The sequence below is a fragment of the Mus musculus genome, chromosome 3, assembly GCF_000001635.26.
Source record: "Mus musculus strain C57BL/6J chromosome 3, GRCm38.p6 C57BL/6J".
NCBI classification, from domain to species: Eukaryota; Metazoa; Chordata; class Mammalia; order Rodentia; family Muridae; genus Mus; species Mus musculus.
The window spans coordinates 64,013,835-64,302,192 of NC_000069.6; the positions used below are offsets into that span (position 1 = coordinate 64,013,835).

The 288,358-nt window shown below is 39.5% G+C and overlaps 4 protein-coding genes, 1 long non-coding RNA gene and 4 pseudogenes across 18 annotated transcripts in view; 5 read left to right on the plus strand and 4 right to left on the minus strand.

Moving 5' to 3' along the window:
- Gmps (guanine monophosphate synthetase) overlaps nt 1–7,720 on the plus strand; it is a 57,922-nt gene extending 50,202 nt beyond the window's left edge. Inside the window, exons 15-17 of one of the 2 annotated variants that reach the window (XM_011240078.3) lie at nt 420–550; nt 1,591–1,763; nt 2,799–7,720. In XM_011240078.3, the coding sequence (XP_011238380.1) occupies nt 420–550; nt 1,591–1,763; nt 2,799–2,900 (406 nt within the window). In that variant the 3' untranslated portion in view covers nt 2,901–7,720. The remainder of the gene's footprint in view (nt 1–419; nt 551–1,590; nt 1,764–2,798) is intronic. The other variant, NM_001033300.2, reaches the window with a different exon arrangement.
- Vmn2r-ps3 (vomeronasal 2, receptor, pseudogene 3) lies at nt 39,200–41,780 on the minus strand (annotated as a pseudogene).
- Nucleotides 64,338–207,013, plus strand: Vmn2r1 (vomeronasal 2, receptor 1). 8 transcript variants are annotated; one of them, XM_006501757.3, is made up of 7 exons: nt 64,338–66,736; nt 67,968–68,043; nt 72,637–72,928; nt 75,619–76,491; nt 87,469–87,699; nt 89,141–89,264; nt 90,642–91,895. In XM_006501757.3, exons 2-7 carry the CDS (start codon nt 68,033–68,035, stop codon nt 91,622–91,624), a joined length of 2,514 nt encoding a protein of 837 aa, XP_006501820.1. In that variant the 5' UTR covers nt 64,338–66,736; nt 67,968–68,032; the 3' UTR covers nt 91,625–91,895. The 8 variants fall into 8 exon arrangements, 5 of the variants coding, with proteins under 5 accessions (XP_006501820.1, XP_006501821.1, XP_006501823.1 ...); XR_001783720.1 differs by lacking the exons at nt 64,338–66,736; nt 87,469–87,699; nt 89,141–89,264; nt 90,642–91,895 and adding exons at nt 168,181–168,309; nt 203,243–203,338; nt 203,634–203,713; nt 206,334–207,013 and having other exon boundaries at nt 67,157–68,043; NM_019918.2 differs by lacking the exon at nt 64,338–66,736 and having other exon boundaries at nt 67,808–68,043; nt 90,642–91,624.
- On the plus strand, nt 95,803–95,903 carry Gm22165 (annotated as a pseudogene).
- Vmn2r2 (vomeronasal 2, receptor 2) lies at nt 101,896–157,083 on the minus strand. 5 transcript variants are annotated; one of them, XM_030252330.1, is made up of 6 exons: nt 126,501–126,795; nt 123,371–123,689; nt 120,070–120,939; nt 112,646–112,876; nt 104,922–105,045; nt 101,896–103,580 (listed from the first exon to the last, which is right to left on the minus strand). In XM_030252330.1, the coding sequence occupies exons 1-6, from the start codon at nt 126,707–126,709 to the stop codon at nt 102,598–102,600; spliced, it is 2,736 nt and encodes a 911-aa protein (XP_030108190.1). In that variant the 5' UTR covers nt 126,710–126,795; the 3' UTR covers nt 101,896–102,597. The 5 variants fall into 5 exon arrangements, with proteins under 5 accessions (XP_030108190.1, XP_006500873.1, XP_017174902.1 ...); XM_006500810.3 differs by having other exon boundaries at nt 123,371–123,662; nt 126,483–126,795; XM_017319413.1 differs by lacking the exons at nt 112,646–112,876; nt 126,501–126,795 and adding an exon at nt 156,823–157,083 and having other exon boundaries at nt 123,371–123,662.
- Gm5139 (predicted gene 5139) lies at nt 149,615–150,013 on the plus strand (annotated as a pseudogene).
- On the minus strand, nt 186,187–199,846 carry Gm18294 (predicted gene, 18294; annotated as a pseudogene).
- A 10,299-nt stretch (nt 207,014–217,312) lies between the features above and the next one.
- Nucleotides 217,313–221,626, plus strand: Gm34462. Its single transcript, XR_375709.3, has 3 exons — nt 217,313–220,318; nt 220,788–220,963; nt 221,602–221,626. It is a non-coding gene; the product is annotated as a predicted gene, 34462 (long non-coding RNA).
- Nucleotides 221,627–245,126: 23,500 nt separating this feature from the next.
- Nucleotides 245,127–273,592, minus strand: Vmn2r3 (vomeronasal 2, receptor 3). 2 transcript variants are annotated; one of them, XM_006501854.4, is made up of 6 exons: nt 273,426–273,592; nt 264,883–265,174; nt 261,033–261,890; nt 257,368–257,598; nt 247,516–247,639; nt 245,127–246,109 (listed from the first exon to the last, which is right to left on the minus strand). In XM_006501854.4, exons 1-6 carry the CDS (start codon nt 273,575–273,577, stop codon nt 245,127–245,129), a joined length of 2,640 nt encoding a protein of 879 aa, XP_006501917.1. In that variant the 5' UTR covers nt 273,578–273,592. The 2 variants fall into 2 exon arrangements, with proteins under 2 accessions (XP_006501917.1, NP_001098084.1); NM_001104614.1 differs by having other exon boundaries at nt 261,033–261,915; nt 264,902–265,232; nt 273,466–273,583.
- Between the last annotated feature and the right edge of the window lie 14,766 nt (nt 273,593–288,358).

The window sequence follows — 288,358 nt, forward strand, 5'->3', positions numbered from 1 at the left end:
ATTACTAAACATTATACTTAGTGTGGTACATATTATCAAGTAAAGGATACTATTTAACATTTCTTACCAAAAATCTCAAGTTGTTTAGTGTCAGAATTGCTCATTAAATGTTATTTCATAGTTGTTTCCAGTTTTTTTTTTCATAAATATTGGTTGCTTAACCAACAAGAGTTGCTTGAGACTTCTTTTTTTGTTTTTGTTTTGTTTTGTTTTGTTTTTTTGTCTTTAGTTTGTACAAAAATTTGAAATGTATCTGTTAGGATTAACCTGGAAGAGTTGTTGTGTTAAAAAGAGAAAGCTGGGAAAGCCAGAATTCCAAGTTCATGGGATCATGCCAGCTTGAACTGTCCTAAGATGATTGAAAGCCACACATACAGTTTCTCACAGTAGCATGTTTCTTCTGATCTGTTTCTGTCTAGAGTTGTCTATATCTTTGGTCCACCAGTTAAAGAGCCTCCTACAGATGTTACTCCAACTTTTTTGACAACAGGAGTGCTCAGTACTTTACGCCAAGCTGATTTTGAGGCCCATAACATTCTCAGGGAGTCTGGTAAGTGCTCATTCTGTTTATCACAGCACACTGTATATGTAACAGAATTTTTGTTTTTGTTTTGTTTTTTAGAAGTTTGGCCTTAATAATTTGAAACAGTAGGATGTAACTTTTGCTGTTTGTTATGGGAGTTTCCATAATACTGCAGTTTTAAAATATAATTTTCAGCTATTCACAGATACGTAGATTAGCAAAAAATGTGCATAGCCATGCTTGTCTTCACAGCAGCTGATGTGGACCCGAGCACTACTCATCTTGTTTGAGCTTTGTGCTCAAGTGTTCTTGTCATGGTCTATTTGCTGTTGCATTTTCAACATTTTCAGGGTTTTTTTGTTGTTGATTTCGCTATTTAAAAAATCACCCTGAAGTGTAACACTGAAGAGCTAGCTAGACCCCAGAGCACAAGAAAGCTGTGATGTACCTCATTTGAAGATCCAGGTGTTAGATAAGTCAAGGCAGGAGTTGTAGTTCAGTTAATGTAAGTTTAATTTTGATGGATCTAAAATAAATGTTAAGTTAGATGTCTTAAAACAGAAATACACTCTAGGCTTGATTTTGCATGGAGCACATTTGACCATAGGTTTATGGGAACCTATTTCTATTTCCATTTCCCCTGGGAAAAGTGGGCTGTTGATCACTAAGTTGGTGTGGGACTATACTGAATAACAGAAATTGATTTTCTTTTATGTTTCTCATTGCTGCAGCATTGCTGTGGACAAAACATTCTTTTGCTTATGTTTGTTTTCGTTTGTGATGGGCTCTCGTTTTATAGTCTGGGTAGCTCTCCCTTTTGAGACTTTCCTGTCAGCCTCTCACGTGGTGAGAGTACAGATATGAGCGATCACATCTGCATATGATACTGCTGCATCCACTTTCAACACTGTAGAAGTATTTGAATTCAGTGTGTGACCAGTGTTTTATGTGTGCAAGGAAGGGGAAGAGGGAGAGCTAACTACTCTTCTTTGCTAGGATCTCCTTGAGGTGTGTTAGTATTTCTCCATCGTGGGATGACACTAAACACTACATGGTTCTTTCTTTAGGGTTTGCTGGGAAAATCAGCCAGATGCCAGTGATTTTGACCCCTTTACATTTCGATAGAGATCCACTTCAGAAGCAGCCTTCATGCCAGAGGTCTGTGGTTATTCGAACCTTTATTACTAGTGACTTCATGACTGGTGTACCTGCAACACCTGGCAATGAGATTCCTGTAGAGGTAATTTATGTCACTTTTTCTAATACACATGTGTGTCATTCCCTTATATATTACCAGGTACAGTGATAGATATACGTTGTGACAATTTATATTTCTAGGATTGGTTCTTTATAAGATAGGTTTATTTTTCTTTGTTTTCACTTATTTAATACAGTGTAGCAGGAAGGGACTTTAAATATAATACAACTTTGAGATACCTGCTTATTGTGATTATTACATAGAGCATAACCTAACTGCTGATTTTTACTTACTTTAAATAGTTTTCTCATATAAAGGACACAATCCTAGGAGTGGAGGAGAGTTGGGATTTTTAAGAATAAGGATGAGATTTGATGGTATTTACAATTACAATTATTTTTTAAGATGAAGTCTTGAATCTTACACTCTCTGTGAACCTCTGGCTAAGGATGAGCTTGAACTTCCGATCATCCTGCTTCTCCCAAGTGCTAGGATCCTAGGCATGTGCCACCCTGGTGGGGTTGGAGCCCTATGGTGCCATTGTTTTTCTTCACCACTCTCCTTGTGTTTCACCAAGTGAAGTTCCAGAGGAGTTATTTATACAGCAGCCAGTGAAACGTGGAACTGAGAATTTGATTAGTAGAGCTCTTCTTTACAGCACTATTGCGAGGCTCTGTCATGGACTGCTGGATGGCTTGGTGGGGTGTGTTTAATTAACATCTGTTTCTTATGACCAACTTTGTCATATCTTCAAGACAGTCAGGTGCTCAAACTGTTTTTGACAAACATTATTATTAAGAGTGCTTACTGTGATATTTTGGTAGTGTTGGAGTTCTATGTTAAAGCTATAGACAATTTACAAAATATTTATTAACACATAAAGTGATATACTTGGATGCTTATAGCACTGTCAAACACTTTGAGGAGTATTGGTTCTGAGTCAGTATATCTGTAGAGCAAATAATCAGAACCATCTTTCATGTGTGAAGTGTAATAGCCAAAAAAGATCATGTTTTAGTTTGAAGATCAAGCATGTATTCTCATTTTTTTTTCTTGTAATCTTTGTTTGGTAAACAGGTGGTGCTAAAGATGGTCACTGAGATAAAGAAGATTCCTGGAATTTCTAGAATTATGTATGACCTAACTTCAAAGCCCCCGGGAACCACTGAGTGGGAGTAATAAATGCTTTGTTGAGGAACTGTGTGTAACTGAGGCTCATTAGAAACCACTTGTTAATGGTATGCAGTACTGTGAAAAATGTTCGTGAAACAGCTACTTCATATCTGAGCTCTCATAGCAGTGATCCATGGCTTAGTGTGGAGCTGAGGATGATTAAAATGGAAGGAAGCGTTAGTGTGTCTGGGTAAATAATCATGGCACCATTGCCCAAGTGCAGACAGATTGTTCTTACTTTTGCCTCAGTTATGTATAGACCATTGATATCTGTATATAACGATGGATGACCAGCTTCTGTCTGCTTGCTAGGAACTGTTAGAAACAAAACACCCTTTAATTACCAGTGTGACTTTCTGTGTGTGCCTTTTGGAGAGTCCAATTTTTTTTTTAGTTTTTTTTTTTTTTTTTCTTCAGCAGGTGAGGAAACCCTATTTATGCCATAGAAAGGTATAATAAAGGTATTTTGACTTTTTTTTTTTTTTTTTTTTTTTGTGTGTCATGACACAAGGAAAGTAAAATGTAAGATGCTTCAAAGATGTAGCATACCAGGGATTTATTATGGAAGGAGTTTAATGATACCCCAGCCCTGGGTAAAAAGGAACTGACGACGTTTCCTACGGATGCCATGCTTTTCACTGTCATCTTGTTAATATATAAGCAAGAGCTTTATCCTTCTGGCCCTGTGTCACTAGTTCCTACATCTGTGTACAAAGAGTATTTAATCTCTCCTCAAGGCTGTCTGAGAACTTGTTCTTTTTCTTTGGGAGAGGGAATGTTTCTATTACTTAGGAAAGAGCTGTGTAAAAGGACACCCAAGGTCTGGTCTATAGACAGGTTTGTTATTCCTTGCTAAGAAGTCTTGACTGATGCAGGGTATTTGCCAACATCTTTTCTACTAACTTCTGGAGAAGGTTCAAGACCAGGGCAGGACTTGATTCCATTGCCAATAGTTCTCACAGGTTCTTTATGACAGCCATACAAGCCTGAGAAAGTAGGCAGTACAAAGTTAAGTTCTAAAAAATAGTACCATGTTTCTCTCACTTGCTTTTACCCCAGGTTGCAGTCTGTTGTCTGGTTTAGAAGATCTTTTCTATTACTTCAGTACCAGTTTCTACTTAGGATTCAGTGTTAAATGAAAACAAAAGTGGAAGTCATCTTTTTGACTAGTCTATAGATAGCCAGAAACTGCTGCTGAACCAAGAGGAAAAGATCTCTAACAGCAGACATCCACACTGGAAACACTATTTGTCTTCTACAAAAGCTGAAGTGTTCATTGTCCCAGTGAGAAAGTTCTGATGGCTTTCTAAAAGGAAGATGTGGTTGATAGATTTAGGCAGATTGAGGGTTCTGTTATTTCTGAGTGGGAACTGCCAAGTACAGAATGTTTACCAAAGTATCAGTGCATGTTTGATTACATAGAAAACCTTGTTCTAGCAAAAGTATCTGCTGTACACAGCAAGAATCAGGAAGAATATGGGATGTTCTAACCCTGAAGTTTTTTGTGGCATACTGATCACTGCTGGTCAGGTGATCATATATTCTGGGAAGAGCTGCTTATTTGTGACTTTAGCATTCTGGACGTTTGTGGTATATAGAATACTCAGAAAGATTGGAGTTAAAATGTATGTAGTGTTTTTCTCATATGTTCTCTTAGATGACTTTATGTAATCCTTAATGCTGAAAAGAAAATTTCTCCCAAAAATATCTGTACATCATATAGAAACTTTGTGAGACTGAGAGCTAATTTTCATGTTTACTATCTATTTTTCTATGTGGTTATTTTGCCTGTCACAATAGTTCATGTGGGCCATTGAAAATAGTTACAGTCAAGAAGACAAACAAGCTTAACTTGGAAATTGTTACCAGTGACTTTAAGAACCAACTGGGAGGGGAGGGAGCTATTCTTCTGTTAAGTGTATTCCAGCCCTAAAAGCTCATATGGCCTTACAGGCTATTTACTTTTTGCTTGGATAGTAACATTTATCGCTCGATATCCTGGGCAGTTTTGGCTTATACTATTAGTTATTTGGGACACTTACATAATTGTGTTTTATTTCTTCGTAACTATTAGAGTAAGCGAGATCTGTGAAAATGTGATTTATTCTAAAATTGGCAGACCAGAAAACATTTAAAAGCCGAATAAATAAATCCTAGACCTATCTTAGGGAACCTATCAGTGATGGTCTGTCTATGGGATATAACAACCTCATATATATTTTTTTTTACTTTTATTTTAGTTTTTAGTTTTAAGAGTAATTTATTATATATATATGAGTACACTGTAGCTGTCTTCAGACACACAGAAGAGGGCATCAGATCCCATTACTGATGGTTGTGAGCTACTATGTGGTTGCTGGGGGTTGAACTCACGACCTCTGGAAGAGCAGTCAGTGCTCTTAACCTCTGAGTCATCTATCCAGTTTGTTTTGAGGACAAGTTTTTAGATGTATCTCAGTGATGGGATTATACCATTTCTCCTGCCCACCCCATCTTGTAGTAGCTGCATGCAACCATAAATCATAAAATTGATATCCTTGCTGTGTTAGAACTTAGATTCTCATAGCCAATTTTAGAGAATAACTGAATTCTATTCTGTATAGAGACTGAAGGTATTTGGGTAAAATAGACAATACTGCCCATCTTCCTGGTTTTCCTTGCTATTAAGGATGTGTTGTCCTGGAAAGATATTTAATCTCATTGCCTCGTCTTATGAAGGCCCAACATCAACCAGACTCTGCATAGGTCCTCTGTCTCCTTGAAACAGGATTTATGTGGCTCATCCTCAAGTTCATCATGTATTTTTCTACACCACAAGTACTGTCTTCAGTGTTATGCTACTGGTAATTGAACCCAGAACCACATGTGTATGCCTGGAAAACACTACCAATTGAGCCTCATGCCTAGTTGCATTCCTGGTTATAAGCAAGAAAAGGCATGGCAAGAGACAGTGGAAAAGCTGGATAGCACTTAAAAAATGAACAAACAACCCCCCCCCCAAAAAAAACGAAAAACAATAAACACAAACATTCATCTGTGGCCACCAGCTGAAGAACATACCATCAAGATTTGGTCATCTCAGATTCTTTAAAAAAAAAAAAGCTCATTTGCAGTGTTTGCAGACTTTCACTTTACTTTGCATTTTTGGAAGAGCTATTAGAATATATTTCTGTTTTGACAACAGATAAGTATTCATAACTGCTAACTATTGGCAGAGCAGGAGCTGGATTCAGGTTTTCTGATTCTCTGTTGAGGTTCTGTGTACAACTCATCAAGAATATACTTTCACAGTATTGCCTCAACTGGGGTTCTGGGGGGCCCATTGTCTTTCAGAAGTACCAGCATCCTCCCTCCCAGTGTTCTGACCTTGCTTTCCCACTGCTCCCCTGTGTGATCCTCCCCAGTCCCCATTCTTCTAGACTCTGCAGAGTGATGTTAGAAGGCAAGCCCTCGTTATTATTACCTCAGTGAAGGATATTCCTTTAATTAGCCCAAGTCTAGCTTTAAGTACCGGTTAGACGTTTTTGACTTGAGAATTCCTTCTTGATTGAAGTAGCTGTACCAGATGGCAGAGGGAAACTATCTTTTACTTGAGGCTTTTCTTTCACTGCAGTAATGGCTTTTGCTACATCTGCATATGTGTTTTTGTTGAGATTGGGGACCATTTGTGGTAATTGAATCTAGGTCCAGTTGTAGTATGTTTGTGAGTATTTAACAGCCAAATGAGTCCCCAGAATATCAAGATGCCAGCTTTCAACAGTAGGCACGCTGTATGTAGAAGAGTCACAGCCCATGGAAATGTTCACGTTTGCCAACTTTGGTTGCTGCTGTCTGAGGAATTTAAAAAACAAAAAACTCAAATCTGACTAAATTGGGGTGTGTGGGGCACGTGTGCAGAGTTTTTAAGTTTCTCAGAAGGAAAAATTACTATTAAGGGATATAACTGGTCTATTGTTAGAGTCAACTAGGTGAGGAATGTAAACTGGAGAGTCTTGCTGGGATCCTCATTAACTAAGTTCAGACCCTAGGTACAGACTTTTGGATCTCATTGCATCTATGTTCCACAGAAGTTAGACATACCAGCCTGTGTAGGGAATCTGAAAGGTAACCGACATTGTTACCCATGTTGAGATCTGTATACCCCCATGGACTGATTTACCCTCTTTCTTCCTATTTCTTTTTTTTTTTTTCTCTTAGAAGAAATCTACCCCTGTGTTATAGCCACCTGCAGTTCTGTGATTGCTCAGGTCATAGGCTAAACTATTCTTACATAGCTGAAAAAAAAAACTTAGGAACTGTGCAATTTGGTTATTAGCAATTAGAACTAGAAATACTTCAACTAGTCATTTAATAGCACCATTGTCATTTTCCTACTAAGATCTTTGTTTTCTGTGAACCTTCGGGCAGCTTTGACCTTATTTAGAGTTAGTAAAGACTCAAAAGAGGTTTGTTATTTCTTTCATGTGTTAAATTCAGAAACACCAAAATATGAGTTGTTGAAGAACCTGAACTGAGTGGAATCTAGTGGAGTCACATACCTTTGAAGAATACACTTGTACTGTCTTTACATGACTGTAACTATTACCACCTGGATATTTACATAAAGTGAATGTAGACATCCTCTGAGAATATTTTTTATGAAGTGCTACTTGTTAATTGAAATCAATAGTGTAGTTTTTGTGAATTGCTCTGTAATTGCAAGTGACTGCCATGTATTTTATGTTGCAGTAATATTGACTATAAAATCGCCTTGCTGAATTAATGTGAAATGACTAAAATCCCTTTTGTCTTCAGTAAATTTCATAAAGGCCTAAATGATGATTTCATAATTTGTCATTAAGTCTTGGTGTTAATCAAAAAGGGAAGCAAGAACCAGAAGGACCTGACATGTTCAGATTATCAAAACACTGCATATATTATCGAGGGTTCTAAACAGTAAGCTTAATCAACTTCCTTAGGTGTGTAGGAATATGTCAACTTCTTGTCCAGTCTTAACAGTGGACACAAAGCTTGGGGTTGGTCTTCATTTAAACGAACAACTAAAGGTTTGTGTATGCATGTATGCTTTTAAAATCATATTCTGAATATTCATTTTATGTAAATTGTTATTCAGCTCAAAATGCAGAATTTACTAATTCAGTGTATTTTATAGTGCTGTAGGTCAAGCCCAGTAACTGATGTGCAATCATTTTTCTTCAGCTACATCACAAGCTTTGGGTTCTTATTTGCTTATAGCTATATTATGAATGGAGCAAAGCTATCTCTTGTGAGAGAAGCCTAGAGGAAACGGTGCTCTGCCTTGTTAATGCTTCCAATCTGTGACCTGGTATGGCCTTCTGCTAACCCAGATAACAAATTCAACTTTTATTTTTGAGAAGGTTTTTACTATCTTAACACAGCTTAAAAAAATGTTTCTGAGTTTAAATCTGCAGAGTTCATATAAATCAAAACTGTCATTCTTCACAGTATTAAAAAATACCGTGTTTAACATGGGGGAAATGTTTTTCATTTTTAAAGTTATTTGTGATTTATATTACACGAGTTTAAGTAGATTAGATCCTAAGAAATGAATTTAGAAATCCTTATCTAGCCTTGATACTAAGTTAAATCCTTACTAAAGTTGTCTTTAGTTAGAGTACTGTGCCTTCATTACTATTTTAGACAACATGTCACTGCCCAAAATACTAATTTTTCTTTTAAACAGTTAGTGAAAATCATTAAAAAATTCCCACTTATGTGGCTCTGTAAAATAATAGAGCACACAGAGCCCTTTGTCAAGGTGTATTTGTCTACATTGCAATGACTCATTTACTCCACTTTGTGGAATAAAAAAGTAGCTAATTGCAAGAAATTTCCATCTTGTGGTTTTGTTTTGTTGTTGTTGTTTTGTTTGTTTGTTTTTTGTTTTTGAGACAGGGTTTCTCTGTATAGCCCTAGCTGTCCTGGAACTCACTTGGTAGACCAGGCTGGCCTGGAACTCAGAAATCCACCTGCCTCTGCCTCCCAAGTGCTGGGATTAAAGGCATGCACCACCACCACCCTGTTTTTTTTTTTTTTTCCTTGTTCTTTCTAATGCAGTTTATATTTGATTATAAGTGGTGAAGACAAAATAAACCGAACTAATTTTTATAGCATTTTATTGGGAAAGTACCAAACAGTCCATATACCCAGAGCAGACATACTATTAATGAAGGACTGTTCACTCCACAAACTTCTCTAAAAATTTGGAAGTTCTTAAATACAAAACTTAGGACAGTGCAATATAAGAAAAAAAGGCTAGGGTGGTGAATCACTATTCACTGGTGATATTCTATGACAACTGATTTTAGGATGAATATTCTCCTTTTATGAGAATTTTTTGTGATGGTTATTTTATTTTTTAAGATTTTGTTTTCAGAACAGTGTATGTGTGTGGCTGTATGTGAACATGTACATATGAGTACAGGTTGAGAGAGGTGGAGGATTTCAGACCTGCAGGCTGAAGCTAGAGAGAACTATGAGCCACCAGGGAGTGTGCTGGGGATCAAACTGTCTAAGAGCAGGATGCGCAAAGTAACAGTGAACAACCAGCTAAAGGGGCAAACTGCTGATATTCCAGCCCAGTAAAGAATAACATACTTGTTACTTTATAGTGATGTAACATTTCTTCACCCAAACTCACACCTATACTTCTCTCTTTTCAAATTAATGACCTCTTTTCTTAGTAATTGGAATAAGTTGTTTTGTTTTGTGAGACAGGGTTTTTCTCTGTGGCTCTTGCTGTCCTTAAAACAGACCTCAAACCCACAGAAATCTGCTTGCCTCTATCTCCTGAGTGCTGGGATTTAAGGCATGCACCAACATTCTGGCCTAGAGTAGTGTTTTAAATAAAAATTGAAATAAAAAATGGCTAAATGTAACTCTTAAGTAAAAACTTCAAAGTTTCTGTCTGCCTTTATTTTTGGTCCATTCCTTTGCAGAAGCAAAGGTAACAACTTAAGTCTCCACATAATTTTCAAGTTTTTTTTTCTTTGTCATACTAATTTTTTGTTTATATGCTAAAATACCATGACCAGAAAACAGAGAAGCAAGAATTATTTGTGTTAATGGTTCCAGAGGGCTATGAGTCCATTATGAGCACACCTTTAATCTCAGCACTCGGGTGGCAAAGGTGGATAGACATTTGTTGAGTTTCAGGCCATCCAGAGCTACAAATACTGTCCATCATGGTAGTAGAGCTGAATATCCACATCTTCAAATGAAAGCAGTGAGTGAAGAAAATGTGCAGCTTTAAAGTCAAAGGCCACTTTCAGTGCTGTTCTCCTCCAGCAAGTCTGTACCTCATCCTCTGCCAAACAGTGCTACCAACTGGAAACCAAACATTTAAATGCCACATCTTATAGGTGCTCATTCAGAGCATCACATATAATTTATATACCATTGATTCATGCAGAACTATTTTTCCATTAATTTACACATTTTATATCGTAATATCAGTCCCCCTCTTCCAAGTTCCACCCTTACAAGTCTCCCTCCCCTTCTCTGAGAAGGGGGAGCCCTGACCTGAACCCTTTTCCCCATCAAGTCATTGCAGGACTAGGCACATCCTCTCCCACTGAGGCTAGACAAGGCTGCCCAGTTAGAGGAATGGAATCCACAGCCAAGAAACATGTAGGGACAGCTCCCGCTCCAACTGTTGGGAGACCCATGAAGACCAAGCTGCACATTGGCTATAATGTGTAGGTGGCCTAGGTCCAGCCCCTGTATGGTCTTTGGTTGGTAGTTCTGTCTCAGGGAGCCCCCAAGGTTCCAGGTTAGTTGATTCTGCTGGTCTTCCTTTGGAGTCCCTGTCCTCTTAAGGTCCCTCATTTGTTCCCTCAACATTTCCTCCCCGACTTCCATCTAATGTTTACCTGTGGTCTCTGCATTTGTTTCTACTGGCTGCCCAGAGGAGCCTCTCAGAGGACTTTTATGGTAGGCTCTGTTTGAAAGCATAGCAGAGTATCATTAATAGGGTCAGGGATTTGTTCTTACCCATGGGATGAATCTCAATTTGGGGCAGTCATTGATTACCCATTTCAACCAGCTCTGTTCCATCTTTGCCTTTGCACAACTTGTAGACAGGACACATTTTTAGTCGAAAGATTTGTGGGTGGGTTGCTGTCCTTATCCCTCCACTGGGATTCCTGCCTGGTTAGAAAGTGGCCACTTCAGTATCCATAAGCCCCACTGCTAGGAGTCTCAGCTAGGGTCACACCCATAGACACCCTTGGAGTCCCCCATCTCATCCTAGGTTTCTGGCACATCCTAGAGATCCCCCTTATGTGAATTTCCATTCTCTTTCTCCTGCTCTCCCTACACCTGATTTCCCCACGTAGCTGCTCCCCTCCTTATCCCCTCTCCTACTCAGTTCCCTCTCTCTACTACCTCCAATAACTATTTTATTTCCTTTTTAAGAAAGGTTTCATCCATCCTCCCTTTGACCCTCCTTGGTATTTGGCTTCTTTGGCTCTGAAGATTGTAGCTTAGTTATCCTGTACTTTTTGGCTAATATCCCCTTAGCCATAGCAGTGAGTACATATCAGCATTGCCTTTTGGGTCTGGGTTTACTCACTCAGGATGGTATTTTCTAGTTCTATCCATTTGCCTGCAAAGTTCTTGATGTCCTTGTTTTTAAAAAATGACTAGTTTTCCATTGTGTAAATGAACCACATTTCCTTTATTCATTCTTCAGTTGAGGAACATCTAGGTTGTTTCCAGTTTCTAGCAATTTGAATAAAGCCGCAATGAACATAGTTGAGCAAGTGTGTTTGTGGGACAGTGAAGAATCTTTTGGATATAAGCCCAGGAGTGGTATAACTGGGTCTTGAGGTTCAGAACTATTCCCCATTTCCCGAGAAACCACTAAATGTGTCCTGTCTATAAGAAGTGTGGCATATCCTCGCCAGCATCTGCTGTCACCTGAATTTTTGATCCTACCCATTCAAACTAGTGTGAGGTAGAATCTCAGGGGTTTTTTGATTTGCATTTCCCTGATGATTAAGGATGTTGAACATTTTTTTCAAGTGCTTCTCAGCCCTTCGGTATTCCTCAGGTGAGAATTCTTTGTTTAGCTCTGTACTCCACTTTTTAATGGGGTTATTTGAATTTCTGGAGTTCAGCTTTTTGAGCTCTTTGTATATGTTAGATATTGGTACCCTATCAGATTTAGGATTGGTAAAAATTTTTTCCCAATCTGTTGGTGGCCTTTTTGTCTTATTGACAGTATCTTTTGCCCTACAGAAGCTTTACAATTGTATGAGGTCCCATTTGTTGATTCTTGATCTTACAGCACAGGCCATTGCTGTTCTGTTTAGGAAATTTCCCCCTGTGCCCATATCATCGAGGCTTTTCTATATTTTCTCCTCTATAAATTTCAGTGCCTCTGGTTTTATGTGGAGGTCTTTGATCTACTTAGACTTAAGCTTTGTACAAGGAGATAAGAATGTATCAATTCGAATTCTTCTACATGCTAACCACCAGCATCATTTGTTGAAAATGCTGTCTTTTTTCCACTGGATGGGTTTAGGTCCCTTGTCAAAGATCAAGTGACCATAGGTGTGTGGGTTCATTTCTGGGTCTTCAATTCTATTCCATTGATCTACCAGTCTGTCGCTGTACCAGTACCATGCAGTTTTTATCACAATTACTCTGTAGTACAGCTTGAGGTCAGGCATGGTGATTCCACCAGAGTTCTTTTATTGTTGAAAATAGTTTTTGCTATCCTAGGATTTTTGTTATTCCAGATGAATTTACAAATTGCCCTTTCTAACTCTGTGAAGAATAGTGTTGGAATTTTGATGGGGATTGCATTGAATCTGTAGATTGCTTTCCGCAGGATATCCATTTTTACTATATTGATCCTGACAATCCATGAGCATGGGAGATCATTCCATCTTCTGAGATCTTCTTTGATTTCTTTCTTCAGAGACTTGAAGTACTTAACATACAGATCTTTTACTTCCTTAGTTAGAGTCACACCAAGGTATTTTATATCATTTTTGACTATTGAGAAGGGTGTTCTTTCCCTAATTTTTTCTCATCCTGTTTATCCTTTGTGTAGAGAAAGGCCATTGACTTGTTTGAGTTAATTGTATATCCAGCTACTGCACTGAAGCTGTATCAGGTTTAGGAGTTTTCTGGTGGAATTTTGAGGGTCACATATATACTATCATATCATCTGCAAAAAGTGATATTTTGACTTGTTCCTTTCCAATTTGTATCCCCATGTTCTCCTTTTGTTGTTGAATTGCTCTGGCTAGGACTTCAAGTACTATATTGATAGGTAGGGAAAAAAGTCCCTGATTTTAGTGTGATTGCTTCCAACTTCTATCCATTTACTTGGATGTTGGCTACTGGTTTGCTGTAGATTGCTTTTATCATGTTAAGGTATGGGCTTCGAATTCCTGATCTTTCCAAGACTTTTATCATGAATGGGTGTTGGATTTTGTCAAATGTTTTCTCAGCATCTAACAAGATGATCATGTGGTTTTTGTCTTTGAGTTTGTTTATATAGTAGATTACATTGATGGATTTCCATATATTAAACCATCCCTGCATCCCTGGGATGAAGCCTACTTGGTCATGATGGATGATCATTTTGATGTGTTCTTGGATTCGGTTTGCGAGGATTTTATTGAGTATTTTTGCATCAATATTCATAAGGGAAATTGGTCTGAAGCTCTCTTTCTTTGTTGGATCTGTATGTGGTTTAGGTATCAGAGTAACTGTGGCTTCATAGGACGAATTAGGTAGAGTACCTTGTTTCTATTTTGTGGAATAGTTTGAGGATAGTTGGAAGTAGGCCTTCTTTGAAGAGCTGAGAGAACTCTGCACTAAACCCTTCAGGTCCTTGGATTTTTTTTTGGTTGGGAGACTATTAATGACTCCTACTATTACTTTAGGGGAAATGGGACTGTTAAGATTGTTAATCTGATCCTGATTTAACTTTGGTACCTGGTATCTGTCTAGGAAGTTGTCCATTTCGTCCAGGTTTTCCAGTTTTTTTGAGTATAGCCTTTTGTAGTAGGATCTGATGGTGTTTTGGATTTCCTCAGGATCTGTTATGTCTCCCTTTTCATTGCTGATTTTGTCAATTAGCATACTTTCCCTGTGCCCTCTAGTGAGTCTGGCTAAGGGTTTATCTATCTTGTTGATTTTCTCAAAGAACCAGCTCCTGGTTTGGTTGATTCTTTGTATAGTTCTTTTTGTTTCCACTTGGTTGATTTCAGCCCTAAGTTTGATTATTTCCTGCCATCTACCCCTCTAGGGTGAATTTGCTTCCTTTCGCTCTAGAGCTTCTAGGTGTGCTATCAGACTGCTAGAGAATGCTCCCTCTAGTTTCTTTTTGGAGGCACTCAGGGCTATGAGTTTTCCTCTTAGGACTGCTTTCATTGTGTCCCATAAGTTTGGGTATGTTGTGGCTTCATTTTCATTAAACTCTAAAGTCTTTAATTTCTTTCTTTATTTCTTCCTTGACCAAGGTATCATTGAGTAGTGTGTTGTTCAGTTTCCATGTGAATGTTGGCTTTCTATTATTTATGCTGTTATTGACAATCAGCCTTAGTCCATGGTGATCTGATAGGATGCATGGGAAAATTTCAATATTTTTGTATCTGTTAAGGCCTGTTTTGATACCTATTATGTGGTCAATTTTGGAGGAGGTGCTGGGAAGAAGGTATATCCTTTTGTTTTAGGATAAAATCTTCTGTAGATATCTGTTAAATCCACTTGTTTCATCACTTCTGTTAGTGGCCATGTGTCTCTGTTTAGTTTCTATTTCCAGGTTCTGTCCATTGGTGAGAGTGGGGTGTTGAAGTCTCCCACTATTATTGTGTGAGGTTCAGTGTGTGCTTTGCGATTTGCTAAAATTTCTTTAATGGGTGTGGATGCCCTTGCATTTGGAGCATAGATATTCAGAATTGAGAGTTTTTCTTGGTAGATTTTTCCTTTGATGAGTATGAAGTGCCTCTCCTTTTCTTTTTTGATAACTTTGGGTTGGAAGTCAATTTAATTTGACGTTAGAATGGTTACTCCAGCTTGTTTCTTCAGACCATTTGCTTGGAAAATTGTTTTCCAGACTCTTACCCTGAGGTAGTGTCTGTCTTTGTCCTGAGGTGGGTTTGCTGTAAGCAGCAAAATGTTGGTTCCTGTTTGTGTAGTCAGTCTGTTATTCTATCCCTTTTTGGGGGGGAGTTGAGTCCAATGATGTTAAGAGAAATCAAAGAAAAATTGTTGCTTCCTGTTATTTTTGTTGTTATAGTTGGGATTCTGTTCTTGTGGCTGTCTTCTTTTAGTTTTGTTGAAAGATTACTTTCTTGCTTTTTCCAGGGTGTAGTTTCCATCTTTGTGTTGGTGGTTTCCTTTTATTATTCTTTGAAGGGCTGAATTCGTGGAAAGATATTGTGTGAATTTGGTTCTATCATGGAATAATTTGGTTTCTCCATCTATGGTAATTGAGAGTTTTGCTGGGTATAGTAGCCTGCGCTGGCATTTGTGTTCTCTTAGTGTCTGTTTAACATCTGTCCAGGATCTTCTGGATTTCATAGTCTCTGGTGAGAAGTCTGGAGTAATTCTAATAGGCCTGCCTTTATATGTTACTTGACCTTTTCCCCTTACTGCTTTTAATATTCTGTCTTTATTTAGTGCATTTGTTGTTCTGATTATTATGTGTCGGGAGGAATTTCTTTTCTGGTCCAGTCTATTTGGAGTTCTGTAGGCTTCTTGTATGTTCATGGGTATGTCTTTCTTTAGGTATGGGAGATTTTCCTCTATAATTTTGTTGAAGATATTTGCTGGCCCTTTAAGTTGAAAATCTTCATTCTCATCTACTCCTATTCTCCGTAGGTTTGGTCTTTTCATTGTGTCCTGGATATCCTGGATGTTTTTGAGTTAGGATCTTTTTGCATTTTGCATTTTCTTTGATTGTTGTGTCCATATTCTCTATGGAATCTTCTGATCCTGAGATTCTCTCTTCCATCTCTTGTATTCTGTTGCTGATGGTTCCTGATTTCTTTCCTAGGGTTTATATTTCCAGAGTTGTTTCCCTTTGAGTTTCCTTCATTGTTTCTACTTCCATTTTTAGATCTTGGATTTTTTTTTTTTCAATTCCATCCCCTGTTTGGTTGTGTTTTCCTGTAATTCTTTAATGGACTTTTGTGTATCATCTACATGTTAGCAGTGTTTGACTGTAGTTCTTTAAGGACTTCTACATGTTTAGCAGTGTTTGCCTATAGTTCTTTAAGGGATTTTTGTGTTTCCTCTTTAAGGTCTTTTATCTGTTTAGCAGTGTCTTCCTGTAATTACTTGTGGGATTTTTGTGCTTCCTCTTTAAGGGCTTCTATTTGTTTAGCAGTGTTCTTCTATATTTCTTTAAGTGAGTTATTAATACTCTTCTTAAAATCTTCTACCACCATCATGAGTGTCCCATCTAACGGGACCCAGTTATTCGTGGGTACAAGGGGGAACGCAAACCTGCAAGAGAAATGAGCGAGAAAATGAAGCAAGACCAAGCAAAGAGTTGTTAAGGTCTGTTTAATGAAGGCCAGGAGCCTGATTATAAGCACACAGTGAAAGAAAATAGGGAGGGGCTGAGGGGGAATTAACAAAGAACAATGAAGTGGGCATCTGGGGACATGAAGGCCGAATTCAGACTGCAAGCGGGAGGCATCCTGAGTCTTATCTCTAGAATGTAGATTCCTCCTTAACAACCTTGGGTGTCAGGCTGGGCTCAGTGCATAGCTCATGTCCTTAGACGTCTTGGGAGTCAGGAAGAGATAAGGAAGAGGGGACTATAATTCAAACTTTTAGGGTCTTAGGTGCCAGGAAGGGAATGGGGAGGAAGAGGCAACCGGCTCCTTAACACAAGGCCATTTAGCTTGTTAGGGTGGGAAACTGTGAAAGGCTTACTTTTTCACAATATGGTCTTCAACATCCCCCCCCCCCTTGAATTAAATTTAATAAGGCCACACTTAACTGAGGTGATCAAATGATCTTCTCTTCCTTGGATAAGTGGGCATTAACCATTGCTGGGGGAGCATTGACCCAATTCCTCCCGTGGGTGCTGTCACGACCCACACTCATGGCTCTTGTTATCTTTTAGGGAGGGGAGGCAGAGCCTTAGAAAGATTCTTTGGTTGTAACTAGAACTAGATACCAACCTCCGTGCAAACCGGTTGTATCTCTCAGGGAACTCAGAAATGTTCTAGTTGGACCTTCCCCTGCAGTGCTTAGCCTTGTTCTCATGCTGGTGTCCATACTGGGTTCGTAATATCATGAACCAGTATGCACAGGTCTGAGTCCTGTGCAGCTCCTAAAGGAGAATTGTCAACCTCAGATTCAGCAAGGCCTCTGTGGGCTGTACCCACAAGAATTTTGCCAATCGTAACACCACAATTTGTGGCTCTTAGGCTATATTAGGAGCTGGAGGTCACTCTCCTCACTCTATTGTCTCCAGGGCTTGAGGAACCAAGGGGACTCTGCATTTGCAGCAAGGGTGGGAAACTGGAGGCCAGCAGCTGCTCTTTCTGAATTGGTGGAAGGGAGATCTTTGAGTCTCGGATATCCAGCCGATGGTAGTGAACTGCAACCAGCTTGCTTAAAGCAGCTTCAATCTGTGACTTAACAAAACTGCTTAATCTATTAAAGGCCCAAGGGCCAAAAGACAAAAGCAGCAAAATACCCACGAAAGGTCCCAAAAGGTTGGGAAGTAGGGTAGTGAGCCAAGGAGAAGTAGAAAACCAATTTTGATACCAATATTCTTGTTTCTCTGTGTTGCGTTTTCTCTCTTCTAAACTATTTCTAACTTCGTCTATGCTATCTTGAACTAAGCCAGTTTTATCAGAATAAATACAACATTCTTCTTTGAGGGCTGCACATAACCCTCCCTCTTGTAGGAACATTAAATCAAGCCCTCATCTGTTCTGTAACACTATCACAGACAGAGAGACCAAGGAGTCTTTTAAATTTTTCAAGCCCTTTTGTAGCTCTTGTATATATCTGTCCACAGCAAGGCTAAGCTGTTTGTATTGCTGTTGGGAGGTGACCAAAGAGGCAATGCCAGTTCCTGCACCTGTGGCTCCTAAGCTCAGGATTACTGCCAAGGTCACTGCAGAAATAGGCTCTCTCTTATCATGGGGTAGGTCTGTGCCTCTCTCCCAGAATCAGAGGAGGTCCTCTGCATTGGTGTACTGTCAGTTTTAGGAGAAGCTGACCCAGAGCACAATAATCTCTGTCAGCTAAAAAGGTCTGGGTAACCACATAGGTTGTAAGTCCAGTAGAACATGCTAAATAAGTACCATTAGGTGCCCCAAGGTATCGAGAGGTGGCATTTACAATAATAGTCTGATTGCAAACCTCTAACAAGGCCTGAGGGGGAAGCATGAAAGGCCCCAAAAGGCATAACCCTAGGCCGGACACCTGACTCAGAGTCAGCCTGTCATGGTTCTCGGGGTGCCATCCAAGTCTGCTGGAATCATTGATTGCAATAATTGATACAAATGTTGCCACTCCTTCATAAAAGGGGGGTTGAGGAGAAAAGCACACCCAACATTCTTCATATTGGGTAGCATTAGCTACATGCATAGTAGCAATTGATGCATTTACCAAGGATAAAATCAATTCTGAGGAGGAGATCCAGCAGGTAAAGTAGGCTGGAATATAGTAGTCCCAAGTGGACCCAGGGTAACAGCCTGTGGGGGACTTGGTCTTTTTGGTGATGAGGGATGTAGAATAGGGTTGGGGCATATAGCGGCTGACCTTAAGGATGGGGTGTTCTTAAGTAACTGAATTTTAAAAGTCACTCGAAATCTCTTTCTTCTTTATAGATGCGTAAACCCCACTCAGCCCCTTGTGTATTTTCCCAATTAAATTGTTTCCCTGAGTCAGTAAAGGAGATCTCTAAGGTGTTACACCACCCTGGGGAAGTTAGGTTAGAACTATCACAGGCAGCATGATCGGGCCTGCCCTGGACCTTTATTAGGTCCCAGTTAGAGGTGGGTTTCCAATAGGTGTCTCCTGTGGTCTCACAGCCCCAGGAAGCACAGAAATAATCAGGGGCAAAACCACATTTATAATTAAGAGTGCGGCTCCTGTGACTGGGGCCAGGACAAATATACATGCCCCGTCCTTTTTTTTTTTTTTTTTAAATTACGTATTTTCCTCAATTACATTTCCAATGCTATCCCAAAAGTCCCCCACACCCTCCTCCCCACCACTCCCCTACACACCCATTCCCATTTTTTGGCCCTGGCATTCCCCTGTACTGGGGCATATAAAGTTTGCCTGTCCAATGGGCATCTCTTTCCAGTGATGGCTGACTAGGCCATCTTTTGATACATGTGCAGCTAGAGTCAAGAGCTCCGGGGTACTGGTTAGTTCATAATGTTGCACCCACAGGGTTGCAGATCTCTTTAGCTCCTTGGGTACTTTCTCTAGCTCCTCCATTGGGGGCCCTGTGATCCATCCAATAGTTGACTGTGAGCATCCACTTCTGTGTTTGCTAGGCCCCGACCTAGTCTCACAAGAGACAGCTATATCAGGGTCCTTTAAGCAAATGCTTGCTAGTGTATGCAATGGTGTCATCGTTTGGAGGCTAATTATGGGATGGATCCCTGGATATGGCAGTCTCTAGATGGTCCATCTTTTTGTCTCAGCTCCAAACTTTGTCTCTGTAACTCCTTCCATGGGTGATTGTTTCCAATTCTAAGAAGGGGCAAAGTGTCCACACTTTGGTTTTTGTTCTTCTTCAGTTTCATGTGTTTTGCAAATTGTACCTTATATCTCGCTATACAAAGTTTTGGGCTAATAACCACTTATCAGTGAGTACATATTGTGTGAGTTCCTTTGTGATTGTGTTACTTCACTCAGGATGATGCCCTCCAGGTCCAACCATTTGCCTAAGAATTTCACAAATTCATTCTTTTTAATAGCTGAGATGCCCCGTCCTTTTAAAACACTGAAGAGTGTTCTCCTTCGACTTAAGCTAGCACATTCAGGGGTGGTAGCAGTAACTTGTCCTGGATCATCAACAGCTTGTTCTTGCAGCATAAATACTGAGAGGGTTCCCCAGTCATTATGGCCTCCAAGGGCTAATTTACAAAGATCGACCCTCAGGATGGGCCATGGGATAGAACCTTCAGTTATGGAGGTGGCATTAACTATGTCACCGAGCTCGTTAATGATCAGCCAGGTGTAATTATAGAGTTGGTAAGGACTTTTCTTAGCTTGGCCTACCGCTAGGGATATGCTTCTCATCAGGCAAAGACACAGCCAAATCTCAATGATCAGGAGTGGCTTCTTTCGAGGCGCTTTCATTTTTCTGCAAAGAAGCACATTCAGAAACTTCCTTAGGGTTTTTCTTCCCTGGACAGTTATATGGTTTTATTAGGCGCTCAGGGAGCCATCTAGCATTTTGTGCTCTTGAATCATAGATGCAAGCATGTCCTTTGCCCCATATAAGGACTGGGTCTGGACCCTGCCATTTTTGGACAAACGGTCTCTCCACATGGCTTGTGCATAGTTATTAGCAGTAGAAGGATGCCAGAGGTGATCTGCAGCAGACTTGCCTGAATTATTGTATGTAAGAAAGTTTAAGACTAATAATGTATGATTTAAAAGTGTCTTGGAGTTACCAGACTGAGGATATAAAATTTTCCCCCTAGACTATAAATTGAAAAGCATGTTTTTTTTATATATATATATACCCTTTATTAGGTATTTTTCTCATTTACATTTCCAATGCTATCTCAAAAGTCCCCCATACCCTTCCACCCACTCCCCTACCCACCCACTCCCACTTTTTGGCCCTGGCATTCCCCTATACTGGGGCATATAAAGTTTGCAAGTCCAATATGGCCTCTCTTTCCAGTGATGGCCGACTAGGCCATCTTTTGATACATATGCAGCTAGAGTCAAGAGCTCCGGGGTACTGGTTAGTTCATGATGTTGTTCTACCTATAGGGTTGCAGATCCCTTTAGCTCCTTGGGCACTTTCTCTAGCTCCTCCATTGGGGGCCCTGTGATCCATCCAATAGCTGACTGTGAGCATCCACTTCTGTGTTTGCTAGGCCCTGGCATAGTCTCACAAGAGACAGCTATATCTGGGTCCTTTCAGCAAAATCTTGCTAGTATATGCAATGGTGTCAGCGTTTGGAAGCTGATTATGGGATGGATCCCTGGATATGGCAGGCTCTAGATGGTCCATCCTTTTGACACAGCTCCAAACTTTGTCTCTGTGTAACTCCTTCCATGGGTGTTTTGTTCCCAATTCTAAGAAGGGGCAAAGTGTCCACACTTTGGTCTTCGTTCTTCTTGAGTTTCATGCATTTAGCAAATTGTATCTTATATCTTGGTTATCCTAAGTTTCTGGGCTAATATCCACTTATCAGTGAGTACATATTGTGTGAGTTCCTTTGTGATTGGGTTACCTCACTGAGGATGATGCCCTCCAGGTCCATCCATTTGCCTAGGAATTCCATAAATTCATTCTTTTTAATGGCTGTGTAGTACTCCATTGTGTAAATGTACCACATTTTCTGTATCCATTCCTCTGTTGAGGGGCATCTGGGTTCTTTCAAGCTTCTGGCTATTATAAATAAGGTTGCTATGAACATAGTGGAGCATGTGTCCTTCTTACCGGTTGGGGCATCTTCTGGATATATGCCCAGGAGAGGTATTGCAGGATCCTCCAGTAGTACTATATCCACTTTTCTGAGGAACCGCCAGACTGATTTCCAGAATGGTTGTACAAGCTTGCAATCCCACCAACAATGGAGGAGTGTTCCTCTTTCTCCACATCCACGCCAGCATCTGCTGTCACCTGAATTTTTGATCTTAGCCATTCTGAATGGTGTGAGGTGAAATCTCAGGGTTGTTTTGATTTGCATTTCCCTGATGATTAAGGATGTTGAACATTTTTTCAGGTGCTTCTCAGCCATTCAGTATTCCTCAGGTGAGAATTCTTTGTTTTGCTCTGAGCCCCATTTTTTTAATGGGGTTATTTGATTTTCTGGATGCCACCTTCTTGAGTTCTTTATATATATTGGATATTAGTCCCCTATCTGATTTAGGATAGGTAAAGATCCTTTCCCAATCTGTTGGTGGCCTTTTTGTCCTATTGACGGTGTCTTTTGCCTTGCAGAAGCTTTGTAATTTTATTAGGTCCCATTTGTAGATTCTCGATCTTACAGCACACGCCATTGCTGTTCTATTCAGGAATTTTTTCCCTGTACCCATATCTTCGAGGGTTTTCTCTACTTTCTCCTCAATAAGTTTCAGTGTCTCTGGTGAAAAGCATGTTCTTAAGGGTTTGATGAGTTCTTTCTACAATACCTTGGCCTTGGGAATTATAGGTAATGCCAGTAATATATTTAATGCCCATTTGAGCACAGAACTGTTTAAAGCTGGCACTAGCATATCCTGGGCCATTGTCTGTCTTGAGGATCTTAGGCTTTGGCACAGCCACCAAGCAGGAGAGAACATGGCTGATAACATGTTTGGTGGCCTCTCCTGTTTTTAAAGATGCACAGATAAAACCACTAATGGTATCAACAGAGACATGAATATATTTTAGCTTTCCAAAGTGGGTGTAGAGGGTGACATCCATTTGCCACAGTTCATCAGGGGTTAGTCCGCGGGGGTTAACTCCCACATGTGGCTCAGGTAAAAGGGTCAACAGCCCTTACACTGCCGAACAATTTGTCGAACCTGTTCACCGATGATGTAAAATTTAAGCCTCAGGGTATGGGCATTAAGATGATGAAAATCATGGGCCTATTGAGCAGCAGCAAGAGCGGTAATTGACAAGGCAGAAGCTATTACCTGCGTGGCCTGATCAACTATATCGTTGCCTTCAGACAAAGGTACAGGCAGGCCAGAATGAGCATGAATATGGCCAATAAAAAGGGAAAATTACGAGCAAGAATAAGGTTCTGAAGTTTAGCAAACATTGGAGATGCATTGGTAGAAGGGCAAATATATGGGATGGTTTCTAAAAGAGGAACAGAGGTGGCCACATAGGCACTGTCTGTATACAAATTGAAAGGGTTTTTGGCAGGAGTTCAAACACTTTAACAATAGCTGCCAGTTCAACAAGCTGCACTGAGGAAAAGTCTGTCATAAAACGTGAGACCTCCCCACCAATATTAAAAGCAGCCATACCTGAGGAGGACCCATCAGTAAAAACTAACATAGCCACAGGAATCAGGTTTGGCTTTGTTCTCTTAGGGAAAACTACAGGTGTCCTATGTAGAAACTGAACCAGTTTATCAGCAGGGTAATGATTGTCAATTACACCTTGAAAGGAGATACAATTAATGGCCCAATCATCACTATTTTTGATTAACCACTGAACCTGGGAGGTATCATAGGGGAGAACAAAATATTTGGATCTCTGCCAAAAAGCTTCAACGTAGCTTCTCTGCCCGGGCACAGAACATTAGAAACCAACTGATGATATGTGGGCAGCACTCTAGAGGGAGAGGCTGGCAGGTGGACCCAAAACAAAGGTTTAAGTTGCCACAGCAGACCTGTGGGTGAAAAGGAAGTAGGGAAGACAAGGAACTGGAGGGGGAGTTCTGGGAAGAAATATCCAATATTTTGTTCATTGATTGCTTGGTCTACTCTAGCTAGTGACACTCGTGCCTCTTGAGTTAGCATGCGTGGAGAGGACAGATCTGAGTCCCCTCACAGAATGTCAAACAAAGGTTTTAACTCTCCTGTTGTAAGTTTCAGATAAGGGTGAAGCCAGTTAATATCTCCTAACAAATGTTGAAAATCATGAAGAGTTTGCAAGGAATCTTGACTTACCTGAACCTTTTGAGAGAGAATTTTGTTAGGAAATAATTCAAAACCCAAAAACAAGTGAGGAGGGTGGATCTGAATTTTCTCTGGAGAAACCTGGAGTCCTTGACTCTGAAGGGCATTAACAAGTTTTTGACCAGCAATATATAATTGGTCCTCATCAGATCCAGCAATCAAAATGTCATCCATGTAGTGGACAACATATAGATCAGGGTAAGATATTCTGAATGGATCAATAATTTGTACCACATATTTCTGACAAAGGGTGGGACATTTGGCCATGCCTTGAGGAAGGACCCTCCATTGGAAGTGAGGAGAAGGCCCTATATAATTAACTACTGGGAGGGTAAATGCAAAGCGTTTAAAATCTTCAGGATGGAGAGGAATGGAAAAGAAACAATCTTTTAAATCAATTACTAATTTGGCATATCCCCTAGGAATAGCCACTGGAGAGGGGATCCCAGGTTGTAGGGCCCCCATGGGGACCATGGTCTTATTAACTGCTCTAAGATCGTGTAACAGCCTCTATTTACCATTTTGTTTTCTTATAACAAAGATAGGGGTGTTCCAAGGCGAAGTGGAAGATTCAATGTGTCCAGCTGCCAACTGTTCCTGCACTAACTCTATGGCTGCCGACAATTTTTTTGCAGGAAGGAACCATTGGTCAAGCCAGACAGGGGTGTCATCTTTCCATGTAATTTTATCTGTCTGGCATGCAGGGAGAGCAATGGTCCTTATGAAAAATGGGAGTTGTAACCTAAGCCTGCATGATCGACCTTGGGAGGGATTTCGATTGGCTCAGGCCTCCCTTGTCCAAATTTACCTAGTCCCTGTCCAGGGAGATAACCCTGGGTGAGCATTTGTTGAGTAATGACTTCATTGGGACTGCACATAATGACTCTCATTTGAGAGAGAATATCTCTCCCCCACAAATTAATAGGCAGACCCGGGACAACATAAGGCTGAATAGAGCCAGAGTTTCCCTCACCATCTTCCCAAATCAACAGCTGTGAACTCTGGAGAGTATTTTTTGATTGTCCAATCCCCTGTAAGTGAGTTAAAGAGGCCTTTAACTGCCAGGCAGCGGGCCAGGCACTTGGTGAGATTACAGTGGAATCAGCACCTGAGTCTAAGAGGCCCTCAAAGCTCTTGCCATTTATCTTAAGGCAGAGTGCAGTCTTTGGTAATTGCTTGGACCCAGGAAAGGTCTGATGACCTTGGCTGTGAGGAGCCACGACGAGTGCTCATTGCTGGATAGGAAGTGTCTAAAGGTAGAGGCAAGGCTTGTGCTAGATGTTGCCCTTTGAATATAGATATTGGACCTTGAGAGGTACTAACTAAAAATTTAATTTTTCCAGTGTAGTCATTATCTACTAATGAGGGATGGACAGTAAGCCCTTTTAAAGTGGTGGAAGCATGCCCTAATATTAGAAAATAAGTATTGGGTGGAGGAGGCCCAAAGACCCCCGTGGGAAGGATAAGAACGCCATCCTCGGGTGTTAAAATTGAGTCGGCAGCGGAACACAAGTCCAATCCTGTACTACCTGCAGTGGCTCTGGAGAGACCAGTGGCTGGTTTGTCTGCTGGCTGTTACCCGTGGCCAGAAGAAATGGGATGGTCTTGGGGACTCGGGGCTGTCCCCCATAGCCGTTTCCCTGAAAGGGAGGCAAGAAATTCTCAGAAACATCTGTTGGGGATTGGCAGGTGTTGGCCCAATGTCTGCCTTTTTTTTTTTTTTTTTTTTTTTTTTTTTGCAGCGTAGACAAAGAAAATTACGCCGTGTAGGCTGAGAAGAATGGCCAGTAGACATCACTGGGGCACCGTTAAGGGAAGGCGTAGTGGGACACTGTCGTGCGAAGTGTCCAGGCTGGCCACGCTTAAAGCAACTTTTCTGTGGGCCTGCCTGCTTAAGAGCTGTGCCAATTGCCACGACATGCTGGACGGCTGCACCCATCGCAAGATTAACTGTTTGAGACATCTTGTGAGTAAAAGTATCTACATCACGGCAGAGACGAATCATTTCATTAAGATCTTTGTCTCTAAATTTACCGCAAAAAAACAGCCTTACAGGCCGAATTAGCATTCTCATAAGCCAATTGTTTAGTTTGCTATCTGCATCCTCATGCCCCAAGGTCCTCTCTGCAGCCTCAAGCAAACGACTCACAAATTCACTAAAATCCCCTTGGGCCCCTTGGATAACTTTGGTTAGAGGCGTAATAACCAAACCTTTTATAGGGATAGTGCGCCAAGCACCCAGGTTTGCATTAGCAGTCTGAGCCAAAAGACCCACAGGGAAGTGTTTCTGCCTGGCTTCTGCCATGTATTTACCTTGACCAGAAAGCTTTTCATAGGTCCAGCCAGCAGATGGCGCCCGAGGAGTTTTCTGATTAGCCACTGCAACTGCCGGACACTGATTGTGGAAATCGGCTTTCCATGAGAGAAATTGTCTGCGTGTTAACACAGTTTGAACTACTTTAATCCACTCACTGGGGAGCATATGTCCACCTCCCGGAAGAGCTTCTAGAAGCAAAAGCATGTAGGGGGCAGATGGGCCATAAGCTGGAACTGAGAGTTAAGCTCTTTTAAGTCTTTGAAACGTAGTCTGCGGAATTCTGTCTGCTGGACAGGAGCAAATATTTGTCCCTCTGGCTCACGTTCCACTTCGTTTTCACTCTCATTATCCTCTCCGCCCTCTCTGATAGTGTCCGCGGAGAGGTCGGCCTGGGGCGTTTCTAAAGACCCAATTTCTGCAGAAGCAGATTTGGCATGGGTGACTGGGGGCTGTTCCTCTGCTGTAGAAGTGGTCAGGTCGTAGCTATCTGCTCTCGTGGAGTGAGTGATTAAGGGGAAAGCCAATGTTTTAGTTTTCACAGTCGGGGGGGGGGGGGGGCTTTCTTTTTTATGCCGCCGCTGAGGCTGCGACTGGGGGAGGGGCAAGGATAATCTCTTTTAAAGAATTTTGAAGTGAAGCGAGCTCTGTAGAAAGATGGGCGTATTGTTGCTGGAGCTCTAAAACTTCTTGTAATCCTGCTACCTGAGAAGCGAGCTTGTCTTTAGCATCAATCAGAATAGGGACAGAGATGGCTCAGCGGTTAAGAGCACTGACTGCTCTTCTGAAGGTCCTGAGTTCAAATCCCAGCAACCACATGGTGGCTCACAACCATCCATAATGAGATCTGAAGCCCTCTTTTGGGATGTCTGAAGACAGCTACAGTGTACTTCCATTTAATAATAAATAAATCTTTAAAAAAAAAATAAAATAAAATAAAAAAAAAGAATAGGGACCAGCAATGTCTGGGGCCACGGAGTGGGAACTCAACAGTGGCAGATAAGGCGGGGTGCTGCAGGGAGGAGCTGAAGCGCTAGGCAGTTGCACGGGCTTACCAGGACGGACTACCTCTTCTTCTTAAGTGTCTGCGTCCCCAGAAACTAAAGGGCCTTCGGCCAAAGGTTTTTTAAAGACTGGATTGATCAATGGCAGATCAGTAGGCGATGTGCTTAACAGGATATGGGGGTAGAGAGCAACCTGCGGGACTTCGGGCCTGTCTGCAGCTATTGGAGGCCTTTTGATAGGGAGGGGAGCTCTCTGAAGCTTCCTGAAACAGGGGATGGAGGTAGTATTCTGCTACTGACAAAAGCTGCTGTTTCTCCTGATCGTTGACTGCACTCTCTACAAAATCACGGATTAGACTCCAATAAGTAAATATATTTGCAGGAATACCATCAGGGCCCTGCTTTGCCAAAATTTCATTTAATTCTCTACCTACTCTTCTCCATTTCTTGCATTGTATCTCTGCTCCATCTATAATAAACCATAGACATGCCTGGTCTATGAAAATAAAAAAAGTTTACCAAATCTTTCTTTTTAACTCTAACTCCTCTTCCCCTGAGAGACATCTTTAAGCCTTTTATAAAGGCTGCCTCTTTCGAAAGCTTAGTTTCCATTTCTCAGTGGAAATGAATCACTTACCGAGGGCTGCTTTCTCCCATAAGCTGTGTGAGTGGTCCTCCACTACTTATTTTTTCTCTAACTTCTCTGGGGTAGTCAAACTCTGTAATCTCCACCTAAGGTAAACAGTCCAAACCTCGGCTCCACGTTGAGGCATCACTTGTCCCGTCCAGCAAGACCCAGTTATTCGTGGGTACAAGGGGGAACGCAAACATGCAAGAGAAATGAGCGAGAAAATGAAGCAAGACCAAGCAAAGAGTTGTTAAGGTCTGTTTAATGAAGGCTAGGAGCCTGATTATAAGCACACAGTGAGAGAAAATAGGGAGGGGCTGAGGGGGGATTAACAAAGAATAAAGAAGTGGGCATCTGGGGACATGAAGGCCGAATTCAGACTGCAGGCGGGAGGCATCCTGGGTCTTATCTCCGGAATGTAGATTCCTCCTTAACAACCTTGGGTGTCAGGCTGGGCTCAGTGCATAGCTCATGTCCTTAGACGTCTTGGGAGTCAGGAAGAGATAAGGAAGAGGGGACTATAATTCAAACTTTTAGGGTCTTAGGTGCCAGGAAGGGAATGGGGAGGAGGAGGCAACCAGCTCCTTAACACAAGGCCATTTAACTTGTTAGGGTGGGAAACTGTGAAAGGCTTACTTTCTCATGATATGGACTCCAACACATGAGATATGATTTTAAATCTGCATCTTGCTTTTCGGGTGTGTTGGGGGTATCCAGGACTCGATGTGGTGGGCGTACTGGGTTCTGATGATGTTGATGTCCAGTGTTCTTGGTTTCTGTTAGTAAGATTCTTACGTTTGCCTTTCAACATCTGGTAATCTCTGGTGTTAATGTTCAAGCTGCCTCTGGCTGTAACTTGATCCTCCTGTGATTCTGTTAGCCTCTGTCAACTCTCACCTGAGTTCAGTGGTCAGAGCACTCTCTGCAGGCAAGCTCTCCTCTTGTCCAGAAGTCTGGAGCTCTGATCCACCTCCTGAGTCCTGGGGTCAGAGCCCTCCCTGTAGGCCAACTCTTCACTGGCAAGGAAGGTGCCCAGGAATCTGGGTCTCAGCTCTGTCTCCTGGCTGAGGATGAAGGCCTGAAGGGACCCTGACCAAGAAGCTCTGTTGCTTCTATTGCCCACGTGCTGTCAGGTGATCATGAGGTCCTGAGTGTCCTAGGGGTCCTGTGGCATGGAGAGCCCCAGTTGCTGTCGACCAGGTTCACGCAGAAGATGGCTGGGCCTGTCCCGATCTGATCGGATCCCAGCATCTGGTCAAGTGGGGCTCCTCCATCCCTGCCCCCACTGGCACAAGACCCTCCTTGACTCTCTGGAGCTGATGTTGCGATCTACCCCCCTGCAATCCTGAGGCTTTCCTGAGGACCTGCTGCGCGTGTAGAGTACTCTAGGGCCCCCATCGGAATCCGTCGGGTTCAGAAGGAAGATGGCTGGGATGGCCCCAACCAGAAGGGATCCCAGCCTCTGGTCGGGTGGGGTTCCCCTGTCCCTGTTCCTGCTGGCACAAGGCCCTCTGCAATTCTTTGGAGCTGATGTTGCGTTCCACTCACCTGTGATCTAGAGGTGATCCCGAGGACCTGCAGCATGGAGAGTGCACTGGAGCCCCTGTTGACCTCCTCTGGGCCAGAAGGAAGACGGTGGGGGGGTAGCCCTTGGTAGTTTCTTAACAACAAGGTCTAATGCATTTGCAAAGAGGAACCAGGAATGTATGTGATATCAGATAGTAATATCAGAATCTATGAAGTGATGCTACTTTTTTCTTTTTCCTTTTTTTAAATAATCATACCAATTCTTCCCATTACATCCCAGAAGGGAAAGCTTCCATGGTGGACAGAACTTTCTATCTCAAATAATGCAGAGAGAACAATCTCTCTCTCTCTCTCTCTCTCTCTCTCTCTCTCTCTCTCTCTCTCTCTCACACACACACACACACACAGACACACACACACACCTTTTATTTATTTATTTATTTATATATTTATAGGATATTTTATTTTTTTGAATGTTTTCTTTATTTACCTTTCAAATGTTTTACCCTTTCCTGGTTTCCCTGCTCCCAGAAGCCCCCTATCCCATTCCTCTTCCCCCTACTTCTATGAGTCTATTCCTCCACTCACTCACCCCTTCCCCCTCCCAGCCCTCCACTCTCCTACACTGGAGCACCAATTGGGCTCATAGGACCAAGGACCACTGTTCCCAGTGATGTCTGACTAGGCCATCCTCTGCTACATATGCACCTGGAGCCATGTGTACTCCTTGGTTGGTTGTTTAGTCCATGGGATCTCTGGGGGCTCTGGCTGGTTGATATTGTTGTTCTTCCTATGGGGTTGCAAATCCCTCCAGCTCCTTCAGTCCTTTTTCTAACTCCTCCATTGGGGTCCCCATGCTCAGTTCAATGGTTGACTGTGAGCATCCACCTCTGATTTTGTAAGGTTCTGGCAGGGCCTCTCAGTAGGCAGCTATATAAGGAACCTTTCAGCAAGCAGTTGTTGGCATCCACAATAGTGTCTGGGTTTGGTGACTGTATATGTGGTGAAGCCCTAGGTTCGATAGACACTGGATGTCGTTTCCTTCATTCACTGCTCTACCCTTTGTCTCCATATTTTCCCCCATGTGTGTTCTTTTCTGATTGTATTACCTCACTCAGGATGACATCCTCCATATGCATCAATTTGCCTAAGAATTTCATGAATAATTGTTTTTAATAGCTGAGTAGCACTCCATTGTGTAAATGTACCACAATTTCTGTATCCATTCCTCTTTTGAGGGGCATCTGGGTTCTTTCCAGCTTCTGGCTATTGTAAATAAGTCAGCAAGCATTTCTTGACATCCACATTAGAGTCGGGGTTTGGTGACTGTATATGGGATGAAGACTCAGGTGGGACAGACTCTGGATGGCCTTTGCTTCAGTCACTGTTCTGTCTTTATATTTGTCCCCTGGAGCATTTTGTTCCCCTTTCTAAGAATGACTGAAGCATCCACACTTTGGTTTTTATTGTTCTTGAGCTTCATGTGGTCTGTGAATTATATCTTGGGTATTCTGAGCTAACGTCCACTTATCACTGAGTGAATTCCATGTGTGTTCTTTTGTAATTGGGTTAACTCATTCAGGATGATTATTTTCTAGTTCCATCCATTTGCCTAGAAATTACATGAATTCATCGTTCTTAATAGTTGTGTAGTTACGCATCATGTAAATATACCACATTTTCTGTATCCATTCCTTTTTTTTCTTTTTCTTTTAATTGGGTATTTATTTCATTTACATTTCCAATGCTATCCCAAAAGTCCCCCACATGCTCCCCCACCAACTCCCCCACCCATCCACTCCCACTTCTTGGCCCTGGCATTCCTCTGTACTGAGGCATATAAAGTTTGCACGACCAATGGGCCTCTCTTTCCACTGATGGCCGACTAGGCCATCTTCTGATTCATATGCAGCAAGAGACACGAGCTCTGGGGTGTACTGGTTAGTTCATATTGTTGTTACACATAGAGGATTGCAGATCCTTTTAGCTCCTTGGGTACTTTCTCTAGTTCCTCCATTGGGGGCACTGTGATCCATCCAATAGTTGACTGTGAGCATCCACTTCTGTGTTTGCTAGGCCCTGGCATAGTCTCACAAGAGACAACTATATCTGGGTCCTTTCAGGAAAACCTTGCTAGTGTATAAAATGGTGTCAGCACTTGGAAGCTGATTATGGGATGGATCCCCTGATATGGCAGTCTCTAGATGGTCCATCCTTTTGTCTCACCTCCAAACTTTGTCTCTGCAACTCCTTCCATGGGTGTTTTGTTCCCAATTCTAAGATGGGGCAAGGTGTCCACACTTTGGTCTTCGTTCTTCTTGAATTTCATGCGTTTTGCAAATTGTATCCAATATCTTGGGTATTCTAAGTATCTGGGCTAATATCAACTTATCAGTGAGTACATATTGTGAGAGTTCTTTTGTGATTGGGTTACCTCAGGATGATGCCCTCCAGGTCCATCCATTTGCCTAGGAATTTCATAAATTCATTCTTTTTAATAGCTGAGTAGTACTCCATTGTGTAAATGTACCACATTTTCTGTATCCATTCCTCTGTTGAGGGGCATCTGGGTTCTTTCAAGCTTATGGCTATTATAATTAAGGCTGCTATGAACATAGTGGAGCATGTGTCCTTCTTACCGGTTGGGGCATCTTCTGGATATATGCCCAGGAGAGGTATTGCGGGATCCTCTGGTAGTACTATGTCCAATTTTCTGAGGAACCACCAGACTGATTTCCAGAATGGTTGTACAAGCTTGCAATCCCACCAACAATGGAGGAGTGTTCCTCTTTCTCCACATCCTTGCCAGCATCTGCTGTCACCTGAATTTTTGATCTTAGCCATTCTGACTGGTGTGAGGTGGAATCTCAGGGTTGTTTTGATTTGCATTTTCCTGATGATTAAGGATGTTGAACATTTTCTTCAGGTACTTCTCAGCGATTTGGTATTCCTCAGGTGAGAATTCTTTGTTTAGCTCTGAGCCCCATTTTTTAATGGGGTTATTTGATTTTCTGGATTCCACCTTCTTGAGTTCTTTATATATATTGGATATAAGTCTCCTATTTGATTTAGGATAGGTAAAGATCCTTTCCCAATCTGTTGGTGGCCTTTTTGTCTTATTGACAGTGTCTTTTGCCTTGCAGAAGTTTTACAATTTTGTGAGGTCCCTTTTGTCGATTCTCCATCTTACAGTATCCTGAGCTTTTGTCTCCACCGGCAAGAACATGCTCAGTACAACCGGAATCTTCTGCGGCAAAAGCTTTATTGCTTACTTCTTCAGGAGCAAGAGGAAAAGAGAGGCAAATGGCAAAACCCCGTCCTTTTTATGGAGGATTGTCCTCTGCCTCGGACGTGTCGCTCCCTGATTGGCTGCAGCCCTCGACCGAGTTGTCATCACGGGGAAGGCAGAGCACATGAAGTGGAAAACTACCCCGGCACAGGCGCAGATTATTTGTTTACTACTTAGAACACAGGATGTCGGCGCCATCTTGTAATGGCGAATGTGAGGGTGGCTCCTCAAATCTCCCCCTTTTCTTTTATTTAAGAGCAATAGGCCACCCGTTCTAATGAGAGTGGAGATAGAGGTCAAATCCCCAGTGTGCAGGTAAAGGAGCCGTACACAAAACCTCCTCCCAGGCTCATCACCCGGAGGGGTCCTGGTCTGGTCCCGTGTCGTTTTTCCTGGGGGAAGGACACTTGGACACTCAACCTTCTTGAAAGATGACATGTCTCCCTAGAATAGGCTCATATATGCCACAGAGCCCTTCTACTGCAATGCTTAGCCATGCAACTCTCTCGGGCTGCTGAAGCACACTCACTCTATCCTGTGCAATGAGACCAGTCTCGTGGGAAGCAAGAGCTGAGCGGCCAGCGACCTATTGCTTAAGCATAGATAACCATATATCAGGGGAAGCACCATGTTCTAGTGCTGCAAGCGCCTGGGCAATAACCACCTTGTCTCTCCTAGTTTGGGCCTTAAGCTTACAGGCCAACCAGAGAAGCAACACTAATCCACAGCAAAGTGTAGCTCCAAATAATCCCACCCCTACCCATTCTTTAAAGAAGGAAAATGTTGAGGAGATAATCCTTTGGTCAGGGACAGGTCCAAGTGCGTGGAGTTGACCTGAATGATGGCAAGTCTCAATTTTCGAAGGGTCTGTTCAAATTTAGCTGTCCAATTCTGTATCTCCCAACGCTGCTCTCCCTTTGTTGTTGTCACCCTGGACATCACCAAGACGAGGGACATCAGTATTTCCTTGGTCAATCTGGATTTTCGGGTGAGTCTTTCTGGTATCCAAAATGGGTTGTCTTCATTCTGTGGAAAAACACAAACAGCTCCCCTGGATCTTATTAAAATAGGATCCGGTCCTTTCCATTTGTTACTTAAAACATCTTTCCATTTAACCATCTCTTTGGGCCTATCTGGCTCTGAACAATGACGTTCAGCTGCAGTATGGCCATGAGCATCAAGATTTAAAAAATTGAGTGTAAAGAGTGCCATAGACACAGACACTCTTGGTACTCGGGGTAGAGCCTCCTCGACTCCCCCTTTCTTTTTTATTAGATAGGATTTGAGGGTGCGATGCGCATGCTCAACAATACCCTGTCCTTGAGGGTTGTATGGAAGTCCAGTCAGGTGGGTCACGTCCCTCTGACAGCAGAACTGCTGGAGTTTTTGAGATGTATAAGCTGGTCCATTATCAGTCTTAAGGAGTTTGGGTTTCCCCCAAGCACTCCATGCCTCAAGGCAATGTTGAATCACATGTGAGGCCTTTTCTCCGGTTAAAGGAGAGGCAAACTGTGGGAAGCCACAATGTGTCAATGGACACATGGAGATATTGAAGTTTTCCAAAGGAAGAAACATGTGTAACATCCATTTGCCAGACCTGTAGAGGTCGAATACCGCGTAGGTTAATTACCACATGAGGAACTGGCAAGAACTCACAGCAGCTTTGACATTGAGTAAAAATGTCACGGGCTTTTTTTCTGGTCAAGGAGAAATGATGGCGTAATGTTTCAGCCGTCACATGAAAATTGTTATGAAAATTTCTTGCAGCCTCTACCAGGGATGATAGGGCAGCAGCCACCACTTTAGTGGCCTTATCTGCCAAATCATTTCCCAGAGCCATGGGGCCAGGTAGGCCTGAATGGGCTCTAACATGAGTAATATAAACAGGAAATCTTCTAGATAACAAAACTAATTGTATCTGTTGAAAAGCATTGGCAACTTTACTGGAAGGCTTAATCACTCCAGCCACTTCTAAAAGATTTACTGCATTAACCACATAACAGGAATCTGACACAATATTAAGGGGTTCTAAAAAGGTTTTTAAAACTTCTAAAACCACTAAACATTCTACCACTTGAGGTGAATTTTCATTATATTGTTTGGATACTACTTTACCATTAGCCACATAGGCACCTATGCCAGTTTTTGATCCATCAGTATATACCACAACCCCATTTTTAAGTGGGTTTCTTACTGTTATTTGTGGAAACACAACAGATTGATTTTGGGCAAACTGTAAAATTGGATGTTTTGGATAATGGTTATCTATTTGTCCTGAAAAGGAGGTAACTAAAACTGCCCAATCATTAGATGTGGCTGCCAAGGTTTGAACCTGTGCAGTGGTATAAGGTACAATTAAAAGATAGGGACTTTATCCAAAATGGGTGATTGCTGCTTTTAGGCCTTTAAGGGCAAGCTGTGCAATTGCATCAGGATACCAATCTATTATTTTACCTGGGGATACATTTGGATGGATCCACAACAATGGCCCATTCTGCCACAAAACTGCGGTTGGCAATTGTGCTGTCTTAAAGACACACAAACTAAAAGGCTGCGAATCCTCAATACGTTCTAATTGTGCATTCTGTAAGGCATTTTCCACCTTTTGTAAGGCCTTGTTAGCAGCTAGAGTAAGAGCCCTAGGGGAGGAGATATGAGAATTTCCTTCTAAAATATCAAACAAAGGTTTTAACTCAGCGGAAGGAATCTTCAAAAAAGGTCCGAGCCAATTAATATCTCCCAACAGCTTCTGAAAATCATTTAAGGTATGGAAGTGATCTCTTCTTATCTCTACCTTTTGTGGCACAATCTTATTTGGGGACACCACAGAGCCCAAAAATTGTCCTGGATCAGAAATTTGGACCTTTTCTGTGGCTATCTGTAAGCCCCACTGACTTAAAGTTTTAAGTACAAAAGGATATGCCCTTTGTAGCATGGTAAGGTTTTTATGGCACAGGAGGATGTCATCCATGTAATGGAGCAAAATTATAGAGGGGAATTGTTCCCTCACTGGCAAAAGAGCTTCTTGCACATAAAGTTTGCACATTGTAGGACTATTGGACATTCCCTGTGGTAAGACCTTCCATTGATACCTCTTATCAGGTTCCATGTGATTAATAGAGGGGATGGTAAAGGCAAATCTGGGCCTATCCTTTGGACACAAAGGTATAGAAAAGAAACAATCTTTAATATCTATAATAATTAAATTCCAGCCACGTGGTAAGGCGGAAAGTACAGGGAGACCCCTCTGTACCGGGCCAAATAAGTTCATTTGCTCATTAATGGCTCTGAGGTCATGGAGCAGTCTCCACTTTCCTGACTTTTTCTTAATTACAAACATTGGAGTATTCCAAGGTGAGGTAGATGGTTCAATATAGCCTAGTTTTAATTGTTCCTTTACCAGTTGAGTCACAGCTTCCAGTTTTTCAGAGGATAGGGGCCACTGAGGAACCCATACCGGATCCCCTGTTTTCCAATGGTATGGGTCGTGCTGCCCCAATGGCCCCTAGAAAAAAACTCAGACCCTGTCTGTCTTGGTTTCCATTAGGTGAGATGGGCTCTATCCTTCCTTGCTCTTGACGTCCTAACCCTTCTCCTTCTTTATAACCCATCTTTGCCATGATATTTTTTGCTTTAGCTGAATACCCTCTCGATGGGGCATTCTCATTGGACAAAATAAGGCCCAAATGCTGCATAATATCCCTTCCCCAGAGGTTAACCGGGAGTGGGAGCACATAAGGTATGAATTTCCCTTGCTGCCCCTCGGAGGATTCCCATGTCAAGGCAACGGAGCTTATAGTGGGACATGATTGATATCCTAGGCCCTGTAATGAATGAGATGACTCTGTGGTGGGCCATGCTTTGGGCCACCAATGTGTAGAGATTATACTTTTATCTCCTCCGGTATCAAGGATGCCTTCAAACTCTTTTCCGTTGATCTTAAGCAGAGCTTAGATCTATCATTCAAAGATACAACCAAATAGGCAGAATCATTTCCGGAGGAGCCCATTTTCTTTATCTCAGATCCTGTAGATTTCTCCCTGGTATTATCAGGGAGGAGCAGCAGATGAGCTATCCTATCTCCTTTGCTAATAGAAAAAACGCCCTTAGGGCTTGAGCACAGGACCTGTATTTCAGGGGAATGTTGACAATCCATAACTCCAGGGTGGACTACTAAGCCCTGCAAGGTGAGTGAACCCTGGCCGAGAATAAGGCCCATGGTTCCAGGGGGCAAGGATGGTATAGGCTCCACCGGCGCTGGCTGAATACTCATTTGAGGCATTAGTAGGAAGTTGGAGGCAGCACGCAGGTCCACCCTTGTGGGTCGCCTCTCTGACTGCTTCCTGGGTCCTGACAAACCGATTCCCATATCTTTGAGGGCCCTGGGACCGAGGGCCCGATGGCCCATTTTTTTTGACACATCAGCTGGTTGGTTATCAGGCGGGGAAAGAGTCTGCCCTTTATATCCCTCACAGAGCAACACTGGTCGGCTCTATGATAGCCCTTGCCACACTTAGAGCAAAGAGTGAGGGTCCCCCACCCCTTTTGTCTGGAGCTCTGCAATCTTTCTTAAGATGCCCAAGCTTCCCGCAGTTAAAACATGTCCTCCAATCATTTCTGCCCATGGAGCGTTTTTGGGATTGGAGGATAGCGGCTGCTAAGCCTGCATTGGTGAGAGGTCCCCCGAGCTCCCGACAAATCCTGAGCCAATCTTGTAAGCCTTTGTTCTTTCTTGGGGCTACGGCCGCTTGGCACTCCTGTGTGGCCTGCTCATAAATGAGCTGTTCTACCAGAGGTGCGGCTTGCTCCGAATCTCCAAAAATACACCCTGCTGCCTCTGTCATTCTGGCCACAAAATCTGAGAAGGACTCCTGTGCACCTTGAGTAATCTTGGTCAAATGCCCACTTGCCTCTCCCTTCTTAGGTAGTGCTTTCCACGCCTTAACAGTGGCAGCTGAGATCTGAGCATATGCTCCCCAATGATAATTTGTCTGGTTAGCAGCGTGTTGTCCCTGACCTGTAAGTAATTCAAAAGTCCACATTCTTTGATCCCCTTCCATGGTGGCATTGGCCCTTGCCTGCATCTGGCAGGAGTCTTGACCCAAGGCTTTCCACTCAAGATACATTCCCATACTGGGAGCTACAGCTTTTACTACAGTCTGCCAATCACCAGGAGTCATAGCGTGATTCGCAAGCCTTTTGACTTGTGCTATAGTGAAATTAGCACTGACTCCATAGTTATGGACCGACTCGGCAAGCTCTTTAATCTGTATATACTCTACCGGAGTGTGAACATGCCCTCCCTCGGCTCCTTCAAAAACCGGAAATGCCTGTTGTATTTTCCTTTGTTCCTCCTTTGGAATGAACGAGTCTGCGCATTGCCTCTCTGCCCATTGCCTCTCTGCGCAGGGCTGACGCACTACGCAGGGCGGGGGCTCTGCATAGGGTGGCGGTGCACTATGTCCTTGAAACCGACTGCCAGGAGGCCGAGCAGCAAGCTGGCCTTCTCCAGCTGCTTTTGACTTTTTTCTTGACTGATTAGCTCGAATTTTATCTGGCTGGTACTTTTCTCTCTCATAATAAGCTGCTTCCTCCTCCAAGTCTGTTTCCTCAGAGGGGCTAAGTTCTTCATCTGATTCAGAGCTACTAAGAGTTAGCTCCTTAAACTCATCTTTTTTCTCCTCTTTCCTTCCAATTTCTCCCCAGGTATTCTTCCCTGACATTAACTTTTCCTCGGGTTCAAGACCCGTGGAAAGGCCTGTATACTTATTTGGTGCACCATGTTTCCTCTTTGCTCCTACTCTCTCTCCCCACTTTACTTCTGATAGACTGCCACAAAAGGAGGCTGCCTCAGAAGCTCTTAATTGATAATCTGTTACTCTTGAAATTCTCAACTCAAATATTCCCCTGTAATTTTGGTTGGTTAGTACTTATAGAAAATGTATCTTTAAACTCTTGTATCTATCATCTATCATTCTATCTATCTATTTATCTGTCATCTAATATATATCTATATCTATAAGCCAGTTATCTAGATGAATATGAGATTAAAAACATTTTATAATGTTCCACAGTGCGATGAAATTCTACTTTAATTTGCAAAATTTCATGTTAAATATCCCTGAATTTTTCTCTTCAAACTAGTATCTTTTTACATGTCCTGTGTAACTAACTGTAAGATTCTTTTGAACTCAGGATCCTTTGGATAGAAGATTCTTAATTCCTATGCTGACATCTTAATTCCCTTTGTTTTTGTTTCTTAGAAGAATATTTTGAAACTGACAATTTTCCACTAATGGAAAAAAAATGGGACACATAGGATTTCCTAGAAAATCTCAGGGCAGGCAGCATCACTTTGAAAAGTTTCTATTCCTGTTACATCTTAAGAAAGAAAATAAGTTTTAAAAATAGCTTCCTGAGCTTTTCCTTATCATTTCAGATAAGTAATGTCTGTCATATCCTCTACTCTAAAATCACCATAAAATATTGTATTGAAATAGTTTCCAATTTCAACGAATTCATATTATAATCCTTGCCAAATGGCATTTTAAAGAATAAGATTTTATTTACTATGCTAAGATTACATTATAAAAGACCAAATACCAAATATTAACACCTAGCATCAGCAGCTGCTTGTAAAAGAATGTTAAGGAGAAGACTGAGCTATGACTTTATCCAGATTTGTATGTTACATGTAGTTCACAACTTCTACTCATCCTGAGCAGTCAATACTGTGGTGCGATCAAGCTCACTGCTCACAGAGGCTGAGGCCAGCTGAATGCTCCTGTCAACAGTGGGGACTCTTCCACCAACAGTTTCATCAGTGTTCCTCTTTGGCCTCAGCAAGATAATGAAGCACTTGGAAAGAAATACACAGCCTAACAAGCCATAGCTAGACGCCAAAATGGCAACTATTTCAACATCCACTTTGAAGTTTCCTTTGGTGCTCAAGAAAGAAGGGACAAAAGAGACCCAGACAATGAAAAAGACCAGCATTCCAAAAGTGATACATTTCCCCTCATAATAGTTATCTGGCAGCTGGCGAGCCACAAAGGTTGTAAGAAAACACAGCAGAGCCAGAAGAACATCAAACCCAAAAATGGAGCACAGAAACTCTATAGAACCTTCATTGCATTCAAAGATGATCTTTACATTTTGAATTTCAATGTTCTTGAACATGCTGGGAGGCTTTAACACCAAGTACGATGCACATACGCCAATCTCGCCAACAACACAGATCAGGACAATGAATTTTCGAAAAATGGGGTGCATGGATATAAGTCGGGTTTTGGATATAGAAATTCTGTTTGCAAAAAAAGAGTGAAAGAGTCTTTCCAAGAATGGAAGACAGACAAAGGCAAAATCCCAGTGCCAGAGTGACCTGGAAGGCCATGCAGGACCAGTTGCATGGCTTGCCTACGAACAGCATGGTTGACAACACTGTGATAACCAGAGACATCTGAATGAGGAAGCTCAGCTCCTGGTCATTGGCTTTCACTAATGGAGTGTGTCTGTGGATCACATACACAATAGTGACTGCCAAGACCACAAGTGCCCCAAAGATGGAAAGAATGATGAAGGTGAATCCCAGGGCCTCCTCATAAGCAAGGAATTCCACATGCTTTGGCACACACTTGCTCTTCCCTGCATTGGACCATTCATCTTCACTGCATGGATTACAGAGCCTTTGACCTATTGTAAAAAAAATAAAAAATGGAAAATTGACTATTGACTTCAACAAATTTGTCACATATAACTATGAACAGTCTGGCACAGTTAAAGACTGGAGCAGGGTTTACTAGAAATCAATTATAAAATCTATATGATATCTTAAAATTAAGATTATATAAGTGGCCTTGGTGTAGATGATGTGACACATTCAGAGTTGTTTTCAATATCAGGAAATAATCACTTGTCAGCTTTCTTTTTTTCTTCCTTCCTTCCTTCCTTCCTTCCTTCCTTCCTTCCTTCCTCCCTCCCTTCCTTCCTTCTTTTCTTTCTTTCTTTCTTTCTTTCTTTCTTTCTTTCTTTCTCTCTTTCTTTCTTTCCGTTTTCTATTGATGAGGTCCTTTCTTTCTTCTCTATTTGTTGAATAAATCGGACTGTGTCTTTATCAATTGGAGAATAGCCCAGGAATGAGGAAGTCATACCTTCTGATAGGAAAGAGTCAAAACCAGCACACAGTTGGTTAAATCCATTTGTTTTCATTGTTTCAGGTAATCTCCCCTCATGGAGGAGAATCATGTATTTGCCTACTCAAAAGTACCCAACTCTAGCTGCTCATTCATTGAGTGATGAGGATGATGATGGGAAGGAAAACAAAACCACCAATCATGGTCCCTGAGACTAAAAAGTCTATGCCTAGAGGGAAGCTCCAAGAGCAAGCATTGGTGAACAAGGAAAATCTAGCTGAGGTGAGATTATAGCAGATGATGGAATGTTTTGACTCAGTGTTATTTTAAAAATTCAGGTAAAACAGACATTTTCTTTCAATTGCTCTGACTCCTTGTCTGTACAGCTCTGGATGGATTCTTTGTGGAGACCTTGGGACCTTTAGCAAGGGAGTTATGTAGCTTACAGGGTGCTTCTTTCCATCACAGACCTATTTATCATTTTACATGATTACTCTTGTGGGCTATGGGACAAAAGACAAGAGGATTTTAGTTTCTTCAACAAGAACAATAACAACAAAATAATATAAATCAAGCTGCTCTAATATATTTCTAGAAATCAAACCTATTTTTGTCACCTCCACTGAGCAGTAACTGAGCAGGCTGTCACAGCAGTCCAAGCCTCAGCCACTGTGCAATGCATGTGCCTTCAGTGCTTAGAAACTTAGGACAATTTGATGATTTTCTTCTACTTAGTGTTCAGTCTAGTTTAAAAACAAGTACTTAGAAAATTTTATGACTTTATTCATATTTCACATTTTATGTGTTTTCTTTGGTGTTTCCTTATCCACATCGTTGTAGGTCTTTTCTATCTGTAATAGGAAAAACAATATTACCCTTCATTCACACTACAAAGAACATTTAATAATTTGATAGATGTTAATTATTTTGTCATACATTGCTTATATCTTTTATAGAAAATGATTTAAAAGATGTCTTTGTCAGAAAATGTTTAATCTAATTGCATTACTATTCATGAAAAAAAAGTGGCCATCTCTACCTGGTTTCTCTGACACATATCCATCCTCACATGGGATACAATCAAAGAAGCACAGGGGTTGTCCTGGGAGAAATCCCTTCCGGATCCCTGGAGGACACACTTTTGTGCAGACTGAATCTGGAAGCTAGAGAAAACACAGTAGGTGGATGTAACAAGTCCTGAAACATTTCCACTTTTGAAATGGAGAATGATTTCATTTGTATATCTATGGAAACATGGGTCTCATTATGAAGGAGATGAGTTCAAGATACTAAGCAAAGATAGCAGACAAAGCATGATAATATGGAGAGCCTGGAAAGGACTTCATGTAAAGTACAGACTTGTGATTGACTCTGGAAATGCCAAACTATCTGTAAAGGCAGTTCTTCACCTTGGCCATCAAGACCAAACTACTATCACATGAGATGCTTTAGTTAGACAAATTGTTAAGACTGGATTGGTGAGACCTGTGACACTAATAACTTCAACAACAGCATCCCAAGAAATATATATTTTGTTATATGTAGACATCTATCCTCACTTAATGGCAGTAAATAAACCATGTGTTCTGTGTGAACTATTAATAGAAACAAAAAATGTAGAGAAAGCTTAGCTTGGCATGTTTTGTTGCTCACATCATTTAGAAATTTCAATAGCAAGTATAGACATCTTTGTATTTTCATATTCTACATGGATGTGCAATTAAAATTCAGAATAAATTAGGTGTTCACATATCGATCTGGGAGGATAAGTATTTACAAACACGAAAAATATCTTTTGTGATGCACACTTAGTGACAGATTTAACAACCTAGTAAGACCTCAGCTCTGAAAACAAAAACAAAAGCAAAGAAACAAGAACTGAAATCAAAATAAAAAACTAGAGCAGTGTCATGTACAATGCCATAAACCGATTAAGACATAATATATATTTTTGTGCTGTTTGTGAATTTTAAATTTGTTTGAATTTTATATAAATCAGCTATGTCATATGAATATAACCACAATTTAGTCCTCTGCTGAAATCCATAGCCTGAAGACAATGGTTGAACAAGACTCCTCCTCTAGCATATAATTTGCCAGCATTAAAAACCTCAGGATAATGAGATACCAGTAACCCCATAAACCAAATCAGTATCCAGAACTCTCAAGACTTTGATAATTTCCAGAACCTCACAGGAAACAGGAACCCCAAACTCAAAACTTCAGAAGTTACACAGGTCACCAAGACCCCAGTGGATAGATGCTACTAGACAAAAGACTCTGATTACCACAATCACAGGGTGTTCAAGCCAGAAGATAAGAGAAGAAATAAAGCAAGAAAAAATAATTCTCCCAAGAAGATAAAAGTCAAAAGTGGCACATAACCTTATCCTTTCTCCAAACCCAGATGAATGTAGGCCATTGTAATAAACAGACAAGAACACCTAGCGTAGTATGGTATCACCAGAGACCACCTATCCTTTTCTAGCAAACCCTGGATATTTTGACACAGCTGAAACTCAAGGAAAATGCTTTATATTTTAAATCAAATTTAATACACGTTCTTACACAGGAAATACATCCCTTAAGGAGACCCAGGAAAATGGAGAACTCTTGTGGACTACAAGAGACTTAACCACTAGCCAAAGAGCATATATAAGCTGGACCTAGGACCCCTTCACATATGGAGATGTGCAGATTGTTCTTTATTCAGATCTCACAACAACTGGAGTAAGGCCTTTCCTGACTCTGATGATTCCCTATAGAATCTATTCCCCTAACTGAGCTACCTTATTCAGACTCAGTGGGAGAGGATGTGCATAATCCTGAAGTACTTTGATGAGCCATGTGTGTTTGTATCCAGGTACCATTTATCAGAGAAGAAAGGAACAGGGGATGATGGGAGTGTTTAAGTTTAGGGGTATATAAGACATTAGGGGGTCTAATGATTCAGATGTAAAATGAACAAATAAGTAAATGAATAAATAAATACATATGTACATGCATGTATAAATAAATACATAAATGAATATAGCAAAAGAAATCTAGGAAAACACAAGACATCAGAATGAAAATATATGCATGCCTCAAATGCAAGGCCACCCACATTTGAGAAAGAAACATTTCTAAAGCTTAATTATACAGTGAATCCCACACATTAACAGTGTGAGTCATTAACATCAATAATTTTGTCACCAATGGATAAGTCATCCATAGTGAAACTAAATGCTAAAATAATGAAACTAATAGATGCTCTGACAACATTGCCCTTAGAGATATTTGCAGAACATTTCATCTAAACACAAAAGGATACACCTTCTTCTCAGAAAACCATATTACATTCTCCAAAATTGAATGTACAGTTGTTCACAAATCAAATTCCCAAAAAATTTGAGAATATTGAAATACCCAAATGTATCTTATCAGATCCCCATGAAATAATGCAGGATTTCAACCAAAATAGAAACAACAGAAAGCCTATAACGTCAAAAAAACTGAGCAAAACTCTACTGAATGACCACTGGGTCAAAACAGAAATAAAGACACTAAAGACTTGATAGAACTCAATGAAGAAGAATGCCCAACATAGCCCAAACCCATGGAACACAAGTGGTAAGAAGACATCTCATAGCACTAAGTGCCTTCATAAAGAATTAGAAAGATGCCATGCTAGTAAATTAGCAACATATATGAAAACTCTAGCACAAAAAGAAGCAAATATATCCCAAAAGAGTAGAAGGCAGAAATAATCTGAGGGCTGAAATCAATAAAACAGAAACAAAGAGATCAATACAATGAATCAATGAAAGAAAGGGTTAGGTCTTTGAGAAAGTACACAAGACAGACAAATCTTTATCCAAACTAACAAAAGTTAGAGAGATAACAATGTCAGAAATGAAAAAGGAGACATAACAGCACTTTGAAAATTCACTGATCCTTATATCATACTTTGAAAATCTGTACTCCATAGAATTGGAAATTCTAAAAGAAATGCATAAATTTCTTGATTGACATCACTTTCCACAGTTAAATCAAGACCAGGTAATCAATTTAAATAGATCCATAGCTCTTAAGGAAATAGACACAATCATTAATGTTTTTCCATCAGGTAAAAGAAAGAAAGAAAGAAAGAGAGAGAGAGAGAGAGAGAGAGAGAGAGAGAGAGAGAGAGAGAGAGAGAGAGAAAGAGAAAGAGAGAGAAAGAGAGAGAGAGAGAGAGAAAGGAAGAAAGAAAGAAAAAAGAGAAAGAAAAAAGGAAGGAAAGAAGGAAGGAGGGAGGGAAGAAGGAATGAAAGAAGGAAGGAAGAAAGGAAGAAGGAAGGAAGGAAGGAAGGAAGGAAGGAAGGAAGGAAGGAAGGAAGACAAACCTCAGGGCCAAAATATTTTAGAACAGAATCCTTCTTGAGTTTCAAACAAGAGTAGTGTTCACCCCTGAAATTATTCCACAAAATTGAAAATGGAAACCACAATTACCCTGTTACCAAAAACAAAACAAAACAAGAGACTCACAAAGAAAGAAGTACACACCAATATTCCTCATGATACTATGTGAATATAGATATTAAAATATTTGCAAACCAAATTTAAGAGCACATCAAATACACCATTCACCAAGATCAAGTTGGATTCATCTCATGGATGAAGGTAAATTTTAACATGTGCAAATCTGCCAATGTAATCCACCATGTAAAGAAAAGAAAATCCAACGCAGCATGATCATCTCATTAGATGCTGAAAAGATCTTTGAAAGAGCCCAACACACCTTCATGAAAAATATCTTGGAGAGATAAGGGATACAGGGACAAACCTAAACTACTGAAGTCAATATAGAGCAAACTGATACCTAGCATCAAATTAAGTGGAGAGAAACTAAAAGCAATCCTTCTAAAATGGTGTATTTGATGTGTTCTGATGAGGAGTCAGACAAGACTGTATAGTCTCCATATATAAATTTAATATAGTGCTTAAAGTTCTATCCAGAGCAATAATACAACCAAAAAAGATCAAGAGAATACAACTTAGAATAGAAGAAGTCAAAGTATTGTTATTTGAAGATGATATGATATTATATATTAGTTACACCAAAAATTCTACCAGAGAACACCTACAGCTGATAAACACCTTATTTAAAATGTCTGGATAGAAGATAACTTAAAAAACAAACAAACAAACAAAAAAAAACAAAATCAGTAGCCTTCATATATATAAAAGCCAAAGGGTTGAGGAAGAACTCAGGAAATAATACCCTTTAAATAGCCACAAATACCATAAAACATTTTCACAGAACTCTAAGCCAATCAAAGATATGTAGGACAAGAATTTGAAGTCTATGTAAAAACAAATACAAGATGATATCAGAAGATGGAAAGTTCTGCTATGTTCATGGATCAAGAGAGTAAAAATGGCCTTACAAAATGCATTCTCCATAAAAGTAGGACATAGCTCAATTGTGTTTATAGTAGCTTCATTCGAAATAGCCAGTAACTGGAAACAATATAGATATTCCTCAACTAAAGAATGGATTAAGAAAACTTGGTAAGTCTATACAATGTATTGATTAGCTATTGAACATTTGTAGCAGAGGACTGCTTTGTCTGTCCTGAATGAGAGAGGATACAATTAATCCTGTAGAAACTTGATGCCCAAGGAAAGGAGGATACTGGCAGGTGTGAAGTGGGGTGAGTGGGGAGCCCTCTCTGAGAAGCAAAAGGGATGGGAGATTAATTGAGGAACTCATCGAGGGGGGACCATGTAAAGGGGCAACTTTTGGAATGTAAATATATAAAATAATTTATTTAAAATACAATGACTTAATAAAATTTGTAATTGGATGGGTCTCAAAAAATCATGCTGAGTGTGGTAAACCAAGAAAAAAAACACATTCATGCTATGTACTTACTTATTAGTGGATATTAGCTGTAAAGTAAATGATAGCCATGTTACAATCCAAAGATACAGAGAGGTGACAGAAGGAGAGCTCAAAGGGGTGTCTATGAATCTGCTTGGGAAGGAGAAATAGAAAAGACTCCTGATTTGTGGAAGAGGGTGTGGAATGGGAACAGTACTTATTAGGTTAGGGGAGGATGGAAGGAGAGAATATAGGGACAAATAAATAGAAATGTGGTCCATTTTGAGAACAATCTAGATACCCAGTATAATGGAAACTCCAAGGAATCTAAGAGGGTGATTATAGCTAAAACTTCTAGAGATTGGGATTGTGAAGTTAACGGATAATCTCCCTTCACCAGGAAAGACTTCTAGTGGAGGTATTAGGACAACAAACTAGACACATAACTTTGAAGCTAAAATTTGTCCTACCTATAATTTGTGCTGGGTTAAAGGCTGCACAGAAATTGTGGAAGTGGCCAAAAAATTGCTGGTCCTGACTGAGACTCATGCTACAAGAGGAATCTGACACCTGATACTGCCTGAAATGCCAGGATCCAGAGCATGGCTAGGTTAGAGACCTAGGACAACGCCAAACAAGACTGATGCCCCCCTCCCCCACAAAAGTCTTGACTTTTTCCTTTCCAATTTGATTCCCTTTGACCTCCATTTGTTGTCTAATTGTTCTGGCTAGAACTTTGAGTAGTATGTTGAATAGATAGGGAGAGAGTGGTAGCCTTGTCTTGTCCCTGATTCTAATGTGAGTGCTTCAAGTTTCTCTTCATTTAGTTAGATGTTGGCTTTTGGTTTCCTATATATTGCTTTTATTATGTTTATGTATGGGCCTTGTATTTCTGAACATTCCAGGACTTTTTGCATGAAGGGGTGTTGAATTTTGTCAAAAGCCTATGCTTCTCAAATTCTCAAATTCTCAAATTGGACAACAAAAGGAGGTCAAAGAGATACAGATTGGAAAGGTAAAGGTCAAGCTATCACTATTTGCAGATTATAGAATAGTATACTTATGTGAACCCAAAAATTCCACTAGAGAACTCCTACAGCTGATAAACAACTTCAGCAAAGAGGCTGGATATAAAATTAACACAAAGAATTCAATACCCTTCTAAAAATACTCAAAGGAAAAATGGGCTGAGAAGAAAGTTAAGGAAAGGATACCCATTCATACTAGTCACAAATAATATAAAATATCTTGGTGTGACTCTAACCAAGGAAGTGAAAATCTGTACAACAATAACTTCAAGTCTCTGAAGAAAGAACTAGAAGACCTCAGAAGATGGGAAGATCTTCCATACTCTAAGGTTAACATAGTAAAAATGGCCATGTTACCAAAAGCAATCTACAGAGTCAATGTAATCCCCATCTCAACTCAATTCTTCACAGAGACTGAAAGAGAAACTCTCAAATTCATCTGGATTAACCAAAAACCTAGGTTAGTGAAATCATTTCTCAACAATAAGATAACTGGAAAAATCACCATCCCTGACCTCAAGGTGTACTACAGAGAAATAGTGATAAAAACCACATGGTATTGGTACAGAGACAGACAGGTAGATCAATGGAATTGAACTGAAGACCCAGAATTAAACCCTCAAAACTATGGTCATCTGATCTTTAACAAATAAGCCCAAATCATCTAGAACAAAAAAGGCAGCATACCCTTCCGGTAGGTGCTAGCTCCAGGTCACCTTGGACATGAATCTGGGGATGGTCCCACAGTCCATAGAGGACTCTCCATGTGATCTTAGGATCACTGGTGAGTGGAACACAACATCTGTTCCAAACCAATTGTGATGGGCCTGTGACAGCAGGAGCAAGGACACGGGATAACTGCCTGACCAGAGGCTCAGGTTCCTTCTGATCCATACGGGTATGCCTTGGTTTTGAACAGACCAGACAGTTCCACAGTCCTCAGAGGAGACACCACTTACAGGTATTGTAACATGCCCAGGATCTTAGGATTCCAGGATCCCAGGATAAAAGGAGATTGGTTACACCAGGATCTCAGAGTCTCAGAGGAAGCTTGACTGCCAAAAACTCTGACACACCCAGAATCTCAGGTTCACAGGAGCCACTGAATCCCAGGATTATAGAGAAAGCTGGACTCCGAGGAGTTCTGGATCAACTGGGATTATAGGACAGACTTCAATCAGATAAATTGAGGGCAGCAAGCACTTGAGATGATCAGATAGCAGGAGGCAAGAATAAGAGCAGAAGCAGCAGAAACCAAGGTTACTTGGCATCAACAGAACCAATATCTCCCACCATAGAAAGTCCTGGATACACCATCACACCAGAAAAGTAAGACATGGATCTAAAGTCACATCTCATGATGATGATGGAGGACTTTAAGAAGGAAATACAGGAAAACACAGGTAAACAGCTAGAAGCCTTTAAAGAGGAAACACAAAAATCCCTTAGAGAGTTACAAGAAAACACTACCAAACAGGTGAAAGAATTGAACAAAACCATCCAGGATCTAAAATGGAAATAGAAACAATAAAGAAATCACAAAGGGAGACAACTCTAGACATAGAAATCCTAGGAAAGAAATCAGGAACCTTAGCTTCGAGCATCAACAAGAGAATACAAGAGATGGAAAAGAGAATATCAGGTGTAGAAGATTCCACAGAAAACATGGACATAACAATCAAAGAAAATGCAAAATGAAGAGATACTAACACAAAACATCCAGGAAATTCAGGACACAATAAGAAGACCAAACCTAAGGATAATAGGAGTAGATGAGAATGAAGATTTTCAACTTAAATGGCCAATAAATATCTTCAACAAGATTATAGAAGAAAAATTCCCTAACCTAAAGAAAGAGATGCCCATGAACATACAAGAAGCCTACAGAACACCAAATAGACTGGACCAGAAAAGAAATTGCTCCCGACAAATAATAATCAGAACAACAAATGCACTAAATAAAGATAGAATATTAAAAGCAGTATGGGGAAAGGTCAAGTAACATATAAGGCAGACCTATTAGAATTACTCCAGACTTCTCACCAGAGGCTATTAAAGCTGGAAGATCCTGGACAGTTGTTATACAGATCCCAAGAGAACACAAATGCCAGCCCAGGCTACTATACCAAGCAAAATTCTCAATTACCATCGATGGAGAAACCAAACTATTCCATGACAAAACCAAATTCACACAGTATCCACGAATCCAGCCCTTCAAAGTATAATAATGGGAAAACACCAATACAAAGACAGAAATGATGCTCTAGAAAAAGCAAGAAAATAATCCTTCAACAAACCTAAAAGAAGACAGCCGCAAGAACAGATCCCTAACTCTAACAACAAAAATAACAGGAAGCAATAATTACTTTTCCTCAATATCTCTTAATATCAATGGACTCAGTTCCCCAATAAAAAGACATAGACTAACAGACGGGCTACAAATCAGGACCCAACATTTTGCTGCTTACAGGAAACCCACCTCAGTTGAAAAGACAGACACTACCTCAGAGTGAAAGGCTGGAAAACAATTTTCCAAGCAAATGGTCTGAAGAAGCAAGCTGGAGTAGCCATTCTAATATCTAATAAAATCGACTTCCAATCCAAAGTTGTTAAAAAAGAGAAGGAGGGGCACTTCATACTCATCAAAGGTAAAATCTTCCAAGATGAGCTCTCAATTCTGAATATCTATGCTCCAAATGCAAGGGCAGCCACATTCATTAAAGAAACTTTAGTAAAGCTCAAAGCACACATTGTACCTCATAGAATAATAGTGGGAGACTTCAACACACCACTTTCATCAATGGACAGATCCTGGAAACAGAAACTAAAAAGGGACACAGTGAAACTAACAGAAGTTATGAAACAAATGGATTTAACAGATATCTACAGAACATTTTAATCCTAAAACAAAAGGATATACCTTCTTCTCAGCACCTCATGGTACGTCTCCAAAATTGACCATATAATTGGTCACAAAACAGGCCTCAACAGATACAAAAATATTGAAATTGTCCCATGCATCCTACCAGATCACCACGAACTAATGCTGATCTTCAATAAAAACATAAGCAATAGAAAGCCAACATTCACATGGAAACTGAACAACACTTTACTCAGTGATTTCTTGGTTAAAGAAGAAATGAAGAAAGAAATTGAAGACTTTTTAGAGTTTAATGAAAATGAAGCCACAACATACCCAAACTTATGGGACACAATGAAAGCAGTCCTAAGAGGAAAACTTGTAGTTCTGAGTACCTCAAAAAAAAAAAAAAAAAAAAAAAAGTGCTGGAGAGAGCATAATCACACTTAAAAGCTCTAGAACTAAAGGAAGCAAATTCAGCCAAGAGTAGTAGACAGCAGGAAATAATCAAACTCAGGCCTGATATCAACCAAGTGGAAACAAAAAGAACTATACAAAGAATCACCCAAACCAGGAGCTGGTTCTTTGAGAAAATCAACAATATAGATAAACCCTTACCCAGAAATGTGGTACATTTACACAATGGAGTCCTACTCAGCTATTAAAAACAATGAATTTATGAAATTCTTAGACAAGTGGATGGATCTGGAGAATATCATCCTGAGTGAGGTAACACCCCCCCACACACACACAAAAGCAAACAACAAAAACAGATATGATATGCAATCACTGATAAGTGGATATTAGCCCACAAACTTAGAATACCCAAGATACAATTTGCAAAACACACGAAACTCAATAAGAAGTAAGATCAAAGTGTGGATACTTCATTCCTTCTTCAAATAGGGAACATAATACCCATGGAATGAGTTTCAAAGACAAAGTTCGAAGCTGAGACAGATGGAAGGACCATCCAGAGTCTGCCCACTTGGGGATCCATTCCATAAACAAACACCAAACTCAGTCACTATTGCATATGCCAGAAAGGTTTTACTGACATGTTCTTGATATAGCTATCTCTTGTGTGGCTCTGCCAGTGCCTGACAAATACAAAAGTGGGTGCTCACAGTCATCTATTGGATGGAACACAGGGCCCCCAATGAATGAGCCAGAGAATGTACCCAAAGAGCTAAAGGGGTTTGAAACCATATAAGAGGAACAACAGTATGAACTAACCAGTACCCCCCAGAGCTTGTATCTCTAGTTGCACATGTATCAGAAGATGGCCTAGTCAGCCATCATTGGGAGGAAAGACCCTTGGTCTTTTTGAAGATGATATACCCCAGTACAAGGGAATGCCAGGGTCAGGAAGCGGGTGTGGGTTGGTTGGGGTGCAGGGCTGGGGGAGGGTTTAGGGGACTTTCAGGATAGCATTTGAAATGTAAATGAAGAAAATTTCTAGTAAAATAAATAAAAAAAACCAGTCAATATTCCCATTATATTCATTATAGTAATTATAATTGGTCCTAAAACTCCACTTGTAAGGAGCCATATAGTTTCTCCCAAGTAGATTATATTTATAAAGGGAAGATGATAGGGATCAATAATGTTCTTTGATATTTACTTTCAGCTCTCTAGGAAATGTGGTCTGTGTTAAACCTCTAATGCCACCATGTGACAAGAAACTGCCATAGATGTATAAATGACTGGGTATGGCCATTCTCCAGTGAGAATTCTTTGGACTATCAGTTGTGGTGAAGAATTATTCTTTGGAGTGAGAAAGAATGATCATTTCTTTTGAACCCAGCAGTAGATTGGTTGCTCTAAGCCTGTGGCCAAATGCATTCAAAATTCCTATCAGAAATGTTAATAGTAAAATGTGGCAAATATCATAATCACCAGGCTATACCCTTAAATAGAATACTGGACTCAGTTTCTAGTATTGCAGAATCAGGAGGTATAGGTAGAGGTCTGGATCTTTGCTTTTCTCACACGTTCTAGGATGATAGAAAGCTACAACCTCAGGGTCACATTTTCAGGAATATTAGTGAACATTAATTACTTTTCTGTACATTGGTTATGAGGAGTGGCCTTGTGGTCCTAAGATCACAAAGCAGAGTTTGGGGAGGTAGTCCTGCTTGTTTCTCCAGTTGAATTCTTTCTGTGGTCATGGCAGCACAGTTAGAATAGAAAACTGGTTCATTATCTGAAGTTGGGGACATAGCAGTGCAAAATGAAGGACAATATGTTCTATAAAGATGATTCAAGTGTTTTGATTTTTCTGGGGAATTTATCCACATGTTGAAGTTGTTTAAGATAACTAAAGGCGTTGGAGTCATTTGCATGGCAGGATAAGGATGAACTGTATTGTCTAATCTTGTTCTGGCATACTCCACTATGTTGGACAGGCTGTAAAAGAAAGTGGTCTGAGGGGTCCTTTAGGATTTCCCTGACAACAGTTTGGAAAAGCTTTGGAACCTCTTGTGCCAGGATAAAAATCTCAATATTTGAATATCCTTGGGCTTCAAACCATGGCAAACTCTTCCATTTCGGGGATGCTGGGAGTAACAGGCTGTTTTCTGGCCTGTGCAATCATCCCTCCATGCTTTTGTGAATTCCTGGTTTAAAGTCTATTAAGTCCACTGAGGTATGTAGTGAGGAATTGTTAGGGTGGGAATTTGAAGTAAGGCAGATTGAAGTAGAAGCTAAGCCTTTTGCTTTACCTGTTAATTAGTTTTTTTGTTACTCAGAGAAATGATCCATTGTTCTTTTTGGTGTTTCTTGAAATGCATACTGGCCACCTGAGTTGGAAACCTGGCTAGCCTGGTTCCACAAACATCAGGTTAATATAAGTACTACAAGCTGAACCTTTGTGTTGAAAAATTTGGGCATTTGAAGGAGAAATTTTATATCCATGTGCCACTAAGTTTTGAAGAATTAGAATAATATTCGGGAGTGGAGTACATTTGTCTGGACTACAGAAAGATTAATAATGCATCTACACACTGAAGTGTCCTACTCTCTTTGGGGAGTTTAAGAGAGGGTAGGTTTTTGGGTAAGACTTGCCCAAAGAGGTAGTGGATCTCAAGTTCCTTGAGGTAACTTAGCAAGCTGTTGGATAACTTATGTGGAGAGATCTATCATTGATGGCAACCATTCTGACTGCAGTGAGACAGACTTTCATTCCTTGTAACTCTTTTATTTGCCTGATGGCTAAGGATTTTGAACATTTTTAAAAATCAGTATGTACTAGATATTAATATTTGTTTTTTAAAATGAATTTAAAATTATTCTTTTATTACTTTTCTGTGTATGAATGTATGCATCCACTTGTGTGCAAGTGCCCACATATCTATGCATGTTATGGTGAATATATGGAGATAGGAGGACACTCTGTGGAATCAATTTTCTTCTTCTCCTTTGTGTCGGTTCTGAGGGTTGCACAGTTTTAGTGATCAGTACCTTTATCACCCAGCTGTCTCTCTGGCCTACTGTGGCTTCCATTGTGCATATTCAGTTCATTGTACTATTTAAGGATGAATGCTTGTGTAGTGTTTGATTTTGTGGCTCTTTGCACACATATTCAATGAGATATTCCTCTTTCTTTCTTTCCTTCTTTCTTTCTTTCTTTCTTTCTTTCTTTCTTTCTTTCTTTCTTTCCATTTTTTATTAGGTATTTAGCTCATTTACATTTCCAATGCTATACCAAAAGTCCCCCATAACCCCCCCCCCACTCTCCTACCCACCCACTCCCCCTTTTTGGCCCTGGCGTTCCCCTGTACTCTTTCTTTCTTTCTTTCTTTCTTTCTTTCTTTCTTTCTTTCTTTCTTTCTTTCTTTCTTCCTTCCTTCCTTCCTTCCTTCCTTCCTTCCTTCCTTCCTTCCTTCCTTCGTTTCTTCTTTTTCTATATCTCTTTCATTCTGTCTGACTTTCATTTTTTTGTTTTTTTATTTTTGGTAATATTTCTCTGTGTATCCCTCACCTCTCTGAACTAGTCTGGGCTTGGACTCAGAGATTCACTTGTCTTTGCCTTAGTGACTAGGATAAAGGGGTGATTTATCAATGCCCAGCAAATCCTTTTTTTTTCTGTTAATTTAAATTACTGCATGACCACATTTTATTTCATTTATGTTAAGTTAAACAGATATATTTACTATTATAATATGTACATGTATGATGTTTTTATGCATGTCCAATAATATTCACCTGGTTATCCTCTCTTGTCCCTCCTCCCTACTTTGTATTTGATGTCTTTGCTGTGTGTTTGTGTGTGTGTGTGTGTGTGTGTGTGTAGGTGTGTGTGTTTGTGTGTAGGTGTGTGTGTCTGTTCCACTGATAGATTACTGAAGATTATGCCTCTTTTCCCGATTTCCCTATCAACCATCAACAGTATATACTTCTCTGGGAGGGACTGGGGTTTCATGATCCATAATCCTCTTTCCTTTTTATTATACGGTACTGGTATAGCGACAGATAAGTAGACCAGTGGAATAGAATTGAATATATATATATTGTGTGTGTGTGTAAATAATATGTGAATTAAAGGGTCTAATTAGCTATTTTGAGCCTGGGAATCAGCATTCCATACCACTCCCCAGAGAACCATCTCATAGGTTGTGTTGTGGTTTGAATGTGTCTTCTGATTTTATTTCAGAATTATTTCATTGTCAGAGGTTCTGATGAAGCTTTGTCCTCAGTACCACACAGTAAGGAGAATTCTTTCTGTTGTAACAACAATAAACTCATGAAAGTTCCAGAAATAATGCATGACAGCAATTGTAACCCAGTTATTCATCAGTGTTGGCCATTAAACTGAAAACAGAAAAGCTACTAAGAAACTTGAAGTTTTTATCATACAGATCTCTTACTTCCTTAGCATCATGCCAAGGTATTTTATTTTATTTGTGACTATTGTGAAGGGTGTTGTTTCTCTAATTTCTTTCTCAGCCTGTTTATCCTTAGTGTAGAGAAAGGCCATTGACTTGTTTGAGTTAATTTTATATCCAGCTACTTCACTGAAGCTGTTTATCAGGTTTAGGAGTTCTCTGGTAGAATTTTTAGGGTCACTTACATATACTATCATATCATGTGCAAAAAGTGATATTTTGACTTCTTCCTTTCCAGCTTGTATCCCCTTCATTTCCTTTTGTTGTTGAGTTGCTCTGGCTAGGACTTCAAATACTATGTTGAATAGGTATGAAGAAAGTAGGCAGCCTTGTCTAGTCCCTGATTTTAGTGGGATTGCTTCCAGCTTCTCACCATTTACTTTGATGTTGGCTACTGGTTTGCTGTAGATTGCTTTTATCATGTTTATGTATGGGCCTCGAATTCCTGATCTTTCCAAGACTTTTATCATGAATGGGTGATAGATTTTTGTCAAATGCTTTCTAGGCATCTAATGAGATGATCATATGGTTTTTGCCCCTGAGTTTGTTTATATAGTGGATTACGTTGATGGATTTCCGTATACTAAACCATCCTTGCATCCCTGGGATGAAACCTACTTGGTCAGGATGGATGATTGTTTTGAAGTGTTCTTGTTCGGTTAGCGATAATTTTATTGAGTATTTTTGCATCGATATTCATGAGGAAAATTGTTCTGAAGTTCTCTATCTTTGTTGGGTCTTTCTGTGGTTTAGGTATCAGAGTAATTATGGCTTCATAGAATGAGTTGGGTAGAGTACCTTCTGCTTTTATTTTGTGGAATAGTTTGTGAAGAACTGGAATTAGATCTTCTTTGAAGGTCTGATAGAACTCTGCACTAAATCCATCTGGTGCTGAGCTTTTTTTTTTTTTCTTGTTGTTGGGAGATGATTAATGACTACTTCTATTTCTTTAGGGGATATAGGACTGTTTAGATCATTAACCTGATCTTGATTCAACTTTGGTACCTCGTATCTGTCTAGAAACTTCTCCATTTCAACCAGGTTCTCCAGTTTTGTTGAGTATAGCCTTTTGTAGAAGGATCTGATGGCGTTTTGGATTTCTTCAGGATCTGTTGTTATGTCTCCCTTTTCATTTCTGATTTTGTTAATTAGGATGCTGTCGCTGTGCCCTCTAATGAGTCTGGCTAAGGGTTTATCTATCTTGTTGATTTTCTCAAAGAACCAGCTCCTGGTTTGGTTGATTCTTTGAATAGTTCTTCTTGTTTCCACTTGGTTGATTTCACCCCTGAGTTTGATTATTTCCTGCCTTCTACTCCTCTTGGGTGAATTTGCTTCCTTTTGTTCTAGAGCTTTTAGGTGTGTTGTCAAGCTGCTAGTGTGTGCTCTCTCTAGTTTCTTTTTGGAGGCACTCAGAGCTATGATTTTCCCTCGTTGAAATGCTTTCATTGTGTCCCATAAGTTTGGATATGTTGTGGCTTCATTTTCATTAAACTCTAAAAAGTCTTTAATTTCTTTCTTTATTCCTTCCTTGACCAAGGTATCATTGAGAAGTGTTGTTCAGTTTCCACGTGAATGTTGGCTTTCTGTTATTTATGTTGTTATTGAAGATCAGCCTTAGTCCATGGTGATCTGATAAGATGTGTGGGACAATTTCAACATTTTTGTATCTGTTGAGGCTTGTTTTGTGACCAATTATATGTTCAATTTTGGAGACAGTACCATGAGGTACTGAGAAGAAGGTATATCCTTTTGTTTTAGGATAAACTGTTCTGTAGATATCTGTTAGATTCATTTGTTTCATAACTTCTGTTAGTTTCACTGTGTTCCTTTTTAGTTTCTGTTTCCAGGATCTGTCCATTGATGAAAGTGGTGTGTTGAAGTCTCCCACTATTATTGTGTGAGGTGCAATGTGTGCTTTGAGCTTTACTAAAGTATCTTTAATGAATGTGGCTGCCCTTGCATTTGGAGCGTAGATATTCAGAACTGAGAGTTCCTCTTGGAGGATTTTACCTTTGATGAGTATGAAGTGTCCCTCATAGTCTTTTTTTGATAACTTTGGGTTGGAAGTCGATTTTATTAGATATTAGAATGGCTACTCCAGCTTGTTTCTTTAGACCATTTGCTTGGAAAATAGTTTTCCAGTCTTTTATTCTGAGGTAGTGTCTGTCTTTTTCCCTGAGATGGGTTTTCTGTAAGCAGCAAAATGTTGGGTCCTGTTTGTGTAGCCCATCTGTTTTCTATGTGTTTTTATTGGGGAATTGAGTCCATTGATATTAAGAGTTATTAAGGAAAAGTAATTGTTGCTTCCTATTATTTTTGTTGTTAGAGTTGGCATTCTGTTCTTGTGGCTGTCTTCTTTGAGGTTTGTTGAAGGATTATTTTCTTGCTTTTTTTAGGGCATCATTTCTGTCCTTGTTTTTTTTTTTTTTTTTTTTTCTTCTGTTATTATCATTTGAAGGGCTGGATTCATGGAAAGATAATGTGTGAATTTGGTTTTGTCATGGAATACTTTGGTTTCTCCATCTATGGAAATTGAAAATTTGGCTTGGTATAGTAGCCTGGGCTGGCATTTGTGTTCTCTTAGTGTCTGTATAACATCTGTCTAAGATCTTCTGGCTTTTATAGACTCTGGTAAAAAGTCTGGTGTAATTCTCATAGGCCTGCCTTTATATGTTACTTGACCTTTTTCCTTTACTGCTTTTAATATTCTATCTTTATTTAGTGCATTTGTTGTTCTGATTATTATGTGTCGGGAGGAATTTCTTTTTTGGTCCAGTCTATTTGGAGTTCTGTAGGCTTCTTGTATGTTCATGGGCATCACTTTCTTTAGGTTTGGGAAGTTTTCTTCTATAATTTTTTTCTTCTATAATTTTGTTGAAGATATTTGCTGGCCCGTTAAATTGAAAATCTTCATTCTCATCAACTCCTATTATCTGTAGGTTTGGTCTTCTCATTGTGTCCTGGATTTCCTGGATGTTTTAAGTTAGGATCTTTTTGCATTTTGCATTTTCTTTGATTGTTGTGCCGATGTTCTCTATGAAATCTTCTGCACCTGAGATTCTCTCTTCCATCTCTTGTGTTCTGTTGCTGATGCTGGCATATATGGTTCCAGATTTCTTTTTTAGGTTTTCTATCTCCAGCCTTGCCTCACTTTGTGTTTTCTTTATTTGTCTACTTTCGTTTTTAGGTCTAGTATGGTTTTGTTATTTCCATCACCTGCTTGGATGTGTTTTCCTGTTCTTCTTGCGTTTGCCTTTTGCCATCTGGTAATCTCTTGAGTTAGTTGTTATAGTTGTCTCTGGTTAGAGCTTGTTCCTCTCGTGATTCTGTTAGCTTCTATCAGCGGACCTGGGAGACTAGCTCTCTCCTGAGTTTCAGTGGTCAGAGCACTCTCTGCAGGCAAGCTCTCCTTTTGCAGGGAAGGTGCAGATATCTGGCGTTTGGACCTGCCTCCTGGCAGCAGTTGTGTTCCACTCACCAGAGGTCCTAAGATTGAGTGGAAAGTCCTCTAGGGACCTTGGGGGTGTCTGCCGACTCCATGCCCAGGTGACTCCAGTGCTGTCACAGACCAGAAGGGACTTGTGACCCTGGTCAGGCCAAGTTTTCTGCTTCCCTAATGCTGTCTCATTTCCCGCGCGATTGGATTGGAACAGAAGTTGTGTTACACTCACCAGAGGTTGTAGGATCATGTGGAGAGTCCTCTAGGGACCTTGGGGGTGTCTTCCAACCTTTATTTCCCTTTTTAAGAAAGGTTTCAACCATCCTCCCTTTGGCCCTCCTTGGTATTTGGCTTCTTTGGGTCTGAAGATTGTAGCTTAGTTATCCTATACTTTATGGCTAATATCCCCTTAGCCATAGCAGTGAGCACACATCAGCATGCCCTTTTTGGTCTGGGTTACCTCACTCAGGATGATATTTTCTAGTTCTATTCATTTGCCTGACGAATGATGTCCTTGTTTTAAAAAATGACTAATATTCTATTGTGGAAATGAACCACATTTCCTTTATCCATTCTTCATCTGAGGAACATCTAGGTGGTTTCCATTTTCTAGCTCTTATGAATAAAGCTGCAATGAACATAGTTGAGCAAGTGTTTTTGTGGGATGGTGGAGAATCTTTTGGATATAAACCCAGGAGTGGTATAGCTGGGTCTTGAGGTTTAGAACTATGCTCTATTTCTCGAGAAACCACTAAATTGATTTCCAGAATCCTTTTACAAGCTTGCACTCCTAGCTGCAATGAGGGAGTGTTCCCCTTGCTCTACATCCTTGACATCATGTGCTGTCATTGAGTTTTTGTTCTTAGCCATTCTGATTGGTGTAAGGTAGAATCTGAGAGTCGTTTTGTTTTGTTTCTCCCTGATGACTAAGGACATTCAACATTTCTTTAAGTGTTTCTCATCCATTAGAGATTCCTCTATTGAGAATTCTCTGTTTAGCTCTGTACCCCAGTTAAAAAAATTATTAGATATTTTCTTTATTTATATTTCAAGTGTTCTCCTTTCCTAGTTTCTCCCCTGAAAATCTTCTATCCCCTCCCCCTCCCCCTGCTCCCCAACACATCCACTCCCATTCCTAGACCTGGCCTTTCCCAATACTGGGGCATAGACCCTTCACAGGACCTAGGGTCTCTTCTCCCATTAATGACCAACTAGGCCATCCTCAGCTACATATACAGCTGGGGCCACATATCCCACCATGTGTTTTCTTTGATTGGTGGTTTAGTTCCAAGGAGCTCTGGAGGTACTGGTTAGTTCTTTTTGATAATCCTCCTATGGGTCTTCAGACCCCTTCAGCTCCTTGGGTATTTTCTCTATCTTCTTTGGAGACCTTGTGCTCCATCCAATGGATGATTGTGAGCATCCACTTCTGTATTTGCCAGGCACTGGCAAAGGCCCTCAGAAGACAATTATATCAGGCTCCTGTCAGCAGGCTCTTGTTGGCATCTGCCATATCTGGGTTTTCTTGTTGTTTATGGGATGGATCCCCAAGGGGGGCAGTCTATGAATGGTCGTTCCTTCAGTCTCTGCTCTGAACTTTGTCTCTGTAACTCTTTCCATGGTTGTTTTGTTCCCCCTTTTAAGGATTCTGAGCTTCTGGGATAATATCCATTTATCAGTCAGTGCATATAATGTGTGCTCTTTTGTGATTGAGTTCAAGATGATATGCTCCAGATCCATACATTTGTCTAAGAATTTCATAAACTCATTTTTAAAAATAGCTGCATAGTACTCTATTGTGTAAATGTACCACATTTTCTGAATCCATTCCTCTGTTTAGGAACATCTGGGTTCTTTCCAGCTTCTAGCTATTATAAATAAGGTTGTTATGAACATAGTGGAGCATGTGTCCTTATTACATGTTGGAGCATCTTCTGGGTATATGCCCAGGAGAGGTATTGCTGGTTCTTCTGGTAGAACTATGTCCAATTTTCTGAGGAACTGTCAAACTGATTTTCAGAGTGGTTGTACCAACTTGCAGTCCCACCAGCAATGGAGGAGTATTCCTCTTTCTCCACATCCTCGCCAGCATCTGCTGTCATCTGCGTTTTTGAACTTAGCCATTCTGACTGGTGTGAGGTAGAATCTCAAGGTTATTTTGACTTTCATTTCCCTGATGATTAGGAATGTTGAACATCTTTTTAGGTGCTTCTCAGCCATTTGGTATTCCACAGTTGAGAATTCTTTGTTTAGCTCTGTACCCCATTCTTGATATATATATTGCATATTAGCCCTCAGATTTATGATTGGTTAAGCTCTTTTCCCAATCTGTTGGTTGACTTTTGGTCTTATTGAAAGTGTCCTTTGCCTTTCAGAAGATTTGCAATTGTATGAGGTCCCATTTGTCAATTCTTGATCTTACAGCACAAGCCATTAGTGTTCTGTTCAAGAATGTTTCCCCTGTGCCCATATTTTTGAGGCTTTGCCCCACTTTCTCCTCTATAAATTTCAGAGTCTCTGATTGTATGTAGAGTTCTTTGATCCACTTAGACTTGAGCTTTGTGCAAGGAGATAAGGGTGGATCAATTCACATTCTTGTACATGAAAACTGCCAGTTGACCCAGCACCATTTGTTGAAGATGCTGTCTTCTTTCCACTGGATGGTTTTAGCTCCTTTGTCAAAGATCAAGTGTGTGAATTCATTTCTGGGCCTTCAATTCTATTCTATTGGTCTACCTGTCTGTTGTACCTGTAACGTAGTTTTTATCACAATTGCTTTGTAGTACAGCTTGAGGTCAGGCATGGTGATTCTACCAGAGGTTCTTTTATCATTGAGAATAACTTTTTGCTATCCTAGGTTTTTTGTTATTCCAGATGAATTTACAAATTGCCCTTTCTAACTCGGTGAAAATTGAGTTGGAATTTTGATGTGATTGTAGTGAATTTGTAGAATATTTTTGGCAATACAGCCATTTTTCTATATTAATCCTGCCAATCCATGAGCATGGGAGATCTATTCATCTTCTGAGATCTTCTTTGATATCTTTCTTCAAAGACTTGAATTTCTTATCATTCAGATCTTTCACTTCCTTAATTAGAATCACACCAAGGTATTTTATATTATTGTGAAGGTTGTTGTTTCCCTGATTACTTTCTCAGCCTGTTTATCCTTTGTGTATAGAAAGGCCATTGATTTGTTTGAGTCAATTTTATACCCCATTTTTAAAGTTGGGTTATTTGAGTTGTTTGTGTCTAATTTCCTGAGTTCTTTATGTATTTTGTATATTAGCCCTCTGCCAGTCATGGGGTTGATGAAGATATTTTCCCAATCTGTAGGCTGTCATTTTCTTGAGAGTATCCTTTGCTTATCAGTTTCATGAGGACCTGAGGTCCAATTTATCCACTGTTGATCTTAGAGCCTGAACCATTGGTATTCTCTTCACGAAGATATCTCCTGAGTTCAAGACTATCCTCCACTATCTGTCTTATTAGATTTACTGTATCTGGTTTTATATTGAGGTCTTTGATCTGCTTGGACTTGGTTTTTGTGTGTAGTAATATTGATAAATTATATATATAAATATTGATCTAATGCATTATTCTACACACAAACATAGCATTAGACTAGCATCAGTTGTTTAATATACTCCCCCTTTTCCATTGCATGGTTTTTACTTCTTTGTAAAAAATCAAGTGTCTGTAGGTGTGTTGGTTTATTTTTGGGTCTTTGATTTCATTCCATTGATCAGCCTGTCTATTTTTATACCAATACTATGCAGTTTTTATTACTATTATTCTGTAGTACAACTTGGAGGTAGCGATGGTGATAACTCTACAATTTATTTTATTGTATAGGATTGTTTTTGGATATCCTGGATTTCTTGTTTTTGAATATGAAGTTGAGAATTGTTCTTTCAAGTACCTTAAAAATTGTGTCAGAATTTTAATGGGAATTGCATTCAATCTGTAGATTGCTTTTTATAAAATGTCCATTTCCACTATGTTATTTCTACCAGTTCATGAACATGTGAGATCTTTCCATCTTCTGAAATCTTTTTCAGTTTCTTTCTTCAGGGACTTGAAGTTCTTGTCATATAAGTCTTTTGCTTGCTTGGTTAGAGTCATATCAAGATATTTTATATTTGTGGCAATTGGGAAAAATATTTTCTCCCTAACTTTTTTCTTGGCTTGTTTGTCACTTGCTACTGATTTTCTTGAGTTAATTTTATATCCAGTCACCTGCTGAAGGTATTTATCAGATGTAGGAGTTTTCTGATAGAATTTTTGGGGTCACTTATGTATACCATAATACCACCCATGTAGACCTATTTACTTCAGTATTGTTTTCTGATATAGGTACAGAAAACCATCACAGTCTGACAAACTAAGTTAGAGTGAGTTTGATTCATTTTAGATCATTTTCATGCTGGGAAAGCATAATGGTTGGAGTTCTTGACTAAGTTTGTAGTTTTGTGCTTGGCTACATTGTGATCGCAAACAGGAAGCCAATAGAGGACAGAAAGTAGGTCCTGGATGTAAGACCCTCCCCAAGTTACTGACTTCCTATAGCTAGGCCTTGCTTCCTAAAGGTTCCATGACTTACCCTGTCAGCAGCACCAGTTGGGGAATTAGTCATAAGCTTATAGTGGACATTTCACATTCAAACGGTGTCAAGCACAGTTAGTGAGGTGTTAGTAAGGTGGTTGGTTTTTCAGAGCCTTACTGGGTTCAGGTGTTTTCTTTGCTTGGAAGCAAAGACAAGTCTAGGCAGAATCTGTCACTATTTCTGAAAGAGGCCTGACTGCCTCAGTCCTTCAAGGATCAAAGAAGGCTAGAGAGAGCACAGAAAATAGTCACCGTGTTGACCCAGGAGTCTGGGCTCTGCACATGTGATCAAACACCCCAGGTCATTCACATTGTTCTGAACTAAGGGTTCCTGAAGTAAAAATTGAGTGGAAATTATATTTTGCCTCAAAATACCATAAAAGAAACTCCACCACTGCAAGTAATGGCAACACTGCTATTAAAGTGCCCTTCTGTTGGAGCCTTAGAAAGGTTTACCCACAATCAGAACACTGCTTCACTAAGTCCTCAGTTTCCGAGAAAAACCTGTAATAATGTATGTCCAGGGTCTTACATAGTTTCTTTCTACAGGTCTAAAGTAGATTATGGATTTTGCTGCCTGTATATCAGCATGTATTTGCCATGGGAGCTTCTATCTATTCATTTGTGAAATGAAGAAAACCAAAAAAGTCAACTGAGGTGGTGTTTTGGAAAAGGAGGCATTGAGTACCCATCAGTGTGCATTTCATAAAACGCCTCCCTGGCTTGTCACCTTTGCTTGATCTTTCTTGAATTTTGGGCATTTGAAGAAAGCAATCATTGGTTGAAATAGAGCAGTATTCTGAAATCAACCAGTATTTTGAAGGTTCTCAAACTGAATACCAGATGCTGGTACACAAATCAGAAGCCTTCTCAACCTGAATCTAATTCATTATGTGAGGAAGGTTAGGGAATGCAGAGACCATTTGCAAGTATAAAATTGTAGTTTCAAAATATTAATATAAAAGCTGAGGAGTTGACTCAGCAGTTAAGAGAACTTGATACACTTCCAGAGGACCTGAGTTTGGTTTCCAGAACCCATGTCAGGCTGCTCACAACCATCTGTCTTGTCTTCTCCAGGAGAACCAATGTCTTTGGCTTCTAAGGACACCTGCACTCATGTGTACATAACCACATGCAAACATACACCTACACACAATTAAAAATAAAATTTCAAGAAATATCAAATACTAAGATAACAAAGTATAATAATCATTTTATGGTCTCCAGTGTAGCATTTCCTCAAAGAATTAGATTAATCTTCCAGAATGATACGCCTACACTTTCCAAGAGGTAGCCTTGGCAACTAAAGGATAATTTTTCAGAAATAGCTGCCAAGGTAAGACAAGGGAGAGCAAACATGAGAAAGGACATTCTGAGAAAGTTGTGATGTAAGCCTTACTTAAACTCAGTAGGGATTATTATGCTGTTAGCAGTGAGGACTGCCTATTCATATAGTGTTTCAACAAACAATCTGTTTGGATAAAGTCAAACTTTGAAGCCATTTAGGAAGCATCTTCTGAGAATCTGTCTATTCACTAAATCTGGTCTCCAGCATTGGGAAGTATGAGAAGAGAATATGCATACCATCCACACATCATAAGAGAACACTAGTGAGAACTTTGACAGGAAACTGATCAGGGTCAGGAAATCACGTTTGTGGTCTCTTGTGAAGGCCGAGCCTGCTGTGGTAAAATGAGAATTGCTCCCATAGTTCACCAGTGAACTAGGAATGAGAGACTCTTGGAGATGCCCCTGGGACAGTGGAAGACTATACTTAGCCAACAACTGAGAAATCCTATAGTAGGGATGAAATGTGGCCCAGGTGACTGGTAATAATGATAGTATCATATACAAAATATGCTGAGGATTATAGTTGAGAAAGCATGTATGTAATAGAAAACATATTTCTATTAGTATATTTTTGTGTATTATATATATATATATGTATACATATATATATACACATATACACACATATGCATATATTATACATACAATATGTATATATTATCTTATGGAGGATGTGTGTGGGGTGTGTTTTTTGTGCATGTGTGGGCAGGACCATGTACACATACATGTGTGCCTGTGGTTTAAAAGGCAAAAATTGGCATTGGCTGCTTTCCTTGCCTGTGCCACATTTTATAAATTATGGCAGTCTTGCACCTGAACTAAGAGCCAATTTGTCTAGGGTGAATTGCTGGTTTGTCTTTGGTATGCTGCTTCTGCCTACAGGCTGTCTGACATGCATGCTTTATTTACATTTCTGTGAGTGCTGAGGATAAAAACTCTGGTTCTCCTACTGTCCTAGTCAGGGTTTCTATTCCTGCACAAAATATCATGACCAAAAAGCAAGTTGGGGAGGAAAGGGTTTATTCAGCTTACACTTCCACACTGCTGTTCATCACCAAAGGGAGTTAGGACTGGAACTCAAGCAGGTCAGAAAGCAGGAGCTGATGCAGAAGCCATGGAGGGATGTTCTTTACTGGCTTGCCTCCCCTGGATTGCTCAGTCTGCTCTCTTATTGATCCAAGACTACCAGCCCAGGGATGGCACCACCAACAAGGGGACCTCCCCCCTTGATCACTAATTGATAAAATGCCTTACAGCTGGATCTCGTGGAGACATTTCCCCAACTGAAGCTCCTTTCTCTGCGATAATTCCATCCTGTGTCAAGTTGACACAAAACTAGCCAGTACACCTAATTTCAGAACAATAGCTTTAACCACTGAAGCATCTCCCCAGTCCCACACTCTTGAGTTTGAATAGGAAAGTATATAAAGGGGAAAGTTAAAACCCACACACAGTAACTTAATAATACTACATGAGTACTGACTGGGACTATAAATGAGCATGGTATCATGAAAATGATTGGTCTGTTAAAGTAGAATGACAAGGGGGATGTTATGTTTCTTCTGATTTGTATTTGGCAGTTTTGTCTTAATTTTAAGAAGGAAATACATAGGTAAAAGAGTTACAATTTACTGGTAAATTCTACAACCTTAGAATATAATTCCATTGTGCTAACTTTATGTACACTGTGAGATTTTCTCTTGTATTTTTAAAGGTTAATTAAAAATTAATAGTGAATATGTGTTTTCCTATATGCAAACTATGTGGGTCCTGTGCATATAGATGCCAGCTAAGCCAGAAGAGGGTGTCAGCTCCCTTGGAACTAAAACTGAAAACTGTTGTAAGACACTCAATGTGGGTACTGGGACCTTTACCCAAGTCCTCTGCAAGAGCACTGTGTGTATTCTTAACTACTGACCCATCTCTCCAGCTGCCTATGTATATTTTTGTTCTTAAGAATAAGACCTAAAAGGCTTTGCATTCCATAATGTGACTAAACCATAAATAACTCAAAATTGCCTTATTTTGTACTTTTTGCTTATTCTATGTCTTAGGATGACAATGAAAGCTGTATTCACTTCCAGTGTACATCAATTTTTGGTAGGTTTCTATTGCTTTTGTGAGAAAAAGGTTTTGGTGGCAAGGTGCAAGATAAAAGGGTCTACACTGATATCAAGATCTAATATGTTGGCTGGGCTGTTTTCTGAAAATATTATGAATTTTATACTCCAAGGAAAGGTGTTTGAAATGGGGATGAGAGGGCAACTGGAGAGGACTGAAAGAACAGTAGATTGATCTTCTAAGTGAGGTTTGTCTTAGAGGTGAGTCTAGTAAGAAAGGAAGCACATGGATTAGACGTGTGGCTCAGCACTAGCATGGGGGTGTGGTGAGGTTAGAGATGAGAAGGGAGAGTGGACAAAGGGGAGGGGAGTGGAGGGGGGGAGGAGGAGGAGAGGGAGAGAGAGAGGGAGAGGGAGAGGGAGAGGGAGAGGGAGAGGGAGAGGGAGAGGGAGAGGATGGAGGAGGGAAGGAAGAGAGTGGAGAGATTGGAGGGAAGGAGGAAGGAAGAAAGGAAGTGAGGAAGAATTTTTTAGAAGCGACTAGAGATATAAGCCTGAAACTATAGAGTGTATTCTGAGAGTAGTAGTTGGTCTGTTATTAAAGTATAACAAAAATGGTATGTGTGAAACAGTTCATTAAATATATACGGGCCTTACAGTATTTTTTCTAGGGTATTTTGTTAGTATCCTACTCATCAATGAGGTAATGAGAGAGCTGTCACCTCTTTTGATACTTTATGATGAAGCAGGATACTGTCCCTTACCTTTGAAGACCATGGATTTACATGTAGTGAGACTCAATTCTAAACAAGAAGGATAGTTTCTACAAATTAAAATGAGTTTTAAACTTAGAATCCACATTTTTATTATTTATTGTTTCAAAGCATATGGGGATTTTCTGAAGTTTGTTCTCAAAGGGTTACTCGGCTCCCAGTCCAGATCCACAAATTGCAAGTGATTTCAAGGCCCCTGATTGAGACATGAAAATTATGTAGCAAGTAGTGACAAGCCAAGTCCACTGGGACACACACATTTCCACTCAATCAAGGCGCTTCACTAAAACGTGTGTGATTTCCACACTAGTCAGTTTCTTAAAACTCGCTTTATTAAAATGGCCAGCAGACAGATAAGCTTAGCTTTAGGATTTCTTGCATTTTTGTGGGCTGTATTGGGTGCTCAAAACAAAACAGAGGAAGTACAATGCAGATTGATGGCCAAGTTTAATTTGTCTGGATATGTAGATGCCAAAAATCATTCACTTGTTATTGCAGGACTGTTTCCTATCCACTCCAGAATCATCCCAGTAGATGAAGCTATTTTGGAGCCGGTATCACCCATGTGTGAAGGGTAAGCCATCTTCTTTCTTGTCAATTCAGGTGGTGGGCGAACTGGTGAGCAGGGGCTTGTGTCTCCAGCTGGAGTCTTGATGCTGTACAGAACATTTGCTCCTCACAGAGTGCTCTGTGGTGCAGCAGCAGCTAAGAGGTTGCTAGGCATGTACAGTTAAGGGCTGCTACTCAGACTTGCAGAATCAGAATCTGTTTTTAGAAGACTCCTGTTGCTTCATGAATGTACTGGGGTTTCAGAAGCTGTTCTTCTGAAACCTGTTATGCAGAATAATGTAGCATTGAACTTTATTGTTTAATAGCAGAGACTAAAACTCTTTTTAAGAGAAGCACACTGCAGGGGAGCACTGATTTATCTGAGCAAGACCTACCCTGGCAGGTTGTTGCCCAGTGTTGTGTCTCCACATTGCCACTTCAGAAAATAAGATCCATGCCTGATACTAGAATTTGCCAGTAATCTGTTGTGGGAAATGCAAAGCATGGATAGGACAACTATCTGTACACCACACACACACACACACACACACACACACACACACACACACACAAGAATGCCACAAATTAATGAAAGCAAAGCAAATTATCAATAAGTTTATTGTTATTAGAAAGCAATGTTTTTTCTCTCTGTATTATCTCTTGTATTCATATATATGTATATATAGTCATATTCTTATATTCATACACACACACATACACACACACACACACACACATACACACACACGCCTTTAAATAGTTGTAACTGTAACACAAACACAGTTTTAGCTGGAAATGTGACCTAACACAGCAGGCATATCCCTGAAGCTTCATGGCCATTACTGTTGTCAGTGCACACTGTATATTTAGCAGTTTCTGCTAGCTCACATTTCACCAATCACAACTTTCCTTTGATATGTTTCATGCTCCATATTTGAGATGTCCTTGTGTGAAGGGTGCTAATCATCTGTACATCTTCAGAAAATACAAAGTTTCATGAAGAATTCTGCCCTTAATTCTATGACTGTTTCTCATTCTTACAGTGAAGCAGAGGCAATGGAGGAGGAAGATATATGTAAGGCTTTACTTACAACTAGATTACTGTAGAGCCAAGTATTATTTACCACTGGAGTTTTTACCTCTTTAATTCCAAACAACTGGAAATGAGAACTTAGAGCACATCGAAATGTAACACATTGATAGTTTAGGAAAGGGATTATTTCATTTGTTCTACGCCCTGCATTGGAACTTCTGAAAATTTCTTTCCCAGCAATGTTAGACTGTAAAGGCTACTACATAGATTTCAAAATATCATTTTTCACTTCCTTAGAAATAATGTCTTATTACATTATAGTTGAAGAAGTGGAGAGAAGTAAATATATTCTATTTAAGATAATTCCCTAGTTAGGATTATTTAGAATTTGTTTAATTATTGAAATTAGGATTTGAGTAGCTACATCTTGGTCTTATAATGTTAAAAAATACATTTCTTTAAAATTAGATCTTTATGTGTATTTTTCACCAATATTCATCAACATTTCCTTCTATCTATTCAACCCCAGTGCTTTCAAGACACTTATTATTCTTCCATGTAATTTAACTTCTCCTTCCAAAGGTCTATGTAGTGTTCAGAACCCAGTCTAACTAAGCAATATTAGTTTAATTTTTTAATCATAATCTTTAACTCACTGATTCAGAACCTCAACTGGGGGTTTGAAGAAAGTTTGTTTTGAAACAAATAACTTTAATGCAATACTAATTTTAGCTGTTCATGTGTTAAAAGTACATGAAACAGGAAGACTTTATATTATTTTGAAAATATTTCTCAAATAGAGAAAAATAAGGAAATGGAGTAAAGGAGTATTTTATGTGTCATTTGATAGTCATAAAAAGAGGTTTAGATATTATGAAATATTGTGAGCCTCATAATAAAAATTAATCAATGAAGGAAAATTTATTCCAAATGCTTTTTTTAGTAATTATTTTGTGATGATTTAAAGTAACTTCCCCACTAACCCTTAAAATACTTCATATGTAGCATTAATTATAGAGAGTCTTCTTACTGCCCATTTAACTTACAATTGTTTTCTTACTGCTGGTATAATTCTGATAGGTCTTCCTTAATATGTTACTTGACCTTTTCCCCTTACTGCTTTTAATATTTTTTCTTTGATTTAGTGCATTTGGTGTTTTGATTATTATGTGACAAAAGGAATTTCTTTTCTGGTCCAGTCTATTTGGTGTTCTGTAGGCTTCTTGTATGTTTATGGGCATCTCTTTCTTTAGGTTAGGGAAGTTTTCTTCTATAATTTTGTTGAAGATCTTTACTGGCCCTTTAAGTTGAAAATCTTGACTCTCTTATATACCTATTATCCTTAGGTTTTGTCTTCACATTGTGTCTTGGATTTCCTGGATGTTTTGGGTTAGGAGCTCTTTGCTTTTTGCTTTTCCTTTGACTGTTGTGTCAATGTTTTCTATGGTATCTTCTTCATTAATTTTGAGATTCTCTCTTCTATCTCTTGTATTCTGTTGTGATGCTTGCCTCTATGGCTCCTGATCTCTTTCATATATATATATATCCAGGGTTATTACCTTTGTGATTTCTTTATTGTTTCTATTTCTACTTTTAGATCTTGGATGGTTTTGTTCATTTCCTTTGCCTGTTCAATTGTGTTTTCCTGTAATTCTTTAAGGGATTTTTGTGTTTCCTCTTTAAGAGCTTCTAGTTGTTTACCTGTGTTCTCCTGTATTTGTTTAAGGGAGTTATTTATGTCTTTAAAGTTCTCTATCGCCATCATGAGAACTAATTTTAGATCCAAATCTTGCTTTTCCGGTGTGATGGTTTATCCAGGACTTGCTTATGTGGAAAAAATGGGTTCTGATGATGCCAAGTAACCTTGGTTTCTGTTGATTATATTCTTATGCTTGCCTCCAGCCATCTGATTATCTCTAGTGCTACTTGGCCTCACTATATCTGACTGGAGCCTGTTGTTCCTGGGATCCTGGTTGTGTCAGAACTCCTCAGAGTTCAGCTATTTCTGTGAACCTGTGATTCTAGGATTCTGTGATCCTGTGATCCTGAGATCCTGGGTATGTCATTGCTCCTGGAAGTCAAGCTGCCTCCTAGACCCTGAGATCCTGGTGTGACCAATCTCTTGGGATCCTGTGGTTTTGGACGTGTTAGAGTGCCTGAGAGTGGAGCTTCTTCTGGGTGTTCTGGGACTGGCTGCAGAGTTTGCGCCCAAGGTCTGCTCAGGGCATTGGACCAGACCAGGAGGAACTCGTGCGTCTGGTCGGGCGGAGTTCCTGGGTACCTGGGTCTCACGGGTTCCAGTTACTTCTAGTGTTGGCGCGGATGTTGTGTCCTCCTCACTTCTGGTCCTATGATCCTAGAAGTGTTAGAGTGCCTGGGATTGGATTTTACTCTTGAGTGTTGTGCATCTCGCTGAGGAGTTCGAGCCCAAGGGCTGCTCAGGGCACCGGCTCAGACGGGAAGGACTGCACATAAATTTTTATTATTCTGCCTTCAGTTATCTATGTGTACCATGTACATGCTTGGAGTGTGTGGAGGCCAGAAGATGATATCAGCTCCTCTGAATCTGTAGTTAGGGATAGTTGTGAACATCTATGTGGGAGCTGGGAATAAAACCTGGATCCTCTGCAAAAGCAAATGTTGATCCATCTCCAGTGTCTTGTTGTTGGATATTTAATAAAAAAAAAAAATTACTGAACAGAAGACAAAGTTAAATATCTATACAAGATTTTAAGACATAATGTCATTTTGGGGTACTTGTCTTAGTAAGTTAAAATGTGCTTTAACATTGAAGAGAGAAAAAAGAAAATAGAATTAGTTGACAAATATAGGGGGAATTGAAAAAATTGTGGCATTGAACTTCAATATTGATTTTAATGACATCATGTTTCTATTTGTATGTGAGAATCAATAAATATTTCTTAATATTGAAACTAAAATCTCAGATATGGTTATGCAATTACAGTTTTATTATACATAATTCTTGTAATGCTTTACTGTATTCCTCCTTTACGTGCCTCAGTGCATTTTAGGATTTTAAAAATTACAATTAATATTCAGAAGAACATGGGTCAATATAAGGAGAAGAATCATATAGCCCCAATGACTTCCAGTGAATGGGAAAAACATGTTCAAAGAGGCTGTTGTATATCTGCTGGTGAAGAATATTCTGACTAGAAGAATGTTTTTGTGACAAAGAGATAATTGGCCACTTAAGAAAATCATAGCAGATTATATATCTATATCTATGTCTATGTCTATGTCTATGTCTATGTCTATGTCTATGTCTATGTCTATGTCTATGTCTATGTCTATGTCTATATCTATCTATATCTATATCTCATCTATATGGTAAAAAAATCCAAAAGTTGCTTCCCAAGATTACTAATCAATAGTGAATATGATTCACTTGAATATGTTAAGATTGTATTGTTATTTGTGAAAAATTGATGTGTATAGACAACTAAGATACCTGCTGCTGCTTCTACAAAAAGCTGTAATCCCTCATTTAACTGAAACTCCTTTCCTGAAAAGCCCCACCCCAACTGCAATAGCCAGTGCCTCACAAAAATTTTTCCTTTCCAGGTTTAATTTCCGGGGTTTCCGATGGATGAAAACCATGATCCACACCATTAAGGAGATTAATGAGAGGAAGGACATTTTGCCCAACCATACTCTGGGCTACCAGATCTTTGATTCCTGCTATACCATCTCCAAAGCAATGGAGTCATCTTTGGTGTTTCTTACTGGGCAGGAAGAATTCAAACCCAATTTTAGAAATAGCACTGGATCAACTCTAGCAGCACTGGTTGGATCAGGGGGATCATCTTTGTCAGTTGCTGCTTCACGAATTCTAGGGTTGTATTATATGCCTCAGGTATGTCAGAATATTATGCTGAGTAATTATTTGTAAAGAAATAGAAATGGGACCAGGAGAGATGTCTAAGAGGTTAAGAGTACTTGTTCTTGTAGAGGATTTAGTTTCAATCCCCAGAACTGATCGGGTAGTTCACAACCATCTGAAACTCCAGGTATGGGGATCTGAAAGCCCCCTCCCCCCATTTTTGACTCTTATAGGCTTCCTTATTCATGCAGTGCCATAAACTTATGCAAGCACACACACAAAAATGGTGGCACACACATTTTATCCCACCACTCAGGAAGCAGAGGCACACAGATCTGAGTCAGAGGCTAGTCTGCTCTACCGAGCTAGTTCTCAGACAACTAGGCTTATACAAAGAAACCCTGCCTCAAAAAAATAAACAAAAATATTTAAAGAAATACAGTGTTTAGAAATTGTTGAAAATAAGAAAGACAGAAGAAGTTGATATAAACTATAAGATAGCCTAGTATTGGTGGAGTGGTGTTCTTAGTGACACTGCATAAGCAAGCCTAGTATGGGTGGGGTGATATTCTTAGTGACACTGTATAAGTAAGCCTAGGATGCCTGGGATGGTGTTCTTTGTGACACTGTATACCTAAGATCCAGCCATGAGATCTGGGGCTTACTTAGAAGTGACTTCAGATTACTTGATTCAGAACATCCTTCTTGCACTGAGTTGTGATGCAGTAATTATATACGTCTCACTAGTCCCCGTGCTCCACAGTACTGGATTAACTCTTGGTGGTTGATCAATAGCTGAAACAAGGCATATATTTTGTTTTTTTTTCTCTGTTGATGCTTATTAATCATGGCCTAAGTCATCATACTCACAATCTAAAATGGGTCTGGGAGTTTCACACAATGATATCATTTGGGATACTATCAAAAGTTGAAACAAGTTTACAGGTTATTGAACATGTGTAACCATAGACATACATGTCTGCCATGGCATAAATATGGAGGTTAGAGGACAATTTTACAGTAATTTTTTGCCTTCCCCTTAGTTAAGGCAGGATTTTTCTTTTTTTTAAAAATATACATATTTTTTTATTACGTATTTTCCTCAATTACATTTCCAATGCTATCCAAAAAGTCCCCCATACCCTCCCCCCCACTTCCCTACCCACCCATTCCCATTTTTTGGCCCTGGTGTTCCCCTGTACTGGGGCATATAAAGTTTGCAAGACCAATGGGCCTCTCTTTCCATTGATGGCCGACTAGGCCATCTTTTGATACATATGCAGCTAGAGTCAAGAGCTCCGGGGTACTGGTTAGTTCATAATGTTGTTGCACCTACAGGGTTGCAGATATCTTTAGCTCCTTGGATACTTTCTCTAGCTCCTCCATTGGGGGCCCTGTGATCCATCCAATAGCTGACTGTGAGCATCCTCTTCTGTGTTTGCTAGGCCCCGGCATAGTCTCACAAGAGACAGCTATATCAGGGTCCTTTCAGCAAACGCTTGCTAGTGTATGCAATGGTGTCATTGTTTGGAGGCTACTGCTGCTGTCTTGTATACTAAGTGTCCTGTGAGCTTCTGGCCAATTCCCTGGTCTCTGCCTCCTATCTTGCTACTGAAGTACTAAGACATATGCCACTGCATTTTTAAACTTTTGCTTAGATTTTGGGGATTAAACTTAGGTCATCAGGTTTGCATAGCAAGCACTTTAGCCATGGATCTATTACCTTAGCCCTGTCTTTTTTTTTTTTTTTTTTAAGTTCTTTCCTATAGTTAGCTTTTATGCTGTTGCTGGTTGTATGATTCTAAAGAAAAGTATAGATATTAGACAAAGGATTAAGAATCAAACAAAAGAAAGAGAACATAGGAGTAAATTGACTTCATGAAGGAATGGACAGCTCTGGAGCTGTGGAATTGTAATAGAGAAGACCTTGCTGTTGCATTAGTAATAGCAAAGTGAATGAGTTATGTGGAGACTTAAGATACAGAAATGCAATAAAAATGGTCACCCATATAGGGTGGGTCACCTAAGTTCCATTATCAAGTCCCTAAACATGAGAAATGCATGTGGGGAGTAATGAGAAAATTACCAAAAGACTTGCTCTTGTGCATACTTTTGGGCCTATATGATGAGAGTGTTGAGGAATCTTGATGTAGAAAATTGCTTAAACCTGAGGTTTGAAGTACTTTTGTTAATCTAAAGTTTAGCATCTACTCATGCAGAAGTCCCGCCAGAAGGAAATAACGAAAGAAAAAAATTAAAAAAGGAAAGAAAAGAACCAAACTAATTGAGATGGGAAAGGAGTGAGATAGTTTAAGAAAGAGAAACTAATGCTATTAAATGGATGGGGAGTAGACTCATTTCATCGTTGTGCATGAGAGACTGAAGGTGAAGGAGAGTCTGAATGTTGTGACTCAGGGAGTCACCATATTTCCAGGAAGGATAAAGGGAAGAGCAAATGATCTCTCTGTCAGTGTCATCCATGAAAAATAGTCCATGGAATTTCATCAATTGTTGGCTGCCCTAACCCTCTTGGGGTTGACAGCACAGACCAAAGAACTTCCATCAGCAATTTCCACTCACTGAGTAAGAGTAGAAAGTTATTTTTCAGGGAAAAATGTGAGGAAACAGAACTATTTGGCTCCATCCAATTCAAAATATTTAGAAAGCTTTTATTTAAGATTTGACTCTACCTTTCTAATTGCTAAAAATATTTTTAATTTTAGGTGGGCTATACTTCTTCCTGCTCAATTCTTAGTGACAAATTCCAGTTTCCATCTTATCTTCGTGTACTACCCAGTGATAACCTCCAGTCTGAGGCCATAGTGAATCTCATCAAACACTTCGGTTGGGTCTGGGTAGGTGCTATTGCAGCTGATGATGATTATGGGAAATATGGAGTAAAAACTTTTAAGGAAAAAATGGAGAGTGCCAACCTCTGTGTTGCTTTCTCTGAAACCATTCCCAAAGTCTACTCCAATGAGAAAATGCAGAAGGCTGTTAAGGCAGTAAAGACTTCCACTGCCAAAGTCATTGTGCTTTATACTTCTGACATTGACCTCAGCCTGTTTGTGCTGGAAATGATTCATCATAACATAACTGACAGGACATGGATAGCCACCGAAGCCTGGATTACCTCTGCTCTCATTGCAAAGCCTGAGTATTTCCCCTATTTTGGTGGAACTATTGGATTTGCAACACCAAGAAGTGTTATACCAGGACTAAAAGAATTTCTTTATGATGTACACCCTAACAAGGATCCAAATGATGTCTTGACCATTGAATTCTGGCAAACTGCTTTTAACTGTACCTGGCCCAACAGCAGTGTTCCTTATAACGTGGATCACAGAGTGAATATGACTGGGAAAGAAGACAGACTGTATGACATGTCTGATCAGCTCTGCACTGGAGAGGAGAAGCTGGAAGATCTGAAAAACACCTATCTGGATACATCACAGCTAAGAATTACAAACAATGTCAAACAAGCTGTATATGCTATAGCTCATGGCCTGGATCATCTCAGCAGATGTCAAGAAGGGCAGGGACCATTTGGTTCAAATCAGCAATGTGCATATATACCTACCTTTGATTTCTGGCAGGTAAGTTATTTTACTTCATTATATAGCATCCCATTTATACATATTCATACAAATAGCCGTCACAGCTATTTAAGTATTTGATAGCCACGACTTTCTTGCATGACCATTTAAAAGAAATTGTTTGCCTGTTTGGCCTGAATGTGTGTTTTAAGTCCTCATTTATTAACAGAAATTTTAGTTTTGTTGTAAATAGAATCTATTATCCCTCACAAAAATAATTCCTCTACTAGATAAGCTGATTTTTAAAACCATAAATAAAAGCTAAATACAAACATTCTAGAGCTAAATAATTGGCAGAGTGTCTCCAATTTCTTCTAGTTTGCCTGTTCCTATCCACACAATGGGACTTCACTTTGTAGTCTTTCATGATTACTTGGGTTCAAAATTCAATGCTCATATTTTAAATAGCAAGAAGGAAAAAGGCAAGAAGACCATTTCTGGAAATCATACACAATTCTTGCATTTACATAGCCACATTTTAGTCATGTGGTCTTATCTAGCTTGAAGGGGACTAGAAGAGGGAATCTTTATGCAGTGTGAGAATGGTAGAATGGTGCATCTTCCAGGGGTGCAGATTCTGTGACAGTCCTTGGGAGACTTACTTCTGTGCCTCCTGTTCTTGGTCTCATGTTAAGCAATTCATGTTGGCTTAGAGTAGGCTGGGTGGTTAATCCAACAGAAGCCACAGTGACTGGGACCTCTGAATTTCCCTTTGACTTTGATTTCAGTTGATTACTTCCTGCTTTAAATCTCACTATTCAGTACTCTGTGGTATTTCTCTCTCTCTCTCTCTCTCTCTCTCTCTCTCTCTCTCTCTCTCTCTCTCTCTCTCTCTCTTTTTCTTGAACTTGATAGTTTTGATCAGGATTGGTGAGCTATTTTTATAGTGTTTTCTATTTGGCTTTACCTACTTTTTATGATTTGGTCGAGTTGGTGCATTTTTGGCACAAATAACAGAAACGTACTACTTTTTTTTGGTATTTTTTTAATTAGGTATTTATTTCAGTTACATTTCCAATGCTATCCTAAAAGTCCCCCACACGCTCTGCCACCTACTCCCCCACCCTTCCACTCCCACTTCTTGGCCTTGGCGTTCCCCTGTACTGAGGCATATAAAGTTTGCACGACCAATGGGCCTCTCTTTCCACTGATGGCCGACTAGGCCATCTTCTGATATATATGCAGCTAGAGTCACGAGCTCCGGGGGGGGGGGGGTGTGTGTACTGGTTAGTTCATATTGTTGTTCCACCTATAGGATTGCAGATCCCTTTAGCTCCTTGGATACTTTCTCTAGCTCCTCCATTTGGGGCCCTGTGATCCATTCAATACCTGATTGTGAGCATACACTTCTGTGTTTGTTAGGCCCCGTCATAGTCTCACAAGAGACAGCTATATCTGGGTCCTTTCAGCAAAATCTTGCTAGTGTATGCAATGGTGTCAGCGTTTGGAAGCTGATTATGGGATGGATCCCTGGGTATGGCAGTCTCTAGATGGTCCATCCTTTTGCCTCAGCTCCAAACTTTGTCTCTGTAACTCCTTCCATGGGTGTTTTGTTCCTAATTCTAAGAAGAGGCAAAGTTTCCACACTTTGGTCGTCGTTCTTCTTGAGTTTCATGTGTTTTGTAAATTGTATCTTGTATCTTGGGTATTCTAAGTTTCTGTGCTATTATCCACTTATCAGTGAATACATATCATGTGAGTTCATTTGTGATTGGGTTACCTCACTCAAGATGATGCCCTTCAGGTCCATCCATTTGCCTAGGAATTTCATAAATTCATTCTTTTTAATAGCTGAGTAGTACTCCATTGTGTAAATGTACCACAATTTTTGTATTTATTCCTCTGTTGAGTGTCATCTGGGTTCTTTCCAACTTCTGGCTATTATAAATAAGGGTGCTATGAACATAGTGGAGCATGTGTCCTTCTTACTGGTTGGAACATCTTCTGGATATATGCCCAGGAGAGGTATTGCGGAATCCTCAGGTAGTATTATGTCCAATCAGAAACGTAATACTTAACAGAGCAAAACAAACTAATAAAAAATACTCCCATGTCGATCATCAGCTACTTTAATTCAAGCCCTTTCTATGAGGTTGTACAGCCTTACTGATCTCTGGTGAGTTAGTGACTGCACTAGGAACATTGGTTGGAATATTCAAGAATAGCATATGGTGCTGAGGAAGATCAATGATATGCCCTGGTGTAATAGGTCACCTTCCCACTAAAGAAATCATGATGCTGCCTTGCTAAATTTGGTCAGGTGCAGCAAGGGTTATCTCCTCAGAGAATTCTTGTTACTATCCATTGGTTATCCTATAAGTGTGCCACCAGTCTTGTGGACTGTGGTGCCTTGGACCCTGGTTCTCCTGTACACCCTTTCCCCTGAAACAGTATGGAACTTAAGGATACAGAGACTCAGTATTTTTTTGTCAGCATTTGTTAGTCAGATTCCTACTAATTTTTTTTTTGGGGGGGGGTTTGAGACAGGGTTTCTGTGTGTAGCCCTGACTGCCCTGGAACTCTCTCTACAGATCGGGCTGGTCTTGAGCTCAGGATCTGCCTGCCTCTGCCTCTGCCTCTGCCTCTTGAGTGCTGGGATTAACATCATGTGCCACCTCCACAGGGCTCCTACTAACAGTTTAAAAGCCCAGCGCAGGTGGCCACTTTCTGGGAAATCAAGAATTTTCAGTTTCCTATGTCAGTTAGTCATTGCTTCACTTGTGTCCTTTCTCTTTTTAACTTCAGTTTTAAAAATTTTACTAAAGTAGAATTACATAATTTTACTCCTTCCCTTTCCCTCCTCTAGCCCCTCACAGATACCCTCCCTCCATGTCCCCCAACTCACAAATTGATAGTTGCTTTATAAATCATTTATACACACTTATATGTGTATGAAGAAATATCCAGCAGCATCCAAGCAGGTATGGTGCAGGAGGAGCTGAGAGTTCCACATTTTCATCTAAAGATTGATAGCAGAATACTGACTTCTGGGCCACTAGGGTGAGGGTCTTAAGATAACACCCACAGTGAGACACCTACCCCAACAAGGCCACACCTCCTATCAGTGCCAATCCCTGGGTCAAGAATATTGTGTGTGTGTGTGTGTGTGGTTTTAGGACTGAGCAATCTGTACTGGATAACTAATATGGGCGCTCATCCCTGGGAAAGGCTAGTTCTCTCTCTACCATCAGTTGTTAGTTGCTTATAGTCTTTGCCCAGGGATGGAACACAGTGAAAATTTCCCTACTTCCAAATTAGCATGTCTATTGTTATTTCCATTTTGTATACTCCCTTGTGTCTTTTCAACTGTCTTCACTGTACTGACCTAGACAATATTCAGTTTGAGTGATAGTAGCTGTTTGTCTACCACTCCATTAGACTGAGTTTTGAAAAGGAAATAGGTTTTTTAATCTTTGTATCCCTAAAACCTTGTATGCAGGAAAAGGTGAGGTATGTATGTATGTGGGAATATTGATGAGTTGTACCAGTACTTATATTAAGTGGAACAAATGGGGCACCACAATGCTTTAATATATACCAGATTTATTTCAACAAAACTATTTATTTTGAATATATCATAAAGAAAATTAAAAATTTCTGAGTCATCCTACTTAAAAAATTAAACTAAAATTTATTCATTTATTTAACTTAGTATATCAAAATACCTTTTAATGTGTTACAATAACTATAATGTAAAATATATTGTGAAAATGCTAATACGTTCATTTACAGTATTTTTTGTTTGTTTGTTTGCTTGTTTGTTTTTTAGTTTGTCCTGGAACTTGCTCTGTAGACTAGGCTGCCCTGCTACTCAAAGACTCACCTGCCTTTGTCTCATAGGTGCTGGGATTAAAGGTGTGAGCCATCACCACCCAGTGATAGTTTACACTCTTAACTAAGCATTTTGATTTTGATAACTTATCATCTAGTCTAGGCATGGTGGTACATGCCTTCAATCCCAGCACTTCAGAGGCAGAAGCAGGTGGATCTCAACCAGTTCAAGGCCAGTCTGGTCTACAAAGTGAGATCCAGGACAGCCAGAGCTATATAATAGAGAGAACCTTCAGAAATTCTACAGCCTTCTGAGTTAACATACATACTATGCTAGTTAGCATACAGAATAATGGGCAACAGGATGACATTTCATTTCTATGGATTATACTTTATTCATCCCTCGACTTTGTGTTCTCTACTCTGCTATTCCTTTCTTCCCCATTTGATCTGTTTCTGATTTTTGTATCAGAAATTCCATTATCATTTTCCCTTTCCCTTAGTGTTACCTGCTCTACTCTCATATTTCTCGAAATTCACCTGTCTGTCTGTCTGTCTGTCTGTCTGTCTGTCAGTGATACACACAAATCTAGCTGTCACATATGATAGAAAATGTGGTATTTTTTTTTTTTTTTACTTTGGCTTATTTCACTTAACAATTTCTAAGCCATTTTTTTTTTTTACAAAAGCCTTGATTTCAGTGTTCCTTATAGGAAAATTATGCATAAAATTACTTTCAAAAGATTTTATTTTAATTTCTATGTGTGTGTGTGTGTTTGTGTGAATATGTGTGTATGTATATGTGGATGTCTGAGTCTCTGCTGAAATTAGAGTTACAGGTGATTGTAAACCACATAATGTGGGTGCTGTGAACCAAATTCCAACCGCCTAGAAGAGCAGGAAGTGCTTGTATCCACAGAGCACTCAAATCTCCCTGCCCCCTAAATTTCATTTTCAATATTTTCTACGACTCCTTTATTTATTCATCTAGTGTCAGACATTTAGGCTGGTTCAGCAAAAATGGATGTGAGCACCTCTTTGATATTTTGACTTAATCTGCTTTGAGTGGTTGGTATAGGTGTGTCTAGAGCAGTTCTATTTGCACTTATTTGAGGAACTGTCACACTTATTTCTAGTGACTGCAGCAGTTTACATTGCTCCCTAAAGTATATACAGGCTAATGTTTATTACCATTTATTTCCTTGATGACAGCCATTCCTACTGCAGTGAAATAGACTCTCACTACCTTGTAACTCTTTCATTTTCCCAAAGGCAAAGGATTATGAACATTTAAAAGATATTTATTGAATATTAGTATATTTTTAAAAATTATCAAAACTATTATATAATTATTATTTGTGTATATGTGTGTGAGTGTATGCATTCATATGTGTGCATGTACACACACAGGCATACATGCTGTGGTGTGCATATGGAGATAGGAGGACACTCTGTGGAATCAGTTTTCCTTTTCCTTTTGTGGGTTCTGAGGGTTGAACTCAGGTTATAGGGTTTGAGTGACAAGTGCCTTTATCACTCAGCTGTCTCCTGGCCTACTGTGGCTTTTTTGAGAAAAGCTGTTTAGTTCATTGTTCTATTTTAAGGATGGATGCTTATTTAGTGTTTAATTTTATAGCTACTTTGCACACATTTTCTATAAATTCACTGTCTTACACCTCTTTGTACCACTTTACATGCTACTGTAGTCCATTCCAGAAAGCCCTTCCCTTTCCTATATTGGGAAGTGCTTTTCCTCCAATGCATATACAGTTTCACATCTTCCACTGAGGACACTGACTCATTTTGAGGTTGTTTTCATGCATGGCCTCAGTTTGGTCTTCTGTATGTGGATATCAAATTCATTAGCACTATTTATTAAACACTCTGTCTCTTCCCCAACATACATTTTAAGAGTTTTGAATAGAATTATGTGACTGTAACTGTGAGCTTTAATTTTGCATCCTGTGTTCAATTCCATGAATGTTCTGTGCTAGTGCTGTTCTAGTTTCCTGCTGTGGTTTGATATGTAATCTCAGACATCAGTTTTTGCATTTATCTTTTTCATGAGGATTATATTTGGCATCTTTTATGTTAATAAATTTTGAGGTTTTTTTTCTAGCTCTATGAATAATTCCTCTGGAATTTTAAGGGGATTGCATTGAATTTATGGATTATTTTCAGTAATATAGCTATTTTCACAATGATGATTCTGTCATTCATGAACATAGAAGGTCTTTCAGTATTCCAATGTCTTCACTGGATTTTTGTTTTTGTTTTTTGAGACAGGGTTTTAATGTGCAGCTCTGCCTGGTATGGAACTTGCTATGTAGACATGCCTGGCCTTAATCTCACAGAGATCTAAGAACTGGGATGAAAGGTGTGCTACCATGCCTGGCTTTGGTGCCATTAAGTGTTGATTGTAGGGGTATTTCATGTCCTTGGCTAGGTTTTTTCAAAGGCATTTTTCTTAAAGTTAATATAAATAAGATTTTCCATTTAATCTTTCTTCTCTTCTCCTCTCTTCTCTTCTCTTCTCTTCTCTTCTCTTCTCTTCTCTTCTCTTCTCTTCTCTTCTCTTCTCTTCTTTTCTCTTCTTCTCTTTTCCTTCCTTCCTTCCTTCCTTCCTTCCTTCCTTCCTTCCTCCTTCCTTCCTTCCCTCCCTCCCTCCCTCCCTCCCTCCCTCCCTCCTTCTTTCTTTCTTCCTTTCTTTCTTTTCTTCATTCTTTCTTTTTTGTTTGTTTGTTTCGAGATTGAGTTTCTCAGTGTATTCCTCGCTGTCCTGAATGAGGCTGGAATTTAGAGATTGACTTGCTTCTGCCCCCCGAGTGCTGAGTGCATTGTCACTACACAGCAAATTTCTTTTTTCCTGTTACTTTAGATGATTGTTTGACTTGCATTTTATTTCACTTAAGTCAAATAGATATAGTTACTGTTTAATTATATATAATATGGTTCACTTGACCTTCTTATGCATGTCCAATCATATTCACCTGATTATCTTCTCTTGTCCTTTTTCCTAACTTTCTACTTTGATGTCTTCTCTCTGTCCCTCTCCCTCCCTCCCTTCCTCTCTCTCTCTCTCCCCCTCCCTTCCCTCCCTCCCTCCCTCCCTCCCTCCCTCTCTCCCTCCCCCCCCTTTCTGTGTGTGTGTGTTCAAGTGAAATTCATTAGGGTTGTTTATAGGATAAGTGAGAATTTGTTCACAGAAGCATGTATACATTACCAGTGTCTGAACTACTGAGTAGTAAGTCTCTTTCCCCTAGCAACCATCAACTGTATATAAATTCCCAGGAGGAATTGGGGTTACATGATCCTCTCTCCCTTCAATGACAGGGAGGGGTTGGTTTAGCTTTGTGCACATAATCACAGATGCTGTGAGTTGAGGAAGGAAATAGCTATTTTGAGCCTGAAAGTCAACATTCCACACCCCTCCCCACAAACCCCTCTAAGGTCTTTTTTGGCGTGTGTATATTGTGAGTTGTATGTCTCTTCTGGTTTTATTTCATAATTCTTTCATTGACTGGACTATCGATAAAGATTCACTTCTCAGTACAACTCAATGAGGAGAATAAAAATGTTGTAATAGCAGTAAAATAAACTTAGGAAAGTTCTAGAAATGTGATGGCACTGATTTTAGCCCAGTGGTCTATCATCATTGTCTATAAAACTAAAAACAGAAAAGCTACTAAAGAAATGGTATAAGGTCAAAGTAATATTTCAGGCAGGTGTGACAAATGTAAATTGGTAAGATAAAGGAAGTGGGCAGAGAAAGAGGAAAATAGAGGAGGAATAAAGTTAGATGAAAGAAAGGAAAGGAGTGAAGAAAGATGTAAGAGGGAAAGTGAAACAGGAAGAGTGTTGAGAAAAAAATCAAACAAATGCAAAAAGGAAATAATAAGACATCCCAGTAATAATAATAATAAAAAACCCAACAGGAATTAAATGTAAGAATGGGCATAAAATATTAAAATTAGAGCATTTAAAAAGCAGTAAATTAAAGTGAAAATATTAAATGTAGAGAGGGTGTGGCAAAAGCAGAAAAAATGAGAAAAGTCAACAAGCAGCCAACCAACTGAGCAAAAAACAAGTGCACACAAAAGGACACCAGTGAAACAGACAGAAAACAAGCCCAGTAATGAAAAAGCATACAGATAAATTTAACACACTATTAAGTGGAATAACAAATAGGAACCCAGAAAACATAAATAATACAATAAAGTAACAAAAAGTGATGCATGTGTAGTAAATAGGAAAGAATAAAATCAAGAGATAGAATAGAGACAGGGAGAGACAGAAGGAGTGATGTGAGGGGAGGGAAAGAGGGACAGAGAGAGAGAGAGAGAGAGAGAGAGAGAGAGAGAGAGGAGGAGAGGAGAGGAGAGGGGGAAGGGGGGAGGAGGGAGGAGGAGAGTTAACATGTGTTACTTTTAGAGACTTCCAGCCTTGTGCATAGGCAAAAGTTTCTCTTGTATCTGTAGACTGTTTTTCTTTCCTATGTTTTATGTTTTTGTGGTCAATATTGTACAAGTGTACATAAAAACTGTGTGTACCTCACTAGCATTTCTTCTGTGTGTATGTACCAGTGTCTCTGCTGTCTGCACTTAGCTATACACTCCATGGACTGGGAAGGTGCTCTTCTGTCTCTCTCCCCAGTCCCCCAGGAGACATCCTAGATTGTGTTCTCTGGGGTGGCTAATGCTTTAACTGAGATGTTGCCTCTGTGCATATCAAATTTGAGAAGCACCCACAGTCCTGAGGTTGATACAGGTGAAGGGTTGGAGTTCCTACCTTCAAGCACTCCTGAATAACCTTTCTGGAAGGATGCAGTTATGGATATCATACATACCTGTGAAACTTCAGTCCTACAGCTGCAGGGTGCAAGGTGGTTACTGCAGAAGTTTGATAAACCCACTGGCCTCAGCCTGAGAGTTATCAAGCTCCATGGTTAGTCCCAGCTGGCAAAAATCTGCTCTTCACCTAGGTTGGGGCTAACTCTGATAGCACTTGTTAGCAATGCTGTGTCTCCTGCTTTCTAATCTTGTCAGCATCAGCTACCTTGCTCTCCACAACTGACTCTGTCGTTCCCCTCACTCGGGACCTGTGATAGGCCAAGTTAAAGCTTCCTGATATGCAGTTGTTCCCTAAACTTAGGCCCCCATGGTAGTTCTGTTTTGAACAATAGGTTCCCTCTGGAGATGGTACTCAGTACTAGCCTCTGAGACAGAGTGACAGAGTGGGCTTCCACTCCACCACTGACCTGTTTGCTAGAGGAATGAGCTTTTTTACTTTGCCCACATTTTTTAAAATTGATTCTTTACGAATTTTACATCTTGTTCTCCAGTGGTGTTGTAGAAACCAAAGGGCTTGCACCAGACCAATGACTCATTACAATGAACATTTCCAAGTATAGCTGTTTGGACCAAAGAGTATATGTACTGAATGACACATTATAACACACCACAGCTTCCTCCATGAGGAATGAGCTTTTGAAGGCTATAGCTTGTTTCTCAGGGTAGGGCTCCAGGCCTCTTTACCCATCTCCCTTTGGAGGTGGCTTCTTCTCATGCAAGGTGACTTTGTAGTCGAAGCTGCATTTGATTTACCCCCCCCCCTTTTTTTTTTTTGCCTTGCTTATCTCTTTGGGAGGATTTTTCCCTGTCCAATCTATTTAAATATTAGTGCAGCAGGATGCCTGTGGTTGGACAGGGAAATGGGAGGCAGTACAAAAAGTTGGAGAAGCAGAGAGGACAGGAGAGAGGTAGAAGCCAAGATGGAGGTGGACAGACAGTAAGAAGATCCTGATCCCATGTGGTTTTAAATAGCCACAGGTAGTTATGAATATCATGTAGGGGTAGAATAATTGGGATAACTTGTCTGACCTAGATGGGCAGCTTGTATCATTATCAGTTGGCTCTGCAATTATTGTGTGGGTGTCTTGTGAATTCAGAATTTATTGATATATAAATCTGACTTGTTAATTATAAGCTTCTAGAGTTTTGCTTCTAAAAGTTTCCTGGGTGTTGTGATGGCTGGCCGCAGGGTGGACTGTCTTGTGTGGGGCCCGTGTGGCAGCAAAGGGAATGCAGGAGGTCCGGCCCTGCAGGCAGAGAGTAGCTTGATGGAGCACGTGAACTTGTTGTTTAGTTTGTTTAACACCTTCTACATATGGTTTCCTTTCCTCTCTGGATTTCTGAGCTCTTGCTTTTCTTTTGTTTTTGGTCTGAAGTCTACTTTTTCCCTGTAGCATGCAATTTCTACTACCCTGCCTTAAGCTCTGGGCAGACCCATGCTACCAGCCACCGCCCAGGAGCAGGGGATGAAACACATACACACACACACACACACACACACAGAGAGAGAGAGAGAGAGAGAGAGAGAGAGAGAGAACTTATTTTCAATACGCCTTTTAACTCAATGGCCAGGCACTTCTAAGCCTCCTGTGGCTAACCTGCCCTTACCTTCATTCTCAGCTCAACACCTCTATGCCCTCAGTTTAGTTGCTCAGTTACCTTCAGTCCTAGCTCAGTATCTCTAAATCTGCCTTCAACTTATTTGCCCGGTTTTTCTTTCTCTTTGCTCAGCACACTAAATTTGCCCTTAGTTCAGTTTTCTTTTTAATCTCCCGTGTGCTACCTCAGACCCAGTGGGGCAAGCGGCCAATGGTCACTCCACCAGAGATCTCACATGGTTGTTAGCTCTCTTTCTCTCCAAAGCATGGCAATTTTTTCTTTCCTTGCATCTCCTAGTCTGCCTGCCAGAACCTAGAAGTCCCACCTCTTCTGCCCAGCCATCGACAGCTAGAATCTTTATTGATCGCTCTATCAAGAACCAATTGGGTTTCACATGCAGATTCCAGGTCAAAGCATCAGCATTGCACCCTACATTTCCCCTATTTTGACTTTGCCTAGCCTACATGACAACAGCTTCTACGGCCTTGCAAGAAACTTCTGAGTGAAATCTTTAGAATGCATTTACATTTAAAGTGCATCACCATATTGCCAACCATGCTTGAAGTTTCATTTACACATGTGGATAGAGATTGTCATAGTACATTAAAAAAAAAAGAGAGAGACTAAGAACAAGTCTTGTAATTTCATGAATTAAATATGTGTTTGAAATGCTTTTCTATATAAAATTATTTTTAAGACCATTGAATTTTTTCAAAATGTTTTCTTCTATTGTTTTTTACTTTGTGTTGCTTTCTAGCTAATGTACTATATGAAAGAAATTAAATTTAAATCACATGAGGATAAATGGGTAATTCTGGATGATAATGGAGATTTGAAAAATGGACACTATGATGTCCTAAACTGGCACTTAGATGATGAGGGAGAAATTTCCTTTGTGACAGTTGGGAGATTTAACTTTAGATCTACAAACTTTGAGCTTGTTATTCCAACGAATTCTACAATATTTTGGAACACTGAGTCATCAAGGGTGAGTTGATTTGATATGTTATTTTCTTTATATTTATAGAAGTTTATATATTTTTAAAGATACCAATTAAATGTGAATTCAGTTTTCCTGTCTCAAACTTATTTAAAATTTAACATGATTCATATTTTTAACTTTTGGAATATTTTCTTGGATTTTGTTATTAACCATTACTTTCAGTATGTTACCTTCTCAAGTACTCTGACCATAGTCATTTTTGACCTCCTTTATTTTATTTCATTTTTCTATTTATGTAGTGGTGAGGAGTGTGCACGGGGATGTATGATATGAGCTTAACCGATTCAACTCATGTGAGATCCCATCTTTGGGAGAGGGAAGTGGCTACCAGGTCCACCACTTATGAAAATACTATTTGTAATTGCTGGCAAAAAGATTTTCTTCAATTGAATATTACTGGACATATCAACCACACTTCGGGGAAACTCCCATGCCCAGAAATAGTTGACTAATATGAAGTGAATTCCAGTGTGTGTGTGTGTGTGTGTGTGTGTGTGTGTGTGTTCAGGCAGTTATTTTGGTTTGGGATTTATTTTGTCTTTTTTAAATAAAATAAAATAATTTATTTTGTCTTTTTATTACATTTTGTTTGCTTGTTTTACTTTTAGCTTTTTTCATGTTTTGTTTTTTTCCTTTCTTATGAAAGGGAGAGAAGAAAGAAGATGAGGATACATGGGTAGGGAGAAGGGAAAGATTTAGGAAGAGATGAGAGAGGGAGAAAAAGACCATTGAAATATACTATATGAAACATTTAAATAAAAAGAAGTACTTTCTGATTTCTAGAATAGGATATAAATCAATTTGTGAATATCACCTTTATTCAGTATTTCAAAGTATACATCTTTGTATACATCTATATGCTATGAAAGGAGGGTTGTGTTTGACATGAAAATGTATAAAATGACTTAGCAAGAAAATATTTCTGGAATATTACTCTTGTGCAGTTCTGTTATGTTTTTTTTTAAATTTTCTCCCTGGAACTGACCTAATTCTTTGTTTTTTTTAACCATTCATGAAACATCTTTATATTTCATATTATGTTGGGTTGATTACGTGAGAGGAAATATATTTCAGATTTTCAGGAAGATGTTTAGAGCATTAAATTATTTTAAACAGGAACAGACTAAGCATCTGCAGTATCTCATATGGTATTAGTTTACTCTTGATCATCAAGATGACAAAGAACTGTCACTACACTTAGTTCAGCAATTCCAGAGTCAGTCAAAAGATTGTCCTTTAGCCAAAGTACTTTCTAGGCTGTCCATATTGTCATGCTTTGTTTGCTATCTTTGCTTAGACTCCTGGGCTGATATCTTTCATTAATAGGACATATGTCTGCATGGAAATACAAACCAGCACTTTCAACATTTCACAAGTGGGAATGTTTTGAGGCTTTTAAAATATCTACTAATTTTATCTTTGCTAGCGTCCAGATTCATTTTGCACACAAGTGTGTCCTCCAGGGACCCGGAAGGGGATTCGTCAGGGGCAACCCATATGCTGCTTTGATTGCATCCCATGTGCTGATGGATATGTGTCAGAGAAACCAGGTAGAGATGTCCATTTTTGCATTGGTAGTAGTACAGTTAAATTAACCAAGGGATGCCAAGAGAAGTTCCTATAAATCTTTATAAGAAGAGTATAACAAAAGTTCATGAAACATAAAATTTTCCTGTGTGCAGTATGACCAAAAAATATGAGTTTTCACTTCTGATATAAGACCAGACCTACCACCATGAAGTTCATAAAGAAGCACCAAACAAAATAAACAAAATGTGAAATATAAATCAATTCATAAAATCTTCAAATTACTTGCTTTTTAAGTTGATTCAGCACTAGTTGGGAAAAGATCACCCAGTTGTCTTAAGGTTCTAAACACTGAACGTACATGCATTGCACAGTTGCTGTGGAATGAACAGTTATGACAGCCTGCTCAGTTGCAAATCTCTGGAGGTGACTTAGGCAGACTTGGTTTTATGTAAGGTGTTGACCAGGTTTATTTATATTTCCACTTGGATTTTTGTTGAAGGACAGAAAATGTGCTTGTCCGTTTTCACATAGCCCCTCAGAGTAGTCAAGTAAAAATGATAAGATGGTCTGTGATAGTATAAGTAGCCCATAAACTATACAACTCCCTAGCAACAGTTCCCTGGGGTCCCACACAGAATTCTACTCAGAGATGTCCAGATCAGGAGTCAGAGTGGTTGAAAGTAAACACCACTCTTTACTTGATTTTTAAAATTAACACTGAATAGACCCATTCCATCACCTGCCATAACCTTGGCTCAACTAACTTTTCCTTATTCACCAACGCTTGCTTTTAGAGCCTTCCTCCAGTCCTAGCATCTTAGCCTCTGGGCACATGCCTGGAGGTTTTGTTTTCCTTCCCATCATTATCCTAATCACTCCTTGAAATGAGCATCCAGAGTTGGGGCTATTTGAGTGGGCACTTGCGTGATTCTCCTCCAGGAAGGAATATTGAATGAAAGACTGAAAACACAAAGGGTTTGACAAACTGTGTACCATTCATTTTCATTGTTTCACATCAGAAGCTGTGACTTCCTCATTCCTGGGCTGTTCTGGAATTGATTAAAGACACAGATATTGTCCTTCAATAGACAGTTGTAGGAGAAAGAAAGGAGCTCTTCAGTAGAAACAACCAGTTCAAAAAAGTGTGGGTTGAGAGGAAATGGTCAAGTACTGAAGGTGAAAACAACCCTCAATCTATCACTGCATCTATAGACACTAAGAATAATTTCCCACTATTAAATATGAGATATTATATCTATTTTATAACAGATTTCCAGTGAACATTGTCCAGGTCTTTAACTTTCCTAGACTGTTCACAGTTAAAAGTGACAACTGGGTTCCATTGAAGTCAATTCTATGTTTTTTGTTTGTTTGTTTGTTTGTTTTTTTACAAATAGGACAGAGGGAATGTGATCCATGCGGTGAAGATGACTGGTCCAATGCAGAGAAGAGCAAGTGTGTGCCAAAGCTTGTGGAATTCCTCGCTTATGAAGAGGCACTGGGGTTCACTCTTGTCATCCTGTCCATCTTTGGGGCACTTGTCCTCTTGGCAGTAACTGTTGTGTATGTGATCCACAGACACACTCCATTGGTGAAAGCCAATGACCGGGAGCTGAGCTTCCTCATTCAGATGTCTCTGGTCATCACTGTGCTGTCTTCCTTGCTGTTCATAGGCAAGCCATGCAACTGGTCCTGCATGGCCCGCCAGATCACTCTGGCACTCGGCTTTTGCCTTTGTCTGTCTTCCATTCTTGGAAAGACTATTTCACTCTTTTTTGCCTATAGGATTTCTGTATCTAAAACCCGTCTTATATCCATGCACCCCATTTTTCGAAAATTAATTGTACTGATCTGCGTTGTAGGGGAGATTGGTATATGTGCAGCATACTTGGTGTTGGAGCCTCCAAGGATGTTCAAGAACATTGAAATTCAAAATGTAAAGATCATCTTTGAATGCAATGAAGGTTCTATAGAGTTTCTGTGCTCCATATTTGGGTTTGATGTTCTCCTGGCTCTGCTGTGTTTTCTTACAACCTTTGTGGCTCGCCAGCTGCCAGATAACTATTATGAAGGGAAATGTATCACTTTTGGGATGCTGGTCTTTTTCATTGTCTGGATCTCTTTTGTCCCTGCTTACTTGAGCACCAAAGGCAAATTCAAAGTGGCTGTGGAAATATTTGCCATTTTGGCATCTAGCTATGGCTTGTTAGGCTGTCTATTTCTTCCCAAGTGCTTCATTATCTTGCTGAGGCCAAAGAGGAACACTGATGAAACTGTTGGTGGAAGAGTCCCCACTGTTGACAGGAGCATCCAGCTGACCTCAGCTTCTGTGAGCAGTGAGCTTAACAGCACCACAGTGTCCACTGTTCTAGATGAGTAGAGCTGTGAATTTCATGTGGCATGCAGGGATGTCACCTATCATGACACCCTTGCTCAACCTGCATTTTTGTGTTTCATCTGAAGCATCTGCTGATGTTGTAGGGTAATATTAGTTGTGGGTGTGTTGATGTAAGGTTAACCTGGTAAATGGTATCTTGTTCTGTGACATGTCATTCAACATACATTAGAACGTCACTTAAGATTTAAATTGGAAAACATTTTATTAGGATTTAAAACAGAGGATATAAATAAACATGATTAATCAGATATTATATTAAATTGGCTCATATGTGTTTGTTTAGTTTCTTTTTAATAAGTTTACATTAAATAGAATACAAGTTTCACAGAGTCCTTTTCTCATTCTGGCTCTGAAGTCTGGGGAAATGGCTGAGTTGTTAAGAGCCCTGGCAGTTTTTACAGCAGACCCAGGTTAGTTTCTTCTGTCTGACATGCTGGCTCACAATTGTTTGCAACTCAGTTCCAGGGGCACCAATTCCCTCTTCTGGGTGCCAGGCCTCTACATGTTTCACAATAATGCATTACAGTCAGAACAGTAGTACATGTAAAATACAGGAAATGAAAAATTGCTATTCTGAAGCCTTCCCTGGGAGCAGAAGCTTTAAGAGTTCTTGGAACATAACCTGTGCTTTCAAAGACATGGGACTGAGGGGTTTGAAGCACTAATAGAATTCAGTTTCCTCTAAAGGTATTAATGATGATAGGTATGCATCTCTTTAACAAGGTATGATCCTGCTCCAGGCTTTTCTAGGAAAGAATATGTGCTAAAGTGTCTGAGTTTCAAATCATTGTTCTGAGAAATAAATACAAAGGGAGTTGTTATGCCAGCCTAGTCTTAATTAGATTATATGGTAAAGATCTATGGCAAACATTTACCTAGACCAAGGCTTAGTATGCCAGATTATTTTTTCTTAAAGATTTATTTATTTTATACATTTGAGTACACTGTCCCTGTCTTCAGACACAACATAAGAGGGCACTGGATCTCATTTCAGGTGGTCGTGAGCCCCCATGTGGTTGCTTAGGTTTGAACTCAGGATCCCTGGAAGAGCTGTCAGTGCTCTTAACCACTGAGCCGTCTTTCCAGCCCCAGTATGCAAGACTTCTTAAAAATATTTTTTAATGTCATACAATGGTAGATAATTGCCCTCTGACTATATGGTTACTGTAATTTTACCTTCCATATGTAAATGTTATAGATATATTTTCAGTCTCCTTAACATGAAACATAAAAATGACCTATATATTTTTATAAGCACATGAGTTAAATATGTGGCAAACAGAACTTATAGAACTGTGGGCAGCATCAATTACATGTGTTCATTTGACTACAGAAGTAAAGAAGACCAGAACATGGTATGTTTACAGAAGAGCTTAATATTTGTGATTTTTAGTTCCTCAAACTTGGTGGAGATTTCTTCTGTAGGTGTGTCAGAGCAGAAAGTGATACCATGATGACTAGCTAGGCAGGGAAAGTCAGAAACTTATTTACTGATTTAACAAAAAAGATTATTCTGGACTAGATATAGGGAATGACCTTCCCATAATTTAAATAAGAAGTTTATTTAAAGTATTGGTAAAATTCAAAGTTGTCACATTTGCTTGAGGGACACTGCATACCAGTGTTTTCTATATGAGCATCTACTCACCTATTTATTGCATAATATGTTTCCACTGTTCTTCATCATACTCCTTATAATCATTAAATAAGTTTATATCACAACTATGAAGAGGAGGACACTTGCTTTCTTTGGACATCATTGCTTTATTCTGTTTGTCTATTTACTTGGCTTGTCATCCTCACGGCTATACTCTGGAAAAGAGAAAATGATTTTCAAATTATAGAGCAATATAGAAAATAAAAATCCACAAATCAACTTCTTTTTCAATTGTTCACACAATTTGGAAGACCTTAACAATATCTTTCAATTTTCAAACAAAGCTAGATGACCATATATTTGAAATGATGTAGCTTGCTTTTCTACTCAAACTATTTTAATCTCAATGCCCTCAATTCCTTTTCTGAGATGTTGCATATTGAATGTACTTTCTTAATAATCAGTAAGTTCAGTAAATCACAGATATAAAACACAAAATATTGTTTTGACTTTCACACTTAATGACAATGTATATGTCTTTTTACAGTTTTAATGCGAAACAATTTTTAGTTATTGAATTGATTTAGGCACAGATTATTGTTATAGTAATGGCTGATGGCAGTTAAAATAAAAATATTTAATCATCAAAAGATTTTAGTTTTATTTGTAGTGTTTTAATTTTGTAATTAATTACACATCAAACATTAAATTATTTTCTACAATATTAGAATATTTTTTAGATAAATATATCATCTAAAAATTATATCTAGCATTAAGACCCAGTCACTCTTCCAGCATGGAGGGGAAAGAGGGTCACTGGTACAGCCATGACTAGTGAAAAACAGGAGAGGCATGAAGACAGCACAACTGTTTGACCGAGTCTAGAAGAGATGAGTCAGATGCTTACTTTGTCATTGTGCTGTGTTTCACTTTGGGTTTCAGATTTATGTGTGTCACATTTGTGGGAGACTTTTTACATTATGATTCATTCATGTCTTTTCCAAGAAATTTTTTTCTGCTCTAAAAGAAGTCACCTTATCTGGTGCCACTCAGGAGTCTTACTTGTGAAAAGCAGAAAAAGTTAAGTAGCCCCAGAGTTCTCTTGGCATACCTGCCCCTAAGCAAACTCAGAAACAATAGATTTGCCAACAGATCAGATCACAGGCTTCCTCCTTCATGTAGTTTATAGGACATTGTCCCATGAAAATAAAATTTTAGTAACAAAGTTAGTTTGCCTAAAGTAACCCTTAATAATACATATAGGTGACCTGAAATTAATATAAAAGAAATATAAGAATTTTCCAATCACGAGGAGAGTGGCTCATATTAAATTACAGTGAAGTCTTTTCACTAAAAAACCAAGAAAAAGCAAATTAATAGAACTGCTCATCCGGTAGTGTGGGAACCTTTCAGACTTTTCAGCTAGGTGACCTTACAAGCTATACTTCCAGCACACTGTGGTAGTCAAGCCCTGGGAACTTATCTAGACTGACTCAGGAATGTTTTTTAAGTGTTTAATGTTTTACTTTCCTGAAGAATAGAATGTCATATGTCATAAATGCTCACATAGTCTAAAATGATTTGAGAATCACAATACCTATTCTCTCTGTACTTCTAACCCTTGTCCAGGAACAAATATGCTATCTGTCCACACTTTGGTCTTCATTCTTCTTGAGTTTCATGCGTTTAGCAAATTGTATCTTATATCTTGGGTATCCTAAGTTTCTGGGCTACTATCCACTTATCAATGAGTACATATTGTGTGAGTTCCTTTGTGATTGGGTTACCTCACTCAGGATGATGCCCTCCAGTTCCATCCATTTGCCTAGGAATTTCATAAATTCATTCTTTTTAATAGCTGAGTAGTACTCCATTGTGTAAATGTACCACATTTTCACATGAAACTCAAGAAGATTGAAGACCAAAGTGTGGACACTTTGCCCCTTCTTAGAATTGGGAACAAAACACCCATGGAAGGAGTTACAGAGACAAAGTTTGGAGCTGTGACGAAAGGATGGACCATCTAGAGACTGCCATATCCGGGGATCCATCCCATAATCAGCTTCCAAACCCTGACACCATTGCATACACTAGCAAGATTTTGCTGAAAGGACCCAGATATAGCTGTCTCTTGTAAGACTATGCCGGGGCCTAGCAAACACAGAAGTGGATGCTCACAGTCAGCTATTGGATGGATCACAGGGCCCCCATTGGAGGAGCTAGAGAAAGTACCTAAGGACCTAAAGGGATCTGCAACTTTATAGGTGGAACAACATTATGAACTAACCAGTACCCCGGAGCTCTTGACTCTAGCTGCATATGTCGGCCATCACTGGAAAGAGGCCCATTGGCCTTGCAAACTTTATATGCCTCAGTACAGGGGAACACCAGGGCCAAAAAGTGGGAGTGGGTGGGTAGGGGAGTGGGGGGGAGGGTATGGGGGACTTTTGGGATAGCATTGGAAATGTAAATGAGAAAAATACCTAATTAAAAATATTAAAAAATGCTATCTGTATTTCTTTTTATTTTGTACTTCTTTTGAAATCATAAGTTTGCCTCTTCTGTGGAATCTGCATGCATAGAGAAACATCAGGATTACAGAGAAGATTAGCATGGCTTCTGTGCAAGAATGACACACAAATTTGTGAAGAGTTCCATATGTATTTAAAAAAAAAACCATCATGATTGTTAGTCTGTATTATGAAATACTTTATGTGCCTGGCCCTTTTAATGGTATTATGCTCTACAATGTCAGTTGGCTCTTGGACTTCTGGGAAGAGGAAGTCTAAAAAGCTGTGACGAAAGGATGGACCATCTAGTGATTGCCATATCCAGGGATCCATCCCATAATCAGCTTCCAAACGCTGACACCATTGCATACACTAGCAAGATTTTGCTGAAAGGACCCAGATATAGTTGTGTCTTGTGAGACTATGCCGGGGCCTAGCAAACACAGAAGTGGATGCTCACAGTCAGTTATTGGATGGATCACGGGGCTCCCAATGGAGGAGCTAGAGAAAGTACCCAAGGAGCTAAGGGGAACTGCAACCCTATAGGTGGAACAACAATATGAACTAACCAGTACCCCGGAGCTCTTGTCTCTAGCTGCATATGTATCAAAAGATGGCCTAATCAGCCATCACTGGAAAGAGAGGCCCTTTGGGCTTACAAACTTTATATGCCCCAGTACAGGGGAACGCCAGGGCCAAAAAGGGGGAGTGGGAGGGTAGGGGAATTGGGGGGGGGGGTGAGTGTGGGGGACTTTTGGGATAGCATTGGAAATGTAAACGAGGAAAATACCTAATAAAAAAAATAAATTAAAAAAAAAAGTAATCAGAGACTGAGAGCTGGGAGGAAGTAGTGGTAGGAAAGAGAATAGCAGATTGAGGAGTAGGCAGATTTAGCGTCCAGGAAACAGAAGAGTAGGATCAGAGAAGACAGTTGATGCAAAAAGAGATTAGAGAAGAGGAGAGAAGAGAAAAGAGAGCAGAGGAGAGAAAAGAAGAAGAGAATGAGCAGAATGAAAACAAGAAACAGTTGAAATTGAAAAGACAGTTGGTTACAGTTGAGACAGGAGGAGCTGAACTGAGTCAGAGAAGATATTGTTAGTGACAGATAGAAGAAGCACCTGCAAAGAACCTACAAAGTAGCTAAAAAAGAAAAAAAAAGAAAGATATAAAACTACACTAGTTAGTCTTATTAAATATTATCATCAGAGATTGAAGAAACATCATCAATCATGGTGTTTTTATGTATGCAGATTCCACAGAAAACACAAACTTATGATTTCTTTTTAGTTAAAGATTAAATATTAAAGGTCAGCTGTCGTCTCTGCTTCATTCATCCTTACCCACCTCTGTCTAATCCCTATCTTTTCTGCTGGAAACTGCCTGACTTCTAGGGCTGGTCCCTAGCAGATCACCATTCTCCATTCCTAGCTGAAGAGCTATGAACAGTTGATGGATTCTGGAAGAGGAAGAAAATTTCTTTAATTTTCTTTAATTTCTTTAATTTTCTTTAATTTCTTTGGGAAGACCCTAATAGGTTGGTTATACTCCAGAGGATGGTCCCACACCCATTAATACATGGACAGGGCAAAGTGGACTCAGGTTATAAAAAAATTACACATGAAGTTGGGAGGGGGTAAAAGACTGGGTTGTAGGTCTGGGAGGATTAGAGAAAGGAATGGAGGATGTGATTGAAGTATATTGTATGCGTGTATAATATTCTCAAAGAATTAATAAAATATTTTATTTTAAAATTTATTTCTAGTGAGACTGAAATAGTTGTTCATCCATGAATGTTGCTTTGTGAGAAAATTTTAACAAGAATTTGGTACTGATGTTACTCACTGTATCTGAACATTAGCTTGTTGCTTATGATGAACCTTAGGGAGAGGCCTGAATAATCTCAAGATATTGTGTCAAAGTTATGAGAAGTAACAAAACCTTCAAGACAGCATTATGTGACATGTCTGGGCTCTTTTAGTAAAAATAAACATTTAGAGCATAGGCAGCTTAACTCCCTCACCAAAAGATTAATTCTTTGCTCATTAATATTGTTAATTAATGTGTAACTAATTAATTTATGTTAATAAAATTTCTGACTATAAGTAAGTAAGAAGTTCCAATATCCTAATTAAAACCATTAATGTACTTTTTGCTTAAGTGGGTGGTGTCCTGGGACTCAGAATCCCAGGAACCAAACATCTCTGAAGGAAAAGATATCCCAGTGGAAGGGCATCCTAAGACACAGGAGCCCAGGAACCACATAGCTCTGAATTAGGTCAGTGTCCTTGAGAAGGGCATCCTGAGACACAGGTGCCCGGGAACCACACAGCTCTGGGGTGGGACAGTGTCCCAGTGGAAGAGCATCATGAGAAGGAGTTCAGGAACCACACTGCTGAGAGGAAAACTCCTCAGCAGAGGCATTGTAGCTCCCAAGGTAGTATATCCCCAGCCGAGCTCAGGAGCTCAGGAGCCCCAGCCATGCTCCTGCTCTGCTCCTTCTCTTTATGACTTCTTTTCTTCTTCAGATGAGAGAGTCACACCAGGCAGAAAATCTCATGAAAGAGATTTATTGGAGGGGCCAGGGTTTGGAGATACACATCCAGGGATGGATCTCCTCTACTTCCTGGAATGGACAGCAGGGAAATGGACAAAAGACAGTGTGGGGCAATGGGCTATACACAGGCAGCTTGGTTTCCAGTTGAGCTGAGTTCTGAATCCTGGTAGAACCTGGTGGTGATAATTCACCTACATGGGACGGTAGGTGTTCCTTCATGTCTTCTGGACTCCTGGCTGTATAGGAAAGATTTTGTCCAGGGTATGTGGATGCTATCTTTCTTTACTGCCTGCCTGAGTTCTTTTAAGTTTGAGGCTTGGGTTTTTTTTTTTTTTTTTTTTTTTAACTAGGAGTGCATAATGAAATCACTCACGTTGTATAATCCATATATACTTAAAATGAACAACAACAACAAAAAAGTATGAGACTTGGAGTGGGTTCCAATTAAGGGGTTTATTTTGGCTGGGGTCGATATTAACTGGGAATGCCTGAGCAGTTTGGGTTTTTAATTTTGTATCGGACTCCTGAGTAGCATGGGAGGCGGGTTAGTTTTTGCAAGAGAGTCTTGAATATTATAAAGTTGTTGGGTGGAAGATGGTTGAGGGTAAGGGACTATGGAGTTAGGTGGGGCTTCATCTATGAATTTTGAAGGTATTTCGCTTTTATGGCTTGGAGAAGAGAGGGGAGAGATGCCTCTCTCTAGGGGAGGTGGTAGCTCCTTTGTTTTTTTTAATGAAGCCTTGCCTTTGAGTGGGAGAGGGAGGGGCCAGAGGAGCAGGTGGTTTAATTAGTTTTCTAATTAGTTTTTTAATTAGTTTCTTTGAGGCATAGAGAGGCAGGGGTGGGTAGATGGATTTTATCTCTCTTGGGTAAGGGCTGTGAGATCTGAAATGGAGTGGTTTTTAGGACCTTGACCTTTGGCTTCATCTGACTGAGGGCACTCAGCAGCTATGTTGCTATCAGTTTGTCCTATTTTAGATGGCCCTATACACTGCCTAATTGTGGCTAAGATTGGCAAAAAATCACAGGAGGGCGTTTTACCTTCTCGGGTATCTTTGTTTTTGATGAGAGAAATTACTCTGGTCCATGAGTGTTGGCTATAAATATTATCATTGGCCATGCATGGCTCTATCTGAAGGACTTCCTCCCAAAATAAGTAGGCTTGTTTTTTTGGCTATCTTTATTCCTCGGTGTTTTTAAAAGTAGGGCATGTATTTCCCTGGCCTGGGGTGATATTTTTATATGATGGTGAGTTGCCCATGATAGAAAAGAGGAGAAGCTCTTGTCCAATGGAAACATTCCCTTGGCCTATTTGGCTTCCCACAGGTTTAAGAACTGGCAGCGAGCCTTGTGGCTCTTAATTGGCTGCTGTGTTACCAGGTTTTCTTTTGTTTTAAGGAGAAGTTAGATAGAGAGTCTTTGCCAATGCCATTGCAGGCTGTCAGGATTTAGACATAGAGTAGTGGGACCTTCAGCCAACATCAGAGAGTAGCTCTGGCCAGAAGGCTTCAGTTGTCCCTTTAGCTTGTCTAAATCCACATGATGGCATTGACCGAAAGCACAGCAGGAAAAGACAGATTGTTTCCAGAGATGGGGGCTCACCTTCCCGCAGTATTCATTCAGTGCAGTCGTGTTTGTTCACTTTCCACGTCTGGGCGTGTAGGGGAAGGAGGGGGGAAGGAGAGAGCCCATGTCCAATGAGTTCGTGTGCTCTGGGTAGGTGGACTCGGGAGGACTGCCTCGGGTGGGCATCTAAGCCACTGACCCCACATGGCAGGGGATGGACAAGGGGCAGCCCCCCTCCATACCAGGGGCTCCAGGGCAACACCCTCAGCCCCAGAGATACGGGAGAGTGGGCAGAGGGAGAGAGATTCCTATGCAGGCGAGAGTCCTTAAGCATATAAAGGCCTTCTGATGGGAGACTAGACACAGCTCATCAGGAGAAAGCCTATATCATTATCCAAGCAGAGTGGGCCTTGATGAACAGAGGTGGTCTATGGTTTTAGAGCTTTATTGGAGAAAGGCAGGGGGAAAGAGATAAGGTAAAAGAGAGAGAGGGGGACTGGCCATGGCCAAGAGGAGGAAAGGGAGAGAGAGAAAGAGGAAAGGTTAGAGAGTAAGAGGTTAGAGAGAGAGAGAGAGCAGGAGAGAGAGAGAGAGAGAGAGAGAGAGAGAGAGAGAGAGGTTAGAGAGTGAGGAAGGGGGGCCAAGCAGCTCCTCTTATGGTGGGATTGTTATCTTGTTGTTGCTAGGTAACTGGGAGGAGTCAAGCCTGAAGGTCAGAAGCTTGGGACATAGTCTATGTGACTGTTAGCCACATGCTTCTCTTGTGGGGACTGTAGGGGTAACTTTGACAGGAGCCAAGAGTCCAGGAGACATGAGGGAACGCCTACTGTCCTATGTAGGTGAATTATCACCACCAGGTTCTACCAGGGTTCAGACCTCAGCTCTACTGGAGACCAAGCTGTCTGTGTATAGCCCATAGCCCCACAGGACAGCACTTACATAGCATTTCTTAGTGGGCAGATTTGTCCAGACTGCAGATTATTGTGATTTCAAGTCCTGAGCTTCTTACCAATTGAACACAAAATTGAGTCACTTGTCAGAGGGCACTTCGACAAAGGAATTGCTTCAATCAAATTGGGCATATCTGTGGGGCATTTTCTTGACTAATGTGGGAGAGCCCAGCCTACTGTGGATGGTAGTACCCTGGACATGTGGTCTTAGGTTGTATATAAGAGCAAGCTGAGGAAGCTTTTGAAAGCAAGCCAGTAAGCAGGGTTTTTTTTTTTTTTTTCATGGCCTCTGTATCACTTCTTGACTCTAGATTCCTGCTGTGAGTTCCTGTCCTGATTTCCTTTTGTGATGGAGTGTGACCTGGGAGTTGTTCCATGGGAAAAAAACAAAACAAAACTACTCTGTTCACCCAAAGTTGTTTTTGGTCACTGTTCTGTAACTGCAACAGAGAAGAAACTAGGAAATAAGTAAATGTTAGGAGAGTCTGGAGTTGCAGAAGTGGAGCTGAGTTGTGTTAGATGGTTGTGGGTTTGAAGGAGTTAACTGCTAAACCATGGAAGCAGTTTGGAGGGTGTTTACAGTCCAGCTATGTCAGCTGCATTCTGATGTCTTCATTTATGTTGGAGAGCCACCAGGAAATGAGAAACAGAGAAGAGATGAGACTAGGGTAGTTTCAAGGAGGTTCATCTGAGATGAATCACTCCTTCTCTTAGTATATTTGTTTCCTATTGGGAATTTTCATGCAAGAAGTAACTACCAAAGAATTAGCTCAGAAGATTAATTAACATGAAATTAGTCTTGTCTGGGTTTTAGTAGCTCAAACACAAAACAAAAGAAAACATAAAGCAAAAACTCTATCATGCATATATTTGGTCAGCTCTAATAAAGATGCTTTGCACTTTGTCATATGATTAATCTTCTCATTACTTCTCAGACAAGAACCCCATAATTTTGATGCAACATGCTGAAATTAAACTTACATATTCCCCAATTCAATGTTCAAGTGCTCACCCATAGCAAGACATTTTACCCCCAAATTCTGAGATTCTTTTACAAGAAAATTATCTTACAATGATTCAAGACATATTTAATATTTAATAAACCATTAATTGTAAAGAATAAAATAACACTATAAATTAGGATATCATTCTTACAAGAAGATATTTTTAGCTGTAATAAACCTCTTTTATAACAATGCATATGAGCTTAATCAACAAAGAGTAGCTAAAAATTTAGATAAAATTATATTTTAAAAAAGCTGAACAAGAAAAAAATTCCATTACATGTTGGAGTATAATTGACATTTTGTTGAATAGTCCATTGCTATTCAAAACAGAAGTACGAAGAACATATGTCAGACAAGACAGTTTTACTGCATTATTGTATGGAGTCTCTGATATTAAACTGATAGACTTATGGAATGCTTGTTTATAGACCATAAGAACAATGATCAACCTCTCAGAAAATAGGTGAACACTGAAACATTATGATGAATCACGTTTATTAACATTATGATGAATCATGTTTATTTATACCCTCTACTCTAAAGTCTCAATCATATGGTTTCTAAGTTAAATTATAAGTGACATTCTAATCTATGCTGAATGGCTTGTTACAGAACAAGATATCATTCACCAGGCTAACCTTACACCAACACAGCCACAACTAATATTAACCTACAACATCAGCAGCTGCTTCAGATGAAACATAAAAATGAAGGTTCAGCAAGGGTGTCATGATAGGTGACATCCCTGCATGTCACATGGAGCTCACAGCTCTACTCATCCAGAACAGTGGACACTGTGGTGCTGTTAAGCTCACTGCTCACAGAAGCTGAGGTCAGCTGGATGCTCCTGTCAACAGTGGGGACTCTTCCACCAACAGTTTCATCAGTGTTCCTCTTTGGCCTCAGCAAGATAATGAAGCACTTGGGAAGAAATAGACAGCCTAACAAGCCATAGCTAGATGCCAAAATGGCAAATATTTCCACAGCCACTTTGAATTTGCCTTTGGTGCTCAAGTAAGCAGGGACAAAAGAGATCCAGACAATGAAAAAGACCAGCATTCCAAAAGTGATACATTTCCCTTCATAATAGTTATCTGGCAGCTGGCGAGCCACAAAAGTTGTAAGAAAACACAGCAGAGCCAGGAGAACATCAAACCCAAATATGGAGCACAGAAACTCTACAGAACCTTCATTGCATTCAAAGATGATCTTTACATTTTGAATTTCAATGTTCTTGAACATTCTTGGAGGCTCCAACACCAAGTATGCTGCACATACACCAATCTCTCCTACAACGCAGACCAGTACAATTAGTTTTCGAAAAATGGGGTGCATGGATATAAGACGGGTTTTAGATACAGAAATCCTATAGGCAAAAAAGAGTGAAATAGTCTTTCCAAGAATGGAAGACAGACAAAGGCAAAAGCCGAGTGCCAGAGTGATCTGGCGGGCCATGCAGGACCAGTTGCATGGCTTGCCTATGAACAGCAAGGAAGACAGCACAGTGATGACCAGTGACATCTGAATGAGGAAGCTCAGCTCCCGGTCATTGGCTTTCACCAATGGAGTGTGTCTGTGGATTACATACACAACAGTTACTGCCAAGACCACAAGTGCCCCAAAGATGGACAAGATGACAAGAGTGAACCCCAGTGCCTCTCCATAAGCAAGGAATTCCACAAGCTTTGGCACACACTTGCTCTTCTCTGCATTGGACCAGTCATCTTCACCGCATGGATCACATTCTCTTTGTCCTATTGACAAAAAAAAAATAAAGAGAGAGAATTGACTTCAATGGAACCCAGTTGTCACTTTTAACTGTGAACAGTCTAGGAAAGTTAAAGACCTGGACAATGTTCACTGGAAATCTGTTATAAAATAGATATAATGTCTTATATTTAATAGTGGGAAATATTCTTGGTGTCTATAGGTGCAGTAATAGATCGAGGGCTGTATTCAAGTTCAGAATTTGAACATTTCTTTTCAATTCGAGCCTTTCTTGAATTGTTATTTTCCAGTGATCAGCTGTATTTTTCTCCTTATCTCTCTATTGAACAAAGAGGTATGTTTCTTTATTAAGTCCAGCACAACCCAAGAATGAGAAAATTATAGCTTCTGATATGAAACAATCAAAATGACTGGGACACAGCTGGTCAAAACCCTTGTGTTTTCATTCTCTCATCCAATAGCCCCTCATGGAGGAGAATCATGTATATGCCCATTCTAATGTCCCCAACTCTACATGCTCATTCCAATGAGGGAAAACAAAACTATAATCATGGTCCCTAGGCTAAGAAGGCTAATTCTCATGGTAGGCTCTAAGAAGAATCATTGGTGAACAAGGAAAAGCTAGTTGAGGTGAGGTTATGGTAGATGATGGAATGGGTCCATTCATTGTTAATTTAAATTCAGGTAAAGAGTGGTATTTGCTTTCAATCACTCTGACTCCTGGTCTTGACATCTCTGAGTACAATTCTGTGTGGAGTCTTGGGGAGCTGGTGCCAGGGAGTTGTGTAGTTTACACTGTGATTGTTTTCCATCCCAGACCATTTTCTTATATTTTACACAATTACTCTGGAAACCATCTGTCAAATGAAAAGCTAATCTTTGGTTCTTCAACCAAAAATCAAATGGAAATATAAATAAACATGGTCCGAAGCTGTACACAAAACCAAGCCTGCCTACCTCACCTTCAGAGCAGGCTGTCATAGCATTTCATTCTGCAGCAACTCTGCAAAGCACGTACTTTCAGTGCTTAGAGCTTTTAGACAAATGGGTGACTTTTTTCCAACTACAATAAGTGCTGAATATGAACCAAAAGCAAATAATTTGAAGATTTTATGAATTTATTTATATTTCACATTTTATTTATATTGTTTGTTGTTTATAAACTTTATTGTGGTAGATCTTGTCTTATATTGAAAGTGAAAACTATTATTTTCCTTCGGTCAAATATCATAGTGATAAATTGTATTGGTTTCTTGACACTTGTCAAGGGCTGCTTATATGTTTTTATAAAGACTTATAAGAAACTCTCAGACATCTTTTGGTTAATTTAGCCATATTACTACCAATGCAAAAGTCCCTATCATTACCTGATTTCTCTGACACATATCCATCAGCACATGGGATACAATTAAAGCAGCATACAGGTTGTCCCTGTCGAATCCCCCTTCGGGTCCCTGGAGCACACAGTTTTGTGCAGACTGACTCTGGAAGCTAGCAAAGATAAAGACTGTATAAATACTGAGCAAAGATAGCTGATAAAGTGTGGCAATATGAGGAGCTTATTATGAAATTTTGCTAAAGAACAACCTTGTGATTGACTCTGGAATTGCTGAACAAACTCTAATGGCATTTCTTTGCCATCTTGGTGATCAAGACCAAACCAATTCACCTTAGATTCTGTGGATGGATCAGTTTGCTTTGTCTCCTCATAATTTGAAGAGACCTGTGACCCTAGTAATTGTCTTAAGCTCCTGCAAAATATCTATTTTCAGCAAAGGCATTCAAAATTATTTTTATGACAGTTAGACATCGATCATAATCATAAGCGGCTTGTAGAAAGGAAGAAAAATGAATACTCTTTTCCATGTAAATTATGAAGATCAAAAGATAATGTAGAGAAGGCATTCATCAATGGGAAAAATCTACCAGGAAGATGTTCCAAATGCAACGGCAGACACATTTGTAAAAGAAACATTATTAAAGCTTAAATTATACATTGAACCCCACACAATAATATTGGTAGGCTTCAACATCTCACTCTCACCAACGGACAGGTCATCCAGACAAAAACCAAACAGAGAAATAATGAAAGTACCAGATATTATGACTCAAATGAACTTAATAGATATCTTCAGAATATTCCACAAAACAAATATTGTCTCAGAACATCATGGAAGATTTTCCAAAAGTTATCCCACACTTGGTCGCAAAGCAAGGCTGAAAAGGTAGAAAAAAATAACCCTATGTATCTTATCCGACCACAATAAGTTAAAGCTGGATTTCAACAGAACTAGAAATAATTAAAAGTCGAAAAATGCATGGAAAATGAATAGCCCTTTACTGAATTATCACTGTATAAAAGTAGAAATAAATAAAATAAAGATTTTCTATAATCCATGGTCATATTGCTGAAAGCAATCTACAGATAAAACTCAATCCTCATCGAAATTCCAACTCAATTCTTCATAGTGTTAGAAAGAGCAATTTTCAAATTAATTTGGAATAAAAATAATCCCAGGGTAGCAAAATATCACTATTGCTATACTACAGAGAAATAGTGACAAAAATTACATGGTATTGGTACAGTGCCAGGCAGGTAGATCAATGGATTAGAATTGAAGACCCAGAAATGAACCAACACACCAATGGTCACTTGATATTTGACAAAGGAGCTAAAACCATCAAGTGGAAAAAAAAAGACAGCATTTTCAAGAAATGGTGCTGGTTCAACTGGTTGTCAACATGTAGAAGAATGTAAATTGACCCATTCTTGTTTCCCTGTACAAAGCTCAAGTTCAAGTGGATTAAAGACCTCCACATAAAACCAGATACACTGAATTTAATTGAAGAGAAAATGGGGAAAAACCTCAAACACATGGGCACAGGGGAAAATTTCCTGAAGAGAACACCAATAGTTTATGCTCTAAGATAAGAATTGACAAATGGGACCTCATAAAATGGCAAAGCTTCTGTAAGACGAAGGACACTGTCAATAGGACAAAATGGCAACCAACGGATTAGGAAAAGATCTTTACCAATCCTACATCTGATAAAGGGCTTATACAAAGAACTCAAGAAGTTAGATTGTAAAGAACCAAATAACTCTATTAAAAATGGAGTACAGAATTAAACAAAGAATTCTCAACTGAGGAATACAGAATGACTGAGAAGCACCTAAAGAAATGTTCAACATCCTTAGTCATCAGGGAAATGCACATCAAAACAACCCTGAGATTCCACCTCATACCAGTTAGAATTGCTAAGATAAAAAACTCAGGTGACAGCAGATGCTGGAGAGGTTGTGGAGAAAGGGGAACATTCCTCCATTGTTGATGGGATTGCAATCTGGTACAATCACTCTGGAAATCAGTCTGGCAGTTCCTCAGAAAACTGGACATAGTTCTACCAGAAGATCCAGCAATACCTCTCCTGAGAGGTATACCCAGAAGATGCTCCAACATGTAATAAGGACACATGCTCCACTATGTTTATAGCAGCCATATTTATAATAGCCGGAAGCTGGAAACAACCCAGATGTCCCTCAATAGAGGAATCAATACAGAAAATGTGGTACATTTACACAATGGAATACTTCTTAGCTATTAAAAACAATGACTTCATGAATTTCACAGGTAAATGAGTGAAACTTAAAAATATCATCCTGAGTGATGTAATCCAGTCTCAAAAGATCACATACCGTATACACTCACTGATAAGTGAATATCACCCCAAAAGTTCTGAATACTCAAGATATAATTCACAGACCATATGAAGCTCAAGAAGAAGGAAGACCAAAGTGTGGATGCTTCAGTGATTTTTAGAAGGGGGAACAAAATACTTACAAGAGGAAAGGTGGGGAAAAAGTGTGGAACAGAAACTGAAGGAAAGGCTATCCAGAGACTGCCCTACATGGGGCTCTATCACATATACAGTTGCCAAAACCATACACTATTGATTTTGCCTGGAAGTGCTTGCTGACTGGAGCCTGATATGGCTGTCTCCTGAAAGTCTCTGCAAGTGTCTGACAAATACAGAGGTGGGTGCTGGCAACCAACCATTGGACTCAGCCCAGTGGTCTGCAGTGGAGGAGTTGGGGAAGGGACTGAAGGAGATGAGGGTATTTGCAGTCTCATGGGATTGTGCCACGGACCAGGCTCAATCTGCCCCGCTTAATCCGTGGGAATCAGGGGTTCCGGCAGGTGGACATGGAGTCAGTGAGAATTGACAGACAGATGCAGATAGGAGAGAGCCCTGAATCTGAATGTATTGTCACAAAGGGAACACCAGTCGTATATAATACAGAAAACAAAGGGGTAGGATGTCACAGTAGGCGAAGTACATAGAAGTATCTGACACAAAACAGAAGAATGACTTCAAAGGACTTACAGGAGCCAGGTAATGTTTACAGTAAAGATAAAACAGCCCTCCCTAGAGTCTGCTAATGACAGGTAAGAATTTCACACCCTAGTAACAATTTGTGCTACTCCTTTGAGCTTTTTGAAAGCTAGCACCAGGGGGTTCTGCTCTAGAATGAATAATGCAATACCACAACCCTCTATTTCCTAGGCCTTGATAAATTCTTGCATATGAGTGTAACTTGGCTGTTCTTTTAAGTATCTGTAGGGAATCTCCATTTGTCAGAAGAATTCACCACCTTGCTTCTAATATGCAATGTAGTCTGCTATACCTGGCTGTAATGAAGATTCTAAGTATACTTTACTAACCTTGCCCTGAGATTTCTAACTCTTATCCAGTAAAATACTGTAAGAAAGCATGTAAGACCCTCCACAATATTGCAGGGACAAATCTGGTGCATTCTAGCTATGGGAATGCCAAGGTTCCAGAAGGCTGTTTCCTGGAAACTCTGCCTCAGGACTGCTTCAAGGTTTCCAAACCTGTAATGTGAGTCACTATTGGAGTGTATGTAACAGGACTGCAACAGTGTCAAGTGGTCAGATCCCTGGAGCTCCCAGGGACAGGACCACCAACCAAATAGTATATATGGAGGGACCCATGGCTCTGGCCACATATGTGGCAGCGGTTGGCCTTGTTGGATATCAATGGGAGGAGTGGACCTTGTGTCTGAGGGGGTTCAATGCCCCAGTGTACAGGAACACCAGGGCTGGAAGACAGGAGTGGGTGGATGGCTGGGGGAGCATTGTTATAGAGGCAGTGGGGATGGAAGAGGGAGGTTTCTGGAGGGGAGACCTGCAAAGTGGATAACATTTGAAATATAAATAAAGAAAATATCCAGTAAAAGGAAAAAAGAAAATATATGCTTTACATACCCATACTTATGGGACACTGTGCAAGCAATGGAAAGAGGAAAGTTCATAACATTAAGTGTCTTCATAAAGAAATTAGAAAGATCTCATATTGGTAACTTAACAGCATACTTGAAAACTCTAGAACAAAAAGAAGCAAACACACCCAAGAGGAGTAGATGGCAGGAAATATTCAAACTGAGGGCTGTAATCAATAAAAAGGAAACAAGAAGAACAATACAAAGAATCAATAAGACAAAGAGTTACTTCTTTGGGAAAATCAACAAAAGAGACAAACCTATTTCTAAACTAACTAAAAGGCAGAGAAAAATATCTAAATTAACAAAATTAGAAATGAAAATGGATTGAGCAGAAATTGAGGGAAAGACCTTCCAGAGACTGTCCCACCTGGGCATTCATCCTACATACAGTTACCAAACCCCGACAGTATTGTGGATGCCAAGAAATGCATGCTGACAGGAGTCTGATATAGCTGTCTCCTGAAAGACCCTGCCAGAGCCTTACAAATATAGAGGTGGATGCTGGCAGCTAACCATTGGACTGAGCACAGGATCCCTAACAGAGGAGTTAGAGAAAGGTCTGAAGGAGTTGAAGGGGTTTGCAACCCCATAGGAAGAACAACAATATCAACCAATGAGACCCACCCCCCCAATGAGACCCCCCCCCAAGAACTCCCAGGGTCTAAGCCATCAACCAAGGAGTACATATGGCTCCAGCTGCATATATAGCAGAGGATGGCCTTGTCAGGCATCAATGGGGGGAGAGGTCCTTGGTCGCATGAAGGCTCTATAGATGCCCCAGTGCCAGGGAATCAAGGGTGGAGAGGTGGGACTGGTGGGTGTTGGAACACCCTCATAGAACCATGGGGAGGAAGAATGGGGTAGGGGGTTTCCTGGAGGGTGGGGAACCAGGAAACTGAATAACATTTAAAATGTAAATAAAGAAAATATCCAATAAAAAACAAACAAACAAAAAAAATGAAAAGGGAGACATAACAAAAGACACCAAGGAAATTCAAAGGATCATTAGGTCATACTTCAAAAACATGTACTCCACAAAATTGGAAAATCTAAAAGAAATGGATACATTTCTTGATAGATACCAGTTACCAAAGTTAAATCAAGATCAGATAAACAATTTAAATAGACCCATAATTCCTGTAGAAATAGTCACAATAATTATGTCTTTAAAACAAACAAACAAACAAACAAAACCAAGGGCAAGAAAATTTTAGCATAGAATTCTACCAGTCTTTCAAAGAAGAGCTAATCAATATTTCTCAAATTATTCTACAAAATAGAAACCGAAGGAACATTTCCAAATTAATTTTATGAGGCCATAGTCACCCTGATACTATAGACTCAGAAAGACTTTTCTACTTGTATGTAGGCATTTAGAAGAATGCAAAGAGATCCATATTTATCATCATGTACAAAACTCAAATACGAGTATATTAAAACCTTCAACACAGATTTAGATTCACTGAATCTTGTAGAAGTGAATGTGGGGCATAGTCTTGAATGCATTGGCACAAGAGACAACTTCTGAATAGAACACCGATAGTGCAGACACAAAGAATGACAATGAATAAATGGGAGCTCACAAAACTGAAAACCTCCTGGAAGGCAATGGACACTGCCATTCAGACAACACACAGCAACCTACAGAATGGCAAAAGATCTTCACCAATCTCACATCTGAAAAGGACTAATTTTTAATTATATAAAGAGCTCAAGGATCTAGACATTAAGAGACCAAATAATCCAATTAAAACTGGGGTACAGTTTTCAACAGAGAATTCTCAACAGAGGAATCTCAAATGGCAATAAACACTTAAATGTTAAACATCTTTAGCCATCAGTGAACTGCAAATCGAAATGACTTTGAGATTCTATCTTCACTTTCACAATGGATAAGGTCAAAACCATAAGTGACAGCTCATGCTGGTGGGAGTGAATATTTGTACACCCACTTTGGAAATTAATATGTCAGTTTCCCAGAAAGTTAGAAAGCAACCTACCTGATGATCCAGCTGTACCATTCCTGGCCATATACCCAAAGGACACTCCACTATACCACAAGGACACTTGCTCAATTATGTTCATAGCATATTCATAGTAGTATGGAACTGGGAAGAGCCTACATGTCCCTCTACTAAAGAATGGATAAAGAAAATGTGGCACATTTACATAATATGAGTATTACTCAACTGTTAAAAACAACAACATCATGAAATTTTCAGATAAATAGATGGAACTAGAAAAAAATTATCCTGAGTATAGTAACTCTGACCCAGAAGTCAAATGTTGTATATATTCACGTATGAGTGGACATTATATTCAAAGTAAATGATAACCCTACTACTATCCACAGACCTAGAGAGGCTAAGTAACAAGGAAAGCACAAGGTGGGATGCATGGATATATCTGGGAAGGAGAAATAGAATAGATATTGTGGGTGGAGGGTGGTGGTGGGAACAGGAGGGATTAGATGAAGGAGGATGGAGAGAGAGAATGCTGAGACAGCTAACTGGAATTAGAGGCCATCTAGGGCACAAACTAGTAACCCAGTATAACGGAAACTCCCAGGAATCTAAGAGAATGACTCTAGCTAAGGCTACTAGCAATGGAGGATGTGAAGCCTTAAATGGCTATTTCCTTTAACCAGGCAATTGGAGGCAATTAGATACCAAACTAGCCACATAATCTTTGACCTACAAAATGTGCTGGGTTAAAAGTTTCACAGAAATTATGGGAGTGGCTAACCAATGACTGGTCCAACCTCAGACCAGTGCTACAAGAGGAAGCTCGCACTTGATAAAGACTGGCAAAAAAAAAAAAAAAAAAAAAAAAAAAAAAAAAAAAAAAAAAGTCAATAAAATGATGCCTAAGGGTATTCTGCTATACTCAGATTGGTAGCTAGCCCAATTGTCATTAGAGAGACTTCATCCAGGAAGTGATGGAAACAGATGCAGATACCCACACCCAAATATTAGAAGGAGCTCAGAGAGTCCTTCTAAAGAAGGGGAGAGGAGGAATTGTAGGAACCAGAGTGGGTGAGGTCAACACAAGAAAATCTACAGAATTAACTAACCTGGGCTCTTGGAATCTCAGACTAAACTGACAACCAGTGAGTTCACCTGGGACTGACATAGGCTCTCTGCATATTTGTAACAGTTGTGTAGCTTGGTCTTCTTGTGGGACTCTTAAAAGTGGATGCAGGGGCTATCTCTGACACTTTTATTGCCTTTTGGGATGCTTTTATTCATACTGGGTTGCCTTGTCCAGCCTTAAAACAAGGGGGATGTGTCTACTTGTACTGAAACTTGATGTGCTATGTTTAGTTGCTATCCATGGGAGGCCTGCCCTTTTCTGAATAAAAATAAAGGAAGAGAAACAGGTGGGGTATGGGGATAGGATGGAGGGGAAACTGCAGTTGTATTTTAACATAAATCATAAAAAACCCAATAGGTTAAGTAAATATATATTAAAATACTAAAAAGTAAAAATCATGAAAAATATATAACCCCAATTTTAATACAGAAGAAAAAAAAGATTTCTAATTTCCACAGAAACATTCTCAAAATATCAATACACTACTAAAGTATATTAACATTTTCATATATTTTAGTATACATGGATTCTTTAAATTCTAACTAGAACAAAGAACAACATGAAAAAACATATGCTACACTAAGGAAATTCATTTGGAATATGGCAAAAATGTTAGGTGTTTTGCATTTATTTAGTGGTTGAAATAATAGAGTTTTCTCTCTATAATAAACAATATATGTCAGAACAACTAACCATTGAAGATTCAGTGTTCCAAAACAATGATGAGTTCTTTGGAAGAACAAGTTCAGATTTTGTGGATGTGTATTTGTATTCTCCAACCTTGACAAAGGTGATTTCTCCAGTATTACCCATGTGCCAATTGAGGATATCATAATATCCCTTGCCTACATCTCCATTCAAATCAAGTTCTATTTCTGCTCCATCATGTGTAATAATTTTCAACTTCTTAAAGTAAGTCATTAGCTAATAATGAAGAGGGAGAAAAAGTAAAAGAAACGATCTCATTAATAGTATCGTGATTATTTTAATATCATGACAACATATTAAATTATGACAATGCAGTGAATAGTATTATAGGCATGCTGAGTTAAATAATTTGTATAATCTAAGTTTACCTATTTTCCTTAACTTTGGGCAATGGACAATTTCAATTTACCTTTTCCTCCTTATATATTTATGTTTTTATTTACACCCCAATATCAGTCCTTGTTTACTTTCAGTTCCCCCTTAACACAGCTCCTCCCCCACTCACCCTCCCCTTCTCCTCTGAGAACGGTGAGTCCCCAACCCCCTTATGCCACCCTGGCACATCAATTTACTGTGCAACCTCTCTCACTGAGGCCAAACAAGAAAGCCCAGTTAAGGGAATGGGGTCCACAGGCAGGCAACAGATTCAGGAACAGCATCGATTCCAGTTGTTGAGGTACCAGCATGAAGACTAAGCTGTACATCTGATACATATGTGCAGGTGATGGGAGGGCATAGATCTAGCCCATGCTTGCTCTTTGGTTGGTGCTTAAGTTCCTGGGAGCTCACAAGGTTCTAGGTTAGTTGACTCATGGACTTCCTATAGTGCTTCTATCGCTTTTTGGTCCCTCAATTCATCTCCCAAATTTTCCACAAGATCCCTGAACTCCATCTTTTGTTTGGCTGTGGGTCTCTGGGTCTGTTTCTATTAGTTGCTCAGTAGAGTCTTTCAGAGGAAAGTTATAGTAGGATCCTGTTTGAAACAGTAACAGAGTATTAATAATGTCAGGTATTGGTTCTTGCCCATGGAATGGCTTTCAATTTTAGCCAGTCATTGGTTGATCATTCCCTCAGTCTCTACTCCATCTTTTTCCTGCACTTCTTGTAGGCAGGACACATTTTAGGTGACAAGTTTTGTGGGTAGGTTGTTGTTCTTATCCCTGTACTATTAGTCCTGCTTGGCTACAGGAGGTAGCCACTTCAGGTTCCATATTGCCTACTGCTAGGAATCTAAAGTCAACTCCATGGACTTCTTGGGGCCTCCTTCTTTAAAAATAAAAGAATACAGAGACTACAATCAAAACAAGGAAAAGAAATAAATAAAACTGTTCAAGACCTGAAAATGGAAACAGAAGCAATTAAGAAAACATAATCTGAGATAATCCTGGAGATGGAAAATTTAGGAATGACAACAGGAAGTAGACATGAGAATTGCCAAAAGAATACAAGAGATGGAAGGGAGAATCTCAGGTATAGAAAGAAATTGATAAATTTGTCAAAAAAAATGCTAAAGCTTAAAAGTTTCTAACACAAAATATCCAGGAAATTTGGGACATTAATTTACCTTTGACATATATACAAATTGTATTTTTTTTAGCATAGTATAAGTTTATACTGAAGCTTAGCTCCTTATCAAGAGACAGGTAATGTTTATAATATTTTCTTTTCCCTTACCCACTTTTCCTGTGTAAAGATACAAATGTCTTCAACTATTTCCTTCTTTGAAGTCCTCAGTCTAGTAGAGAGACTGGGCAATCAGATGCTAAAAGTTAAATTTAACAAGTTTATCTTGTGTAACAGTTTCCTCCCATATTCAAACAGTTTGTAGTTTCAGGGAAATTCTATTTATTTACTTATCTATCTATCTATCTATCTATCTATCTATCTATCTATCTATCTATCTATCATCTATTAGATATTTTCTTCATTTACATTTCAAATGCTATCCCGAAAGTCCCGTATATCCTCCCACTGCTCTGCTCCCCAACTCACGCACTCCTGCTTCCTGATCCTGGCATTCCCCTGTCCCAGGGCATATAATTTTGGCAAGACCAAGGGCCTCTGCTCCCAATGATGGCCAAGTAGGCCATCTTCTGCTACATATGCAGCTAGTGACACAAGCTCTGGGGCTACTGGTTAGTTCATATTGTTGTTTCTTCTATATGTTTGCAGACCCCTTAAGGGAAACTCTTTAAGTAGTAAGCATAATATCTCAAATAGCTTTAGGAAGTCCATGAAACTGAGCAGATTCACTAGATAGCATCCTGGCAGTGTAAGCAAGGAAAGTTGAGAGTCCTCAGACTGTGTTTAAAGTAAAGTGCAAAGAAGCATCAGACAAGACAAGGTGCAAAGACGACTCTTGAGACCAGTCTGTCTGCTGGGGGGAAACAGAAATCAGTTGAGCTGCCTGGAAATTATTTACACCAACTTAGGAAGGATTCTCCTTAGAGCTGTCAAAAGGCTGTTCTCCAAGTTCCTAGTTTTTGTGAGCTGTCACCCAATTGAAATGGGCTTTGGTATTGCATCTTAGTGTCATTTTTGCTCCTGTAACTAACCCCTCACCCATATTCCTTTATACTCGAATAAAATTATTGGTTCACTGAGTTGGTGTCTGTGGTGTGTATAGGGTTCCCTATCTGGGGTGAAGTAGCTATGTGTGTTGCATCTCCACAGGAAAGGTTTTGTCACATCATAGTCGCTATTGTAGAAAGAGTGTTGAAAAAGGGCTTAGAGGAGGTAATGGCTGACTGACTTAGGAAACTGGAAATTCTTCATTTCTTAGTATCTTAGTAGGATTTTACTACTGTGAAGAGACACCATTACCAAGCAGTCTTATAAAGAACAACATTTAGTTGGGGCTGTTTACAGGTTTTGAGGTTCAGTCCATTAACATCAAGGCAGGAAGCATGGCAGTGTCCATGCAGGCATAGTGCTACAGGAGCTGAGAGTTCTACATCTTCATTCAAGGGAAGCCAGGAACAGATTTTCTTCCACTTGAGTAGAAGGTGGGTCTCAAAGCCCACCCCTACATAAAGACAATTTCTCCAATGATGCCACATGTACTCTAATAAGGCCACACCTCCTAATAGTGCCACTCCATGTACCAACCAAATACAAACCACCACATTTAGAGAAATCCACTTTAGCTTGACTTTAAGCATTAGCAGGGGATTTCCTTGAGAGTATGCCTCTGCATTCTAAGCTTCCACCATGCAGAAATGGCCATGGCCAGTGGTACAATAGTTCATGAGATTGATGTTAAATCTTGGGACATTGAGGCATTGTCAGAGACACTGAGAAGGATCTGTTCTTCTCAATGAGAAAACAACTTTTGTCTAACTCACTCCTTACTTAATTAACTTTATGTAGGTAAAAGGATGCGTTCTTTAGCATAAAAGAAATCTATTACACAGGGCACATCCTTGATCTTCATCTGCACTACATGCTGCACTTGGATTTCTCAACCAAAGGACCTAGTGTGGTTACAATCACTCCACAGACCAGCAAGACTGTAGAATCTTATAGAAAGAGCCTACATGATTGAGTCTGACGATCTGAAGTCTTTTGGGTTTGTTAAATATTTTGACCACAAGGAAGGCTCACATTTAGCAAGCATTATTTGCCTGGTACATAAAGAGAAGATAATTATTCTTCCTAATATGTGTCATAGGAATTAAGGCTATGTATGTGAAAGATTTACTAAGTGAATATATTAAGACAGTGTTTTAGTCACCATTTATTCCTGTGTCACCTGGCCTCTTGCTTTTCTTCTGACTCTTTTCCTGTCTATTCATCTCTATTATAATGAATATATGTCAAAAAATAGTGAAAACTTAACTGTTATGCTAAGTCCATGAAATGTTATATCTACTACTTATCAATAGTCAAGCAAATAAATGGTCAAAATTTTCACAATCTGACCCTTCCCTAGATCAGCTTTCCTAAAGTTTCACTTGCTTGAAACTTGTAGATGATAGGACACATTTCTCTAACACCATGTCTTTCTCAAGAATTTAGAAATGTCAGGTGGGTACTGGGCATGACCCTAATTCCACAGACTGATGAAAGGTACATAGTGTAAATCTTTCTCAGGAGGAAGAGGAGGTGAAAGAATAAGAGAAGTAATATAAGAAGACAAAAGGCAGTGTAATTTAGAAATGTTCAAGTAAATAACAGAATTTCAAAGCTTTTCTAGCCTTGTCTATAGGTACAATAAGCTTGAAACACAAATAAAGACTGTGTATTTATTTTGGTTTCTGTTTTAAAAAAATGCTTTACACTGATACACTTACCAGGCTTATCTGTTTATATGTTATTCTTCAATGTAAGGAGTTAATTTTTTTAAACTTGTTGACATAAGGTGCTTTATGAAGAAGAACAACTCTTGGTGTGGACAATGACTGGATTTCATCTTGATACTATGTAGTGCCTACCCCATCTTTAAAGCCTTTCCATCTGCAATGATTGCTTCTTTGAGCAAATTTAAGTTTAGCATTTTAGTATTCCAATAAGTTATAGCACCATTGTTCAGTATTCAAGAGTGTTCTTTATCATGGCAGAAACATCCAAAGGACTTCTAGCAAAATGATATTTTTGACATCTAAAATATAAGTATTTAACTTATCATTGTATATGTATTAGAACTTTCTTAGTACCAGTGAACATATCTTTTCTAGTTCTGTTCTGTTTCTGTGACAAATACCGACTTGGGAGAAGAAAGAGTTATTTGGTTTACAGTTCCAGGTCACTGTCCATTGTTGATGGAAATCAGGTTTAGAATGTACAGGCATAACCACAGAGGAATTCTGCTTATTGGCTTAATCTTTGGCATGTATAATAAGTTATATTTCTTTAAAAATTCCTGTCACATCTGCCTAGAGAAGGTGTTACACAAAGGGGACTGAGCCTTCTCACATCAATCATGAATAGAGACAAGCTCTTGCAAACATAAGGCAATCTGATCTAGGAAATACTTCAGTTGAGATTTCCTCTTTCCAGGTGATTATAGGTTGGATAAAGTTGCTAATAAAACTCTAATCAGCATCCTTAGCATTCAGACCTTGCATGATTTCTAAGTTCTATGCTAGTTACTAGAACCTGCATGTTTTACATTAATAGCTGACTTTAAATCTGGACAAGAGAGAGTATAGAATGAAGCTGTAATGTTCAGAGATTTCAAAAATAGTCCTTAGAAATAAGAGTGAAGGACAGTAAAAGGAACTAGTGCCTACTCAAAGTGGCTCATAACCCTCTGGGAGCTTTTGAAAACAAAATAAATTAATTATGGATTAGCACCCATAGAAGAAAAAAAAAAAACTCCTGGATTCTATCTTGATATCCAGAATTGGTAGAGGAAAAGTAGGAGTCCAGATAACATGTGAATAGAATGAGAAAATGGCAAAAGAATTATTTTTTCAAGCAGCAAAGTTATCATGTTATTTAGCATGAGATTAATTTTCAATGGTTGCTAAAATTGGAGGGGCAAAGAATAATAAAAGCAAGATAGTTTTACAGCTGCACAATACTGACTAGAAGGATAATTGCTGTTTACATTTTGTTTTGAGTTTTTAGAGAAGGCTTTATCCTATATATCTGGGGGGCTGGGTCTGGAACTCACAATGTAGCTGAAGTTAGCTTTGAATCTGTGGCAATAATGTCTCAGCTAGGAAGAAGTCATGAGTCACATGAGTGGTGGCAGAGAGTGAATAGAGGCATGAGTGACTACAAGGTAATTATTAGTTCTGTAGGGAAATATAGTACTTTCTGATGAGAAAAATGGTGATAAAACTTAACAGTAATAATGAAAGGTAATTATATCATTTGACCCCTGATATGGAATATTTAAAAAGGTCACAATTAAGGCTGGAGAAATTGCTCAGATATTTATAGCACTTGTTGATTTTGTAGATAACAAGACTTGATATGAAGGTCTGATATGGAAGCTGATTTAATGCCCTATTCTAATCTCCATTGGCGTCAGGCATGCATGTGGCCCAAATAAATACTTGTAGACAAAACATTTATATGTATAAAATAAAATACATCTAGAAAGAGACACATCATCACCAAATAATGTATACGTATAACTTAATCATAATAAAAAATTAGAGAAACCTAAATTGAAAATCAGTCTAAAAATACTGGAGGAATGGTTCTTTGATTAAGAACATTTGTTGCTCTTGCAGAAAATTCAGGTTTGATTCCAAATGCTCAAGGTGGTGCTTCCCAACCATCTATAACTCTAGTTCCAGGGGATCTGAGTTCCCTCTTTAGATTACTGTGGGTATTGTCATGCTTATGCTGCACAAAAAATGCACACATGGAAACTCTCACACATATTAAGTAAGATAAAATAAAAAAAATTTAAAACAAAGTATCATGGATAAGAAGACACTAAAAAAAGGAGGTGGGATTTTCAGCATGTGTGGTGAGGGGTAGGGATAACAGAATGAAGAGTGTTACCTGGGCTACCAACAACAGCCAGCACTGAATGTTGTGTGGGCCAAACTGAATATGAAATATAAGTGGAAATGCCAGGGACCCAGCTAATGTGGCCTCTGGTATGACAGGTTATTATGTAAGAGTAAATGGATAATGATAGGCAAGGAAGAAGTAACACATTAGTGATGTTAAGTGAACGTCCTGTGTGGCTGACAGGATAAAGCAGGGATTCTTAAGTTCTGTATTTCTTATAAGAGGAGGGTATGTACAGAAACAAGCAGGAAATTGTGGATGAGACCACTCTTGGCAAGACCACTCAGGCTACTGGGTACCATCATGAATTTATTAACAGCAGATCAAGGACAGGCACAATGGATGTGAATGTCCCAAATAACCGCTATAATCTTTAACTACGCCTTGATATCCATCCTTTTGTGTGGCTCTCACTACACTGTACGAAGAAATCATCCTCTAGTCTTTCTTTAAGATAGATATGACCACTCATTAAGATATAAGTTCTGGAGTGTAAGGAAAATTATATATAACATCCATGACGTATAATAACATAGAGGGACATACAAATATATTCCTAACATGAACATGATGTATTTGAAACCCAAATAGTTACCTGAAATAACAAGTTGCATATTGCATATAGGGAACAGACCAAAGGAAGTAACTAGAGTCACTACATGCTTTACTCTTAGATACTTTTATGTTTCATTCTATGATGAAAGACAGCATATTTTGTAAAAAGCATTATTTTTTTTGTGAGACAGGATTGTTATTCTTGACAACAAACCTAGTAATTTGGTAACAAATGAGGATGTAAAATGAACAATCAATTCATCCAGACAAATTTTGATGTTATAAAATCATATGGAAGCAAATCAGCAGTTTCAATGATGTGCAATTGTCAGCAAACCTCTGTTTTACCTCATGTTCTATAATAGGGTCAAATAACGTACCTCTTTGGGCTCAAAGTCAGGTATATGTGAACATGCTGTATCATTCCTCTGTTCTTCCAATAAGTCACAAGTGCTTAAACGATCCAGGGCATAAGCCATAAGATACACAGCTTGTTTGACATTGTTTGTGATTCTTAGCTGAGACGTATCCAGATAGGTGTTTTTAAGATCTTCCAGCTTCTCCTCTCCAGTGCAGAGCTGATCAGACATGTCATACAGTCTGTCTTCTTTACCAGTCATATTCACTCTGTGGTCCACATTGTAAGGCACACTGCTGTTGGGCCAGGTACAGTTAAAAGCAGTTTGCCAGAATTCAATGGTCAAGACATCATTTGGATTCTTGCTAGGGTGTACATCATAAAGGAATTCCTTTAGTCCTGGTATAACACTTCTTGGTATTGCAAATCCAATAGTTCCACCAAAATAGGGGAAATACTCAGGCTTTGCAATGAGAGCAGAGGTAATCCAGGCTTCACTGGCTATCCATGTCCTGTCAGTTATGTTATGATGAATCACTTCCAGCACAAATGGGCCGAGGTCAATGTCAGTTGAAAAAAGCACAATGACTTTGGCAGTGGAACTTTTTATTGCCTTAATAGCTTTTTGCATTTTCTCATTGGAGTAGACTTTTGGAATGGTTTCAGAGAAAGCAACACAGAGGTTGACAAACTCCATTCTTTCCCTAAGGGATTTTACTCCATATTTTCCATAATCATCATCAGATGCAATAGTACCTACCCAGACCCAACCAAAGTGTTGGATAAGACTCACCATGCCCTCAGACTGAAATTTATCACTGGGTGTTGAGCGATAAAAAGATGGAAACTGGAATGTGTCACTAAGAACTGCACAGGAAGAAGTATAGCCCACCTAAAATTAAAAATATATATATTTATAGTTACTAGGAAACAGGAACCAACTTTTAAATTATATCTTCAGAATATTGAAAGGGAGGAAGCTGACCAATACTTTCTTTGCCCTTTCTGTAGATAATGATTTTCTACTGGTGTTTCTACTTGTTAGATCAGGGATGCCAACCATTAAGTTGACACTTAATATCACTGCTTTTCATAACTGAGACAACAGCAGTGTCAGGAAGGTAACTGATCACTCTCCCAGACATTGTTGACTCCCTGAGTCAGGATATCCAGTCTCTTCATCAGCTTTAGCATCTCATGTGCAGAGATGATGGACTTAGTCCAAGTCTCAATCTGCTCAGTAGCATGAATTTGCCTCTTGTGTGCTCTACCGGTCTCACCTCTACTCCCTTATTCCTACTCTGCTCTTTCTTCTCTTAGTTTCCTCCTGTCAGGACTCCTGAGTATGTATGTCCTAAAACTTGACTTGAGAGAGAAGATAGATTGGATTACTGCAACCAGAAGCCTAAAAATTATTCTCCTACAAGGTTACTAGAAAAGTACTTAGGCAGATAGATGAGAAGCAAGACTTCCTTTCCTGCTCAGTAGACATGTTTTGTACTTAGCTTTTAGGGAGGCCTAGGCATGGAGATAAGGTGAGCATGTATTACTGACATTCTTTCTGTCTCTTTGCTGTAGTGTATCCTCTATTTGCTAACTTGCCTCCCCATAAAACATGTTACTCTCTCTCCCATCCAATCTCATGTACTAAGACTTGACTTCCAGTCTGATGGTCCATAACTCTTTAGCTCCAACTTATTCCTTCATGAAAACTACATTACTTCTCTGTTGTCTTTTCTTCTGTCCCTTTTCCTGTTCTTATTCCACTGGCTAATGTTTGTATTTTCCTTTCTAATCACACAAATAGCAGAATCATGGAAACTATTGTGTAGGAAGGAATCCCTTTAAGAAGAAATGATATCAGATTTCTGAGGTTTGGAGAATTATTTATCATATAAAATATTGTTACTTGTACCTTTTGAGTCTTTGTTTACCCCACAAGAAAATTAATGATAAGTTATATGTTTTGGTTTTTTAATATAAAGACATTAAACAGAAGATTTAAGAATGTTTCCAGATTTACTAAAAATTGGGAGAATGTATCTAGAAGTTCTAGGCTGTGCTTCAGTTCATTCGAGTTTACTGGAAGACAGAGCTCATAGCAGGTGCACTTTGGATGAGGTACATACATTCCAACTAACCAGCCTTTAAATTAAATACTATGTTTGGCTAGGGTTGTGGGTCATTAGTGCAGAATTTGTTTACAAAAAGCAAGTTCCTAGGTTTAATCTTCAGTATCACAAGAGAAAAGGAAAGAAAAAAACGGAGAGTGATAAAGAAAGAATGAAAGAGAAAAGAAGGGAGAGAAGATGAGAGGAAGGAGAGATGCGTGAAATACTGCCATTAAGTCAGTATCACCAAATAATCTTTTCATTATTCATATCAATGCATTCTGACCCTTTAATGACACTGCCTTTGAAGTAATTCTAGGTTCCTTTATTTTCCTAATAATTCTTGCTTTGCAATTACTTATTCTTGTATTGGAATATGCTGCTCTCTTTAGGTTTAAAATAACCCATTAAGTTAGCTAATGTGAAATCCCAATCTCATTTAAGCATGTCAGAGCGATGATTTTGCTCATGACTCACAAGCATCAACAGAGACCCAGAGAAAAACCTGTGCCTTAGTCCAACCACCAGTCAACCACCAAGTATTTATGGATGATCTTTACTGTGTTGTACACAGTGCATGAGCACTGTGAATAACTAGTGAGATGTTAATATCCTCATCACTACACCACCAGTTTATCAATGAAAGCATAATGCTCCAGGAGGTCACAAGTCACTCTAAATAGGCCATAGTGTCCACTGAGTTTGGTGGAGCAGAGTAACTGGAAGAACCTGGCCCCGTTTCATGTTATCTCTGTAGGTCAATTCATCCTCTCTGGACCACACTGTTATTTGCAATAATTTCTACATGCTGTTTGTATTTTTCTCTCTCCTTTCTTCTGTTCTTTCCTTTCTCCCTGTTCTTCCTATTCTTTCTTTCTTTCTTTCTTTCTTTCTTTCTTTCTTTCTTTCTTTCTTTCTTTCTTTCTTTCTGTCTGTCTGCCTTTCTTTCTTTCTCTCTTTCTTTCTTTCTTTCTTTCTTTCTTTCTTTCTTTCTTTCTTTCTTTCTTTCTTTCTTTCTTTCTTTCTTACATGGTTTCTGTATGTAACAGTCCTGACTGTCTTTGAACTCACTTTGTAGACCAGGCTGACCTAGAAGCCACAGAGATTCACCTGCCTCTACTTCCAAAGTTCTGTAACTAAAGGCCTGTGCCACCCCTCCTGGCACAGTGTTTGTAAATTTTTCTAAGTACATAGCACACTATTCCAAGTTACCTGAGGAATGTAATACAACCCCAGAATTCTTGCAGCAGCAACGGACAAGGAGGAGCCTCCTGCTCCAATAATTCCTACGAGATATTTCCCAGTGCTGTTTCTAAAATTGGGCTTGTTTTCTTCCTGTCCTGTAAGAAATGCTAAAGCAGTCTCCATTGCTTTGGAGACAGAGAAACAGGTGTCGAAGATCTGGTAGCCCAGAGTGTGGTTGGGCAAAATATCCTTCCTCTCATTAATCTCCTTGATGGTGTGGATCATGGTTTTCATCCAGCGGAAACCCCGGAAATTAAACCTGGAAAGGAAAAGCATTTGTGAGCCAGTGGCCACTAAGTGGGTTAGGAAAATGGGAAGCTTTTTAGGGAAGATGCTTCAGTTAAGTGAGCGATTACAGCATTTGCTGAAGCAGCAGCAGGTACCTCAGTTTTCTGCATGTGTCAAATTTTCACAAATGATAGTGCAATAGTAAAAGATTCAAATAGTAGTCATATTCAGTCTTTATAAGTGACTGCTTTACATTTTAACCTATATGTCTCTTATATGCTACATTATTTTGAAATTTCTGGTTATTTCTTTTCAAAATTGTTCTTCTAGTCACAATTCTCTTCACTAAATGCACCTAAGCATCCCTAGAACAGGCTTTCTCACTTCAATGGAGGTCTATAGGTCATGATTCTTCTCTCATTGTTTTGGCTTGTTATCCACTGAATATTTATTGTGACAATAAAAATAACTTTAATACATTAAGTACTTATGGCAGACATTATTAAAGTCAGCATGTAAATTTCTGTATTCTATGTTTCAATTACCCCATGCATCTTACTGTTGAGAGACCTTTAACTGAAGTTCTCTTCTTGCTGTTCTCATGTAAAAACATAAATATGAGCCTCTTATTTTTTTCTGCATCCATTAAAAAGGGACATGTTTACTCTGCAGTCCATCACCATATTGTTTTCAAGGCTTTCTAAGTGAAACAACACCAAAACCTCCTCTTCGTTTTCCTCCTGAATTCTAGCTATACTTTAACAAAAATTGTGCAAAAACAGTTTTTTAAGTGACTGTTCTCTTGCTATACTCTGTATCTAGCTGGACTACTTAATTGTATACCATCAGCTTAATAGGTACTTTAAGTTCAAGACCTAAATGTAACTATCTTTATTCACAATTTGGAATTTCCCTTCCTGTCTGTGTGGGTGCACATTCTGTTATGTGTGGAGAAGAGATACCAATGACAAGTCCTCAGTCACTCTCCACCTTATTGTCTGAGATAGGGTTCCTCATTGATTCTGGATCTTGACTTGGCTACTCCAGCCTGCCGGGAAGCCCTACTGGTCTCTGCTTACTGAGCATTTGGATAGCAGATTGCCACAACACCACACTTTTTTTTGTGTGGGTCTAGGACCTCTAACTCATGTACTTTTTCTTGCAAGTCAAGATCTTTACCAAATGAACCATCTCCCCAGATCAGTCTATTTAAGCTTTTAGGTTCCTCTGGTGTTATATAGTATAAATATAGTAATTAAGGTCCTGTTTTCATTTTTTTTTTTACAAAAAATGTTGATCTATGTAAGGAAAAAGAAAAGTAACCAAGCAATATAATTAAAACAAAGTGATGGAAATAGATGTATGAACAATGAAATTCAAAGAACATGCAGCCTAGACTATAACAGCTACACCAAGATTTGCTGGATGACAGAAAGATGAGGATGGGGCTGCTGATAGACAGCTGGTGAGAAGTTATTACAACTGGAGAAAGTTCCTCCAACTAGGAAAACATTTTAGGACTGAAGAGATAAGTATTTATAATCGCATATTGTGGATGGTAACACAATTAATGAAAAGCAGAAAACAGAAGAGACTAGAACACAAAAAGGCTTTACCTTTCTTTTAGTTTCTGAGTTGACACTGATGACATCATACACTTATAAATATCTTTTAAAGTAAGATAGACTTTCATTTCAAGAGGTAGAAAAATACCATCTGCTTTGAGCCTGTAACTCCACATTTCAAATAGCCAAATGATTAATTAGTTCTTCCCAAAGGAAAAAACTATCTGCCCCAAACTGAGTTATTTACAATATTGGAAAAAGTGGAATCATCTTTGATATCCAGTGGAGGCTTATAAGCTGTGTGTGAATATTTTCTATTATTAATAAAATGTTGACCAGGTAAATGATACAGTAGTGTGGATAGAACAGGCAGTGAAATGGGCAGTAGACATCTTGCTATGATGAAAAAATGCACAGAAGGGATGAGGGCCCCTTGAAGATGAACAAGAAAAACATCTCAATGTACATAAGTGATTATTGTAGAGACAATAATTCATTGGTTTTTATTAAGTTTCCCACAGTACTATTATATACTATGTACACGGTCATAAATTTATTTCCAAAAGAACCCAAAATTGGATGTAGAAAATAAAAAGAAAGTGCTTTGTGATGGCAGTGGAATTGTGGGCTATTGTTTTGTTTTCTTTTAATTTATGGCATTCTTTTCATATATAAACTCCCCACACATCTCTCTCTCTGTGTATGTAAGATAATATGCTCACAGACATCTATTCTATCCCAATTTTGTTTTTCTCTCAAAAGACTGCTGTATTTGAGTATGAGGAATTCCATTTTTTGATATGGTATCTTGTAGGAGACAGCAGTAGGGACAGAAGTTTTCCTGCAGGTCGGAATCCTATCATGAACATTTCCTCAAACACAAAGCAGTTCCCAGACTGCTCACTTGAACTTGAGCTTGTAAACAATTAACAGTGAAGCTGCAGCACACTGTGCAGCACCTGTGCTACTAAAAACTCAGTGTTCACACTCACCAACAAAGGTCTTCTGAACATGTAGATTCTCTTCTGCAGATGTAGTATGCAACCCCTGGTTCCATATGTCTAAGAAGCTTTTAGATACTGCTGCTGGTGGTCAACCAAGAACCCTCTTAGGAATAACTTTCTGAGAACCAACCACAGAAAACCTCTCCCTCTATAAACTTTAACAAAGTCAGAAAAAGCCAGATATTAAGAACGTGAACTGGAAACCAGGCTCCATGCTAACCAGTCTTTTCAGGCCACCCAGATTAATGTGAAAAAAGAAAAAAAGATTTCTCAATCACTTACCCCTCGCACATGGCTGATACGGGTACTTCGTCAGAGTTATTTGTTGGGATGGTTCTAGAGTGAATAGGAAATAGTCCTCCAATAACCATAGAATGGTTTTCAGCTTCTACATATCCAGACAAATTGAACTTGCGCAGCAATTTGCATGTCACATTCTCTTGAGCATGTAATTCAACCCATAGAAATACAGTTAACCCCAGAATCAAGCACATCTTTCTGCTGGCCATTTTAATATGGTGAGTTTGAGAAAAATGAAAGTGTTGAAGTGACACAGGTTTTAAGGAAGCACCTTGATGGAGTGTTGAAGTGTGTATGAGTCTAACCCAGTGAGCCGATTGCTACTCCTGACTAAATAATTTCATGTTGTAGACACAGATGTCACAATCAGCTGCAATTTATGGATCTGGAATAGGAGCTGAACAGTCATCTGAGAAGAGACACCTGGATATTCTGTGTACTTTGCAGTGATGAATAACGACAGAAGCATGGTATTCAGTTTGAAAGTTATTTTAAGTTGTAGAAACTGTCCCCTCCTGTTTGTCATTGTCAAGCTTATCAAGTGTTACTTCAGCCAACTCTGCAGTCTTCTTTACTCAAGGAAGAGTAAAGGTATCACGCTTCTCCACTATATCAAAAGAAGCAAGGGCAGGCCAGGCTTTGTCTTCCAGGCACAGAAACAACTGAATGAGAAACTGTAAGAACTGGAACAGAAGACAACGCCTAAAATCTGGGTTCTGCCGCTTTTATTAGTATATTGGTAAGATGGTCATACAGTTTCTGTGCCACATTAACCTCACAATGGCTAACTACCATAGAAAATTCTTGTATATTCCCAGGACTTTGTGCATGCCAGGCAGGCACTCCACTATGGAGCAATATCTCCAGCCATTTCTGCTCCCTTGCTTGCTAGGCCTCAGAGACAAATTTCTTGTTTCCAAATTAATTTATCATGATTCCAAGTCTCTCAGACGTCCCCCATTGCTCATTCTCAAACATTCCCCTTCCCATCCTTAGAATAAAGTTCATAGAATGTAGTCAGAATAAAATTCAGCACAAGTTTCTGGATCATGCAAAATGTGTGCAGCAGTTGATAACATGGTTTTGCTTCCATGAACATTTTAAGGAACTAGTAGATCTAAAACAACACTGATGTATATGTTTTACTTATATCATTAAAATTTATAATAAACTAAAAGCACTAAAAAGGGAATTTGGAATCAGCTATAATCCAGTCACCTGTTTGTATTTCCGTATCATTTCCAGTTATAATTAGTGCTCCCACAACACACTAGAGTGCTCTATCTTGTGTAAGATTTAATTTTTTCACATTCTCTATATTATCCAATTGAATATGAGAACATGGTTTCTATCTCTCTAATAAATAAATATACACTACTGAAAGAAATCCCCTCTCAATTAAAAAAATTCTTTCACATGCACTCTTCTAACTGTAATTCCCAATGTGCATATGTTTTTCACACGGTATCATTAGAATCACCAGTCACCCCAGCTACACATCACTATGATGCACATTGACAACCTTTACCTCAACCTCATTGTAAGATTCCTAAGCTGTTGGTTAAGCACTGTCCATCTCCCACTGACCTCAAAGAAAGATCTTTTTTCTAACTCACTGGTGAACTAGGAGCCCAAGCTCACTTCCCCATACCTGGATCCACATTTCTAAGTCACCCTGCAGTGACACTCCTGCCTTGAACAAGTGCTATTGGTGTACCATGTCTCTACAGAGTCTTCATTTTCCAAAGTGTGTGTGCCTCGTATAATGTCTGTTATATTTTCAAGGTGTTGCTGACCAGTCTCAGTGAACAATCTAATTCTCGGGGGCTCTCTCCACACATGCACTTCAGAGATTGGCTTCATCTAATAAAATGTCTCCCTGGTTTGGGACCACTCCTCAGTGCTAATAATAGGAGAATCCCTACTGAGCTTCTGAGCTTAGTCCACAACCTATCCAGAGTGCCTTGTAATCATGCTTCACTCAAGCTTGGCCTCCCTTTCTTCCCAGATGGCAGCTGTTTTAGGATAATTACTATTTGGTTGCCAAGGATACCTCTTGGCAAATTATGTTTATCACACACAGTGACTTGTCCTAATCCTCACAGGAAATGTTGTTCTAGAGACCATAAAAATATTAAGACATATTATTTTGAGTTATATTGTTATTTTAAAATCAGTACTTTATACTTTAAAATGGTATCTTCATGACTTAAATTTCTTGCATCATGAATTAGATTCAAGTCAAGGAGGCTTTTGATTTGCGCAACATCATTTGGTGTCCAGTTTGGGACCGTTCAGAAAACTGGTCTATTTCTATCAGGGGAACAGTGGTTTCATCCTCTAAATGCCATTGTCAGGAAAACGTGACACAAGTTCTCCTCTGTACTCTCACTGGGAGGGGTCTTGTGAAATACACATCCGTGGGAGCTCAATGCCTCATTTCCAAGCACACCACCTCAGGCGACTGTTCTGGTTTACCTTTCATAAATGAGCAGACATGCACTCCCATGGCAAATGCACCTAGGATAGGGACACCAAAGCCTATGTCCTCTTTAGTTCCATACAAAGAAAGGACATGAATGAAGTCTTGGAGCTTAGATTCTAGCCCTAGTTTCTTTACTGGTTGGCTCTCTCTTCCTTTCTTAGGGTCCTAGCCCGCCCTTTATTTTACTCTGAGTGCTGTAAGTTATCTGGCTGAGGGTGCATATTTTCCAACAAACTCAAGGCCATACCAACATGAATGCTGCTGAAGTTAGCAGTAGGAAACTTGTTTTGTTGCCTATCAAGGTGAGATTGTTTCTCTCAAAGTATTTTGTACTTAGGTTTAAGAATCCCTGACTCAGGCAAATGTTGCTATATGAATGTTGATACAAGTAACCATGGTGTTTAATTGCATGTGAAAACACACAGCCTCCTGGGTCTGAGATGCGACTGTATGCTCCTCCATTGTCCCTTGCTGTGTTTCATCCTTGTATATCTCTAAGGACACTGGCAATAGTCAGGCTGTCCTCTAGGAATAGGGATGGTTCTGTCCAGACTTGTCTTTGCCTGTAAGAAAGGACAACACCTGAACCCACCATACTCTCCTCAACACAGTCAAAGAATATTCAAAGGTTGTTACAGTTTAGGGAAACGGCATAACCCAGGTATACTGCTCGCATTCTCTGTTGGGCAGTCTGAGAAGACAGAGCTTGCTTCATATCCACAATGGTGAACTCACAGTGGATCCCAGCATTTTGCCAGGCACGGCTTATCAGACATTACATGACCATGACGTTTCCCAGCAATAATTGTTCAAGTTTTTGACCAGTTTGAATCCCAGTTAATGTTTGAATGACAGGTAATGCTAGTACCATGGCAATATATACATGGACACAATAATCATCACCTTGCTTCCGATGCAGAACTCTTTGAATCAGTAGGGAGATCAACACTGCCCTTAGTTTCATTTTTCCTGGATGTTCTTTTTATTTAGGAAGATGTTGAGATCAGGTTTCTTCCTGCTCTAAGTCACTCCATGTTTTATATATCAGTGTTCTTTCAGACTTTGTTTTGCCCCATGGTACTTCTTATTAGAGGTAGGCTTTCATTTTATTTAGCAGTGGAAAATGACTGTGTGCATGGGTTGACATTGCAAGAAAAGAGGGTATGCCATTGGTTTGTTTGAAAATATAGGTAACGTAAATTTACCCGTTTGCAATGCATTTCCTTAGGGTAGTGAGTCTTGCATCCTTGGGAGGCAAGACCTTGAGGGGGAAGAACAGTACACAGGGTGAATGTCATACTTGAGACATCATGTTGAGGACTTACAGAGAAAGAGACTCTTCCTTTTAAAGGCAAGGAAGGAGCTTCATTAAGAAGAATACTTATGGTAAAAGAATGATGACCACCAGAGACAGGGTATATTTTAGGTAATTTTTGCGAACTTGACACAAATTTTTGGCACTTCGGAGGAGGGAATAACGATTGAGGAATTGCCTCCATCAGATTGTTTTTGGCTGTATCTTGATGGTTAATTCATATAGGAGAGCCCTGCTTACCATGGAGGAAGCTATCCTTATATAAGTGTGTGTGGGATGACTAATGCTGGTAGCTGAGTAATTCAGGGAGAGCATTCCAGTAAGGGGCATGCCCTGTGGTCTCTGATTTATTCTGTATCTTTATATTGCTACATTGGCTTATCTCAATGACAACCGGTAACTTGTAAGAGAAATAAACTTTTTTTTTTATTTGCCCTTTGTCATAGTGTTTGCTACTATAATAACAAACCAAACTAGAACAGAACAACAGGGTATGGTAGACTGAATGAGTCTTTGGCTAATCTTGCAGTGGATCCACCTTTCCTGCTTTCTGCAGACACCCTCAGTCTACTCTTATAGCCCATTTCTGTTTCTTTGTTTCAAATGCCAATACCAAGACATTCTTTTCCTGGAAATTTAGTATCCACTCCATGTCTGGAAGTCCAGTAAACCATACATATCTCTTGAGTACAAAAAGTCAAGCTGGTGCCTAACTAGAGAGAGCCTTTACTCTTACTGGTATTAGAAGGTACTCTGCACACTAACCAGCAAAAAGGTGTAAACAGCAATCCAGTTACAAATACTTCTGTCTACAATGGTGACTTGCCTGCATGATATTCTAGTGCAACAGTCGCACAAACCTTTTGGGAGTAACCAAGTATTCTATGGTGATATTTATTCTGTATCTTTATTCCACGAAGTGGAACTAATCTTGACACTCCTTGGGGGTTCAAGAACCTGACAGTAGAGTGAGGAAGATCAACTGGTCTGCTAAAGGAAAGTAGGTGTAAAATGATTTCTAATGAGACTCTGCTCTACCCATAGATCAATGTCTGACTCAGAGAACCTCCCTTCTGAAAGTTCATGGGAAATCAGACAGTGACCCACAACTGGAAAATGTCCAGAAGGTGAAAGGCTTTGGAACACTTAATGCGAAGTTTCCATGAAATTCCTCCCCTTTAGTGATATGGAAAGTATGTGGAAAATGAGGCCCCCAATTTGTAAGAGTCAGTGGGGATGGAAGATACCAGAGAAACAAAGTGTTGATCATTTTGGAGTGCACATTGATAACTTCACAGGTGTCTTTACAGAGAGTAACAGTGAGGGCTGCTTCACAGGATATAACCAAAATGAGCAGGACTGGGTTGGGGTGGTCACTCCAGCCACTAAGTTAAGCCAAAGAAGTGACTCCTCAAGCTTCTAGTAAGCAGCTCAGCTAGCCCTCTGGCTGTAATTCTGTGGAGCTGAGTTACACTTATGGTTTTCAGACCCATAACAGAGGAAGTAGATAGAAAGTAAATAGAAAGGTTTTCTTTAAATTTACTTTTATTTGTAATTCACTCTTTACACTCCATATTCCATTCTCTGCTCCTCCCCTCCCACCCTCCAACTCCTCCATATCCCACACTTCCTCTCCACTACACCCTGTCTCCTCATGGATGCACCCCATCTGACTTCTAAACTCCCTGGGCCTCCAGTCTCTTGAGGATTAGGTGCATCATCTCTGAATGAACATAGATCTGAAAGTCCTCTAATGTATGTGTGTTGGGGGCCTCATATCAGCTGGTGTATGCTGTCTGTTTGGTGGTCCAGTGTTTGAAAGATCTCAGGGGTCCAGATTAATTATGACTGCTGTTCCTCCTATAGGATCACCCTTCTCCTCAGCTTCAACAGGGGTCAGCTGCTTCTATCTATTGATTGGGTGGAAATATCTGCATCTGACTTTTTCAGATGCTTGTTGTGTCTTTCAGAGAGCAGTCATAATAGATTCTTTTTTTTTTTTTTTTTTTTGAGAGCCTCAGTAATAGTGTCAGGCCTTGGGACCTCCCTTTGATACGGATCCCACTTTGGGCCTGTCACTGGAACTTCTTTTGCTTAGGCTACTGTCCATTTCCATCCCTATAATTCTTTCAGACAGAAACAATTATGGGTCAGAAGTGTGACTGTGCATGCTCCACTATGTTCATAGCAGCCTTGTTTATAATAGCCAGAAGCTGGAAAGAACCCAGATGCCCCTCAACAGAGGAATGGATACAGAAAATGTGGTACATTTACACAATGGAGTACTACTCAGCTATTAAAAAAATGAATTTATGAAATTCCTAGGCAAATGGATGGACCTGGAGGGTATCATCCTGAGTGAAGTAACCCAATCACAAAGGAACTCACACAATATGTACTCACTGATAAGTGGATATTAGCCCAGAAACTTAGGATACCCAAGATATAAGATACAACTTGCCAAACGCATGAAATTCAAGAAGAACGAAGACCAAAGTGTGGACACTTTACCCTTTCTTAGAAATGGGAACAAAACACCCATGGAAGGAGTTACAGAGACAAAATTTGGAGCTGTGACGAAAGGATGGACCATCTAGTGATTACCATATGCAAGGATCCATCCCATAATCAGCTTCCAAATGCTGACACCATTGCATACACTAGCAAGATTTTGCTGAAAGGACGCAGATATAGCTCTCTCTTGTGAGACTATGCCGGGGCCTAGCAAACACAGAAGTGGATGATCACAGTCAGCTATTGGATGGGTCACATGGCCCCCAATGGAGGAGCTAGAGAAATTACCCAAGGAGCTAAAGGAAACTGCAACCCTATAGGTGGAACAACAATATGAACTAACCAGTACCCGGGAGCTCTTGTCTTTAGCTGCATATGTATCAAAAGATGGCCTAGTCGGTCATCACTGCAAAGAGAGGCCCATTGGACTTGCAAACTTTATATGCCCCAGTACAGGGGAACGCCAGGGCCAAAAAGGGGGAGTGGGTGGGTAGGGGATTGGGGGGTGGGTATGGGGGACCTTTGGGATAGCATTGAAAATGTAAACGAGGAAAACACCTAATAATAAAAAAAAGTTTAAAAAAAAAACAAAAAAAAACCCAAAACAACAAAAAAAAAAAAAAAAAAAAACAAACAAACAAAAAAAAAGAAGTGTGACTGTGGGATGGCAACCCCATTCTTCACTTGGTGTACTGTCTTCCTGCTGAAGGTGAGCTCTATAAGTTCCTTCTCCCCACCGTTGGGAATTTCATCAAAGATTCCCCCCGCCTCCTGTGAGTCCTGGGAGTCTCTCACCTCCCAGGTCTCTGGTGCACTCTGAGGGGTCCCCCCAACCTCCTATTTCCTGAAGTTGCCTGTTTGCCTTCTTTCTGCAGGACCTCAGGGCTTTAGTCCTTTTCCCTCACCCAATACCAGATTAGGTTCCTCCCACCCTCATCCACTTTCCCACCCAAGTCCATCCCTCCCTCCTTACTCATGATTGCTTGCTGAGGATGTGGAGAACAAGGAACACTCTTCCATTGCCGTCGGGTTTGCAAACTGGTACAACCACTCTAGAAATCAATCTGGAGGTTCCTGAGAAAATTGGAAATAGATCTGCCTGAAAACCCAGCTATACCACTCTTGGGTATATACCCAAAAAGATGGCCCACCATGCCACAGGGGCACGTTTTCCACTATGTTCATACTGGCCTTATTTGTGATAGCCAGAAGCTGGAAACAACCTAGATGCCCCACTACAGAAGAATGGATACAGAAAATGTGGTTCATTTACACAATAGATTACTTACTATTCAGCTATTAAGAAAAAGGACATCCTGATTTTTTTAGGCAAATGGATGAAACTAGAAAATATCATCCTGAAAAAGGACATGTATGGTATGTACTCACTAATAAGTGTATATTAACCCCCCCTGAAAAAAACATACAGGATACACAAGCTACAGTTCACAGAATTCAAAAGGCTCAACAATAGTAAGGTTTTTTTTTTTTTTTAGTGGCAAACAGTAAGGCAATGATGAATGGCACACAAACTAAAATGCCAATATAGGTCTGAAAAAAAATCCCGGAAATTCTAAAGTAGGGGATAATTATAAATGTCTCAAGGAAACAGTTAGTGATCAAACTCTCTTTTAGCTTTTTCTTTCCTTTCTGTTTTTCCCCCTTTGGTTTGATTTCGTTTTATCTTTGAGATAGAGAAACTCCTGTAGCCCTGGATGTCCAGGAATTTACTCTATGGCTCAGGCTGGCATTGAACTCTCATTCCCCCACCCCCCCCCTCTCTCTCTCTCTCTCTGTACAGGGTTACAGTGTACAAAACCACAGAGATCCTCCCACTTATGCCTTCTAAGTGTTGGAAACAAAGGTGACTGATCTTTTTCTTAAAAAGTATGTATGAAAATGACCTGTAGGCTATTGCCACATTAGTAAAGTACATATGGAAATACTTTAAAACTATTTTTAAATGTTTAGCAATTACCAAGGATATATTATTTTTATAGAAATAAGTAAGAAATGGCAATGAAAGAAGCTAAGTAATGAAACATCACACAGAAAGGCTTGGGTGATGCAAGAATTCAAGTGGAACGACTTCTTTCTAAATTCTCTGAACACAGTGCAAATTGGATTGTCCCTTCAACAGCTTTTCAAGGGCTTTCTTGTGTTTTTCCATGTCTGAAGATGTTTATGTATATACTCCTTGCTCAAATTGTTGCAGTGCTTGAGCACATATTATACTAGAATCTCTGGAATAGTAATCATTTTGTGTCTCTTTAGATGCAGTTTCTGTGCCAGTCTGAACACTTAGATGTTAAGAATAAAACTAACTAACTAATTAACTAACTAATAAAAATTACTGGGAAGGAGGTAATATGCAAGAAAATGTTCTGTTGAATAGCATGAACTAAAAAGAATGATAGGTAGTAAGTCCCAACAACACACACAAAATTCATACTGAGTTGAACATCAGTGTTCACCTGTGAGTTTAATGAATACAACCTGATAGTTGGATCTAGTAATGTCATTTTTTATCTTCATTACATGAGAAAACATGAGTAGAAATTGCTGGCAGATATGAATCTAAGACTCAGAGAGAATTTATAACGTGAAGGTGGACATTCTGCCAATATTTCCTGTCCAGTTTGTCTTTATAGGTTGTGTATATTTGCTGTTCAGAACATGATGTAGGAGAAACAGGTGTCTAGTCTCTGTTCCAGATATGACTTCTAATATGTGTGTCATTCACAGACACAAACCATTCAATAATATTCCTGATTCCAGAAAGCTCAAATACCCATTCCCACAGATACTCCATTGCTTCAGCTTTTCAGGTTTCAGATCTGTGGCTGGCCAGTGTGTCAGCATTGAATTTATGTTGACGAGCACAGCTTCATTCATCTTAAAAAACAGCTATTCCTATACTTTGAAGTCTTTTTCAAAGTAATGCTTATGTTTCCTCAATTGGTGTGTTGAATGAAACAATGTTATGGCATGCCTACCTTCAACCAAATACCCCTCTTTGGAAAGAAATCCAATTTAGTTTTGACATAGGAATGGAGCTGAGGAGATAGCCATAGTAATTCAACCTGCACTCTGTAATTATTTTATTCAACTTTTCCAGTCATTTAAACTGTGTGTGAGAAAGATCATCATGAAAGGACAGTGTGAAACATGGTGTTGTACAACAGAAGCACAGTTTCTTTTTTTATTGGATGTTTTCTTCATTACATTTCAAATGCTATCCCCTTTCCTAGTTTCCTCTCTGATAATCCCCTATATCCTCCACCCTCCCCCTGTTCCCCAACCCACCCTCTCCACTTACTGGCCCTGGCATTCCCCTATACTGGGGCCTAGAGTCTTCACAAGACCAAGGACATTTCCTCCCACTAATGGCCGACTAGGCCATCCTCTGCTACGTATGCAGATAGAGACGTGAGTTCTGGGGGTACTGTTTAGTTCATATTGTTGTTTCTCCTATAGGGCTGCAGACCCCTCAGCTCCTTGGGTACTTTCTCTAGCTCCTTCATTGGGGACCTTGTGTTCTACTATCCAATAGATGCTGTGAGCATCCACTTCTGTATTTGCCAGCCACTGGCATGGCCTCACAGAAGACAGCTATATCAGGGTCCTGTCAGCAAAATCTTGTTGGTATATGCAATAGTGTCTGGGTTTGGTGGTTGTTTATGGGATGGATCCCCAGGTGGGGCAGTCTCTGGATGGTCCTTCCTTCCATCTCAGCTCCGAACTTTGTCTCTGTAACTCCTTCCATGGGTATTTTGTTCCCCATTCTAAGAAGGAACGAAGTATCCACACTTTGCTCTTCATTCTTCTTGAGTTTCACCAGTTTTACAAATTGTATCTTGGGTATTCTAAGTTTCTGGGCTAATATGCACTTATCAGTGAGCGCATATCATGTGTTTTCTTTTATGATTGGGTTCCTTCACTCAGCATGTGTGATGGTTTGTATATTCTTGGGCCAGGGAGTGGCACCATTTAGAGATATGGCCTGTTGGAATAGGTGTGTCACTGTGGGTGTGGGCTTAAGACCCTCACCCTAGTTGCCTGGAAGTCAGTGTTCCACTAGCAGCCTTTGGTTGAAGATGTAGAACTCTCAGCTCTGCCTGCACCATACCTGCCTGGGTACTGCCATGATCCCACCTGGATGATAATGGACTGAACCTCTGAACCTGTAAGCCAGCCCTAATTAAGTGTTGTTTTTATAAGACTTGCCATGGTGTCTGTTCACAGCAATAAAACCCTAACTAAGACAGGATGATATCCTCCAGATCCATCCATTTGCGTAAGAATTTCATAAATTCATTGTTTTTAATAGCTGAGGAATTTATCTATCCACTAACTGGAGACGTTTAAAAGAACTAAAGCTATTTGAGTCACTTGCACGGCAGTATGTGAATGAAGTGTACTTTACTGTGTAAATGTATCCCATTTTCTGTAGCCATTTCTCTGTTGAGAGACATCTGGGTTCTTTCTAGCTACTGGCTGTTATAAATAAGGCTGCTATGAATATAGTGGAGCATGTGTCCCTATTACAAGTTTGTGTCCTTCTGTGTATATGCTCAGGAGTGGTATGAAGCACAGTTTCTTTATCCCTCAAGAAGTTTTCAGTTTAAATAATAAATGTTAAGAAGTTTGGAATATGGTTGCTTTTATATACATAAAATACGACTTCCTTAGAGGTTGATAATCTTCCTTCTAGTGTTAATTTTCAACATTTATAGAAGGAATTTGAAATACATAATCTGAGACTACTCTTTATGTGAGAAGAAAGTTAATGATTTAATGAGACTGTATGGTATTTGGTGCAGGAGACACAGTTGGCCCATGCATGGCCACTGTCTTTTAAGTTGACATTGTGTGGTCCTCGGTTTTTTTCAAGTCTATATGTGATGAATATAGGGAAGATACAAGCAAATAAAAAAAGTTCTCTGAAATTTTGGGAAAATATTTTTTAAAGTAAAGGAGGACTTTTGAAAAAATATCTCTTTCCCCATATCATAGTATTTTAGGTAACTACTGGTACATAAATAGATGGGCTTTGTCCCTTTACAGTTAAGTAACTGGCTGCATCATATATGTCCTTTCTGTATCATGGTACACTTTCTATATTTCTCTGAAATCAGGAGAAATTTTGTGGTTCCTCTATTGATTGAATATTAGTAATATAGTTGTTCAGTTGGGTTTTGTGTATGGAAAGAGTGGCTGGTGTGTGTTGTCCTTCATGACTTGGATGTTGGAACACTTGCTAGTGTTGGTGACAGAAGGAAGAAGAGATAGACACACAGACACATGTAAATACAGTGACGCTGTGGTCAAGTTGAGTCCTGCATCAATACCAATATTCTGATTAGAGTGTTTGAGTTTTGTCAGGAATTTATCTATCCACTAACTGGAGACGTTTAAAAGAACTAAAGCTATTTGAGTCACTTGCACGGCAGTATGTGAATGAAGTGTACCATATAATCTTCTGGCATATTCCACTCTGTTACAGGCTGTAAAAAGAAAGTGGTCTGAAGGGTCCTTTAGGATTGCCTTGACAACAGGTTGCAAAAGCTTCACTACTGGAGCATAAGACTACTGGAGCCAGTATAAAAATCTCAACTAATGTTGCAAACTCTTCCATTGGGTGGATGTTGGGGGTAACAAGCTATTTATAGGCTGTCCATCCATCCCTCCATTGTGCTGTGAATTCAATACACTTTGAAGGAGAATAACAAATAGAAACAGAACTAATTTAAATAATAAAATAAAGTAACAACAGTGACGACATCGTAAAGTACAGTAAAGTATAGTAAAAAGGAAAGAAGAAAATCAAGAGAGAGTGGGAGAGAGAGAGAGACAGAGGGAGATAGGGATATCTCTCTCTCTATATATATATATATATATATAGAGAGAGAGAGAGAGAGAGAGAAAGTTTTATGTAGTTTCTTCTATAGAATTCCAGCCTTATGCATAAGGCAAAAGTGTACCTTGAATATATAGACTTTTTTTTTCTTTTCCTACAGCTTACGTTGTTGTGGTCAATACTGGACAGTTGATGTCATATAATTTAAGCAGTGTTTTTTACCTCACTATCATTCCTTGTATGTTTACAGGTGCCTCTGCTGTCTACACTTAATTTTATTGCTTTTCTGCCCCTCTCACCATGAGAGTTCCTAGATAACTAGATAATATTCTCTGGGGTGGGGATAATGCTTTAACCGAAATGTGCCCTATTTTCATAGTGAGTTCAACAGGCATTTAGAGTACTGAGGTTGATACAGGTGAAGGATTTGATTTTATATCATCAAGAACTCCTCAATAACGCTCCTGGAAGGATGCAGCTGTGGATATTATACATACCAATGTAACTTCAGTCCTATAGACACAGAGAAAAAATAGATTACTGTAGAGTGTAATAAACCCACTGGCCTCGGCCCAAGAGTTATCAACACCCTGGGCTAGTCTCAGCTGGTAAAATCTGCTCTTGACCTAGGTAGGGGCTACCATTCTCTATGTACTCCTATCTAGCAATGCCGTTGTTTCTGCTCCCTAATCTTGTCAGCATCAGCTACCTTGCTCTTCACAACTGACTACTTCTTCCTTTCTCTCACTCAGGATCTGTGATGTGTCAAGGTGAGACTTTCTAATATGTGGTTGTTCGCTATTTTAGGGACCCAATAAGGAGGGTGGTTCTAATTCATTTATGAGGAATGGGTGTTTACTGACACTAAAGATCCTTGTTCCCAAATGGATTTTGATCTATTATTAGAGATGGTGTCATGGCTTAGCACAGCGAGGGACACCGAGAATGGAGTAGGTAGGACACACAGAAAGAGTCTGAGATTGAGAGAGGAGTTAGGGATGCAAGAGTGGAGGGCATAAGGCCAACCAGTTATGTGAGCCATGTGAGTTTCTGGGTAAGGCCCCACTTAACTCTCCTGGGATAGCAGGGGAAGAGTAGGGAGTGCCCAGTCATTGAATTAGCAAAGGCATTTTAAAAGTAGTTTGTGTTTGTGCTTGCGTGGGTTGTCTATGCTTTGATCTGAGACTTCTCCTGGGCAGGTGGGCACATGCAGCAGGCCTGGAACACAAAGCAGGCCGCAAAATTTACATGCAATACATGCTACACAATGTGGGGAGAGAATCCATTAATTAATTTAAGGAATTCTCAGATGTAATGCACACATACAAGTCGTATAAGTCTAGGAGTTGGAAGAACAGGTTCTCCAGCAAGCCAAGCTGAAGCCCAATGCTTCAAGCTTGGAGAAATAGAACAAAGGAACACAGTGGTCTGGCAAGGAAAGTCTCTGCTTAGAGATGATGGGAACTCCTGCTGTGCAAACAGGCTGACTTGTTCCCCAAGTGTGAGGAGTGAGGTAAATAGAAATAGACAATAAAGCTGCCTGTCACTAGGCATCAGATGAATAAAGGATAGGGATTTATAAATTTAATTGCTTTTAAGGATAGAAGGGAATATACAGATTTTGCCTGACCCACATGGGGATTTCTTCCCAAGGTTCAAAAGTGATACAAAGAACTTAAGATGAGAACTAGAGAGCCAGATGGTAGACCCAACAGATATTAAGCTTCACAAAAGAGAGAAGTTAGGGAAATAAATGGACAAATGATCTAAAGATATGTAAGAGTATTGCCAGGACAGTCTCTTGAGATTTCTGAATGAGGTTGACACAGTATTTCTGGGATTGTCAGCCTAGTATGTTAAATAGGCTTATACAGTAAGTAAAAGGGAATTAAATTAAAGTTAAATATACATATATATTACACACACACACACACACACACACACACACACACACACACACAAACACATAATTATTGAGGCTTTTGAACTTAAAAGCATAAGTTTGAAAGAAGGACTTAAGGAGCCTAGGATACCTCAGACAGTAGAACTTTAAGCCTTGAGAATTATATAGAGAGAAGGGACACACTACTTACCCACAGAGATATTAACCTGCATATTAGGAATTATTCCAGTTTACAAAGATGTATAATCAATTTTTGCCTTTATCTCATGAAGGTTGGGGCAGGAAATAATAGATGCACTGTCTCAACAGGTAATAGTTGTTGAAATTGCTTTAATTTGTTTTGATTATCAAAATGATTGGGGTAATGATTTTGCTGGTTATGTTAAAGTTCTTCTGGGAGAGAGATCTAGCTATACCCTTAATGAATTCCGATTACTGGACCAAGGACATGCTATTTTGGAAGAAAAACTCTGTTTTTGTATTGATAGGGAAGGAGAATAAACTCTGGCTTCCTTCTAGAGTGATATGGATCAGATATGATAGGGGAGTACCACCTGAAGATCTCAAAACATTAGAAAAATCCAACTAGACAGGTAAATTGATCTGTTGATTCCTTGACATAGGAACAGTTCAGTAATTGCCCTCCTTCATTTGGCATGAATGAAGATTTATTACATTTGGTTATCCATAAGCTTAACTCATAAAAAGACAGTTGTCTTTCACCTGCTCCTACAAAGAAGAATATTTCATCCTTATCTGATCTGTGCACCCTGCACAATCCATATGAAAATCTTAATGGTACTAATACTTTGATTGTGAGATTTAAATGTTACAGAATGTACAGATTTGGCAGAGATGCTGAACTGAACTGCTTGGCACCCTGCTTCCTGATGCCCATAATCAGGGATTGCTGCTGATTCCACATCATCTTGCCTTTCAGACAGATCCAGTCAGAACTTGAGTTAAGCCCTGAGCCTTCTAAGCATACAGAAAATGGATAGCAGATGCTAAAGATAGCTTTCTTAAGTCTAGCAGGTTTTCTAATTTTCCTATCATTCTCCACCCATTTAAAGAGTTTGAAGTCACCTCAATCAGCAAGAAACCATGGAGAGACCTTAGCCTAACTCCTTATATTTGGGCGTCTGGTTACAGATATTTTATATACTAGATAGGTTGTCATTTTAAGGGATAATTTGGGAATGATCATAATCTTGAACATGGAGGAAATAGATGGGATGGCACAATCTTACATTGGTATAAACCTTTGTAATTGATGTAAACTTGAAGTAATAATTTCATATATTGGTACAGAATTTATATATTGATATAGATTAGAGGTTTTTATTGGTATGAATTGATACAAAATTTAAAATTAATATTATTATTCTTAGAAAGGCACTCTGGTTATGCAATTCTTTTAAATATAATTTACATAGATATTCTTCAAAAACTTCAGAATTCCACAGAATGTGACATTTAATGTTATTTCACTATTAATGATCATTTGACAATGAGACATGTTTGCTCATTACAGATTCCTCATTCTCCTTCAATGAATTCAACATCTTTACCTTCAGGTGAGGTTGCTCATGGTGGCAAGGTAGCCATGGGGCAGATATTGCCTTTTTTATCTACAGACAAAATACTTCCATGAAAAGCACACACTATGTGGAACAGTCCACTAATAAATCTGACAGGACAGGGTAAACAGTCCTCCACAATGCTGCTTTACAAAGGTTTGTCACATGATCCAAGGCCAGAAGGTAAAAGACAGTAGCTTCAATGTTATGAGAAATGAGAGGGCTGTCAAGGTAATCTACTGTCTCTACAATTTGTTTAAGTGTGAGAAACTATGTTGGGTACTTCCTACACTCAGGTAATATTCAATTCATTCTCAGATTTCTGACGGGATTGAAGATTTACTATAGTCCTTTAAACAAACTTAAGTTGTTCATCATTAAAGACATGATATAGAGTAGAAAGCATGGTTTTCAGTTGGTGTTACAGGATAAACATAATTCAGGGATAGAACTGTAATTCTTTAAGTTAGGAATGATGGGAGAGTAATTCATCTAATTGACAAATATGAAGGACTAGGTTTTAATTGTATATCATACTTTGTAATTTACATGATTATGGTTCTGCTCAATTTATGTCTGAAAGAAAAGTCTTTTGTTTTTTGTTTTTAATTGGACAGAAAATGTGAGATGTAGTGGGTGGTTCTGATGCTTTGATCAGGAATCTGTGTTTACTGATGCTGAAGGTCCTCACCCCCAAGTAGATTTTGATCCATCAACAAAGATGCCAGTATCCAATGGTTGAGCATGGGTTGGGATACTGTGAGTTGCATAAGTAGGATGCAGAGAGAGAATCAGAGGACTAAGAGAGAAGAAGGGAACTTTGTTAGCATAGGAAATAAATCCGACCAGTCTCATGAGTTTCTGGATAAGTAAACTGGCCACTAGCCTGACTGTACCTGTGGTAGTATGGGAAGGATTAGGAGTACCCAGTCATTGAGTTATCAAAGGTGTGTGTGTGTGTGTGTGTGTGTGTGTGTGTGTGATTTCTACGTGAGAATATGAGATAGCTTCTGGGCAGGTGCATGCATGTAACCTGCCTGGAAACATGAAGCAGGCAGCAAAAACTACATACAGCAACCCATAGTTGCTCTGTTTTGATCAATAGGTCATCTCTGTAGTTGAACTCCATGCTAGCCTCTGAGACACATAGAGTGACAGAGTGCACTTCCTCTCTACCAGTGACCAATTAGCTGGAGGAATGAGCTTTTTTCTTTTCCCCTAAGTTTTTAATTGGCTCTTTATGAATTTGGCTTTTTTTCACAAAGGGAAATGAAGCAATTTTATTGATTTTTAAAGCTTCTTTCATTTTGTTTGGAGTAATTTCATGAGAATAGAATTGGCATGAAAATGGGAAAGTGTTAGCAGTAAGATGAAGAAAAGAGCAAAATATTGAAATATATGTTCATAAATATAGCATCACAATGGCAACTATGCAAAACTCCAAGTGATTATCAGTGACTTCTAATAATGAAACTTCTTTGCTTTATTTAAGTGGTTCTAATTCTGCTACTAACATCAGCATACTGAGGATGTGACTTGAACCCTCTGCTACATTTACTTTTTCTTTCTCTTTTTTAAAAAATTGGATATTTTATTTATTTACATTTCAGATGTTACCCCCTTTCCCAGTTTCCCCTCTACAAATCCCCTATCCCATTCCCCCCTACCCTGCTTCTATGAGGGTGCTCCTCCACCTACCTACCCACTCCTGCCTCACCACTTTAGCATTCCTCTACACTGGGGCATCAAGCCTTCACAGCACCAATGGCCTCCCCTCCCACTGATATGAAATAAGGCCCTTTCAGCTCCTTCATTCCTTCCCCTAACTCCTCCTTTGGGGTCCCTGTGGTCAGTCCGATTGTTGGCTGGGTGCATCCACATCTGTATTGGTTAGGATCTGGCAGAGCCTCTCGGGAGACAGCCCTATCAGGCTGCTGTCAGCAAGCACTTCTTGGCATCTGCCATATGATCTGGGTTTAATGTCTGTATGTGGTATGGATCTCTAGGTGGAACAGTCTCTGGATAGCCTTTCCCTCAGTCTCTGCTACATTCCTTGTCCCCGTGTTTCCTTAAGACAGAAACAACTCTGGGTTAAAATTTTGAAGATAGGTGGGTAGCCCCTTCCCTCAACCAGAGTGGGGCATGCCTAACCTCTGGATATGGTCTTAACAGGTTCTCCATCCACTTTGTGGGTTAATTCAGCTAATGTCATCCCCATGGGGTCCTGGGAGGCTCTTGATTTCCTGGCATCTGGGACTTTCTGATTGCTACCCCCAGTTCCCCATTTCCCATCGCTACATACCTGTCTTCAATTTCCTGACCCTCTGTACATCTCCACCATCTAATCCCATACCTGAGTCTTACCCCTTTCCCCTTACCCCTCTCCCACTTCTCTTCGTCCCAAGTCTCTCCAATCCTCTACTTCCTTCCCTTGATTATATTGTTCCCCCTTTTAGGACGGAAACATCCACTCTTTCCTTCTTCTTGAGCTTCATGTGGTATGTGAGTTGTGTCACGGGTATTCCATGCTCTTTGCCTAATATCCACTTACCAGTGAGTACACAGCCTGTGTAGTCTTTAGAGACTGAATTATCTCACTAAGAATGATATTTTCTAGATCCATCCATTTGCCTGAGAATTTCATGGAGTCATTGTTTTTAATAGCTGAGCAGTATTCCATTGTGTAAATGTACCACCTTTTCTGTATCTATTTCTCTGTTGAGGGACATTTGGGTTCTTTCCAGCTTCTGGCTATTATAAATAAGGCTGCAATGATCATAGTGGAACATGTGTCCTTACTATACGTTGGACCATCTTCTGGGTATATGTCCAGGAGTTATATAGCTGTATCCTCTGGTAGTACTATGTCCAATTTTCTGAGAAACTGCCAGACTTATTTCCAGAGAGGTTATACCAGTTTTCAATCATACCAAAAAATGGAGGAGTGTCTTTCTTTCTGTACATCCTTGCCAGAATCTACTGTCACCTGTTGTTTTTTTTTTTTAAGAAAAAATATCCATTTATTTCAGGTTCCCAGTTTGATGGAGTATAGGTTTTAATATAAGTCCTTATGATTCTCAGGATTTCCTCAGTGTCTGTTGTTATGTCTCCCCCCTTTTTTATTAGATATTTTCTTCACTTACATTTCAAATGCTATCCCTAATGTCCCCTATACCTTCCCCCACCCCCACCCTGCTCCCCAACCCACCCACTCCTGCTTCCTGGCCCTGGCATTCCATTTCCCTATACTGGGGTATAAGATCTTCACAAGGGCCTCTCCTAGAGACACAGCTCTGGGGGGGGGGGTACTGGTTAGTTCATATTATTGTTCCTCCTATAGGGTTGCAGACCCCTTTCTCTCCTTGGGTACTTTCTCTAGCTCCTTCATTAGGCGCCCTGTGTTCCATCCAATAGATAACTGTGGGCATCCACTTCTATATTTGTCAGGCACAGGCATAGCCTCACAAGAGAGAGCTATATCAGGGTCCTGTCAGCAAAATCTTTCTGGCATATGCTGGAAGATCCAGCAATACCTCTCCTGGGTATATACCCAGAAGATGTTCCAACTGGTAATAAGGACACATGCTCCACTGTGTTCATAGCAGACTTATTCATAATAGCCAGAAGCTGGGAAGAACCCAGATGTCCCTCAGAAGTTGTGGTCCATTTACACAATGGAGTACTACTTAGCAATTAAAAACAATGAATTCATGAAATTCTTAGGCACATAGATAGTTCTGGAGGATATGATCCTGAGTGAGGTAACCTAATCACAAAAGAACACACATGATATGCACTCACTGATAAGTGGATATTAGCCTAGAAGCTTAGAATACCCAAGATACAATTTGCAAAACACATAAAACTCAAGAAGGAAGACCAAAGTGTGGTTACTTCATTCCTCCTTAGAATGGGGAACAAAATCCACATGGAAGGAGTTATAGAGACAAAGTTCAGAGCTGAGGTAGAAGGAAGGACCATCCAGAGACTGCCCCAAATGGGGATCAATCCCATATACAACCACCAAACCCAGACACTATTGCATATGTCACTTGAGTTTTTTTATGTAAGACATTCTGACTGGTGTGAGGTGGAATCTCAGGTTTGTTTTGATTTGCATTTCACTGATGAGTAAGGATGTTGAACATTTCTTTAGGTGCTTATCGTCCATTTGAGTTTCGTCAGTTGAGAATTCTGTTTACCTCTTATCTCCATTTTTAAATAGGACCATCTAGAGCCTGCCATATCCAGGGATCCATCCCATAATTAGCTTCCAAACGCTGACACCATTGCATATACTAGCAAGATTTTGCTGAAAGGACCCAGATATAGCTGTCTCTTGTGAGACTATGCCAGGGCCTAGCAAACACAGAAGTGGATGCTCACAGTCAGCTATTGGATGGATCACAGGGCCCCCAATGGAGGAGCTAGAGAACGTATCCAAGGAGCTAAAGAGATCTGCAACCCTGCAGGTGCAACAACATTATGATCTAATCAGTACCCCGGAGCTCTTGACTCTAGCTGCATATGTATCAAAAGATGGCCTAGTTGGCCATCACTGCAAAGAGAGGCCCATTGGACAGGCAAACTTTATATGCCCCAGTACAGGGGAATGCCAGGGCCAAAAAATGGGAATGGGTGGGTAGGGGAGTGGGGGGGGGGGCATGGGTGACTTTTGGGCTAGCATTGGAAATGTAATTGAGGAAAATATGTAATAAAAAATACAGTATTTATCAAAAAAAAAGAAGAAGAATGGGTCAATTTGCATTCTTTTATGTGCTGACTGCCAGTTGAACCAGCATCATTTATTGAAAATGCTGTCTTTTTTCCACTGGATGGTTTTAGCTCCTTTGTCAAAAATCAAGTGACCATAGGTGTGTGGGTTCATTTCTTGGTCTTCAATTCTATTCCACTGATCTACCTGCCTGTCACTGTTCCAATACCCTTTAGTTTTTACCACTATAGCTCTGAAGCACAGGTTGAGGTCAGGGTTGGCGATTCTACCAGATATACTTTTTTGTTGATAATAATTTTTGCTACCCTGGGTTTTTTGTTATTGCAAATGAATTTGCAAATTGTTCTCTCTAACAATATGAAGTATTGAGTTTGAATTTTGATGGGGATTGCATTGAATCTGGAGATTGCCTTCTACAAGACGGCCAATCTTATTATATTAATCCTTCCAATCCAATGAGCATGGGACATTTTTTCCATCTTCTAAGGCCTTCTTCGATTTCTTTCTTCACAGACTTGAAGTTCTTGTTGCACAGATCTTTCAGTTGTTTCACACCAAGATATTTTATGTTTTTTTTGTGACTGTTGTGAGGGGCAAAGTTTCCTTAATTTCTTTCTCAGTCTATTTATCCTTTGAGTATAGGAAAGCTAATGATTTTTTTTTTTTGAGTTAATTGTACTTCTGGCCGTTTTGCTGAAGTTTTTTCTTTCAGCTGTAGGAGTTCTCTGGTGTAATTTTTGGGGTCACTTAATTATACTATTATATCATCTGCAAAGAGTGATATTTTGACTTCTTGTTTTCCAATTTATATTCCTTTGACCTCCTTTTACTTTCTAATTGCTCTGGCTAGAACTTCAAGTACTATGTTGAATAGATAGAGAGTGGGCAGGCTTTTCTAGTCCCTGATTGTAGTAGGAGTGCTTCAAGTTCTCTCCATGTAGTTTAATGTTGACTACTGGTTTGCTGGATATTGTTTTTACTGTGTTTAACTATGGACCTGAGTTCCTGATCTTTCCAAGACTTTTAACATGAAGGGACATTGATGGATTTTCATATATTGAACCATCCCTGAATCCCTGGGTTGAAGCCTACTTGATTGTGGTGAATGATCGTTTGAAATGTTCTTGTATTCAGTTTTTGAGAATTGAATATTTTTGCATCGATATTCATACGGGAAATCAGTCTGAAGTTCTCTTTCTTTTTTGGATCTTTGTGTGGTTTTGATATCAGTGTAACTGTGGCTTCATAAAATGAATTAGGTAGTATTCCTTCTGTTTCTATTTTGTGTAATAGTTTGAAGAGTATTGGTATTAGTTTTTCTTTGAAGGTATGATAAAATTCTGCACTAAATCCATCTGGTCCTGAGCTTTTTCTTTAATTGGGAGACTTTTAAGGACTGATTCTATTTCTTTAGGCTTTATTAGACTGCTTAGATCATTTATTTGATCCTGTTTTAACTTTGGCATTTGATATCTGTCTAGAAAACTGTCTATTTCATCCAGATTTTCCTGTTTTTGTTAAATATAAACTTCAGGAGTAAAAGCTGGCGATTTTTTGAATTTCCTGTTTCTGTTGTAATATCTGCCTTTTCATTTCTGATTTTGTTAATTTGCATACTGTCTCTCTGCCTTCTGGCTAGTCTGGCTAAGGGTTTATCTATCTTGTTGATTTTCTCAAAGAATCAGCTCCAGGTTTTGTTGATTCTTTGTATAGATTTTTTTTCCTACTTGGCTTATTTCAGCCTTGAGATTGATTATTTCTTGCCATCTATTCCTTTTGGGTGTATTGCTTCTTTTTGTTCTAGTGCTTTCAGGTGTGCTGTCAAGCTGCTAAGTACGCACTGTCCAGTTTCTTTTTCGAGGCACTCAGAGCTATGATTATTCCTCTTAGCACTGCTTTCATTGTGTCCCATAAGTTTCAATATGTTGTGCCTTCATTTTCATTAAACTCTAAAAAGTCGTTAATATCCACTTGGGTATTCTAAGTTTACCCAAGATACAAGATACAATCTGCAAAACACATGAAACTCAAGAAGAACGAAGACCAAAATGTGGCCACTTTCCCTTCTTAGAATTGGGAAGAAAACACCCATGGAAGGAGTTGCAGAGACAAAGTTTGGAGCTGAGATGAAAGGATGGACCATCTAGAGAATGCCATACCCGGGGATCTGTCCCATAATCAGCCTCCAAACGCTGACACCATTGCATACACTAGCAAGATTTTGCTGAAAGGACCCAGTTATAGCTTTCTCTTGTGAGGCTATGCCGGGTCCTAGCAAACACAGAAGTGGATGCTCACAATCAGCTATTGGATGGGTCACAGGGCCCCCAATGGAGGAGCTAGAGAAAGTACCCAAGGAGCTAAAGGGATCTGCAACCCTATAGGTGGAACAACAATATGAACTAACCAGTACCCCCTCCACCCCCCCAGAGCTCATGTTTCTCGTCGGCCATCATTGGAAAGAAAGGCCCATTGGTCTTGCAAGCTTTATATGCCTCAGTACAGGGGAACACCAGGGCCAAGAAGTGGGAGTGTGGGGTTATGGGGGGACTTTTGGGATAGCATTGGAAATGTAAATGAAGAAAATACCTAATAAAAAAATATATACATAGGCTCTCTGCTCCTCCCTGTTCCAGAGACAGCCGCATCGTCCTGTAGACAAAATGGTGAAGGTCGGTGTGAACAGATTTGCCCATATTGGGCACCTGGTCACCAGGGCTGCCTTCTGCTACACTGAGGACCAGGTTGTCTCCTGTGACTTCAACAGCAACTCTCACTCTTCCACCTTCGATGCCGGTGCTGGCATTGCTCTCAATGACAACTTTGTCAAGCTCATTTCGTGGTATAACAATGAATTCGGCTATAGCAACAGGGTGGTGGACCTCATGGCCTACATGGCCTCCAAGGAGTAAGAAACCCTGGACCACCCACCCCAGCAAGGACACTGAGAGCAAGAGAGAGGCCCTCGGTTGCTGAGGAGTCCCTATCCCAACTCGGCCCCCAACACTGAGCATCTCCCTCACAATTTCCAGCCCAGACGCCCATAATAACAGGAGGGGCCTAGGGAGCCCTCCCTACTCTCTTGAATACCATCAGTAAAGTTTGCTGCACCCACAAAAAATAAATAAATAAAAGTAGTTAATATCTTTCTTTACTTCTTCCTTGACCATTTATCATTCAGTAGAGTGTTGTTTCTTCCATGTGTATGGAAGCTCTCTCTCTCTCTCTCTCTCTCTCTCTCTCTCTCTCTCTCTCTCTCTCTCTCTCTCGTTCTTGAAGACCAGACTTAGTCTATAGTGATCTCATTAAGATGCATGGGATTATTTCAATCTCCTTGTATGTACTGAGGCCTGTTTTGTGACCAATTATATAGTCCGTTTTGTAAAATGTACCATGCAGTGCCAAGAAGGTATATTCCTTTGTTTTAGCACAGAAAATTCTGTAGATATCTGTTAAATCCATATTGTCCATAACTTTTGTCAGCTTCATGGTGTCTCTGTTTAGTTTCTGTTTCCATGTCCTGTCCTTTGATGAGAATGGAGTGTTGAAGTCTCCCACTATTATTTTGTGGTGTTCATTCAATGTGTGCTTTGAGCTTTATGAATGTGGGTGCCCTTGCATTTGGAGCATAGATGTCCAGAATTGAGAGTTCTTGGTGGATTTTTCCTTTAATGTGTATGAAATGTCCTTCCTTATCTTTTTTGATAACTTTTGGCTAAATGCCAATTTTATTCAATATTAGAATGGCTACTCCAACTTGCTTCTTGGGACCATTTGCTTAGCAAATTGTTTTCCAGGCCTGTATTTTGAGGTGCTCTCTGTCTTTGATACTGAAGTGTGTTTCCTGTATGCAGCAAAATTCTGGGTCCTGTTTATGTATCCAGTCTTTTATTCTGTGTCTTTTTATTTCGGATTTGAGTTCATTGATGTTAAGAGATACCAAGGAATAGTGACTGTTGCTTTCTGTTATTTTTAATGTTATTTTCATGTTTGTGTGGCTATCTTCTTTTGGGTTTGTTGAAAAAAGATTACTTTCTTACTTTTTCTAGGGTGTAGTTTTCCTCCTTATATTGGTGTTTTCCATGTATTATCCTTTGTAGGGTTGGATTTGTGTAAAGGTACTGTGTAAATTTGGTTTTGTCATGGAATATCTTGGTTTCTCCATCTATGGTAATTGAGAGTTTTGCTGGATACAGTAGCCTGGACTGGCAGTTGTGTTCTCCTAGGGTCTGTATGACATCTGTCCAGGATCTTCTAGCTATCATAGTCTCTGGTAAGGAGTCTGACATAAATCTGATAGGTTTGCCTTCATATGTTACTTGACCTTTTTCTCTACTGCTTTTAATATTCTCTCTTTGTTTTGTGGATTTGGTGTTTTGACTGTTATGTGATGGGAGGAATTTCCTTTCAGTGCCAATCTATTTGGAGTTCTGTAGAAGTCTTATATGTTTATGGACATCTTTTTCTCTAGGTTAGTGAAGTTTTCTTCTATAACTTTGTTGAAGATATTTACTATCCCTTTGAGTAAGGAAACTTCACTATCTTCTATATCTATTATCCTTAGGTTTTATCTTCTCATTTTGTCCTGGATTTTCTGGATGTTTTTGGTTAGAAGCTTTTTGCATTTTGCATTTTCTTTGACTGTTGTGACAATGTTTTCTAAGGTATCTTCTGTACCTGTCATTTTCTCTTCTATTTTTTTTTTTTTTTTTTTTGTGTGTGTGTGTTCTGTTGGTAATGCTTGCATCCCTGAGTCCTGATATCTTTTCTAGTTTCTTTTGTCTCCAGGCTTGTCCCCCTTTGTGATTCCTTTATTGTTTCTATTTCCATTTTTTAGATCCTGGATAGTTTTGTTCATTTCCTAAACCCATTTGTTTGTGTTTTTCTAGGATTCTTTAAGGGATTTTTGTGTTTCCTCTTTAAGGATTTCAAGCTGTTTGTCTGTGTTCTCCTGTATTTCTGTAAGGATGTCATTTTTGTCCTTCTTAAAGTACTGTATCATCATCATGAGATGTGGTTTTAAATCAGAGTCTTGCTTTTCTGGTGTGTTGGGGTATCCAGGGCTCACTGTGGTGGGAGAACTGCATTCTGATTATGCCAAGTATCCTTGATTTCTGTTGCCTATGTTCTTTGTGAAAGCCCAGGTACTTTATTCAGTTGCAAATTAGCAACTGTCAAGCTCAGACTCTGACCTCCCTGTGTGGGGGAGCTGGCTTTGAGAATTAGCAGAAAAGCAGGAGATCCTCTGAAAGTGTAGGCTGTGCTCCAAATTAACTTTTTAGGCTAAAAGGATTTTTAGCCATCAAGGAGGTTAAAATCATACTTACTAGAAGATTCAGGATCTGTATCCACTTGATGAACCAGTCTTTCAGGCAGCCATTGTGCTTTGTCTTCTTTTTGTGAAAAAACAAAACAAAACAAAACAAAACAAAACAAAACAAAACAAAACCACAAACAGAACTTCTTCCCCAGATTAAAACGGGGACTAGACCATTCCACGCATTAGTTAATGGGTCCCGCCATTTAACCATGGCTCTGGAAGTAACTGGATGCCAGTGGCAATTTCCTGCAGACTGACCTTTAACATCAGTTTGCAAGAAATTTAAAACGAACAAGACAAAAGCAAGATGTGCTTTTGGTGACTTTGGGGTGGAGGGTAAAGCTGACCCTGTTTCGTTTTAAAAAGCCAGTTTTTCAGAGTGCGATGAGCATGTTCAACAATTTCTTGTCTCATTGGGTTATAAGGAATTCCAGTTCTATGTTTGATACCAAATTCCTTACAAAGTGACGTAAAATTGTTGCTACTATAGGTTGGCCCATTACCTGTCTTAATGATTTTAGTCAATCCCATAGCATCAAAGGCTTGTAAACAATGATCAATTACATTTCTAGAGGCCTCTCCTGTATGTAGAGAAGCAAAAAGAAATCCTGAACAAGCGTCAATACACACATGTATATATTTTAATTTTCCAAATTCTGCATAATGAGTTACATCCATTTGCCAAATATGATTAGGCATAAGACCTCGTGGATTAGTTCCTAAATGCGGCACTGGAGATAATGTAATACATTTAGAACATTGTTTTACAACCATTCTTGCCTGTTCTTTAGTGATCTTGTGTCTGAGCCTTAAGGTATGGCTAGAAAGATGAAATTTATCATGATCACATCTAATCAAAGCAACAGGATCTGAAATTAAGGCCTCTCCTATCAGAGCCCTGTCGATGTAATCATTGCCTGCAGCTAAGGTCCAGGAAGGCCAGAATGAGCTCATATATGACCAATATAAAACAGATGTTTTCGGGCAAGAATGATGTTTTGCAATTGTGAAAACAGAGATCCTGCTGGCTTATTATAGTTAAACGTACCACAAGTCTCCAATAAGGGAATTGATTGTGCAACATATAAACTATCAGTAAGAATATTAAAAGCATCATTTACAGACTCAAAGACATTCAGTACTGCTGTTAGTTCTGCTAACTGAGCTGAGAGGCCAGGAGTCTCTATGAATATTTGTTGATTATTCATAAGATATCCAGCTCACCCTTTAGAAGAGCTGTCAGTAAAAATCAATAGAGCGTTATATAAAGGCTGTAAGGAAGTCATTTTAGGAAATATCACCTCATGTACATTTAAAATTTTTATCAACCTATCTTGAGGATAATGATTATCTATAGTTCCTATAAATCCTATTTGAGCAAGCAACCAATCCATACTGTTCTGCTTCAGCCAAGTATCTTGGTCTGTGCTGTAAGGCTGAACAATGATATCTGGCTCTTTGCCAAAATAAGTTAGTACTTGTTTCCTTCCAAGTATGATCATCTGAGCTACTGCTTCATAATATGGCAGGATATTACGTTTAGGAGAAATCCTCAAATGTATCCACATTAGAAGAGCCTTTTGCCACAACAATCCTTTTTGCATATAAATCGTATTAAAAATGAACAGATGTAAAGGCAAAAAGTAATCTATATAAGTGACAAATTGTTCTTCAATGGCTCTTTCCACTTGTTGTAAGGCCAGCAATTGATTAAGTATAAGTCCTGAAGAATTAACACCATTATGTGGAAACAGGTAGGAACTGAGGACACCAAGAACAACTCTCTCACAATTTGATATGCACCTTCTTTAAAACTACCAAAATATTATCTTAAGCCATTACTGTTTTGATTAAATAAAGGACGAGATTATTCTTATGTAAGGCCTGTAATCTGCCTGAGATATAAATCTAACATGGCATTGCCTTAAGGGGTCTTGTCCAGGCAATCTAGAACAATTTTTTAAATGTCCAAAAAGTCTTCTTCAAAGAACAGCATTTTTTTTCTTATGAGTTGTATATGCATAAACAATTGCAAATTTGAGAATTTATAGTATCTGAAGGATGAACAATTTTAAGCAATTGTAAGCTCTGAGATATAATATTGACAATTAATATACAAATTAAAGTTTTATTATTCAACATTTTAAAACACCATCTACAGCACACAATTTAATTATCTGTGCTGAAGCATGAGGAAACTCAAAAGAATAAACATGTGATCCAATTCACATATACTTTTCTCCCATAGAAGGGCTGTTTTTAAACACAGTAAATGGGATGCATGCATGAATGAATTTATAGAAGGTACAAAAGCACGCTTTAAAACAATTTTCAACTTATCTTTAGGATAGTAATTATCAATTTTATTTAAAATGATGGTATGCAATAGGCCAAATATTAATATTCTGCAATAACCAAATTAATTGCCATTTGGAACAAGGAACAGACACTTTGTCATGTTTTTAAGACAATTTTTGTTATAAGTTTTCTAAAATATATGAATTTATCTTACAATTCTTTATTAGCACCACAGCAGCCTTAATATGATGTTAAAACTTTGCTTTGAGGCAAAGAAAGATGATTTTACATTAATGTTTTCTCTTGCCAAAGAATTGCTGTGGGTACATTTAATAACCATAACTAAAATAAGCAGCTAATATTTAATTACCATTGATTATAATTGATAACAATTATAAAAGCTTCCTTTATTTTCTGCAAAGCCTTTTGTTCTTTGCCAGTTAATTTGTGTCTCTCAAGATAACATCTGACAAAGGTTTATGTCACTTTAAGACCTTAAGGTGAGACCTTAGCCAATTAACATCTCCTGGAAGCTTTTGAAAATAAAATTTTGAAGCAAATCAATTTTTCTTTCTTAGATATTCTGTACTGCAATTTTAACAAAAACCCTAAATATTAAACAGATATTGCTTCTGAATCTTTTCTGGAGCAACAACTACTCCCCAGAACTTTAAAGCTCATTGTGTAAGAGCAAAGATTTTAAGTAAACTTCCCTTGATAGGCATTAGCTAATAAAATACTTTCCACTTAGGAAACAATGTACACTGAAAGATTCAAACTCTTAGCTTCTTGTATAGAAGCAGAGACAATAAAAATTTTTCTTACATAATGTAAAGCTATATTATCCATACCTAGAGGCAAAATTTTCCAGTGATTACCAGTTCACCAGAAGCAAACCCTTTACCGTTATCAGAATGCAAAGGAAAAAATGAACCTTTAAACCTATAATAACTTTACATGAAGTAGACAAGCCAGATTGTAATGCCTTTATAAGTTCTACACTCTGATTGACCCTTTATAAACTTTGAATTTGAACTTTACTTAGAACAACATCTGGATAGATCTGTAACAGTGTTCTTTTAGCTAAAAGAAAATTACCTTAGAGGCAAGGAGAGGCAAGTTTCAAGAACTTCCTTAGGCACACGGTTTGCAAAACAAAAGAAAGTCACTCAAGCCTTTCTGAGGCTGCTCTGAGCTTTGTATGTCTGTATGGCCACAGAGAGCAGTATTAGTGCTCTCATAAGATGATTACTCTTGTAATTATCTTAATTAACAATATATGGGTGAGTAGAAAATCTTAAATTTGCGATCAAACTGAAAGATGCAGACAATGGAACACTGGCGGTTTTAACCATAATTTTCAAGTTTCTTTTGCAACGTTAGGATAATATCTACAACCTTTGGAAAGCAAAACCCAATTTTAAAACAATTTATCATCTTTAAAATCAATATTAGAAGCATCACTATCATGTTATGAAGTTTGGCTGCCAATTTACACCTTTAAGACCAGTAAAAAACCAAATGCAGCAGCTACACGAGTATTGTAAATTTAGACCAATCAAAGAATTTTACTTTTTATAGCTATAATTACAAGATAAAAAAGCACTTTGTCATTTGCTAAACACAATAATCACGATTGCAGAGAATTTTCTAGGAAAAAAGCCATCAGCTTATTTGCCTTATAAACAAGAGGTTACAGACTCCTATTCTTTAAAAGCAGTTTTTCCAGCAGCGGTTCCCCTGCTGTGCCTGATTTTTGGCTAAAGTGTGGCCACTCTCAGGTGTTGCTGAACCAGCAGATAAAGTCTTAGCCATTTTTTTTCCAACATGAAACACAGAACATTCAGTCATTCAGACAATGAAACAAAACACTCACAAATCAACACATAAATAGACCAGTGCACTAGAAATTAGACAAGACAAAGAGGGCAGAGAACTTCTGCTGCAGGGGCCAGAGAGAATAAAGCAGGGCATCCCCTGATTTTCTCTCTGTCTCTGGGAGAGTTTCAAAATCCATTTTCCCCTATTTTATTTTACTATCTTAAACCCTATTCCTTTAGCCTGATGCAGTTCTTGACTGTGGAAAACCTCCTGTTTTATTATTTTAAACCCCATTCCTCTTTCCTAAAGCAGGTTTTGAAAGCTGCGGATAACTACCTGATTCAAAGTTTCTAGTCCCACACATATTTCGCTGTCAAATCCTAAGTGGAAGCAGTGCCAGGTCAGCACTGTTCCAAACTTAGCCCATATCTTATGGCACCTCCAGCAAAACTTTAAAAAATGAAGTTTAAAACCAGTGCTAGCATAAATACCTGTTGCTAACTGTGCCCGATCCGATCCTGTGATTCTTTCCTTCTCGTGAAGCTCCACACAAGACAGCGATTCCCTCAGTGTTTCTCTGCTGTTCCCATTCATGGCATCAATCTGTTGTAAGCCGGCCCACGACCTACATGAACCAGATACAACTGGGAGGCAGGCTGGGGCTGAAAGAGACTAGATGGTGAGAAATGAATGAAGCCAAGACAATTTCCTGATCAAGGCCCGCAATTTTACTCAGAAACTGCTTATAAAGGGGGAAGGCCCATCCCCCCTGCCAGTCCATTCTTGGTGTCTGGAGCCAGCCTGCAGGTGACATGCAGGATAGGATGTGCCTCCAGAATATCTCAGGGGCCTCTCAGCAGGTAGCAGTGTCTTGGAGGAGAGCAGAGGCTGGTGACAGAACAATAGAGCCATCTAGGTTGGAAGGCTCCACTCTAGGTAATCTCCTTCTTAGGGGCAGCAAGGTCAAAGTCTAGATCAGCCTGCTTCAAGGCTGAGGGAGGCTAAAGAATAGAAAGGAATGGAACAGAACAGAAAGGAGAGGAGCAGAGCAGAGCACAGCAAAGCACAGCAGAGCAGAGCAGAGCAGAGCAGAGCAGAGCACAGCACAGCAGAGCAGAGCAGAGCACAGCAGAGCAGAAAAGAGCACAGCAGAGCAGAGCAGAGCAGAGCAGAGCAGAGCACAGCAGAGCAGAGCAGAGCAGAGCAGAGCAGAGCAGAAAAGAGCACAGCAGAGCAGAGCAGAGCAGAGCAGAGCAGAGCACAGCAGAGCAGAGCAGAGCACAGCAGAGCACAGCAGAGCACAGCAGAGCACAGCAGAGCAGAGCACAGCAGAGCAGAGCAGAGCAGAGCAGAGCACAGCAGAGCAGAGCAGAGCACAGCAGAACAGAGCAGAGCAGAGCAGAGCAGAGCACAGCAGAGCACAGCACAGCAGAGCAGAGCACAGCAGAGCACAGCAGAGCACAGCAGAGCAGAGCAGAGCACAGCAGAGCAGAGCAGAGCAGAGCAGAGCACAGCAGAGCAGAGCAGAGCACAGCAGAGCAGAGCAGAGCAGAGCAGAGCAGAGCAGAGCACAGCAGAGCAGAGCAGAGCAGAGCAGAGCACAGCAGAGCACAGCAGAGCAGAGCAGAGCACAGCAGAGCAGAGCAGAGCAGAGCACAGCAGAGCAGAGCAGAGCACAGCAGAGCAGAGCAGAGCACAGCAGAGCAGAGCAGAGCAGAAAAGAGCACAGCAGAGCAGAGCAGAGCACAGCAGAGCAGAGCACAGCAGAGCAGAGCACAGCAGAGCAGAGCACAGCACAGCATAGCAGAGCAGAGCACAGCACAGCACAGCAGAGCACAGCAGAGCACAGCAGAGCAGAGCAGAGCAGAGCAGAGCAGAGCAGAGCACAGCAGAGCACAGCAGAGCAGAGCACAGCACAGCAGAGCAGAGCAGAGCAGAGCAGAGCAGAGCACAGCACAGCAGAGCAGAGCAGAGCACAGCACAGCACAGCAGAGCAGAGCAGAGCAGAGCAGAGCACAGCACAGCAGAGCAGAGCAGAGCAGAGCAGAGCACAGCAGAGCAGAGCAGAGCACAGCAGAGCACAGCAGAGCACAGCAGAGCAGAGCAGAGCACAGCAGAGCAGAGCAGAGCAGAGCACAGCAGAGCACAGCAGAGCACAGCAGAGCAGAGCAGAGCACAGCAGAGCAGAGCACAGCAGAGCAGAGCAGAGCAGAAAAGAGCACAGCAGAGCAGAGCAGAGCACAGCAGAGCAGAGCACAGCAGAGCAGAGCACAGCACAGCACAGCAGAGCACAGCACAGCACAGCAGAGCACAGCAGAGCACAGCAGAGCAGAGCAGAGCAGAGCAGAGCAGAGCAGAGCACAGCAGAGCAGAGCAGAGCAGAGCAGAGCAGAGCAGAGCAGAGCACAGCAGAGCACAGCAGAGCAGAGCAGAGCAGAGCAGAGCAGAGCACAGCAGAGCAGAGCAGAGCAGAGCAGAGCACAGCAGAGCAGAGCAGAGCAGAGCAGAGCACAGCACAGCACAGCAGAGCAGAGCAGAGTACAGCACAGCACAGCACAGCACAGCAGAGCAGAGCAGAGCAGAACAGAACAGAACAGAACAGAACAGAACAGAACAGAACAGAACAGACAGAACAGGACATACAGGACAGGAAATGACAGGACAGGACAGAAAACAAAAAAATACATACTGCATATATTTGGTCAGCCCTAATAAAGATGTTTTACTATTTTGTTTTTCATGTGGTTAATCTTCACATTATTTCTCAAGATAACAACCACACTATTTTGATTCAATCTGCTGAAATTAATTCTAATCTGTTCTCCAATACCCCTTGAATGTCCACTTAAATGCTCACCCACTGCAAGGAATTCCACCCACAATTACTTAGATTCTGTGTGAAAGAAAACTTACCTAGAATTTTTCACAAAAAGAAAATGTATTTAAATGCTGTAAGACATATTGGAATATTTTGTAAGCCATGGATTACTAAGAATAATATAACATAAATTGGGCTATAATCATTTTTACAGGAAGTTATTTTTGTTTTAATTGTAACAATACATATGTGTTTCATAAACAAAGGTTTAGACTGACTCTATTTTAGATAAAAATTTGACTCTAAGAATCTAAAGTTACACATGAAAACTGTTCTAGTACATGTGGGGGTGTAATAGACCAAGAGATTGTAATTGATATTCCATTTCTCTTGGAATTCACAATCAAATATTCCCCTGTAGTTTTAGCTGGTCAGTATTCACAGAAATTTCATTTTTAATTTCTTCTATCTATTACCTATCAGGCTATCTACCTTTCATCTATAAATTATATACATCTAAATGCCATTTATCTGAAAGAATAGAATATTGAAAATGTTTTTTTTTAAAGATTTATTTATTATTATATGTAAGTACACTGTAGCTGTCTTCAGACACTCCAGAAGAGGGCGCCAGATCTTGTTACGGATGGTTATGAGCCACCATGTGGTTGCTGGGATTTGAACTCTGGACCTTCGGAAGAGCAGTCGGGTGCTCTTACCCACTGAGCCATCTCACCAGCCTTGAAAATGTTTTATAACATTCCTCAGTGCAATTAAATTCTACTTTACTCTGCAAAATATCATGCCATATATCCCTGAAAATTTTCCTCCAAATTAGCACCTTCTTACATGTTCTGTATAACTAACTGCAAGCTTTTATTTTTCTTTTTTTATTACGTATTTTCTTCAATTACATTTCCAATGCTATCCCAAAAGTCCCCCCCCCCCCACTCCCCTACCCACCCATTCCCATTTTTTGGCCCCGGCGTTCCCCTGTACTGGGGCATATAACGTTTGCCTGACCAATGGGCCTCTCTTTCCAGTGATGGCCAACTAGGTCATCTTTTGATACATATGCAGCTAGAGTCAAGAGCTCTGGGGTACTGGTTATTTCATAATGTTGTTCCTCCGATAGGGTTGCAGATCTCTTTAGCTCCTTGGGTACTTTCTCTAGCTCCTCCATTGGGGGCCCTATGATCCATCCAATAGTTGACTGTGAGCATCCACTTCTGTGTTTGCTAGGCCCCAGCCTAGTCTCACAAGAGACAGCTATATCACCGTCCTTGCAACAAAGGCTTGCTAGTGTATGCAATGGTGTCATCGCTTGGAGGCTAATTATGGGATGGATCCCTGTATATGGCAGTCTCTAGATGGACCATCCTTTTGTTTCAGCTCCAAACTTTGTCTCTGTAACTCCTTCCATGGGTGATTGTTTCCAATTCTAAGAATGAGCAAAGTGTCCACACTTTGGTCTTCGTTCTTCTTCAGTTTCATATGTTTTACATATTGTACCTTATATCTCGCTATACTAAGTTTCTGGGTTAATATCCACTTATCAGTGAGTACATTTCATTTGAGTTCTTTTGTGGTTGGGTTACCTCACTGAGGATGATACCCTCCAGGTCCAACCATTTGCCTAGGAATTTCATAAATTCATTTTTTTAAATAGCTGAGTAGTACTCCATTGTGCAAATGTACCACATTTTTTGTGTCCATTCCTCTGTTGAGGGACATCTGGGTTCTTTCCAGCCTATGGCTATTATAAATAAGGCTCGTATGAACATAGTGGAGCATGTGTCCTTCTTACCAGTTGGGACATGTTCTGGGTATATGCCCAGGAGAGGTATTGCGGGATCCTCCGGTAGTACTATGTCCAATTTTCAGAGGAACTGCCAGACTGATTTTCAGAGTGCTTGTACAAGCTTGCAATCCCACCAACAATGGAGGAGTGTTCCTCTTTCTCCACATCTTCGCCAGCATCTGCTGTCACCTGAATTTTTGATCTTAGCAATTCTGACTGGTGTGAGATGAAATCTCAGGGTTGTTTTGATTTGCATTTCTCTGATGATTAAGGATGTTGAACATTTTTTTCAGGTGTTTCTCAGCCTTTCGGTATTCCTTGGGTGAGAATTCTTTGTTCAGCTCTGAGCCCCATCTTTTAAGGGGGCTATTTGATTTTCTGGAGTCCACATTCTTGAGTTCTTTATATATATTGGATATTAGTCCCCTATATGATTTAAGATAGGTAAAGATCCTTTCCCAATCTGTTGGTGGTCTTTTTGTCTTATTGACAGTGTCTTTTGCCTTGCAGAAGCTTTGCAGTTTCATGAGGTCCCATTTGTCAATCCTCGATCTTAAAGCACAAGCCATTGCTGTTCTATCAGGAATTTTTTCCCTGTGCCCATATCTTCGAGACTTTTCCCCACTTTCTCCTCTATAAGTTTCAGTGTCTCTGGTTTTATGTGGAGTTCCTTGATCCACTTAGATTTGACCTTAGTACAAGGAGATAAGTATGGATCGATTCGCATTCTTCTACATGATAACAACCAGTTGTGCCAGCACCATTTGTTGAAAATGCTGTCTTTTTTCCACTGGATGGTTTTAGCTCCCTTGTCGAAGATCAAGTGACCATAGGTGTGTGGGTTCATTTCTGGGTCTTCAATTCTATTCCATTGGTCTACTTGTCTGTCACTATACCAGTACCATGCAGTTTTTATCACAATTGCTCTGTAGTAAAGCTTTACCACATTGTAAATTTACCTCATGGTGATTCCACCAGAGGTTCTTTTATCCTTGAGAAGAGTTTTTACTACCCTAGGTTTTTTTGTTATTCCAGATGAATTTGCAGATTGCCCTTTCTAAATCGTTGAAGAATTGAGTTGGAATTTTGATGGGGATTGCATTGAATCTGTAGATTGCTTTTGGCAAGATAGCCATTTTTACAATGTTGATCCTGCCAATCCATGAGCATGGGAGATCTTTCCATCTTCTGAGATCTTCTTTAATTTCTTTCTTCAGAGACTTGAAGTTCTTATCATACAGATCTTTCACTTCCTTAGTTAGAGTCACGCCAAGGTATTTTATATTATTTGTGACTAATTTCTTTTTCAGACTGATTATTCTTTGTGTAGAGAAAGGCCATTGGCTTGTTTGAGTTAATTTTATATCTAGCTATTACACCGAAGCTGTTTATCAGGTTTAGGTGTTCTCTGGTTGAATTTTTAGGGTCACTTATATATACTATCATATCATCTGTAAAAAGTGATATTTTGACTTCTTTTCCAATTTGTATCCCCTTGATCTCCTTTTGTTGTTGAATTGCTCTGACTAGGACTTCAAGTATAATGTTGAATAGGTAGGGAGAAAGTGGGCATCTTTGTCTAGTCCCTGATTTTAGTGCAATGCCTTCTAGCTTCTCACCATTTACTTTGATTTTGGCTACTGATTTGCTGTAGATTGCTTTTATCATGTTTAGGTATGGGCCTTGAATACCTGACGTTTCCAAGACTTTTATCATGAGTGGGTGTTGGATCTTGTCGATTGCTTTGTTTGAGTCTAAGGAGATGATCATGTGTTTTTTTTTTCCCTTTGAGTTTGTTTATATAATGAATTACGTTGATGGATTTCTGTATATTAAACCATCCCTGCATCCCTAGAATAAAACCTACTTGGTCAGGATGGATGATAGTTTTAATGTGTTCTTGGATTTGGTTAGTGAGAATTTTATTATTTTTGCATCGATATTCATACAGGAAAATGGTCTGAAGTTCTCTATCTTTGTTGGGTCTTTCTGTGGTTTATGTATCAGAGTAATTGTGGCTTCATAGAATGACTTGGGTAGAGTACCTTCTATTTATTTTTTGTGGAATAGTTTGTGCAGAACTGGAATTAGATCTTTTTTGAAAGTCTGGTAGAACTCAGCACTAAACCCATTGGGTCCTTTATTTTGTTTTGTTTTGTTTTGTTTTGTTTTGTTTTGGTTGGGAGACTATTAATAATTGCTTCTATTTCTTTAGGGGATATAGGACCGTTTAAATCGTTAACTTGATCCTGATTTAACTTTGGTACCTGGTATCTGTCTAGAAATTTGTCCATTTTGTCCAGGTTATACAGTTTTGTTGAGTATAGCCTTTTGTATTAGGAGCTGATGGTGTTTTGGATTTCTTCAGGATCTGTTGTTATGTCTACTTTTTCATTTCTGATTGTGTCAATTAGGATTCTGTCCCTGTGCCCTCTAGTGAGTCTGGCTAAAGGTTTATCTATCCTGTTGATTTTCTCAAAAAAACAGCTCCTGGTTTGGTTGATTCTTTGAATAGTTCTTGTTTCCACTTGGTTGATTTCGCCCCTGAGTTTGATTATTTCCTGCTGTCTACTCCTCTTGGGTGAATTTACTTCCTTTTGTTCTAGAGCTTTTAGGTGTGTTGTCAAGCTGCTAGTGTATGCTTTCTCTCGATTCTTTTGGAGGCACTCAGAGCTATGAGTTTCCCTCTTAGAAATGCTTTAATTGTGTCCCATAAGTTTGGATATGTTGTGGCTTCATTTTCATTAAACGCTAAAAAGTCTTTAATTTCTTTCTTTATTCCTTCCTTGACCAAGGTATCATTGAGAAGAGTGTTGTTCAGTTTCCACGTGAATGTTGGCTTTCCATTATTTATGTTGTTATTGAAGATCAGCCTTATTCCATGATGGTCTGAGTGGATGCATGGGACAATTTCAATATTTTTGTATCTGTTGAGGCCTGTTTTGTGACCAATTATATGGTCAATTTTGGAGAAGGTACCATGAGGTGCTGAGAAGAAGGTATATCCTTTTGTTTTAGGATAAAATATTCTGTAGATACCTGTTAAGTCCATTTGTTGTCCCACTATTATTGTGTGAGGTGCAATGTGTGCTTTGAGCTTATTAAAGTTTCTTTAATGAATGTGGCTGCCCTTGCATTTGGAGCATAGATATTCAGAATTGAGAGTTCCTCTTGGAGGATTTTACCTTTGATGAGTATGAAGTGTCCCTCATTGTCTTTTTTGATAACTTTGGGTTGGAAGTCAATTTTATTCGATATTAGAATGGCTACTCCAGCTTGTTTCTTTAGACCATTTGCTTTGAAAATTGTTTTCCAGTCTTTTATTCTGAGGTAGTGTCTGTCTTTTCACCTGAGATGTGTTTCCTGTAAGCAGCCAAATGTTGGGTCCTGTTTGTGTAGCCAGTCTGTTTGTCTATGTCTTTTTATTGGGGAATTGAGTCCATTGATATTAAGAGATATTAAGGAAAAGTAATTGTTGCTTCCTATTATTTTTGTTGTTAGAGTTGGCATTCTGTTCTTGTGGCTGTCTTCTTTTTGGTTTGTTGAGGGATTATTTTCTTGCTTTTTCTAGGGTATGGTTTCCGTCCTTGTATTGTTTTTTTTCTGTCATTATTCTTTGAAGGGCTGGATTCGTGGAAAGATAATGTGTGAATTTTGTTTTGTTGTGAAATACTTTGGTTTTTCTCCATCTATGGTAATTGAGAGTTTGGCCGGGTATAGTAGCCTGGGCTGGCATTTGTGTTCTCTTAGTGTCTGTATAACATCTGTCCAGGCTCTTCTGGCTTTCATAGTCTCTGGTGAAAAGTCTGGTGTAATTCTGATAGGCCTTCCTTTATATGTTACTTGACCTTTCTCCCTTACTGCTTTTAATATTCTCTCTTTATTTAGTGCATTTGTTGTTCTGATTATTATGTGTTGGGAGGAAATTCTTTTCTGGTCTAGTCTATTTGGTGTTCTGTAGGCTTCTTGTATGTTCATGGGCATCTCTTTCTTTAGGTTTGGCAAGTTTTCTTCTATAATTTTGTTGAAGATATTTGCTGGCCCTTTAAGCTGAAAATCTTCATTAGCATCTACTTTTATTATCTGTAGGTTGGGTCTTCTCATTGTGTCCTGGATTTCCTGGATGTTTTGAGTTAGTATCTTTTTGCATTTTGTATTTTCTTTGATTGTTGTGCCGATTTTCTCTATGGCATCTTTTGGACCTGAGATTCTCTCTTCCATCTCTTGTATTCTGTTGCTGATACTCACATCTATGGTTCCAGATTTCTTTCCTAGGTTTTCTATCTCCAGTGTTTCCTCACTTTGGGTTTTCTTTATTGTGTCTACTTCCTTTTTTAGGTCTTGGATTGTTTTATTCAATTCTATCACCCGTTTGGTCGTGTTTCCCTCCAATTCTTTAAGGGATTTTTGTGCTTCCTCTTTAAGATCTTCTACCTGTTTAGCAGTATTTTCCTGTATTTCTTTAAGTGAATTATTAAAGTCCTTCTTGACGTCCTCTACCATCATCAGGAGATATGCTTTTAAATCAGGGACTATTTTTTTCAGGTGTGTTGGGGTGCCCAGGACTAGGCGGGGTGGGAGTGCTACGTTCTGATGATGGTGAGTGGTCTTGGTTTCTGTTAGTAAGATTCTTATGTTTCCTTTCACCATCTGGTAATCTCTGGAGTTAGTTGTTGTAGTTGTCTCTGGTTAGAGCTTGTTCCTCAGGTGATTATGTTAGCCTCTATTAGCAGACCTGGGAGACTAGCTCTCTCCTGAGTTTCAGGTTTCAGAGTACTCTCCGCAGGCAAGCTCTCCTCTTGCAGGGAAGGTGCCCAGGTATCTTTTTTTTGAACCTGCCTCCTGGCAGAAGTTGTGATCCACTTACCAGAGGTCTTAAGATCCGTTGGAGGGTCCGGTGGGTACCTTGCAGGTGTCCGCAGGCTCCCCGCCCAAGGTACCCCAGTGCTTGCGTGGACCAGAAGGGACTTGTGCCCCTGATCAGGCCGGGTTTTCTGCTTCCCTAATTAATGCAGTCTCAGGTCCTGCTCGATTAGATTGGAGCAGAAGCTGTGTTCCACTCACCAGATGTCTTAAGATCCCATGGATGGTCCTGTGGGTACCGTGCCGGTGGCTGCAGACCCCTCACCCAAGGTACCCCGGTGCTGGTGTGGACTGGAAGGGACTTGTGTCCCTGATCAGGCCGGGTTTTCTGCTTCCCTAATTAATGCAGTCTCAGGTCCCTAGAGAACTCTTATAGCTGATAAAGAAGTACTTCAGCAATGTGGCTGCATATAAAATTAACACAAAGGAATCAATAGCCTCCCTGTACTCAAAGAATAAATGGGCTGAGAAAAAATTAGGGAAATGATATCCTTCACACTTGTTACAAATAATATAAAATATCTTGGTATGACTCTAACTAAGGCCAGTGAAAGATTTGTATGACAAGAAATTCAAGTCTCTGAACAAAGAAATAGAAGTCCTCAGAAGATGGAGGATCTCCCAGGATTGGCAGGATTAACATAGTGAAAATGGCCATTTTACCAAAAGCAATCAATGGAGTCAATGTAAACCCCATCTAAATTCCAACTCAGTTATTCATAGAGACTGAAAGAGCAATTCTCAAATTCATCTGGAATAACAATAAACCTAGGATAACAAAAACTATTCTCAACAATAAGAGAACTTCTGGGAGGGATCACCACCCCTGACCTCAAGCTGTACTACAGAACAATAGTGACAAAATCTGCATGGTATTGGTTCAAAGACAGGTAGATCAATGGAATAGAAAGGAATACCCAGAATTAAACCCATACACCTATGGTCACTTGATCTTTTATAAGCAAGCCAAAAGCATCTAGCAGAAAAAAGACAGCATATTCAACAAATAGTGCTGACTCAAGTGGAGATTGGCATGAAGAAGAATGCAAATCTAGCCATTCTTTTTTTTTAAAATTAGATATTTTCTTTATTTACATTTCAAATGTTAACCCCTTTATTGGCTTCTCCTCAGACCCCCCCCCCCATCCCATTCCCGCTCCCTCTGCTTATGAATCCACCCACTCCTGCTTCCCTGTCCAGGCATTCCCCTACATTGGGACATTGAGCCTTCACAGGACCAAAGGCCTCTCCTCCCATTGATGTCCAACAAGGACATATGCAACTGGTGCCATGGGTCTCTCTAACTGTATTCTTTGGTTGGTGGTTTAGTCCCTGGGAGCACTGGGAGGACTGGCTGGTTGATATTGTTGTTCCTCCCATGGGGCTGCAAACCCCTTCAGATCCTTTGGTTCTTTCTCTAGACCCTCTGTTGAGGACACTATGCTCGGTCCAATTGTTGGCTGAGAGCATCCACCTCTGTATTTGTCAGGCACTGGCAGAGCCTCTCAGGAGACAACTACATGAGCATCCTTTCAGCAAGCACTTATTGGCATCTACAATAGTGTCTGAGTTTGGTAACTGTATATGGGATAGATCCCCAGGTAGGGCAGTCTCAGGATGGCCTGTTTTTCAGTCTCTGATGGATACTTTGTCTCTCTATCTCCTCCCATGGGTATTTTATTCCCCCTTCAAAGAAGGACAAAAGCACCCACACTTTCATCTTCCTTCTTCTTGAGCTTCATGTGGTCTGTGAATTGTACTTGGGTATTCCAAAATTCCAGGCTAAAATCCACTTATCAGTGAGTACATACCAAGTGTGTTCTCTTGTTATTGGGTTACCTCACTCAGGATGATATTTTCTAGTTCCATTCATTTGCCTAAGAATTTCATGAATTCATTATTTTTAATAGCTGAGTAGTACTCCAATGTGTAAATGTACCACATTTTCTGTATCCATTCCTATGTTGAGGAACATCTGGGTTGTTTCCAGCTTCACATTATTCTAAATAAGGCTGCCAAGAATGTTGTAGAGTGTGCCCTCCCCCCAACCTTGTACAGTCTGGCTGAGACCTGGTTTGCCACAGTTGCTACCTCACCAAGGGTGGAGTCTTTTGAACTAGGTAAAGTCTTTTGTCTGCCATATCTGCAGCTTCCTGCAAGGAGCTACCTGCTGAGCAGCTGAGCTTGTTTTCCTGACAGATGCTGACAAAGCAACCATGACCACAAGATCCTGGCATGGCATGGATGGGTTCTCCCACTTTATAAGCTCAGACTCATAAGTAAACATTGGGCCTTGATCAGAGAACTTTGTCTTGGCTCATTATCTCTCTTGCTGCCTTTCCCATCCAACCCCACCTTTCCCTTCAGGAACCCAGTAACCCATGGCCACTGGCGGCTACAAGTGGTGCTCAATAAGTGGTCTGAAAATGGAAAGAAGTACTGAGGCTACATTGTCTTGGAGCTCTGCAGAAAACAGGAGAAGATGTATCCTGCATGGTAAGCAACATACAGTATTAATGTTAGTGCTACAAATTTCATCTTTAGAAGGCTGTTGATCACAAGGTTACAAAAAGGATACAGGCTAGACTGAGTCAGCATCGGCCCAACACTGATATCAGCTAGGGGTTGACAGTGGAAAATGGGACTGGAAAATTCTAAACAGGCATTTGTCTGCAGTCAAGAACTGCATCAGGTGGGAAGAGTGGGACTTAAAATGATAATATAAAATAAAATAAAATAAAAAGAGTAAAAAACAAACAAACAAAACAAAAATGGAGATGCTAGATATACAAATGATGAGGAGGGGAGAGAGAATGAATAATGGATTTCGAAGCTCTCCCAGTGACAGAAGGAAATAGGGAGACATCCTGCTTCCTCTCTGGCCACTAAGGGAGGCATTCTTAGTTCTGGTTACATCAATTCTCTACCCTCTCTGTATTGTCTGTGTTTGGTGCACCAGTCTGTCCATGTGTCAATTTGTGTTTGTTTTTTGTTTCATTGTCTGAATGACTATTTTTCTATGTTTCATGTTAAAAAGAAAAAATTATTAAAACTATCTGCTGGCTATCGATCTCTTGATTCAGTCTCGGTTTGCACAGTGAGGCTGATTTAAGTTGCCCTGCACCCTTATCCAGGAGTCAAGCATAGCAGGAGAGGCACTGCTGAAAAGCTGCTTTTAAAAGGGATCTGCAACTTCTTAGTTTTAAGGCAAATAAGCTGATAATTGTTTTTGTTTGTTTGTTTGTATTCGGGTTTTTTTGTTTGTTTTGTTTTGTTTTTGTTTTTGTCCTAGAAAAATCTCTGCAATTGTTATTATTGTGTCCAGGAAATGACAAAGTGCTTTTACTCTTGAAATTATACCTAAAAAAGTAAAAATTCTTTTTTTTTTTTTTTTTTTTTTTTTTTTTTTTTGGGTTTAAATTTGTAAGATTCATGCAGCTGCTTCATTTGGTTTCTGAGTGGTCTTAAAGGTATAAATATGCTCTGCATGTATTGGCTTATAAGTTATTGGTATGATTAAGAAGGTATAACACTGGTAACAAGAAGGTAAGCTTAAAATTGGTAACATAGGATTGGAGTCATTTTAAACAACAGCCAGTGGCATGAACCAGCCCAGGAAAGCAGGCCTCTAAAGATACTTCTAAATTGGGATAATATTTTTTGTAATTCTTATCCTAGAAACTAGATTTATAAGGGATAAGATTTAAAACAATGTCTCTTTAATGAAGCATTAAAAGTTGCACTGTCATGCTTTCATATATAAGAATTGGCAGCCAAACTTCGTAACATGAAAGTGATGCTTCTAGTATTGATTTTAAAGAGAGTAGATTGCTTAAAATTAGGTTTTGCATTCCAGAAGTTATGGTTATGCCTTAATATTGCAAAAGAAATTTAAAAATTACGGTTAAAATTGCCAGTGTTCCTTTGAGTGCAGTTTGCAGTTTGATCGCAAGCTCGGGATTCGTAACTCACCCATATTTTGTAATTAGGATGATTACAAGAATGTTCACGAGAATGCTAATGCAGCTCACTGTGGCCATCCAGCCTTACAAAACAAAAGAAAGACAGTAGAATTGATCCCCTGGAATCTGTCTTCACTGCAGTCATTGGGGGTAGTTATTGGGCCAGACCTCAGGAAGTAGGCTCAGATTTTTAAAAAAAAAATACATTTGAGTTAATACAAAGCACAGAGCAGCCTCAGTGAGGCTTGTGTGGCATTTCTTTTGTTTTGCAAACCCTGCCTAGGAAAGTTTTTGGGACCTTGCCTCTCCTTGCCTCCAGGAATTATTTTTTAAGCCAAAACATTATTACAGATTAATCCAGGTGTTGTTCAAAAATGAAGTTTAAACTTAAGATCTATGAAAGGTCAATAAAGCTGTTGAACTTCTTAAGACATTACAATTTGGCCTGCATACTCCATATAGAATTATTATGAATTTGGAAGGTTGTTTTTTCCTTTGCATCCTGATAATTGTAAAGGTTTGTCTTCTACTGTGCTTGTAATCATTGGAAAGTTTTGCCTCTAGGAATGGCTAATAGCTTTACATTATGTAAAAAAAAAGTCTCTGCTTCAATACAAGAAGCTAGGACTTTGAATCTTTCAGTGTATATTGTTTCTTATATGGAAAGTATTTTATTAGCTAATGCCTCTGAAGAGAAATTTACTACAAACATTGGCTCTTATGTAATGAGCTTTAAAGTTTTGGGGAGTAGCTGTTGCTACAGAAAAGATTCAGAGGCAATATCTTTTTTAATATTTAGGGCCTCAGTTATATCCTAGAAAAATTGTGGCACAGAAAATTCAAGAAAGAAAAGATGATTTGCCTACTTCAAATTATTTTCAAAAGCTTCCAGGAGATCTTAATTGGCTAAGACCTCACCTTAAACTCACCACAGGAGGACTTAAGCCTTTGTTGGATGTTATCAAGGGAGATTCAAATTAACTGGTGAGAAACAAAAGCTTTGCAGGAAGTAGAGGAAGCTTCTGTAATCAATTTTATCAATTGTAATCAATGGTAATCAAACATTCGCTACTTATTTTAGTTATTGTTACTCAATGTGCCCACAGTAATTTTCTGGCAAAAGAGAACATTAATGTGGAATCATCTTTCTTCATCTCCAAGTAAAGTTTTAACATCCTGTTATGAAACTGGTGTGGTGTTAATAAAGAAATGTAAGATAAAATCATGACTGTATTTTAGAAAAAAGTGTCTTAAAAACATGATGAGACAGCAATTAAATTGGTTATTGCACAATATTGATATTTGGTCTATTGCATAGTAAACATTTTAGGTAAAATTGGTGATCATTATCCAAAAGATAAGTTGCTAAAAATTGCTTTCATATATTCTTTTGCAGGCATGCATCCCATAAAGAATACATCTACTGTATTTGAAAACAGCACTTCTATGGGAGAAAAGTATATGTGATTGGATCACATATTTATTTTATTCTTTTGAGTTTCCTCTTGCTTCAGCACAGATAATTAAATGGTGTGCTGTAGCCAGTGTTGAAATGTTGAAAAATCAAGCTTTAATTTGTATACTGATAGCCAATATATAGATATATCTACATCTCTATAAATCTCCATATATCTCCACATATCGCTAACCCCCCTCTAGCTCAGGGCTTATAATTGCTTGAAATTGTTCCTTTTTTAGATACTGCTAATTCTCAAATTTGCAATTGTTTATGCATATACAACTCAAGTTAAGGGAAAATGCTGTTCCTTTAAAGGACTGTCTTCAGACATTTAAGAACTCATCCTAGGTTGCCTGGACAAGACTCCTTAAGACAATGCCACGCCAGATTTATATCCCAGGCAGATTATAGGCCTTACACAAGAACAACTGGCCATATAATCTCATTCTTTACATAAAAAAATGTAATGGTTTGAGATAAAAATTTGGTATTTTTAGAGAATATGCATGTCAAATTGTAAAGACTTGTTCTCAATATCCTCAGTTTCTACCTGTTCCACATAACGGCATTAATTCTCAAGGACTTAATCAGTTATTACAAATGGATACTAATATTTATGATTTTAGAAAAAAAATATGCACATGTGATTATTGATACCTTTTCAGGCTTTCTAGTTGTAACTGCTCTAACAAGAGAAGCAACTAAAAGTGTAATTAGTCATTGTCTATGTTAATTTATTTTTAGGCTTGGAGTTCCAAATAAGATTAAAACAGGTAATGGAACTGGCTATTATAGTGAGGCATTTGAGATATTTTGTGAACAATTTAATGTTACCTATGTTACTGGTTTTTTTAAATAATTCTCAACGCTAAGGTATTGTGGAACTTTAAAACAATATTTTCTTTAAAAAAAGGGGGGGGGTGGGAATTGTATTGCATTATTTAAATCATGAATTGTATTTTTCAAATTTTCAAATTTGGATGCTAAGGAACTCCTTGCTGAGTGCCTATAGCGTTATACAAATAGGCATACTCATGCCTAGGTGAGATGAAAGGATTCACTTATTGGCATATGGCATGATCCTGATCAGGTATTTAATATGGGGAAGATGGCATGTTTGTGATTTTTCCCACAGAATGCTGCAGGAGCTTGCTAACTGCCAGAGTGATTGGTGTAATATACTGACACAAAAGGATAATGCTGACCTGTGAGCTTGCTGAGTGCCCTGACAATGTGTCAGGAAAGCTGTGTTGACTCACCTTTGTTTGCCTATGTCTCAGATTAGACAAACTAAGGTGCCTTGCTTCAAGCTTTTATACCTTGTGGGAGAGAGAACATAGACTGTGGAAACTGATTTAGAAAAATTAATCAAGAGGAGGATTTTTAATGACTCTTCTCTTTCCTTAAATATGATCAGTTATTCTGACACAATCATGGACTGGCCTAGAAATAAATCCAATATTGGAGATTCCAAATATGATGATGACTTAAAATCTTTATTAGCCAGCAGAGTTAACTTGGAACAGCCTCCAATATTTAGATGGGAAGTAACAGTTTTTCTGTTGATTTTTCAAAGCCACCTACCAAATGTTGGGAGGCCAGACATGGTTCTGACCATTGCTAATTTGCAACTGAATTGAGTGCCTGGAATATTCCCACAGACAACTTTAATCTTGTTGCTTTCAACTCCTGACTTTGTATTTCAAGCAGATCAGTTACCTCCATGCAGGCTCACCTTCAGTAAAGCTCAGATGACAGTTAATCATCACTATGAAGAGATTCATTGAGTGCATATTGTAGCTTTGGTCTGAATGGGGTAAAGGTGTGCAATGAGGGGCAATAGACAAAGACAGACCACTGGTCTATAGCTCTTTTTTCAGTCTAAGACAGAGGCATGTGCCAAGAGACTGCATTTGTTAATAATAAATGCTAAAAGGGCATATTTGTTCAAATAAATACAAACAAGCTGTATGTGTTCTCCAGGATGCATCAGAAAAGAGTCCAATAGATGTAGTTCGAAGACAGGTGCAGCCTCCAGCCACCATAATTGCCAGGCAGGACCATGGAGCATAAGTAAATTTTATGCCCCAGTCCAGCTAATTTTTAATAAATAAATAAAAAGGGTAGAACTGTACCCTCCCCCCAGCTTTGAGCAGGCTAACTCAGACCTGTTTTGCCGCAGTTGCTAGCCCACCTGGGGTGGAGTCTTCTGACCTAGGTAAAGCCTTTTGTCTGCCACATCTTCAGTTTCCTTTGAGAAGCTACCTGCTGAGCAGCTGAACTTTATTTCCAGATCCTGACAAAGTGACCAGGAGATCCTGGCATGGTGGGGATGGGTTCCTCCCCTTTATAAGCTCAGACTCATAAGTGAACATTGGGCCTTGATCAGCGAACTTTGTCTTGGAGCATTATATCTCTCGCCACCTTTCCCATTCAACCCCATCTTTCCTTTCAGGAACCCAGTAACCCGTGGCCACTGGTGGCTACAGTGGAGCATAGGTCCTTGTTAAATCTTGGAGCATATTCTGGGTATATACCTAGGAGCTGTATAGCCATAATATGTTCAATTTTCTAGAGAATCACCAGACTGATTTCCAGAATGTTTGAACAAACTTTTAACCCCACCAGGAATGGCGGAGTGTTTCTCTTTCTTCACATCCTTGCCAGCATTTACTGTCACCTCAGTTTTTGATGTAAGCCATTCAAACCGGTATAAGGTGGACACTCATGGTTGTTTTGAATTGCTTTTCCCTGAAGACTAAAGATGTTGAACATTTCATTAGGTGCTTCTGGGACATTCAAGATTTATCAGTTGAGAATATTTTGTTTAGCTCTGTTCCCCGTTCTTTACTAGGGTTATTTGTTACTCTGGAGTGTAACTTCTTGAGTCCTTTGTATATATTGCATATTAGCCCTCTATTGGATGTAGGCTTGTCAAAGATCTTTCCCCAATCTTTTGGTTGCAATCTTGCCCTATGGACAGTGTCCTTTACCTTATAGAAACGTTGAAATTTTGTGAGGTCACATTTTTCAATACTTGATGTTAGAGCATAGGCTATTGGTGTTCTGTCCAGAAGATTTTTCCCCTGTCCATGTATTCAAGGCTTTTCATCAGTTTCTCTTCTATTAGATTCAGTATATCTGGTTTTATGTTGAGGTACTTGATAAACTTAGACTTGAGCTTTGTACAAGGAAATGAGACTGGATCAATTTGCATTCTTCTACATGCTAATCTCATACTAGTCAGAATAGCTAAGATCAAAAAATCAGGTGACAGCAGATGCTGGTGAGGATGTGAAGAAAGAGGAACACTCCTCCATTGCTGGTGGGATTGCAAGCTGAGGCAAACACTCTGGAAATCAGTTTGGTGGTTCCTCAGAAAAGTGGACATAATAGTATCTGAGGACTCAGCAATACCACTCCTGGACATATACCCAGAAGATACCTGTGATGGTTTGTATGTTCTTGGACCAGGGAATGGCACCATTTGGAGGTGTGGCCTTGTTGGAATAGGTGGGACCTGGTTGGAGTAGGTGGGTCACTGTGGGTATGGGTTTAAGACTCTCACCCCAGTTGCCTGGAAGTCAGTCTTCCACTAGCTGACTTTTGATCAAGACATAGAACTCTCAGCTCTGCCTGTGCCATGACAGCATGGATGCTGCCATGTTCCCACCTTGATGATAATGGACTGAACCTCTGAACCTGTAAGCTAACCCCAATTAAATGTTATGTTTTATAAGACTTGCCTTGGTTATGGTGTCTGTTCACAGCAGTGAATCCCTAACTAAGACAATGCTCCAACATGTAATAAGGACACATGCTCCACTATGTTCATAACAGCCTTATTTATAATAGCCAGAAGCTAGAAAAAACCCAAAAGTCCCTCAACAGAGGAATGGATACAGAAAATGTGATACATTTACACAGCTATTAAAAACAATGAATTTATGAAAATCTTAGGCAAATGGTTGGAACTTAAAATTATCATCCTGAGTGAGGTAACCCAATCACAAAAGAACGCACATGGTACGCACTCACTGATAAGTGGATATTAGCCCAGAAATTCGGGATACCCAAGATACAATTTACAAACCACATGAAACTCAAGAAGAAGGAAGACCAAAATGTGGATACTTTGATCGTTCTTAGAAGGGGAACAAAATACCCATGGAAGGATTTACAGAGACAAAGTTTTGAGCAGAGACTGAAGGAATAACCATCCAGAGATGGCCCAAACTGGAGATCCATTACATATACAATTACCAAACCCAGACACTATTGTGGACGCCAAGTACTTGGTAAAAGAACAATGAAATGGCTGTCTCCTGAGAGGCTTTGCCAGTGCTTGACAATTATAGAAGTGGATGCTCACAGCCATCCATTGGACTAAGCACAGGGTTCCCAATGAAGAAGCTAGAAAAAGAACTCAAGAAACTGAAGGGGTTTGTAGCCTCATAGGAAAAACAACAATATGAACTAACCATTAAGTCCAGAGCTCCTTGGGACTAAACCACCAACAAAAGAAAGCACATGTTGGGGCTCATGGCTCTAGCCCCTTATGTAGCAGAGGATGCCCTAGTTGTTCACCAATGGGAGGACAGGCCCTTGATCCTGTGAAAGTTCTATGTCCCAGTATAGGGGAATGCCAGGGCCAGGAATCGTGAATGGTGTATTGGTAAGCACGGGGAGAGATAGGTGATAGGGGGTTTTCAGAAGGGAAACCAGAAAAGGGATAACATTTGAAATGTAAATAAAGAAAATATCAAATAAAAAAAAAAGAAAAAAGAAAAAAAAATGGATCGATTTGCATTCTTCTATATGTTGACCAACAGTTGAACCAGCACCATTTGTGGAAAATGCTGTCTTTTTTTCCACTGGATAGTTTCTGCTCCTTTTCCAACAATCAAGTGGCCATAGGTGTTTTGGTTCATTTCTTGCTCTTCAATTTTATTCCATTGATCTACCAGCCTTTCACTTTACCAATACCATGTACTTTTTTAAAAATCATGATTGCACTGTAATTTTTATTATGATTGTACAGCTTGAGGTCAGAGATTGTAATTTCCCCAGAAGTTCTTTTATTGTTGAGAAAAAAAAAAACAAAAAAAAAAACCCATGATCATTTCATTAGTTGCTGAGAAAGTATTTTTCAAAATCCAATACCTCTTCATGATAAAAGACGTGGAAAGATCAGGAACTAAGACACATAAGCAAACATAATAAAAGCAATATATAGCAAGCCAGTAGTCAACATCAAACTAAATGGAGAGAAACTTGAAGCAATCCCACTAAAATAAGACAATAGACAAGGCTACCCACTATCTCCCTACCTATTCAATAGTTTTTGAAGTCCTAGCCAGAGTAATTAGACAACAAAATGAGGACAAAGGAATACGAATTGGAAAGGAAGAAGTCAAAATATCACTCTTTGCAGATGATAAGATAGTATACATAAGTGACTCCAAAAATTCTACCAGAGAGCTCCTAAACCTGATAAACAACTTCAGCAAAGTGGCTGGATATAAAATTGACTCAAACACATCAGTGGCCTGTCTCTACTCAAAGGACAAACAGGCTGATAAAAAATTAGGGGAACAACACCCTTCCCAATATTCACAAACAATATAAAATACCTTGGTGTGACTAACTATGCAAGTGAAAATCTTCATGACAAGAGCTTCAAGTCTCTGAAGAAAGAAATTGAAGAAGATCACAGAACATAGAAAGATCTCACATGCTCATGGATTGACAGGATTAATATAGTAAAAATAGCCATCTTGCCAAATGCAATCTATAGATTCAATGAAATCCTCATCAAAATTACAACTGAATTCTTCATAGAGTTAGAAAGAACAATTTGCAAATTCATCTGGAATAACAAAAAACCCAGAATATCAAAAACTGTTCTGAAATCCATCCATTTTTATCTCATTGTACAAATTTCAAGTCTAAGTGGATCAAAGAACTTCACATAAAACCAGATACTATGAATCTAATAGAAGACAAAGTGCAGAAGAGCCTCAAATACATTGGCAGAAGTGAAAATTTCTTGAACGGAACACCAATTGTGGGCCTGGGTACCAGAGGTTTTCCACGGAGATCTCTGTCCAGGCCTGATGCGAGGGTTTCAGCGAAGGGAAGCAAGTGCAACCAGGGAGATGAAGTCTCTGCCATGCCTTCCAGGTTGCTCAGTAAGTCTGAGCCACTCTGCACTGAGTCAGGTCGAGCTGGGCCGACAAGAGGCTGAATATCCAGTGAGGAGTGCAACGGGACCTCAGGTGGCTCTTCCGGAGAGAAGATCTCTTCCCAAGTATTACATATAGCTCTTGGAACAAAAGACTCAGACAAAGGAGTAGTTCTCACATACCTTTAATTCCCTGGATGAATTTATATACAGTTCTGGGAGTAATTCTGTGTTAGACAGCAGGTACCTCTCATTGGCTTGGACTGAGAGTTTGGGGAAAACCTTATTTGCATGTGTGAAGGCTTGGTGCTGTTCTTATGTGACTGATAGCTGCCACAGACCCTCTGGGTCCCTGGTCTGTGTGGAACGGGATTTCTTAGGCAGATGGGCAAAAAGAGTTGGATGTGACAGACAGACAAACACGCGAGAGAGGTGTTGAATCTGAATGTAATGTTCTGGTTGAGCTTCAGACTTATATTACAACGAATTATCAGGAGATACAAATCACAGAAAGACAAGATACACTGAGATTCACCAGTTACAGCAGAAAGGAATTTGCAGGGACTAATTAAATGTTTACATTAGGGATAACAAGCCCTGCCTAGGATCAGCCTAATGCCAGGCAAGAATTTCACACTTTGGGGTTAATAGTATCAGGGGGTTGTTAACTCTTGACAGGCCTTAAGAGTAATGTGTTATCACTGAACTCTAAATTTTTAGGTCTAGTAAAACTTATCTTGTCTGGAGAGTTCCCCCTTATTAGGGCAGTATATCAACTTACTCTTGACATGGAATGTAGCCTGTAGTAAAAGATTTCTATCTCAGTGAGACTTTTAGTCTCTTTCTGCAGACAGCTGAGTAAATGGCTAGTGCTTTATTGTTTTATGGTAGCGCTTAATTAGTTACTGAATAGGTTAAACTCCTTGTTGCTATCTGGATTCTAAGAACACTGGGAAAAGGCTTTAGCTATGTTAGAATACAATCTTAAAAGGCATTTACAATAAGGTAATACTAAATAGAGAGCACGTGGATCCATACACTAGACTAATGCGAGAATGGAAAAATTAATTTTATGGTTTATATAGATTAGGGAGAAAATGCCAGCCCCCCGGGAAGGGAGTTTCCTTGAAACTCTTTGCTTCATGAACCAGCTTCCCAGCTTTCGCTTTGTTAAGCTGACTCCACCAGAGTGTCGTGACAGATAGCCACACATGTCTCCTGTGGGGGGCTTGGGGGTGTTAATTTCGACAGAAGCCAGGGTTCAGGAGACATGATCATGCCTTCTGTCCCATGTAGGTGGAAATTACCACCCACTGGGTACCACCGGGGTTCAAGACCTAAGCTCGACTGGAGACCAGGCTGTCTGTGCATAGCTCATTGCTCCACAACCAATAGCTCAGGCTCTGAGATCAAGTATAGACAAATAGGCTCTCAAAATATTACAAAGATTCAATAAGGCGAAGGACAGTTAATAGGACAAAAGAGCAACTTACAGATTGGTAAAAGTCTTTATCAACCCCACATCGGATAGAGGTCTAAATATCCAATAAATACAAAGAACTCAAGAAGTTAGACTCCAGAGCACCAAATACCCTATTATAATTGGAGTAAAGAGCTAAATAGAGATTTCTCAACAGAAGAAACTCAAATGGCTGAGAAGTACTTAAGGAAATGTTCAACATCCTTAGTCAGCAGGGAAAGGCAATTCAATACAACCATGAATGTCCACCTCATACTACTCAGAATGCCTTACATCAAAAATTCAGGTGACAGTTGATGCTGGTGACGATAGGGAGAAAGAGGGACACTCATCCATTGCTGGTTGGATTAAAAGCTGATTCAACCATTCTGGAAATCAGATGGCAATTCCTCAAATAATTGGACATAGTACTACCTGAGGATCCAGCTAAACCACTCCTGGGCATATCCCAAAAAGATGCTCCAGAATATATCAAGGACACATGCTCCACTATGTTCTTAGGAGCCCTTTTTAATTTTTTTTATGTTTTTTTATTTTTTTATAATAGCGAGAAACTGGAAACAACTCAGATGTCCCTCAAAAGAGGAATGGAGATAGAAAATGTGGTACATTTTCACCATGGTGTACTTCTCAGCTATTAGTAACAATGATTTCATGAAATTCTCAGGTAAATGGATGGAACTAGAAAACATCCTGAAAGAGGTAACCTATTCACAAAAGCACACACGCTATGTGCTCAATTATAAGTGGATATTAGACAAAAAGCTCAGAAAACACACGATGCAACTCATAGATCATATCAAGCTCAAGAAGAAGGAAGAGCAAAGTGTGGATGCTTCTGTCCTACTTAGAAGTGGGAACAAAATTGTCACAAGAGGTAGAGTGGAAGAGGGATCTGGGATGGAGAATGGGGAGGAGGGAAAAGGGGTACAGGAACAGGTGTGACAGGAGAGAGGGGAGAAAAATTGAAAGGAGAGAGGTGTGAAAGGAGAGAGGGTCAGGAAATTGAAAGGAGGTGCGTAGCAGTGGGGATGGGGAACTGATTCCAGGAAAGCAAGAGGCTATCAGGACCCAATAGTGATGACATTAGCTGAAATACCCAACAAACGGGAGGGAGAACCTGTAGAGTCCATATTCAGAGGTTAGGTACTGCTCCTGGTAGGGGATAGGGCCACCCACCCATCTCAAATGTATTAACCCAGAACTGCTGCTGTCTATAGGAAATGCAGGGACAAAGAGTGAAGTAGAGACTGAAGGAAAAGGCCATCCAGAGACTGTACTACCTAGGGATCCATCCTATCTGTAGAGACCAAACCCAAACACTATTGCTGATGCTAAGAACGATTTGCTAACAGGATCTTGACATAGCTGTCCCATGACAGGCTCTCCCAGAGCCTGACCAATACAGATGTGTATGTTTGTAGTCAACCATCAGATTGAGCACAGGGATCCCAAAAGAGGAGTTGGGTAAGTACTGAAGGAGTTGAAGGGGTTCACAACCACATAGGAAGAATAATATCAACCAACCAGAGTACCCAGAACTCCCAGGGACTAAACCACCAATCAAAGAGTACACACGTAGTGACCCATGTATGTAGTCACATATGTAGCAGAGGATGTCCTTATCTGGCATCAATTGGAGGGGAGACCCCTTGGCCCTGTAGATGCTCAATGCCCCCTCTTGGGGGAATGCTAGGACAGTAAGGTGGTAGTAGAAGGGTGTGTGGGTAGGCAAACACACTCAGAGAAGCAGGGCCTTGAGGAATGGGCTAGTTTTTTTTTTTTTAAATGGGTCGGGGGTTGGGGGGAAGACCGGGAAAGGGGATAACATTTGAAATGTAAATAAAATTACCAATAAAAAGAAGAAAAGTCAATGAAATGATGAATATCAGTATTCTGCTATACTATGATTGGTGCCTAGATAAGTTTTCATTAGAGAGACTTCAGCCAGCAACTGATGGAAACAGGTGCAAAGACCCAAAGCCAAAGCCAAAGCCAAAGCCAAATATTAGATGGAGCTCAGGGAATCCTGCAGAAGAGGGGGAACGGAAAGATTCTAGGCGCCAAATGGGTCAAGGAAAACACATGAAGCCTACAGAATCCAGTAACCTGGAGTCATAGGAGCTCATAGAGACTAAAACAACAATTAGAGCTCATTCTTGGGATTGCCCTATGCCCTCTGCATATGTGTTACAGTTGTATAGCTTGCTCTTCTTGTAGGAGTCCTAACAGTGGGAACAGGGTCAGTCTGATTCATCCCTTCTCCTTCGGGATTCTTTGTCCCATAATGAGCTGCCTTTCCAGCCTTAATACAAGTAGAGGTACCTAGATTTGCTGAAATTTGATATGTCATGTTTAGTTGATATCCATTGGAGGCCTGCCCTTTTCTGAAGAGAAAGAAAGGAGGAGTGGATGTGGTGGAGCAGAAAACAGGTGGGGTTAGGATGGGGGAAAGGGCTGAGGGACATGCCATTAGGATGTAAAAAAAAAATCCCCCAAAAGCAAACCAATAGTTTAAATAAATACATATTTAAATATTAAAAGTAAAAATTAGAAAAAATATAACTTTCTTATTTCAGAAGACAATAAAATTATGTTCCATTGAAACATTCTCAATATATCAGAATACTACTAAATTATATTAAAGTTTTCATGCATTTTAATATAACATGGACTCTTTACATTCTAAGTTGACAAACAACAATACAAATAAAACCATATGCTATATTAAGTAAAATGATTTAAATATGGCCAAGAGATTTAGTTGTTTTGCATTTATTTAGTGCCTGAAAAAAAGACACTTTCTCTCTAAATAAATACAAATATGTCAAAGTAACTAACCCTTGAAGACTCAGTATTCCAAAATAAGGTTGAGTTCTTTGGAAGAACAAGTTCATATTTTGAACTTGTGAATTTGTATTCTCTAACCTTTACAAAGTTGATTTCTCCAGTGTTATTGTTTTAGTTAGGGTTTTACTGCTGTGAACAGATACCATGACCAAGGCAAGTCTTATAAAAAACAACATTTACTTGGGGTGGCTTACAGGTTCAGAGGTTCAGTCCATTATCATCAAGGTGAGAGCATGGCAGTATCCAGGCAGGCATGGCACAGGCAGAGCTGAGAGTTCTATGTCTTCATCCAAAGGCTGCTAGTGGAAGACTGACTTCCAGGCAACTAAGGTGAGGATCTTAGCCCACACCCTCAGTGACACACCCATTCCAACCAGGTCACACCTATTCTAACAAGGCCCCACCTCCAGATGGTGCCACTCCCTGGCCCAAGGATATACAAACCATTACAGTTATCCATGTGCCAAATGAGGATATCATAGTATTCATTTTCTATGTCTTTATTGAAATCAAGCTCTATTTTGTTTCCATCATGGGTAGTAAATTTTATTTTTCTAATGTAATCCCATAATAATAATAGTGAGGAGTAAAAGAAGAGTTACAAAAGAAGAAAAAGTAGTTTGGAAACATTTAGATACTTAGAAAATGAAGATTCGTAAAGAAAGTAGATTAATTTCATATGTAATTCATCGTATTCTCTTTTTTCTAATGCTTTTTTTTTTTTTTTGTTACCAACTCTGATATCCTCTAGCCACAGGTAGCAGTTAAAACAGAAAGAATGTTTGGGGGAAATTGACATATTCCCTGCATATAATATGCATACTACATTATAAAGTTTTAAAAAGAATTGAATCTATCTCATAAATAATTTCACTTTATTATTTTAATATCATGAAAACATATTAACTTATTAAAACCTATTAAATAGTATTTTAGACATACTAGGTTAAATAATTTATGAAATTTAATTTTACCCATTTTTTCTTACTTTTGGCATCTGTACAAATTTAATATGCCATTGATGTATACTACAATTTTATGTATTTGCTAGTGTAAAATAAGTTTATACTATGGTTTAGCAGTATTATATTTCTCTATGAAACAGGAAAATGTTTAGAATGATTTAATTTCCCCTTGCCCACTTTCCCTTTTTAAAGATTCAAATGTTCACAAGTATTTCCTTCTTTTGAAAATCTCAGTCTAGTAGAAAGACTGGACAATCAGGCTCTTAAAGTAAAATTCAATAAGATTATGTTGCTGTTGTGTTGTGTCACAGTTTCCACCAAAATTCAAACATTTCATTGTTTCAGGGAAGTTTTTTATGTCGTAAGGCAAATATCTTAAAATAGCTTTAAGAAGTCCATGAAACAGAGCATATTAACTAGATAGCACCGATGGCTTAAGCAAGGAAAACTGAGACTCCTTCTTAGAGTGAGTTAAAGTGCAAAGAAGAATCAGACAAGATGAGGTTCAAAGAAAACTTTTGAGAACAGTCCTGCTGGGGATGAACAGACATCAGCTGAGCTGCCTGAAATTTGTTTTGACCACCTAGGGAAGGACAGACCTTTGACCTGCATGAAAGCTATTCTCAAGGTTCAAAGATTTTTGTGAGCTGTTACTCATGCTGGGGTTGACCTGGGTGTTGTACCTGTCTTAGAATAATTTCTGCTTCTGTACTTAACTCCTCTCTCATATTCCTTTAAGTTACCCCAGTAAAATCCACTGGTTGACTGAGTTGGTCTTTGCTGGTGTGTGAATGTGTTGTGTTTAGGGGTCCCTATCTGGGTGAGTAGATGTGTGTGTTACCTTTCTACAGGAAATGATTTTTCACATCAAAGTTGCTAGTGTAGAAAGAACGTTGAAAAGGTCATGGAGGAGGTAATGGCTGACTGACTTAGGAAACTGGAAATTCTTTATTTCTCAGATAAAGTCCACTTTAGCTGGACTATAAAAGATTAGGAGGAAATTGTCTTGAGAGTGTACTTCTCAATTGTAAGCTATCTTTATGCAGAAATTGCCACGGCCTGTGTGACCAGTCCAGCAGGTCCAGTTATTCGAGGGTCTTGAGGGGACCTTTTCCTAAGAACGAAATGGGGGGAGAGAAAGACAGATACCAAGTTTGAGGAACAACACGGAACCAGTCTGATTAGCATCAAGGTGTCACTGTATTAGCAAGGCTCAAGGCTTAAGTGCACAAGCAAAAGGGGAAGTACTTCTCAGCAGGAGGAATGGGGCAGCGGGAAATTTTCTTTTGGCAACTACACTTTTGGCAACTACACGGGGAAGCAGGAACTTGGTGGTATCAGGGTACATCTTGTGGTCAGGACATCCGGAGTTGACTTAGGGCTGGAACAATTTGTGGTTGTTCTCAGAGCGGTGCATTGGTGGCTCGCTTTTGACCCCCCTTTTCTTCTTGGGGGGAGAGGCCCAATTTAGAGATCAGGACAATTGTGTTGTCTTAATAGCTCCCAACACCTGTGGTACAATAATTCATGGGACTGACATTAAATCTATAGGATCAAAGAGACATTGAGAATAATTCCCTCTTCTCAATAAGAAAACAACCTGGGCCTAACTCACACCTTACTTCATTAACTTTAGGTAGATAAGAACATACTTTCTGTAGCATAAAGGAAATCCTTTACACAGGGCATATCCTTGATCTTCATCTGCCCTACTTGCTGCAGTTCGATTTCTCACCCAAGGGTCTAGTGTGTTCACAAGCTCTCCACAGACCAGTAAGACTGTAATCTAGAGCTTTCGGTTCTGTTAAGTATAACCACAAGCTAGGCATATATTTAACAAGCATTATTTGCCTTGTTTTTAACAAGAAGATTATTATTCTTCCAAATTTTTATAATAGGGGTTAAGGCTATGTACCTGAAAGAATTTAGTCACTGGTTATACTGAGAAAGTATTTTAATTACCATTTACTACTTTGTGTCACCAGGCCTCTTGTTTTCTTCTGACTCTTTTCCTGTCTATTCTCAATACCCATGAGATAGATGTCAAAAATCATGAAAATTTAACAGTTACGCTAAGTCCATTAAATGTTTTCCCCACTCCTTATCAATACTCAAGTAAATAAATGGTGAAAGACTCAGACCCTTCCTTTGATCAGCCTTCCTACATTTTCACTTGCTTGATATTTTTGGATGGTTGGACACATTTCTTAAACATCATATAATTCCTAAGAATTTAGAAATGCCAGGTGGGTATTGGGGATAATGGTAACCACACAAACTGATGTAATGTACATAGTCTTGTTTCAGGAGATGAATGCGGAGAAGGAACAGGAGAAGTAAAATAAGGAGAAGACAAAAAGGCAGTGTAATGTAAAAATGTTCAAGTAAAGAATGGAATTTTAAAAGTTTTTTTAGTCTTGTCTATTGGTTGGATAATCTTGAAACACAAGCAAATAATGGGTATTGTTTTGGTTTCTTTAAAAATAGAGTACTGTATTGACATATTTACCAGCTTTTTAGATTCACAAGATGAAGAGTGTTATCTCAGGGACTACGAACAGCCAGCACTGAATACACTGTGGACCAAGTGAAAATGAAAGTTAAGTGGAAATGCAAGGGTCCCAGCCAATGAGGCCTCTGGTAAATTGACAGGTTATTATATAAGAGTAAAGAAATAATGGTCAGACAAGGAAGAAGTAACACATGAGTAATGTTTAGTGGACCTCCTGTGGGGAAAGACCAAAGCATTGATGCTCAAGTTCCTTATCTTTTGTAAATGGCAGGGATGGACAGCAACATACAGGAATTGAATGGATAAGACCAGTCTTGGCAAAACTGCTCTTTTTTTTTTTTTTTTTTTTTTTTACCACATTGAATCGTTTGACAGATGACGGAGAGGCACAGTAGACTGAATGTCACAGATACCAGCTATAATCTCTATCCCCTGACATCCATGTTTTGTCCTGCTCTTGCTATTTTGTATAAAGACCTCACTGTCTAGTCTTTCCCTTAAATAGATAAAACAAATTGTTAAAACAAAAGGCCTGGAGTGTAAGCAAACTTATAAATAATATGCAGGACTCATCCTAACCTGGAGGGACATAAATGTCTTTTCCTAACATGAAGCTCATTTTTTAGAATCCAAGTAGTGGTCTTAGATTACAAGTTACATATTGTTTACATGGGTAACAGACCAAAGAAGGCACTACCTCATGCTTTATTCCTAGACACATTTACATTTCATTGCTGTGAAGAATAACAGCATATTTTGTAAAAGGTATTATTAATTTTTGATGAGACAGGTTTGTTATCATTGACAACAAACCTAGTAAATGGGTAAGAAATGAGGATTGATAATGAAGAATCAAGTCACCCAGACAAGTTTTGATGCTGTAAAACCATATGGAAGAAAATTAGCAGTTTCAGTGGTATGAACATGGGAATAAGTACTTGATTTACATCATGCTACATCACAGGGTTAAATAACGTAACTTATCGGACTCAAAGTCAGGTATAATTGGACATACTATATTTTCCCTATATTCTTCTGTTATGTCAACTCTGCTTAAATGATCCATGGCATAAGCTAAAAGATAAACAGCTTGTCTGACATTGTTTGTGATTCTTAGCTGAAATGTATCCATATAGGTTTTTTTCAGATCTTCTAGCTTCTCATCTCCAGTGCAGAGCTGATCAGACATGTCATACAATCTATCTTCTTTACCAGTCATATTCACTCTGTGGTCCACATTGTAAGGCACACTGCTGTTGGGCCAGGTACAGTTAAAAGCGGTTTGCCAGAATTCAATGGTCAAAACATCATTTGGATCTTTGTTAGGGTGTACATCATAAAGGAATTCTTTTAGTCCTGGTATAACACTTCTTGGTATTGCAAATCCAATAGTTCCACCAAAATAGGGAAAGTACACAGGCTTTGCAATGAGAGCAGAGGTAATTCAGGCTTCGCTGGCTATCCATGTCCTGTGAGTTATGTTATGATGAATCACTTCCAGCACAAATGGGCTGAGGTCAATATTAGTTGCATAAAGCACAATGACTTTGGCAGTTGAACTCTTTACTGCATCAACAGCTATTTAAGTTTTCTCATTAGAGTAGACTTTTGGAATGGTTTCAGAGAAAGCAACACAGAGGTTGGCACTTTCCATTTTTTCTCTAAATGATTTTACTCCATGCTTTCCATGATCATCATCAGATGCAAAAGCACCTACCCAGACACACCTAAAATGTCTTATCAAACTCACAATGGCCTCAGTCTCGTACATATCACTGGGTATTGTGCGAAAAGTGTTTGAGAATTGAGAAATGTCACTGAGAATTGAGTAGGAAGAAGCAAATCCCACCTAAAATTGAAAATATTTATAGTTACTAGGTAGCAGAAGTCAAAAATAAAATGATGTTAGATCTAGTGGAGAAACCCCCACCCAATTCCCGATTGGGCGTGCACCCAAAAAATTCACGAAGGACCATCACTTGATGTAATTACATGAGGGTGTTTAATTACAGAGCTCCATACCGACATGTATCCCACACAGGAGTTAACAGATGTCAGCTACGAGGCTTGAAAGCTAGGGGTTTTTATGGGGTAAGGGGCTTGGCTTAGGAGTATGGAATTCAGCACAGCGACATGCTATTGGCTATTCAAACATTAACAGAAAGAACATAGGGCATCAGGACTTTGTTCCTGTGGGCTGGGGGCTTATCTTTGTTCACATAGCAACCAGTTGATGTATGACTTTACCCGGCGTCAAGGGGCAATAGACAGAGGGGAGGTTCTGGCCAGATAGTGTTGACTTAGATCATATAGCCCTGCTGATCCTTGCATACCTTTTTATCTTTACAGTCAAGATGTTCTTAGGAATGCCTTAACAACAGCCCTGCCCTGGCATGCCTGGGGGCTGTTCTGCTTTGTTCTCAGTCTCAGACCAGGGCCGTGGGCTCTTAAACTCACAAGTTACAATATTTTATCTTCCTTCAATGACAGCTTCAAAATATTTGAGAGGGAGCTCAACAGGGATCTCTTTGTCCTCACATCCTTTTGTAGACAATGACTTTCTACTTGATTTTCTACTTACTCGGTGGGGGTGGGGACAATTCTGAGAACATTTTGGTTGCTATATCAGCAAAAGTGTTTCGTGGCAGCCAATTGTTAAGATGAAGACTCTTAGTATCACTGTTTTTCATTGGTGGCATCAAAGCAGTGTCAGAAATGTCTCTTTCACTTTCTTCAGTCTTGCTGGACATTGTTGACTCCCCTGAGTCAGGATATGCAGATTCTTCATCACATTTAGTGTCTCGTGTGTAGATATGATAGACTGAGTCCAAGTCTCAATTTGCACAGTCTCATGACTTTGTCTCCTGTGTGCTCTCCTTGTCTTACCTTTGATCTCTTAGTTCCATTCTGTTTTTTCTCCTGTCTATTCATGTCTTGCTGTCAGGACTCCTGGGTATGTAGGTTCTAAAACTTCTCATGAGTGACATGAAAGAATGGACAACTCTAATCAGAAGAGTAAACACTCTCGTCGCACAAATTACCTGAAACTCTGTTTTTAATATACATTGCCAGATAAATGAAAAACATGTCTTCCATACTTCCTCAGTAGTTCCCCATTACTCTTAGCATTTATGGGGACCTAAGCATGGAGATCAGCTGAGCACATATTCCTGACACTCCTTCATGTATCTTTGCTGTAACATACCCTGTAACTGCTGACAAATACCCTAAATATTTACTTTCTCTCCAATTCAGTCTTATGTTCTTAAGGCATCACTTCCAGTGTGATGTTTTATAACTCCCAAGATCCAATTGTTTCCTTCATTTACACTGTATTATTCCTGGGTTCTGTTTATCTCTGTCATTTTTAGCCTCTTATTCCATCTTCTAATATTTGTATTTTACTTTCTACCACACAAACAGATGATTCATTGAAGCTCTTTTGTTGGAATAAAACTCTTCAAAAGGAGTGATATCAGAATTTTGAGTGAATTATTTGTCATGTAAATCCTTACTTGTACCATCTCCATCTTTTTTTCTTCCACAAGAAAATTAATAACATGATAACCTATAATTTTTAGTTTAATATCAGTATGAGAAATAGAAATTTTATTTCATTCTTTTTTTTCTGAGAATTTCTAAAAGAACTTATAAAGAAGATATCTAAAGGTTTCCAGGATTTTTTTGAGTTTATTAGAGGTTAAGAAAGATAGAACTCTGTAGTAGGAGGACGTCCTGTAGCCTACATGAACCGGGTATTTCTGGAAGGCATGCTGGGGCTGAAAGAGAGAGAGGCTAGCCAGCGAGAAAAATAATGAAGCCAAGACAAATTTTTTCTCTGATCAAGGCCCACAAGTTTACTAAGAGACTGTACTTATAAGGGCAAGGCCCATCCCACCCCCCAGTCCATTCTTGGTGCCTGGAGCCAGCCTGTAGGCGACTTGCAGGATAGGATGTGTCTCTGGAATGTCTCAAGGGTCTCTCAGCAGGTAGAGCGGCGGTAGTTGACATAACAATATAGCCATCTAGGTTGGAAGGGTACACAACAGGTGATCTCATATTCAGTGGCAGCAAAGTCTGAATCAGCCTGCTTCAAGGCTGGGGGAGGCTACAGAACTCATATAATTGGATGAGCTGCATGAAGCCCACCCCTAAGGTATATGCTAAGTCACCCACCTTTCCTTGTATTCTTTTCCACAACAATTTCCTTTTCAATTTTCCCACTACCATTTCAAGCTCTCTATATTAAATGCTGTATTAGATTGGCATTGTGGGTAATTAATGCAGCATTTGTCTACAATGAACCTGTCGCTAGACTTTTACTACCAAAATTTTTTACTACCAAATATTTTTTACTATATTTTACTTTATTTTATTTTAATATTTTACAAATATTTTACTACCAAAGATTTTACTATCAAATATTTATGGACAATCTCTACCCTGCTCCAGATGGTGCTCTGAGTCCAGTGACCATGTTAATCAATGAAAGCATGATGCTCCAGTAATTTGAGCATTTTTAAGTGCTTTCTAAATAGACAGTGGGTCACATTTCCAGGGCTTAGTTGAACAGAGTAATTGGGAGAACCTGGTCCCATTCTATCTTCTCTCTGTAGCTTAGTAAAGCATCTCTGGACCTCATAGATATTTGCAATAATTTCTATACATTCTTTGTATTTCTCTCTCTCTCTCTCTGTGTTTTCTTTCTTATCTTTTTTGAGAAAGAATTACCATTTACAACAGCTCTGACTCTCTTGGCACTCACTTTGTTAAATAGGCTAGCTATGCGTGCATAGAGATTCATCTGCCTCTACCTCTTAAGTTTTGGAATGAATCTCATTAATCTCCTTGATGGTGTGGATCATGATTTTCATCCAGTGGAAACCCCAGAAATTAAACCTGGAAAAGAAAAGCGTTCATGAACCAGTGGCCCCTAAGTGGGTTAGGAAAGAGGAAGCTTTTCAGGGAAGAAGTTTCAGTTAAATGAGTGATTACAGCATTTTCTGAAGGAACAGCAGGTGTCTCGTCTTTCTGTATGTGTCAAACTTTTAAGTCTTTATGTGACTATTTTATACTTTGTTGCCCTATATATGTCTTTTATGCTACTACATTTGGAAATTTCTTGTTATTTCTTTTCAAAATTGTTCATCTACTGACAATTTTCTTAACTAGTCACACCTAACAATCCCTTAGAACAGGCCTTCTTACTTAATTGAATGTGCCTGGAAACATAAATATTCTATCATTCTGGGCCTTTTTTGCTTTGAATATTAATTATAACAATAAAAATAATATTAATACATTAAATCCTTGTAGTAGAAGTTATTAAAGTCAGCATTTAAATTTCTGCATTTTATGCTTCAATTACACAATACAACTTATTTTTGAGTTGTTTAACGGAAGTTGTCTTCTTGCTGTTCTCATGTAAAAACATAAATATTAACTTCTTACTTTTTGTTTGTCATTTATTACAAAGGGACCTATTGCCCCTGTAGCATAACACCACATTGTTTTCAAGGCATTCTACATGAAACAACAAAAAGCCCTCCTCTTCTTTTCCTTTTTTTAAAATCTGAATTCTAACACAGTTTAGCAAAAATGTAAAGCAATTATGTGAGTAACTGTTTCCTTGCTACACTCTGTAGACAGCTATACTATTTAATTTGATATCTTTAGTTTAAAAAATACTGTAACTTAAGTATCTAAAAGTAACTTAGGTATCATCTGTTAACAATTTGAATTTTCTTTTCTGTTTTTGTGAATGCACATTCTGTTGTATGTGGAGAAGTGATGTCAATGACAAGTGTCTTCTCCATTCACTCTCCAACTTATTGTAAGAGACAGGGTTCCTCTTTGACCCTGGATCTTGACTTGACTATATCCTGCTTTCAGGAACCAATGTTTGTCTTCCTGTTTCTGCTCACTGAGCCTTTTGGTAGCAGATTGTGAAAGACCCACAACGTGAGGACTCCCCCACGTTCTGACTCAGGAGAGGCAACACCCGAAAAATCACCAACGAGAAACGGTCTTGCTGCAAATTGCAAGAGGATTTTTATTCGAGAGCGCTCTCAGGCCCACGGTCATACACCACGCAGGGGTAGAGGACCGTGGCGCCCCGAGTAGCTGAGTAAGGGGGTATTTAAAGGAAAAAACCACAACTCAAGGAGGTGGGAAATACCAAAAATACCAGATAAGAGTCACAAGGAAGTACAAAGTCACAGGTGTCACAAGGAATACTGGTAATTGTTAACTCTCAAGACAGTTTTTAAGAGCCCCTAAAAATAGCACATTTGCATTGCAGCTTCCGGTAATGGTCAGGGTGACTTTCTTTGAATGAATACTCCTTGAACTCAGGAAGTGGGTGGGTGGAGGAATGTCACTATCTGTTTTATGATTAGCATACCTTGGAGCACTGAGTTTACTACTCTTTCAATTGCTACCACATCAAGCTGTTTTGGGTTTGTCTAGGGCCTTTAACTCAAGTCCTCTTTCTTGCAAGGCAAGATCTTTATGAAATGAACCACCTCTCCAGACCAGTCCATCTAATTTGTGTTTAGGTTTAGATTTGATTTTCATTTAGTATTTAGCTATTAAATTCCCCTGGAGTTGTAGCATATAAATACAGTAATGGAGAACCTATTTTCAATTTCTTTATCTGGAAAAATGTGATCTCTGCTAGGAAACAGGAGAATCACACAACTTATATGTATGTATGTATGTATGTATGTATGTATGTATGTATGTATATAATCAAAACAAAACTAGGATGAAAATAGGTATACGAACAAGAAAATTCAAAGACCATGCATCCTAGACTATAACAGCTACATAAATGCTTGAAAAATGATAGAGAGATGGGGATAGCACAGCAGGCAGACAAGTGGTGTGGGAAGTTACTACAACTAGAGAAAGACAGTAGAAGTAGAAAAACATTCAGGAATAGAAAAGATAAAAAATTTAAAGACAGAGTCAGGGAGGTAACATAATTAAGGAAAAGCAAAAAACAGGAGAGACTAGACCAGTACATTGTTTACTATCTTGTTACTTAATTTCCAGGTTCATACTGATGACATTATGTAACCTCCTTCCAGCCTAGCCAGGCTGGTTCAGACCATCTGCCACTGAGGCGGAGCCACCTGCTGTGCTGCTTCTCATCACTCTCCTTTGATGTTACACTGCCTGCTACCTGCCTGAGGCCAAACTGATTTCTCCAAGATTTTCTGAAGTTAACACTGAACTGTGACTTTCACAAGTTCCTGCCAAAAGCCAATTCTGACAACTTCACAAGGAACTTGGCTTGTGACTGGGGATGGGCTTCCCTCTTTATAAAGTACAGATTATCATTAAACATTTGAGTCTTTATCAGAATACTGTCTTGGCTCCATTTCTCTCTCTACCCGCCTAGATTCCCTCCTTTCTTTTAGTTCCAAGATGCATCCCAGGCTCCAACCCAGACATGAGAGCCCCAGGCCGGCCCTGACAACATTCTACATCTTCTAAACAAGTAATCCAGTATCTTTTAAAAGTAAGATAGGATGGCTACTCTAGCTTGTTTCTTGTTTCTTATTGCTTGGGAAAAATAAAGGGATTTTTTTCAGCCCTTTATTCTGAGGTAAAATATACTCTTGTTGTTGAGGTATGGAGAGTTATTAATGATCAATGATGGTAAATTCCTGCTACATTGATGTTGGTATTGACATGGCATGTGTGTGTTTCTCTTCTTTTGCTTTACTTGTGTGAAATTACTTCTGAGATGTAGTGTAGTTTTTTTCTAGTGCTTCTTAAGGGCTGAATTTTAAGATAGATATTGTTCAAATTTGAATTTTTCATGGAATAACTTGTTTTCTTATCTATTGTGATGGAAAGTTTTGCTGGGTATAGTAGTCTGTGCTGGCATCTGTGATCTCTTATACCCTATAAGACATGTGGCCTACTGGCCTAAGTGTAAGAGGAAGTACATTATCCTGCAGTGACTTGAGGCTCCTAGATTCATTTCAAAATTAAAACAATACCAGATGTCTCTTTTTCTTTGGAGTGGGCATTTTATTTTTTTACAATATAAATATTTCCACTTTCAAGGTCTCTCCTTCAGAACCCCCGTATCTCATCTTCCCTTCCCTGCTTTTATGAGGGTGTTACCCCACCCACATACCCACTCCTGTCATCCCACCATGGCATTCCCCTACATGGGGGCATTGAACCGCCTCAGGCCCAAGGGCCTCTTGTCCCACTGATGTCCAACACAGCCATTCTCTACCACATATGTAGCCAGTGCCATGGGTCAATCCATGTGTATTCTTTGCTTGGTGGTCCATTGTCTTAGTCAGGGTTTCTATTCCTGCACAAACATCATGACCAAGAAGCAAGTAGGGGAGGAAAGGGTTTATTTGGCTTACACTTCCATGTTGCTGTTCATCACCAAAGGAAGTCAAGACTGGAACTCAAGCAGGTCAGGAAGCAGGAGCTGATGCACAGGTCATGGAGGAATGTTCTTTACTGGCTTGCTTTTCCTGGCTTGCTCAGCCTGCTCTCTTATAGAACCAAGACTATGAGCCCAGAGATGGTCCCACCCACAAGGGGCCTTTCCCCCTTGATCACTAATTGAGAAAATGGTTTACAGTTGGATCTCATGGAGGCATTTCCTCAACTGAAGCTCCTTTTTCTATGATAACTTCAGCTGTGTCAAGTTGACACAAAACTAGCCAGTACATCCATCCATCTCAATTCTTTATAGGGTAAGAGAGAGCATTTCCCAAATTCACTTGGAATTACAAAAAACCGGGATAGAAAAAACTATTCTCAACAATAAAAGAACTTTTGTGGGAAATAGCATGTCTGAGCTCAAGTTGTACTACAGAGCAATTGTGTTAAAAACTGCATGGTATTGGTACAGTGACATGCAGGTAGATCAATGGAATAGAATCGAAGCCCTAGAAATGAACCCATGCACCTATGGTCACTTATTCTTTGACAAAGGAGCTAAAACCATCCAGTGGATAAAAGACAGCATTTTCAACAAATGATGGTGATTCAACTGAAGGTCAGCACGTAGAAGAATGTAAATTGACCTACTCTTATCTCCTTGTAAAAAACTAAAGTCCAAGTGGATCAAGGACCTGCACATAAAACTATTTGCACTTAATCTAATAGAAGAAAAAGTGAGAAAAATCTCAAACATATGGGCACAGAGGAAAGTTTCCTGAAAAGAACACCAATGGCTTATGCTCTAAGATCAAGAATCAACAAATGTGACCTCATAAAATTGCAAAGCTTCTGTAAGGTAAAGGACACTGTCAACAGGACAAAATGGCAACCAATAGACTGAGAAAATATCTTTACCAATCTTACAGCCAATAGAGTCCCACAGTCAACATTAGTCTGAGAACTTGAAATCTTGTGGACAAGGTAAGGGAATGATTGATGAACCTGGAGGGAATATGGGTTCCACAAGAAGACCAACACAATTAACTAACCTTGACAACTGAGTGGTCCTATAGACTGAACCACCAACCAAAGCACATACAAAGTCTGGATGTGGGCTTCTGCACAATGTAACAGACATACAGTTTGGAATTCATGACGGTCCCCTAGACCTGGACCAGGGGCTGACCCTAACTCTGTTGCTTGCCTGTGGATCCAGTTCCCTTAAATGTGCTGCCTTGTCTGACCTCATGGGCAGAGGACGTTTCTAGTCCTGCAGTGACTTGATGTGCCAGGATGGGTTAATACCTGTGTGGGGAACTCCACATACTCAGAGGTGAAAAAGATAAGTAGTCGGGGAGAAGCCTTATAAAGTGAATTCTGGCAGAAGAGGAGGCATTGGGGTTTGCATTTAAGGTCAATAAATAGATAAATAGATGATATATATATATATATATATATATATATATATATATATAGATAGATAGAGAGACAGATAGATAGATGGATAGATAGATAGATAATACACACACAAAAGTAAGATAGATCTCATTTCAAGATCTACAACATATCCACCTGCTTTGAGCCTGTATCTATACCTTTAAATTAGTCAAAGAATTAATTAGTTCTTCCCAAAGGGAAAAAAGTTGTTTGCTCCAAACTGGGTTATTTACAATATTTCAAAAACTGGAATAATTCAGTTGTGGCTTCTTAACTGTGTGGGAGTATTTTCTATTTTTAAAAATCATTTAATATTGAGATGATAGAGTGTGAATACAACAGGCATTGAAATGGGTATTAGGTCTCTTACTATGATTAAAACTGCATAGAAAGTGGTCCCCTTAAATATTTTTGGGGGCTTTTTTTTAAAGACAGAGTTTCTCTGTATAGCCCTGGCTGTCCTGGAACTCACTCTGTAGACCAGGCTAGCCTTGAACTCAGAAATCCACCTGCCTCTGCCTCCCAAGTGCTGGGATTAAAGGCATGTGCCACCACTGCCTGGCTTGGCTCCCTTAAATATTAACAAGGAAAATATTTCAAAGTAAATAGTTGAGGTTTGTGGAGAGTTTTTGTCATTCATTGCTTTCTATTATGATTCCCATAGTACTATTATGTGATGTATCATTTTTCTTCAAACATTTTATAAATTTAACTTGTGTGGGCCTTAATCAAAGCAAGATATAAAATGCTCTCTTCTTTGTATCATTGTAATATTTTCTGAATAATAAAAATCTTCCTCTTTTATATAATTTAACCCATGTTCACCTGAAACTAGTATGCCGCAAAAGTTGTTGATTTACGAATGAAATTTCTCCAAACTTCATTTTGAATTCATAAAGCAGTTACAGTTAAGTAAATGATGACATAATGAACTTAACATTAGATTACATCCACCCTAGCTTCTGAATACTATGTAAAGTGAGTCTGTATGGGGTACTCACACTAGGAGAATTTGTTTTACATGAAGAAAATGTAAACAACTTGGAGAACATTGGAACTGGGTGGGAATAAGGGGACTCTGGAATGTAAATGGTGAAAATGGATTATATAGAATGAATTTTAAAGATATATGATTAAAAAACTAAAGAGTATTCCCTCAAATCATAATTAAATATTAAGCAAATCCATAAAAACCACAGTGATGAAATTAGTTATTCCAGAGGCTATTTTTATTTCTCACCCTTTTCTATCATAGGATACACAAAATTAATTCTTTTCTATAATTGATTTATTTTATGTGCATTGGTGTTTTGCCTTCTGGTATGTCTGTATAAGGATGTTACAGACAGTTGTGAGCTGCAATGTGGGTAGTGGGAATTGCTCTTCTGGAAGAGCAACCAGTAGTCTTAACTACTGATTCTTCTTTCCAGATCCACAAAACTGTTTGTAATAGGTAAAGAATTTATACTGAAATATTTGAAAATCTAGGATACGATATACATACTTGGAATCACAGAATAGGGCAGAATGAGGATAAATTTTCCAATTTCATGGTTAGTCTAGTCTACATGTAATTTACTGGCACCCTAGGGTTAATGGTATGGCTTATCTCTGTAAGCCCAAACCAAAACCAACATCAGTATAAAGGTATTTGTGTATTTCCCATCTGATCTTATGTTGAGAATAAACTTCCAATGTTCCAGTAAAAATTGTAGCCTAAATCAAATAATTCAAATCATGGAAATTTAGTGTGAGGCATTATGATAGAGAGGTGGCAGCTGTGACTAAGTGATGATCTGCTGCTGAGTTATCATAGGCATTGCTCGCTTCCTCTTGTTTCCTTCACTGTAAAAATGGAAATCTTTTAGAGAGATGAAGAAAGTATTAATTAGTGACTCATCACAAATCTCTCTTTGTCAGCAACTGTACTGAAGATCGGTCCTTTCAGTAATAACTTGGATTAGGAGCATGTATAAAAGGAAAGGATGGTGGTTATCATGTAGAAGAATGCGAATTGATCCATTCCTATCTCCTTGTACTAAGGTCAAATCTATATAGACCAAGGAACTCCACATAAAACCAGAGACACTGAAACTTATAGAGGAGAAAGTAGGGAAAAGCCTCGAAGATATGGGTACAGGGGAAAAATTCCTGAATAGAACAGCAATGGCTTGTGCTGTAAGATCAAGAATCAATAAATGGGACCTCATAAAGTTGCAAAGCTTCTGCAAGGCAAAAGACACCATCAATAAGACAAAAAGACCACCAACAGATTGGGAAAAGATCTTTACCTTTCCTAAATCAGATAGGGGACTAATATCCAATATATATAAAGAACTCAAGAAGGTGGACCCCAGAAAATCAAATAACCCCATTAAAAATGGGGCTCAAAACTGGACAAAGAATTCTCACCTGAGGAATACCGAATGGCAGAGAAGCACCTGAAAAAATGTTCAACATCCTTAATCATCAGGGAAATGCAACTCAAAACAACCCTAAGATTCCACCTCACACCAGTCAGAATGGCTAAGATCAAAAATTCAGGTGACAGCAGATGCTGGCGTGGATGTGGAGAAAGAGGAACAATCCTTCATTGTTGGTGGAATTGCAAGCTTGTACAACCACTCTGGAAATCAGTTTGGCGGTTCCTCAGAAAATTGGACATAATACTACCAGAGGATCCAGCAATACCTCTCCTGGGCATATATCCAGAAGATGTTCCAACCGGTCAGAAGGACACATGCTTCACTATGTTCATAGCAGCCTTATTTATAATAGCCAGAAGCTGGAAAGAACCCAGATGCCCCCCAACAGAGGAATGGATAAAGAAAATGTGGTACATTTACACAATGGAATACTACTCAGCTATTAAAAGGAATGAATTTATGAAATTCCTAGGCAAATGGATGGACCTGGAGGGCATCATCCTGAGTGAGGTAACATAATCACAAAGGAACTCACACAATATGTACTCACTGATACGTGGATATTAGCCCAGAAACTTAGAATACCCAAGATATAAGATACAATTTGCTAAAAGCATGAAACTCAAGAAGAATGAAGACCAAAGTGTGGATACTTTACCCTTTCTTAGAAATGGGAACAAAACACCCATGGAAAGAGTTCCAGAGATAAAGTTTGGAGCTGTGAAGAAAGGATGGACAATCTAAAGACTGCCTTATCCAGGGATCCATCACATAATCGGATTCCAAATGCTGACACCATTGCTACACTAGCAAGATTTTGCTGAAAGGACCCAGATATAGCTGTCTCTTGTGAGACAATGCCGGGGCCTAGCAAACACAGAAGTGGATGCTCACAGTCAGCTATTGGATGGATCACAGGACCCCCAATGGAGGAGCTAGAGAAAGTACCCAAGGAGCTAACGGGATCTGCAACCCTATAGGTGGAACAACATTATGAACTAACCAGTACCCCAGAGCTCTTGACTCTAGCTGCATATGTATCAAAAGATGGCCTATTCGGCCATCACTGGAAAGAGAGGCCCATTGGACTTGCAAACTATATATGCCCCAGTACAGGGGAACGCCAGGGCCAAAAAGTGGGAGTGGGTGGGAGTGTATTGGGGACTTTTTGGATAGTATTGGAAATGTAAATGAGGAAAATACCTAATAAAAAAATTAAAAAAAAAAGGAAAGGAGTTGTGATAGATATAATGATATAAGAAACTTCCAAAACAGCTATAATGACCACAGAGCATCATGGAAAAGTCTGCTGTATAAGGTAAAATTTTGAATACAATGAGTACCTGTGCTATCCTCATATTGCGGACAATCATAAGTTTATTTTGTAAAAGACTCAAAAATGGATATGAAAAAATAAAACTGCAGTTTTGTGATGGCAATGGAATTGGAGGTTATTTTTCTTGTTTTCTTTTATTTTTGATACTATTTTTATGTCTAACCTGTGTGTGTGTTGAATGTGTGTAAGATACATATATTAACAGGCATTAGTCCTGTTCCAACATTCATTCTCTGACAATAATTGCTATATTTGATAACTGGGAATTCCAATTTTGATATGATATCTTGCAGGAGATAGCAGCAGGGATAGAAGTTTTCCTGCAGGCTAGAATCTGATCATGAACATTTTCTCAGACATAAAGCAGAATTCTCATACCACACATTTGAATTTGAGCTTAGAACAATTAACAGTGAAGCTGCATCACACTGTGCAACACCTGTGCTCCTCAAACTTCAGTGTTCCCACACCCCATCAGAGGTATTCAGAACATGTACATTCTCTTCTGCAGATGTGGTATGCAACCCCTGGTTCTATATGCCTAACGAGTTTTTAGATACTGCTGCTTCTGGTCTAATAGAGTCCACTGAGGGATGAATTTCTGAGAATCTTCTACAGAAATCCACTCCTCCTTTAAACTGAGATAAAAGGCAGATAGTGCCAGAGTGACAACTTCAACTGAAATCTAGGCTCCAAGCTATATACTCTTTTCTGGCCACCCAAATTAATGTGAAATAAAAAGATTTATCAATGGCTTACCCTTCACACATGGGTGATTCTATTTCCTCATCGGAGTCAGTTGTTGGCACAGTCCTATAGTGAACAGGAAATAGCCCTCCAACAACATTAGAATGGTTTTCAACTTCTACACATCCAGTTAAATTAAATTTGCACAGCAACCTGCATGTCACATTCTGGTCATCATATTGAGCATATAATTCAACACACAAAAATACAGTTAATCCCAGAATCAAGCACTTGTTTCTGTTAGTCATGCTTATGTGGTGAGCTTGAGGGTAATGAAAGTTTTGAGGTGACACAGGTTTTAAGGAAGCACCTTGAAGGAGTATTGGAGTGTGTATGAGTCTAACCCAGTGAGCTGATTGCTACTCCTGACTAAATAAGTTCATGTTGTAGACACAGATGTCACAATCAGTTGCAATTTATGGATCTGGAATAGGAGTTGAACAGTCCTCTGAGATGTGGAACCTGGTTATCCTGTAAGATTTGCAAAGATAACCACAGAATCATGGTATTCAGTTTGAAAGTTATTTTAAGTTGTAAAAACTCTCCCCTCTTGTTTGGCATTGGCAGGTTCATCACATCTCCATGCAGCCAACTCTTTGGACTTTGTGCACATCCTGGACTTTACGCACTCCACTGTGGAGACACATCTCCAGCCATTTCTGTTCTCTTGCTTGCTAGCCCTCACTCAGAGACAAATTTCTTGTTTCCTGGTCAACATATCATGATTCCTAGTCTCCCAGTCTTCCCTCATCCCTGCTCATTTTCAAACATGCCCCTTCCCTTCCTTAGATAAAGTTCATAGAACATTGTCAGAATAAAATTCAGTACAAGTTTGGATCATGGAAATGTGTGGAATATTTGATAACATAGTTTTTCTCCCAACAAAATTTTAAGGAACCAGCAGAAATCTAAAAAAAAAAAAAAATAAATAAAAATAAAAAAGCCTGCGATGTATAAATTTTGCTTATAATATTGAAATTTATTTTATTTTTTCTATTAGGTATTTTCCTAATTTACATTTTCAATGCTATCCCAAAGGTCCCCCATACCTACCCTCCCAATCCCCTACCCGCCCACTCCCCCTTTTTGGCCCTGGCTTTCCCCTGTACTGGGGCATATAAAGTTTGCAAGTCCAATGGGCCTCTCTTTGCAGTGATGGCCGACTAGGCCATCTTTTGATACATATGCAGCTAAAGACAAGAGCTCCCAGGTACTGGTTAGTTCATATTGTTGTTCCACCTATAGGGTTGCAGTTCCCTATAGCTCCTTGGGTAATTTCTCTAGCTCCTCTATTAGGGGCCATGTGACCCATCCAATAGCTGACTGTGATCATCCACTTCTGTGTTTGCTAGGCCCCGGCATAGTCTCACAAGAGAGAGCTATAACTGGGTCCTTTCAGCGAAATCTTGCTAGTGTATGCAATGGTGTCAGCATTTGGAAGCTGATTATGGGATGGATCCCTGCATATGGCAGTCACTAGATGGTCCATTCTTTCGTCACAGCTCCAAATTTTGTCTCTGTAACTCCTATGGGTGTTTTGTTCCCATTTCTAAGAAAGGGTAAAGTGTCCACACTTTGGTCTTCGTTCTTCTTGAATTTCATGCGTTTGGCAAGTTGTATCTTATATCTTGGGTATCCTAAGTTTCTGGGCTATTATCCACTTATCAGTGAGTACATATTGTGCGAGTTCCTTTGTGATTGGGTTACTTCACTAAAGATGATACCCTCCAGGTCCATCCATTTGCCTAGGAATTTCATAAATTCATTTTTTTTAATAGCTGAGTAGTATTCCATTCCCAGCACTCGGGAGGCAGAGGCAGGCGGATTTCTGAGTTCGAGGCCAACCTGGTCTACAGAGTGAGTTCCAATACAGTCAGGGTTATACAGACATATCCTGTTTCGAAGAACAAAAAAAAAAAATTAAAATTTATAATAAACTAAAACTTTACCAGATGGAGCTCATGGAGTCTTGTAGAATTTTTGTGAGCAGTAGTGGGTTTGCTTAGAGACTAAACCACTAACATAAGAGAGAGCATGGCCTAAACCTAGGTTGCCTGCACATATGTAGCAGCAGTACAGCTTGTTCTTCAAGTGGGTCTGCCAACATCTGAAGTGGGGGCTAACCCTGAATCTGTCACCAGCCTCTGCACCCTGTTTCCTTAAATGAGCAACATTGTCTGGCTTCAGTGGGAAAAGATATGCCCAATCTTGCAGTGACTTGATGTGTGGTTGTAGGAATGAGTAGGGAAAAAGGGACTGGGAGGGACCTGTTAAGATGATGACCTCAGGGGTTCTTCCCCTTCTCCTCTAAGAAGGGAGCAGGGAATGGGGAGAAGATCAGTGTGAGGGGCACTGGGCAGAGAACCAGGCATGATGTTTGGATGTAAAGTAAAGTAATAAAAAAAAAATTAAAAATCCTTTGTGTAAAAGTTTTACTTATAATATTAAAATTTATAATAATTTAAAGGTACAACATATAGAACTTAGAATTAGGTATAGTATAGTTACATGCTGGGCTACAATGTTCCTGTAGATCATATTCCTGAATACATTCACTGACTCCCAGGAAAACCCCAAAAAATTCAAGAAAAAAATATCAACAAAGCTACACTTAAAATTATGTTCCCGCCAGGTGGTGGTGGTGCACTCCTTTAATCCCAGCACTTGGGAGGCAGAGGCAGGTGGATTTCTGAGTTCCAGGCAAGCCTAGTCTACAAAGTGAGTTCCAGGATAGCCAGGACTATACAGAGAAACCTAGTCTCGAAAACAACAACAACAAAAAATTATGTTCCCAATTTCTAAAATTTACCTGTATTTTCCACTTGTTCACCTCTCTAGTATCTTTAATAGGCAAAAATTAGTAATTATAAGCAAGAAATCAAAAGACTGGGGGGCTGTCCTCTCTTTGTAGCTTCACAGCCTGTCATCTTTGCATTTTCATATTCACTTCCATTTACAATTAATGTTTACACAACACACTAAACAGCTATATTTTGGTAAGTTTTTTTGTTTTTTGTTTTTCGAGACAGGGTTTCTCTATCCTAGAACTCACTCTGTAGACCAGGCTTGCCTCGAACTCAGGAATCTATCTGCCTCTGCCTCCCAAGTGCTGGGATTAAAGGCGTGCTCCACCACTGCCTGGCATATTTTGGCAAGTTTTATCTTTCTCATATTTCTCATTTTTCATATGAGAATATGGCTTCTATTTCCATAATAAATAAAAATATTCTAGTGAAAGAAATCCATTCTCATTTTAAAAACAATTGTTTTGCCACAAGTACTCTTCTTACTGTAACCCTGACATGCATTTGTTTTTCACATGACATCGTTAGAATCACCAGTCACCGTGGCTACACTGCACAATGAAGTACATTGATTACCTCCACCTGATCCTCATTGGATGATTTCTTAGTTGTTGATTAAGCATGGTATATTTCCCACCAACTCCAGATTTTCCCAAAGAGGGGATCTTATTTCTAACTTACTGGTGAATCAGGAGACCAAACTCATTTGCACACAGCTGGCTGAACCTTCAAAAATCACCCTCAGTGACACTCCTCCCTTGACCAAGTTCTATAAATATGCCATACAGAGTCTTCATTTTTCAACGTGTGTTTACCTCATATAATCTTTCTTATATTTTCAAGGTATTGTTGGCCTGTCTTAGTGAATAGCCTGATTCTCAGGGCTATCTCCCAATGAGCTTTACAGAGTTTGGCTTCATCTCATAAAGTATCTCACTGGTAAGTGACCACTCCTCAGTGCCTATAGTATGAAAATCCCTATTGAGCTACTGGGCTCAGTCCAGAACTTTTCCAGAATGTCTCAGAATGATGCCTGGCCTCCCTTTCTTTCCAGAGGGTAGCTGTTTTGGAATACTTACTATTTGGTTGCCAAGGATACATCTTGGCAAAGGCTTTTAGAGCCCATAAAATTACTAAGACATATTTATTTTAAGTTATAGCGTATTTTAAAATCAGTACTTTATATTTTAAAATGGTATCCTCATTACTTAATCTTTCCTGTATTACGAATTAGATTCAGGTTGAGGAGGCTTCTGATTTGTGAAGCAGCATTTGGTATTCAGTTTGGGACCCTTCAGGATATTGCCCATCAAGGTGAGATTGATTCTCTCTAAGTATTTTGAACTTAGGTTTAAGAATCCCTGACTCAGGAAAACGATGCCATATGGATGTTGATACAAGTCGCCATGGTATTTAATTGCATGTGAACACTCATAGCTTCCTGGGTTTGAGATGTGACTGTATGCTCCTCCATGGTTCTTGGCTGTGTTTTATTCTTGCAGATCTCTAAGGGCATTGGCAGTAATCAGTCTGTCCTTTAATAACAGGGAGAGATTCTGTTCAGACTTGTTTTGCCAGTAAGCAAGGAGAACACTGGAACCTACCATACTCTCCTCAACACAGATTAAGAATATTCAAAAGTTGTTTCAATTTAGGGAAATGACATGAACCATGCATACTGCTGATGAATGGTGTCGGGTATTCTGGTAGGTCAGAGCTTCATATCTACCATGGTGAACTCATAGTGGATCACAGCCTTTGGCCAGCCACAGCTTATCAGACATTCCATGCCCATTACATTTCCCAACATAATTGTTCAGGTTTTTGACCAGTTTAAATCTCAGTAATGATGGAATATCTAGTAATTCTCGTGCTATGATAGTGTACTCATGGGCACAGTCATTATCACATTGTTTCCTAAGCAGAACTCTCTGAATCAGTAGGGAAATCAACAGTGCACTTAGTATTACGTTTCCTGGATATTCTTTTTATTAAGGAGGATGTTGAGATGAGGTTATCTCCTGCTCTATGTCACTCCACGTTGTGTACAACAATGTTCCTTCAGAGTTTGCTTTGCCCCATGAGACTTCCAATTACAAGCAGAATTTCATTTTATTTGATAGTGGAAAATGTCTGTGTGCCCAGGTGGACATTATGAGAAAAGAGGTATGCCATTAGTTTGTTTAGAAATATAGGTAACATGAATTTACCCCTTTGAAATAAACTTCCTTGGGACAGAGTGTCTTGCATCCGGGTAAGAACAGTACACAGGGAGAATGTCATTCTTGAGGCATAATAATGAAACCGTACATAGAAAGCCTTTTAAAGCCTTCATTTTAAAACCAAGGGAGGAGCTTCATTATGAGGAATACTTACAGTAAAAAAATGATGGCCCCCATAGATAGGGTGTAACCTGGGTAATTTATGCTAACTTGACACAAACTATTGGCACCTGGGAGGAGGAAATAATAATCAAGGTATTGCCTACATCAAATTGTGTTTGGCCATATCTTCATGGTTAATTGATATAGGAGAGCACAGCCCACCATAGAAGGTGGTAGCATATATAAGATAGTGTGGGATGAGTAAGATAGGTAGTTGAGCAATTCAGGGAGAGAAAGCCAGTAAGGGGCATTCCCTGTGGTTTCTGATTTAGTCTGTATATTTATATTGCTACATTGGCTTATCTCAATGACGACCTGTAACATGTAAGCCAAATAAATCCTTTTCTTTCATTTGTCCTTTGTCATAGAGTTTCCTACTACAATAACAAACTAGAACAGGACAACAGGGTATGGTGGACTGATGTGCCTTTGGCTAATCTTTCAGTGAATCTAGTTTTTCTCCTTCCTGAAGAAACCATCAGCTTCATCTCATAGCCCATTTCTGTTTCTTTGTTTCAAATGCCATTACCTAAGTCATTCTTATCCTTGAAATTCAGTACACAGTCAAGGCTCTAAATCAGACAACTGATGCATATCTTATTGAGTTACAAAAGTCAAGAAGAGCCTTTATCCCTACTTGTATTAGAATGTACTTATACAAGTAGGGGCAAAGGCTACTAAATACTACTACTGCATACTAAACTGGGGAAAGGGATAATACCAATCCAGTTACAAACACTTCTATCTACTTTGGTGGCCTGCCTGCATGATATTCTAATGCAACAGTGTACCAAACATTTTGGGAATAATCGGACACTCTATGGTGGTATTTAGGGTCTATTCCATGAGATGGAACCAATGCCTGACACTTCTTGGGTGGTCTAGAACGTAAGAGTAAATAGGTGAAGATTAATCATTATGCTAAAGGAATGTAGGTGTAAAATGATTTTTTTAATTAGGTATTTATTTCATTTACATTTCCAATGCTATCCCAAAAGTCCCCCCACATGCTCCCCCACCCACTCCCCTACCCACCCACTCCCCTACCCACCCACTCCCCTACCCACCCACTCCCACTTCTTGGCCCTGGCGTTCCCCTGTACTGAGGCATATAAAGTTTGCACGACCAACGGGCCTCTCTTTCCACTGATGGCTGACTAGGCCATATTCTGATACATATGCAGCTAGAGACACAAGCTCTGGGGAGTACTGGGTAGTTCATATTGTTGTTCCACATATAAGGTTGCAGATCCCTTTAGCTCCTTGGGTACTTTCTCTAGCTCCTCCATTAGGGGCCCTGTGATCCATCCAATAGATGACTGTGAGCATCCACTTCTGTGTTTGCTAGGCCCCGGCATAGTCTCACAAGAGACAGCTATATCTGGGTCCTGTCAGCAAAATCTTGCTAGTGTATGCAATGGTGTCAGTGTTTGGAAGCTGATTATGGGATGGATCCCCGGGTATGGCAGTCTCTAGATGGTCCATCCTTTCATCTCAGCTCCAAACTGTGTGGTAAAATGATTTCTAATGAGACTCTGTTGTATCCATAGATCAATGTCTGACTCAGAAGCTTTCGCCTGAAAACATGTGAAGTCACACAGTGACCTACAACTGGACAATGTGCAGAAAGGGAGAGACTTTGGTAACTCAGTCCTAAGTGGGATGTTTCCATGAAAGTCTTTCCATTAAGGATATGGAAAGTATGTGTACAATGAGGCACTTATATTGTAAGAGCCAGAGGGGATGGAAGACACCAGGGAAACAGTGCTTTGATCATTTTGGAGTGCACATTGATAATTTCACAGATGTCTTTACAGAGAGTAACAGCGAGGGCTGCTTCACAGGATATAACCTAAATGAGCAGGACTGGGTTGAGGTGGTCACTCCAGCCACTACGTTAAGCCAAAGAAGTGACTCCTCAAGCTTCTAGTAAGCAGCTCAGCTAGCCCTCTGGCTGTAATTCTGTGGAGCCGAGTTACACTTATGGTTTTCAGACCCATAACAGAGGACGTAAGTAGAAAGTAAATAGAAAGGATTTTTTTATCAGTAAACAGTTAGGCATTGATGAGTGACAAATGACCTAAAATTCCAGTAAAGGCCTGAAAAAAGAAAAAACCTAGAAATTCCAAAGTAGAGGATAATTATAAATGTCTCAAGGAAACAATTGCTGATCAAACCCTCTTCTAACTTTTCCTTTCCTCCCCCCCCACCAACCCCCCAAACCCCGGTTTGTTTTGGTTTCATCTTCTAAGACAGGGTTCCTTTGTGTAGCACCTGCTGTTCAGTAACTCACTTTGTAGCTCAGGCTGGCATTGAACTCTCTCTAATTCTTTCTCATTCTCCCTCTCCCCCTCCCCCTCCCCTCCTTCTCCCCTCCCCCTCCCCTCCCCCCTCCCCTCTCTCCCTCCCCCCTTTCTATCTTCCTCTCTCTCTCTTTGTGTGTGTGTTTGTCTTTTCTCTGTCTCTTTGTCTCTCTAATTTAAAAACAGAGTTTCAGTGTACAAACTCACAGAGATCCTCCCATTTCAGCCTTCTGAGTGTGGGAAATAAAGGTGACTGACCTTTTTCTTTGAAAGTGTGTATGAAAATGATCTGTAGGCTATTTCGAAGTCAGTAAAGTTGATACAGAACTACTTTACAACTGTTTATTGATTCTAAAGATATATTATTTTAATAACAATAAGTGAGAAATGGCAATGAAGGAAGCTTCTTAATGAAACATCTGCACACAGAAAAGCTTGGATGTTGTAAGAATTAAAGGGGAATGACTTCTTTCTAAATTATCTCAACATAGCACACAATGGATGGTTCCTTCAACAGCTTTTCAAGGACTTTCTTCTGTTTCCATGTCTGAAGACGGTATGGATGCAATCCTTGCTCACATTTTTTGCAGGGCTTGAGCTACGGAACATATCATATTAGAATCTCTGGTATAGCAATTGTTTTGCGTTTTCTTAGTTGCAATTTATGCCTGAAACTGATCACTTAGATATTAAGAATAAAAAAAATAAATAAAGTAAATAAAATTACTGGCAAGGAGTTGATATGCAATCAAATGTTCCGTTGAATAGCATGAATTTAAAAACAATAACAGGTAGTAAATCCCAACAACACACAGAGAATTTGTATGGAGTTACACATCAGTGTTCACCTGTGAGTTTAAAGTATATGAATCGATAGGTGCATCTAGTAATTTCATTCTTTATCTTCAGTACAGGAGAAAAGATGACCAGAAATTGCTGGCTGATACAAATCTAAGGCTCAGAAGATATTTCTAATGTGAGGGTGGACATTCTGGTCAATATTTCCTGTCCAATTTGTCTTTAGGGTTGTGTATATTTGCTGTTCAGAGCACGATTTAGGAGAAACCGGTGTCTAGTCTGTGTCCCTGATGTGACTTCTAACATGTTTGTCATGCACAGCCACAAAGCATTCAACAATATTCTTGATTCCCAAATGTTCAAATGCCCATTCCCACAGATGCACCATTGCTTCAGCTTGGCAGGCTCCAAGTCTGTGGCTGGCCAGTGTGTCAGCATTGAATTTATGTTGAAGAGCACAGCTTCATTCTCCTCAAGAAGGTATTCCTATGCTTTGAAGTCTATTTCACAGTCATGCTTATGTTCCGTCAATGGGTGTGTTGAATGAAACAATGTTATGGCATGTATACCTTAAACCAAATACTCCTCTTTGGAAAGAAATCCAATGTAGGGGAGTTTTGATATAGAAATAGAGTTGACAAGATAGCCATCATAATTCAACTTGCACTCTGTTCTTATTTTCTTTCAGTGTTTCACTGATTTAAACTGTGTGAGAGAAAGATCATCATGAAAAGACAGTTTGATACATGGCGATGTCCAACAGAAGCACAATTTCTTTATTCTTCAAGACGTCTTCACTTTAAAGAATGAGGTTTAAGAAGATGAGAAGCTTGCTTTTATTTACATAAGATAGTGCTTCCTACAACTTGATCATCTTCCTTCTAGTAGTAAATTAGCACTTCCTACAGCTTGATCATCTTCCTTCTAGTAGTAAATTAGTACTTCCTACAGCTTGATCATCTTCCTTCCAGTGTTAATTGTCAACACTTATAGAGAGAATTTGAAATACAAAATCGGAGACTACTATTTGTGTAAGAAGAATGTTGTTGATTTAGTGAGACTTTATGGTGTTGGCCACTGGAGACACAACTGGCCCATGCATGGCCACTGTCTCTTAAGTTATCATTGCTTGGCCCTTTGCCTTTTTGAGTCTACAGGTAATAAATATAGGAAAGATACCATCAAATAAAGAAAAAAAAGGTCCCTGAAATTTTGGGAGAATATTTTTTAAAATAAAGGAGGAATTTTGAAAAAAAACCTCTTTCTGTCTGTCTGTCTCCACATTTTAGGTAATCTAGGCAACTACGGGTACATAAATGATAAGCTTTGTCCTTGTACATTTAAGTAACTGACTACTTCATCCTTACCTTTCTGTATCATCGTACATTTTCTTTTTCTTTTTCTTCTCTTTTCTTTCTTTTTCTTTTCTTTTTTTCTTTTTTTTTTCCTCTGAGACTGGGTTTCTCTGTGTAGCACTGGCTGTCCTGGAACTCACTCTGTAGACCAGGCTGGCCTCGAACTCAGAAATCTGCCAGCCTCTGCCTCCCAAGTGCTGGGATTAAAAGGGTGCACCACCACTGCCCGGCCCATGGCACATTTTCCACAATTCCCTGAAATCAGGAGAAATTTTGTGGTTCCCTCTTGAATGAGGGAATTAGTACATACTTGTTCAGTTGGGTTTTGCGTATGAAAAGAGTGGCTGGTGTGTGTTATCCTTCATGACATGGATCTTAGAATACTGACTAATGTTGGTGAGAGAAGGTAGAAAAGGCAGACACACAGACGTATACAGAGAAGTTGAAGTCAGTTTGAATCATGCACCACTACATCTGCAACCTAGGCTGTCATTGTGATTACTAGCTATAACATGGGGTAGGGGAATCTAGTCTTGTAAGAAATCTCTTTTAGTGAATAGTGTCAGGCTATAAACATGTGCAAAGTGGAAGCTGCAGGTGCTAGTCTGTGTAAACACAGATCAATTTTTCATAATCATACATATTTGGCCTCTTGAGAAATTGTTCTCATTTCTTTTAAGCCTGAGTGATTTTCTTGGTTATTACACCATGGGTGAAAGATCTTGCATCCTCTACATGGCCTTGGTCATGTTAAAATACATTCATCTTAGTACTTATTTCAGCCTCTCATATTAAAAACCTCTGTAAAAAGTAAATGTCAGTTCTACCTTTTGTTTCTCTTCAAATTTCATAATTTTAAAAATAATGCTCTATAAAATTTCAAAATCAGAAGAAACATTGTAGCACCTGTAAGCCTACCTTACAGTGATGTGAAAATTACGAAATGAGGCCAGGGAATAAAAGTTCATGTGAAGACACTTGCCTTTTCCCCATGATCAGCTGAATATAAATGTTTGTCCTTTCTTGCCCCTCTACAATAGTTTTTCTAGCTTACCTCTTGTGTTACACTTATGATTGAGTTTTCAGCTCTGTGTTATGTGGGTGTGTTTATGCACGTATATCTCTGCGTGCACCAGCTGAGTATTCACATATTCCAGGAAGTCTCCCTGAGGGTATGGATACAAAACCTATATAATTCAGCCCGATAGATCCCGAATTGGAGCCTCCATTTTTAGATCTCTTAATCCCCCTTTCATATCCTTCAATTTTGAATAATTTAAATAAATTTATGTTTTTTTGTTTTTAAAAGTAATTTTTAATATATTTTTAACATAATTATTGAGGGTCTTCTTGTAATCAATATTATGTGATGCAATTTACAGGCAACGTCTCATTTCAGCTATGTCAAAAGCTAGCAAGTATTATGACCTCCATGTCACAAAGGAGGCTCCTGAAGTCTGGAAAGCTGAGCAGCTTGAGAAAAAGAGTCAGGAAGCTGGCTTCCTTTAGGTGGCTGCCTTCCTCACTAGCATGCCAAGTTGCACCATTTATACTTTTCTTTTGCTGGATTGACATCACTTATTCCTCTTCTTTGTCTTTGATGGTCTCTTCCATAAAAGCCAAGACTAAAAGACAATCTATTAACCATACTTATAGATAGGATCACTGCTGTCAGTTTCTGTGTTTATAATCTAGGTTCACCTTTCATGGGACCTGTTTTATTTTGTAGATTTTCTGCCTAGATTTCTCTCAGAAGTAGATTGTGAATAATTCTGTGATTATTCTTTATACCATGTACAAAGTTTTGGGCAATAGACAATCAATAAAACCCTTTCAGTTTATTTAAATAAGAAGTCCAAATTGCTGCTTGATCAAATTTTGTACCAATGAGAAGTGAGACAGTTTTCATCACAAGTAGTATGGGTCAAGGTAGAATGTGGACACTCAAATGTATTTTGAAAGGTTATGCCTTGGTTAAGGGAATCAGTTTTTACTTTTTAATTTGAAAATAAAGAAATTAATAATAAAATCACTGTATGGTAACAGTGCTTTAACTTCAGACAGTGTCCCAACAGTGTAGAAACTGGGGAAGATCAATGTGATGATGCTTGAAGACCTCAGAACTGTTATAGTGTAGACTCATTGAACCAGTGTCTGAAAGGAGCTGGAGCTCAGAGTATTGATCTTGGGATTAGGGTTTGCTTCGTTTTATGGTGGGGAGGAGTGTGGTTCTATGGATTCATAAGAAGATCATCATTTTGATGGCATGGTTACATACTTCCTTGGCTAAGGATATAATATATGATACCTGTATTCAAGGATGTGCCCGTGAGTGTGTATGTGTGTGTGTGTGTGTGTGTGTGTGTGTGTGTGTGTGTGTGTGTGGGTGCTTTTGTGGTCTGTATAAACTCCCCACTACGGTTTGGTAGTCTGAAGTGCTAAGTAATAGAAGCAAGGCCAAATTGGATGTATGCTGTTCCTTGAAAAAGCCGCTAGAATTGTGTATTTAGATCAAGTAAGATCTGATGATTTCCTCAGCACAGGGTAAAGGACAGGGAAACTCTAGGGCTAAGAAACTCAGCAGTGACTTCTACCAAGTACTGGAGGCAATGCTGACAAAGAAAATAGAGAATATTCTTGGATAATACTATAAGGTCCAATGATCTTGAGAGTAGAAAGGACAAGGAAAATGTAAGAGGATGTGGCTGGCAAATGTCATGTGGATGTCAAATTATACTCAACAAAATATGGAAAGTATAGTATTTTATGTCCAAGTCAAATTTAATTATTCTCGAGATGGTTTAACTCTTAATATAAGAAAATATTCTAGAATCATGTTCGCAGGTATAGAAAATAATTTGCTAATGTAGACAGGCATACATGCTAAAAATGTTAATGAGTTTGAAAGAGATATTTCCTTAATTTTGATAATATCTCAAAAATCCTACAGTAAATGTCTTTGTACTTGACTTGTTAAAAGTTTGAGTTTTGCTACTATAAACACAAGAGTCATTCACTTTCAGTGTTGGTACTCCAGAATCTTTACAAAAAAGTTTATTGTTTATTACTTAGAAATGAGCAAACAAATAATAACTCTGTGACTCTGGAAATCTTCCTGAAGTAAGATACTATTGAATTAGCTTGATTTGAAGTCATATTACAGTGGGACACACATACTAAGCAGGACCTTAAAAATATTGTGAAGAGGCTTGACTCATTTCCTCTTCTAAGTTCTCTGCCTATCATACAATTCTGTGGCACTCCTCACTTCTTAAGAATGCAGCAATAGACATGCCAAAAACATGAGCAAATAAACATAGGATGTACCTGATGTAGTTTGTGAAGCAGATTCTGTGATGTTTGAAAAATGTTCGGATCACCTAAGAATACATTTCTTAGAATATGCCTGTGTCATTTCGTGGTAATTTCAAATAATGGCTATAATTTCAAATGAAAACAGGTGAATGGTATAAGAGAGTAACTACAGAGAACAATGACATGTTTGTGCATAAGGAATTTTCATGGTGAATATGGTAGCCTGAAACAGAACTCCCAATATATGTGTTGCAGTTTGCATACTCTCTCCCTTTAAGATTTGAACTAATAAAATATAGGATTGACATAAAAAAATTAAGTTTAGGGGCTGGAGAGATGTTTCAGTGGTTAAAAGTGTGTACTGCTCTTAGAGAGAACCCAATTTTAATTTTCAGCACACATTTGTTCAGCTCATAATCACCTGTAGCTCCACCTTCATGTGAACTCAATGCCTCTGGTCTCTTGGACACCAGCATTCATGTTTATATACACCCCATATATACATAAATTAAAAACGCTCTTATTGGTAACATGGCAAGCTGGAAGAATCTTAGCATCTTGAGTTATGTTAATCTGTCAATCTCCTTTCTATTTCATTACTGAATGCACAAACTGCTAGAAAATACCATGCTATATTCCAATTGACATCTTAGGATGCTGGTCTATCTAGTCCTAGGCACCTACAAATTTCACTAAGTGTCTAGGTCTCAGACCTGAACTGGCCAGGGACATGCTGCTTCCACACCTCAAACTACACTTCTGATCCCAGTTAGGGCTGTGTTTTCATGCTTAGGGAACTAAATCCTTGTTTACTTATGTCTATAAGGGGAAGGTGATTCCAAACACACTTTCACTTATATCTAAGAAAACAGGCAAGTTCTCCATTTCATTTATAATTATAATTAGTCCTAAAACTGCATTTGTAAAGAGTCATATACTTTGTCCCAAGTAGATTATATCTATAGAGGGAAGAGGACAGGGATCAATAGTCTTGTTTGATATTTATTTTCAGGTTTCTAAGACATGTGGTCTGTGTTAAAGCTCTAACGCCACCATGTGGCAAGAAAGTACCATAGATGTGTAAATTAGTTGGTATGTTCATATTCCCATGAGAATTTTTGAAAGAACAAACAGTGGGCCATTCTGGAATACTGGCTGTAATATTCCACTGAGTGGTAAAGAATAATCATTTCTTCTGATCATAGCAATGGATTGATTGTTCTGAGCATGTGGACAACCGGTCAAATACATTCAGAATTTCCTGATTATCCATGTGCAGTGCATGTGGAAATAGGAGGACACTCTGTATAATCAGTTTTCCTCTTCTCCTTTGTGTGGGTTCTGAGGGTTGAACTCAGGTTGCAGGGTTTGAATAACAAGTGCCATTATCACTCAGCTGTCTCTCTGGCCTACTGTTGCTTCCTTTGTGCATATTCAGTTCACTGTCCTATTTAAGGATGGATGCTTGTGTAGTGTTTAATACTGTAGCTATTTACACACATGTGCAATGAGATATACTCTGTCTTCCTTCCTTCCTTCCTTCCTTCCTTCCTTCCTTCCTTCCTTCCTTCCTTCCTTCCTTCCTTCCTTCTTTCCATCCTTCTTCTCTCTCTTTCTTTCCTTCTTTCTCTTTCTCTTTCTTTTTTCTTCCTTTCTGTCTGTCTGCCTTTCATTTGTTTTTGTTTGTTTCTTTATTTTTGAAAAGTTTTCTTTGTGAATCCCTCACCTCTCTGAGTGAATCTGGACTTGAACTCAGAGATTCACTTGTCTCTGCCTAAGTGACCGGGATAAAGGGGTGTGTTACCAGTGTCCAGCAAATTTCTTTTTTTTTTTTCTGTTAATTTAAATTACTGTATGACCACATTTTATTTCATTTAAATTAAGTCAAACAGATATAGTTACAATTATGTTATGTACATTAATATGTTTTATTTTGACATTTTTATACCTGTCGAATCACATACACCTGGTTATCTTCTCTTGTCCCTATTCCCTACTTTCTCCTTTGATTTCTTTTCTGTGTGTTTGTGTTGTGTGTGTGTTTATGTGTGTGTGTGCAAATAACTGGTGACTGTCAGAGTTCTCATTACAGTTTTGACTATCAGAAAAGGACCTAATAGTAGTCACACCATAAAGGAGCTTAATAGTCACAGATACAGTTTTAGGAATTCTTATAAGATCATAATTAAGAAGTCATCCATTACTTTATATAGCATCACTACAAGACAGTACATCTTCATAGATCTGCAGAGATCTAGTCAAAAGGGGTAGGCTAATACATAGTGATTGTTATATATGTACAATAATAATAGGAAAATCGTATTAATAGCAGGAACCCTTCCTATAAATCCTTCCTAAATGATTTATTCCTAAGCCATGTCTGTGGAGCTTTGTTGTAGATATTACCTAAAGTGAAGTCATTTCAGGAAGATCATCTGCTTGTTATTAGCTTGTCCTATGATGGCTCCTGGCACATAAAATTGTGTAATTAATTACACACACACACACACATACACAAACACACACAGAGAAGTATCCATTGGTGTTGGACTCCTTGCCATTGCTTGATCTCTGCATTGTATCAAATTTTTGTTTTTTTGCAGTGCTCTCCATTTGATGAAGGGGACACTTATCTGTTGGCATAAAGATAGTATCTGAAATTTGGAAATGTATTATGCAAGTCTAGCAAAGAGGCAATAGTATATTCTTTTCTAATGTCCGTTATCTCACTAACCCTGAAAAGTTGACTAGATTTCTAGTGCCAGGTATCCTTTCATCCTGTTGAGTGAGACCTAACTCCAAATAGATAGCTCTTGGTTACCACCAACATGTGACTGGCACTATTGTACCCTTAGGTATATATTGATGGGTAGTTTCTAAGTCTCTGTTTTTATTTGTATAGTAGGCTTTTGATAGCCCATATAGAATACTATTTTTTTTTCATGGTGTCTCTTTAAAGTGAAGAGGGTAAGAAGGGTATAGGATTGTGCATGAGTATTCCTGATGGCTTAATGGCTTAATGGCTTTTTTTTCTTTTGTCAGACACTTAAATATTTTTATAGGCATTTTTCTCTCTCCTTCATAAACAAATAATTTAAAACCTGCTAGAGATGACCTTCATTTTCTTCTACATATATATGTATATATATTTTTATCAGAGAAGTGTCTAATGCATTAATCTGCAGAAATGCAATAGTAGCATTTACTCCCCGGAGTTACATATTTAAAATATGATACAAATGACCTACATTAATTCACAGCAAGAAAATCAACAGGAAATCACAAATTACCCTAGCACTGGGCAGCTAAGGATAAACCCAAGGTATTAGTAGTGCTCACAGTAAGTTTGCTGCTTTACTTAATTTAATTTTAATTTTTAACTTTTATTGATTACTTTATTTCCATACATTTCAAATGTTATCCCCATTCCTGGTTTTCCCTCTGCAAACTCCCTATTGTCCCTACTTCTATGAGGTTGCACCACAACCACCCTCCTTGTCCTGGCTTACAGCCTTAGCATTCCCCCATACTGGGACAATAAGTATCCACAGAACCAAGGGCCTTCCCTCCCATTGATGCCAGATAAGGCAATGATCTGCTATATAGGCAGTTGCAGTGATGGGAGGCTCCAGGTCTTTGAACCTGGGAAGTAGAGAGGAGGGGGAGGTAATAGTGGGTAGGATTAGTAGTGGGAGGAGACAGGGGAGAAGTATAGAGAATCAGGAAATAGATCAGCGGTATTTTGCAGTGGGGAACAGGGAACTGGGGGTAGTTAGTAGAAAGTCCCAGATGCCAGGAAAGCATGAGGCTGCCAGGACTTAACAGGGAGAACTTTAGCTGAAATATGTGACAAAGGGGAGATAAAACCTGTAGAGAAGATATCCAGAGGTATGGCACAGTCCCTGGATGAGGAATGGGGTCACCCACCCATCTCAAAAATATTAACCTAGAATTGCTCTTGTTTACAGGAAATGTAGAGAATAGAACAGAGACTGAAGGAAAGGCCATTTAGAGACTGCCACACCTAGGGCTACATCCCATCTGCAGATACCAAACCCAGACACCATTGCTGATGCCAAGAAGCACTTGCCGAAAGGAGCCTCACATATTTGTGCCCTAAGAGTCTCTGCCAGAGCCTGACCAATACAGATAGGATGCTTGCAGCCAACTATTGACAGAGAACAGGTACTCCAACGGAGGAGTTAGGGTGAGGACTGAAGGGGCTTAAGGGATTTGCAACCCCTTAGGAAGAAGAATAATATCAACCAATGATAAGCCCCAGAGTTTCTAGGGACTAAAACAGTATACACCTTTAAAAAAAAAAGTCAAAAGAACAATTTTCAAGAACTCAATGTTTCACAAAGGTTTGATAGTATCAAATAGTTAATATGTTCTCTGGATAGACAAGCATTGGTAACACATTTTAACATATGAACCAAGTTTAGTAAGAGATAACAAATACAACCAATATAAAGATGATTACAATAATGTATTATAATAAGATACATAAATCTGGGGCTGGTGAGATGGCTCAGGGGGTAAGAGCACCCGATTGTTCTTCCGAAGGTCCAGAGTTCAAATCCCAGCAACCACATGGTGGCTCACAACCATCTGTAATGAGATCTGACGCCCTCTTCTGGTGTGTCTGAAGACAGCTACAGTGTACTGAGATATAATAAATAAAATAAATAAATAAATCTTAAAAAAAAAAAGATACATAAATCTATTTCTATTAATGAAATTCACTGTCTGTATTGTGAGAAGAATTTCAAACCTTCCTCTGGATTCTGCTTGTTGCAATATATGCACATAAGTGTGTGTGTGTGTGTGTGTGTGTGTGTGTGTGTGTGTAGTTACCTATGGGTCAGAAAGATTTAAGTAGCCACTTGAGTGAATAAAAAGATAACCTTATGATAAAGGTTAAAATAATTTAATATTTTACAATTAACAAAATATAGAAACAGTGTACCCTTCAGTTCATAAAGCCTGTAATTCCATAGCTAGCAGAATGAAAATATCTCCATGTAATTTTTGAATATTAACTTTCTCTGATTATTTGTTTCCCATCATTCCCTGTAGGGAATCCAAGTTCAGAGACAATTTAGATTTGACTGTCAGTATAGGAAGAACGTCTGCTGTCTTTGATCTACCTGAGCAGGGGTGGTGAGTGGATGAAGTTCAGAGTAAATGTATATTGACATCAAAACACCTGTGTCCAAGGACCCAATGCCTCAGAGCCGTGGAATTGGCAAAGCTTCACCTCAGGGGAATCTGTATGTTTCTAAAAACCACGTCATCTTTCAGGGTCACACAAGGTTCTGTAGAAGGGTCTTAGGCTATGCTCAAGAGTGTGGAATGTCTTTGGTTATATTGGGAAGTAAGCTGTGTGAGTCACAGAGCTTCTAGCTGCAGGCAGCCTGCCTTGTTGCATTTGCTGTGCAGATAGAGAACGCTGAAATAGAGAAAGGAGGAAATAACCATATTTGAAGTGCAATATGACAAAATAAGTAGCAGAAGCAGTGAGGAAGTATAATGGTACAAATAAAGTTCTAGACCTTCTTTGAATTGTAGTGTCAAAAACTATCCCCAGCAACTATGGAATGCTCAAAGCAGGAGCAAGTGAATTTCCCAGAAAAGAGAACACTTGTTAGTTATTAAATACCCAATGAGAAATTCTTAAAATATACATACAGACAACATCTTACAGAATTATCAGGTTATATCTATGTGCTATACACACATGCAGATATATGTATGTAAATACAATTTTTAAAAAAGGCATGAATTTGAAACAAGGACAAAGTGCAGTGGTACATAGGAGTTTTTGAGTGAGAAAAAAGGATTGATAGAAATGATTTAATTATATTATACTCTCAACAAATATTAAAACATTATCACCAGGGTTCTGGAATGGAATGGATTTTTTTTTGGGGGGGACGTGTATGCTTGGTACTTGCTTAACAATGGGGTCTAATGCATTTGCAGAGAGGAACCAGGAATGTATGTAATATCAGATAGTAATATCAGAATCTATAAAGTGATGCTGCTGTTTTATTTTATTTTTTTAATTTAATTATCGTACCTGTTCTTCCCATCACATTCCAGCAGGGAAAGCTATCTTGCAAGGTGGACAGAATTTCCTTTCTCAATTAATGCAGAGATAACATACTTTCATCCTCTCTTTTTAATCTTTTATTTATTTTTCTTTTCTTTTATTAGATATTTTCTGTCTTTCTTTGGATGTGTTCTTTGTTTACATTTCAAATGTTATCCCCTTTCCTGGTTTCTCCCCTTCTAGAAACCTCCTATCCCATCCCTCCTCCCCAGGCTTCTATAGGTCTATTCCTCTACTCGTCTACCCACCCACTCCTGCCTCCCTGCCCTCCATTCCTCTACACTGGGGAATCTCTCAGACCTATAGGACCAAGGACCACTCTTCCCACTGATGCCTGACAAGGTCATCCTATGCTACATATGAGCCTAGAGCCATGTGTACTCCTTGGTTGGTGGTTAATCCCTGGGATCTCTGGGGGTTGGGGGTTGGTCGGTTGATATTTTTGTTCTTCCTATAAGGTTGCAAACCCCTCCATCTCCTTCAATCCTTGCTCTAACTCCTCCATTGGGGTCCCTGTGCTCAGGCCAGTGGTTGGCTGTGAGCATCTACCTCTGTATTTGTAAGATTTGGGCACGTCCTTTCAGAGAACAGATATATCAGGCTCCTTTCAGCAAGCATTTCTTTTTCTTTTATTTTTCCTATTTTTTTTATTAGACATTTTCATCATTTACATTTCAAATGCTGTCCTGATAGTCCCCTATACCCTCTCCTGCCCTGCTCCCCTACCCACCCACTCCCACTTTCTGGCCCTGGTGTTCCCCTGTACTGGGGCACATAAAGTTTGCAAGACCAAGGGGCCTCTCTTCCCAATGATGGTTGACTGTTGGAGACTGACACTGAGTCATAAGCCAAAGTTCCCCTCCCTTCTTGAGAAACTTACGACCTTTTGGAACGACAGCTGACAGAACATCAAGATCAGATAATAGTAACTGCAAACTTTCCGGGGTGTTGTGTCCGGCCAGCAGACCACAACCTGGGTTCTAGCCTGGAAAGGCATTTTGGAAACCTGGAAGAGAAGAGGGGCTAGGTGGCGAGAGAAAAGAATGTAGCCAAGACAGTCACTCTGATCAAGGCTCAAATTTTATTGTTGCGACACTAGTTATGAAGGAAGGGGGAGGGGACCCGATTCCCGCCGAATAATCTCTGGTCCAGTAGAAAGGTGCACGTGTGTGGCTCCGCAGGTTCCAGCAGTGGGCGTGGCAGAACGAATGAGCAGGAAGCTCCACCCCGAGCAAGCAGGTTTCAGGCTAGGGGAGGGGAGACTACACCGGGGGAAAAAAACCACAGGATGTTCCCTGAGCTAAGAATCGATATCGTGCTCCCAGGCAGTTATGCAGAACCACGTCCACCCTCAGGCTGAGGCAAGGGCAAGTTTCTCCCTCTTTACTTCCTCCTTCTTACTGCTTTTATTCTGTAACCTTGCTCGCAATAAACAGACCTTGATAGGATCATTTACTTGGTCTCCTCCTTCTTTCCCGCCCATTTTTCTTTCAGGCAAGGTCTCCCTCAGATAACTGGGTCCCACGGGTGGACAAGTGGAGCCCAACATGGGGCCCGAGGTACGGAGCCCATTTTCCTGAGAAGGTTGCCTCGAGGAAGTCGTTTTGAGGAGCGCTCTCACCCCTCATAAGAGAAAGTCATCCTCCTTAGTAAGTTAACATTTCTCTGTCCTATAGAAATGGGCCAAAACCTTTCTAAAGAGCCATGCTTCATTAAGGATCTCAAAAGCCTGTCTCAGGGAAAGAGGAGTTAGAGTTAAAAAGAAAGATTTGACAAAATTTTTTTATCTTTGTCTCCCAAGTCTGTCCATGGTTCATAATAGATGGACCAGAGATTCATCCCTTTAAATGAGAAAAGATAGGATGTGATCTTAATGATCTTTTAAATAAAGAAGGACCAGATGCAGTGCCTACTCAGACCTTTAGTTATTGGGGTCTTATTAGAGATATCATTAAGCCATCCTCGGCTGAGTCAGGCAAGATTGTTTCATTGGCTGATGATTTCCTTAAACAAATTTCTCGCTTGGCCTCTATGTTCTCTGTAAAGATTGCAGACCCACAGTTGCCACAACCTCCCTCACCATGCCCCTCCGTTATTATCAATTTATGTCTTCCTCAGAGGACCCAGCTGTTCCCCGTGTTAACCCGCCAGAGCACCAAAGAGGCTTCCTTCTCAGAGGAGGACCCCGCTGCTGATACAGAAAATGGCAACGAGGATGAAAAAGCAAGCGAGAGTGAAACTGAAAATGCGACCTCGGCCGCAGCTCCCGAAGCCCCGTCTGGAGAAATGACTGAGTATAAAAGATTAAAGTTTAAGCCTCTTAAGGATCTTAATACTGCAGTCAAAAATTATGCTCCTAATGCACCCTTTACTGTTTCCATGCTTGAAGCCCTCTCCGGAGGGGGATCCCTTACTCTCAGAGTGGTTTAGTAACTAGTTTCCCAGGTAGTTTTGACTCCTGGACAGTTTTTGTTTTGGAAAGCTGATTTTCTAGATAGGTGCCAATCTCTCGCAAGGCAGAACCAGAGAGATCCCAAAGCGCCTGCGGCTGAGTGGACTCTTGATAAATTCATTGGACAGGGGAAATATGTGTCTGAGAAGCGCCAACTTAAATTCCCCACCTGACTCCTGTCGCATGTTAATGTGGCTGCCCTTGGGGCATGGCGGCCGTCCCTTCAAAGAGCTCTATGACTACCCCATTGACCAAAATTATTCAGGGAGCTCAGGAGCCTTACAATGAGTTTGTGGGGAGAATCTTAGAAACTGCTGAAAAGGTCCTGGGCCCTGAGGAAAATAATAGCAAGTTTATAAAACAGTTGGCCTATGAGAATGCCAATTCTGCCTGTAAGGCTGTTCTTCCAGGCCAGACCAAAAATAAGACTCTTGATGATTTCATGAGACTTTGCAGTGACATAGATACCTTCACTCATAGGATCTTGTTGGGAGCCATTAAGACAGCACAATTGTCCTGATCTCTGAATTGGTCCTCTCCCCCCCCCGAGAAGAAAAGGAGGTCAAGAGTGGGCCACCGACACACCGTTCCAAGAACAACCACAGAATGTTCCAACCCTAAGTCAGCGCCAGATGTCCTGATCACACCCTGATACCACCAAGTTCCTGCTTCCCCATGTAACTGCCTAAAGAATGTGCAATTCTATTGCCCACACCTCCCGCTGATAATTACCTGTACTTCCCCTTTTGCTTGTGCAATTCTACTGCCCCACCCCTCCTGCTGAAAGGCACTTCCCCTTTTGCTTGTACATTTAAACCTTGGGCCTGGCTAATACATTGGAACCTTGATGTTACTCAGAATGTTTCCGTGTTGTTCTTCACACAAAATTCACATCTCTCTCTACCCCCCAATTTGGTTCTTAGGAGAAGGTCCCCTTGAGACCCTCGAATAACTGGACATGCCGGATGGGTCAGGATCTCACAGAGCCTTTTTCAGAGTGTGAATTTGGTTGTGGGGGCTGCCTTGTAAGCTGTTGTCCCTTCTAAAAGTTGTTATAAACATGGACAGCATGAATATTTTGCCAAGCAGTGCCCCCCGACACAGGGCATGCCGAGCCCTCTGCCTTAGCCTCTGGGGCCAACACTTTCTGTACCTGCCAAGGTGTGCCCCTGATGTAAGAGAGGCAAACATTGGGCTAATCAGTGCTGCTCCAAGACGGGTGCCATGGGTAATCCTTTGCCACCCCTTCAGGGAAACGGCTTAAGGGGCCAGCCCCAGGCCCTGAGACCCATCCATTTCCGACTGGCCTTGGGGACCAGCCAGCAGACAATAATGTCTTAGCCTGTGACTGCTCCACTCAGTTCTTCAGAGCAACCCCTGGGAGAGCAGAACTGGTTCTGTGTACCTCCACCAGTACAATTTTAAAACCTGAAAGTGCTGTTCAGGCCTTACCTACTGGTGTCTTTGGTCCTCCTCCCTCTTAATATGTTTTTTTCTCATTCTGGGATGCGCCTCATCCACCATCAAGGGCCTAATTGTTCACCCTTCCCTGGTTGATAATGACTTTATAGGAGAAATTAAGATTTTAGCTAGTTCCAGCTCAAGGCCGATCTTACTCCCTCAAGGACAGTGGGTTGCACTGGCTTTGCCCCTCCCATTGAACACCCAGAACCTGGTTATTGGGAGGCATTGGGGGACCTCTCAGTCAGGGTCATCAGATCTTTTCTGGGTCCAGATTGTATCTAGAGAACGTCCTACGCTATGCTTTAAGTTAGAGGGGCGATGGTTTGAGGGCATTATGGATGTGGGGCTGATGCCACCATCTTTGCAAAAAATTCCTGGTCCTCTGCTTGGCCACTTCAACCTTCCCTTACACATTTACAGGGCATTGGCTAGTTCAAAACTACCTTACAGAGTTCTAAAATTTTGACATGGGAAGATTCAGAAGGGAATTCTGGCACAGTGCAGCCTTTTGTTGTTGAATCCCTGCCGGTTAATTTGTGGGGAAGAGATATTCTCTCTCAGATGAGAGTAATTATGTGTAGTTCAAATGAGATTGTAACCCAACAGATGTTGTCCCAAGGCTTTTTGCCAGGACAAGGTCTAGGAAAGGAGGGCCAAGGCATGCCTACACCCATAAGCGTTTCACATAAGAGTGATCAAACTGGGCTAGGGTATCAAAGTTTTTCTTGAGGGCCATTGCTTCCCCTGTGCTCCAGGCTGATAAAATCACTTGGAAGAGTGACAATCCTATCCGAATTGACCAATGGTCCCTTTCTTCCCAAAAGTTATCAGCGGTCCTAGAGTTAGTGCAGGAACAGCTGGCCGCTGGGCATATTGAGCCCTCCACATCCCCTTGGAATACACCCATATTTGTCATACAGAAAAGATCAGGAAAATGGCACCTATTACAAGATTTACGCGCCATTAACAAAACTATGGTTCCCATGGGGGCATTGCTACCTGGCCTGCCATCCCCCATTGTCATCCCTAAGAATGATTCTAAAATTGTTATAGATCTTTTTTTTTTTTTTTTTTTTAATTTAAATTATTTTATTTATTTACATTCTAGTCGTTGCCTCCCCATCCCTCCCACCCCCCCAAGCAAAGTTCCTCATCCCATTCCTCCTCTCCCTTGCCTCCGAGAGGGTGCTCTTCCCCCACCAAAGGCCTCCCCCTTCCCTGGAGCCTCAAGTCTCTCGAGGATTAAGCTCATCTTCTCCCACTGAGGCCAGACCAGGTAGACTTCTGCTACATATGTGCCAAGGGGCTTGGACCAGCCTATGTATGTTCCTGGTTGGTGGCTCAGTCTCTGGGAGCTCCCTGGGGTCTGACTTAGTTGAGTCTGCTGGTCTTCCTATGGGGCTGCTCTCCCGTTCAGCTTCTTCGATCTTCCCCTAATTCAAGCATAGGGATCCCCGACTTCAGCCCAATGGTTGGGTGTAAGCATCTGTGTCTGTCTCAGTCAGCTGCTGGTAGAGCCTCTCTGAGGACAGCTATGCCAGGCTCCCCTCTGAAAGCATATCATAGTATAGTAATGTCAGGCCTTGGTGTCCCCCATGAGATGGATCCCAAGTTGGGCTGGTGACTGGACAGCCTTTCCTTCAGTCTCTTCTCCATTTTTGTCCCTGCAGTTCTTTTAGACAGGAACAGTTCTGGGTCAGGAATTTTGAATACAGGGTTAGTAACCCTGCCCCTCCACTTGAGGCCCTGTCTATCTACTGGAGGTGGACTCTTCCAGTTCCCTTTCCCCAGCGTTGGGTGTTTTGGCTAAGGTTAGCCCCAATGAGTCTTGAGTCACCTCCTGGGTCTCTGGTACTCTCTAGAGGGTCCCTCACCTCCCATTCCCCGAGGCTGCTAATTTTCATTTATTCTCTTGGCCCTCTGGGCTTCTCTCCTGTCCCCCCAACCCCATATTTGATCCTGTTTCCCTTTTCTCCTCCTCCTATCTCCTAACCAGGTCTTTCCCCTGCCTTGCATGGTTATTTTTCCCCCTTCTAAGTGGGACTGAAGCATCCTCAGTTGGGCATTCCTGCTTGTTACACTTCTTATGTCTATGAGTTGTATCTTGGGTATTCTGTATTTTTGTGCTAATATCCACTTATCAATGAGTACATACCATGTTTGTCCTTTTGGGTCTGAGTTACCTCACTCAGAATGATATTTTTCTAGTTCCACCCATTTGCCTGAAAAATGTATGATGTCCTTGTTTTAAATAGTTAAATAGTATTCCATTGGTAAATAAACTACATTTTCTGTATCCATTCTTCTGTTGAGGGGCATCTGGGTTGTTTCCAGCTTCTGGCTATTACAAATAAGGCTGCTATGAACATGGTGGAGCATGTGTCCCTGTGGTATGGTGGGGCATCTTTTGGGTATATGCCCAACATTGGTATAGCTGGGTCTTCAGGTAGAACCATTTCCAAATTTCTGAAGAACTGCCAGATTGGTTTCCAGAGTGATTGCACCAGTTTGCAATCCCACCAGCAATGGAGGAGTGTTCCTCTTTCTCCACATCCTCGCCAGCATGTGCTGTCACTTGACTTTTTTATCTTAGCTACTTTCATTGGTGTGAGGTGGAATTTCAGGGTTGTTTTGATTTGCATTTCTCTGATGAGTAAGGACTTTGAACAATTTCCCTAAGTGATTCTCAGCCAATTGAAATTCTTTTGCTGTGAATTCTGTTTAGCTCTGCACCCCAGTTTTTTTCTAATTGAGTTATTTGGGTTTTTGGAGATTGAGTTCTTGAGTTCTTTATATATTTTGGATATTAGCCAGTCCTCTGTTGGATGTAGGGTTTTCTTTTTTTTTTTTTTTTCTTTTTTTTTTTTTTCCATTTTTTATTAGGTATTTAACTCATTTACATTTCCAATGCTATACCAAAAGTCCCCCATATCCACCCACCCCCACTCCCCTGCCCACCCACTCCCCCTTTTTGGCCCTGGAATTCCCCTGTACTGGGGCATATAAAGTTTGCAAGTCCAATGGGCCTCTCTTTCCAGTGATGGCCGACTAGGCCATCTTTTGATATATATGCAGCTAGAGTCAAGAGCTCCGGGGTACTGGTTAGCTCATAATGTTGTTCCACCTATAGGGTTGCAGATCCCTTTAGCTCCTTGGCTACTTTCTCTAGCTCCTCCATTGGGAGCCCTATGATCCATCCATTAGCTGACTGTGAGCATCCACTTCTGTGTTTGCTGGGCCCCGGCATAGTCTCACAAGAGACAGCTACATCTGCGTCCTTTCAATAAAATCTTGCTAGTGTATGCAATGGTGTCAGCGTTTGGATGCTGATTATGGGGTGGATCCCTGGCTATGGCAGTCTCTACATGGTCCATCCTTTCATCTCAGCTCCAAACTCCGTCTCTGTAACTCCTTCCATGGGTGTTTTGTTCCCAAATCTAATGAGGGGCATAGTGTCCACACTTCAGTCTTCATTCTCCTTGAGTTTCATGTGTTTAGCAAATTATATCTTATATCTTGGGTATCCTAGGTTTGGGGCTAATATCCACTTATCAGTGAATACATATTGTGTGAGTTTCTTTGTGAATGTGTTACCTCACTCAGGATGATGCCCTCCAGGTCCATCCATTTGGCTAGGAATTTCATAAATTCATTCTTTTTAATAGCTGAGTAGTACTCCATTGTGTAGATGTACCACATTTTCTGTATCCATTCCTCTGTTGAGGGGCATCTAGGTTCTTTCCAGCTTCTGGCTATTATAAATAAGGCTGCTATGAACATAGTGGAGCATGTGTCCTTCTTACCTGTTGGGGATTCTTCTGGATATATGCCCAGGAGAGGTATTGCTGGATCCTCCGGTAGTACTATGTCCAGTTTTCTGAGGAACCGCCAGACTGATTTCCAGAGTGGTTGTACAAGCCTGCACTCCCACCAACAATGGAAGAGTGTTCCTCTTTCTCCACATCCTCGCCAGCATCTGCTGTCACCTGAATTTTTGATCTTAGCCATTCTGACTGGTGTGAGGTGGAATCTCAGGGTTGTTTTGATTTGCATTTCCCTGATGATTAAGGATGTTGAACATTTTTTCAAGTGCTTCTCTGCCATTCGGTATTCCTCAGGTGAGAATTCTTTGTTCAGTTCTGAGCCCCATTTTTTAATGGGGTTATTTGATTTTCTGAAGTCCACCTTCTTGAGTTCTTTATATATGTTGGATATTAGTCCCCTATCTGATTTAGGATAGGTAAAGATCCTTTCCCAATCTGTTGGTGGTCTTTTTGTCTTATTGACGGTGTCTTTAGCCTTGCAGAAACTTTGGAGTTTCATTAGGTCCCATTTGTCGATTCTCGATCTTACAGCACAAGCCATTGCTGTTCTGTTCAGGAATTTTTCCCCTGTGCCCATATCTTCAAGGCTTTTCCCCACTTTCTCCTCTATAAGTTTCAGTGTCTCTGGTTTTATGTGAAGTTCCTTGATCCACTTAGATTTGACCTTAGTACAAGGAGATAAGTATGGATCGATTCGCATTCTTCTACACGATAACAACCAGTTGTGCCAGCACCAATTGTTGAAAATGCTGTCTTTCTTCCACTGGATGGTTTTAGCTCCCTTGTCGAAGATCAAGTGACCATAGGTGTGTGGGTTCATTTCTGGATCTTCAATTCTATTCCATTGGTCTACTTGTCTGTCTCTATACCAGTACCATGCAGTTTTTATTACAATTGCTCTGTAGTAAAGCTTTAGGTCTGGCATGGTGATTCCGCCAGAAGTTCTTTTATCCTTGAGAAGACTTTTTGCTATCCTAGGTTTTTTGTTATTCCAGACAAATTTGCAAATTGCTCCTTCCAATTCGTTGAAGAATTGAGTTGGAATTTTGATGGGGATTGCATTGAATCTGTAGATTGCTTTTGGCAAGATAGCCATTTTTACAATGTTGATCCTGCCAATCCATGAGCATGGGAGATCTTTCCATCTTCTGAGATCTTCTTTAATTTCTTTCTTCAGAGATTTGAAGTTTTTATCATACAGATCTTTCACCTCCTTAGTTAGAGTCACGCCAAGATATTTTATATTATTTGTGACTATTGAGAAGGGTGTTGTTTCCCTAAATTCTTTCTCAGCCTGTTTATTCTTTGTATAGAGAAAGGCCATTGACTTGTTTGAGTTTATTTTATATCCAGCTACTTCACCGAAGCTGTTTATCAGGTTTAGGAGTTCTCTGGTAGAATTTTTAGGGTCACTTATATATACTATCATATCATCTGCAAAAAGTGATATTTTGACTTCCTCTTTTCCAATTTGTATTCCCTTGATCTCCTTTTGTTGTCGAATTGCTCTGGCTAATACTTCAAGTACTATGTTGAAAAGGTAGGGAGAAAGTGGGCAGCCTTGTCTAGTCCCTGATTTTAGTGGGATTGCTTCCAGCTTCTCTCCATTTACTTTGATGTTGGCTACTGGTTTGCTGTAGATTGCTTTTATCATGTTTAGGTATGGGCCTTGAATTCCTGATCTTTCCAAAACTTTTATCATGAATGGGTGTTGGATCTTGTCAAATGCTTTTTCTGCATCTAACGAGATGATCATGTGGTTTTTGTCTTTGAGTTTGTTTATATAATGGATTACATTGATGGATTTTCGTATATTAAACCATCCCTGCATCCCTGGAATAAAACCTACTTGTTCAGGATGGATGATTGCTTTAATGTGTTCTTGGATTCGGTTAGCGAGAATTTTATTGAGGATTTTTGCATCGATATTCATAAGAGAAATTGGTCTGAAGTTCTCTATCTTTGTTGGATCTTTCTGTGGTTTAGGTATCAGAGTAATAGTGGCTTCATAAAATGAGTTGGGTAGAGTACCTTCTACTTCTATTTTGTGAAATAGTTTGTGCAGAATTGGAATTAGATCTTCTTTGAAGGTCTGATAGAACTCTGCACTAAACCCATCTGGTCCTGGGCTTTTTTTGGTTGGGAGACTATTAATAACTGCTTCTATTTCTTTAGGTGATATGGGACTGTTTAGATGGTCAACTTGATCCTGATTCAACTTTGGTACCTGGTATCTGTCCAGAAATTTGTCCATTTCGTCCAGGTTTTCCAGTTTTGTTGAGTATAGCCTTTTGTAGAAGGATCTGATGGTGTTTTGGATTTCTTCAGGATCTGTTGTTATGTCTCCCTTTTCATTTCTGATTTTGTTAATTAGGATTTTGTCCCTGTGCCCTTTAGTGAGTCTAGCTAAGGGTTTATCTATCTTGTTGATTTTCTCAAAGAACCAACTCCTCGTTTGGTTAATTCTTTGAATAGTTCTTCTTGTTTCCACTTGGTTGATTTCACCCCTGAGTTTGATTATTTCCTGCCGTCTACTCCTCTTGGGTGAATTTGCTTCCTTTTTTTCTAGGGCTTTTAGATGTGTTGTCAAGCTGCTAGTATGTGCTGTCTCCCGTTTCTTCTTGGAGGCACTCAGCGCTATGAGTTTCCCTCTTAGAAATGCTTTCATTGTGTCCCATAGGTTTGGGTACGTTGTGGCTTCATTTTCATTAAACTCTAAAAAGTCTTTAATTTCTTTCTTTATTCCTTCCTTGACCAAGGTATCATTGAGAAGAGTGTTATTCAGTTTCCACGTGAATGTTGGCTTTCCATTATTTATGTTGTTATTGAAGATCAGTCTTAGGCCATGGTGGTCTGATAGGATACATGGGACAATTTCAATATTTTTGTATCTATTGAGGCCTGTTTTGTGACCAATTATATGGTCAATTTTGGAGAAGGTCCCGTGAGGTGCTGAGAAGAAGGTATATCCTTTTGTTTTAGGATAAAATGTTCTGTAGATATCTGTCAGGTCCATTTGTTTCATAACTTCTGTTAGTTTCACTGTGTCCCTGTTTAGTTTCTGTTTCCACGATCTGTCCTTTGAAGAAAGTGGTGTGTTGAAGTCTCCCACTATTATTGTGTGAGGTGCAATGTATGCTTTGAGCTTTACTAAAGTGTCTCTAATGAATGTGGCTGCCCTTGCATTTGGTGCGTAGATATTCAGAATTGAGAGTTCCTCTTGGAGGATTTTACCTTTGATGAGTATGAAGTGTCCCTCCTTGTCTTTTTTGATAACTTTGGGTTGGAAGTCGATTTTATCCGATATTAAAATGGCTACTCCAGCTTGTTTCTTCAGTCCATTTGCTTGGAAAATTGTTTTCCAGCCTTTCACTCTGAGGTAGTGTCTGTCTTTTTCCCTGAGATGGGTTTCCTGTAAGCAGCAGAATGTTGGGTCCTGTTTGTGTAGCCAGTCTGTTAGTCTATGTCTTTTTATTGGGGAATTGAGTCCATTGATATTAAGAGATATTAAGGAAAAGTAATTGTTGCTCCCTTTTATTTTTGTTGTTAGAGTTGGCATTCTGTTCTTGTGGCTGTCTTCTTTTTGGTTTGTTGAATGATTACTTTCTTGGTTGTTCTAGGGCGTGATTTCCGTCCTTGTATTGCTTCTTTTCTGTTATTATCCTTTGAAGGGCTGGATTCGTGGAAAGATATTGTGTGAACTTGGTTTTGTCGTGGAATACTTTGGTTTCTCCATCTATGGTAATTGAGAGTTTGGCCGGGTATAGTAGCCTGGGCTGGCATTTGTGTTCTCTTAGTGTCTGTATAACATCTGTCCAGGCTCTTCTGGCTTTCATAGTCTCTGGTGAAAAGTCTGGTGTAATTCTGATAGGCCTTCCTTTATATGTTACTTGACCTTTCTCCCTTACTGCTTTTAATATTCTATCTTTATTTAGTGCATTTGTTGTTCTGATTATTATGTGTCGGGAGGAATTTCTTTTCTGGTCCAGTCTATTTGGAGTTCTGTATGCTTCTTGTATGATCATGGGCATCTCTTTTTTTATGTTTGGGAAGTTTTCTTCTATTATTTTGTTGAAGATATTAGCTGGCCCTTTAAGTTGAAAATCTTCATTCTCATCAATTCCTATTATCCGTAGGTTTGGTCTTCTCATTGTGTCCTGGATTACCTGGATGTTTTGAGTTAGGATCCTTTTGCATTTTGTATTTTCTTTGACTGTTGTGTCGATGTTCTCTATGGAATCTTCTGCACCTGAGATTCTCTCTTCCATTTCTTGTATTCTGTTGCTGATGCTCGCATCTATGGTTCCAGATCTCTTTCCTAGGGTTTCTATCTCCAGCGTTGCCTCGCTTTGGGTTTTCTTTATTGTGTCTACTTCCCCTTTTAGTTCTAGTATGGTTTTGTTCATTTCCATCACCTGTTTGGCTGTGTTTTCCTGCTTTTCTTTAAGAGCCTGTAACTCTTTAGCAGTGCTCTCCTGTAAATCTTTAAGTGACTTATGAAAGTCCTTCTTGATGTCCTCTATCATCATCATGAGAAATGTTTTTAACTCTGGGTCTAGATTTTCGGTTGTGTTGGGGTGCCCAGGACTAGGTGGGGTGGGAGTGCTGCGTTCTGATGATGGTGAGTGGTCTTGATTTCTGTTAGTAGGATTCTTACGTTTGCCTTTCGCCATCTGGTAATCTCTGAAGCTAGCTGTTTTAGTTGTCACTGTTAAGAGCTTGTTCTTCAGGTGACTCTGTTAGCCTCTATGAGCAGACCTGGAGGGTAGCACTCTCCTTAGTTTCAGTGGGCAGAGTATTCTCTGCAGGCAAGCTCTCTTCTTGCAAGGCAGGTACCCAGATATCTGGTGTTCGAACCAGACTCCTGGCAGAAGTTGTGTTCCACTCACTAGAGGTCTTAGGATCACGTGTGGAATCCTGTGTGGGCCCTTGCGGGTGTCAGGCGACTCAGCTGGCAAGGTAGCCGGGGCTCGAGTGGAGTGGAAGGGGTTTGTGCCCCAGATCAAGCCCGGGTAGCCTGCTTCCCTATGTACCGCAGTCTCAAGTTCCGCGCGATTGGATTGGGGCAGGCACTGTGGTCCACTCACCAGAGGTCTTAGGGTCCCGTGGGGAGTCCCGTGTGGACCCTTGCGGGTGTTGGGCAAGACTCTGCTGGCAAGGTAGCCCGGGGCTCGAGTCTCGAGTCGAGCGGAAGGGACTTGTGCCCCAGATCAGGCCCGGGTAGCCTGCTTCCCTATGTACCGCAGTCTCAAGTTCCGCGCGATTGGATTGGGGCAGGCACTGTGGTCCACTCACCAGAGGTCTTAGGGTCCCGTGGGGAGTCCCGTGTGGACCCTTGCGGGTGTTGGGCAAGACTCTGCTGGCAAGGTAGCCCGGGGCTCGAGTCTCGAGTTGAGCGGAAGGGACTTGTGCCCCAGATCAGGCCCGGGTAGCCTGCTTCCCTATGTACCGCAGTCTCAAGTTCCGCGCGATTGGATTGGGTCAGGCACTGTGGTCCACTCACCAGAGGTCTTAGGGTCCCGTGGGGAGTCCCGTGTGGGCCCTTGCGGGTGTTGGGCAAGACTCTGCTGGCAAGGTAGCCCGGGGCTCGAGTCTCGAGTCGAGCGGAAGGGACTTGTGCCCCAGATCAGGCCCGGGTAGCCTGCTTCCCTATGTACCGCAGTCTCAAGTTCCGCGCGATTGGATTGGGGCAGGCACTGTGGTCCACTCACCAGAGGTCTTAGGGTCCCGTGGGGAGTCCCGTGTGGACCCTTGCGGGTGTTGGGCAAGACTCTGCTGGCAAGGTAGCCCGGGGCTCGAGTCTCGAGTTGAGCGGAAGGGACTTGTGCCCCAGATCAGGCCCGGGTAGCCTGCTTCCCTATGTACCGCAGTCTCAAGTTCCGCGCGATTGGATTGGGGCAGGCACTGTGGTCCACTCACCAGAGGTCTTAGGGTCCCGTGGGGAGTCCCGTGTGGACCCTTGCGGGTGTTGGGCAAGACTCTGCTGGCAAGGTAGCCCGGGGCTCGAGTCTCGAGTCGAGCGGAAGGCGTTATAGATCTTAAAGATTGTTTCTTTTCCATTCCCCTACATCCAAATGTAAACGCTTTGCTTTCATCCTTCCCATAATTAATTTTGCAGGGCCCTCGCCTCATTTTCAATGGAGGGTTCTCCCCCAGGGAATGGCCAATAGTCCCACACTTTGTCAGAAATTTGTTGCTCAGGCTGTTGATCCTTTTAGGCTTCGCTTCCCTAATCTTTATATTGTCCATTACATGGATGATATTCTTCTGGACGGAGCTGATGAGTACCAACTTCACCAGGCTGCCTAACAGCTTATATCTGCTCTTCAGCAACAAGGCTTACAAATTTCTCCCAAGAAAGTACAACTCCAATCTCCGCATTTGTTTCTGGGATTTGAGCTCTTCCCTAACAAGTTTATTTCCCAAAAAATTAAAACTAGAAAGGATTCACTTTTTACCCTTAATGATTTCCAGCTTCTTTTAGGTGATATTAATTGGCTTTGCCCCTACCTCAAACTCACTATAGGAGAACTCAAGCCCTTGTTTGATATCCTTATGGGAGACTCAGCTCTGTCGTCTCCGCACAGCCTTATTGCTGAAGCCGCTCAGGCTTTGTCCTTAGTTGAAAATGCTATTAATAGTCAAACCATTATCTATTTCTCTCCTGATATGCCCTTAGTTTTTCTTGTTCTCCCTACTCCATTCTCTCCCATGGGACATGTTTGGCAAACTAAGCCCCTCTTTTAGGTTCATTTGTCGGCCTCCCCTCCTAAGGTTCTCTCTACATATCCTTGGCTGGTGTCACAGCTAATTAAGATGGGAAGAGAGCAGTCTCTCAAGCTTTTTGAAAAAGACTCTGATACCCTGATTCTTCAGTATAGTCCCTCTCAGGTTCAATGGTTGAGCCAATATGATGATGAGTGGGCCATTAGCTGTGTTTCTTTTCAGGGCACTATTGATAATCATTACCCACCTGATAGGCTTATTCAATTTTTATATAAAATCCCCATAGTGTTCCCAAAAGTAACCAAGACTGCGTCCATTGCCGGGGCCACCTTGACTTTTACTGACAGCTCCTCCAGTGGCATTGCCGCATACTCCACTGATTCAAAAGTTTTTCGGTTTCCCACCACTTTTTCTTCTGCTCAGCTGGTCGAGTTGGCAGCTATCATCAAGGTTTTTGAAACATTGCCGGATCTACCCTTTAATTTGTTTACAGGTAGCTCCTATGTTGCTTGTTTGGTTCCACTTTTGGAAACCGCCCCATAGATCCACCCATCCACTAATGCAGCACCCTTGTTTTCGGTCCTTCAAAACTGGATTCATGAGCTTTCCTGTCCTTTTTTATTGGCCATATATGTGCTCATTCTAGCTTACCTGGTCCTTTAGCACAGAGCAATGAGTCTGTAGACCAGGCAACTCAAATTATAGGAATAGCTCAGCGAATTACCCCCAACCCTGCTGATTCCCTGCTTCAAGCTCAGAAGGCTCATGATCTCCATCATCTTAATTCCTGCACCTTAAGATATAAATTTGGCATTTCTAGAAAACAGGCACAATAGATAGTATGCAACTGCAGAGGCTGCCTCACCTTTTTGCCTGAGGCCCATTTGGGAGTCAAACCCTGAGGTTTAGTTCATGGGGAATTATGGCAGATGGATGTTACTCATTTTGGCCCATTTGGAAAGCTTAAATATATGCATATTACCATTGATACCTTTAGTGGTTTTATTTATGCCACACTTCAGACCGGAGAAGCCACTAAACATGTTATTAGTCATGTTATTTCTTGTCTTACAGTCTTGCCTCAGCCTAAAATTATTAAGACAGATAGTGGCCCCGACTACACCAGCAGCAGCTTTAGACAGTTCTGCTCACAGTAGGGCATTAAAAATGTTTCTGGCATTCCATATAATCCTCAAGGTCAAGGCATTGTTGAGAGAGCTCATCAAACTCTTAAAAATATGATCTTCAAACTACAGTCAAATGGGGGGATTTTATGTCCACTGTTGGGCAATTATAAGACCCTACTTAACCATTCACTTTTTGTTTTGAATTATCTCATGGTAGATGGTGAAGGCAAATCTGCCGCAGATCACCTGTGGCACCCATCCACCGCACAAAAATATGCCCAGGCTCTTTGGAAAGATCCATTATCTAATAAATGTCAGGGACCTGACCCAGTCCTTATCTGGGGAAAAGGACATGCCTGCGTTTTTATGATACTCAAGCAGGAAATGCCAGATGGTTGCCACAGCGCCTGATAAAATTATATAATACACCCAGGGAACCTCCTGAGAAGGTGTTTAATTGTGCTTAATTACAGGAAAGATGTTCCTTCCATGGGTGTTCATGTGCCTTGTGGTTGCAGATGCTGCCTCCCAACATCAGGTTTTTAACTTTACCTGGATAGTTATTAATGAGGCTGGAGATGCTGCCTTTGCCACCTCTAACATTGGGGCGTGACCCCTCTGGCCCACTTTAGTCCCTGATTCGTGTAACTTGGCTGTGGGAGGGAATCCATATTGGGGCCTCCCTGATAAATATTTACCCTTAGATAAAGCACCTCAGGGGTCTGGTTTTAATGAACATATTGTTGGGTACAATACGGTCCATCAACACACCAACAATAGAGAAACAGACTTCTATGTCTGTTCTGGAGCCCATAGAGATAGATCCTTGAATTATAAATGTGGCTATAGGGATTCCTTTTATTGCGCATCCTGGGGGTGTGAGACTACCAGAGATGCATATTGGAGTCCTACCTCTGCCTGGGATTATAATCAGGTCAAAAAGGGATGGAAGAATTCTCACAGAAACAACACCCTGATGGCTGAATGCCGAAATTCCCAATCTACCAAAGGGTGGTGTAACACCCTCGAGGTATCATTTACTGAAGCTGGTAAAAAGATTTCCCTGGAAGATTGGTCCCGAGAGTTTGAATGGGGCCTCTGCATGTATGTTAGTAACAAAGACCCTGGATTAACCTTTAAAATAAAATTGCTCAAAACTATCCCCAACCAAAAGCCGGTTGCCATAGGACCCAATCCTCTGCTTCACCATGAGGTTCCTAAACCTGTGGCCCCTAAAGGGACCATTTCATCTTATACCGATGTCCCTATTACCTTCTTTCAACCCACACTCCCTGCAGGCCCGCCCTCCTTGGCAGAATTTATTGTTACCATGATTAATGCCTCACTACAAGCTATTCATGAGGCCAATTATACCCTTGCTAGGGTTTGTTGGATTTGTTATTCGTCCCAGACTCCTTTTTATGAAGGAATAGCCCTTTTTGGAGAAGTGATTGCCACCAATGATACTTCCTTTCTGAGATGGCATCCAGAGTCTAAAGAAGGGAAGGGCTGACTCTTGGCCAAATATCTGGTATTGGTCTCTGTCTTTTGGGACTCCCAGATGCTTCCCCCCTTTCCCCTGTTTGAAGTGTGTAATCAAACCCTGGTTGTTAATAATACCTTTCAATATGATACTTATTTTGCCTACTCTTCAGGTTTAACTACCTTTATAGTTACTTCCACCTTTTGAAAAGGCTGAGACTATTGTGTTTTTTTTTTTTTTGATTTATTTATTTATTTATTATATGTAAGTACACTGTAGCTGTCTTCAGACACTCCAGAAGAGGGCATCAGATCTTGTTATGGATGGTTGTGAGCCACCATGTGGTTGCTGGGATTTGAACTCCGGACCTTTGGAAGAGCAGTCGGGTGCTCTTACCCACTGAGCCATCTCACCAGCCCAACTATTGTGTTTTGACTAAATTGCTTCCCCGCTTGACAGTACACCCGTCTGATGACTTTCTAAGATTCTGGGAGAGAGGGTTGACACTTCCATTGAGTCACAGGAGAGATCCTATCACAGCTGTCACCCTCGCAGTTCTCCTTGGATTGGGAGCTGTGGGGCAGGAACAGGGATTGCGTCCTTAGTGACCTCCAATCAACAGTATACCCAACTTAGTATGGCTATAGATAGAGATCTTCAGGAGATGCAGGCTGGGTTAAAGAACCTTAAAGATTCTGTTACTTCACTTTCTGAGGTAGTGTTACAAAATAAAAGAGGGTTAGATTTGCTTTTTCTCCAATGATGGGAGCTATTAAGACAACACAATTGTCCTGATCTCTGAATTGGGCCTCTCCCCCCGAGAAGAAAAGGGGGGTCAAAAGTGGGCCACCGACGCACCTCTCCGAGAACAACCACAGATTGTTCCAGCCCTAAGTCAGCACCGGATGTCCTGACCACACCCTGATACCACCAAGTTCCTGCTTCCCCGTGTAGTCACCAAAAGAAAAATTTCCGCTGCCCCATCCCTCCTGCTGAGAAGTGCTTCCTCCTTTGCTTGTGCATTTCTGCTGCCCCAATCCTCCTGCTGAGAAGTACTTCCCCTTTTGCTTGTGCATTTAAGCCTTCAGCCTTGCTAATACAGTGACACCTTGATGTTAATCAGACTGGTTTCCCTGTCGTTCCTCACACTTGGTGTCCATCTCCCCCCCCCCCCCCCATTTGGTTCTTAGGAGAAGGTCTCCTCGAGACCCTCAAATAACTGGACCTGCTGGACGGGTCATTCCAACAAGGAGGACTGTGTGCTGCTTTAAAAGAGGAATGTTGTTTTTATACAGATAAGACAGGGTTAGTAGACGATAGCTTGAAAAAGGTAAAAGAGAGTTTAGAAAACAGAAAAAGAGAATGAGAAAAAAGTGAATCCTGGTACCAGAATTCGTTTTTTACTTCTCCATGTCTCTACCTTGTTTCCCAGTATTTTGGGTACTGTGGTAGGATTACTTTTGCTCATATCCTTTGGACCCTGGGCATTTAGAAAGTTAACAGAGTTTGTCAAATCACAAGTAGATGCAGCCTTTAAGAAGCCAGTGTTGGTATACTATCATCGCCGTGAGGTCTGAGACATTGACCAAGATACTTACACTGATCCCCCTGACGCCCCTTCGGTGGGCCTAGATTTTACCATCTTGGACCCAGGTCCTAACCAGGTATGCTTTGGTAAGCTATGGAGACATCAATGACGGGAATAGCATGATGCCACATACCAGAGGCACACCCATGATAGGCTGTAGAGCACCTCAATGACAGGATTATTTTGAGTTCATAATCCAGGGGCCCACTCTGAGATAAGAGTGCTGGATGTGGGGGCAACTCACATAGCCTAAGACAGAGACTCTATCCTCAAAAATCAACCACTTTGGGTGCTGGTTGTGAATGCACATCATGTAGCCTAAGACAGATGCTCCATCTATAATATAAAAGAGGGGGAGATGTGGGAGACTGACATTGAGACATAAGCCAAAGTTCCCTTCCCTTGAGAAACTTCTGACCTTTTGAAAGATGTTGGAGACTGACACTGAGTCATAAGCCAAAGATCCCTTCCCTTGAGAAATGTCTGATCTTTTGAAAGATGTTGGAGACTGACACTGAGTCATAAGCTAAAGTTCCCCTCCCTTCTTGAGAAACTCCCGACCTTTTGAAATGACAGCTGACAGAACATCAAGATCAGATAATAGTAACTGCAAATTTTCCGGGAAAACCCACAGGATTTTCCCTTAGCTAAGAATATGTAGTGTGCTCCCGGACAGTTATGCAGAACCACCCCTGCCTCCAGGTTGAGGCATGGGCAAGTTTCTCCCTCTTTACTTCCTCTTTCTTACTGCTTTTATTCTGTAACCTTGCTCGCAATAAACAAACCTTGATAGGATCGTCTACTTGGTCTCCTCCTTCTTTCCCACACATTTCTCTTTCAGGCAAGGTCACCCTCAGATCCCCCTAATAACTGGGTCCCATGGGTCAGGACAGCCGGCCAGGCCATCTTCTCCTACATATGCAGCTATAGACATGAGCTCTGGGGGTACTGGTTAGTTCATATTGCTGTTCCACCTATAGGGTTGCAGACTCTTTCAGCTCCTTGGGTACTTAATCTAGCTCCTCAATTGGGGCCCCTGTGTTCCATTCCATAGATGACCATGAGCATCCACTTCTGTATTTGCCAGGCATTGTCATAGCTTCACAAGAGATAGCTATAGCAGGGTCCTGTCAGCAAAGTCTTTCTGGAATATGCAATAGTGTCTGGGTTTGGTGGTTGTATATGAGATGGATCCCATCCCAGGTGAGGCAGTCTCTGGATGGTCTTTCCTTCTGTATTAGCTCTGAACTTTGTCTCTGTAACTCCTTCCATGGGTAGTTTCTTCCCCATTCTAAGAAGGAACAAAAAATCCACACTTTTGTCTTCCTTCTTGAGTTTCATGTGTTTTGCAAAATTTATCTTGGATATTCTAAGTTTCTGGGCTAATATCTGCTTATCAGTGAGTGCATGACAAGTTTGTTCTTTTCTGATTGGATTACCTCACTCAGGATGACATCCTCCAGATGTATCCATTTGCCTAAGAATTTCATGAATTCATTGTTTTTAATAGCTGAGTAGCACTCCATTGTGTAAATGTACCACAATTTCTGTATCCATTCCTCTGTTGAGGGACGTCTGGGTTCTTTCCAGCTTCTGGCTATTGTAAATAAGTCAGCAAGCATTTCTTGACATCCACGTTAGAGTCGGGGTTTGGTGACTGTATATGGGATGAAGACTCAGGTGGGACAGACTCTGGATGGCCTTTGCTTCAGTCACTGTTCTGTCTTCATATTTGTCCTCTTGAGCATTTTGTTCCACTTTATCAGAAGGACTGAAGCAACCACGCTTTGATCTTCCATCTTCTTGAGCTTCCTGTGGCCTGTTAGTTATATCTTGGGTATTCTGAGCTCACATCCACTTATCAGTGAGTATATTCCATGTGTGTTCTTTTGTAATTGGATTACCTCATTCAGGATGATAATTTCTAGTTCCATCCATTTGCTTAAGAATTACATGAATTAATTAATCATTTTTAATAACTGAGTAGTTCTCCATTGTATAAATGTACTACATTTTTTGTATCCATTCGTCCACTGAGGGAACATCTGGGTTCTTTCCAGCTTCTGGATATTATAAATAAGGCTGCTGTGAACATAATGGATCATGTGTCCTTTTTATATGTTGTAGTATTTTGTGGTATATGTTCAGGAGTGGTACAAGCTGGGTTCTCAGGTAATACTATGTCCAGTTTTCTGAGGAACTGTCAAACTGATTTACAGAGTGGTTGTACCACCTTGCAATCCCACTAACAATGGAGTTGTGTTTCTCTTTCTCCATATCCTCTCTAGCATCTGCTGTCATCTGAGTTTTTGATCTTAGCCATTCTGATTGGTATATGGCAGAATCTCAGACACAGTTGCTTTGATTTCATTTCCCTGATGACTAAGGATGTTGAACATTTATTTAGGTGCTTCCTGGCTATTCGAGATTCCTCAGTTGAAAATTCTTTGATGTGTTCTTGTATTAATTTTCTGAGAATTTTATTGAGTATTTTTGCATCAATATTCATAAAGGGAATTGGTCTGGAGTTCTCTTTCTTTGTTGGGTCTTTGTGAAGTTTAGGTATAAGTGTAATTGTGGCTTCATAGAAATAATTGGGTAGTGTTCCTTCTGTTTGTGTTTTGTGGAATAGTTTGAAGAGTGCCATAGACCCTCTTTGGTCCCTGTCTGCATGGACCAAAATCAAATCGAGCATCAAACTATTTATACAGAGGAAAATGGGGAAGTTGGGTGACACACCGGCAAGGTACAAAAAGGTTACTGGTTTCTTACACAAAACCGAGGAATGCAAACACGGAAGGACTGGCAGAAACAAACTAGGATAAAATTCAATGTTAACAACTGGGATCAAAAACAGCACCACCTAAGGTCCACTTAATCTTAGAAGCCAGGGTCAAGGGCTTCATGCCTTTGCCATAGTTCCTATTCTAGTCTATTGTATATATATTGGATATTAGTCCCCTATCTGATTTAGGATAGGTAAAGATCCTTTCCCAATCTGTTGGTGGTCTTTTTGCCTTATTGACGGTGTCTTTTGCCTTGCAGAAGCTTTGCAGTTTCATGAGGTCCCATTTGTCAATTCTTGATCTTACAGCACAAGCCATTGCCGTTCTATTCAGTAATTTCCCCCTGTGCCCATTATCTTCAAGGTTTTCCCCACTTTCTCCTCTATAAGTTTCAGTGTCTCTGGTTTTATGTGAAGTTCCTTGATCCACTTAGATTTGACCTTAGTACAAGGAGATAGGAATGGATCGATTCGCATTCTTCTACATGATAACAACCAGTTGTGCCAGCACCATTTGTTGAAAATGCTGTCTTTCTTCCACTGGATGGTTTTAGCTCCCTTGTCAAAGATCAAGTGACCATAGGTGTGTGGGTTCATTTCTGGGTCTTCAATTCTATTCCATTGGTCTACTTGTCTGTCACTATACCAGTACCATGCAGTTTTTATCGCAATTGCTCTGTAGTAAAGCTTTAGGTCAGGAATGGTGATTCCACCAGAGGTTCTTTTATCCTTGAGAAGAGTTTTTGCTATCCTAGGTTTTTTGTTATTCCAGATGAACTTGCAGATTGCTCTTTCAAATTCGTTGAAGAATTGAGTTGGAATTTTGATGGGGATTACATTGAATCTGTAGATTGCTTTTGGCAAGATAGCCATTTTTACAATGTTGATCCTGCCAATTCATGAGCATGGGAGATCTTTCCATCTTCTGAGATCTTCTTTAATTTCTTTCTTCAGAGACTTGAAGTTTTTATTATACAGATCTTTCACTTCCTTAGTTAGAGTCACGCCAAAATATTTTATATTATTTGTGACTATTGAGAAGGGTGTTGTTTCCCTAATTTCTTTCTCAGCCTGTTTATTCTTTGTGTAGAGAAAGGCCATTGACTTGTTTGATTTAATTTTATATCCAGCTACCTAACATAAGGTGTTTATCAGGTTTAGGAGTATTCTGGTGAAATTTTTAGGGTCACTTATATATACTATCATATATCTGCAAAAAGTGATATTTTGACTTCATCTTTTCCAATTTGTATCCCCTTGATCTCCTTTTGTTGTCAAATTGCTCTGGCTAGGACTTCTAGTACAAGGTTGAATAGGTAGGGAGAGAGTGGACAGCCTTGTCTAGTCCCTGATTTTAGTGGGATTGCTTCAAGCTTCTCACCATTTACTTTGATGTTGGCTACTGGTTTGCTGTAGATTGCTTTTATCATGGTTAGGTATGGGCCTTGAATTCCTGATCTTTCCAAGACTTTTATCATGAATGGGTGTTGGATCTTGTCGAATGCTTTTTCCACATCTAACGAGATGATCATGTGGTTTTTGTCTTTGAGTTTGTTTATATAATGGATTACGTTGATGGATTTCCGTATATTAAACCATCTCTGCATCCCTGGAATAAGACCTACTTGGTCCGGATGGATGATTGCTTTAATGTGTTCTTGGATTCGGTTAGTGAGAATTTTATTGAGTATATTTGCATCAATATTCATAAGGGAAATTGGTCTGAAGTTCTCTATCTTTGTTGGATCTTTCTTTGGTTTAGGTATCAGAGTAATTGTGGCTTCATAGAATGAGTTGGGTAGAGTTCCTTCTAACTCTATTTTGTGGAATAGTTTGTGGAGAACTGGAATTAGATCTTCTCTGAAGGTCTGATAGAACTCTGCACTAAACCCAGTCTATTGTATAGTGCACCTTCCCCCTAGGCCATTGTAAATACTTGGGTATGGGTGTAACTCAGCTATCTATAGTTCTAAGTATCTATTCTGGTTCCTCTTTAGGTCACAAACTTCCTTCTTCCTAGATCATGGTAAATTTCTGTGTAGGGCAGTGACTTAGCTATCCATGCCCAGGGTCAGATCAAGGACTGCCTAGAATCTAACTTAGCTATATGTTAAAATATCAATCCTTACAATCACTTGTAAAAAAGCAATATTAAGGGAAAGTACACAGATCCATTTACCACTAAAGCAAAGACATTGGAGTATTCATTATACAGGATGCCACGATTCCAAGACGCTAAGTTTCTGTGAACTTTTTGCCTCAGGACGGTGCCCAGGTTTTTGGGGCCTGGCGAGCTTGTCATACTGGAGTGGATGTAGCAGAAGAGTACTGGTATTGGGTCTTCTTTGAAGGCAGAGTGAGGAGACAAAGAACAGGTAAATAGAAAACAGCAGCATCCTCAGTGCCAGGAAGGGGCCAGAATGAATTCCTTCATGTTCTCTGCATCCCTTCCTGACTCTAGATTCCTGTGCACTCCTGACCTGAAATCCCTCAATGATGGAGTGTTACCTGTCAGCTGTTAGGTACAATAAAGCCTGTCTACCCAAAGTTGCTTCTGGTCATTGATTTTTAACCACAACAGAGAAACAAACTAGCAAACAAGTAAATGATAGGAATATTTGAGTGTTGTAGAAGTGGAGTTGGGTTGTGTGAAATGGTTTTGAGTATAAAAGGGCAACTATTGAAAACAGGAAGTAGTTTGAAGAGTGTGGTGGATAGCCCTGGGGCTAATTGTATTTGATGTTAATTCTGTTCTCCTGTGAGGGGAATAAGGAATGAGTCAGCACTCAGGTGATTTCCTATAAACCTTCCCACCATAATTTATAAATGAAGGCTAGAGCCAGTGAATGGTTGGAGAAAGAGGGGAAGGTGGAGCTGAAATTTTGGGAGAAAAAGAGAGAGAGAGTACAACAGAGAAGGAGGAAGAAAGAAAGTGAAGCAGAAACACCTGGCTTGGAGAAACGTCAAGGTAAAAGGGATCTCTTATATGGGGAACATGGTAGTGTAGTGGTGGATCTGCCCAGTCTAGGTGCACAGCGTGTATTCATATTAATTTAGTTGTGTGTTCATTGCCCGGGTTTATTTGGGTTGGAGATTTAACACAATAGGAGGGTGTTTAACATCTGGCTGTGCCAGCTGATGTTTTCATTGATGATGAAGATCCATTGGAAGGTGAGAGAGAAGCAGAGAAGAGATGAGACTAGGGTTGGTTTAAGAAGGCTCACGTGAGATGTTTCACTCTTGCATTGGTATATTTGTTTCATATAAGGATTTTTATATAAGAATTAACTACAAAAGAATGAGCCAATAAGACTAATTAACATGGAATATGTCTTCTGTGGGTTTAAATAGCTCAAACAATCCAAATAGAATGGAAAAGGAAAGAAATGAAACAGACCAGACCAGACCAGACCAGACCAGACCAGACCAGACCAGAACAGGTGTAGAACAGAAAAGAAAAAAATGTATCCTGTACATATTTTGTCAACCCTAAGAAAAATGTTTTGCAATTTTGTTTGTCATGTGATTAATCTTTATACTACTTCTCAAGGCAACCACCACATAATTTTGATCCAATCTGCTGAAATTAGTTCCAATCTGCTCCCCAATGGCCAGGGAAATGTCCACACAAATGCTCACCCACAATTACTGAGATTCTTTTTACAAGAAAACTTACTTAGAATTTTTCCCAGAAAGAAAATATATTTCAATGCTTAATTCATATTGTAATGTTTTGATAGTCATGGATTTCAAATAATAAAATAACACTATAAATTAGGCTATAATATCTTGGTCTTCTGAAGGCTTGATTCCCCAGTGTAGGCAAATGCCAGGGCATGAGATGCGAGTGGGTAGGTGGGAGAGGAGCATCTTCATAGAAGCAGGGGAAGGGGGAATAGGATAGGAGGCTTCTGAAGGGGAAACTGGTTAAATATAAGTACTTAAATATCCATTAAAAAATAGAAAAATAAGCTATAATCATATTTTCAGGAAGATATTTTTTCTGTTATAAGACTGTTTTATAGCAATGCATATATGTTTAATCAACAAAGGATAGATTGATCTATTTTAGATAAAAATTTTACTTTAAGATTCTAAAGTTATACATGAAAAACGTTTCATTATTTGTGGTGATATAATAGACAAACAGATTATCAAATTATTTGATAATTTGTTACTCGTGAAATTCTTAACTCAAATATACCCCTGTAATTTTAGTTGGTTATACTTATAGAAAATGTATTTTAAACTCTTCTAATTATCATCTATCATTCCTCCCCCCTCTCTGTGTGTCTCTCTCCGTTATCTATTATGTATTTATATCTATAAGCCAGTTATATAGAATATGACATTAAAAACATTTTATAACATTGCACAGTGCATTTAAACTCTACTTTACTTTGCAAAATTTCATGCCACATATCCCTGAATTTTTCTTTTCAAATTAGCATCTTCTTACATGTCCTGGGTAAGTAACTTTAAGATTCCTTTGAACTCAAGATCCTTTCTTTAGAAGATTCTTAACTGCTATGCTGACATCTAAATTTCCCTTGTTTTTCTTTCCTAGAAAAATGTTTTCAAACTGACAATTTTCCACTTATGGAAAAAATGGGACATATAGAACTTCCTAGAAAATCCCAGGGAATGCAACATCCCTTTGAGAAGTTTTTATTCTGGTTACATCTTAAGAAAGAAAATAAGTTTTAAAAATATCTTCCTGAGCTTTTCCTTATCATTTCAGAGAAGTAATATCTGTCATACTCTCTACTCTAAAATCAACATAAATATTCTAATGAAATAGTTTCCAATTTCAATGATGTCGTATTATAATCCTTGCCAAATAGCAATGTATAGAATAAAATTTTATTTATTATGTCAAGATTATATTACAAAAGGTCAAATCCCCAATATTAGCAACAAGCATCAGCAGCTACTTGAAAAACAACGTTAAGGAGAAGACTGAGCTATAACTTTATCCAGATTTGCATATTCCATGGAGCTCACAACTCTACTCATCCAGGACAGTGGACACCATGGTGCTGTTAAGCTCACTGCTCACAGAAGCTGAGGTCAGCTGGATGCTCCTGTCAACAGTGGGGACTCTTCCACCAACAGTTTCATCAGTGTTCCTCTTTGGCCTCAGCAAGATAATGAAGCACTTGGGAAGAAATAGACAGCCTAACAAGCCATAGCTAGATGCCAAAATGGCAAATATTTCCACAGCCACTTTGAATTTGCCTTTGGTGCTCAAGTAAGCAGGGACAAAAGAGATCCAGACAATGAAAAAGAAGAGCATTCCAAAAGTGATACATTTCCCTTCATAATAGTTATCTGGCAGCTGACGAGCCATAAAGGTTGTAACAAAACACAGCAGAGCCAGGAGAACATCAAACCCAAATATGGAGCATAGAAACTCTACAGAACCTTCATTGCATTCAAAGATGATCTTTACATTCTGACGTTCAATGTTCTTGAACATGCTGGGTGGCTTCAACACCAAGTAAGATGCACATACACCAATCTCACCAAAAACACATAACAGCACAATGAGTTTACGAAAACTGGGGTGCATGGATATAAGCTGGGTTTTAGATATAGAAATTCTGTATGCAAAAAAGAGTGAAATAGTCTTTCCAAGAATGGAAGACAGACAAAGGCAAAAGCCCAGTGCTAGAGTGACCTGGCGGGCCATGCAGGACCAGTTGCATGGCTTGCCTATAAATAGCATGGTTGACAGCACTGTGATAACCAGAGATATCTGAATGAGGAAGCTCAGCTCCCGGTCATTGGCTTTCACCAATGGAGTGTGTCTGTGGATTACGTACACAACAGTAACTGCCAAGACCACAAGTGCCCCAAATATGGAAAGAATGACAAGAGTGAATCCCAGGGCCTCCTCATAAGCAAGGAATTCCACATGCTTTGGCACACATTTGTTCTTCTCTGCATTGGACCAGTCATCTTCACTGCATGGATTACATAGCCTTTGACCTGTTGTAGAAAAATAAAAACTGGATAATTGACTGTTGACTTTAACAGATTTGTTCCATTTAACTATGAACAGTCTGAGGCAGTTAAAGACTGGAGCAGGGTTTACTAGAAATCTATTATAAAATCTATATAATATCTTAAAATTATGATAATAAAAATGGCCCTGATGTAGTTGATGTGACACATTCAAAATTGTTTTCAATATCAGGAAATAATCACTATTCAACTTGAGTTTCATTTTGTTTTTTTCTATTGATCAGATCCTTTCTTTCTCCTCTATTTGTTGAATAAATAGGACTGTGCCTTTATCAACTGGAGAACAGCCCAGGAATGAGGAAGTCACAGATTCTGATAAGAAAGAATCAAAACTACTGGCACACATATGGTTAAACCCATTTGTTTTCATTGTCTCAGGTAATCTCCCCTCATGGAGGAGAATCATGTATTTGCCTACTCAAATGGAGGAGAATCATGTATTTGCCTACTCAAAAGTACTCAACTCTAGCTGCTCATTCATTGAATGATGAGGATGATGATGGAAATGAAAACAAAACCACCAATCATGGTCCCTGAGACTAAAAAGTCTATGCCTGGAGGGAAGCTCCAAGAGCAAGCATTGGTGAACAAGGAAAATCTAGCTGAGGTGAGATTATAGCAGATGATGGAATGGTTTGACTCAATGTTAATTTAAAAATTCAGGTAAAACAGACATTTTCTTTCAACTACTTGGACTCCTTGTCTGGACAACTCTGGATGGAATTCTTTTTTGAGACTTTGGGACCTTTAGCAAGGGAGTTGTGTAGCTTACAGGGTGCTTCTTTCCATCACAGAGCTATTTTACATGATTACTCTTGTGGGTTATGGGACAAAAGACAAAAGACAATTTTTTAATTTCTTCAAAAACAACAACAACAAGAACAACAAAAGAATATAAATATAAATCAAGCTGCTATAGCATATATCTAGAAACCAAACTTATTTTTGTCACTCCACTGAGCAGCAACTGAGCAGGCTGTCACAGCAGTCCAAACCTCAACTATGGTGTAAAACATGTGCCTTCAGTGCTTAGAACCTTAGGACAATTTGAGGAATTTTTCCTAGTAATTGTTTAGTTTAGTTGAAAAACAAGTACTTAGAAGATTTTATGACTTTATTCATCTTTCACATTTTATGTGTTTTCTTTGGTGTTTCCTTATCCACATGGTTGTAGGTCTTTTCTAACTGTAATAGGGAAAACAATATTATCCTTCATCCACACTGTAAAGAACATTTAATAATTTGACAGATGTTAATTATTTTGCCATACATTGCTTATATCTTTTATAGGAAACATTCTCAAAGATGTCTTTGTCAGAAAATATTTAATTTCATTGCATTACTATTCATGAAAAGGTGGCCATCTCTACCTGGTTTCTCTGACACATATCCATCCTCACATGGGATGCAATCAAAGCAGCACACGGGTTGTCCTGTGATAAATCCCTTCCGGGTCCCTGGAGGACACACTTTTGTGCAGACTGAATCTGGAAGCTACAGAAAACACAGTAGGTGGACATAACAAGGCCTTGAAACATTTCTACTTTTGAAATGAAGAAAGTTTTTATTTGTATATCCATGAAAACATGTGCCTCATTATTAAGGTAATGAGTACAGAATACTAAGCAAAGATATCCAACAAAACATGGTAATATGGAGAGCATGGAAAGAACTTCATCTAAAGACAGACTTGTGATTGACTCTGGAAATGCCTGAACTATCTATAATGACAGTTCTTCATCATCTTGGTATTGAAGACCAAACTACTATCACATGAGATGTTTTAGATGGACATTTTAATAAGAATGGTTTGATGAGACTTGTAACACCAATAACCATCTTCAGCTCCTGAAGGATATTTCCTTCAGCAATTGCATCCCAAGATATTTTTTTATACCTAGACATCTATCTTCAGTGAATGACAGAAAATGAAAATAATGAACCATCTGTTCTGAGTGAACCATTAATATAAACAGGAAATGTAGAGAAAGCTTAGCTTGGCATGTTGAGTTGCATACTACATTTAGAAATTTCAATAGCATGTATAGGTATCTTTGTATTTTTATATTCTATATGGATGTGCAAGTGAAACTCAGAAAAAAACAGGTGTTTACTTACTGATCTGGGGAGATAAGTATTTACAAAAACAAAAAATATCTTTTGTGATGCATACTTAGTGACAGCTTCAACAACCTAGTAAGACCTCAGCTCAGAAAACAAAAACATAACCAAAGTAACAAGGACCGAAAGCAAAATAAAGAAGTAGAACCATGACTCATACAATGCCATAAACTGATTACGACACAATTCACATTTTTGTGCTGTTTATGAATTTTAAATTTGTTTGAATTTCATATAAATCTGTTTTGTTATATGAATATAACCTCAATTTAGTCCTCCCCTCAAATCCATAGACTGAAAACAATGGTTGAAAAAGACTTTTCCTCTAGAGGAGGGTATGCCAGTATTAGAAACCTTAGGACCCTGAGGTACCAGGAACCCCATAAACCAAACCAGTATCCAGAACTCCTGAGACTTTGCCAATTTCCAGAATCCCACAGGAAACAGTATCCCAGAGCCCAAAACTCTAGAAGTTACACAGGTCACCAAAACCCAGTGGAAAGATACTACTATACAGAAAGACTCTGATTACCACAACAAGGTGTTCAAGCCAGAAGACCAGAGAAGAAAGAAAATAAGGGAAAATAATCCTCCCAACAAGATAAAGTCAAAATTGGCACTTAACCATATTCTATCTGCAAACCCAGATGAGTAAAGGCAGTTGTAAGAAACAACCAAGAACACCCAGGGCTGTATGGTACTACCAGAGCCTACCTATCGTTTTCCAGAAATCCCTGGATATTTTAACACAGCTGAAGCTCAAGGAAACCATTTTATCTTTTAAATACAATTTAATACAAGCCCTTAAACAGGAAATAAACAAATCCCCTAAGGAAACCCAGGTAAACAGCAAACTCTTGTGGACTACAAGAGACTCAACTCTGGACAGAGAGCATACATAAGCTGGACCTAGGACCCCCTCACATGTGGAGAAGATGTGCAGACTGTTCATTTTGTGGGTCTCCCAACAGCTGGAATGAGGCTTTCCCCTGATTCTGGATTGCCTGTGGAATCTATTCCCCTAATTGGGCTACATTATCTGGCCTAAGTGTGATAGGAGCTGCATAATCCTCTAGTAACTTGACATGCCAGGTGGGTTTGTACCCAAGACCTCTTGTCAGAGAAAAAAGGAACAGGGGATGATGGGAATGCTTTAATTTTGGGGTATATAAGACATGAGGAGGTGCTATGTATGATTCAGATGTAAAGTGAATAAATAAATAAATGAATGAATGAATGAATGAATGAATAAATATGGACACATGCATAAATAAATACATAAATGAATAAACCAAACGTAATCTAGGAATGCACAATCAAGTGAAAGAAATTGATGAATGTGTCCAAGACCTCAGAATGGAAATATATGCATGCCTCAAATGCAAGGGTACCCACATTTGTAAAAGAAACAATTCTAAAGCTTAGTCATACAATGAGTCCCACACATTAACAGTGGGAGTCATCAACATCAACAGTGTTGTCACCAATGCATAAGTCATCCATAGTGAAACTAAATGCTAAAATAATGGAGCTGATAGATGCTCTGACACAAATATCCCTAATAGATATTTGAAGAACATTTCATCCAAACACAAAAGGATACACATAGTTTTCAGCAAACAATATAACATTCTCCAAAATTGTATGCACATTTGTTCACAAAGCAAATTTCAAGAAATTAGGAGAATATTGAAATAAGCTTATGTTTCTTATCAGGCTAACATGAATTAAGGCAAGATTTCAACAAAAATACAAACAACAGAAAGCCTATAATCTCAAGGAAACTGAACAACTCTCTACTGAATGGTGACTGGGTCAAGAAAGAAATAAAGACATTAAAGACTTGCTAGAACTCAATGAAAAAGAATGCACAACATATCCCAAACCCATGGAACACAGTGAAAGCAGTGATAAGAGGAAAGCTTATAGCAGTTAGTGCTTTCATAAAGAAATTAGAAAGCTGCCATGCTAGCGAATTAACAGCATACATGAAAACTGTAGCACAAAAAGAAGCAAATACACCCCAAAAGAGTAGATGGCAGAAATAATCTGAGGGCTGCAATCAATAAAACAGAAACAAAGAGATCAATACGATGAATCAGTGAAATAAAGAGTTAATTCTTTGAGAAGGTGTACAAGACAAGCGAATCTTTATCCTAACTCACAAATGTTAGAGAGAGAATATTCAAATAAACAAAATCAGAAATGAAAAAGGGGACATAATAACCGACACTGAGGCAATTCACTGTTCCTTATATCATACATTGACAATCTGTATTCCAGAGAATTGGAATATCTAAAGATATGCATAAATTTCTTGATTGATTCCACTTATCAAAGTTAAATAAAGACCAGTTAAATATTTTAAATACATCATTACCCCTAAGTAAATAGACACAATCATTAATGTTTTCTGTCAGGGAAGAAAGAAAAAGAAAGAGAGAGAGAGGGAGAGATGGAGAGAGAGGGAGAGGGAGGAGAGACAGAGAGGGGGAAGAGAGGGGGAGGAGGAGGGGCAGGGGGAGAGGGGAGGAGGAGGGAGAAGGAGAGAAAGGAAGAAACATAAAACTCAGGAATCCTGATTGAGTTTCAAATGTTTACCCCTGAAATTATTCCAGAAAATTAAAAATGGAATCCACAAACACCCTGATACCAAAAACAAAACAAAACAAAACAAAACAAAAAAAGATTCATAAACAAATAAGTACACACCAACATTCCTCATGAACATATTCGAAAATACATATTAAAACATTTGCAAACCAGATTCAAGAACATGTCAATATACCAAGATCAAGTTAGCTTCATCTCAGCGATGAAGGTATTTTTTAACATGTGAAAATCTGTCAGCGTAATCCACCATATATGCAAACTGAAAAAAAAAACAGCATAACTGTTGTGAGCTGTCCAGCGGCTCACAAGGACTGGTACACCTGAATAGCAGGCCGGAGCTGAAAAAGAGGGAAACTAAGCAACGGAAACTAATGGAACCAAGACAGGGTTCTGATCAAGGTTCAAATTTTAATGTCGGGGAACATGCCTTATAAAAGAGAGGGGGGGGGATTCCATTCCTGCCATTTCATTCTTGGAGCCTGGAACCAGCTGCAGGGGATGCCAGGCAGAACAGGGCGTAATCTCCAGAATAGCTAGGGGCCTCTCAGCAGGTAGCAGTATCTTGAGGAGGAATAGTGGCAGTGGCAGAACAATAGAGTGATCTAGAGAGGAAGGCTCCACCTTAGATAATCTCCTTAGTGGCAGCAAGGTCAGGTTCTGGCTTAGCCTGTTTCAGGCTTATGGGAGGCTACATCTCCTCCCTGTTATTAATATTAATAAAAAGCAATAAAGAGTTCAACTACCAGATCTTCTCTAACCATCCAATTCCATCATCGCAAGTTACATACAGCAAATAAACATGGCTCTGTGGTGTAATATCAACGACCACTGCCTTTTGGCATGTACCCCTGTCTTAGATTGGTATGATCCGGGATCTGGTTGCCCATCATTGACTAACCAGCCCTCATAGCGCACCTTATTCCCAAATCAGACCAAAGCCACAATATGTACTTAGAATTCTTGATGAAAATTAATAACTCCCACCTGTGGGCTGTTTGGGGTGGGGATGCATGCCCACTGCAGTCAGGCTGAAGGGCATTGACTGACCTGCTTGAAAACAAAGTCTAAAAATCCTCTTTAGCCAAAAATTTAAATTAAAGCACAGCCTCCACTCCCAGGAAAGCTGTAAGCCTTTCTGCAATTCTCAAAGTCACCTCCCCCACACCAGGAGCTCTAAGTCTAGCATGAAGGTTGCTAATTTGCAATTGAATGGAGTACCTGGATTTCCCCAAAAGGAGCTTTTGTACTGTGCCTTTCAGTGTCTAGACTTTGTTTGTTTACACTTAACATTATCATCTCATTAGATGCTAAAAAGACCTTTGAAGAAGCCCAACAAACATTCACGAAAAAAAGTCTTGGAGAGATTAGGGATACAGGGACATATCTAAACTACTGAAGTCAATATAAAGCAAACAGATATGTGGCATCATATTAAGTGGGAAGAAACTCAGAGCAATTCTTCTAAATTGAGGAGCCAGACAAGACTGTGCAGTCTTCCCATATATATTTAGTATAGTACTTAAAGTTCTATTCAGAGCAATAATACAACTAAAAGATATCACAAGAATACAATTTAGAAAGGAAGAAGTCAAAGTATTATTATCTGAAAGTGATATGATAGTATATATTAGTGACCCCAAAAAAATCTACAGAGAACTACAGCTGATAAACACCTTATTTAAAATGTCTGGATAGAAGACAACTTAAAAAACAAAATCAGTAGCCTTCATATATACAAAAGACTAAGGGTTGAGGAAGAATTCAGGAAATAATACCCTTTATAATAGCACAAATAACATAAAACATTTTCACAGACCTCTAAGCAAGTCAAAGATATTTATGACAAGAATTTGAAGTATGTGAAAAACAATTACAAGAAGCTATCAGAAGATGGAATGTTCTGCCATGTTCAAGATCAATATAGTAAAATTGGCCTTACAAAATGCATTCTCCATAAAACTAGAATATTGTTCAGTTGTGTTGATAGTAGCTTCATTTAAAATACTCAGAAACTGAAGACAACATAGATATTCCTCAACCTAAGAATGGATTAAGAAAATATGATTACTCTACACAATGTGAGTATTGATCAGCTATGATACTTTTAAGCAGAGAATGGCCTTATCTGCCCTGAATAAGAGATACTACAGTTAATCCTGTAGAAACTTGATGCCCAAGGAAAGGAGTACACTTGCAGGTATGAAGTTAGGGTGGGTGGGTGGGTGGGAAGTCCCCTCTCAGAAGCAAAAGGGATGGGAGATTAATTGAATACTCATCAAGGGGTGACCATGTAAAGGGGCAAACTTCGGAATGTAAATATATAAAATAATTTATTAAAAAATACAATGACTTAATTAAATTTGTAAATGGGTGAAACTCAAAAAAACCATCCTGAGTGTGGTACACCAATACAAAAACACATTTATGATATGTACTCACTTATTAGTGAATGTTAGCTGTAAAGTAAATGATAACCATGCTACAATCCAAAGACACCAAGCGGCTACAGAAGATCTCAAAGGGTTCCTTTCGAATCTCCTATGGAAGGAAAAATAGAAAAGGCCCCTGATGTGTGGAGCAGGGTGTAGAGTGGGAACAGAGAAGTATTAGGTTAGGGGAGGATGGAAGGAGAGAGTATAGGGACAAACAAATGAAAATGTGGTCCATTTTGAGAACAAGCTAGAAACCCAGTGCAATGGAAACTCACAGAAATCAAGAGGGTGTGACTATAGCTAAAATGCCTCGAAGTTGGGACTGTGAAGTTAACTGACAATCTCCTTTAACCAGGAGAGACTTCTAGGAGAGGTATTAGTACACCAAACTGGACACATAATCTTCAAGTCACAATTTGCCCTACCTATAATTTGTGCTGGATTAAAGGCTGCAAGGAAATTGTGGAGGTAGCCAAACAATTGCTTGTCCTAACTAAGACCTGTGCCACAAGAGGAATCTGACACCTGATACTGCCTAAAATGCCAGGATCCAGGGGATGGCTAGCTTGGAGAACTAGGACAAAACCAAACAAGCCTCACACACACACACATCCCTCAAAAAAAGTCTTGCTTTTTCCTTTGCAATTTGTATCCCTTGACCTCCTTTTGTTGTTTAATTGTTCTGGCCAGAACTTTGAGTACTATATTAAGTAGATAGAGAGAGAGTTGGCAGCCTTGTCTAGTCCCTGATTCTAGTGGGAGTGCTTCAAGTTTCTCTTCATTTAGTTAGATGTTGGTTTTTGCTTTCCTGTATTGCTTTTATTATGTTTATGTATGGACCTTGAATTTCTGATCATTCCAGGACTTTTAACATAAAACGGTATTGAATTTTGTCAAAGACGTATACTACTCAAATTCTAGCCAGAGTAACTAGATTTTAAAAAGGAGGTCAAAGGGATACAAATTGGAAAGTTAAAAGTCAAGCTATCATTATTTGAAGATGATAGGACAGTATACTTATGTGAACCCAAAGATTCCACTAGAGAACTCCTACAGCTGATAAAAAACTTCAGCAAAGTTGTTAGATATAAAATTAACACAAAAGAAATCAATACCCTTCTAATACTAATAGGAAAAATGGGCTGAGAAAAAATTAGTGAAAGGATACCCTTCATACTAATCACAAATAATATAAAATATCTTGGTGTGACTCTAACCAAGCAAGTGAAAGATCTGTACAACAAGAATTTCAAGTTGCTGAAGAAAGAAATAGCAGACCTCAGAAGTTGGAAAGATCTGCCATGCTAATAAATTAACTTAGTAAAAATGGCCATTTTACTAAAAGCAATCTACAGAGTCACTGTAATCCCCATCTAAATTCCAATTCAATTCCTCTCAGAGCCTGAAAGAGCAATTCTGAAATTCATCTGGAATAACAAAAAAAAAAAAAAAAAAAAAAAAAAAAAAACCTAGGTTGGTGAGAAGTATTCTCACCAATAAGAGAACTTCTGGCAAAGTAACCATCCCTGACCTCAAGGTGTACTACAGAGAAATAATGATAAAAACTTCATGGAATTGGTATAGATACAGACAGGTAAATCAATGGAATTGATCTGAAGACCCAGAATTAAACCCTCCTACTATGGTCACTTGATCTTTGACAAAGAAACCCAAACCATCTAGTACAAAAGACAGCATACTCAACAAATAGTGCTGGCTCAAGTGGAGAAGAATGGTGTTTAAAAGAATGCAAATCAATTCATTCTTATCTCCAAAGCACCCCTCCCCTTAGGATTCTCATCCCAGACACTGAAAATAGCCAATCTCAGCTATATAGATGGCATCCTCAGACACTCTGTGATGGTACCCTAAAGCCTAGGTGTCCTGTCAAAGAAACTGCAGCTAGCATTGAAAGGTGTTAATGTGAAGTGGCACCTGGCATTATTGAGTGATGGCACAGCACAGCAGAGCACTCTTGAGCTTACAGGTGGGCTTGTAAAGCCATTGCTCCATCCTGTTCAGCCCTGCCCAACCTGGTAGGTGAAAAACTTGTAAAAACAAAACAAAACAAAACAAAACAAAACCAAAACTCGAACATAATTGGATCAAGGACCTCCAAATAAACCAGTTACTCCAACTATAATAGAAGAGAAAGTGAGGAAGACCCATGGATATATTGGAACAGGGAGATATTTCCTGATCAGAATTCCACTGGCTCAGGGTCTACGATCAATTATATGTAAATGGGATATCAAAAAATTGCAAAGCTTCTGTAAGGCAAAGGGCACTATCAATAGGAATAAATGGCAATGTACACATTGGGAAAAGATCTTTACTGCCCCTTCATTTGATAGAGGGTAAATATTTAATATACACAAAGAACTCATGAAGTTAGCCTCTACAGAATCAATAACCCTATTCAAAATGGAAAGAGAGTTAAACAAAATATTCTCAACTGAAGAATCTTGAATGAGGAACAAATTGTGGATTTTTGAGTCCCACATAGAAGAGGGATCAAAATAATCATGGGAAGTTGAGTGGTAGAGGGATCTTCCATAGAGAGAGGATGTGGAGTGAAGAAGGGGGCAGGTTAAAATGTGAGAGGAGACCCCTGGGAAGAAGAACAGAGGATCAGGAAATTGAATGGTGGTATGTAGCAGTGGGGGTGTGGGGGGTGGGAAACTGATGGTAGCCACTACAAAGTCCCAGATGCCAGGAAAGCAAGAGGTTCCCAGGAACCAACAGGGATGGTATTAGCTGAAATACCCAACAAAGAGGAGAGAGAACCTGTACAGACCATATCCAGGGGTTAGGCACTGCCTCTGGGTGCAGGATGGTGTCACACACCCATCTCATAAATATTAACCCAGAATTACTCCTATCTAAGGGAAATGCAGGCACAAAGACTGGAGTAGAGACAAAAGGAAAAGACATCAAGAGATATCTCCAAATATATATCATCTGCATAAATCAAACCCAGACATTATTGCTGATGCCAAGAAGCACTTCCTAACAGGATCCTGACATAGCTGTTCCCTGAGATTCTCTGCCTGAGCCTCAACAATACAGATGTGGATGCTCATAGCCAACCATAGTATTCAGCACAGAAACCCCAAAGGAGGAATAAGGGTATTCTGCTATACTCTGATTGGTGCCAAGCTTAATTTCGTTACAGAGGCTTCATCCAACAACTAATGGAAGCACATGCAGGGACCCAAAGTCAAAGCCAAACATTAGGTAAATCTCAGGGAATCCTGCATAAGAGGGGGAAAGGGAAGATTTTAGATGCCAGAGTGGTCAAAGACAACATGTGAGACCCACAGAATGAAGTGCCCTGGGCTCATAGGAACTCAGAGAGAATAAACCAATAACCAGGAAGCCTGCCTGGGACTGACCTATACCCTCTGCATGTATGTTACAGTTGTGTAGTTTGTTCTTCTTGTGGGAATCCTAACAGTGGGATCAGGGTCAGCCTGATTCTTTTGTTGTCTTTTGGGATCTTTTGTCTCATACTGAGTTGCCTTTCCAGCCTTAACACAAGTGGAGGTGCCTAGATTTACTGCAATTTGATATGTCATATTTAGTTGATATCCAGGGGAGGCCTGCCCTCTTCTGAACAGAAAGGAAGGAGTGAATATGGGTGGGGAAGAAACAAGGTGGGGTTAGGGAGGGGGAAAGATTGAAGAAACATGCTGTTGAGATGTAAAAAAATTCCCCTAAAATAAAATCAATAGTTTAAGTAAATACAAATTTATAAATGAAAAGCAAAACTTAGGAAAAAATGTAACCGTTTTTGTTTCAGAATATTATAAAATTACTATGTTAGATTGAGACATTCTACATATATCAAAATACTACTAAATTATATTAAAGTCTTCATGTATTATTAAAATAATATGTACTGTTTATATTATAAATAGACAAACAACAATGCAAAAAACTCATATGCTACATTAAATTAAATGATTTGGAATATGGTAAAAGCTTTACATCAGTTGCATTTATTCAGTGCCTTTTCTCTCTCTATTTAAATAAAAATATGTCAGACCAACTAACCCTTGAAGATTCAGTGTTCCAAAATAATGTTGAGTTTTTTGGAAGAACAAGTTCATATTTTGATCTTGTGAATTTGTATTCTCCAACCTTGACAATGGCAATATCTCCAGTGTTATCCATCTGCCAATTTAGGATATCGTAATATCCATTTTCTATGTCTCCATGAACATTAAGCTCTATTTTTCTTCCATCATGAGTAGTAAATTTTACTTTCCTGATATATTCAAATAGCTAGTAAAGATGGGCAAGAAAAAAAGTAAAAATAATGGAAATCAGTAAATAAATTAATAAGTAATTTGTAAGCATTTAAATATTTAGAAAACAAAGATTTATAAAAAATTAGATTGATTTCATATGTACTTCATATGTAATTCATAGTATGCTTTTTAAAAAAAATGCTCTTTTTATTACCAGCTCTGATATCCTGAAGCCACTTGTGGTAAATAAAACAGAACTAATGTTTTGGTAAATTGATATGCGATGTGCATAAAATATACATACTGGGCTATAAAGTTTTAAAAAGAGTGGAATCTATCTCATAAATAATTTTACCTTATTTTAATATCATGCCAACATATTAAATTATTACAACACAATAAAGTATTTTAAACATATTATGTTAAAAATTTGTAAAAGTTAATTTTACCTTTCTTCCCTCACTTTTGTTCTCTGTACAATTTTAATATGCCATTAATGTATGTTACATATGTGTGTATTTGCTAGTATAAAATAAGCTTATCCTAAGGTTTTGCAGTATAATATTCTGTGTATCATGAGTCAGGAGAATGTTTAGAGTAATTTCATTCCCCTTACCGAACTTTCCCTATGTAAAGATACAAAGGTTCACAAGTATTTCCTTCTTTTGAAAACCTCAGTCTAGCACAGAGACTGTATAACCAGGCACTAAAAGTAAAATTCACTAGATTATGTTGCTATTGTGTCACAGTTTCCTCCTACATTCAAACATTTCATCCTTTCAGGGAAGCTCTTTAAGAAGTAAGGGGAATATCTCAAAATAGCTTTAGGAAGTCCATGAAACAGAGAAGATTCACTAGAAAGCACCCTGACAGACAAAGCAAGGAAACCTGAGAGTCCTTCTCAGAGTGTGTTCAAGTGCAAAGAAGAATCAGACAAGACAAGGTGCATAGAGGACACTGGAGACCAGTACATCTGCTGGGGATAAACAGAAAAAAGATGGGCTGCCTGGAAGTTATTTAGGCCAACAAGGAAAGGACACCCCTTTGAGCTGCTTGAAAGCTATTCTTAAGGTTCAAAGGATTTTGTGAGCTGTCATCCATGCTGTTGTATCCCTGGGTATTGCATCTGTCCTAGAGTCATTTCTGATCCTGGACCTAATTTCTTTAAGTTATCCCTAATAAAATCCATTGCTACACTGAGTTGGTCTTTGGTCGTGTCTAAATGTGTTTGGGACCTCCTATTTAGTGTGAGTATATGTATGGATTGCATCTCCACAGGAAATATTTTGTCACATCACAGTTGCTATTGTAGAAAGAATGTTGAAAAGGGCATAGAGGAGTTAATGGCTGACTGACTTAGGAAAATGGACATTCTTCATTTCTCAGAAAAAGTTCACTTTAGTTAGGCTATAAAAGATTAGCATGACATTGCCTTGAGAGTATGAATCTGAATTGTAATCTTCCATTATGCACAATTGACCATGGCTAGTGGTACAGTAGTTCTTTGGACTGAAGTTAAATATATAGGATCAAAGAGACATTGAGAATAATCCTTTCTTCTCAATGATAAAACAACCTTTGTCTAACTCACACCTTACCTCATTAACTTTAGGTAGGTAAGAAAATGCCTTCTTTAGTATAAAGGAAATCCATCACACAGGTCACATCCGTGATCTTCACCTGCCCTAACTGCTGCAGTTGGATTTCTCAACCAAGGATCGAGTGAGTTCAGAAGCTCTCCACAGACCAGCAAGACTGAGATTTCGAGTCTTTTGGTTCTGTTAAATATTGTGACCTCAGGCGTAAATTTAGCGAACATTCTTTGCCTTCTTTGTAAAGAGAAGATTATTATTCTTCCTAATTTTTATAAGAGATTAAGGCTATGTACCTGAAAGAATTTACTAACTGGATATATTAAAGTCTTTTAGTTACCATCTACTACTTTGTGTCACCTGGCCTCTTGTTTTATTCTGTCCCTTCTCTTGTCTCTTCTCAATTCCCATAAAATATAGGTCAAAAATCATTAAAATACAACACTTATGCTTACTCCATGGAATTTTCTCCCTACTGCTTATCAATATTCAAGCAAATAAATGGCCAAAGACTTCCACAGTTTGAAACTTCCCTTGATCAGTCTTCTTACAGTTTCACATGCCTTAACATTTTGGAAGGTAGGACACATTTCTTTAACATCATATAATTCTCAAGAATTTAGAAATGCTAGGTGTGCATTAAGTATGGTCCTAGTCCCATAGACTGATGTAAGGTGCACAGTGCAGACTTTTCTCGGGAAGAGAATGATAAAAAGGAACAGAAGAAGTCCAATACGGAGAAGACAAAAAGGCAGAGTAGTTTACAAATGTTTGTGTAAATAATAGAATAACTAAGGTTTTGTATTCTTGTCTATTGGTAGAATCATCTTGAAACACAAGTAAATACTGGGTATTGCTTTGGTTTCTTTAAAAATATTCTCTATATTGATACATTTACCAGGTTTTAGATGCACAAAATGAAGAGTGTTACCCAGGAATTAAGAGCAATCAGCACTGAGTACAATTTGGGCCTACTTGAAAATGAAAGTTAGGTGGCAATGAAAGTATCCCACCCAATGTGGCCTCTGGTCAATTGACTGGGTGTAACAGAAGAGTATAGGGATAATGAGCAGGCAATGAAGAAGTAACACATTAGTGATGTTAAGTGGGCTTCCTCTGGGGCTAACCAGTTCAGAGGAGGGATGCATAAGTTTCTTATCATTTGTAAATGGAAGGAATGGAAAAAACAAGCAGGAATTGAATGGGTAAGGCCATCTTTGGCAAGACTGCTCATGTTTTACACGAATTATTTGACAAGTGATCAAGGACCAGTACAGTAGATGTGAATGTCCCAGATAAGAGTTATAATCTTTAACCCCTGACATCCATCCTTTTGTTTGGCTCTTGCTATATTGTGTGAAGACCTCACTCTCTAGTATTTCATTTAAATAGATAAGACAAACTCTTAACACAAAAGTTCTAGAGTGTATATCAAATTGTATACAATATCCAGGACTCATCCTAAACTGAAGGGACATAAATGTCCTTTGTCTAACATGAAGATGATGTTTTGGAATCCAAGTAGTGATCTTAGATTACAACTTACATATTGTATATGGTGAACAGAACAAAGGAGGAAACTAGAGGCACTGCCTCATGCTTTATTCTTAGACACATTTACATTTCGTTTCCGTGAAGAATAAGAACATATTTTGTAAAAGGCCCCAGTAATTTTTTGTGGGACTGGTTTGTTATCATTAATCACAAACCTAGTAAATTAGTAAGAAATGAGAACTGAAAATGAACAATCAAGTCACCCAGACAAGGTTTGATGCTATAAAACCATATGGAAGCAAGTCAGCAATATCAGTGGTATGAACATTGGAGTAAAAACTTGATTTCACATCCTACTATATCATTGGGTCAAATAACATACCTTATAGGACATGAAAGCTAGTATCTTTGGATGTAGTAAATATTCCCTATATTCTTTTATTAAAACTCTGATTAAACGGTCCAAGCCATAAGCCATAAGATACACAGCTTGTCTGACATTGTTTGTGATTCTTAGCTGTGATGTATCCAGATAGGTATTTTTCAGATCTTTCAGCTTCTCCTTTCCAGTGCAGAGATGATCTGACATATCATACAACCTGTCTTCTTTACCAGTCATATTCACTCTGTGATCCACGTTATAAGGAACACTGCTGTTTGGCCAGGTACAATTAAAAGCAGTTTGCCAGAATTCAATGGTCAAGACATCATTTGGATCCTTGCTAGGGTGTACATCATAAAGGAATTCTTTTAATCCTGGTATAACACTTCTTGGGATTGCAAACCCAATAGTTCCACCAAAATAGGGGAAATACTCAGGCTTTGCAATGAGAGCTGAGGTAATCCAGGCTTCGGTGGCTATCCATGTCCTGTGAGCTATGTTATGATGAATCACTTCCAGCACAAAGGGGCTGAGGTCAAAGTCAGTTGCATAAAGCACAATGACTTTGGCAGTTGAACTCTTTACTGCATCAATAGCTATTTGCATTTTCTCATTGGAGTAGACTTTTGGAATGGTTTCAGAGAAAGCAATGCACAGGTTGTTAGTCTCCAATATTTTCCTAAATGATTTTACTCCATGTTTTCCATAATCATCATCAGATGCTATAGCTCCTATCCAGACCCAACCAAAGTGTCTAATCAGATTCACAATTGCCTCAGTCTGAAACTTATCACTGGGTATTGTGCGATAAACATTTAAATATTCAGTAAGAATAGAGGAGGAGGAAGCATATCCCACCTGAAATTGAAAATATTTATAGTTACTGGAAAGAGGGTGGTAAATACTAAATGAAAATGACAGCTTCTGAGTATTTGAGAGGTAGGTGAATAGGGATCCCTTTGTTCTCACATACTTCTGTAGACAATGACATTCTATTCAGTCTTCCACCTCCTTGGTGGGGGTGGGGACAATTCTGAGAATACTTTGGTTGCTATATCAGCAAAAATGTTTCATGGCTGCCAATTGTTAAGATGAAGACACTTAGTATCACTGTTTTTCATGGGTGGGGCCACAGCAGTGTCAGGAATGTCTCTTTCACTTTCTTCCATCTTGCTGGACATTGTTGACTCCCCTGAGTCAGGATATCCAGATTCTTCATCACATTTAGTGTCTCATGTGTAGAGATGACTGACTGAGTCCAAGTCTCAATCTGCATAGTTACACGACTTTGTTTTCTGTGTGCTCTCCTTGTCTTACTCTGATCTCTAACTTCTATTCTGTACTTTCTCTTGATTTTTTTGTTTCATGCTGTCAGGACTCCTGCACATGTATATCACAAAACTTATATTGAGTGACATGAAATATATGACTAGTCAAATCAGAAGAGTAAACACTCTTGTCCTACAAAGTTATCAGAAATCTCTTTTTAACGTACAATGTCAGAAAAATGAAAAGCATGTCTTCCTCACTACCTCAGTAGTCCTCCTTTGCTCTTTGCATTTATGAAGACCTAAGCATGGAAATTAAGTGAGCACATATTCCTGACACTCCTTCATGTATCTTTCCTGTAACATATCCTGTAATTACTAACATGTATCCTAAATATTTTATCTTCTCTTCAATCCAGTCTCATGATCTTAAGGCATCACTTCCAGTGTGATGATCTATAACACCCACAACCCAATTGTTTCTTCATTTACACTGTATTATTCCTGTGTTCTGTTTTCCTATCTCATTTTTATCTCTTGTCCTACTTTCTAATATTTGTATTTTCCTTTCTAACCCTCAAACAGATGATTCATCTAATAATTTTTTTAGGATCAAATCTTTTCAGGAAGGAATGGTTACTTCTGATGTTTAGTGAATTCATATCATATAAAATCTTGTTACTTGGATCTTCTCATTCCTCGATTCCACCACAAGTAAATTAATATTATGACAAAATATAATTTTTTCTTTATATCAAATTATAAAATAGAAGATTTATGTTATTCTTCTTTCCTAAGAGTTTCTAAAAGACATTAGAAAGAAGTAAATATAAAGGTTTTTGGCTATACATGAATTCATTAGATTTTTGTTTGTTTGTTTGTTTTTCTTTCTTTTTTTTTTTAAGATTTATTTATTATATGTAAGTACACTGTAGCTGTCTTCAGACACACCAGAAGAGGGCGGAAGATCTCATTATGGATGGTTGTGAGCCACCATGTGGTTGCTGGGATTTGAACTCCGGACCTTTGGAAGAGCAGTCGGGTGCCCTTACCCACTGAGCCATCTCACCAGACTGAATTCATTAGATTTTATGGAAGGCAGGCCTCATCACAGCTGCAGGTTGGATGAGCTCCATGAAGGCCACACTTAAGATAAGTTTCAAGTTACCCACCTTTCCTTATATTGCTTTTCCTAGTAATTTCCTTCCTATTCTTCACATTTACTTCTGTGTCTCTCAAAAATAAATACTGTAGGTTTGAGGTTGTGGGCCATTAATTCAACATTAGTCTCCAAAGAGTTAGTTTCTGGATTTAATCTGGAGTATCACAAAAGAAAAGGAAAGAAAGAGAGGAAGGAGCCGGGCGTGGTGGCGCACGCCTTTAATCCCAGCACTCGGGAGGCAGAGGCAGGCAGATTTCTGTGTTCGAGGCCAGCCTGGTCTACAAAGTGAGCTCCAGGACAGCCAGGGCTATACAGAGAAACCCTGTCTCGAAAAAACAAAAAACAAAACAAAACAAACAAAAAAAAAAAAAAAAAAAAAAAACAAAAGAAAGAGAAGGAAGGATGTAAGGAAGGAAGTAATAGATATAGAAAAAGAATGAAATAAGGAAGGAACAAAAGAAAGGGATAAAGAAAGAAAGAAGGAAAGAAAGAAAGAGAGAAGAGAGGGAGAAAGAGAAAAAGAAAGAAAAAGGAAAGAAGGAAGAATAGATTAGAGAAAAGAGTAGAGGATGGAAGAAGAAAAGGTGAGTGGAATACTGTCTTTACTCATTACTTCACAGTAATCAATAATCTGGCTCATCATTCATATCTATACATTGTGACAGTTTAATGACACAGCTTTGAAATAATGCTAGATCTTTTATGTTCCTATAAATTCTCACTTTGCAATTACTTGTGCTTGTTTTTACATGTGTCCATTTCTCTGGGTTTAAAATAAACTATTAATTTTGCTAATGTAAAGTCCTAGGCTCATTTTAGAATGCGAGTGTGATGGTTTGTTCATGACTCACAAGCATCAACAGAAACCCAAAAATAACCCATGCTTCATTCCAGACACCAATGAACCACCAAATACATCAAATATTTGTAGATAAATTTTATCATGCACCACACATTGCTCTGAGCCCAGTGTTAATTTTCTCATCACTACACAACCCTTTATTCAATTCAAGCATGATGTTTCAGCAGACTGAGCAATTTCGAGTCATTTCTAAAATTGAGTCATTTCTAATAGATGGACAACTCCAGAGCTGTTTAAACAGAGGAACTGGAAGAACCTGGCCTCATTCTATCTTCTCTCTGTAGCTTAGTGCAGCATCTCTGGACCTTATAGTTATTTGCAATAATTTCTATCTGTGCTTTGTATTTCTCTTTTATCTTTCTAGAATTTTTGAGACAGAATTCCCTTGTGCAACAGCCCTAAATGTCTTGGCACTCACTTTGTTGAACAGGCTGCTTTGAGTGCATAGAGGTTCACCTGCTTCTTCCTCCCAAGGACTGGAATTAGAGGCATATTCTACCCCTCCAGGCCCAGCGCTTGTATTTCTTTCTAAGCACAAAGCACACTATTCCAAAATACCTGAACTACATCATTCAACAGTAGAATTCTTGCTCCAGCAAGTGACATAGTTGATCCTCCTGCTCCAATAATTCCAATTAGATATTTTCCAGTGCTGTTTCTCCATTTCGGTTTGTATTCATCCTGCCCTGTTAGAAACACCATAGATGACTCCATTGCTTTGGTGGTGGAGAAACAGTTGTCAAATATCTGGTAGCCCAGAGTGTGTTCGGGCAAAATATCCTTCCTCTCATTAATCTCCTTGATGGTGTGGATCATGGTTTTCATCCAGCGGAAACCCCGGAAATTAAACCTGGAAAGGAAAAGCATTTGTGAGCCACTGGCCTCTATTTGGGTTAGGAATGGAGACGCTTTTCATGTAAGGATCTTCATTTAAGTGGGTGATTGCAGCATTTGCTGAAGGAACAACAGGTGCCTCAGTTTTATGCTACTACATTTGGAAATTTCTTGTTATTACTTTTTCAAAATTTTTCTCTACTGACGATTTTCTTTTCTTTCTTTCTTTTTTTTTTTTACATTTTTTATTAGATATCTTCTTCATTTACAGTTCAAATGTTATCCCCTTTCCTAATTTCCTCTCTGAAAATTCCCTATACCCTCTCCCTCCTCCTGCTTCCTTACTCACCCACTCCTACTTCTTGACCCTGGCGTTTCCCTGTACTGAGGCATATAAAGTTTGCAAGATCAAGAACCTCTCCTCCCATTGATGGCCGACTAGGCCATCCTCTGCTATATGAGAAGGTAGAGACAAACTCTGGGGGGTACTGGTTCGTTCATATTTTTGTTCCTCCTTCAGCTCATTGGGTACTTTCTCTAGCTCCTTCATTGGGTGCCCTGTTTTCCATTTAATAGATGACTGTGAGCATCCACTTCTGTGTTTGCCAGGCACTGGCATAGCCTCACAAGAGACAGCTATATCAGGGTCCTGTCAGCAAAATCTTGCTGGCATATGCCATGGTGTCTGGATTTGGTGGTTGTTTACCAGATGGGTCCCCGGGTGGGGCAGTTTTCTTAACTAATCACACCCAACACTCCCTTAGAAAAGCTTTTCTTACTTTGTTGAATGTCCCAGGAATGATAATTATTCTCTCATTCTGGGCCTTTTTATTTCTGAATATTTATTATAGCAACAAAAATTAACTTAATACATTAAATCCTCGTGACAGAAGTTATTAAAATTAGCATTTAAATTTCTGTATTCTATGCTTCAATTACAAAATACAGCTTAGTGTTGCGGTATGTTTAACTAAATTTTCTTCTTGCTGTTCTCATAGAAAAACATAATTATCAGCCTCCTATTTTTTATTTGGCATTGTTGCAAAGGGAAATATATCTCCTGTTGCATGTCCCCATATTATTTTCAAGGCATTTCTACATGAAACAACTACAAAACCTTTTCTTATCCTCCCTTTTACATAATTTCTAAAAATATTTCAGCCAAAGTGCAAAGCAGTTATGTTAGTAACTGGTTTTTTGCTATGCTGTGTAGCTAGCTTTACTATTTAATTTGGTATCTTCAGTTTAAAAATACTATAATTTAATTATCTAAAAGTAATTTTGGCATTTATTACTAACAATCTGAATTTTCCTTTCTTTCTTTGTGAATGTACATTCTGTTATGTTTGGAGAAGAGACGTCAATGACGAGTGTCTTCCCTAGTCTCTCTCCACCTTATGGTAAGATAAAGGGTTCCTCATTGATCCTGGACTTTGACTTGGTTATACCAGGCTTCCAGCAAGCCTTATTGCTATTCCTGTATTTGCTTACTGAGCCTTTAGCTAGCAGATTGCCACCAAATCAGACTGTTTGGGGGTTGGTCTAGGGCCTTTAACTCACGCCTTCTTGCAAGGCAAGATCTTTACAAAATGAACCATAGCCCCAGAACAGCCTATCTAATATTTGTTCTGGTATAGATTTGGTTTATTTAGTATTCAGCTGTTGAGTTCCTCTGGCATTGAATAGTATAAATATAATAACAAAGATCATATTTTCTGTTTCTTTATTCAGAAAATGTTGATTGCTGTAAGGTAAACATAGAATATCTATCTATCTATCTATCTATCTATCTATCTATCTATCTATCTATCTATCTATCTATCTATCACTTATCTATAGATATAGATACCCCACTCCATATATGTGTATATATCAAAGCTGGGATAAGAACAGATGTATGAGCAAAGAAATTCAAAGTCTCTGCTGCCTAGATTATAACAGGTACACACACAAAGACTTGATGGATATAGAGAGTTGGGGAAAGCACAGCAGACAGACATGTGGTGTGGAAAGTTAAACAACAAGAGAAAAGCACTAGAAGTAGAAAAACATTCACGTATAGAACAAATTAGTAATTTAAAGATAGAGTCAGTGATGTAACACAATTAAGGAAAAGCAGAAAACATAAGAGACTACACCAGAATACTGTTTACCATCTTCTTACTTAGTGTCCAGGTTCACACTAATGACAATATATATCTTCTAAATAAGTACTGCAGTATCTTTTAAAAGTAAGATTGATGGCTACTCCAGCTTGTTTCTTTTCTTTTTTGGTTGCTTGGGAAACCTTTTTCATTATTTTATCCTGAGGTAATATCTATCATTGTTGTTAATGTGTAAAGAGATATTAGTGACCATTAATGGGAAATTCCTGTTATAGTGATGTTGGTGTTGACATAGCATGAGTGTATTTCTCTTCCTTTGGTTTTACATGTATGAAATTACTTCTTGGATGTAATTAGCCTCATCGGAGTGTGGTTTTATTTCAAGAGGTTTTTAAGGCCTGAAATTTGGGATAGATATTGTTAAAATTTTATTTTGTCATAGAATATCTTGTTTCCTTCACCTACAGTGAGGGTAAGTTTTGCTGGGTATAGTGATCTGTGCTGACATCTGTGGTCTCTTACAGCCTATAAGACATGTGACAAGACCCTTCTTTCTACTGGTCTCAGTGTGGGAGGATGTACACAATCTTGCAGTGAATTGAAGTTCCTGGATTCATTTTGAAATTTAAACAATACCAGATGTCCCTTAAATCCTTGACAAACCAAAACAGATGTAGAGTCCCACAGCCCACATTGGTATGGGTACTTGAAAATGTGTGGAAGAGGTGGGGGAATGACTGGTGAACCTGGAGGGAATATGTATTCCACAAGAACTCCAACACAATTAGCTAACCTTGACACTTGGGTTGTCCTATAGACTGAATCATCAATCAAAGTGAATACAAGGTCTGGACCTGGATTGTTGCACAATGAAGCAGACATACAGTTTGGACTTCAGGACAATCTCCCACAACCTGGACCAGGGGCTGACCCTGACTCTGATGCCTGCCTGTGTATCCAGTTCTCTTAACTGGGCTGTCTTGTCTGACCTCACTGGGAGAGATTTTTTCTGGTCCTACAGTGAACTGATGCTCCATGGTGGGTTAGTACTGTGGAAAGAGCTCCACATAATTGGAGGTAAAAAATGTAAGTAGTCAGGGAGAAGTCTTATGGGGGGAATACTAGAAGAAGATGAGGAATGGTGATCAGTATGTAAAGCCAATCTATAGATAGATAAATAGGTTGATAGATAACACACAATATTAAGATAGATTTAATTTTAAGATCTACAAAATATCCACCTGCTTTGAGCCTGTAACTATATATTTAAATTAGTCAAAGAACTAAGTAGTTCTTCACACACACAAAAAAATCTATCTGTCCCACACTGGGTTATTTACAATATTGGAAAACCAGGAATAATCTTCAGTATCTAGTGGTGCCTTCTCAGCTGTGTACATACATTTTTCTACTTTTATATTTAGCTTTAAATTTTTTTCTTTTTCGTTTTAAAAATTTTTTCTAACTGGATATTTTCTTTATTTACATTATAAATGTTATCACCTTTCCCGCCCCCAAAACTCCTTATTCCATCCTCCCTCCCCATGCTTCTATGAGGGTGTTCCCCCCACCAACTCTCACCTCCCCAATCTCAATTCCCCTGCACTGGGGTATCTATGGAGCCTTCATAGGGCCAAGGACCTCTCCTCCCATTGATGCATAACATGGCCACCCTGTGCAACATATGCCTCTGGAGCCATGTGTACTCCTTTGTTGATGGCTTAGTTCCTGGGAGCTCTGGGGGGACTAGTTGGTTGATATTGTTGTTCTTGTGGGGTTGCAATCCCCTTTAACTCCTTCTGTCCTTTCTCTAACTCTTCTATTGGGAACCCTGTGCTCAGTCCAATGGTTGGCTGTGAGCATCTGTCTCTGTATTTTTTTTAAAAATTAATTTTATTTTTAATTTATTTTTTATTCTCCATATTCCATTGCCAGCCTCCCATCCAAACTCTGACTGCTCCACATCCCACACCTTCTTCCCACCCCACCCCATCTCCATGTAGATGCCCCACCACACCACACCTTACCTCTAAACTCCCTGGGACCTCCAGTCTCTTGAGGGTTAGTTGCACTATTTCTGAGTGAACACAGACCCGGATGTCCTATATTCTATGTGTGTTGGTGGCCTCATATCAGATGCTATATGACGTTTGGTTGGTGGTCCAGTGTTTGAGAGATCTCAGGGGTCCACATTAATTGAGAATGTCCATCGTCCTACAGAACTGCCCTTCTCCTCAGCTTCTTTCAACCTTCCCTAATTCAACAACAGGGGTTGTCTGCTTCTGTCCATTGGTAGGGTGAAAATATCTGCATCTGATTATTTCAGATGCTTGTTGGTCTTTTGGAGGGCAAGCAGGATAGATCCCTTTTTGTGTCAGGAATGGTGTCAGGCCTTGGGACCTCACTTTGGGCTGGATCTCACTTTGGGCCTGTCTCTGGACCTTCTTTTCCTCAGGTGCCTCTCCATTTCAATCCCTGTAATTCTTTCAGACAGGAAAGATTATGCATCAGAAATGTGACTATGGGATGATAGCCCCACCCTTATTTAATGTCCTGTCTTCCTGATGGAGGTGGGCATTATTTGTGATAGCCAGAAGCTGGAAACAACCTAGATGTTCCACGACAGAAGAATGGATATAGAAAATGTGATTCATTTACACAATGGAATACTGCTCAATTATTAAGAATGAGTGCATCCTGAGTTTTACAGGCAAATGAATGGAAGTAGAAAATATCATCCTGAGTGAGGTAACTCAAACCCAAAGGACATGCATTGTATGTACTCACTAATAAGTGGGTAGTAGCCCAAATAAAAGTACAGAATACCCAAGATACAGTCCACAGAACTCATAAAACTCCACAAGCTGAAGTGTCTAAGTGAAGACACTTCAGTCTCACTTGAAAGGCGAGGAAAGCAATCCTAGATAGGAAGGGAGGGACCTGGGAGCAGAAGTGGCCAGGGTGTGGAGAGGCACAGTGGGGAAAGGGGTCGTGATCTGGTATTGTGTGAGGGAAAAGGAAACCCTGAGAACCAGCAGAGAGAATGTAAAAGGCCACTTCAGGAAATAGGAAGTTGGTGGTGGGACGCCTCAGAATGCATCAGAGACTTGGGAGGTGACTTAAAAGGAAGGGGCTTAGATAAAATGTCCAACAGTAGGGAGAGGTTACTTATAGAGCCAGTCTCTGCATTTGTAAGGCTCTGTCAGCAATTCTCAGTGGACAGCCATATCAAGCTCCTTTCAACATGCACTTCTTGGCATTCTCAATAGTGTCTGGGTTTGGTAACTGTATATCAGATGAATTCACTGGTAGGACAGTCTCTGAATGGCCTTTCCTTCAGACTCTGCCATACACTTTATCTCCATATTTGTTCATGTGAGTATTTTGTTTTCCTTCTAAGAAGACCAAAGCATCCACACTTTGATCTTCTTTCTTCTTGAACTTCATGTGGTCTGTGAATTGCATCTTAGTTATTTGGAGCTTTTGGGTGAATATCCATTTACTAGTGAGTGCATATCATGTGTGTTCTTTTGTGATTGGGTTACCTCACTCAGGATGATATTTTTTTAGTTCTATCCACTTGTATAAGAATTTCATGAATTAATCATTTTTAATAGCTGAGTAGTACTCCATTGTGTAAATGCACTACATTTCTGTATCCATTCCTCTGTTGAAGGACATCTGGGCTCTTTCTAGCTCCTGGCTATTATAAATAAGGTTTCTATGAACAAAGTGGAGAATGTGACCTTATTATATGTTGGAGCATCCACATTTTCTCATTTTAAAAGTCATTGAATAGGGAGATTATACAGTAATGTGACTATAACAGGCATTGAAATGGGCAGTCGACATCTTACTATGATTAAAACTGCATGGAAGATATGGGGCCCACTTAACTATTAACAAAGAATAAATCTCAAGGTAAATAAGGTGAGGTTTGAGGAGAGTTTTCTTCATTCATTGGTTTCTACTATGATTCCCACAGTTCTATTACAAACTATGTATCATTTTTTTCTTCAAACATTTTTAATTGAACTTTTATATGCCTTTACCAAAACAGTCTTCTTTGTATCATTTCACTGTAATAATTTCAGAACAATATGAATCTTCCTCTTTTATGTAATTTAACACATTATTACCTGAAACTAGTATTTTGCAAAAGTTGGTGATTTCTGAATTAAATTTCTTGACACCCCATCTTGAATTCATTAAGCAGTTACTTCTAAGTAAATGATGACAGTGAATTTAACATTTTGTTAGATCCATACATGCTTCTACATTCTCCATCGAGAGAGTAGTGAATGGCGTTCTGACAGTAGGAGGATTCGTGTTACATGAAAAAAGTGTTAATTACTTTGAGGACATTAGATTTAGATGTGAATAAGGGGACTGTGGAATGTTAATGGCGAAAATGAATTATATAGAACTAATTTAAAGGAATATGTTAAAATATAAAACTAAAGAATATCCCCTCAAATCATAATTATAAATATTAAGATTAAGAGGGTCCCTAAAAAATAGTGGTGAAGTTAGTTTTTGCAGATAGTTTTACTTCTCACACATTTCTATCATAGGCCATACAAAGTTAATTCTTTTTTATAATTGATTTATCTTATGTGTTTGGGTGTTTTGCCTTCATGTATGTTTTATAAGGATGTTACATATAGTTGGGAGCTGCAATGTGGGTACAGGGAGTTGAACCATTGACCTCTGAAAGAGCAACCAGTAGTCTTAACTATGTTCCATTTTTCCGGATCCAAAAAATTATTCCAAGGAGGCAAAGAATTTATATTGAAATATTTGATAACCTAGGATATGATGTACAAACTTGTAAAAGCAGCAGAAGGCAGAATGTGGAGAAATTTTACAATTTGAAAGTGAGCCTAGTCTACACTAAGTTACTGGCACTCTGGGATTAGTAGTAAGATGTATCTGTTAACCAAAAAAGAAAAACAATATCAATAAAAAAGGTATTGTTGTATTTCCCATCTGACCTTTTGTTGAGAATAAACTTCCAGGGTTCTAGTAAATATTGGAAACTAGAACAAATAATTCAAATCATGGGAATTTAGCGTGGGACATTATGATAGAGAGATGACAACTTTGACTAAGTAAGGATCTTCTGCTGTGTTATTACAGGCATCACTCACTTCCTCTTGTTTCTTTCACTGTAAAAATGGAAATCTTTTAGAGAGATTAAGAAAGTACTAATTAGGGACATATCACAAATCTCACTTTCTTAGGAACCGTACTTAAAATTGTTCCTTCCAATAATAACTTGGTTTAGAAAAATGTATAAAAGGAAATGAATTGTGATTAACATAGATATAATGATGTAAGAAATAGACAAAATAGCTATAATGACCAGACTGCATCATGGAAAATTATGCTGTATAATTTACAATGACCAGTATAATTATTACCTGTGCTACCCTCATAGTATTGACACTCATAGACTTATTTTTAAAGGACTCAAAATGGATATGGAAAAATAAAAACACAGTTTTGTGATGTCAGTGGAATTGTAGGTTATTGTTTATGTTTTCTTTTAGTTTCTGGCATTATTTTTGTTTAACTTGTGTGTGTTTATGTGTGTGTAAGATACATATATTAACAGATATTTGAATTGTACCAACTTTCTTTTTCTAACAATAATTGCTATATTTGAATATTAGGAATTCCAGTTTTTATAGGGTATCTTATAGGAGACAGCAGTAAGTATAGAATTTTTCCTGCAAGTCAGAATCCTATCATGAACATTTTCTCAGACACAAAGCAGTTCCCAGACTGCTCACTTGAACTTGAGCTTGTGACAATCAACAGTGAAGCTGCAGCACACTGTGCAGCACCTGTGCTACTAAAAACTCAGTGTTCACACTCACCATCAAAGGACTTCAGAATGTGTGGATTCTCTTCTGCTTCTGTGGTATGCATCCTCTGGTTTTATATTCCTAACAAGCTTTTAGATACTGCTGCTGCTAGTCCAAGGGAATCTCTGAGAAGTGATTTTCTGAGAACCTGCCATAGAAAACCACTTCCCCTATAAACTGAGGTAAAGTCAAACAGTACCTGACTGAGAACTTCAACTGAAATCTAGGCTCCAAGGTATCCACTCTTTTCTGGCTACTCAAATTATTGTGAAAAAGAATTACAATGACTTACCCCTCACACATGGGAGATTCTGGTTCCTCATCAGAGTCACTTGTTGGGATGGTCCTATAGTGAACAGGAAACTGTCCTCCAATAACAAAATGATGATTTTCAGCTTCTACATATCCAGTCAAATTAAATTTGCGCATCAACCTGCAAGTCATATTCTGGTCTTCATATTGAGCATATAATTCAACACACAAAAATACAGTTAATTCCAGAATCAAGCACTTCTTTCTGATAGCCATTTTCATGTGGTGAGATTGAGAGTAATTACAGGGCTGAAGTGACACAGGTTTTAAGGAAGCACCTTAATAGAGTGTTAGAGTGTGTGAGTGCCTAACCTGATTGCAGCTCCTGACTAAAGTTCATGTCGTAGACACACATGTTGCAATCAGTTGCAATTTCTGGATCTGGAAAAGGAGCTGAGCAATCCTCTCAGACGTGGCACCTGCTTATCCTGTAGGCTTTGCAATTATAAATAACAACAGAATCATGGGATTCTATTTGAAAGTTATTTTACGTTATGGAAACTCTTCCCACTTCTTTGGCATTTGCAGCTTCATCAAATGTCAATGAAGTCAATTCCTTGGACTTTGTGTGCATTTCAGGCCTGCACTCCACTGTGGAGCACACATGTCCATCTATTTCTGCTCTCTTGCTTGCTAGCCCTCACTCAGAGACAAATTTCTTGTTTCCAGATCAATGTATCATGATTTCAAGTCTTTCAGTCTTCCTTTCTCCTCATTTTCAAACATTCTCCTTCCCACCCTTAAATAAAGTTCATAGAACATTTTCATGATATAATTCAGCAAAAGTTTTTCAATCATTGAAAATGTGTGGAACATTTGATCGTATTCTTTTTCTCCCAACATTTTAAGAAACCAGTAGAAATAAAGAAAGACCTTGATCTATAAGTTTTACTTAAATGTTGAAATTTATAATAAACTGAAAGGATTATATCATACTGATCTCAGGGTGCCTTGTGGAATATTGTTGGGCAGTAGTGGGGATGCCAAGAGACTAAAACACCAACCAAACAAAGAGTATAACCTGGACCTTGGTTGTACATAGCAGCAGTGCCCCTTTGTCTTCAAGTGGGCCTGCAAACATCTGAAGTGGGGGCTGACCCTGAATCTGTTACCATCCTCTGCACCCTGTTTCCCTAATTGAGCAACCTTGTCAGGCTTCAGTGGGAAAGGATATGCCTAATCCTCAGTGACTTGATATGTGGTTGTGGGAATGGGGTGGGCCAAAAGGACTTGGAGGGATCTGATAAGAAGATGACCCTTCTCCTCTAAATAGGGAGCAGGGAATGGGGAGAAGATCAATGTGAGGAGCACTGGGAAGAGAAGTGGGACATGATGTTGGGATGTAAAATGAATGATTAAATTTTTAAAAAAAATCCTTGGTGCATAATTTTTACTTATAATATCAAAACTAATAATAAACTAAAAGTACTAAATAGAAAACTTAGAATCAGCTATAAGCTAGTCAAGTACTGTGCTACAAGGGATCATACTCCTGAATGCGTTTACTGTAACAAGCAATACCCAATACAGTTCAAGTGAAAAAAGCGCCAAATAAAATTACATTCCCAGTTGCTAAAGTTTACCTGTATTTTCTACTTCACATCTCCAGTACCTTTAATAGGCAAAATTGTAGTTATTGTGAGCAAGAAGTCAAAAGAGGTGAGCTATCCTCTTTATTATGGTTTTAAAGTCAGTTGTTTTGTGTTTCCATGTTTATGTCCAGTAATAATAATAATAACACAACACAATAAAGGGCTATATTTTGTGAAAAGCTTTAACTTTTTCATATTTCTCTATATTATCCCATTTAATATGAGAATTTGTTTCTATTTCTATAATGAATAAAAATATACTAGTGAAACAAATCACTTCTCACTTTAAAAACAATTCTTTCACAAGCACTCTTCTTACAGTAACCCTAACGAGCATTTGTTTTTCACATGAAATCCTTAGAACCATCCTAGTACACCTCTCTATGAAGTACATTGACTTCCTCTACCTGATTATTGAAAGATTTCTTAGTTGTTGGTTAAGCATACTCCATCTCTCACCATCTCCAGAGTTTCCCAAAGAAAGTATCTTATTTCTAAATCACTGAAGAACTAGGAATCTCTGCTCATTTCCCCACTGCTGGCTCAATATTCATAAGTCACCCTTAGTGACACTCTTGTCTTGACCAAGTGTTATCAATGTGCCATTTACGTATAGAGTCTTCATTTTCCAATGTATGTGGGCCTCATATAATCACTCTTATAATTTCAAGGTATTGCTTACCATTTTTTTAATGTTCTCATTCTCAGGGGCTCTCCCCCAACATACTATTCAGAGTTTGGCTTCATCTAATAAAATGTCTCACTGGTTAGGAACCACTCCTCAGTGCTATCAGCATAAGTATCCCTACTGAGCTTCAGGGCTCAGTCCAGAACCTTTCCAGAATGCCTCAGAATGATGCCTGGCCTCCCCTTCTTCCCAGAGGGCAGGTGTTTTGAGATAATTACTATTTGGTTGCCAAGGATACCTCTTGGCAAATTATGTTTATCACCGACAGTGACTTGTTCTAATCCTCACAGGAAAAGTTGTTCTACAGACCACAAAATTACTAAGACATATTATTTTCAGTTATATTGTTATTTTAAAATGAGTCTTTATACTTATCTTTCTCACATCATAGGCTAGATTCAGGTTGAGGAGGATTCTGATTTGTACAGCAGCATTTAGTATTCAGTATGATATACTAACAAATTCTGGTCCATTTCTATCAAGTGAATGTGGTTTCATCCTCTAAATGCCATAGAAGACAAAGGTGAAGAAAAGTTGAAAAAACGCATCCTCTGTACTCTCACTGGGAAGGGTCTTGGGTCTTGAGAAATGCACATCTGTGGGAGCTTAATGCCTCATTTCCAAGTACAGCCCCTCGGATGACTGTTATGTTTTACCTTCATACATGAGTAGACATGCATTCCCATGTCAAATGCAAACTAGGATAGGGCTGCAAAAGCCTATGTCCTCCTTTAATCCCATAAAAAGAAAGTAAATGAGTGACGCCTGTGAGCTTAGAATCTAGGTCTAGTCCCGTCACTAGTTGGCTCTCTCTTCCTCTTTTATGATCTTCTGACTTTTTTGTTTCTTTGAGTGCCATAAATTCTCTGGCTGTGCGAGCATATTTCCCATAGTCAAACTACATTCCATACCAACATGAACACTACCAGTGTTAGCAGTGGTAAAATTCTTTTATTGCCTATCAAGGTGAGATTGTTTCTCTTAAAATATTTTGAACTTAGGTTTAAGAATTCCTGACTCAGGAAAATGATACCACATGAATATTGATACAAGTGATAATGGTATTGAATTGCATGCGAACACTCATAGCCTCTTGGGTCTGAGCTGTGAGTGTGTGCTCATCCATTTTCCCTTGCTTTGTTTCAACCTTGCACATCTCTAAGAGCACTGGCAATAAGCATTCTGTACTCTAATAATAGGGAGAGATTCTGTCCAGACTTGTCTTTGCCAGTAAGCAAAGAGAACATCTGAGTCCACTCTACTCTCCTCAATACAGACAAAGAGAATTTAAAGGTTGTATGAATTTCCATAAAGCTCATGAAACATGTACACTGATGGTGAATGGTGTTGGGTATTCTGAGCAGACAGAGCATCACATCTGCCATGGGGAACTCATACTGGATCACAGCTTATCAGACATTACATTCCCTTACATTTCCCCAGATAATTGTTCAGGTTTTTGACCAGTTTGAATCCCAGTTAACGATAGAATACCAGGTAATTCTTGGGCCATGACAATGTATGCATGGACACGGTCATCATTACATTGTTTTCTATGCAGAACTTACTGAATGAGTAGGGAATTCAACAGTGCACTTAATTTCATGTTTCCTGGGTGCTTGTTTAATTAAGGAGGATGTTGAGATGAGGTTATCTCCTGCTCTATGTCACTCCATGTTGTGTATAACAATGTTCTTTCAGAGTTTTCTTTGCCCCATGAGGCTTCTGATTATAAGAAGGTTTTCACTTTATTTGACACTAAAATTACTGTATGACTGGGTTGACATTGCTAGAAAAAGAGGCTATGCCATTGGTTTGTTTGGAAATACTGGTAACATGAATTTACCCCTTTGAAATGCACTTCCCTAGGATAGTGGGTCTTGAATCCCTGGGAGCCAAATCACTCCTTGAGAGGAAAGACGAGTACACAGGTAGGATGTCATGCTTGAGACATCATAATGAGGCCTTACAGGTAAAGAGACTCTTCTTTTTGAATGTATGAAGTTGTTTCATTAAGAGGTAAAAGTAAACAGTAAAAGAATGATGGCTACTATAGACAGGGTGTATCCTGGGTAATTATTGCTAACGAGACAAACGATTGGCACCTGTGAGGAGGAATTACAATCAAGAAATAGGCTCCATTAGATGGTTTTTTGGCCATATTGTGATAGTTAATTGATATAGAAGGGCCCAGGCCACCATTGAGTATGTCATCTTTATATAAGTTGGTATAGGATGATTAACATTGGTAGCTGAGTAATTCAGGGAGAGTATAACTGTAAGGGGCATTTCCTGTGGTCTCTTATTTTTTCTGTATATTCATATTGCTAAATTATTTTATCTCAATGACAATCTGTAACAGTAAACCAAATAAACCCTCTGCTTTCATTTGCCCTTGGTTATAGTGTTCACTACTACAATAACAGATCAAACTAGAACAGGACAACAGGGTATGGTAGCCTGAATGAGCCTTTGTCTAATCTTGCAGTGGATCCATCTCTCCTTCCTGCAGACACCCTTAGCCTTCTCTTATAGCTCATTTCTATTTCTTTGTTTTAAATTCCCAATACCCAAGTCATTCTTTTCCTTGACATTCAGTATACAATCAAGGCTAGAAATCCGATAGATGATACATATCTCACTGATTACTAAAAATTCAAGCTTAGGGCTAACTACATGATTTACTGCTACTGGTACTAGAATATAATCTGCGTACTAAACAGGGGAAAGGGGTAAACACACATCCAGTTACAAACACTTCTATATACTATGATGACCTGCTTGAATGATATTCTAGTGCAACATTGTCCCAAACATTTTTTTAGTAAGCAAGCTCTGTATAGTGGTATTTAGGGTCTATTTCATGAAGTGAAACCAATCCTGACACTCCTTGGGTCATCAAGAACCTGAGAGTAGATAGGGGAAGGTCAATCATTCTGCTAAAAAAATGTAGGTATAAAATGATTTCTAGTGAGACTCTGCTGGTTCCATAGAACAATGGCTGACTCAGAAGCTTCCACCTTAAAGCTCATGGGAAGTCACACAATGATTCACAACTGGACAATGTACAGAACGTGAGAGATTTTCCACCACTCAGTTCTCAGTAGGAAGTTTCCATGAAATCCCTCCCTATAGGGATAAGGGAAGTATATGGACAATGATACACAAACAATTTTTAGAGCCAGTAGGGATAGAAGACACCAGGAAAACAGTGCCTTGATCATTTTAGAGGGCACAGTTTTATTTGCACACATGAGTCTTTACAGAGAGTAACAGAGAGTGCTGCTTCACAGGAGATAACCTAAATGAGCAGGACTAGGTAGGGGTGCTTGCTCCAGCCACTAATTTTTTTTCCAACAACAACAACAACAACAACAACAACAACAACAACAACAACATTTTTTCCTTTTTTAAATTAGTTATTTGCTTTAATTACATTTCAAATGTTGCCCCCTTTCCTGGTCTCCCCTCCAAAAGCCCCCTATCTGCTACCCCTCCCCTGTTTATCAACCCACCAACTCCTAATTCCTGGTCATGATATTCCCCTTGACTGAGACATAGAGCTTTCACATGAATAAGGGTTCTTCCTCCCAGTGATGACCAACTGGGCCATCCTTTGCTACATATGCAACTAGAGCCATGAGTCCCACCATGTGTATTCTTTGGTTGGTGGTTTAGTCCCAGGGAGCTCTGGGGATTCTGGTTGGTTTATATTGTTTTTCCTCCTATGGGGTTACAAACCCTTTTCACTGCTTGGGTTCTTTCTTTAGCTCCTTCATAGGGACCCTATGCTGAGTCCAATGGTAGGCTGTGAGTATCTACCTCTATATTTTTAAGGCACTGGTGGAGACACTCAAGAGACAAGTATAACAGGCTTCTGTCAGCAAGCACTTGTTGGTATCCACAAATGAGTCTGTGGTTCATTATTTTATATTGAATGGATCCCCAGGTGGAGCAGTCTCTGGATGGTCATTACTTCAGTCTCAGCTCCATTCTTTTTCTCTGTAACTCCTTACATAGTACTACCTGAGGACCCACTAATACCACTCCTGATCATATACCCAGAAGACACTCCAACATGTACTAAGGACATATGTTCCACTATGTTTATAGCAGCCTTATTTATAATAGCCTGGATCTAGAAAGATCCCAGATGTCCCTCAACAGAGGAATGAATGCAGAACATGTGGTACATTTACACAATGGAATACTACTCACCTATTAAAAACAATGAACTTATGATATTCTTAGGTAAATGGATGGAACTAGAAAACATCCTGTGTGAGGTAACCAAATCACAAAAGAGCATACATGGTATGTACTCACTGATAAGTGGATATTAGCCCAGAAGCTCTGAATACCCAAGATACAATTCCCAAACCACATGAATCCCTAGAAGAAGAAAGACCAAAATGTGGATATTTTGATCCTTCTTAGAAAAAAACCAACATATTACAGAACCAGTAGTAATCTTAAAAAAGAAAACCTTGATGTATAAGTTTTATTCATAATGTTGAAATTTATAATAAACTAAAAGCACTGTATCATATGGAGTTGAGGGAGTCTTATTGAATAATTTTGGGCATTAGTGGGTGTTGTGTCTAACAAGTGGGGACTCCCAGAGACTAAACCACCAACTAAAGGGAGAGCATGACCTGGACCTAGACTGTACATAGCAGGAGTGAAGCTTGGTCTTCAAGTGGGTCTGCCATCATCTGAAGTGGGGGCTGACCCTGAATCTATTATCATTCTCTGCACACTGTTTCCATAAGTGAGCAACCTTGGTAGGCTTTAGTGGAAAAGGATATGGCTAATCCTACAGTGACTTGATGTGTGGTTGTGGGACTGGGGAAAAGGATGGAAACAGGTAACCTCAGGAAATAGGAGGTTGGGGGATCCTCCAGAATGCACTAGAGACCTTGGAGGTCAGAGACTCCCAGAACTCAAAGGGAGGAATCTTAGATGAAAAGCCTGACAGTAGGGAGAGAACTTATAGACCCCACTTCCAGTTGGGAGACAGGAAATCAAGTGAGCAATGGGGATTCCAATCCCACAGTCACATCTTTGGCTCATAATTGTTCCTGTCTGAAAGAATTACAGGGATGGAAATGGAGAGGATCCTGAGGAAAACAAGGTCCAGCAACAGGCCCAAAGTGGAATTCAGCCTTTCGGTATTCCTCAGGTGAGAATTCTTTGTTTAGCTCTGAGCCCCATTTTTTAATTGGGTTATTTGATTTTCTGGGGTCAAGCTTCAAGAGCTCTTTGTATATATTGGATATTACTCCCCTATCTGATTTAGGATAGGTAAAGATCCTTTCCTAATCTGTTGGTGGCCTTTTTGTCTTATTAAAAGTGTCTTTTGCAGAAGCTTTGCAATTTTATGAGGTCCCATTTTTCTATTCTTGATCTTACAGCACAAGCCATTTCTGTTCTATTTAAGAATTTTTCCCCTGTGCCCATATCTTAGAAACTTTCCCCCACTTTCTCCTCTATAAGTTTCACTGTCTCTGGTTTTATGTGGAGTTCCTTGATCCACTTAGATTTGACCTTAGTACAAGGAGATAGGAATGGATCAATTCACATTCTTCTGCCTGATAACCACCATTTGTGCCATCACAATTTGTTGAAAATGCTGTCTTTTTTCCACTGGATGGTTTTAGCTCCCTTGTCAAAGATCAAGTTATCACAGGTGTGTGGGTTCATTTTGGGGTCTTCAATTCTATTCGATTGGTCTACTTGTCTCTTGCTATACCAGTACCATGCAATTTTTATCACAATTGCTCTGTAGTACAGCTTTAGTTCAGGCATGGTGATTCCACCAGAGGTTCTTTTATCATTGAGAAGAGATTTTGCTATCCTAGGTTTTTGGTTATTCCAGATAAATTTTCAGATTGCTCTTTCTAATTCTTTGAAGAATTGAGTTGGAATTTTGACAGGGATTGCATTGGATCTGTAGATTGCTTTTGGCAAGATATCCATTTTTACTATATTGATCCTGCCAATCCATGAGCATGGGAGATCATTCCATCTTCGGAAATCGTTAATTTCTTTGTTCAGAGAATTGAAGTTCTTATCATACAGATCTTTCACTTCTTTAATTATAGTGATGCAAAGGTATTTTATATTATTTGTGACTATTGTGAAGGGTGTTTTTTCCCTAATTTCTTTCTCATCCTGTTTATCCTTTGTGTAGAGAAAGGCCATTGACTTGTTTGATTTAATTTTATATCCAGCTACCTAACATAAGGTGTTTATCAGGTTTAGGAGTATTCTGGTGAAATTTTTAGGGTCACTTATATATATTATCATATATCTGCATAAAGTGATATTTTGACTTCTTACTTTCCAATTTGTACTCCCTTGATCTCCTTTTGTTGTGGAATTGCTCTGGCTAGGACTGCAAGTACTATGTTGAATAGGTATGGAGAAAGTGGACAGCCTTGTATAGTCCCTGATTTTAGTGGGATTGCTTCCAGCTTCTCACCATTTACTTTGGTGTTGGCTACTGGTTTGCTGTAGATTGCTTTTATCATGTTTAGGTATGGGCCTTGAATTCCTGATCTTTCCAAGTCTTTTATCATGAATGGTGTCGGATTTTGTCAAATGCTTTCTCCGCAACTAAAGAGATGATCTGGTGGTTTTTGTCTTTGAATTTGTTTATAAAGTGGATTACTTTGATGGATTTTCATATATTAAACCATCTTTGCATCCCTGAAATGAAACCTACTTGGTTAGGATGGATGATTGTTTTGATGTGTTCTTGAATTCGGTTAGCGAGAATTTTTTTGAGTATTTTTGCATCGATATTCATAAGGGAAGTTGGACTGAAGTCCTTTATTTTTGTTGGGTCTTTCTGTGGCTTAAGTCTCAGAGTTATTGTGGCTTCATAGAATGAATTGGGTAGAGTCCCTTCTGCTTCTATTTTGTGGAATAGTTTGTGAAGATGTGGAATTAGATCTTCTTTGAAGGTCTGATAGAACTCTGCACTAAACCCATCTGGTCCTGGGCTTTTTTTTGGTTGGGATACTATTAATGACTGCTTCTATTTCTTTAGGGAATATAGGACTGTTTAGATCATTAACCTGATCCTGATTTAACTTTGTTACCTGGCATCTGTCTAGAAATTTGTCCATTTCATTCAGGTTTTCCAGTTTGGTTTAGTATAGCCTTTTGTAGAAGTATCTGCTGGTGTTTTGGATTTCTTCAGGATCTGTTGTTAGGTCTCCCTTTTCATATCTGATTTTGTTAAATAGGATTCTGTCCCTGTGCCCTCTAGTGAGTCTGGCTAAGGGTTTATCTATCTTGTTGATTTTCTCAAAGAACCAGCTCCTCGTTTGGTTGATTCTTTGAATAGTTCTTCTTGTTTCAACTTGGTTGATTTTGCCCCTAAGGTTGATTATTTCCTGCAGTCTACTCCTTTTGGGTGTATTTGCTTCCTTTTGTTCTAGAGCTTTTAGATATGTTGTCAACCTGCTATTGTGCTCTCGCTAGGTTTTTTTTTTTTTTTTTTTTTTTGGCACTCAGAGCTATGAGTTTTCCTCTTAGAAATGCTTTAATTGTGTCCCATAAGTTTGGGTATGTTGTGGATTCATTTTCATTAAACTCTAAAAGTCTTTAATTTCTTTGTTCTTTCCTTCCTTGACCAAGGTATCATTGAGAAGAGTGTTGTTCAGTTTCCATGTGAATGTTGGCTTTCCATTATTTATGTTGTTATTGAAGATCAGCCTTAGTCCATGGTGATCTGATAGGATGCTTGGGACAATTTCAATATTATTGTATCTGTTGAGGCCTCTTTTGTGACCAATTATATGGTCAATTTTGGAGTAGGTACCATGAGGCACTGAGAAGAAGGTATATCCTTCTGTTTTAGGATAAAATGTTCTCTAGATATCTGTTAAATCCATTTGTTTCATAACTTCTGTTAGTTTCACTGTGTCCCTGTTTAGTTTCTGCTTTCATGATCTGTACATTGATGAAAGTGGTATGTTGAAGTCTCCCACTGTTATTGTGTGAAGTGCTATATGTGCTTTGAGGTTTACTGAAGTTTCTTTAATGAGCTGCCCTTGTATTTCAAGCATAGATATTCAGAATTGAGAGTTTCTCTTGGAAGATTTTACCTTTGATGAGTATGAAGTGCCCCTCCTTGTCTTTTTGATAAGTTTAGATTGGAATTCGATTTTATTTGATATTAGAATGGCTACTCCAGCTTGGTTCTTCAAACCATTGCTTGAAAAATTGTTTTCTAGCTTTCACTCAGAGGATGTTCTCTATGGAATCTTCTGCACCTGAGATTCTCTCTTCCATCTCTTGTATTCTGTTGCTGATGTTTGCATCTATCGTTCCAGGTTTATTTCCTAGGGTTTCTATCTCCAGTGTTGCCTCACTTTGGGTTTTATTTATTGTGTCTACTTCCCTTTTTAGGACTAGTATTGTTTTGTTCATTTCCATCACCTGTTTGGATGTGTTTTCCTGTTTTTCTTTAAGCACTTCTACCTGTTTGGTTGTGTTTTCCTGTTTTTCTTTAAGGGCTTGTAACTCTTTAGAAGTGTTCTCCTGTATTTCTTTAAGTGAGTTATTAAAGTCCTTCTTGATGTCCTCTACCATCATCATGAGATATGCTTTTAAAACCAGGTTTGGCTTTTCGGGTGTGTTGGGGTACCCAAGTCTGGCTAAAGTGGGAGTGCTGGATTCTGATGATGGTGAGTGGTCTTGGTTTCTGTTAGTAAGATTCTGACCTTTGCCTTTTGCCATCTGGTAATCTCTGGAGTTAGTTGTTATAGATGTCTTTGGTTGGAGATTGTTCCTCTAGTGATTCTGTTACTCTCTATCAGCAGACCTGGGCGACTAGCTCTCTCCTGTAAGTTTCAGTGGTCAGAGCACTCTTTTCAGGCAAGCTCTCCTCTTACAAGGAACGTGCACAAATATCTGGCATTCGGACCTGCCTCCTGGCCAAAGACAAGGTCCTGAAACAGGACCTGTCCCAGATGCTGTGTTGCTTTGGCCTGTCATAGAAGCTGTTAACTTCTGTAGTCCATACTCTCACCTGCACAGACTAGTCACGGAGGGATTCAGGAACCAAGATGGCTCCCCTAGGTGCTTTGGTAAAGCCCTCCCGGGCAGGGCGAAAACCTCTCCTCTGGCAGGGAAGGTGCCCAGATTTCTGGAGTCCAAAACGGGGTCTGTCTCAGAAGCTGTCCTCTAGGGACCTTGGGGGTGTCTTTCAACTCCACGCCCAGGTATCCCAGTGCTGGTGCTGACTGGAAGGGACTTGTGACCCTGGTCAGGCTGGGTTTCCTGCTTCCCTAATGCTGTCTCTGGTCCCACTAAATTGGATTGGAACAGAAGTTGTGTTCCACTCACAGGTGGTCCTAAGATCGCGTGGAGAGTCCTCTAGGGGACCTTTGGGGTGTCCACTGAATCCTCGCCAAAGATGACCCAGTTCTGGCGCCGACTGGAAGGGACTTGTGACCCTGGTCAGGCCAGGTTTCCTGTTTCTTAATCTATATTTTTATTTTAAAACTAGGATGTTATAGTTTAAAATGGTATCTGTGTGCTTTGGTCTTTGTTGTATCATGAATTAGATTCAGGTTGAAGAGGTTTCTGATTTGGGCAGAACCAGTTGGTATCCAGTTTGGGACTCTTCAGAATACTGGTCTATTTCTTCAGGGGCACAGTGGTTGCATCCTCCAAATGCCCTAGAAGTCAACAAGATCAAGCAAATGTGACAAAAGTCCATCTCTCTACTCTCATACCGATGGATGCTCAATGCCTCATTTCCAAGCACAGCACCTCAAGTGAATACTTTGGCTTACTTTCCATAAATGAGCAGACATGCTCTCCTATCTAAAATGCAACCCTATGTTTTCTTTTAGGCTCATAAAAAGAAAGGGCATGAGTGAAGTCTGGGAGCTTAGAATCTAGCTCTTGTTTTTTCAGTAGTTCTCTCTCAATCTCTCCCTCCCCCTCCCCCTCTCCGTCTCCCTCTCCGTCTCCCTCTCTCCCACCCCCTCCCCTCCCCTCCCCCTCTGTCTCCCTCTCTCTCTCTCTTTCTCTCTCTTGATCCCAGCCCTCCCCCTTTTTTATTGAGTGCCTTAAATTATCTGATTATGGTTATGTATTTTCCAAATTCATACTAAATGTTATATCAGCATGAATGCTACCAGAGTTAGCAGTGAGAAACTTGTCTTATTGCCTATCAAGGTATGATTGTTTCTCTGAAAGTATTTGGAACTTAGGTTTAAGAATCCCTGACTCAGGCAAATGATGTCATATGGATGTTTATACAAGTAACCACAGTGCTCAATTGGAAGTGACACAAACAACCTCCTGGGTCTGAGATGTGCCTGTATATTCCTCCATTGTCCCTTGCTGTGTTTCATTCTTGTAGATCTCTAAGGGCACTGGCAATAGTCAGGTTGTCCTCTAGGAATAGGGATGATTCTGCCCAGACTTGTCTTTGCCTGTAAGAAAGGGCAACACCTGAGCCAACCATACATTTGCCAACACAGACAAAGAGTATTCAAAGGTTGTATAAATTTTGGGAATGCTGATGACCCACTTATACTGCTGGAAATCTCTGTAGGTGATTCTGAGAAGAAAGAGCTGCATATCCACCATGGTGAACTCATAGTGGATCATAGCCTTTGTCAGCCAAGAGATTATCAGACACTGCAAGGTTGTCATTGAACTCTCTCTCTCCCTCTCACTCTCTCCCTCCCTCCCCCCTCTCTCTATCTCTATAACTTTTCTCTGTAATTCAAAGAGAGGGTTTCATTGTACAAACTCACAGAGATGTTCACATTTCTAACTTCTGAGTGTTGGAAGTAAAATTGGCTGACCTTTTCTTTAAAAAAGTATGTCTGCAATGTTCTTTTTTTTTAATTAGGTATTTTCCTCATTTACATTTTCAATGCTCTCCCAAAGGTCCCCCATACCCACCCCCCTAATCCCCTACCCACCCACTCCCCCTTTTTGGCCCTGGTGTTCCCCTGTACTGGGGCATATAAAGTTTGCGTGTCCAATGGGCCTCTCTTTGCAGTGATGGCCGACTAGGCCATCTTTTGATACATATGTAGCTAAAGACAAGAGCTCCCAGGTACTGTTTAGTTCATATTGTTGTTCCACCTATAGGGTTGCAGTTTCCTTTAGCTCCTTGGGTAATTTCTCTAGCTCCTCCATTAGGGGCCAAGTCAGTAAAGTACATCTGGAAAGAAAAACAAAACAGTTCTCAGTAATTTTGGGAAAATATTTTTTTTAACTAAGGGAGGGATTTTGAAAAGAATCTCTCTCTCTCTCTCTCTCTCTCTCTCTCTCTCTCTCTCTCTCTCTCTCTCTCTCTCCCTCCCTCCCTCCCTCCCTCCAAATTTTAGGTATTTTAGGTAACTACTGATACATAAATGGATGGGCATTTTTCCTGTACAGTTAAGTAACTGACTACTTTATACATGGCCTTCCTTTTTCATGGTCCATATTCTATGGTACCTCTGTAAGCAGGAGAAATGTTGTGGTTCCCTCTTAATTGAATATTAATAACGTATATGTTCAGTTGGGTTTTGTCTATGAAAATATTGGCTGGTGTGTGTTGTCCTTCCTGACCTGGATCCTGGAACTCTGACTAATGTTGGTGAGAGAAGGAAGAAAAGCCAGATACACAGACATATGTATATATATATAGTGGAGATGTGGACAAGTTGAGTCTTCTGCAACATGGGTCATCAGTAAAATTACTAGCTATAGCATGGGTTGGGAGAACAACATTTTGTAAGAAGTCTCTTTTAGTGAGCAGTCTCAGGATATAAACATGTGCAAGGTAGAAGTTGCAGGTGCTAGTCTGTGCACACACAGATCAATTGTCCATAAACACACATACTTGGCTCCCTGAGAAATATTTCACATTTCTTTTGAGCCAGGATAATTGCTTTTCGTTACTGCCCCATGGCTCTAAGGCCTTGGCATCCTCTACATGGCCTTGGTCATATTAAAATATCATTCACATCAGTACTTAGTCAGCCTTTCATGATAAAACCTGGGTAAAAAGTAAATGTTACTTCTACCTTTGTAGAATTTCATAATTTTACAGTAATGATCTATAAAATTTTAATATCAAGACAAACATTGTAGCACTTTATATATGCCTACCTTACAGTGATATGAAAATTGGCAAATGAGGCTATGGAATAAAAGTGCATGTGCAGAAATAAGCTTTTTCTAAATGATCAGCTGAACATAAGTGTTTGTCCCTTCTTTTTTTTCAAATTTTTATAAGATATTTTCTTCATTTACATTTGAAATGCTATCCCTAAAGTCCCCTATACACTCCTCCCACCCCCATCCCCTACCTACCCACTTCCACTTCTTGACCCTGGCATTCCCCTGTACTGGGGCATATAAAGTTTGCAAAACCAAGGGGCCTCTCTTCCCAATGATGGACGACTCGGCAGTCTTCTGCTTCATATGCAACTAGAGACACAAGCTCTGAGGGTACTGGTTAGTTCATACTGTTGTTCCACCTATAGGGTTACAGACCTCTTCAGCTCCTTTTGTACTTTCTCTGGCTTCTCCACTGGGGCCCCTGTGTTCCATCCAATAGATGACTATTGCATCCACTTCTGTATTTGCCAGGCAGTGGCATAG

Excerpts from the sequence above, each read along its gene's own strand:
- Vmn2r1 (NM_019918.2), top strand. The coding sequence starts at position 67,808 with ATGGCCAGCAGACAGATAAGCTTAGCTTTAGGATTTCTTGCATTTTTG. Across the intron at positions 76,492-87,468 it reads CTACCTTTGATTTCTGGCAG|CTAATGTACTATATGAAAGA; the intron begins GTAAGTTATTTT and ends GTTGCTTTCTAG. Across the intron at positions 87,700-89,140 it reads GGAACACTGAGTCATCAAGG|CGTCCAGATTCATTTTGCAC; the intron begins GTGAGTTGATTT and ends TATCTTTGCTAG.
- Vmn2r2 (XM_030252330.1), bottom strand. The coding sequence starts at position 126,709 with ATGGCCAGCAGAAAGATGTGCTTGATTCTGGGGTTAACTGTATTTCTA. Across the intron at positions 120,940-123,370 it reads GGTTGTATTACATTCCTCAG|GTGGGCTATACTTCTTCCTG; the intron begins GTAACTTGGAAT and ends TTTTAATTTTAG. Across the intron at positions 103,581-104,921 it reads ATATGTGTCAGAGAAATCAG|GACAAAGAGAATGTGATCCA; the intron begins GTAATGATAGGG and ends TTTTGTCAATAG.
- Vmn2r3 (NM_001104614.1), bottom strand. The coding sequence starts at position 273,577 with ATGACTTGCAGGTTGATGCGCAAATTTAATTTGACTGGATATGTAGAA. Across the intron at positions 257,599-261,032 it reads TAGCTTTCATGTCCTATAAG|CTATTTGAATATATCAGGAA; the intron begins GTATGTTATTTG and ends CATCTTTACTAG. Across the intron at positions 246,110-247,515 it reads ATATGTGTCAGAGAAACCAG|GTCAAAGGCTATGTAATCCA; the intron begins GTAGAGATGGCC and ends TTTCTACAACAG.